Here is a 277,374-nt window from a genome sequence, read left to right on the forward strand (position 1 = left end):
GATTTTCAGCAGCCGGAGTGCTCGACGACACCGGGAGTCTTGACGTCAATGCAGCTGCCTCACAGGACCGTGTCATTTATAATGAAAGGACTCGAGCGAGCCCCCACACAGCAGGATACACACACGCGCGCGCGCACACGCACAGTCACACAGAGTGAGGTCAGATGTTCTCAGGGTGACAAGTGACAAGCAGCAGCCGGGGAGAAGTAGAGCAACAGAACATTTTCCTTCAGTCACCTTCTCACGCGTTAAGCTGCACAGGGAGTTCTAACCTTCCATCTGCTTCACCAGCACGACCTCAGGATTAAAGATGGCGTTCCGTGTGCGTTAATGAGGCATGACCTTCAGAGAAATCCTGTCTTTTCTCCGTTCCTCGCTGCAGCATTTGCTCCCAAGCTTTCTCTCCAGCTCTAATTTTGAACAGCTATGAGATCCCACTTGCTCCGAAAGACGCAGTAGGATGTTATCATCCGCCCTCCTGTTGTCACGGCAACCGCTGATGTCATTAAGGTATACTTGGGACCTGACGAGCGAACAGGCATCCGATGTTGCAGTATTTTACTGGGAATGAAAAAGACTCCCCTCACCTTCGTCCCACCACAGGTGTGTGCAGCAAACAGCAGGATGAGGATTTATTGTAAAACACTTTTTTTCCTGCATTACAGACAACAGATATGCGATGCAGAGCTTTATTGACAAAGCATGAGACAGATCATCAGGGATGTTTACATTATCAAGCAGTGTTGTGTTCAAGGTCTCCTACCTGAAAGAGAAGCAACACCAGATTAACCCCTCCCCTTCCATGTTTTTGGCACACCTTCCAATGATGGGGTATTAGCAGGATTAAGAGTTCTATGTCTAATCGGGGTGATTGGATGGACGTGTTCGCTACGCCATGAATGTCGACATCCGGTCTTGGAGTGCCACAATCCTGCCAGGTTTTCTGTCCTCCCAGGCAGAAAAGGTGTGAATTTGGAACCCAGTTGAGCTACTTTTCCACCTGGTAGATCAGAAAACCTGGTTGGGAAAATAGCCCTTGAGGACTGGATTTGGACAACTCTGGACAAAATCTTGAAATGATCATGCAATCAGTACGCACGTTCCTGCCCCCGCTGATGTAGCACAACCACCTCCAGTCTCCATTTTCCTTCTGTTCATTAGTTGATGCAAATTTGTATTCCCTTTTTTTATTGGATTGCATTTGTTTTTTAAAATTTTACAGAAAACTCCTCTTCCCTTAGTCAACATCCTCAATTGTAATTCTGCATCTGTGCTCCAGATTTTTGTGACTAATGCGGCACATATGCTGCATGTAACACCGGTTGACATGTAGGAAATGATTTTAGCAAAGCAGTTGAGACCACGCTATTTTTCCATTACAAACTTGGCTTCTTGGTCTTATGCAGACAGATGATGTCATCTGATTGAGGATTGGAAACAGAGGATGCAGAGCATGTGCTCCTGATGAACCATCCAAGTTGTCAGATATAATTTTGCTTGCTTGCTTAAATATGATGCGGTTTGGTTTTGGAGGTCAAAGGTCATCGGAATGGGAGGCCTCATTCGGGTATTTCAAGCTTGACTTAATTTTGTTGGTGAATTAATGCGCTGCAAACACTTACAAATAAAAAACGAAAGATTTGAGCTCAATCAATTGAAGGCGTCAGTGTGCGCTGGGCGGGGATTGCGTGTAGACTCCGCCCCTACACGGTGACACGCGTACAGCTAAATTCTCCCCGTCAATGCGTTTCTGTCTTGCTTTTACGCCAACTTGTGGACCAAATTGTGAGAATTTGACCTAATATTATGAACATCATATACAACAAGCTGGCCGTGACCCAGAAAACCCGAGACGAAACAAAATCTGTTTTTTTAAATGCTCACAGGTAATTTTTTTTAAGGATCGTTATTCCTTGTGCACGTTGTTCCGGGGAACAGTTTAAGTGTAACACAGACCGGGAAGAAGCTAACGCGTGCGTGTTAAGCAATATACGCCCGTGTGTCTATAAACTTATGCTCGCGGTGGGTTTTTTTTGCTTCAGTTGCAGTTTCTGTTGGGTGTGAAACGTTCCAAAATAACTTAGTTACAATTTTATAGGCGTCATCGCGGTGCATTTACAGTAACAGTTACTAAAACTTTGGTTCTGGCAACGTTTCACAAATAGCAAAAGCGCTGACATACAATCAAATTTTGATCTGTCAGTTTCACTGTCTATTTTAAGTTAATATGATGAATTGCGTTTTAAGTAAACCACCAAATTTGGTTGAATCATAACATTCCTAACTAGTTCTGTGGTCTAACAGGAATGAAAATAAATATTTAATGATATGACAGAACCTGACCCGTTAATGGTGGTATTTTCTGCCCCAGGACCTAAAGCAATGGCTCTGGGGGTAGGTTATGACTCAACAGTTTACACAAAGCACTTGGGGTGATTCACTTTTCCAGGCCGCTGACCTCCGCCTACAATGAGCAACCCTTGCTTGCCGTCAGACTGCTGCGGTCTGCAGTTACGTGACAACTGAATCATGTGAAAGGTTCACAGAGATCATGGCTGAGCATTAGTTCTGTGGGCAGGTTTCAATACCAGTGGCACCAGACACACACAAAAAGGATCCACAACGTTTCATACTCAATAAACCTTTTTTTTTTAATCTCAACAGCAAGTTAGCTTATGTGTGGTCAACATCAATGCAGACAGAAAACTGGATTTCTATTGAAAGATAGATGTTTATGATTTATCAGCTCAGCAGGAGGTGAAATTGTTACACTTGGAAACATGTCCACTAGAATCTTCATGAGTTTAGTCTTCAACTAGAGAAATATTGCTATAATACTTTAAAATGGCATTCACTGACTGACAAACAAGAAGAAGAAGAAAAAACTAATAAAGAAGCTCCAAAACTCCACACAGTGGGTAGTACAGGGAAACTTCTGAGGGACTTTGGTTTTGTACCTTTTTAAAACCTGGCTCTACTTTCTTTTAGAAGAAAAATCACATTAAAAAGAAGAAAGGTTATCATTATAAATGATAAAGGGGTTCAACCATAACAGAATGGCTCTATTCAAACTCTTCATTTCAACTGAAAAAAAAAAAGAAGTAAAAAGGCACACTGAACACTTCACATCCAACACAAATGTTTCATCCCGGTGCAAAGTGGGATTCTCTACACCTCTAATCTGTACAAAGTGTTACTCCATCCTGCAAATTCAACAGATAAAGTGTTCATCTGTCTGGGGTTTTCTCTGAAAGAAATGTGTTTTGTGTCCATTACTGGTGAGGAAGAGAGAGGAGAAAGATGTTTCCTACAGATTGGGGCACGTTTCATCTGCCAGGAAACAGAGGAGCAATACAAACCTTTTCCCACCTTGGCCTCCTCCTCTCTGGCTACATCTCTTTCCCCTTCTTTGTCAAAGTGCCACAGTTTTAGCTTCCACAGATCATCCTGTCGCCCAAGTGGACTGAACATTGACAGAATGAACCACAACAATCATTCAAATCTTCTCTTAAAAAGGCTAGAAACAAAAATACACACCTAATACTCATACACTGTTGGGCTTTTAGAATTATATGGCGAGTGTATGACCACGTCAACATGCTAACTAGCGTGTAATACAGCCATGAGACCTGATTGGCACCATCTCATGTGCAGTAGCTACTCAAATTATTATTATTTTAGTATTGAAATGGTGACTGACTCTACATTTGCTAAACTGACTACAGCTGGATGTACTGATATCAAAAGCTTTTTCTTTTTTTCCTGAAAGACATTTAAATGCCTTAAAACATCTCAAAATGATACCATAGTGCTAAGTTGCACTCAGAGAAAAGACACAGTACAGAAAAAAAGTCATGTGATTCAATAAAAGTGGTGGGATTTCTGAGCAACAGTCAGAAAAGTGAATACGGGGGCCCTGAGAAACTCTGAGGCGTAGACTTTCCAGGATTTTCATCTGGCACAGCAAATATCTACTGTGCTGATAACGTGATTAAAATCATATTATTGGTACCCATTATCGATTTTTCTTCGATTCAAAGTGCTCAAATTTGGGGTATTCGGACTGGAATCATGTTGTCGGAGGTTCATAGTTCAAGTGGTGCATGACATAACTCTCAACGCGACATCAGATCATCTAGATTAAGGTGAAACGCAAGCCCAGGTGGATGCGTGACGCCTATTCGCGGAATCTACATTCTTTTCTGTTGTGACCTCCCGTTACATCACACGTACCCGGATGTCTGGTGTCATTACCGCAGCAACCGCTGCAGATTCAGCCCAATCAGAGCTGATCACGCTCAAAAAAATGCACGAATGGTTGGCCCTGAAGATCAGATTAGAGGAGCTAATCTGATCCGCCTGCGGTCTGAACGAGGATATTTTATCTCAGTTCTTTCTCCACTTAAAAGTGTCAAAAAACCAAAAGAAAACCCAAAACATCTTGGTGTAGTTCGAGTGGAATAAATGATCTGATCTTGTCGCCGACTCACTCCGCTGCCAATCAAACGTAGTCCAGTGTCGGGCGACATTCTGCCGATGTAACAGCAACCCCAACGTCCGAGAAGAAATCGAATGCAAACCAAATAGGGGGCGGAGGGTGGTGGTGTGTGTGTGGGGGGGTCATTTTACCGATGAACACCGATGAATGAGAGAACCTCACAGGGGCCTGATCAGAGCAGACATACAGTGTTTGTCTTTTTCAGTAATAACAAATAATGTGACAAGTCTGAAATATGAACTGTGCAAACATAGTTTCACACGCGCGTACACACACACACACACACACACACACACACACACACACACACACACACAAGCTGTCTCCAGGCGTGACCCTGCTCTCTTCCAGGGCGAACGAGCGAGAGATTATCTATTGGTTACATCATCAGCAAATGACGTCACTCCTGACGACACGGAGGTCCCTATGAACCAATCAGAGTTGGCCGAACAGGTGAGGCTTCTATTGATAATCGCGCTACGTTAATATTGCTTCAGTATTGCCACAAAAATAGAACAACAGACCTTCTAGGCTACTTCTCAAACAAAAGCACATTGATTACTCCGGCCCTCATTTATCAGGCAGACCCAGGACCCACAATTCAGCTGTCGCCTGGCAATTATCCTAGTCTGGATGCATGCGAGTGTGTGTGGTTGGACAGAAAAGTGGAGCGACGGTTCAGTAGTGTCAGAGAAAAATCGGGATCAGTAGTTATAAAGTTACAGGAAGAAGCTTAAAGGTGTTTTGATTGTCACACGACCACAACAAAAGTCTTCAGCTACAGAGGTCAGAGTCACTTTGCTTTCCTTAATGACTCATCAAACGCGGCACATATACAGCGTATAACTCACACCTGCAGACCTAAAGGGCCTATCTATTTTTTGTTGTGAACATTTTGATGAATGCTGTAAAGAGAGCTAAATATTAGTGTTGAGACAGTTCATGAGTAAAATCCAGCTAGCGTGTGGGACGAGTGGACACAAAGGATTTGTGCCACATTAATTTGTGGTCCTGTCAATGTTGCCGTGATAAATGAGGGGTGTTTGCTCATGTTCATTTTTCCCTTCTACTGAAATGGGGGGGGGGTGCACAATTGTTTCATGAACCAGTCTATTGTCCTATTTTAAATCCAAAAAGCACCGCCAGCCATTGTCCATTCATTCATCTGAGAGTCTGCCCTCAATTAGTCCACATTGAAACCATTTCAAGGTGAGCTGCTGCTCTGGCAGCCTCCGGGATGTGAGGCGCTTCATCCTCGGACAGCACGGCGCGCTCCTTGGAGAGATGGCACAACAACTGTGACAGCAGCGACCTCGCCAAATTAGTGGGGTGAAGCTTGGGTCTGTGCCGGGCTGTCCTCGCCTCGCAGAGGTGACGAGGACAGAGGAAGAGAGGGAGAAAGGGAGGAAGCCTAGAAGGGAGGATTTTGGTAGAAATTTTGTCTGAGGTTCATTACAACTAAGAAGTTTGTAGCACTCATACAAAAACACTTCTCCTTCCCCGTTGCTATGCGCGTAGCCTCCGCTTACGTCTCCGTTCTCTCAGCTGTTAGCGTGAGTTCCTATCGCTTAATACTGCGGCATCCACTTCAGTTGACCATGACAAAGCCGTGCTGAGAATCCACCGTCTCCATCATCTCGCTGTCCAGGAGGGAGCCCAGGCCTTCCGACTGCCCGGGACTGGACAGGACCCCGCCCATAGCTCTGGCCTCAGACTCCACCAGAGCGGGAGGCGGCAGCAAGCTGGGGTCTAACGGGAACCCGTCCTGCTCTGAGAGAAGAGCCTCATTTGGAAGCCCTAAAACCTGCTGCTCACAGCCTGCAGGGTAGCAGAAGCCCAGCCCACCGGCTGAGGCGTCGTGAGGCTGGGGATTGTGGAGGTGCTGGAGGTGGGATCCAGGCAGCAGCTGCTGGGTGTAGTGGTGGTGGCTTGGGCTCATGTAGGAGTCATAAACCAGTCCCTCACCTGGTTCCATCAGAGGGCTCAGGCTGTGGGTGTGAGTGAAGGGCGGCGAGGCCTGGGGAGTGGTCTGCTGCTGGGCCGGAGGCTGGTGGGTGGCTGACATGACGGGACCCTGAGAACTCTGAGACACCCCTGGCTCCAGAGGAGAACTGCCCGCTGGGTAGGAGCCTTCGGCTATCTGCATCTGATTGAAATGGGCCTGCAGTCCCATACCCTGGGACTGCTGCAGGTACATCCTCTTCTGGTTTAGTCTGTGGAGAGAACCATGAAAACCACTCAACAAAAAAGGAAGTAAAATTCTGTTTTTACACACATCAAAACCAGGAGGAACTTCAAAGAAAGAAGAACAAACTAAGGGTGTCAGTTGGAGGGACTAAATAACGGGAACATGAATGAGGGAACATGCGGCTTCATTCTATGCATTATTTATTGTTACTTTAAGATGTGAACAAAGCCGAATGAACATACCTGTGTTCCTGCAGCTGCTGCTCTAAACTTCGAGGGGCCTCTTTACAGAAGAGCTGGCAACTAGCAGGACTGTTTGCCAAGACGTTGGCCTGGTGGGCAGAAGAGAAATTTGGGGCTGACCACCCTGCTTTCATTGTCACTGATTTATGGTGACGCGAGTGGTGTCAGACTGTACCTGTAGCCTGTGAGTGAGGTACTGGGTCTCCAGGCTCTGTCTGCGGGACAGCAGAGGTGGATGCGGCCCACCCTGGTATAAAGTCAGGCCTTCCTGCTGCTTGGACGCCTCACCCTTTAGTTAAACACAAAGCATTTAAAAAGTTGAACCTGCGCAGGTGGTAAAGTGAGAATAATCCATCATCTATCATCATTCATGTGTTGCACACGCATGCGAGGAGATGCGACGATCCCAGATCCCCCCAGTGTTGGCTAATCTAAATAAAATCTAAAAGTGTCAGGGCCTGGATGTTTCATCACGTTGCCTAACTGGATTATCCAAGCTATCTCCTGCCCAAATGCCTCAGCGATGACTGAGCGGCCAGCTGCTTTTGTGTAAATGGCGCGTACCACTGGGATTAGACAGTAGTTAAACCAAATGAAAGCAAATTAAAACGATGATGGGGCCACAGTATCATAATCGACAAAGAAATGTGTAATTGTATTATACGAGATTGACAAACCAATGACAAACAACCCGCCCCTCAAACCAACCGGATGTGTGTGTGGATGAGGATGTGCATTTTTTGTGTATTCTATGTGTATCTCTGTGTGCAATAGCAGTTTTGGCCCATTCAGTGCCAGTCACTACCATGAACTCAACAATGGCTGCATTCACTTTGGCCTAGGCTCCAGGCCCCAGTGGGAAGGGAGACAGTAAACAAACCACAGTTGGCTGCCTCTCTTGGGGTTACACAACAGCCTGGGTGCCTGATTTCTCTCCCCCCTTTGGCGGTCATGGGGTGAGGGCAAATGAGTTACTGAGAAAAGCTTCACTGGGTTTGAGTGGAGGGTTGTGTGGATGCTGACCTCCAGGAGGTTGTGCAAGTGGTGCTGTGGTCCCACGGGACTCATGGCCACCCCCTCTCTGGATCCCATATGCTCCACCAGCATCTGGACCTTGTTAAGCTCCAGGATGCCTTTGGTCCTTGCGAGGTTCTGGAGGTGCTGTCGAAACGCGACAAGACCTGAGAGCAGGAGAAAAAAAAAAGTCAAACCCAACATTGTGTATTAATCCAGACAAATCTCCTTCCGTTCTGACAGAAACAGCACTGAATTAGTTTGCACCTCCACTAATTTTCTAACTAAAAATACATTATAAGCAACTCTGTGTGTGCGCCTGCGTGTGTTTGTGTGTGTGCACGGGTTCTAGCGTCCATGTGTGTACGTGCACGGCAGCATGTGGCTCTGATGGGAGCCATTCAGTGGCGATGAGCTGTGGCTGCAGATGACAGGACCTGACTCACTGTGATGGTGGGAGTTATTTAAAACAAGACTTGGCGATCTGACGTAAAAGAATCCGCTGCATCCGTGCTCTCCAAAGAGGATTAAGAAGAATAAATATATAAATAACTGAAAATACCAACTGGGAACACCAACTGCAGGGCTAAGAAACTAGAGCGCGTTTTACAGCTGTAATTATAGTTTCCATACACACACAAACACACGACATAGCTGCAAGGAAAACAGAGAATTAGAAGTAATAATATTTAATATTTCCTCTAACACTTTGGCTTGCTTTTCGAGAAACATACAGCATGCCGCAACAGAAACCTTGAAGAAGAAGAAAAAAGCAACGTTGAGGGAGGAGAGGAAGCAAAATCAAATGGATGAAGAAAGGAGAAGGGGGAAGAGAGAAATATGTGGGCTGAAACCTTCAAATATCTCTCCGTGTTTCATAACATGAATCACCGCCGCAGTCGTCAGAGGGACTGAGAAAGGTGAGAGAAGGAAAGGAGACGAGGGAAAAACAGGGGTGTGAAGAAATGAGGAGGGGAGTAAATGACAGAGTGCAAATGAGGCACTGTTAACGGGGAGGTAGTGCATAGGAGTGTGTGTGTGCGTGTGTGTGGAAGGTGTGATGCGGCAGTTGAGAAGGGACGGTGTATCAGAAATGAAAAGCGCTTCTGTGCAAAGGTGAAACGGTCAAAGTTGCTTTGTATTACCAGCAACCAAGACTGAAACTACAAAATTTCTTCTATAGGAATAACTTTTCTCTGTCTGTTGATGGGCTGCACAAAATGGCCTGACAGTCTTTTACCAAAAATACAATAGGCTTTTGCTCCCCAATTGACTTTGCAGTCTTTTTATCGTGTCATGTGAGCATAGTGACACACACGCACACACACACACACACAGACCATTGAAAACAGCATCCCTACGAGGTGGTGTGTGTGAGTATATTCAGGAAAACTCGACCGATCCATTATGAAGATGGTGTTGTGAGAGTTCAGGGTGATCTGAAGGAACGAGCACATTCATTGATAAGTATTCCTGACCTTGAGTGAGGGAGGTGTCGGAAGCGCGCCGTCCTTCTCTGAAGCTGATAGGAGAACGGTTGTGCGTCTCCCTGTGCTGGGAGGTGAGGGCAGCCATGGCTGGGTTCGGAGGCCGTGCGCTTAAGAAGGGTGAAGGGGTGACGGTTTGGGTGGAGGTGCTTGATGAGACCAGTTCACTGAGAGAGGGCGGATCCTCCAGCAGGCCAATGTCGCTGTGCATGGAGCCCATGTCGTAGCCCATGTCCGAGTCCACGCTACCCATGGAGGGATTGTGACCAAGAGTGAAAAATTTACCTAGCGGTTAAAAAAGTAATCAATTTTAAGGTGGTGATTGCAGAAAAATGACATTGCTTCCAGCATTAAATCAATATTCAGGTATCTGACCTTGATTTGAAGGACCTGGCTGGTTGGTCACCTCAGAGAGGGTGTGCCTTCGCTGGCCAAACCGTGCCGTCTGATAAGCAGACAACAAATGGGGTGGGTCCTCCTCAGCATCGGGCTCCTCGGTCTCGATGCCCTCATCAATTGAAGTCTCCATCATGTTGCTTGGCGATGACGTGGAGGATTTGCGGAGGACGGTGGGGGGAGGTAGAGGGTCCATCAGACAGCCGTTCACCTTGAGGGTCGAATAAAAGGGGGAGAAAGAATGAAAATGACAGCGTCCGGCGAGGAAGGAAACAGCAGCAAGTTAATCAAATCAGACATCTTTAAAACACTCAGATGTTGATTTTATATAGAGAGTGTGTATCATTGTTAGCGCACGTAGACTGGGTGTGTGTTGGCCTCGAGTTAGAGGGTGGGGATAAAGGAATGCAGACCCAGGAAGTGTGCATGCACACACACACACACACCACACACACACACACACCACACACACACACACACACACAGACGGATCATCTGCATGAGTGGTCTCACTAACAGGGAAGCTTAGCGTTCGCCTCGAACACACAAACTTGCCCAATTTCCCATCTGCTTTTGAGAGTGAGCTGGGACAGGAATGCTGTTACTCAACTCAAAACATGCACACCCACACACACCCACACACACACACACACACACACTCACACACAGAAACCCGAGAGGAAATGACACTGACAAACAGATTATGGTGGGAGATCATAAGGAGTTGTGTTCGCTATAAAGACGAGAGAAGCAGCTGAAGAAAAACTGTTGGCTGACGGGTAGGAGGGTCAAGCTGGCCCGAACATCTTCCTGTCCATGTGTGTTCACAGATTTGCATGAGGTCACATCATCCCAGGACAGATTGCATAACCGGGCTCCATTCACAAAGCACAGACACCGTCTGCGAGTCTCTCTCTTTTTCCCTCCAAATGTGCAATGACACAGGGTCACGGCTCACTTATATAAAATCCAACTTTTTTCTCTAGAAAAAAGGAGCGAGAGAGATGGAGGGAATTCTTGAAGGAAGGTTCTGCATATGCACGGGTGTAGCCCTGTTGGTGTGTGAGGCCATACTCTTACAACACCGGCGTCTGCTCGCAATAGTCGGTCAGGAAAAGGTCACCGGCTGGCAGAGATAAAGAGGGAAAGTACAGTGCCTGTTTGCATGTCTTGCTATGTTTGTGCGAACACATTTTGGCATTAAATCAGCTTTGCGGACATGCTGGCTGAGCTTTAAAGGTCTTGAGCCCAGGCGGTCAGGCTGAGCATACGTTCTGCGTAATTTAGCCATCGCAGATCGTGTAGTGCAATATCCTGGCTTGTGGGAATTGTTGCCAGAAACTAGTCTGCATAACCTGACAGTTGCATCTGTTTCTCTGTGTCACACAAGAATTTATTTATTCTTCTATTATATTTATTTGACTCTGTATTCTGCAGTAGATAAATCTCCCAAAAGTTGAGAAGCTGAGGATGCTTGATTTAGGTATAATTGAATGGATCCTCACACAGTCAATTATGAAGGTTAAGAAACAAGACACACATCACTGACTGACTGACAGGACTGGTGCAGGTTTAACCTTGTTCCGTGTCCTCATGTTCTGGCTTTGAGGGAGTAAACAGATTGAAAATCTTGTTGCTATAGTGTCAAACCCACAGCATATGATCAGCCTTAGCTGGGATGGTTGAGATTAGGGTAGAGGGTGCGCGTATGCGCGTTTATAAGCTGTGGAGGATAGACAGCTGTCCTGCCTTTGATGCAAGTGCTGGGTGAGTTCTTACATAAGGGAACGGGTCAGCTGCACCCTGGCAGGTTGACAGCTTATTCATTCGCGCATGCACACAGGCTCATACGGACGTTTCTGATTTCAGAGTGAACGAATGAGCTCATCGATCTCTGTTCAAGTCACGGCCCAGAATCATTTTAAGGGAACACTCTTGCATTTCCCAAACTAAAAAAAAACTTGACGCTACAGTAAACACAAACAGAACAACCCAAAACACCACAGGACCTACTTTAGGTGTGTTTACATCGTCCACAGTGAAGTTCTGCTCCAGAGAACATGCAGCCGAGGGAAATGCAAACACGTCGGAAGAAGCTTGGGGCACAGCAGAGGAACGCAGCAGACGGACACCCTGAGGGTGCAACCCCACCTGGGTCAAACCACTGGTGGACTGCAGAGGAAGAGGAAACAAAGGACATCAGATTTAGAGTAATAACAACTTTCACGATAGGCCAACTATGTGATGTGCTGATGTGAGGTTTTTCTTTTTTAATTATCCAAATTAAAAATTTAAAAAGCAGAGGGAGGTGACAATTGAAACAGAAGAAAGGAGTGAATCATGTAAATGAAGGCTAAGATCAGTGAATGAAAGGTTTCTGCTTCTTCTGCTTGTCTCTTTTTGCAGCCCTGAATACTGGAGCTTTGATCAGAGAACCGTGGATGTATATGCTTCTCCAGGAGCCTTTGAAGCCTCCGCACGCACCTTGACAACTGTCTGTTCAGCAATGGTGCTTGGTCGTCGCTGGCGGGCGTCGAGCCGCTGTTCCACGGGGAAGCTGCAACGATGGGCCTTGAGCCGCTCGACCAGCAGGTAGTAGATAGCAGCAAAGTGGTTGTAGCTTTTGTTCTGCAAAGACTGTGGGATGAATGACAGTGGGATCAAATGCTATTTCAACCAACCTTAACAAGATTTTCAATACTTATTTGTTGCCATTTCCATCCTGTTTGCTGAACTATTATTAAATACACTCACAAGGAACAAAAACACACGAGGAAGGTCCCATGCCTGAGTTTGCTTAGGGCTTCTGAATATACAACAAGAAAGAGGCCCTTCTTCTTTTTTTATATATATAACTGGAATCAATTACACTGTGCAACCCTGACTGTTAAACATTAACAGTGACAGAAAGTGTTGTTTGTTTTAAGCATGATACAGGCAAACATAACCATAATGCAGAGAGATTGCTCTTTACAGTAGAAATGTCCTGTATTGCACACATCAGGTGGTTTTGACCAAAGATTTATTTTGGCTACTGGTACTGGTATTTTGGCTACTGGTAGCACGACTAACCTCTATAGTTTTGTGCTGGTCAATGCCAAGACTATGCATCAGGCGGAGAACTTGTTCGCTGTACTCCCCGATGCCTGCTTCACCCTCAGCAGATAGAGGCTGCTGGTGTAGAACCGGCCTCTGCACGGGAACGTACGGAGCCATCCACTTGTGCTGCTTGATCTGGGCCACAGAGAGGCGCTTTGATGGGTCCAGCACCAGCATCCTGCGAATCAGGTGCTCACAGTCTAAGAGAGGCAAAAAACAACATATTACTGGTCGGCAGACAGAGGTTTACAGACCACCTCTAAATTCAGCTCACTACTTAAGAAACACATATAAAATCTGCAACAAATCCAGGCATTAAAAAGGAGTCATCGACTCGGGGTTTAACGTGTGATAAATATTTAGCTTTTTGCTCTGCCTGGACTTCTGAACAGTGTGTTTCTGGCCCACTCCTAATGAGCGCCTCACCTCGAGTCAGTGGCTAGATGAGTTTGACGTCAGACACAGCTGGGCTCTTAACAGGATTAGCGCTCCCCTGAGTGTGTTGCTTTGGTTCCCTCAGTCCCTACTGTCTGCACTGCATTCCTGCCTGCCACACGGCAAATTTACTCATACATCCCGCTATAGTCGTAAAATAAAAGCCACCCATATCTGCCCTGTTTAAGTGTAATTTAAAAGGTCAGGCTAGATACAACTGAAATTGTGTGCAGAGCGACAGTGATCCTCAGCATGTGTTGGATTTAAATATTGTTTTTTCCTAAGGCTCCTAGAGTAAACAGTCTTCTGAAGGTCACTAATGTCATGCTTTCTGAGCAACAAAGACCGTAGCAGTTCATGATTCCAAGAACAGGGTTGCCTACAGCTTCTTTCTCAATGTCCACCAGGCCAACATCTGCTTTTATTGCATCTTTTGCTAACTTGATCCCCCCCCCCCCCCCCCCACACACACACACACAATTATGTGGCACAACCCTGCACTTCATCTTAGCAACGGTGTGTGGCTGCTTAGTTACAACCTGCTTCCAATACATTTAAGTTTGTTTTGCCGGGGCCAGAAGTTACTCAGGTTCTGCTCATTGCTGCGGTGGTGTTTATAGCAACCGCTGAAGCAGGCAACATTTCTAAAGCTGCTACCCAACAGAGACTTCGGGCTATGTAAAGAGGCTGCCGCTGCAGGAGCATCTAAACTCTCGGGCTGATTGATTGACACACAGTTCTCAGCAATGACTTAACCACTGAACCATCCCAGTTAACACTTGCTGAGTCCCAGTGGTGTAGCATTACAGCAACGAGGATTGAGGAGATGAAGGAGGGACCAGATGACATTTTATCAAGCGCAGAAGCGTCAGATGTCCCATTGAACAGTAAACATAACCCTACCTGATAAATGTTCATAAATTAAATTACAGAAAAACCACCAACGTGAGCGCTGAATCGATGTGGCCAAAAAAGCAAGCCATTGAATGAATCTCCTATACAGATAAACTGGTTGACTAAAACATGAGTTGGCAAAGTACTAAACAATTGTGTCACTAGTCGCTAAGCCCAACAGTTTTATGAGATCATTAGCTCAGTTATATAATAAAAAAATAAGCAGCATTTCTTGAACACAAGTAACATGTTTTAAACAATAGTTTCATATTTTACTAGTTTTCTTAGTTAATAAGGAGTTCAACTGGTTACTGATCTGATGAAGTAACGCTACCAGTGCTTTGCAACGCGGCAGCAGCAGAGGGGTCATTATTATCTGTCATAAAATTAGGACAAGGTTGCCACAGTCGTGGAGCAGAAACCCTCGATAGATTTTTTCTATGGCAGAAAAACTAAATTGATGATGGATGAAGAAATCAGCACATTCTGTTCTCTTGGTTGGGGAACAGAGGCTGGACTGGGGTTTGGGAGGAGGGTCGGAATGTCAGTTTGGCTGCTGCGCTGATATACTCCTGCACTCCCTTTATGTCTTGAACAGAAAAAACAAAAAAAATCTGGTGGACTAACAGACCACACCCTCCCGTAGAGTAACGGTTACAGGCTCGCAGATGGGATACGGGAAAAACAAGCCCAAGAAAAAGATGGGGCCAGGGAGATGTCTCGGCGATAAAGTGAGTCAGAAAGATAGACAGAAACACTCTCCTCAGAGACAGACAGGCAAGCTGCTGCAGGGCTTCACTGGCTTTTTCCTGGGTTACATAAACTGCTCCAGATCTGGACTTAATCTGCTGGCAGTTAGCTGGTCCAGCTGCAAACAGCAGGGCTTTGCTGGGCTAACCTGACTCACCCTGTGGCCAAATGACTGCACAAATACACATATTACCTGGGTCTTCTTCCAATAGATACACAACTAATAACAGGACAAGTTCCTGCAGCCACAGCATCAATGACGGGAGCCTGGTGACTAAGACTGGAACGGGTCTCATAAATACACTGGGCGCACATAGATATAGTGGAATGTCAGCACAGCGGGGGGCGGATGATGGCGCAATCCCAACATTATTCGGTGGCTCACATCGCAGGGAGTCTTTGCTTACCTTCAGTCATGAAGTAAGGGATACGGAACCTTCCTTCCAGGACTCTCTGTCGGAGTACAGGCAGAGTTGGTCCATCAAATGGTAACGCACCACACACCAGCACGTACAGCACCACCCCCATACTCTGAACAGGAGAAGATACATAAACACATGTCAGAACTATCCAGATTTCATTTCATTTTTATTTTTAACACAACCAAATAAATCCCAAAGTGGTGTTCTTCAGCATCTCACCCAGATGTCCAGCTGTGGTCCCTCATACTGCTGGCCTTCAAAGACCTCTGGAGCAGCATAAGGTGGGCTGCCACACCATGTGGCAAGAGGCTTCCCAGGTTGAAAGAAATTCCCAAATCCAAAATCTACACGGGGGGGAAATCAAAAACAAGGTGAGGTTGTGGGGATACGAACACCAAAGTTTGATAAAACCGCTCAGGTCATTTCTCATGAGACACACAGAGGAAAGGTCTGACAAAAGGTGATTTGGGTCTTGCTGCGGTTTCTGAATGCCTCCATGGGGTCTGCAGCTTTCGCATAATGTATTATGTGATCAACATTTTTGTACATTGAGGAAATGGGTGTTTGTATGACATCACCCGCTCTGGAGATGGACATGAGGTCATCGGTCTCGTCCTTTGATTGGCCGCAGTGTTGAACAAAAATTGGACTTGATTTTTCGGGGGTGGGGGGGCAGGACAGAAAGGTCCAGCTTACTCATGCAAAATACACACTGCTGAGTAATTCACATCTGGGTTTAATAAAAATGAAAGCTGGAGCAATATCTACCAAATTACACAGAGTTCAGTACCAGTACAACCCATCCGGACCCTCCCCCCCTCCCGTAGCTCAATGTACAAAGGCTAAAGCTACACAGAGTTCACGATTATCTCCGACTTTCACAATTTAAAATGGGGCCTCATCAGATTGTGACAGATGATGGCTAGAAATAATCCACGCTTAGATGGCTCATTGTCAGTGGGATGCTGTTGCTGCTGCTGCTGATGGTGTCATAAGACCCAACAGAAGCGCTTAACCCTCCACTCCCTGCCCTTTTCATCCCATAATTTGAAACACTTACGTAAACTAGTAAAAAGGCCTCACAATATAAATACATAAAACTGATTAAAAAACCAACCCTGTTACATAATGAGCCAGAGGTGATTTGGGCTCAAGCACAAACAGATCACTGCGGGCTCTTATCCAGATCCTCAGGGCCGAAACGTCACAGTCACGCCGGTAACAACCAACCTCAGAGCGACAGCCACGTTAATTTATGAGGCCACAAACCACATCCCACGAAATAATGATCAATCATTTAGGGCAATATACTTGGTGATGTGATAATAACGCATTTTTGCAGGAGTCAAAACAAACCAACGCAGGCAGCACGGAACTGAATTTATTTTGGAAATTCTTAAATTTGTATAGTGTGCAAAGATACTACAGTGTATTTTTGAGAGATTAGCAAAGTACAGATTTCAGGTGCTAAACAAAGTGCAGGAAATCACCTGTGTTCATGCGTTTAGTGGCTGAGGTGCAGGTGGCAGGTTGATGTAAAAGTGGAGCTGCGGAAGTATGTTTGCTGTCTGATGCTGCTGTGACGGTGAGAGGCGAGATGCAGGCGGAGGAGAGAGTGCAGCTGGTTTATCGGCAAGAACTGTGACCCATTTCACGCAGCTGAATACTGAACAGACTGGCTGACGTCAAACAGCCCGGCGCGGCAGGCGACTAGTGGCGCTCAACAGGGAGGGCGGGGTGAGGGAGCGCGTGTGTGCGCGTCCCGCACAACAGCTTTAGCACAATATGATCCTAAAGGCGTCACTGTGGAACACACTCCGGCGTATGGAGCTGTGTGCTTGTGTGAGTTTGTGACTGACATCATGGGGTAGGACGAGGATGGCAGCTAGCTGTCAACATTTGACAAAGTCTTTCTTTATTCATCTCTGGTGCTGTAGGGTCTCTTTGTGTCCATGTTTGCAGTGTGTAACCAAAGATTTCACCCCATATCCAGACTGGAAGCCGCATTATTCGCAAACTGATTTCCTGATTAATGGAATCTTTTGTCATTTTTATTGTGTATCATAATTCAGAACTGACCAATTCATCTAAATTGTACTGTGTATGAAGCATAGCGTAGTTTATGTCTATCTATCTTTTATATTTTCATGCATGTGTAAATACAAAAGATTGCAATAACACACCAAGACACGGTTGCATCAAATACATGTTGAATAAAAACTGGTTCTCTTTATTGTAATTATTCAATAAACTCAATTTCTGGATAAGTCTCTGAACAGGACCTTTAAAATAAATAAGAGCAGTTTGTACAAAAAAAATAAACGTACTTGACAAATTTATTTTAGCTACACATGTTTAACAAATTATTTAATCAAAAATGATTAAATGATTTTAAATTATTTATAACCGTTTACACTGTAAACATAGACATTTAATATAGTAAAAATTTGAATGAAGCCGGATTTATTTGTAGCCAGATTTATTCATCCCTGACAGGAGCTTTGTTCACGGGTATGAACCTTTTCTACAAGGTGCCCTTGAAAAACAGGATTTGTTTGTACTTAATACATTAATTAATTGGGCGTGACACACCTTTAAGGTTTGGAGGACTCTGAATGACATTTACACATCAGTGATGCTTCTATTCAAATGGATAATGAGCCGCAAATAAACAGCCAGCCAGAAGAAAAGCAGTGGGTGACGTGGGTCCTGTTCTTGTTGAAGCTGAATTTCACTTCTGCTTTTGTCATTTATCCTCCCTGCTCCATCTCCTTCAACTTTCCCCGACATAAAGAGGCCGTTTGAAGTAAAGACATGAAGAGCCCCCCCCCCCTTCCCCCCTTCCCCACTGTGGCTCTTTGCAGCCACCCTGAACGTGACCTTTCTTTGAATGGCCGCAGCAGCTTCAGCTCCACACCCTCTGACCGGTGCTGGTCTTTTGAGAGCCAGGAGATGTCAAAGGGCTGCAGGAGGAAGGCTGGACTGGGAGTTATGGAGCTGCTGAAGATCTTGTTTCTGCTCTGAGGACCTTTTATGAACTCTGATCTTTCTCAAGAGCTGTTGCAGCCCTGGGACATTTATGTTAATAAGATATCCAAAGGTAACCATGATAAATTCTCCACATTTATAGTATCTGTAAACAGGAATAACAGATAAATCTGAATGTGTTCCCTCATTGAGATAGCTTCCTGCCCGAGACTGCAGTCGTTTGTTAGAGAAATCTTTGATTCTCTGCTCTGATAAAGCAAATCTAATTACACTCACATTCAGCCTCCGCATAGAATGGTTCAGACTTTCAGAGATCAGAACCAAAGCCCCACTGACAGCTGATTCCTCAGAGATCAGCTGATCTACCTGTGATCAGCCGTCACTACGATGAGGGGAAAAAAGGCTTAATGAAGAGAAGGAATGCCTTGTTTCTCTTCCTCTACCGTTTCTGTAAATGCAAAGAACGGCCAATCGCAAGGGCAATGTGGATGTAATTTCAGGAAAACCGGAGGCACACACGGTGATTTATCACTTCCACCCACAGTGCAGGTTTGAGCGGACACATTTAGGGTTAGAAACTCACAAAGCCAGTGCTGGTTTATAATTAATAAAGGGACTAATGCTGGAGAGTAGCTGGTGAGAATAATGAGGGTGAAGTGGTGCTGAACAGAAGTTGGACGACTATTTTGACCCATTTGCATGCAAATACTTCCATATTTAAGTCATACACTTCATGTAACATACAAGTAGCCGTGTCTGTGTGTGTACGTGGGATCTGCACTGATGCATGTGTAGAACATACCTGACATGTGTGCCTCTCTAATTTCATGTACCTTGTGTCCAACCTGTCCTAGCATGTTGTGGTAAAGAACAGCACAGAATGTACCTTTGCTGCTCGTGTCCTTCCCGGAGACACTTTCTCTAATCACAAGAGCAGATAGGTAATGTTCTGTTCATTGTTTCCCTGCAAATCACATCTTCCATTGGCCGTGTCACACCAGGTTGTTAAAACCACGGCTGGCTAAATAACCTTTCCTTTCTTGGAAATGCAGTTTTTGCGAGCAGGGATGCAGGTGAGACGGATGAGTCCGAACCATAAAGAGGACTTTCTTTTTTTCTTTCTTTCCTCCTCCCACTTTTTAAGAACAATGAGTGGCTATTCCCTTCCATCGTGCCCATACACAAAGACATTATTCTCGCATTAGAACTCTCCAAGGAGCAGAGGTGGCCATTTTCCTTCTGCACGGTGATAAGTGAGTCGAGTAGTGTCTGGTATCCTTTCACACCTGTATTTTTAGCAGCCCTCATGCGCTTAGCTCACCTCAGACGTGTTTTAGTATCAGCATCTTAGAACAAAGCCTGAGATAATTCCCCGAATTATTGTCAGCCACGTGGACCTGCCAGCAGTATTTCCAATTTAGTAATTTGTGTTGTGGCCTCATCAAGCTAACAGCTACAGCGTCTCACAGACAACCCTCTAACCACCACAGTGCAAATGGCCAGGGCGGGTGTTTGTGGCGTTTGTCAGCGTTTTAAACTAAAACAGAGTCCTCCTTCTGTGTTGCTGCAGTACCTGCGATCTTGATGTTCATGTGTCCGTCCAGTAACAGGTTCTCCGCCTTCAGGTCCCTGTGGACGATGTTGCGGTTGTGACAATACTCCACCGCCGACAGGATCTGCCAGAACTTCCTCCGGGCCTCCAGCTCGCTCAGGCGGCCGTGTTTTGCCAGGTAGTCTGCAGCCAGACAGTGAACAACATGCAATGCGTCACATCGGAGGTATAAACAGACAAGATCTTACGTCAGTGGCCCTTTTATCCCTTCATTTTAGTGCGAGCTGCCGAGTTCCTGCTTCTAGTGTCTTGAGTCTATGCCTGCATGTGTGTACGTGTGTGTGTGTACATGTATAATGACTGTATACAGTGTACTGTTCCATCATGTCTGGAGGAGAAAACAAGAACTAGATTCCCCACTGACATTTTTCTCTTCTACTTCCACACCATTTAAGGCCATTCTCACCATCTTATTGTTCACCAGCTCGACAGGGTGTGTTATGGCATGTTTTTTTCTGCAGCGCGATGAACTTTGGAAAGTATGGTGTTTGTCACCGTCAGCGGGGCACCTCTTAACACCTCTCTGTCCAGATAGCTTGCAAACTCTTTAATTCACACTTTGCGGCAAACAAGATAGGGCACTCTGCTGGTTTTCCTTCCAGCTGGCGTGGATGCCGACCACCAACCGAACGTGATAACAATGCACAAGAAAAACAACCCAGCCAACAATAACTTTATGGCAGGGATTATAAGGAATGCAATTATCCAAAGAGCCACAAGTTCAACCTTATAAAAAGCTATTTTTTTAAGTTACAAGGAAGACATTCAATGCTTTTTCTTGTTAAGTTACCAGTTACATTTCTCCGATTTCCCCATCATCCCCTCCAAGATAGAGTCATTGACAGGACATTAGAGTTAGGGTTCTGTTGAGGAAAACAGGCTAAGTTGATTTCACAGCCCATTAATATCAAAAACATTCCACCATAAACTAAAGCAGTGGATTCTTACAGCGCAGTGCTGCATACCCTGGGGCTAAACTCATGTTTATGACCTAGAACTGACAAGGGTCAAATGTTTGTTGGGATAAAAATCATTATATGTTATATTGCCTACAGGATACAAATTGTAGTTTTAATCTTTCTTGAACTGCTGTTGTTTCCCTCTCTGAACCCTGATTAGACAGGGGCTGGCAGATTCCACGCGGGAGGCCGACAGGTGACGGAGGCACTTTTCATGTAACGCCGCTAATCAAAACACACACCAGGGAGGGGAATGTGTCGAGGAAGTCCGAGTATGCATCGAACACAATGAACTTTAAGTAAAGAAAGACTTTGTGATGTTTGTGACCCAATTCTGTCTAAATGGGAACATTTAAAGTCAGTGCACAAGATTTTTAATATTACATTCTTCTGCAGCGTGAAACGACTGAAACATAATTGTTCGGTCGTTTGCAGGACCTCTACCATGTTCCTGCAATATCCCCAGAACAGACATACAGACCCTAATGCAAACATTCTTTTTTTTCTATTCTTTTATTCTTATTTTTTTATTTTATTTTTTTATTAGAACTTGACATCCATCCTCATGTTTGCACTATAAAAAGTACATCTCAGATTTCCTTTTTTTAAAACTTATGACTGGTATGTTGCCTTGGTTTAGGCATCCCAAAAAGCCTGATGGAATCACTGTTTTATGTGATGAATATTTCCAGGACTGAGTCAGCGTAACAAGGTTACTTATATCAGTTGTCACTTTTATTTGGTCTCTCATACTGCTAAAAAGCAAACCAACTAAAAATAAATACATGCTCAGCACCATAACTCCTCACTTTGGAGAACAGCGACACTGTACAGCCTTCACATTTCTGCGGCACCTTTAGAAAAAATAAGATATTGCAATCTGACCAATCAAAACACAAACACGCAGGCAAAATGCAGCATTGTGCCTGGTGGATGGATGAGTAATATTGTACTGACACAACACTGGTGAGGGCAAAGACCTCAGAACAGTGAAGCATATGCCATTGCATTCTGGGAAAGCAAAGAGAACAAGTATGAATCATCGGGGTATTAAGGAATAGCTCAATAACCACTGTGTTCCACTTCTGCTGAGGGCTGGGTGAGGAGCTAAATCTCTTAACAGCTGCTCAGATTTGGAGGGGACAAACATCATGACTCGTTGGCTAGACCTCCAACTGGAACGCGGATCACACCACGGAGCGACATGGAGAGTGTGTGTGTGTGTGTGTGAAAAGGCACAGAGGACAGGGCACGAACACACACTGTTTCCATGTCGGGGACTGATCCTCGAACTGCTCCGCTACAACAGCCACTCTAAAGAGCACGTCTACGTGGGTGTTGATAGATGGCGGCGTATGAAGATTTAATACAGGCGTCCTCGGGGGTTCATCTGGGCGGCGGCCAGCTGGAGCCGAGCGATGGCCTTTCATCCAAGTTAGAACCCATCCATCCAAGATCAGCTGCGGCTGTTGGCGCTGACATTACTTCTATCCTGAACTCCTGGGCACCGCATGACGAGGAATTCAAACAAAAAATTTGCCTAATTTTACACCTTGCGGCTTTTTTGTCGAGCGTTATGTGACGAAGAGGAGGGAAAGAACGACACACCTGTAGATCTGTTTGACCTTCAAAATACTCAGGTGCATTCTGAAAACCATTCATTTTTCCCCTTTTGTTCTCTTTTGCCGTTTCCGGTCATCGGAATAAAAGCTGCCACGCCCAGCCACAGACATGTGCATAAACTGTAATAACAGCAGGTGTGAAGGATGCTTTACAGTCTGAAGTGTTTGTTTGAAAGTCCACCGTCTCCGTCTCATTCGCTATCCATCAGTCAGACGGGAGATGTGCACGAGTGATTCATCTTACTGCCAGCTATTATTCTCCCTTTCCTCTCTCTCTCTCTCTCTCTCTCTCTCACTCCAGCCGTGCTTTCTTAAATATGCATGCCCTACATTTTTTTCCCCACCACCTTACAGAATTCAAATGCATGTCCCTCGCTCGTGCCTGTTTCTCCTCTGCTTTATTTGTGGTTGACCCAATTTCCAGGTCGGATCCATCCTGCAGTTTGGAGACTGCGGAGGGGGAGAGTGTCTTCTATACAGACAGACAGACACAAAAGGCACACCAGCCAGCTAGCATGAATGCCTCTGCTTTGCCCATTGGAGTGCCCACCCACTCCGATTACGAGAATAGCCCGACTCTCCTCATTAGCAGCCAAACTCGGCATCTTTTGTTATCATTTGCTTGAGATGGATGGAGAAACAGGCGGGTATACTGTACGATACACACTTCCTGCTCTCCACTATACTATTTACAGCTCTGTGAGAGATCCAAAGACTCAGCCATTGTCTCGCTGATTCTCTGTAACCGGGCTGCGGAGAATCCGCAACGACTTCACATCTCACCGCCTGCTGGGCGGAAAAAAAAAAAAATCTGAGCGATTCATCAGGGTCAGAAAAGTGGATTCTCTCTTATTCTCCCTCGGGAGTCCAGCGCTGCAGCCTGTGTGTTTATCTGGCCACACATCGTGACATAATGACTTGATCCATCTCCGTAAAGTGCTTTTGGAAAACAGAAATGATTCGTTCCGGGGAGATTGAGCACTGTAATATTAGTCTAGTGCTGGAGCTGCCAGTCAGTATCTGTCTGCTTGTGTCGATGCTGCAGCTGATGATGACATATGAGTCTCTTACATAACTATATTACATTGTGCAATCAGGGCATTGGGGTTCAAGTAATCAGGACACAAAGGTTTTATAATCCCCTCCAACGATCTATGGAAAAAAATACATGTACTGCTGAAAACCAGGCCGGAGCATCATGATTAGTTTGTTAAATAACATGTTCGAAATTTGGCTCACTCTTCCGAGACAAGCAAACAGTCTGACTGGACTGGCTCTCGTCACTGATCAGGCCACAGTCGGTCATTCCCACTGCATTACTGTGTACGCTCCCCTTTCTGTTATTCCTGTAAATATTTCAGAAAGAATGCCTCACTTTTCCAAAAAAGCTTCACAAACAGTAGTGTGTCCCGATCACATTACTGCCACTGCATAAGTTGCCCGCAGCGACCCGCGGTGCGTAATGTACATTCACATGAGTCCGTTTCTGTTTTTTTCCTCCTTCCAGTGGTCTCTGGGTCACAGGAGCAGAAGTTGCTGCTGCTGAGTCAACATCACAAGTGGAACGGCGGCCTCTGAACCACACACACGTGCACAATGTAACTTTGGTTTACAGTTGGCCCACAGTGGCGTTCAGAGTAGATTTCTATACAATGTAGATTTCTGTACATTTCTACATTTGGATCTTTATGATACAGATTTCATCTTAAATGACTGCTGCATCAGAAGGTTGTGTTGTTTAGTTTCTTAACAAGTGAACAGCAACACTGTTCCTCTCGTCATGAGGCTGTGCAGTGAAATTGTAGATAAGACCACCATGTGCTGTGTACACTTTGGCCTGTATATGATCTCTTTGCATGCATTGTGTAGGGTAAAACCCTCATTTCTTCACCTTGCTTTTATATGTCCGAAAAAACAGAGTCAGTATGTTCAGCAGTTACCAGAAGGAGACAGGAGGGTCATATCTCAGAAGTTGCATATCAGATTATTGCTCTCACCTGTCCATCGGTCATGTGACCTTTGAGATCCAGGCCAGTTTATTGAGGCAGCAATGTAAATTCAAAAGGGCTTTGATACGTCCCTGTTTACCAAAAAGATTCCTGATGCCATACGGCAGATTTGTGCAACTGGTGCACCGAGGATGAAGCGAGCATCACGCCGCGTTTAAAAGGCAGAGAGATCACTCACCAAAGATCTCCCCGTTCTTCGCGTACTCCGTGACCAAGTAAAGCATGTTCTTCGTCTCCATCACCTGGGAGAGGGGGGGCGGGTGAAGGGGGAAGGAAGGAGGGACGACAGAGACGTGGAAGAGTGAATTATATATAGTAATCCGATAACCAGCATTATTACCAAAGGGAAAAAAAATAGTACTCAATTATTCACATGGCCTTCTGAAGAGAGTCTGGCATTCACAAAGTCAAGAGGAAAACAAAGTCCATGAATGGCACCGGCTCTAAATATGGAAGCCATGTAAGAGTACGGAGGCGGACAGCTGGTGTTGCCAAGTGGATATGAATGGTGCTCAAAAGCTCTCCATCCACATAAGGTGCAGTATTGTATAAGAGGAGAACTGATTTAGAAGCAGTAACACTTGGGAGATGAATAGAATTAAATGTGGTGGGCAGAATCTGGTGGAAAATAGGAGGATGAATCAAACACAGGGAGCCAGACATTCATACGAGAAAACCCACGCCGAGTGTTTAGGATCAATTTTCTATCTTTACGACTGACCGATTCATAGTTTTAGCTTATTTAAAGTCAGCAGTGTTCTGGGGTTTTTTTGGGTGTCGTTTTGTTTCAATGGTGTGGAGCTGGAATATAAGGACTGATGAATTATCCAACAAATTATTCTCCACAATCGATGCCAATTAGGAAAAATAACGGCAGCAGCTACGTGCTAACTAGCTTCATGCCTTGAATGTTACAGAGTCACTCGTTTCAGAACCCAATCTGGTCAAAATCAGAGAAGCTTTCAGGCCCTAATTTCTGGAAATGATGGATGAGAGTTCCATGGAAGAAACAGCATCAGCTAAGGTCGCTAAAGCAATCAAAGTCGCACGTTCACGAGAACAATTAGTAGCTGCCATTTTGACACTACTACGTGCAAGAGGAATAAAACCCTGACTAAGTCTGAATGTGTGTGTTCATGTAAACTGCTAGGGAAATCTAGGGTTTCCTTTATTTCTTGCACATTTTAATATTCCCATTCTCAGTTTTACTGGCATTTTCTTTGCTGCTGTCATCCGTTATTATTCAGCCATTTGAATAAAAATAAAAGATTATCCTGTTTGTCCTACTTTATGTCCTACTTTATTTATTTTAGCTTGGGAAAAAAATGGTGAGTGCGTTTGTTGTTCTGTTTGTGGGGGAATATGCATACTCCCCATGTTTTTGTCTGCTTGGAAATATCTTTGCTTGGAAACTATTTTGAGTCCCCAAGCTTATTTTTACAATTGAATTTTCTTTAAAGTAAAATACTAACGGAGATTAGCGTGAGGTTGATGTTCGAGCTGTACAGATTAGCGGAAAACAAACGGAAGTCAACATAAAGGCACTAAATTATAAAACCGGAAAGGAAATAGCCAATCGTCCTGACTGGAATGGAAAGACGGACCATTAGAAATAACGATACACACCAAAATAACACAGCAGTAAGTTGGAACACTGCCACGTGTTTGTGTAACGACGGCCACGCTTCACTCTACATGAATTTGCCAACAGCACCAAAAGATTTTTGCGATGCCAAAAAGGCTCATTTACACTTTAATCAATATTGCACAAACTCTATGATGCAAATAAAGTTTGGAACCGACGCTGGAAATGGCAACGTCGTCAGTGGAGCAAAAGCAGGAGCCACTAAGCGTCCAGGAACGCTCCTTTACAAACACGCCGGATGTGAATTGGACAGGCATGGACAGACAGAAGGTCTCATAAACATTTATATGAGCTTTCTTTCCACACTTACTGCTGAGTACAGCAGGTGGCAAAAAGGACATATTTACAGGATTTATTGCTCTAAAGACAACCAAGGACACATAACTCCAATAATGAACATGAAGCAAAAAAAAAAAGTGTCACTTTGCGTTTTTATATGCTGAAAAGGTTGAAGTAGGATTGAAACCTCTGACATTAACCTTAAAACTGAAGGAAATCTAAGTGGTGAAGGCCTGTGCGAATAAAGGCGCAATTAGCTGTGTAGCCTTCACGTGCATAGCTGTACATAGTGCTGACGCTCGGTGAGTCATTAACTACTTTGTCTTATCTTGAGCGACTGTCCAGTGGCCGCAGATTCTGCTAGGTAGTTATTTACCACTGCACTTTAACAATCCTGACCTGCAGAGAGAACATAGCACAGTGCTCGCAGGACTCAAATTAAGATGTGACGTACACAAGCAGTCATTGTATGAAAGGTCAAGTGAGAAATTATGCATTTATTTTGAATTTTTACTCATGTATGGCTGAAGATGGCGAGACAACAGCCTGCTGAGACATGAAGAGCAAGGGACACTTTGTTCACACGTTATGTCAAGGCAGCATTACAAGCTATTTAATTAACTGAAGTGGACTTTCAGCCTTTTAAGCATCCACTCAGCTCGTTGAACTTGGTCTAATATGGAAAATCATGCACTTTAGTATATTTCTTACAGTGGAAAACAGAGTGGGGAAACTTCAGTGGAAAAGAACAGCGTGAAGAAGACTGTTCCTTACAGACAAGAACAAGATCGGCCTGATTAATGATGCCGTCTCTCCGTTTTCACAGACTGACAACAGACAACCTGCTGGAACTCTATCGGGACACAAAGAGGCTTAAGCACACAAAGAGAAATGAATCACAAGACAGGGCCAAAACTGAATGATTAGTCATCTGGATAAACATAACATTCGGTAGCATCTCGCTGGCTTAGCGGCGATCGCATAGTGAATCCAGAGACTGACCTGATAGAGTTTGATGATGTGGGGATGGTCCAGCATCTTCATGATCTGAACTTCCCTGTAGATCTTCTCCAGGTTCACAGCATCCAGCTGGGTCTTGTCAATGATCTTAATGGCCACCTGCAGAGGGTTGGAGCATCAACAGTTTAAATGTAATCGTCACTTTCATGGTTAATAACACACACATGCACACACCTTAACACTCAAACAGACCCAAACAGTTATTTAATATGCGTCAAGAGGCAAAGGGAGACAGGGTGTTTCCAAGACGAGAGCTAAATACTTCAGGCTGCGTGCTGAAAACTCTGAAAGCAGTCCAAAAATTGGAGCCAAATAATGTGAAATATCACGTGTGGCTCCAGAAGAGGCAAACACGGACCGCTTTGTGTTTACAGGCGCACTCACAATGACACATAGATGTTTAAACCGCACGCCCACAACTTCAACACTCTGGGCTTTGATTAACGATGTCCGGCAGGTAACGAGGCAATTTTTAAAGTCGCTCCTTAAAGGCGTCTCATAAACAACATTTCATCAGCCCGATCTGCTAGCAAAGCTTTACGTGGGGGGAGCGGATTACTAATCACGCCACTGCAGATTTATGTAGGTTAAATCAAGACCGCGTTTAAGGAGATGTGGCAAATTATTAATAGATTATCCATTAGCGGGTGAGCCACTCAAAGTTGAAATTATGCCAAAAAGTCGTGGCTTTAAACTAGCAAGATTTTGTTTACAGCAGAGCCATCAGCCTGGACAACTGGGGGTTTGTTTTAATTTTTTTCTTTTCTTATGAAAATGGAAGACTCCAAAAGGTAAAATTGGCGTTAACCTGGGAGGTTTGGATGAATCTGTGATTTGTTTTTTTTTTTTTTACACATTTTAAATCAATTTTATTTAAAGCTAGCTGCATCTGCAGATGTGAAGTATTGGATGCTTTTATGCTTCTAGCACGCTATGTTATTATCACAGCACAGACAGGTGTGCAATTGGAGTTTAAATCTAGATATTTTAATGCATCTTCAGCTCTGTGGCATGAATTTTAAAATCACAGGGATTATAGGATGCTGCAATCTAAGCTAAACCAGTTTATTATTAGCTGTAATAACACAAACACATCCAACATATGGGAGATTTTTGCACAGTCAAGGAGACACAAGGCCATTTGAGGCCTGGTGAAATCCACTCAATAAAGAAGAACAATGTTGCTGAGTCAGAAAGGTGCATTTTTACTGGCTGGGCTGACAGACAGGACCACATGGGAAAAAGCCAACGCCATACGACCCCACAGGCTGCTGCAATATGTACCTAATGGCTGAGTGGGTCAGTAAGACGAGCTAGAACCGTGAGTAAAGTAGGTTATGCACACAACGGGAAAGCCTAGCGAGGATATGCAAAAACAGATGCACCAGATGCTGCAACACGTGTCTTGAAAGCGTCGGTGCCGCACCCGCAGGAGGGTGAATCCCACCGTTCACGGAGCTGTTGGCATCGCATGGAGACAAAACCAGACTCCAAACCAAGGACCAGGTTATTTACTGAAACTACCAACGGTCCTGTCTGCTGGATGAGGTCAACTTTTAAAGGCTGAAGGAGCAACTGTCACTCTTCACTAGTATCAGTATTTGTTCTCTCCGCCTCCTACTGCCCAGCTTCTGTGCTCACACACTACACGGTTCTTGCGTTAGTGTCTCTGCTGTCACAATAGAAAGTTGTGGCACTGTCTGGTACTGGTCGATAGGCCGAGTATAGAGAAAGACTTCTCTGTAGAGGGCTGACAAAACCACTCGGCGCTCAGTTCTTGTGTTGACAAAATTTAACTCGTTTCTCATATCAAGTCCTTTTTCATGCAAAGTACAGCAACCTGGAGCCGTGTCACTGGATTGCTGCATCCATCAATGCATGCAATAATCAAAATTTCCTTGCTGCAGTGCTCTTCCTGGCACATCCTGCAGAGCTGCGTGCACGGCAGCACCAGAAACTACCAAACACCATCATAACGCGAATTGCGTAATAGGACCACAGACCCTGACATTGTGCCTGGGCTGTTTTTGTACACTGGCGCTGACTGGTTCATTACCAGTAGCACAGGTGTACGATGCTGGTCTGAACACAGAGTGTGTGTTTACAGCGCGTGTTTCCCAGCAGCCCCGATGGTCAGAGCTCTTCCTGGCAGTGATGATGGCTGCAGGGGGTGAAAGGTGCAGGCAGTCATTGGTGCGCTACCTGCAGGAGCTCCACTCCGAGCCTCCGACAGAACCACGTGACCCCGGCAGGAACTCAGATCAAAGTTTCTACCAGCGCGTGATGTCGGCTCGTTTTCGATATCTTCTTCAAATACGCGAGGTGTCAACTTGTGGTCAAAAGTTATGTAACTCTGCCCAGCCGCAGCCTCAATTAGCATTTCGGCTAACTATTTCCCACAGAACACACTCACGCACACTCACCTCGCTCTTGGTTATGCGGTGTCTGGCGAGCTTCACGACGGCAAAATTGCCCTTTCCTAAAGTGCGCTCGATGTCGTAGAACCCGACTCGGACAGGACCCCGGATCTGCGGCTTCTGGACGCTGTCAGCCATGACCATGCTGTTCGGAGTGGAACTGTTTGTGGACGAGCTGAAGGTGGCGAGGCGAGCTGGGGACGCACGGGGAAGGGAGGGCGATAGGGGGGCTCCGCACACGGGCAGTTACGGAGAAAGACGAAGGGGAACCAAACCGCCCGCCGCCGTCTCTTCTGCCGCCGCTGCCGCTCGAAGCGCGTCCATCAAAAATCGACAAAGTTGGTTCCTGCGTCGCCCGGCCAGCATGAACGCCACTGTGGCTAAAGCTCTCCGTCAGTGTGGCGATACGAAGCCGGCCATTTGCTGCTGCTGGGGGTGGGTGGGTGGGGGGGTGTCACACCACGTTCTCAAATACAATAGGTCTGTAATATCACCGCTTGTGGTGCCTCTATCAGCTACACAGCACACGAGTTGACTTGCAAAGAGGCATCATGTTCTCCCGTTGACGTGTATTGACGTCAAAGCCATGGGGTATTTGTACAGGGGGCGGGGCTTCGGAGCCGCTCCACACTTCAGTGCCAATTGGTTGCCTAGACAACCAGACCCACCTCTTACGTCAACCGGTAAAATTGCTATTCTGAAATGTGTTCGCCTGCCTGCGCTTCTCGATAGCACGCATGGGTAACTTTGAAGTTGCTCCCCTCAGGTGCGTTAAAACGCACGCTTCAAAGCGCATGCACGACACTGTTTCTGACACTTCCCCCTTTGTGCGCGTTCGCAGTAGCATGCAAGAATGCGAGGAATAAATAAAAGTTTTGCACATTTTTGACAGAAAGCAAATCTCACAAAGCTTTATTTATAATTCTGACAGTGCAAATGAGAAACAAATGCAGCATTTGCTAAATAACAATGTTAAAGCATTTCTATATAGTTAGGTGAAATTATATAACGCATAAGACCTTTTGCGGAACTATTTTTTTATCCAGCTTCTATAGACGCCTCTATCATCTGCATTACAGCGCCCTCTGTTGGTCAGAATAGAAAGCTAAACCGTGGCTGTACAGTTTTGTATTTTAACTCCTCCGTCTGGGCACATTGCTAGCAGATGTTGTAACTCACAACTCTCTCCTTTGATAACTTTTTTATCTGTATTTATTAATTTCATTAATAGATTTCAACTACAGCACTGTCCCGTTCAGCCTCCAAACCTCATCCGAAACCCTGTAATTCAGTCATTAGTAAAATGCAGGTAGGCGTCACATGCTTCAGCTCAAAGGAACAAAGAAAGTTCGATGACTTAAGTGGCCAGGCAACACTTCGAAGGCCTCCGCTGTCACGCGTAGACTTTCCGAGTATAAGAGTTCCAGATGTGCTGATGGCATTTCCTGTCTAACACTTTCCTAGAACATACTCAGGCCTCCCTTTACTTGCTCTCTATGTGTTTCCAAGACACTGACCAAAAACACGCTCGGCTTTTACTAACCCAGACATCTGCGTTCAATAAAGTAGGATCCGTTATTAGTTTGCACTTGCAGGGGCTTACATGTGTTCAGATGCAGAGGAATGAGTTCACATTCCACACTCCCAAAAAGCCCAGAGAGGTTCTCACACAGGCCAGAGTCGGGAAAAGCCACAGCTTTGGGGTTTGGTGGGGTCAGCACAGCGCTGTCATCAGTGCTTCCGCCTGTACTGTCCTGTTCCCTGACATCAGAGTATAAACAGGAAAGCTTCCCTAGGGCTGACACAACTCGGAGAAAGTGGGAATATTCTTTTACAGGCCAGAGAGCCATCATGGGCTCTTTTTTTAATCTTTTATGGACATCAAATTGGAAAATCGGGGCATTTATTTGGATGGTTTATGGCATAATCACCAAATCTTGCCTAACATGGTTAAACATATAAATATCTGCATTAACAAAGCTATTGTAAACAGTCGCAAGTTTAAATGCTTTTTTTCCCTTTTTGGGGAGATTTGACAAGCCTGATTTGGTAAGCCTGGTTTATAAATGTTCAGGTATCAACAATAAACCATTTATAGATGAATATAAATATTTAATATATTTCACAAGGTTACACAGCAGAGTTGCAATGATAAAGTAAATCAACAGAGAGGTTTATTCAGACCAAATATCCGTCCGTTAGCATGCCGGTATTGTTAGCTCAAAGCACAGATTTACTATTGTACCATATCTGTACACTCACTAGTCTGGTTATTAATGAAAATCATGTTTAATAGAGAGTATTTGTCAAGTTTTACATGCATTATTACTGTGGTTTATGTTCCCAGTTCTGGTTATATGAAGTTGTATTCCCAGAATGCACCTGTGAAGAGAAATCTCTGGACACAACTTTACAGTCAGGTGTGGAAGCAGAAAGAGATGAAGAACGCTGGCTTCTGTCGCCAGTGTTACCCGTAGATTTCATTCTCCACCCAGCCGCTGCGGCCACGGCCGCGCCGACTCTGAGCTTTGGAGCTCTCGTAAATATCGTTGGTGACGAAGCAGCTTTCCCTCTCTGGGCACGGCACATTCTCATAATCATTGCACTGGGATTGCTGGGGAGGAAGGCCAGGGTACTTTGTCACCACGTCCGCAGGCGGGCCACCGTCCAGTTTGGTAATGTCGCTAAAGGCATAAGGTCCTTGTACGGCATATGGTGAGACTGCGCCCCCCATCTGAGGCTTAGATCTGCTGGTGTTGGTCTGTGTCTTCCTCCTGGAGGAGACCCAAGAGACCCAGAGAATGTTGGAGAATAAATGAGTCTTTCGTGTCCAAAGGCCTACTTGTGTAACACCTTCTCTGTCTGTACCTCTTAGCGTGATGTTTGTAGCAGAAGAAGCCTGCAGCTGCAATCAGGAGCAGCAACAGTGCCGGAACGGTTCCGTACAGGACATAGGAAATGTACGGGAGCGTTTCTGAGACCGACACTGCAAAATAAAAATATCTACCTATCAATACAGTAAAAGGTTTAGCAAAACACCGTAACCTGATTTAATAAAGATGGATAAGAGTGATATGAATTCAGCTCCTTCTAAAGTTATGAACAAAGACATGAAGAAAAGAAACACAGTAGTGAGCCAGCTGTACCTGTCTCAGTTAGTCCCATTTTTATTCTCTCATTTGTTTCTGTGGTAGTCGACGCCACGGCTGGTCTGAGCGACGGAACTGTGGAAAACCATAAAGCACAATGATCCACGTGATCCATTATGCCTACAAAAGCACAACTACAGGCACTTGGCGATGCGCACGAGGCGGAGAGTTTCTAAATGTACCTGCATTGGCTCCTCTGCTCTCTTCCTCTCTAAATACTGGTGTCTTTACTGTGGACGACAGGAAACGCGAAAGGTCATAGAGACAGTTGATGAAATGCAAAGACACGAAACACTAAATCCCATTTGGCAGAAAAGCAGAAACTAAAGTGAAGGTGAGGCTGTCCAGCCCACACGTATGTTTAATCATGTATTTATTTTGCAATTTCCGTGCCAACCGGTGGTCAGTGCACTACATCACGGGCTCCTGACCCTTCTGTAAGCGCAGTGTTGTGATATCAGTCAGAAAGTACGTTTTTGGGCTGATAAGAAATGCACACATTTCCGGCTCCACCGGTCTGAACCGCTTCCTCTCAGGTCCTCATCTGAAACATGTGATGTGTCGCAGCATGTGGACGATTGCTCTTATTTACAAGGTTGATGTATTTGACTTGTTTTTTTTGCGTGGGAGCAGCTCTTTGCATGGTGGAGCGATTAGGGCCAGTAAACAAATAGAAATGAGGTTAAAAGTTGAAACTCGTTTTTTGCTGACTAGGAAAAAAAGTCCTGGAAAGAAAAATCTTCGAAAGAAAGGTGAAATTTACATAGAAAGCTATTTGTAAGCAAATTTGTTAATGTCTGAGCATGCAAAAGCAGCCTAATGTACATTCTCTTTCACAGCCGAGCACATGGTTGAGTTCCTGATGACAGTGAATGCATCATTCTGGAAACGACGCCTGCCAGTTACCCTGCTACCTATAAAGGTAAGTCCATAGAGAAAGTGGGCTCGTGATTGGGCCTGTTAGGTGGTTTAGCATCAAATAAATCCAAGAATTCCCAAAGAGACGCATTCCTAACTCGCTCTCACAAAACCTCTAACTCACCCTCTGAATATTTGCAGACAAAGTTGTTCTTGGAGTTGCAGTTGTTGTCATTCCACTGGAACAGGAAGTGACCGTCTTCGTCAGGTGGTGCCGAAGGCTGATAGTACAGAACCACGCACATTTCTCCGCCACATGACGGCTCGTCCCAGTGCCAGTTCCTATTGGGAATACAAAAAACTCTCAGACTTCTGTCCCCATTTAGGTGAGATGGATGAACAACTGCTGAATCTGTGACAAAAACCTGTACTTAGCCTTGCTTCCATCCAGCCAGTAGTACTGGGAGGGGCACACTGGGCTCGCACCAGATGAGGAGCGCTCTGGACTGCGACGGAGGCCAATCCAGAAGTCTCCATCTCCAGCCTGCAGCTGATGGATGAACCTCTCTATCAGCCGCTGCTCGCTTTCTGTTTGGATGCTGAGTAGTTCGCCACCTTCCATTCTGCAGGCCCGGCTGGCATCCTCAAAGGTCAGCCTCCGTCGGCTGTCTTGTATGTAGGACACCTTGTAGCACGGGCGCTCTGTCCCACGCCGACAGATCTTTTGACCTGCAGACGGGAAATCAAAATGAATCAATGAACATCACAACAAATCTCACAAAGGCTCCTGATTGGTTTCATCCACAATAAAGATGCAGCTTCAGCAGGTTCAATTCCAGCTCCAGCCAGATGTTACCCACACCCAGGACGGCAGGTTTTTCCCCACAGACCAAAAGGTTAAATGGATTGATTCCAAAGTGCCCTTACATGTGTGAGAATGGTGTGTTTCCCCTTTGCTGCAATTTTTTGGAAAGAAAATATACTTCCACCACTACCAAAATAATTATATGTATCTGTTATCACTGGCCTACTCACAGTATATAATTACAGGTCATCAAATTTACTTTGTACATTTATACTTTAGATTTTTTCATGCTATATTACCTAATCCAATCCGGCCCTGAAAAATAAATACATTAGATCCATATTGTTCCATTGCCTACATTATACTTTGGCTGTGAGAGCACCAATTTCCAGACGCTTTCGTCTCTTCATTTACTGTCCATATCGGAATTTCTCCCCCTGTGGATTTTATAGAATTACATTAAAGGCCACGGCATTAAGGACACACGCTATTTGACTCGAGGTAATTGGACGCACGCAGGCTCCAGTTATGGATAACGTGGCTTTAAATGAGACCTCCTGACTTTAAATCAATGTTCTGCCTGGTAAACACGCTGGTGCTGATCTTCCACAGCATCATGCGCTGCAGCTGCAGCCTGGTTAACATAATTCCGCACATATCTGAGTCCAGCAGGCGTCCGAAAAACTGTTAAACTTACAAAAAAATAGGACCCAGTGCGCGCAAGTAAAATATAAACTCCATTAAAGCGTGATCAGCGGTATACAAAGGTTAATAAAACAGATTTATTGATACATAAAGGGGAATTAAATCAAACTACTGTTGATCTGCAGAGTTTTCTTTCTTGTCATACTTACCATTTAGTCTAGAAGCGCATCCAGGGTGGAACAAAACGGCGATGACGGTGCCAAACAGCTTCATAAAATCCATCTCCACATGTTCCCCCGAATGTTTTGGTCGGTTACTCTCGAAGGCGAGACATCGGATCAACCTTTGAATATCAACCGCTGCCGTAAACGCATGTTATTGATTAGGAAGAGAAAGAAACCAGCAGAATCCGTCCAGAACAAAGTGAGTCGAGTATGTGGAGGCGGGTAGATGGCGTCTGACTGAGGGGGGAAAGTCAGGAGTCAGCCCCAGACTTTAAGAAACACAGCAGACGCTTCGCTTCTTTCCCTTTTGTCCTTTTAGGTCCAAGATCACTAAATATGCGAAATCGTATTACGCGCACGGGAAGAGCAGATCTGTGCACAGACGCCCTTCGCAAACAGTGAATTAATAACACAGCTTGAATGATATTATCATGTATATAAATACGAGTGCCCACAATTCTTATATTTATGATAATATTTTTTATGATGATATGAAGGACGTCCCATTTTATTAAAATTGTTCAATTTCTTTAAATAGATCATAGGTGTGTGTGTGTGTGTGTGTGTGTGTGTGTGTGTGTGTGTGTGTGTGTGTGTGTGTTTGTGTGTGTGTTCTACGAGAGATTAAGGGACAGTGAAAACGACAGTGAAAACATCAAATTCTCAGATATGTTCGGCTCCAAACGCCAGGAGGCCTCTTCCATCACCTGCTCCCTGGCTGGTTGACTCAAGTCTTCCTCGCTGATTGCAGACTGTGTTGATTTGACGAAGGCCCCCGACCGCTGATGGGAGGAAGGGAGAGGTGGAAGACATGTCCAACACATTTTCAAAAAACCACTGAGCTAACTGGTCTTTCTCAAAACTGTTTCCACGCCACCGTTGTTATCTTCAGGTCTTTCACCTGAGATGTTTGGAAGGATGTTCTCTTGGGCTCTTGGCTGCTCCCAGGACTGCAAACCATCGTCCCAGTGGCTTCCTGAGTGTGTGGATGGAAGAGGGCTGTGATGGTGACTGCTCTCATCTCAAGCTACAGTCGTGGGAAGGCTCTCTGAGGTTGGTTCCAGGATGTCTGCAGACTGACCTCACACATCTCACTCCCATTGTTTTTCCATCTGATGATGAACAGTAAACTTGCTGGGATGCTGTCATCGAGGAAAGGATGCTGCAAAGCCTCCAGATTTGGTTGGATCCTATCTGGACCCAGAGACCACATTTCTACAGCTCCGGTCAGGTGAATTATACAGAGCTCTGTGCCCCCGTATCTGTGGGCCACGGTCATCATATTATCAGACCTGACATCAGCCTGAACGATTGGATCCTGCAGCTACAAGTCGCTGCAAAAAGACCGTTGTTTGACATCTTCAGAAGCTGGATGAGGATGAGGACAAATGGGCTTCCCAGTTTCTCCCTGCTGGTGTATTTCTCCTGTTGACTGATTATTCTAGAACCCTCCATCACATCATAATGTTTTGGTCTACTAATGCCACAAGAGACATTATGATTCATTAATGGTAGTTGCAATATTGTCTATATTTAAGGCAAATAATGCTAATAACACATATAGTAAAACTAACGTGGTATTTAAAAGTCAAAACTTTATTCTGTGTCTCTGTTTGGGCAGCAATAAATGTATTGTAATAACATTTTAAAATTAATTCAGACCTGCTACGACAGGTAGAAATGAATTACAACTTAGAATTGCAGGTAGGGTTACCTGCTCCCTGTGATTTTACAAAACTATGGGATGTCATATGGAAATCTGTGCATGAAACAAATCATGTTTGTGGCCCAATGGTGGCAAAAAACACTCTATTCTAAACTTCATAAAAACATATAGTATAATAATGATGAGAAGAAATGTTTTGAGTGCATCCCTCACAATTGAATGACACTATGTCCAGCAAAATCCTCTTACCAATAAAACAGGAGTAAACTGAATTATTGAACATTAGAAGACAACAGTGGGATGTTATGAGATGTGCAATATTCCCACGCCAAAGGGACACTACTGCAGTGATTATCTGTCTTAAAGTGTGTGCTTGTCAAATACAGCACGTCTCCTCAAACCTCTAATTTTGCCATCTTTTTTCAGGGTGACTCAGGTGAGATCGTGACTCATTGTGTGCAGATCCTGTGACAAATGCCAGCTCTCACCATGGGCACTATGATAAGAAAAGCACCGATCCTTTTCAGGCCCGCTTCTGGTGAACAATTGGGTCTTCTCAGTTGAGCATTGACGGCTGTGGCCTTCAGCAACTTCACCTGCAGTGTGACTCTATGCAGACAATAGAGGGGAAGTTTTCTGCAGGTTGGGTGGATGATCGCGTTACTGTATTTACAACAGATCAAATCTGCAAAAGGCAAAGATTCACAACATTAGTTTGATTTTTTGGACTGGACATTTTAAAGATGCCTCATCCAAATCCAGGACAAAAGTACACAACCAGACAGTAGATTAGTGTTAAATTCACCTCAAATCTTTGCCAATTATTTTTTGATTGAATAGAAATCGAAAATCCCATCTGCTGTGTTAAAGATTGTTTTGAATTAGTTTGCATTAGATTTTTCGATATTAAATCGAACCACTTAAGCCCATCTGACAAAAACACGCCAAACATGCACGGGTGCATGTGGGTGCATGTGTCTTGAGTCGACGCTAATCCAGGGGCGGGTTTGAGAGTCACACCTATGTGGTTTTGGGTATCTCGAGGTGGCCAAACTCTATAAAAGCCACGTTCTGGGAGAACCTCCGTGGCACCCACTCAGGCACTCCTTAAGGTAAGACCCTTCTCCGTTTGTAGCTTCACTGGTTCACTCTGGAATTCCAATTTTTTTTCTCCTTATTTATGCAGGGCTTGAACGTCTGTCTGCACCTCCAGAAAACATGGACCTTTACCTTTGTCTCCCTCTACTGGTCATATTACTACAGCCAGCCCAGTGCGTTTATAACTGTTCTTCTGAGTATGACAGAATCCCAGGTATGTGCAACCAACCAGCCCACTGCAATGAACAAGTCCATAGAATTTCAAAGTTTCCGTTTTCGTCTTTGTGTTTCTTAGACAATTCGGACCTAACTGTGGACTGTGGCACCACTGTGATCACCCTGGAGGTGAACCTGTGCAGTGCCAAGTGGGCCGGTTTCAACGCCTCCAACCTGGCTCTGAATAGCAACCATAACATCTCTGACTGCCTGGGCTCTGTTGACATCAGCGTGGACCCGCCGGTGATCCGCTACCAGCTTCCTGTCAACCACAGCCAGGACAACTCCTGCCGCCAGTCGCTGCAGGTCAGAGAAGGTCAAGGTGAAACACCAAAACACCACAACAGCAAAGACAAACAAGTGTTACAAACATCTGTATTTTTGTATTTATTCTTGCATTCAGATTGTGGATGAAGCGCCTGACCCCGCCGGGCCTTTCAGCAGCTTCTTGACTATCCAGTCGGTCATCATCACCGGGTACATCGACACGCCCAGGTCCGACCAGGGAATCATCAGCTACTCTACGGACCTCCACTACCACTTCTCCTGCCGATACCCGCTGGAGTATCTGATCAATAACACTCAGATTGTGGCGTGAGTGTCTCTCAGAATTTTGAAAAAGAGAATTTCGATGGATCTGTTGTGCAAACGTAACTGTTTCTTCCCTCTTCAGCTCATCAGTTTCCGTAGCCACCAGCGACAGTAACGGCACCTTTATCGACACGCTGAAAATGGCTGTTTTCAATGTGAGTTTTGGTCGATAATTGGGCTCTTTTGAGACAGGAAATAAAGAAAACACATTTTATGTCCCGGATTATTCAGGACACCAACTACAGTTATCAGTTAGTGGTACCGTCATCGGGCCTGGAACTGCGAAGTAGGGTCTATGTGGAGGTGAAAGCTGTCAATCTGACCGGAAAGTAAGGCAAAATTTTTCTGATTATTGTAATTTAATCTTAAAACAAATGTAGTAATTAACAACTCTGCCCTGTGTGCAGTTTCTACATCTTGTTGGATCACTGCTTTGCTACACCCACTGCATACAACATGTCGCAGACAGAGCAGCACAACTTCTTCACTGGGTACGGAAGCATGCAGCGAGTGATGTCGCCTCTTTAGACGCGTTAACCAACCAATGTCCAACAGATGTTCAGTGGAGCAACGCACATCCGTGACCAGCAACGGCCTCTCCACGGTCGCACGCTTTGACTTTGAGGCCTTCCGCTTCGTTCAGCACCGCGACCAGCCTAAGTCCAGCATCTACGTGCACTGCATACTGAGGCTGTGCGAGCCCAACAAATGCCAAGAGCTGCTCTCTGTGAGTTTAAAAAAGAGGCTCGTCTTTGGCCATGATGTCATCTGGGAGATTACGGGAAATGAAAGGCGAGACCCATCAGATGATCTGAATATCAATTCAGCAGCTTTGTCTTTTCAGGCCTGCGGAAACAGGAGGAGAAGAGCTCTGACTCCTTTTGGGAGACAAAGTACAGATTCTGCCACTCTCTCACTTGGACCGCTTTACATGGCCAACGAAGGTTAGACCCAACAAATGAACAAACCCACCGAATGACTGAAGCCTTTTTGCTGACTCTGTCTCGCTCCCTCCCTCAGAAAAGCCGCTTGCAGCCCCCTACAGTGAGTATTGATCCAAGTAATTCACTGACGTTGGTTTATTATTACATGTAACCGTGGCAATCCTCCCACTAATCAGGTGAGGATGTGGCGTCGGAAGACGAGGTGAATGTCACTGGCGTGGCGGTGGGTGTGGTCTTTGGTTCGGCTGCGGCCGTCTTATTGGTCCTGGGTGGCTGGTTTGTGCTGAAGAAGTTTTATTGGGCGGGCGGCATCCCTCGTGCTTTCAACTGACACGGGAGCCAAAGGGCCTCTGCCTCATGTTTCCTTTTAATGTTTATTGTGAGAATATAAAATCTTACAATGTGTGTTTTTATTATATCTCCAAAAATACGCAGGGGAATATTTCCTAACCTTTTCTCGCTAATGTGTTGCATTTATTGACAGAAGGAAATGAGATGAAAAAAAGCTGAACAGCATTTTAGCAAAGAAGAACAACAAGTGCAGTTAAAGATGTTTCACATTATTAACATAGTTTTTGCCATCTTGTACAGAATTTTGATATGATTGACCTGTTTTTGTATTGAGCAGAATATAAATAAAGTTTGGAGTCAGATATCTGTTATTGCAACATCTTTTTACATAACACACACACACACACCACACACACACACACACTCTCTCTCTCTCTCTCTCTCTCCGTCTCTCTCTCTCTCTCTCTCTCTCAGTTATACTGACATAGAAAATGGAACAATTAATACAGTCACACATATTTACAGGCTTCTTACTTTACTAGAAAAGTGTTTTATGTTGGCTTCGCTACACTGAGTGTAGGATGTCGTGGATCAGATCAGAGAGTTGGACTGTGAAGTCATCAGTCAAAGAGCCCCCCGATGAAGAAAGTGAGGGGTTGGATGAGTCCCAGATCCCCTGAAACAGCCTCTCCAGCCGGGCCTGAAAAGCCTGGTCCTGCAGGACTGAACTCTGACAGAACTGCTCCATGTTGGCTATCAGTTCAGCCTTTTGGGGCCGCTCAGTTTGCAGCGCAGCGGCAAGCTTTGCTTTCAGAGCTTCCACCCTGTCGCGGGCCTCCGCTTTGAGGGAGCTCACTTCCTGTTCCAACCTGGAGCTCATTTCCCGCCAGAGCTCTGACTCAGCTCCATCCTTCTCACTGCTGCTGATCTCTTTCAGATGTTGGAGCTCCTCTATGGATTTTGTGTGGAAGTCGCTGATGACCTGGGCCACCTTGGAGCTGCTGCGCTCCAGAGTTTGGCTCATCCACTCGAAAGCTTCCCAGTAGAGCGGCGCCACCGCCTCCGTCTGGGCCTGCGGCCCCTCCAGGCTCTGCAGATAGAGGTTCAGCTGACTGCACAGATCCTGAGTGTTGCTGCTGAGGGAGCGCTGGAGTTCCTGGGCAAGGGGAGCCAGACGCTCCCTCATGCTGGCCTGGCCGAGGTGGGCGGGAGACTGGGACAGTCTCTCCCGCAGCTCCGCCAGCTCTTGGCGCAGACGAACACGCAGACGCTCTGACTCCATGTTAAGTTTGCGCTGCATTTCTTCTGCAATTGGATTTTTATTAGAATCTTCCTGGTTGTACAGGTCGCTGCTATCGATGTGGCTCTTGTAGATTTTTCTAAAGAGGGAGGGGAAATCCATTTATAATGTATCTCTTTTTCAATATTTCACTGAGCAAAACCCATTTGCGATGCAGTTTAATCAACTTACTCCACATTCTTTGTTAATTCAGTCTTGTCATCAGCTCGGTTGGCCTGTGAGTTGGTCCAGTCTGCCTCTCTGCTTTTACGCTGAAGTGGATACGCTAAACAGGCATGAAGACAAACATGAGAAAAGGAAATAGATCGCATATAACTAGCATTATATATGAATATAGAGTTAATATACCTGAGATTGTCATGAATGACAGGGTGAAGATCACGACTGTTAAAGGTGTGTTCATTTTTCTGTTCAACAATAGGCAATAAAGAGAAGCTCACATTAAAGATAAATAGAGAAACCCTGATTATCAGTCAGAACCCTCGACAACACGAGGGAATCAATATCTGGTCTTTACCTGATGTTCAGAGGTCTGCATCAGGACTTCTGCTCCCAGCACACTTATAAAGGTCCCTGTTATCAGTGGCGGCACAAACTCTGCCTGTGTCAACAGTAAACACGTGGAAGGTCAATGAAGATGACGGAATACAACATTCACAGGCGCACGCGTACATGCACGCATTCATAATTTCTGCCTGTGTTGACGCTTGTTCAAGGAAGGTACATGACACAGTGTGAACATCATAATCTGAGACAAAGAGTCATTTAACAGAAATGCAGCAGAGCTGCTGCTACGTTCTCCTCTCTTAATGAGGTTCCACAAGTTTATGTTTGTTTTTCCAGGAACCTGAATGACGTTATATGAATCTTCAGTTCCACCCCATGCCCAAGTCTTGTTATGACCGAAAGTTTATTTGAGCAATGTTTGTGTGGCTTGCTACAACAAGACAGCCTCATTAAACACACTTGATAATGATAAACTGTGTGCGTATGTGTGTGTTGTTTTTTCCAGCGCACAAATCAACATGGTCACATGTGGCGCCCATCAGTTGCGATGCTGTGACGCTTGCAGCTCCATTTCACCACCGACGTTACCCAATGCCTCCAAATGGTGAACTTGCACTTTCATCAATCCAACGTGGATGAATTGTGCTCTTGTGACTATGTGGGTGAAAGGTGAACCCCGTTCATTTATTTAAACTCTGAGATGTCACTGTGGGATCATAGTCCATATCCTGCGTAATGAAATATGTAGGTTACTTGAATTTTCCAAAGTCCAACACTGACTTTAATACAATAACAGCATACTGACTAGGACTTATCTTACTATCAATCATATCTGTTGGCTAATGGTTAGCTTGGTACATGCTAATGCTCTGCAGATTAGGGCAAGAAGTGCACCATCAGAGAGGTAACATTGCCATCATGTCATAGCCACAATAAATGTATTTATACATTTCATAATCAGCAAATTCCACATGAAAATATGGTTTGTGTTTTTCTTATGCAGACACTAATAATCATAAGTAGCATTTTAAAATGTCAATGAGGGATTCGTTAAAAAAAATTAGAAAGACAGCAAGATTAGGTTTTTCACAATTTTTTTTATTGGCCTAATAAGCCTACAACATTTGTGCACCCTTGCGTGTTGCTTCTGTAAGGATTAAAAATTAAAATCGGTTTAGTACTAATCCAATTTTTTGGGATTGAGACAATAATTGAAGACTGAAGCAGAAAATGACTAAATTCTAAATTCTGTGTCTATCATCATTACACATAGTAATGAGAAAATCAAAAATGTATTTTCACTTCAATTTGAGCCTTTTGATGCTCATTTCTGGGGTTTCATGTGATTGTGGGAAGCCTGGTTTTGGGATTTTGCTCTGGTTGGGTGATGATGACAGTGATGACGATGGCGTTCGTGCTCAAGTTCCCCTAAAGCAAAGCCGTGCTTACACAACGCTGGCGGCCAAGTCATTAATCAGTTTTACTGGAGGGTTGTGAAGAACAAATGCTGCAACATGATCTGGTGGAACCAGGCAGATCAACTCTCTGGTTTCCCCACAGGTCTCTACCTCTCCGTTGTCACTGTCACTTTACCTCCCAGGCCTCATAAATCATTCAGCGGGCCAGGGAAAGTTATTCCAAGTAAACTTTTTGCAAACTGATCAGGTAGTGGCTGCTGAACCTGAGACGTAAGAGGTTTGTTCTTCTGTTCTGACCAAATTGACATTTCAAGGGGGGAAAAGGTTATTTTAGAACCATTTTCGTGGACTTCGGCAATTGGAAATGCTGCCCATGTTAAGGAGGTCCAGGTGCAGACGGTTCAGGTGTGTGTTGAGGCTTATCGCTCTGTTTGTTACTCTGGTTCACGAAGGCAGCTTCCAGGAAAGGCCCCCCTGCATCCCAGGTAGGCTGAGCTCTAAACATTGATCTTTTACAGCAAAACATTCACCATTAAAGTTAAAGCTATTATCTATTGCATTCATTTTCCTTTTCAGTTCTCACTGTATTTATCATTCTTCTTGCTTCCAGAAGAACATAAATAATTGATTATTACTCTATTAAATATATTCCTGGCGGAGTATGTCTAATATTGAGAATCAACAATTTAAAATGCATAATTTATTGGGGAAAATTAGCAATCATACATGCATCTATTTTACCAGGTTTCTACTGTCCCCTGGGTAGTGTCACTCCAGTCCCCTGTCCTAAAGGGACGTATGGCCCGACTGCTGGTGCGGAGTCCACAGACAACTGTCTCAAATGTCCTCCTCACCACTACTGTCCCAGACCAGGTCTGCTTTCTCCCCTGCTCTGTGGCCCAGTGGCTCAACAGCCATTGTCGGGTCAGGATTCTTGCGTCTGCCCCGGACAGGGGCAGCAATTCCAGGTGACAGCTTAATCTGCTCTGTCTATTTCTCAAGTTCTCTTTAAGATTTCCACTCACAATAATACAAGATTAGATTCTCGCTGTTTTCATCTTTGACTTTAACCTGAGCAATCTGTTGCTCATCAGAAAACTTTCCCTCACTGGAGGATCCGCTTTTGACTTTTTCTCATTGGCTTGAGAAGACTTTTGACCACCTAAATAAAAGAATCCAGTCAGAATCTGAAGAGAATTTCTCTCTGAAAGTGCTTCTCTTCCTCCTGCAGGCTATGGATGGTCAGTGCCGCTGCACTACGGGTTACCAACCTACCAACAATGGAGACGTGTGTGTACATAAGGTGTACGATGTCTGCCGAGACGGAAAAACACGTACACAGTATGGAGACTGTTTGGACAGATATCAGTGGTTACTCCACTGTAGGGAGCAGGTTAGACCTTGTACAATCACATGACACACACACACACATGCACACACACACACACACACGGATGCCAGCACCAAAGTAGAGCAAAGGTAACCAGGATCCATATCATTTACATATCAAAAGGAGATGCATCTGTTCAGATCATGCATGAATAAAGACACTGATAGGCCTGACTGCAGTCGTTAGTTTAGATGAACATGACAATAGATACTGTCAGAACCGTGACCTGCAGCCTATAGATTTGTCACTGACCTCCACAGCAGTCTGTGTCACCTTTCACCCAGTTCCACACCGAACCAGAGCTGACAGGGAGAGAGGGTTGATGGAGAAGTGACGCACGCAAGCACAGTTAAATTGAATTTGGTTTTATTTGTATGCAGGTGTGTCAGTCTGCAGACGACTACCAGGGCTATGACGGAGAGCTGGGCCTGTGCGTTTGTAGACAGCCTCCAGGAAGAAGTCCGTGTGACGGCTCGTGCAGGAGAAGACCGGCGGCAGAAGTCGAGCTCCAGTGTAGAACGGGCGGAGTAACTGAGCTGGTCCACAATAACCGGGTGAGACGGGAACAAAAGGGCATTGTGTTCACCTCTCGTGCTATTTATACACGCACATCTTGAATCATCTCGCTGTGATGAATAGATCGACCATGTTACACTAAACGTTCAGACGGAAGTGAGAGATAAATATGAACTGTTCAGGATGAGTAATGGCATTATGTGCGTGTGCAGGTGTCACCTATCTCAGGCAGCCTGTTGAAGACAGTCTTTCAACAATGGGACTCACGGGGAAGCCTCCTGTGCGGCACCCAAATCAGCTCCTCACATCTGGTCTATATTGTTCAGACAACAGGTGCAGACATGCGTTCACACCAGCTGAGTTGATGTGCTGCGCATGTCTGATCCCCGCTGGCGTCTTCCTTCGGTGTTTTATTGCAGGGGCAGGGTTCTTTGGCCTCCTCGACGGCACCCAGGAAGTGCTTCGGGAAATGCTCTCAGTCACCGTGCAGCCGCATGCCTGGAGCTCAGGTGTGTCGCAACAGAACACCTGCAAGTCTTTTAGACTGATGTAGAAGTGTTTTATTTGTTGTTTATTTATTAGAACCACCTCAGAAACAAACAAATGGTTTCTATATAGTGGATACTGTTCACTCATGATGACGCTGTGGTGGTTTTCAGATGTTTATTCGGGTGACTTGTTGGAGATTGCTGACATTGACAATGTCAGCCAAGGAATAGACTACAGGTGGGTTGATCAGGAGAAAAACAAGGAAAAAGAGAGGAAAATGAGCGTGACTGGAATTTTAAACCCCGCGGCCTGTTTCCATCTGAGTGATGTCATCCTCTTCACTGTTGACACGCGCCACTACCCTCTGTATGATCTGTAAGTCACCTGCCAGGTGTATCTCTACCGTCATAAATTGGCGCTTATCTCTGCTCGTCTTTGACCGTTACTCCGTTTGCCTCAGAGACAACTTGTACAACACAAACAGCGACTTTGACTGGGGAGCGTTCAGAAAGCTGGAGGAACAGCTGAGCCTGTCCTGGACTCCTCCCAGGTTTTTCTCAGTAGTTCTGACCCAGCCTGGAGTTTACGTGTTTAAACTGAGCAGTCATCCACACAGACACATGGTAAATAAATCTGACATATTTTCAAGCCCTGCGCCATCTTTCAACGCTATTCAAGTTCAATCACAATTACAATCCAAACACATGTCCCTCGGGTGGTGATGACGATGTCAAATTTATTACAGAACACACACCATCATCTGTCTCAGTGTCTCGCGTTTTCTTTTCACCTAGTACGTGAGGGTGATGCCTGCAGGAGGCCGATGCTTTGAACCAGGGCCATTCTTTCCCCCTGTCCCTCGTCACATGACCAGGTTGGGAATCAAAAAGAGAAGCAACCTGCTGTTGAGGCCGGACTGGCTGGTGACTGGAGGACTGCTGTTTGGAGCCGCCTTCATCCTCTGCACATGTGTTTCGGTCCTGGTTAGTGGATGAAAAGGCAAAACCGCACTAATCACGCATGGGTTTGACATTTAATCAACCTCTTGCGTGTGTAGATTCTGTTTACTGAGTACGGATGGCCCGAAAAGAAGCCAATCCGAGTGCGGTACCGCCTCCTGCAGTCGGCCTTCCACATGGAGGACTTCTCATCAAAAGGATCAAGGTTGACTTCACTGAAGAGGATGCACAGAAATCAGCTGGCTAGAATGACAGAGGACTCCAATCAACCAGGTATACGATGCAACGCACCGACCCTTACACACACACACACACACACACACACACACACCACACACACACACACACACACTGCTCTGCTCAGTGATTGGCTGGCATAAAGGTCAGTATATTACATAACTTGTATTTAAGCAAAATCCTCTGGGAGTCAGTGAGGGCACCTGACAAACGCTCAATTCCTTTATACTTTGTTGGTCGAAGAAGACCCCTGTGATATCTTATGTAATACTGGCTCCTGGGAGTCACACCCACCGAACCTATTACTGTTGAAAGGACTCTTTCTGTAAACCTGGTATCTCGTGCACCGAAGAACAGCAAAAGTGACGGCAGTTCAAATGTCACAGGTTGTGAAATAATGCCTCCAGGGGCAGTATCTGGTGGTGGTGAGGTCTACGCAGGCTATATTTTCTATATTATATACATACAATGATCAGACTAAAGATTCATACATACTGACCTTTCTCCAGTTTCATGTTCTGTTGGGAAACCATTGAACCTGAAATTGGTGAGTATCAACCCACTACATTCTGGAATCCATCATAGAACCAGCACAATCCGTCAATGAGCCATTCACTGGCCGAGCCCACTTTGGATCAAATCTTGAACCAGAAGTGGATCCCATTGAACGTGGAACCCTGGTCAACACCTGCTCCTGTCACGTTGCGCCGACTGTCTGATCCTGTCTGGGTTTAACATCTAATAATATTTCTATGTCTTTAAAAAAACTTTGAATATGAATGCACTTCACATGTCCCCAGAAGTAGACATCAGAGTGGATAGAGGCCTATTTATGCAGCCAACATGTTTGAAGCTCATTGATTTTCCTCTGGCAGGATATTATGGTGGCAATCAAAAGTCATCCTTGAGCTAAAATGCATCTGTTTTTAATTTGCATTTTGCTCTCTTTGTCTCCGTCTCTCTCTTCCAGTCAGTTCAGACACCCTGGATGAGTTCTGGGATTATGAACACCAGGTGGATCTGGAGGCTTTTAGCAGCAGCACATTTTACAGCCTCCTGCTCCAACAGAGCCAGTCCGTCACCGTGCAGCTGGGACGGCTCACTGCCGAGGTCTATAGTTCAATTTAATTTTTTCATTGCAAAAGAAAAACAATGGCAACAGAGAAGTTTCCATTGTTGCCACCGTTGATGTAAAGTCAACAACACCCACTAGATGGCTACAGCTGTCAGTAACACTGCCCAGAATAAAACCAGACAAAAACACCCCAAATACAGAGCAACTCCGGTTGCACCTGTGATGCCTTTTCAAAAAAATGCATGTTTTCTTTACATTATGGCTTCTTGTCTTTTCACATCTTGTTGGGAAGTGCCAAATTTATTACTACATCTGCTTTCCTGTTTACCATCACATTTCCTTTCACTCTGTACGAAAGAGGCTGTTGTTTTCTGAAGCTGTCCTTAAAGCCCTCAGGACTGTGGCGACGACGAAGACGTAAGAGGAGATGGTACAGCTCGCACCCACCTGTCACCCCATATGCGTGCATGTGTCACCGGTGTTGCATTTGGGCGGGGTTCAAACGTGTTATCCAATTACAGCTTTTTGAAGATGCTTTGTGTCACCTCCCTGTTGTGTTTGCACATGTGTATCTCCAGGTGCGGGAGCTCTACAAGGGTGCGCTTGGGAAGCTGCAGCAACTCTACCCCTTCCTAGTTATGCAGGGGACACTAGGGGAGGGTGATAGGAGGATAAGGATGGAGGTAGAGAAGGAGGCAGTGCGCCGAAAAAATTTGGGATCACAACTGAAATTACTGCTCGACAGGCAGTTGGAGGTCACTTTTTTCCCCCACTCTTATAAGAAGCAAAGTATTTTAAAGGCCATTGATTGGTTATTTATACAGGTTTATGCTGGATTTCCCAGGTTCTGAGAAGAGAACAATGTGTCCAACAGAGGGTCCACAGTGTTTTTATGGCCCACCTCACAGAATCCATAAGACTAGAGGCCAAGGAATATCACAGTGACAAAGCGTCGTGTAGACAGCACCAACACATGTAACGCTTCCATTTTTTTATTTTAAAAATGGTGCAATCTCCCCAGCAGATGGGTCTGATTCTTATATTTGCTGTCCATCATCTTGGCCCTTCAGTTGGAGCCAGAAGCTGACATCTATGGTGAATGAGATGGGAGAGCAGATCTCAGCAGAGTGTCAGCGTCAGGGGGCCTGGGAGTTTCTGGGTGAGGGTGTAGGAGCCAAGCTGCTCTGTCCAGACACTGGAACTGTCTTAACCAAAAACCACTTCTTTGGTGAGTTAGTTCATATAGTATTTTTTTTTTTTGCTTCTTTGAAAGTTGAAGAAATACCGCCCCCTGTTGCTGAAAATGGGTATATCATTATTTAATGCGCACCTTAGGAAATGTGTATTTTAGTAGATTTAGTACATTTTCCCCACAAATATGACACAGTGAATCAAACTTAGGCCCTGCGTCACTTCTCTTTTCATGTCATTCAAGATCCTGATGGGTCCCTGCGAGCCTGTCGAGCTGTTCACCGCGATCCGGTGACAGGCCTCATCAGACCGAAAGCTCACAGCCGCATGCTACTGAGCAGTGGACACACCATGACAGTGCCGCCTGATTTCTTCCTCCACCCACACACTGGCAGAGTTATGCCCATTGCTGGCAGTGTTGCTTATGACCCTACAAGCTCTGCTTGGTGCTCACAAGAGGCTCGTGTACAGGTAACACGAGCGGAAGCTGTGCAACCTTTAGATAAATTTAACAGCTTCAGTTTGACAGCACACAGCTGTGCTTCTTGTCTAATATCTATATGCCACTCTAGAGTATGTGATTTATATTTTCTATTTAGGAGACAACAGGAAGTGGGACATTCCCCTCATTCCTTTCATTCCTTATCCAACCTCCCAACACTCAGCTCAGCCACTGTCCGACACTCGACTCAGAGGCCTCAGGCCGGGTCAAAGGCTGCAGCTGGGGGTTCCCATGCTGGACCCTGACACTGGCGTCCCGGTGCCTATTCTAGCCGTAACCATCCACCCACAGACGGGCCTCGTGTACCCACTGGGGGGACTGCACATCTGTCCTATCACCAGTTTGCCACAACCAATCCAAATCGGTTTCCCGATGCTGGACTCTAGGACGGGCAAATTTGTGCTGACTGTTGGAGTCAGTCTAGATCCAGTCACAGGTTAGCACAGCAGGAGGATTTTATACCTATGCTGCGGTGCAAGTGAGATGCTCTCAGAGTGTTTGTGTCCATCGTGCAGGTGCTGTGGTGCCGGTTGGAGGCGTTATGCTGGCCGAGTCTTTCATTGAGCCTCTGAGTGGGAGGATGGTGAGAATTGGAGGTGCTAGCATGAGAGCAGGACAGATGATTCCCAATGCAGGTGGATACCAAGCTCTCCTGGAAAGCAAGGTGCAGTGCGATATATAAGGAGAAATTCTGCTGTTGCGTTTAAGGACAAAAAAACGACTCGAATTTCAGATTAGTTTTTTGTCCTTAAATGCAACCTCTTACGATATGAACCTGTTGTATTCTTTCAACAGGTTCTCGCCTCCATGTTCAAAATTCAGGCACTCCTCAAGTCACAAACCATTCGATGGGAATCACAACAAACATCACAACAGCATCCAGGCACTGAGGGAGGAAACAGTGGAGAAAACGAACTTGTTGCTGCGGCCGAAGATCTCCGGGAGGCCTGGGGAAGGAGCCTGAACTGTCAGCTGCAACTGCAGGCCCGGCTAGAGCTTCTGCTGGACTGGGCTATTTGTCTCCAGCAGGATGGAGGGATTCTGGGTAAGGAAATGCCATTGAGCGGATAAATGGATTTGTCCCGGGTCATAATGAAACTTTGTCTCCCTGCATTGGCCTCTTTCTTCTTTTATGAGCTGCCTTCAGCCTCTGTTGAAAGACTGCTTTGTCTCATCTTGCTTCCTCATTATAACATATTTGCGTGCGCTGCCTCAATTCCCCCAAGCTCTGCGCTATAACTTAGCATATTTTATTTATTGTATTATGTGCAGAAAGTGAGACATATGTCTATTGATAACACAACAGCCTAAAAAGTATGATATAATTTAGATGTCACTTACTGTATTTGTCAGATAAAACACAAACACATCCCAGTCACATCTACTAGCATATATGAACATAGCAGGGTGTATGAATGTTTTGATGAATTTGGTGTATGAAAAGAGCACATTTATATACAATGTATTTAGTTATAAATACACGTAACATTCCCTTAATCCACTTATGAGCGACCTTCAGTACCCAATTTTCACCACATGGTGGAGTCTGTGTCACACATGCAAACAACGCGTCCACTGTTGGCGCGCAAATGCGCTTTATAATCGTCTCAGACCGCGTTCTTCCTACAGACTCTCAGTTATTACCAGGACGACAGGATTATTAGGAAAGCTAAACCACTAATACAAAACAATGTAGTTATTTCAGATGTCCTCAGTACTGGATCATTGATGCACTGTGCTTTATAGCATAAAAGTACAATATGGTGTGCAAAAGTTAACGCACGAGCTGGAGTGCAGCTGCTCTCAGCTGCTACTTATCCAACCTCCTAACACTCAGCTCAGCCACTCCAACTTCTTCTGGTTCTGCTGTTACATGGCACTACGATAACACGCACAGCAGCACATGGATAGTTCTCCATTACCTTCTGTGTTTTTTGGACACGCTAATGGGAAAAAAACAGCTAAGTGCCTCTAATTTCGTTTCCTGACATCAAATCAGGAGAAATGCCTCTCCCAGATTCTGGCATGCCTGTTCCAGCTCTCCTGGGGATGGAGTATCCGGATCCTGTGGGATCTGGTCTTAGTGTGCCTGTGCTGGGGTTTCAGACTGACTTATTTGGGACGGGGATACCTTTAGCAGGGACCATGGAGGACCCCAGTGGAAAAGGTGAAATGAGACATTTACCTCGATAGGGATTTACTTCATACACAAGGTTTGCTACTGACACATTGTGATTCATGTTGTAGGATTAGTAGCCATTCGCTACGGCTCTCAAACAATCGACCCAGTGACAGGAGCGCTAGCCAGAGTGGTTGGAGCCCGACTGGATGCAGCCAGACGAACAGTCATACCCGTCACAGTGTCCTACTGGCAAGCCGTGTCGGACCAACCTGAGAGTGTTCATGTGGGAGAGTTAAGACAACACTTAAACTACTGACAGGGAACTTCTCATAAGAGTAAACACGACAAGACAATGTTTGTTTATTTGCCAGGTGGATGCACTCCAGAGGGAGGCGTGTGCACGGAACACTTACTGGCAGCAGCAAAGAAAGCGCGAGGATGATTTCCTCTCTGATCTGGACTCTGCTGTAGCCCAAAGTCTCTTCAGAGTTACAGAATCAAACCCTTATCAGGTACTTGATGAATGGATGACTGCATGAACCACAAGCGAGCCCATTTTTACTGTCCTTCAATATTTATGCATTGTGCCCTTGTCCTTTGCTCCATTTGCATGTGGCCTTTGAAAATTGCCTTTGTTCTGCATATTCCAAACTTTAGCATCTTCTCTGGCCTTGCAGTGGTCAGGAAGGCAGCTGAGGGAAGCGGCCCTGGAGCAGCAGGATCTGGCTCAGACTGAGGCCCAGAGAAGAGCAACTGGGCGCAGCCGCTTGGCTCTCGTTTTGCCTCCTCCTGTGCTGCGCGTCCTCATGCTGGGTAAATTGGCTGGCAGGCAAGATGGAGGGGCATTAGAGGGCAATACTCTCATAACCTGGGAGAGACGCCCCGTCCGCCGTGAAGTCGTTATTATAAATTCAATGTGCATTTTTTGTGCAGGCGATGAGGAGGAGTGGCATCAGCAGTGTTCCTGGAATTCTGCACTGTTGTCAAGCCTCGACAAGTTAGATGTGTCTGTGGAGCAGCTGCAGCAAGAACAAGAAAAATGGATCATGCAAGGCGACGACTGGCCAACAACACTCCAAGCTGCGGTCTGAATAATGGCTTTATTGTCTTTCATTTTTGGTGAATGACACAGCAAAGACACATGCTCACTTCTGTTTCAAGCCACTGTCAAGATGGATATAATCCACCCTGCTATAGAGCTTTCCAATAAGACCATAAAGTGACTTTTATCCAGCGCTATACAGTGATATACACTCCATAATGTTGCCATCTAAATGTAAATTGTGCCTTCTCCCTACCAATTCCTGTCTTTATTTGTACTCTAGGATAGAGAGATGAGACAGAAAGAGTTGTGGGAATGGTCCCGTTCCAGACGAGTAGACTTGGAGGCTACGCTCAATGTGCTGCGCTGTGTCAGACAATTTTCCCAGCTCTGCACCCACACCGCTCTGGTTATAGCACACTGACAAACACAAACACCGCTCATTACATATCCCACCACCAACCAGAGGAGGTCAATGGCTCCATTATGCAATTTTAACAAAGTACTGAGTTGGTGCCTTTAAACCAGAGCAGAACACATGTAATTGGTGCAATCCCCCTTTGTTCTATGGTTCTGAGGGTCCTTGTTCTTTGTCCAGGCAGTGCTGCGGGGGAACTTTTGCTACAGAGAGTACGGGTTACTCCAGCCCTGTGTGCGCAGACACAGTGTGGAGGTCATGGGCTCACTCCAGCAGATTGCTTTGCCTCTGCTGGAAAGGCTCAACCAGCTCCTGGAAGACAAAGTGCCTGCCAGCTTCTCCCCCAACCCTGGCAACCAGACGGCCTCAGGTAGCTAATCATCATAGATAGAGGAGCTACTGGTTCCTCCACAATTCTGCTCTATAGATAAGCGGTATGTGTTATTCTGGAGAACCACCAGAAACTCCTTCACTGTAATTCATTGCCTTGGGACTTCTGATATTTCTGTTGCATCGACCTGGTTTTTGAAATCTTTCTGAAGTGCAACCTTTGAAATGACGTCACACTTTTTCCTGTCTGTGGCAGGAAACAGAATGTAGAGCAGCGTGTTGACACATTTACACCTTCTGTACGGTCCAGATAATTAATTTTTTAGGTGAAATCATTGGAACTCAGATTAGCGGCTGCACACCAATCTCACGACTGATTGTCTCTCATTTCTAATTGATTGGATTAAAATGAGACTTTGCCTTGCTTTAGGTTTGTCAACAAAGCAGGCATGTGACCTGGAGACAAACTCCAGGGTCTGGACAGCTTCAGTACCCGCAGTGAAAGGTATGAGCTAATAACGTGCACATAGAAACGCTGCGATGTGTGTTCTATGCATTGCTCGAGCAGAAGTTTTCCTCCACATAATTAAACCAGAGGTGGTTTTTACTGCAGGAATCTCCCCCCAGTCACCGGGAGAGCCAGCATCTCAAATACAGGACGCGAGCTCGGCCCCAGCAGACACATGCACCACATCCTCTGGCGCTCGTTCCCAGGGTAGGAGCTGAAAAACAAATAAGTCCTAGTTCACGCGGAGCTCATACACACAATTGCTAGATTATGCAATTCTAGAAAATCCCTGTTAGGAGAATTTTGAAGTTTCAAAATACACGCTTTTTGAAAGAATCAAAGTTTCCTGTCGATCACTACATCTGTCTGAGAAACTGCCTTGCAAAGTAACGTACAGGAAACCACAACTTCTCCTTTGAGTTTTTTCTTCTTCCTATTTCTCAAACTGCAAATTAACCTGTAGTGTGGGATCTTGTTTGAATTTTTTTTATAGATACAACATAAAAATATTTATTTATTATGCAACATATTCAAGGAAATCATTTACAACTGACTTGTTTCCTGTCTGTCTGGGTGTTATTGAATGACAAAAAAATCTTTGGTTCATCCATTTGGATTTATGTTTGCTTGTTTTTTGAGTGTGTGTGTGTGTGTGTGTGTGTGTTTGGGGAACATCTATTTATCATCCTTACTTGGCACCAGTGATGATCTTTAGCAAGTGTCTCCTCTCAAACAAACCATTTTTTACATTCTGAGTGTTTTTAAAAATAAGTACTATAGTGAAATATTGGTTTGACTGCATGTTTCGACCTTAATTTTTCACTAAAAACATCTATCTCCTGCCAAACACACTTCAGTGCAGTTGAAAACCTGCTGCATAAAGGGGCGCTTTGCATTCTGGGGGCGTCTAACCTCCCCTCTGCCTACAGGGAGATCCAGCTAGCAGCGATACACGAGTCCCCTCATTATTTAATGGACGCACATGTGGCTGAACACTCGATAACGATAACTGATGGGAAACTTTACTTTAATTACTTTCAAAGGCATTTGCATGTGTGCAGCATGGTGGCAACTTCTCAGGAGTACCCCCATGAATTAGGAATCATGGTGATAATAAGTTTGTTATTAGTCCATGAACCCAAGAATCACCTGTGCTCGAGAAAATTTAGATGTTTATACTCTGAAGTGTATTTTCCTTCACCATAGTTCAAACTTTTCTTTTCAAGTCGAGGTCCCGCCCACAAAGGATTCAGCACAGCATTCCCATTTGTCCATCCCAGACATTTCAGGTAACATCTTATATATTCTCGGGTTTCATAACATAACAGGAGGCCTGTGTCATATGTTCAGCGTTTTGTCCCCCTTCCACTGTTTTTTAGAGGAGGAGTGGAGCAAGCTGCTGGACCTGTCTCCTTTGTTCCAGACGTTGAAAGAGCTGCAGCTGCAGCTGGAAGGCGGCGGGACAGCGCTCCTTGGAGGAGGGAAGCTGACATCAACAGCATGTAGAAAATCACTATTGCCCAACATTTTGTTGATCTGTGAAAATAAGGGCCTACTTATCCTACTTATCCAGGTCGAAGCAGCAGATTCATAGATGCGCTTGATGCTCAGTGGGAATGTGAGGGAGAGCTGATTCCTTTGGATCCATCGGTCCTTCACTCCCAGGAGTTACTCGTCTACGAGCATGGCCGTTCCCTGATTACCACCATGAGCGATCTCAACTTGGTCGGTGCCAACGCATACTTTGTGTATAGTTTGGCAGTTTTCCTTTGACCTATCAGGAATTCTTCAGAGAAAACCGATTCACCATGTTGGGAAAATGGAAATTTTAAAGAAAACATTCAATTGTGTGCAATCATTTAAGGTGTGTCCTAATAATAACTACAGTCATTTCCTTGTATTCAACAGACTCCAGTCGTTTCACTTCAGATTGCAGCGAGCCTCCCAAAAAACAACTACGTCAGTAATGCTTTCAGGAATTCCTTTTTTTATCAGGTAATGTCTCCTTCCTTTTCTGCTCTGCCAGCGGCAGCAAGTTTGTTCAGGGAAGCCTACACAGAGCATTTTCTCTATATCGCACAAACATTTGGATAGTGACATCCGCAGATAAGGGCAGGGCGGAGCTTAGAAAAATTGGATAGTTCAATCCACGGTTTTTCTTCCCTCAAATCTTCCTTCAAAAGTTACAGTTTGGCTCATTTGATAATTTATTTAATCTCGCTGTTCCATCATATCCGTCTGTTTAACCTCTGTGGCCCCATTTCCATTCGAATCATTCTATTTAGCTTTTCTATCCCATTAAAGCCAGTTGATTTCTGTACCATTGTGATAACATCTGTGTCCTAGTATGAGCTGTCCATTTGTCCTCTCTGTTGTGTTGTAACCAGTTTGTTCTGCTCCTCTGTCCCACCATAACCAGTCTATTTAGAACTCAACACCTTAACCAGCCTAGACATGACCTTGTCTAGTTGATGCTTGATTTAGTCAATTGGACTGTTTTTTCCTTGAAGATGTTTTGCCCGCTGAAATCTTAATTTGGATACACATAAACCAAACCTTCTGGTGTGCTGATCTGGTGATGATCATGTGACTGAAACATGATCCGATTCCTCTGAAATGGTGGTATTACCTGCACCCAAAAAGACTTCCCTATTTAAACCCATTAAAAACTCCACTTAACATGTCCTCTGTTACATTTAACTTATTCTGATCATATTTCCAGATTAAAATAATATCAAGCTAATAAAATAAGGCAAATTTGCAGGAGAAATTGTATCCTTATTTTGACATAATGAATCTATTTAGCACTAAAACCCAGTCTAGTGTATATGTAACAATGCAGACAATTGTGAGATATTTTAAACGAATAACAATAGTAAAATGTTCTATGTTTGTTCTATAATAGAAACCCCATAATTTTCTTTTAAGGATAAATGGGTTTGGTTCTGTATGGGGTAAGTAGCTCATTTAGATTTACAATCTCTGGTCTAAAGTAACTGAGATTGACACATATCCTGTCTGCATCATGATAACCAGTAGATTTATTGCCTTTCACTTTGACCTTTGTCTTGTGGGTGTGCGGTCACATCCAGCCCAGATCAGACCGTGGTCAGACTGTTGGATGACAGCTAAAGCTGCATAATTGAGCACTGCCCTGTGTTCACATATAAAGACAATCTGGCCAAAGACTTTGGACGAGTTCTTTGTAGCTTATCAATATCATCAACATTCTACCACTGCTTTACTGCTACCACTGCCTTTGAGCAATTTTAGGCTCTCGAAAGAGGAAAATCATGTTGGGGTAGAAGAATGGGACAGTGCAAGCCAGCTGCGTGCAGTTGTTGGTCTGCAAAGCAGCTTCACTTCTGTGGTTTTAATTCTGTTTTAACTCCAGGAAACAACAGCGCACAGAACAACATCTTTTTCCAACCGCATCTTTTGGGGGAGGGGGAAAGCCAGTAAACACTCGGACCACTGTGGGGCTTTTATGTTACTGCACGCCTCCCCACCCCCACTCCCGACCTGAGCAAACAAAAGAATCTGTTCAACCCTCTCTGTCAGTGAGTGCCAGACAGACCAAAAGTGCTGTGAGGACTGCAGCGCAGCGTTTCCTGTGTGTAGAGAGTAGTAAATTTGGCATCTGGGGAGGACGGTGGGTCAATTTTCACTGCTTACACGATCCAACGCCTATCTCAAAGAAAAGAGAAAGTCCAGTTTGTAGAGATGAGCTTCAAATAGATGGGTGTGCATGTTAAAAAAACTGATTTTGCTTATTCATTTTAAAGAAAAACATTCCCCAACTTATGATCATGATCATTTTTTTGCTCTGAAACCTTCTTTTGTTTCCATGTGTGCAGGCATTTACATGCCTGCACACATGGAAACAGTTGGTGGGTGTAACTTTCCCAGAGCGTGTCAGTGAACCCCGCTGGTTGTGGCTCTGTCGACAGGAGGCGGAGGAGACACTTTTTGTCCGTCGCCAGAGGCTCCGGTCGGTCGGTGGCTTCACCCTGCTGCTGCTTCACTGTCTCTCCCACGTCCAGGTCAAAGACCTGACCTCTGACTCCAGCCCTGCATTCCAGAGGCTTTTCTTCAAGGTACACACACCCAGCGTGCATTAATCAGTCACTGCTGGAGGAAGCGGGGCTGCCCTTGTAATGTAACATCTGTTCATATGCAAGGTCATGCAGGAATGTCTCGGGGTTTTGGTCCGGGCGGGCCTGGACAGTTGCACCTCTCATAGGGACGTTGGTTTATGCATGGGACCTAAAGGCCTCTGCTGGGGACTTACAGGGAGGTCCACCAGTGGCTCATGGTGACTCTCGGCCATACAAGCTTGGGCAAGGACCACTGCCACAACACGTGAGAAACAAAAGTATTTCCTCTCTGACTTTTCGGCTCCAACAGGTCATCTCAGCTTCCCATTGTTGCGTGATTTGTCGTTATTGAATTTTCCTCTTGTGCAAGCTTTTGGCTGTAAGAGGCGGCTTGCATGTCTCTGGTTTGTGATTACGAAGACAGGATGTTGAAGAACTCTGGAGGAAGGGCAGTGAAGCATCAATGTTTTTCATCCATGGAAGATTTTTGAGACAGAGGCGCTCCGGAGGGGCAGAAGAAGGCGGGGACCAGATTGGGTAAATACTTTCATGGCTCCTTATAAAAGAGGTCCATATAGGTGTTTCCTGGAATTCCTGGAATTATACTGGTACAAATACCCAAAACCCTGCTGGAAACCTTATCTACTGTATAGTGATAGAGAATGTGTAAATAAAGCTCACCCAAGCGGATCTACAAAAACTCTGAACTTTCAGCATGTTTTGACATATTTGACTTTATTAAGTTCACAACTTCATGTCAAGCAAGACAGCCGAGTGTCTTGAAACGCTGATTCCAGCAGTCACTTGAGTCAAAACTTGTCCTTTTTAACAGAAAATGATTCGGTGCAGCTTCAATTTACAGCTCTTTTCCCGACATTTTTTTTCAGTTGCTGGCTTTTAAAACAAGTAAAAATAATTTGTCCGTCTCTTTATTCTAATCACCTTCCAGAAATCCATTTTGTAGTTTTTATCATTTAAAAAAAAAAAAATTTTTTACAAATCAAAGCGATGAAAATACACATTTAACTATAGATTAAAAAAAACAAATTTGGCTAAGATGTACCAACCATAAATGCATTACAAAGGGATCCCGGGAATCTGGCTGCTTGCATAAGAGGTGCAGAACCTCTGTGTTTATTACACACATGCATGCAAAAAACACGGGTGTCTGTTTCTATTTAATGGTCCCGGCAGTTGGGGAGGGGGAGGGTGTTGTTGCAGGAGTTTGGTTGAAATTCCAGAACTTCACATTGCAGGCGCGCTTACTGCTGTGTGGCTTTGAGGGCAATGAAGATGATCAGCAAAATGATCCCACACACCAGCGCGATGATGTTTAGCATCTTGGCCGTCCTTGAAGCATCCGTGGCTACCGTGTTGTCTCCAACCGCGTTGGCATTTTGAACCTTAAAAGAGGGCAAATGTCCAAATGAGCGTGCTGGAGTGTATTGCCAAGTGTTGTAGAGGTGAAAGATGAAAAAAAAGAAAGATGAAATAGCACCTACCCTGCAGGAGTAGACGATAGCGGCGATCCCCAGCGGCAGGCAGCAGCACAGAGTGTTAAAGATGGACCATCCTAAGTAGGTGGGAGCCACAGCACGGTTCTGACCTTCCATTGTTCCTCTGGGTTAGAATCCAAGTGAATGAGAGAGTTCGTCTCCTGGCCAAAGTCTGGGTGCAGTGGATGGCGGGGTCCCAACCCACACCCTTTTAATCTGCAGGGGTGTGGTTTAAAGCTGTTGTATAAGGAAAACTACCGAGGAAGAAGCAAAAAAACTCAAGTGGAAGAAGCAAAGTTCTGGTTTCTTTTTCACCAGAATCAAACTTTATTTGCCCTCTTTTGGTCTGGCAGTGCTAAACTAACTTTAATATACATTTTAACCAAATCTACCCATTTCTTTCCCCTGAAAATGACAAAATCCTGACAGTTACACACTTCTTTGAGGGTAAGTGACTCCACTGGAATGTGCTCTGGCCCTCTCCTATATTCATCATCCTACGCTGATCCATTTATGCACCATAAGTAGGATGATTATCTCATCATCTTTTGATTAGTCGAGGCAGCTCGGTTTTAATTGCCGATAGGTCGTTCCCTCAGCCTGCTGCTCTTCCTTGTAAACATGAGGAGTATAACGATGCGCTGATTGCTTTTTCAAATTAAAAAAATAAACTGTACAAGGAAAAAAATGTATTCATTCAGTGAGTCCACCTGATAAACGAGTAACTAAAAATTGCAGTGTTGTCATTTCAGTTTTGAGCCGCCTCAGTTCTGTTAAATTACCTGTCACTATTGTAACAATCTAATGACATAACAGAGCAAAACCGTGTTAGTCGGAAACATCCTTATTTTAAAACTCTGACTTAAAAACCTTAACTTACATTTCAAATTAATATTCACGTGATGACAATAAGCAAAATAACTTGCACAACTGGTTGCACAAGTGTGTGATTTGACACGTATAATGGCAGCAATGGCTGACAGGAAGGTTGGTTTCATGATGCAGGAGGCCCTGGGCCGTCCTTCGTCCTAATCACCAGGACAAAGTGGAGCTGATGTCTTTCATTTTCATTGTGTGGTTTATCTAGAACTTCTCTTTGAAGTGAAACCCAATTAAAAACGGAAGTAGGCTGATGTTTGTGGCCAGAAATCATTCTTTTCCAGAACTGGATCTGAGGTTAGGAAAGAGGAGGAAGTCAGCGCCACATTGTTCTGCAATAAGGACGAAGTACGGCCCAGGACAATTAGAAAACATTTGTACCACCCCAGTTTTGTTTTGGGGAGGCATAACAATATGCACACATGTCAAACTCAGTCCTCGAGGGCCACGATCAAGCCGGGTTTTCTGTCCTACCAGATTGAAAAGGCATTCAGTGGGATGGAAAACCCGGCTGGATCGTGGCCCTCGAGGACTGAGTTTGACATGCCTGAATACGGCATCGCGTGACAATGAGCGGGAGCAAATGTGTGCTGCTGTCTCCACACCTGTTTTCCATAAACCACCCCCCCCCTCCCCCGCGCTAATTACTTTTATATAGACATTAGAATGCGCTTGCTTTGGTTGTGAAAAAGCACATACCAGGGTAACTCCTGCTGTCCATACACAACCACTCCAGTTATCTTTGCCTTTGAAAGCTTTTCAGCCGCTTCATCAGGTATTTCCCTCTTGTGCACACCCGTGATCTCTTGACCTCTAGTGGTTCCCCTCTTGCTATTTTAAGGTTTTTTCTTGAAGCCTGTCACTGAGGAATGTGTGAGATAAACACAGATAAAAGTTCCAAAAGTGAAGCTCGAACGCACGTTGAGGAGGAGAAAGTGAGCACGGGCTGAAGGGTGGGGGCGTATACGCTATTATCCCTGGAATGTTTTAATCCTGATTTACTTTGAACAAATGAGGATAGAGTCTCACTGTCTCCGATCGCTGCCATCTGTGAGCTGTGAAGCTCTGGAGCCACTAGTTCAGCCCTTTTTCCTGCTCTTTCCCAAGTTATGGTTTCAGCTAGTGGAGACGCCCAAATTGCCATCTGCTTTTACATCCTTTTCCTCCTCCACGACTTAAATAATTCCCTGCTAATGCAACAACTGTGTGATTTTCCGTACAGAAAGAAAAGCCAGAAGGAGAGAGAGCCAGAAAGAGAAGATCTATTGGTGTTTGTTGGAGTCCCACCTCCTCCCGAGTGTCAGAGAACTCCAGATTGTTAACATTAAGGGCAGCAATCAGCATGTGTTGCTGTGTCTCATAGAGCTGTTTACATTCCTGGATGCCCCAGACTCACATTCAAACCTCTGTTTTTGTCTTTAGTGTTGCAAAATGTGTGCAGCAAATAGTGAATATTTTAAGGACTCTCCCAGTGACTCATGGTGTCCAACCATTAGGAGCACAATAATTCAATTAGAGATACTTCAGCACTGTGTTGTTCGACTCCATGCAGTGTACCTCTGCATTATTATCTTAATGCAGTTGTGAGACTGTTTGCCCCTGCTGGGGTTTGTTTTACTCTAAATACACCAGATTCAGATTCCTGTTTGCATTGTGCATATTTAAAATGTAGTGCCCTCTAGTGGCGTTTAAAAACTTGGTTCACCACCTCCAGATTTTTGAACGTCATCAAATGATACAGACAACAGCTGCTGGGTGATGGCGGGCCACTTATTTCCGTGTCATTATTTTGCAGGTCGTTTGTCTGTATTTTTGATCATTTTGTGAAACTTAATTGGATGATTAAAACACACCTGTTCAAATTCTGACCATCTGTTCCTGGGAAATAAGACAGACTTTGTTCATATGCTTTTAGAAGCTAGTTTGTTCTTGGTGTAACATTAAAGATCATTTCATGTTGTGTTAATTAAATCTACTGATTGTCATTTTGTATGTAAGGTATGGCTGACCTACACAATCTGTTACCATAACATTTGTAGGAGGAATACAATCTTCTCTCTCCAAGGCCGGAGGAGAGGGAAGGCGGCCAATGGAAAATATGCTTGTCTATTTTGTGTACATTGAACCAAGATGGCGATAGTGGTCCTGGTGGCATGGTTCTGCTACCAAATGGTCCGTAACCAGTCAAACTGCATGCATTTCCACACAAGCCAAGAACTCTGATCATCTGATTCATGCAACTAAGTCAGGAGCGAGGGGAATAATGTAAGGGCACCGTATAGACGACTGTGGGAAGCTTTACCAGAGGTGCACTATAGAGATCTTCAGGAATCCGGAAGAACATCCACTATTGAAGAATCCCTCCTGCTTTCATTTAGGTGGTTATTAAAACATAGTTACCAAAGTGAAGTAAACATTCAATTTTAACGATAATGATTACTGTGATTTATTATTATTTATTTAGTTGCGTTTAGAAACAACTCCACCATCAGCTGATGGCTCTCAGTCAGATCAACTCATGTTTCTTGAGATGGAATCAAAATGAATGAGCCACTCTGAATGTACAAATGTGAAATTCCCAATTTTAATTCAAGTGGAATATCATTTTCAAATTTTTAGCTATAACACGAAACAAAAAGGAACCTTAAGGAGTGAAATTATTTTTCTGCTTTACTTTCCTTAACGTGCCACACCGTTGGAGGTTTATGAATTTTCTGAAACGAAAAGTTATCTGATCATTTTATAGTTAGGTCGCCAAAGAGTTTTGAAGCACTAGGTGGCAGTATTGAGCTATTGTAGACGATATTAAATTATAAAAGAAGTTTTAATTTAATTATAGCTAATCTGCATTTATCTCAACAGATTGTTTTTGTAAAGAGCAAAAATCTAATTTCATGGCGCTTTGAGGACAACAAAATGATACATGGATGCAAGATTAATTTAAAAATGTTGTCTTTAAAATGGGATAAATATAAATATAAATAAAGTCAAGCTAGGGTCATGGTTAGTGGATGCACCACTGTTAGCAAAACAGTGGGAATTTACCGATTTTTTCCCCTGCGGTCATGAAGGCATCACGGACTCGCGGCACCACCGTAACCATAGTAACTGAACGCCGAGACCCGAGGATAAAAAAAACTTACTGTATGCAAAAAGTTCAAAAATAACTTATTATCTTAATAAATAATCAACCCAGGCTTAAAAGAGTGACAGCGCGATGGCGAATCTTGAAGACTTTGATGAGTTTTTGGACAAGGTTGACAAAATAAGTGAGTAATACCTGGGAACAATGTATGGATCGGTAATAAGCTAGTTAGCTAGTTGTAGGAAAAGCTAGTAAGCTACAAGTTAAAATATCTAGCAATGGGAAGGAAACGTAAATTCACATTGTATGGATATCAAATCCATACAATCTACAATAAATATAAAATATATAAACATATCTCTTAATATACACGAACTGTAATACATACAGCATTTATGATGCAACAAGCTAACCTTACTACCATTTCCGTGTCTTGCTGTTTCTATTCAGGTGAGCTCATTAAAGATCTAAATTCCTCCGATGAAGTTACTCAGCAAAGTGCATTAAAGGCAGCTAATGGCTACATTGCTGTATCGGATGAACACTGCGAGACAAAAGTCGACACGACCAGAATCAACACAAACCCACCGGCCTCTGCTTGTCAGGTAAATACCTGCGCACAAAGTCACCCTGTGCAACACAAATCCATGTTTCTGTATGTCTTGTTTCTGTATGTCTGCCTCCCACCTGTCTCACCCCACCAACAAATTCATGTGCTGTAATGGTATTCTTGCCATGGAAGGTTCACCCTCTTTATTTACATTCACAGACTCTGCAGAGTGATAATCCCGGTGAGTAGCCCATGTAAACTTATTTACACCGAATTTAAACATTGTTAAAAGCAGAAATATTGATTGTGCTCATTGCACAGCATCTCTGAGCTGACATACAAACACAAAGCTAATCATAACGACGGGTTTTTCGTTTAAGAAAATGGTGTATTATCATAAATCTTCCCATCACATTTGTCTAATAAATGGTGTATTTGTTCATTTACAAAATCAGTTAGTGTCTTAACAGCTGGTGTGAATTTTAACTTGCTTCTTGATTTTTCACAGATGAAAGTGTCGGAGAAAAATTACTCATCAGAGAACATTAGTGCTGTTGTTATCCAATTCTTGCTCAGACTTCTGTCAAACCACAACTACTAATCATACCTCAACAAAAAAATGGATTAAAAAAAACAATCAAAGCCATGAGAGTGAAAAAAATACATAATAATTTAATTAACGGAAGGACTTTGCATGTAACTTAGGCCTTACTAATTTCACAGCTCGAAAACACTTCCCAGATAAACCCTGGAGGCTGATCAGAAGATGATCAAGCAGCATAAAATGTTAACATGAAAAATTTAATTGCTGGATTTTTGTCTGAGAACCGTTAGAATTTGAAAATAAAGGAGATCATTTCTTACTAATATGGAAAAAAGCTTGTGCCTTTAGTTGATGATATGGGGCTTGAGAACTTAAGTTAAGACTGGTACACATGGAAATAGCAGCTTCTGCTGAGACAACACAATTAATCTGGAAACAGAACTACATCTGCATAAAAGCAGAATTATTTCATGGCATGATTTAAAACTAGATTTTGGCTCCAGCACTGCCTGAAAACACACGTACTCCTTGTAATGGGTGCTATCAGAGCCCATCTGTCAATCACTCACGAAAAAGGTGTTTTTTTTCCAGCTGATTTCTTTAAGGTTATGGAAAAAGATGCTGAAATCAGGCGAGTAAGGAGGCTTGAACAGGAGAAAAAGGCAACTGGTTTGTGATTTTCTGTTTCTGTTTCTGATGCATGATTACAGCATGTTTTCCATTCTTTCAACATCGCGTTCTGTTTGTTTCACTGCAGCCCTGAAAGACAGGGGGAATGAAGCTTATGCAAAAGAAGACTATGAAACTGCGGTGAAGTATTACACAGACGGTTTAACTGAACTGAGGGACATGCAGCCCTTGTACACCAATCGGGCACAAGTGAATTTTCTTTTTTTAAACATTTCATTAAAAAACAAATCAAACTAAATTCCCTAATCAAGCGTTAAACTGCTATGAATCCTTATATATACTGTTCGTGTGTATAGGCTTTGATAAAGAAACGGTTGATTACAGCCTGAAATTAAAACTTAATTATGATAAAGAAGATGTGAAATAACAGCATCTGACTAATTGGCATCTTGTATTCTATTGCATATTTATAAAAAACCTGTCACCTTGCCACTTGTGGCGTTATTGAACTTGAGGCCACATTAGTTGTTTGCACTGTTTTGATTTCCAATAATCAGCTGTCTAATGTTCTTATCTAATTAGGCTTTCATCAAGCTGGGAAAGTACCAGGAGGCCATCAGGGACTGTGAATGGGCCCTGGAGGTAAGCCACAGCTACCTTCATTTACAGCTACTTTTACTATTTTGTCAATTGTCTGTCGGCTCAACTAGTTTAACGGAAAAACGCTAAGAAAAAAAGTTCATTATTGGCTAAATTGATCCATCACATGTACAGAGGACAGAAACGAGTGTTCATGTGCAGAGGAATTCATCCCGTTGTGATCATTAGATTACCACATATTGACAATGTACAAGGCTAAATCTGTATATAGATGACGGCGCTGCACCTACACTGCTCAGGCTTTACTGAATTACCGCTGACGCGGGAGGATTTGAATGAGTTTGATGACTGGGTCAGAACATCCCCAAGATGCTGGTCTTGTGGGTCTACAGGACTTTGTATCTATCAAAAAAGGTCCAAAGAACGTAGTGAACTGGCAGCAGGGTTATGGGTGACTGAGGGTGGTGGTGTAACGCTTGGGGCAACATTCTGCTGGGAAGCCTTGGGTCCTGCCACCAGCATGGATGATAGTTTGACATGTACCTCAGCCCTGTTGCAGACCCTGTTTAGCTCTTGATGGCTGTGACTTCTTACAGCAGGATAATGAGTCCTTCCATAAAGCACAAATGGTCCCGGAATGTTTCGAGGAGCACAAAAACAAGTTTTAGTTGTTGATATGGCCTCCAAATTCCCCCAGATCTCAGTCCAAACAAGCATCTGCGGGATTTGCTGGACAAACAGGTCTGATCCTCGGAGGCTTCTCCTTGTGACTCGCTGGTCTTAAAGGCTGTGCTGCAGACATCTCAGTGTCGGATACCACAGCACAGCTTCAGGGGCCTGGAGAGGACCGCGCCTGCATGGGTCAGGGCTGTTTTAGAAGCAGAACAGCGGTTCTGGACTGGAGTGTGTCTCTTTTTACACGGCACATTTCGCTACTGCCGTGCTGTCATTGCCGAAAGAATAAAATGTTGAATTATCGCAGCATTATTTTCTGTCCCTCAGTGTAATGAAGGCTGTATTAAGGCATACCTACACATGGGAAAAGCATATTTGGCTCTGAAGAAATATAATGAGGTGAGTATAATTACCTCCTATTACATGCAGTCACGCTGTATTCACAAATTGCTCTTTTAAATTAGTAGCTGTTCTTGGTGTTTACACTACAGTAACGTGGGGTTCAATTATGATGTGCGGGCATCTTACATATAAGTCACCCTTGACCGACAGACATTTTGTCCATGAATAGCTTGGAAAACGTTATAGGGAGCATTATAGCTCAGATAACCTGACGGGGAAAGAGTCGATGTTTTATTTTTTCAGTCCAGGATGTGCTTCGAAAAGATTCTGCAAATTAAACCTGGGAAAGAGAACTTGATAAAAGGTAGAAGACTTTTTTTGTTCTTGTGATATAGTTGATTTATTTGTGATGATTCACTGTTTTTTTAAAGACCAGCCAATATCTTTAATCCTCACTTGTCATCTTTTAATCCGTCCACATATAATCCATTTTTTCATAGACCAGAATGTGTCTGATCCCCCCTCTTTACTCTCCACTGTCCCAGAACACCTGAACCAGGTAGATTTGGAGGAAAGACAGAATCAAGAGCTGAGTGCGGTGCAGGAGTTGTCCAGAGGAGCTGCCGAAGCCACGAGGATCCCTCTGCTGCTGGACAAGCTGTCAGCGCCTGGCCAGGAGCCCTTTTATTACTGTGGAGGATTTACAATTCTGGCTGAAGCCGTTACAAACAGTGAGTCTCCTTCTGTGTCTGTTGGACTGCTCTAATCCCCCCCCACCCCGATTCAATTCACTGTTCCATCCATGACATTCATGCCATTCACAAAAATCAACTCTTAAATTGAACACCGAATCAGAGCCAGGGGAGCCTCACCCCAGAAAGCCTGACTGGCTTTAGTGAGACTCTGAAGACATCTGTGATTTCAGGAATAACAACAAAAACTCCTAGCAAAGAAAAACAAAAGACAGTTTGTCATTTGCCAGGAGAATGCCACAAAACTAGTGGGGTATTTTTACAGCTCCTACTACAGTTTTCCATTAGGCTGTTATCTTGTATGGTGTCTCTGCCTCGGTCTGACTGACTCTCTTAGGGATGCGAGCGCTAAACATTTCTCTTTTTGTTCAGTGAAAGCGGGGGAAGATGTTTTGCCATCCATCATTGATTTTTTTTTATATGCCTCATATAATGACGCAATAAACAATTTCCAAATATAGTCCATCAAGATGAAGTGAAGAGGCCCACTGGAGCTCCAGCCGAGGAGTCTTTTCAATTTAATCTATTACTGAAGAACGAGCCATCCATCAATTTCACTGCTAAATACTGTTTATTACCATCAGGATCACAGGGGGCTGCAGGAGTCTGTCCCAGTTGGAGTTCACTCTAGGCAGAACACACACCATTCCCTCACACTCACACCTAGGGCCACTTTTAAGTGTCCTCTTAAGCCAATGTGCATGGAGCCCATTCGTACACGAGGAACCTCCCCATAGACAGGTCCTGTGTCTCCTGCAGCGCGGAGTCATTTCATCAGATCAAATCGAGCAAGTTATCTGCCATCATAGCAAATCTGAGGCGGAGTAAATCCTCTGATCCCGTTAGGATTTAATCACAAACATCTGTCAGGAGATGGAAGCCGGGCGCCGAACTGCTGAGTGGACTATTGTGCACCTGCATTCTCAGCTGAGTAGTAAACACTCAATAATACAAATTAGTTTAGCGGTATGTAGAGCGGACAGTTGTCGAGGCGATGCCGGTGGTGACATCAGACGCTATTAAGCCTTCAAGGGGTGTCTCAGGTACAGTTTATTAAACCGCCAGAGATACCAAGTGTTCATTCCACAGGCTCAAACACCTCCCAGTGAGCTCGAAACATCACATTTAGAGGAGTGAATAACAGAATCTGTCCATCGGTTTTGTAGATTTATGACATCTGTTCCCAAGTTCCTGCAGGTGGAGGTTCTGGAACGTGACAGGAGTTAGTGATGCTTATATATATTTCAGGGCAAATGTGAGCCATGGGTGGGGTCTGTCAAGAATACCAATATTTCTGCAAAAATGAGCTTTGGTTAAATCATTATTCACAGATACAGAGAAGGGGGAACCAGCGGGTGGTACCCTGAATGTTTCTGACCCACAGAGTGACTTTGAAACTACTGACTGTTTTTAACAAATTCACAAAGAAAAGGTGTTTTTTTTCCCCTTTGATAGGAGCTTTAGTAACTTTAGTAATCAAGGTCAATGGCCCTAACTAGATGTCAGATGAATCACAGGCTCAGGGCATCCACTGTTAAAAAGACCCCAATCCTTGTGTTATGATCCGTTTTTCTTTTCCCCCGTATTCATTGCAACATTGGCACCAAAAAAATCTGAAGAGTTTAATCCCTTTTTTATCTTTATTCAGTTGAATAACACTTTAAGGGCAAATGACAGAAGGCCGATCTTGCTGCACCATTCAGCTGAAAAGGGCAAACATTACATAACTCACAATTGAAAGCATCTCAGCAGGACATTACGAGTCCAAAGCTACTCTTTCGATATCTCCAAGTACACTAATAATGGGCCCCTTCTCACGGCACCTCAACCACCAATCCACCATATATTATTTATCCTTTCTTCTTTTGCCCTTGACTGTAAGCGGGTGAATAATGAATGCCAAAGTGAAAGACAGAGGTGGAGCGTCTCTCTGGAACCCGGTGGTGATGTCGAATCTTCTTTCTCTTCCCTGCTAACAGGTACCAGCCAGACCCTTTTCAGGCTGAACAATGGTTTTGGTATCATCATCAGCAATGACGTGGTGAGGAGGTAAGGATACCAGAGGGAGTGGTAGCTGTCGGCACTCTGCAGGGCTTTGACAGATGAACCGAGAGAGAGGGCCATGCAGACAATAATAGGCCAAAGTGCTGAGATCATGCTCTGCTTTCCGCTCTTCCTCTCTCTGATAGCTCGAACGAACAATAGGGCTAAGGTTCTATTTTTTGCCTTAGGTAAGGTGTAAATAATAAGAATCAGAACAGTGAGACCAGCATCAATTGTATTACCACATGCAACACAGAAAAGTGCAAATAACTGAGATAAGTAACATTTTACAGCAAGGATGAATTATTCTAATCAGCAACTATAAGCTGATAGTGAAGTAAAAGATGGCGGGACATGATTGCTTTTTGTGGCAGGTTATTTAAAGTTTAAATGAATTTGATTCAGCTCGATGATCTGAGTGTTTCAATGCATTCGCTGAAGGTGCTGCATTGGGTTCTTTTTACAGATGCCTCTTGCCGAAAACAAAAGCCCCAGACAGCCAAGAACTATGTTTGTCTGTCCTGAAATTATGGAAAGTGGCTTGTCGTGGAAACGGTAAAAGTTTTATTTTTTACATCATCATTATTTTGATGAGAGATTGACAACAGTGGGCTTGGTAATCTTCTCTTTTTGTGTCATTTTAACAGGTAGAGTCATAGTCAGATATTTGGTTCCTTTTCAAAATCAAGTAATACAGGAAGAAAACTCTGACTAATGTTTTAACGGCACCATCCTTGACTCAGATAAAGTTTTACATATGCAGCTGAGCAGGAAGATCAAAACTTTGAAATGAAAAGGATCCTGTCAGGCACAATGCAATCTAATAATAAATGAGGAGGTTGAGAGTAAGATTACCTGTGATTAGATAATGTCTAGCACTTTTCCCATTTGAATACTGTACATACATTCCACCGAACCGAATCCATACTCGGTCGTTTCTCAGTCCTTGGGAACAGCAGGACGCTGTGTCCTTCTAGCTCATTCTTCGCGCATCTGTTTGTTTCCATTTGATTTCAGCTGAAAACCTGAAGATTTTGATGGAAAGCCCGGTCAGCAAGCGGTCTATTGTTGAGCTGCTAACATCAGACAATCCTGCAGTGCAGCAAGGATGCCTGGCGCTGTTGTGTTTGTACACACAGACGCCATATGGAAGACGACTGGCCACCGACAACCTAAATGTGCACATGTGAGCACTTTTACTCTATTGATGAAACAAAAAGAATGTGCTTGAGTCAAAATATTTCCAATTAAAATGGAATTAGAAGCTCTCTAATAACATCTGCTTGATGAATATTCAACATATTGCTGCAAAGTTATCGTTAAAATTGTTGCAGCAATTTTTTTTTTTGAGTTTCTGTCCTTTAATCCTCTCTCTCGCTCTCTCTCTCTCTTTCTGTCTTTTCCTTGAATTGGCTGTGAAGCTTAACAAAGAACCTCATGTGGTCCATCACAATGCAGCAGCAGCAGCGGGAGGAAGCAGCAGTCACCGTTTTGGAGAACTTTGCTGCAGAAAACAAGTAAAACAAGGAGCTTAACAGAACACCAGCCTCAAATCATTATTAATATATTACTGTTGAAGGTTTTTAACAATCTGCCATCATATCAGATGGACTCCACTGAAAAACACGAATGTGATATCTTCAATTATTCATGTGCGCCATCCAAGTGTTAGTGTCCCTTGAAGGGAAAAAGGCTCTCCACTGGTCTCCCTCCTTGATGCCTCATGAAAACAGGCATGAAAAGGCAACACAGACTCTCCAACTCGGCTGGAAAGAGGTATCAAGCAGGGAAACAGGGAGATCGATTTTCTTCGTCTAAAGGACAAATACGGGGATCTTTTTTCACAGACATAATGGATCCATGTCCAAGGCCACAAATCTCAAATCACACAGCAACTTTTGGGGATTTTCTTTCCTAAATGTTTAACATTTCTGACAGGTTTTTCATTCAGCTGAGGGACGTGTTGGCAGATGCCGTCATTGTTCCATTTACATCAATACTGGTAAATACATGCCGGACGTTTCATTTGTTTGCTGCCATTCTGCCTGTGTCGTGACAGATGTGCACATTTCCTCTTATTCCTTTCAGAGAACTGTCAGCAAGTACGATCAGCACGTTCTCGTCTCGCTCATGTCGGCCGTCGGTTGTCTAACCCGAGACGACGTCATCCGCTGCAGCTTCGCTCACAATGCAGACTGCTGGATGGCCTTGGTGGACGTTGTTGTCAGTGAGACTGGAGCGTAGCTGTTGTTGAAGGTTTAGCTGTTTTTGTGTTTCATTTACGGCTGAATCGACTGTCATTCCAGAGCAACTGCAGAGCCTGCGAATACAAAGAGGTCCTTTATGCTTTGCTCGGTTTTATCATGAATTTGTCAGCAGTCGCTTCTCCAGCGATCCAGGTAAGATAACAGTGTTTTACTTGCCCAGCGAAGAGTCAGTTATCCAAATAAACACACAGTATGCAGCATAGAAGACATATTAAAAGCTGATGGAGAACTAAATGTCGCAGATAGTAAGGTGAACACTTGTCCTTGTCTGTTTCAGGAGCATGCTGCTGCCCTGTGTATTTGCTGTGTGGACCTACTGAAGGATAATAATGGGGACATTGTGACTGTGGGTGAACCTTCATTTAGCACTTTAGCAGTGTCCATTTAAAAATATCTTATGGAGCTCTATTTTCTAATTCCCAGTCATGGTTTACTTTGTTTTTTCCCTTTGTATGGATCCAATAAATCCACTATAGTAGACATTTGTCATGAATAACAGGACTCTTCTAAGGCCTCGGCTAGTCCCAAGTCTTCAGAGGAATCTGTTAATTGTCATTAGATTTGATTAAAGCTCCAGTTCCAGGTGCTTCTGCCTCTATAATGACTCTTGCAGCCCTTCTGTGCTTCTGCGACTGCCAACAGAGGCCCAAATTTCCGACCATCTGTCCCTCACATTCAAAGCTCACCCTCACGTTTGAGACTTTTCTTGCCCTATTGCTGCTCTGATCCCTCTGACCCCTTTCCTTTTCATATTTATGGGTTATATTACATAAATGATCATAACGATCGGCACCCCCACCGTGTGATCCCTTCTCTCTGACCACATTGCGCTCAAGAGAACTAATTTAAGGTCCAACTTTGACTCCCAAGTACATATAAAATAATTTTGCATCGAATTGAGGCTTTTATTTTAAAAATACCCAAAACAATTAATAACAGCGAACCAAAACAAAAACAAGCACCGTGTAGAGAGTCTGGGGACAAAATAAAATATTTTTGGGGCAGATGAAAATGAACAAAACAGACAAAGCATATGGGGGTAATCATTGGAGGTAATCACAAGGGGGTGGAGCTCAGGATAAAATTGGCATTAATCACTTTGTTGCCACCAGGGAGCCGGAAAACTGCAAAACAAAGTTATGCACTTTCATTTGGATAGCTGTTTACAGTAAACAGTCTGCTTACTTGTTTACAGATGAGGCAGAGCTGTCCCTTCCCCAAAGTCTCCATCAGTTATATATATTTAATGAGTTTGGACAGACATTGGTGTAAACAGCAGGTGGTAACAACGGTCCTATTTTCTTATTCTAATGCCAGTTTGCTGGTTTGTCTCCTAGAGAGCCGCGGGGGTGCTGAGCACGGTGCTCCCTCAGTCCTCCGAGGCTGTTCACCGCGCTCTTCAGCAGAACGTGGTGGGTATAATGCACCGGCTGCTGAAGGTATGTACACACAGGCAAAATGTTTGCATCCTACTCAACATTGTTTTTTTTCACCCCCCCCGCAATCGTCAAATATTGACGTGATTAAACAGATTTTCAGTATTTGCCATCGCTGTTTAATCTAAACGCGTTGTTATTCCGCATCTGTCTGTCCAGAGAAACGAGCCCAGGATTACTAAGTACGCCATTCAGACTCTGGCGGTGTGCACTGCCGCCAGTCGCCAGGCACGGGAGGAGCTGCTGAGGTCTGATAAAAGTAAGGAATGATTGACACTCCCCTGATCTTTGAATGTGTGAGCATTTGACCTAAATGCAAATGATGTGTTTATAGGCTTCACACAGCAGATGGATGAACGACTGGTGTGCTTCATGGGACTTCCCTCTGATAAATTTTGACGCTTTGTTGTCGTACAGAACTGTCTGATTTACGTCACTTGCTGGGCTCCAGCTGCGACGAGACGGTGTCGGGAAATGCAGCCCTGTGCTTTGCCCACTGCCTCGAATTAGAGGGAATTGCCAGCAACCTGCTGGGCACTGATATTGTGCTGCTGCTACTCCGGCACGCAGCAGCGGACGCTACCAACACAGACGTGCAGAAAAATGCGGCCATTGCTCTTGGGAAGCTGTGCCGCTCTGAGCCCAGGTGCCTCGCTTACCTCGCTCCGCTGATTGCATCTACACTTTTAATATCCTCAAGAATGGATTCGCCCAGGATTTCAGATATATTGTGTTTACAGTAGTTTAATGCTGTTTTAATGCTTTCCAGGCACGCGGACAAGCTCAGAGAGATGAACGGCCTGCAGATCCTCCACTCCTGTATGAAGCTCATCTCGTCCACAGAAGCGCCCGAGAAGCGTGGACAATAAAGACAGTGTGTCTGAGTAGATTCTCAATCATCCAGGTTATTGTATCCAAGGTAGTGTTCTATGTCAACTGGACTGGGTTGCTAATGATCTGGGTGGTCACCTGAGAGTCGTTAGCAGGGCCACCTAGATCATTAGCATCCAGATGGTCCACAGGGGCTATATTTTCAAGCTCTCTCCCCAGCGATTTCAGAACTGAAGAAGCCTTCTGGATAGAAGGCGAAACATCTTCAAGAGAAGAAACCCAGTCCAGTTGACAAAGAAAACTACCTTGAATAAGGACAGTGAGTTTGACGCAATGTGTCCAACGTGAAATTTCATTTTGTATCACCTGTGTCTCAATCTCACAGCCCTCAGTGCAGAGAGGTGGTTAAAAGTAAGAGTGAATCGTCACGAAAAAGAGCGTGAATCATCCACACGACTAAGAGTTGGATCATTTGAGTGAATTTTCCAAGGCCAAGATTAGCGCTGTGGAACAGCACAGATCTCCTATTATGTGACAAAGTTCATGTCTGGATGATGATGGATCAATGATTGTGGCTGAGGAGCAATTTTGCAATTTTCCTAGTTTTTGCGAGGGAGGGTGTCGCACGACAGTTTCACACGCCATCACACTTTTATTTCATTATGTTATTACATTGTAATGTGAACAAGGCCTTGCTGTGGGTGAATGGCTGACAGGGCTGTTATTACAGCTAACTGCTGCTGGCTGCACCAGTGCTGCGTAATGGCTGCTCCACACTGAGCAGGGTCCTTGCCTGAAATTAACCGTGAACTTTCCTCGCGTGCCGGGTCTGCGTGTCTCTCACAGGCCTCATTTTGAGCGAAAATAGAAGCTTCACAAATTCATTTATTGAACACGACTGCTCTTGTGTTGTGTTTTTGTCTCTCATCAGATGCATTTCCCGCCCAATTAGTCGACGCCGACCTTGCGCTCTCATTGGACAGAGTCCAGGCTGCCACCCATGGCGCATCGTGGCTGAGAGGATCGTCTGTCAGGCGTTGATCCACAGTGAAAAGATGTTCAAAGTTGCTTTCAGAGAGAACTTTCTGGAATCTATGAAACTGTCATGAAAGGTCATCTGACCTCCGGTCACATGATGTTTACCAGGCTAGCTCAGACAGCGATGCCTTCACTGAGACACTGCGGCCTTCATGTCAAGGACACAGCCTTCTCCCCTTAAGACATTTATAACTCTGTTCTTTGTCCATTTTTCCCTTCCCAAGTTTTCGAGAATTCCTGGCAAGTTACTAACTTGTGTGGGTGTGTGCCTCAGACTTGCCTCAGCACTACTAATTTAAGCAGTTGATGGATGAACATCATCGCGTTGGCAACCTGCTGGGATGATTATACGCTCACTTTACATTGAATCATCTGTCGGAAATTTGTCTGACATCCACCAAAACAACTGTTCAGAACTCTTTTGATCTTGTGTTGCTGACCTGTGGAGCCAGAAATAGTCAGTGTGACATTTAATTTATGTAAAACTGAAGTGCAGTGCTCCGCTCTGAAGGATGACATCTGCTTTCAGACAGTCTCAAGATATTTTAGAATTGCCTTTTTCCTTGTTTAGATAGATAGATAGATAGATAGATAGATAGATAGATAGATAGATAGATAGATAGATAGATAGATAGATAGATAGATAGATAGATAGATAGCTTTTAATGTATTAAAGAAAATTTAAAAATACCACAGTAAATGAAGGCGTGCTGATTTGTGATACATTTTTTTTAGTCATAAAGGGATTTGAGTGGCAGTTTTGGCCTGTGTAGCAACTGCAGTCGAGGGGAGAAAAAAGAACATTCTCAAGGTTACAACACAGACAATCAAAAGGCACAACTGTCACTAAAGGTCTGCTTTGAAAAAAGGGAAACAGAATTGGCCACGGCTTTGTTGCAATACCTGCAGATAATTGACTGCGACACGCCTTTCCTTCCCTGACACCACATCAGCGGCTCCCTACAAAACAACACAGCAGATAGAGAGCGATTGGTTCCCTGAAAATGGTCGAAAGGCTCCGTAGCAAACTGTGATGATGACCCTTCTGAGCCGAGGACTCTTAGTAAATCAGAAATCCCAGTGATCCTAGCAGGAAAGCGTGCTGATCACCCCTGATTTCATCACAGGAAAGCATTAGAGACATGGATACTTGTATCCGGCTGATGGGGGGGTGTTCCAAACATCTGCTCGAGTGATTAATATCTTTCCTCGATGTGTAAGTGCAATAAAAAGTGAGGAAGAAACTCTAAAAGTCAAGCCGAGGAAGAGCTCAGTGTGATCTCTGCCAGATGTAATCCATCTTCCAAAATGATGCGTCAGAAGAGCGTGACAAACTTGTGTTTGACTGGGCTGTGAAAAAATCGAAGACCAGAGTCCACAGAGACATCTGTGCTGCCGCTGTGCTGTCAAATTACGTTTAATCAGGCCGTGCCGGTACAGAGGCCTGCCTCCTGCTTTAAATCTCAGCCCTTTTCCAACTTCCTAGCTAGTTGATGCTATGTTGATATTCCACCAACGTAAGAAAGGAGCAGGAACGGACAGTCCTGAGCAGAACACTTCCACTCTGCCCAGAATATACAAAATGCATCCTCTGCAGTCCTCTGTTTCACCCCAGGAGCTGCAGGCAATTAAAACTTTCCTTTCCCTCCCTGACAAAAGTACCTTGGAAGGATGTAGGATTTTTCATATTTCCTGGAATTCCCAAGAGGCGGAGCTGAGTATTGACCAGCGCTCACACCTGCGGCTCACACCTGCGGCTCACACCTGAGTTCCTAGGACTTTTAAGCGTATTTATTGAGAGAAATAGCTAATAAGCTAGTCACCACTGGACCACTCCCAATCCATCTGATTTGAACAAAGTTCTCAGAAAACAGATTACTAGAAATAATTTAGCCAGGTAAATAAATTCCTTTTAATAAAAGTTCGTGGAATTGTGGATAAGGGATAAATGTTTAATCAAAAATACATGATGTGAAGAAAAATAGCACGGAGAGAAAACACGGTCAGTATATATATAAATCAGACCAAGGTAAAACTGTAGAAGTTTCACATGAACAACAGTAGAAAATATACTATGAAATGATTTATCCAGTACAGAAAAATAGGCCTCCCACAGCTTCTTACCAAATAGGCTATTTATTCCAAACAGCCTTTGAGTGTGTGAGTGGGATGTTGTAACTTACAACCACGCCTGCATTTAAAACACCCCCAGTCTTGCTCAAATGTCAACAAACCCAAAACTCCAAACAGCCAAATTGACTCTTGCCCAATGTTCCTCATCCACTTCAGCATCTGTAAATGCTCCGATCCACTCTGGAGACGCTCAGCACTGTCAGCAGTCTGTTGATCCCTGAGGGCAGCAGGTAAACCAGTTAAGAACAACACGAAATCCCACAAGTGAACTTGTTCTCCGTGCTGTTGTTTTCTTCAGACTCAAATTCAATTTGATGGGGCCACTGTGTGCTGGCTTACTCTCAGGGTGACGATGAGCAGCCTGTTGGGTTGTCAATAAAAAAATCCATCCAGAGGAGGCACAAAGCAATGTTATTAAAGCAAAAACTTCATTATAAGAGTCAGTAATTGAAAATCTCCTGATGGCTCATAGACAGAAAGAGGAATTGAAGATAAAAATAGGGGGGAAAGTGTAGAGTGAAGGAAATAACATGGAAACAGCAAGAGTGGGGAGTTAAAGTTAACCCTTGCGTTCATATTGTAATGTTCATAATGTTCATATTGTTGTTACTCCGCCAGTGTTTGTGGGTCTGATGGACCCGTTGCATTTTGTGGCTTTTAATGCCGCACAATCAAACACTTTTATGTTAAAATAATGAACAGATGCTTAGCTTATCCCAATTACAAGCAGTATAAACAATATATATGGTTAATACTTGCCCTTTACCTTTGTTAGGTCACATTTATAACTTATTATTTAAAACATAATAAAGAAAATCAAGATATGAGTGGGAACAAATTTACAAGTGAAGCAAGGTTTTTCAAAACTACTGACTTTTATTTTAACTTGAAATTTAACCCATTCAGGTGCAAAACACAAGCTGGGTCCCTCAGACACCACACTAGGGTTAACGGACAGACGGACGGACGGATGGACGGACAGACGGACAGACAGACAGACAGACAGACAGACAGACAGACAGACAGACAGACAGACAGACAGACAGACAGATAGATAGACAGATAGATAGATAGATATAGATAGATAGATAGATAGAGATAGATAGATAGATAGATAGATAGATAGATAGATAGATAGATAGATAGATAGATATAGATAGATAGATAGATAGATAGATAGATAGATAGATAGATAGATAGATAGATAGATAGATATAGAGGTCAGAGGGAAGAACAAGGAAGCCCAAAAGCAGGAACAGTCTTTGAGAAAGCTGCGACTCAAAGCACAACAGAGCAAAAGACGCAGGAGCAGGAAGACGACAACTGTTCCCCTCGGACCGACTGCAAATACCATAAAATTAGGTATGGATGCCAAGGTCGTGTTAGAGTGACAGACTCGTCCTGCTGCAGTAGTCGGGGGTCAGTAGTTTACTTGCGTGAATTTTCTTAATCAGATGAAAAACAAGGGACTGGAAAACCGGAATCCAGTGTTTACATAGATCGAATAATCAAATAATCCAATCCTAATGTGGACTGGATTATTATTGGATTATTCTCTACTTTATTGAGAATAGCAATATTTTGACATGTGCAGAGTTGTTTAATTCCCCTAAAACAACCACAAATGAAGACTTATACTCTCATCTGTGCTGCCAATAATCCATCACGGAAGTGCAAAACGGACAGAATGGAGATGTTTTTCATGTTCTGTTCTGTTTATTTTTTTGCTTTGTAGTAGCTAGCCTTCAAGCTTTTCCAGCAAGTTTTAATTTGGCTGATGGTTCGATGAATTCCGCATCCTCCCACGTTTCATCTGAACTGTTGGTCTTTGTTGATCCCTCTCAGGGAACAATTTCTTTCTGATTGAGCCGAATCAGATCAGAATCTTCCAACGGACCCATCTACATGACACATTTTTATTCTAATCAGCCCTTTATTTCAAGTGTCGGTGTCCATGTAAACACGGTTATTGAGTGAGATTAAAAAACACAGCAGCCTGTTCCCACCGAGCACTACGCTGTAATCTGAGCTTGCTCGGCTATCAAAAACCACATCTTTCCCCCCAAAACACATCCGTCCACTGAAACAGACCTACCAACAACGGTCGGGTCAAGTCTGTTGAACCGTGGATGCTAGCTTAGCGAACCAAATCCCAAAACGTGTCCATGCAGCAGCTGAATCAGCACAGAACTGGCTTAGGGGCGTATTGTCACATGGTTCTGCTGTTGGCGTGCACAGCTGGACGCCTGCGAGCTTTATTCAGAGCGTTTCAATAATTCAAAGCGCTCCAGATCAGAGCCGTAAATGCTGCTCTTCCTGTCGAAGTCAGTCAGTAGAGACATTTGACTCAGATTTTTAAGGACCTTTCACTACTGCAGCAAACGTACAATGACTTTAAAGGCCATCAGCGGGCTAGTCCGCCAGGGGCTCTTGTTGCCTCACCAAGGCCGTTCTACCCCTCAGCTCATCCAGTCCTCCCCCCACTGACATGGCTTCAGGTCCAGCCACGCTCATTTAATCTGTCAGAGACGACAGATGCTCGGCGTGCGCCTTTTGATGGTAATAAGATGAGATCTGTAAAGACTCTAATGGCATCAATGAGCCCTAAAGCAGAAAAAAAAAGAAAGAAAAAGAAAAAAAACAATCAATTTTCCCTCTGCACGTCGTCGGCGCTAAATCTTGTGCCATTTGGAATGACAGGCTACATCACAACTGCAGCCTCACGAGGATAACGAGATCAGTCTTTGAGAGAACGCAGGATGTGTAGGTTCCGATGCTGAACGCGCAATTACCACAGGAGGCGTTCGCCCTAGCTGATAATCTCTCAGAAAAGGAAGGCTAGAATGACGCCTAGGCTAGGACCACCCGCCCACCAGCCAAGTAATGAGGATTATGAGGATATTGTGGTTAAAACCTGCAGATGCTGTGAACGACTGTATGCAGCGCACGATGATTCCTCATGTGTGACTGTGCAGCTTGCAACAAAACAAGAATAGCTGAAAAAAGGACCCGTCAAGAAGGCCTGGTGTCTCTGAAGCACAGCGTTGACCTGCAAAAACTCGCTTATGGAGCAGCTTCACTTGCTGCTCGTGCACCTGATAACGAGCTCCACGTCTGATTTTCTGATCGCCGATACCGCATTTAGAATACTTACAGAAATGTCTCACTCCGTCTTCCGTGATGGAGCCGCTTTTATCATTGAAAGTTATCAAAATAACACACAAAAACAGGCGCTTGGCACATCAAGAGGCAGTGACCCGCAAACACAAGACACGGTCCCAACCTAAAAAAGACTTGAGTCAAATGATCCTGAGAGCAGCGGTGTGTTCAGCGTGTGTTCCGTAGCACACAGGGAACAGGCCAATGGCGAGCAGTAATGGATTGGGCCACAGTGAATCAGGCCAGACAGCTAAAAAAAAAATAGATCAGGTGAAATTGATTCCACCCCCCCACCACAAAACAACACAAATTCATTAAAATGTTTAAGGTGACAGACAGTCCTGATAGAGAACCGACTGTCAACGCCTCAGACCACCTCCGTTCTCCACCCTCTGGAACCGAGAGCACGAGGAGATGTTGGGGAAGGGAAGGGGGGGGGGGGGGGGGGTTCCAGCTACTGTAGCAGCTGGACTCTTCTCAAAATAACAGATTATAACTGAGCAGTCATCTCCAGGTTATTGTTACGTTCTTTTAGCTTTTTAATTCCTTAACTGATACGTTGTTAAGGACATTACATTTCATTGTGAATTACTTGAACCTACTCTAAAGCCAAAGGTGGGTTAAAGGTCATGTTTTCTATCAGCCTTTCACACTGGGATGGTTCACAGATGGACATTTTTATTGATTTTTATCCACAATTGCCCAATACACCCAGGAGAAGAGAGCAGAGACATCTCACCAACCTCTACTGGTCACAGTTAGAGTTATTGCAGGTACAGATGTGCACCTTAATTGCTAACTGCTGCTTTCCAAACGTGGAGCTGTTATCAGTCTAGAAATGTCATGAGGCGCATGGCCGCTAGGTGGCGCCTAATTCTAAGTGCCGCTGGAGGTTCTTTGGAGGACAGACTCACTGTTGTGTGATGGATTTATTATTGCAAACTTTATTTTAAAGTATAGAAAAATCATTTGGCAGTCATTTCATTAGAGTGGCTTGAACCATGCGTAGTGCATGAATAGATAATGTTGGTGGAACCTAACCCTTCTTTTTGTTTCATTTCACAAAGTATAATCACTATTATAGATGAGTTGCATGGCCTTTTGGAAGTACACAGCTGGGACAAATGGAGATGGCTACGTGTACTCTGTGCGGGGTAGCAGCGAAAAAAAAAAGAAAAAAAAGCAGGACCTGGGTATCGTTAGGTACGTTTCATGATGTCACCTTCATCATGTCACCTTGCCTCGTCTCATTTCCAGGATGGCACACGTCGCTGTTGAATAATCATTTCCATCATGTATCCTTGACGCAGAAGGAGACACTTCATTCACCTCCGGTGTAAACCCTCCTGACCTCTGCTGGGATTGCAACAACTGTGTAGTGCCCCATGCGGAATTGCCAAGTGGGAACGTCTATCCATCCAGATACATGCGTATATACGCCACATTTTCTGGCTATATTGCCAACGTGATCCTTGTCCTTGGATTGTGCACATCATACATAACAACCTGCTAAATCTCCCTGTCCATAAGTGCGCACGAGTGGGCAACAGTACGTGTCGCGCCATTTGTAGGGATTACATCCAGTGTTCGTGGAGGCCTCTCACATCAAAAAGACTACTGCGCTAAATATGGCTGTTATGAAAGCAGCCATTTGTGTTAGTGATGCCAAAGGAAATCAGTGAGTGTGTGAGATAACCGAGGCGGTTTGACCTTCCCCCTCAAGGTTTTCACTTGATATCAAGCTGACATCAGTGAACCAGAGGATTCACATTGTTTTTTATCTGTGCATCTATATAATGTGTGTGTGTGTGTGTGTGTGTGTCCTTGTATTTGCCACATAGTATTGAAATACTCATTCCACTAGTAAAGTGAGGACATGTATACAGAGTGGGGCCATTTTTGCTGGACTGTTTGAGGGTTAAGATATGACATTTGAAATGACATGTTAGACGTGCACACGAGCTCCCTGAATTTGATTTTTTTTTTATTTTTATGATCATATATGATAAATACCTTGCAGGTGAGCATGGTGAGCTGAAACCTGACATTAGCTGTGTGGAGCATGGGTGTGTACCCAAAACTGGGCTGGGTTTCTTGTTCAAGTCCCGGTTCAGAAGTGTTCTCGAGCAAGGCACTAAACTCCTAAATGCTCGGAGAGTCAGTTGAGGGCAGTTTACCAACACCCCTCCCTCAATGTTCATAATTTTATGTAAAGGTATAAAAACAGCAACCCCCCCCCCATCATCCTCTACCTCTTCCTCCTTATGTCCCTGGCATATAAAACAACAGACAACATTATAAAACAGTTGCTATTGTTCTAATTTTGCAGACATTGTTGCTAAAGTTCCCGCCGTCTTTCCTCTCTTGAGCTCTGCGTTTTCAGCGACAGTCAAACAGATTCTACCCTGATCAGGTAGAAATCTTTACCCGATGGAGAATATTTTCCGCTAGATCACAAGAGCCGGGTCCCTAAAATTCCCCAGATCCAGTTTTGTTTGATCATCTGTGCATGTGCCACGGAAAAAAAAAAAAAACACCAACCGCGGAGGCCTCATCACGCCGGCGGTGGCTCCTCAGAGTCCCGGGTGCTGGGAGGTGCGGCCTTCTATGAACTGAACCCGTTTCAGCACGTCTGATTCAATTGGGATCTGGGAAATTTTGTCGAGCTTTTTAACTCCTTGAGCTCTTTATCGCCGCGGTGACACGGCAGATGGCGGCACATCAAAACCCTGTCAACGTATAAATAGGCTGGGTGTTGACTGAGTGATTACACTTCTAAGAAGGTGCTGTATTCCTTCAAGGCAAGAAGAGCGGAAACTGTGCCAGACACAGATGTCGCATAAACCAGTTAAACAGCATTTTTCCTGGGAAAATGGCAGAATTCACCCTTGAGTGACAAAGCAAAAAAAAAAAACCTGACATCAAAAATTGAACTTTATCTGGGATATTTTCTCTTTTTAGCTGGATTTAACTCACATTATTGATAGCTGCAGCTGGTTTCCCGCCTGGTTTGACCTTATTTGCAGTGATTAGTGTGAATTCGATGACTCCTGACTGCTGTTTTTGCTAACAGAGTTTTTTTTGCTTTGTAGCGATTCTGCAGAGGTTCCTCTGTGAATCTCAGGCTAGCAGCGGGCATCATGCTGCCCATCGCTCTGTCATCCAGAGCCTGCCTCCCCATCAGTCTCTTCCAAATGATTAATTACTCAGCGGTGTACTTACCAGAGTCCCAGACTGAGGAGTCAGCTCTGGCTGTGAGAGGCAGAGGTGGCGGAGGGTGCAATGAAAGCCAGAGTGAGCAAGTGAGGGATTTAAATTTAGTGACACAGGCTGTGACACGGTGGAAACACAGAGCGATGAGCAGCCAGCGGAGCCGTGTAAAGAGGCTTGGGGGATGAAGGTGAGTGATGAACTGAGGATGAGGTGATTGAGAGAATGAATGAGTGTCTGGTTGATAAAACTCCGAGGGGGTTGGTGGGTTGGGGCGTTCAGAGATAAGAGGTTTGTGATTAAAATAAACTTCCACAGTGATGACACTGCCTGAGAGCAACAGAGAGATGGAGGCAGCAGAGACCCAGCCGGAGATATCTGCCACGTCAGGCCGCTTCGCAAAGGTCAGGTGGAGGCGCTATGCGTTTGTTTCGTCTTTCCTGAATGTACTTTTTGTGAATAACATTCATGGGGTGATCAAAGGGACGGGAGCCGACCGCTGCTTCCTGCTGTGGTGGGAATGAGGCTGACAAACGCACAACAGAGGACAAGGATGAAAGAGAAACAAAAGCTGTGCTGCTGCTTCTTCAGTGTCACGGGAGTTTGTTTGATATGTACGGCTCCATTAAGGCACTGCCACATATCTCACACACGTCTGATTTTCTCTTTTTCTATCTCCTTAAATGATAATTGGTGCATTGCATCCCAAATACGCACTCGTGCACACACACACATCCTCAATTTTCTATTTTTGTGGGGACTTTCATCGACATAATACAATAACCAGCTCCAGGTGATACCCAGACCATCCCAACGAACCCTCTGACCCTAACCCAGACCTAAAACCAAGTCCTAACCCTCAACCGGTCTCTTAAAGTTATGGGGATCAGTCAAAATGGCCACACTTTGCAAGAAAATCCTCACTTTGCTATTGCTATCTGATTTGATTTTTTCAGGTTTATAAATTCCTGGGACTAAAAGTTCCTTGGAAACATGAGTGGAAAGGGGGCTTATACAGTATGTGGGGAAGTGCTTCTCAGCATGAGAATGACGGTGTGGGTGTTCATTTTTTTTATAAGATGTAAACTCTCCTGATGTCTTTGTGCATTCCAATTCATTGTCTCTGCTAAATCTTTAGCTTCTGGTCCTAAATTAAAAGCTGTAGCTACTTTGACAGACCTTTAACATGGTGGCTGCCCCAGACACTTTCTGTTTAGATGCTCAATGACTGACACATTGTGATGGCCCACTTGTGAAGTCCACAACAAAAGAGACACACACGCTGTCCGGTTTAACTAGTTATTGTCTAAACCATAAGAAAACATCCAACAAAGGAATACGGCAGTTGAGAATGAAAATCAGTCATGTGAGCAAGTGCCTGGATGAAGGAGTGAAGGGGTGAGGTATGTTGTAGGTGTAAAAGCCACATTCCACTAAGACCAGATTTGTTTTTTGAAGGTATACGCTTTATTTATCAAGAATAATTTCAACATAGGAAATAAATAATATTTTATTTAAAATTTATGGGCGTATTTAATACATGAGCACTTGGGAGCGCTACATTCTAATTTATACCACTGTGTTTTAAATTGAACAAACGAAGCAATAAAGACGCAAAAATATTGCAAAACGTCTACAAATCAAAACTCAACAATTTTTCAGAAGGTTCAGAAAACACTCCTGTTTAAGAGAAAGACAAGTTCCCCACAGTTATTTAACCCTGTTTAACCCTAATTGGAACCTTCAGTCGTTAAAGGGCTAACCTTAACCTCCAAAACAAGTCTCAATCCTCAAAACATTCCAAACAAAAATGACTCCAGTTCCCAAATACGTCCTCATCGTTTCTAGCTTCTCCAGTTAAAAACTGTGACTGTTGCCGCTGAACAACTGTCTCTGAACACATTTATCAGCAGGCTACAGTGATTCCAGATACTATTCCTGTGTGTTGTTCCTACAGCGATGATAAACACATTTCTTCTTTTAAAAAATTAAATTACCTGCTATGTCCTGTGCCCATTTGTCACACGCGCCTGCCATGTAGCGGCGCATTTTATCGGCCTGCAGAAGAGGAACCCCTTTGTATCCTCAGAGGATGCTGATGCCGTCGCTGCCCGTCTTGGGAGCCGCGCACCCTGTGGTCGCTTTTCCCGACAGAGGCAGGTAATTATTTTCTGGGCCGTAAAACAAAAATGATCAATCTGAGATAACAGTGCACGGGACAGGAAATGAGAGATGACCATATGGCGTTACGCTGCATGGAAATGGCTCTTTGAGCACAGATATGGGGCATAATTCATTTAAACTGTACCTGGCTTTTAAAATACATTTTGAAACACAAGATCACAACATGAGATCGGTGAGCCCAGAGTCTGGCCTCTGGGTCATCTCACATTTTGAGATATTAGGACCCATTAAAATCAGCCATGGTTTGTTTTCATCCCTCTGGTTATTTACTGTGGCTGGACAAGCGCTTAGCTGTAAGGAGGAGGAGGAGGAGGAGATGGACCCAGGAGGTGACTTGATTCTGGCGTGACCAGGGAGGAACCTCTGCCAATTATGTTGATCACATCCTCACCAAAATAGCTGCAGACAATTACATTAGCGGACAGACAGGGGAGCAGTCAATCGTATTATCAACGGAGCAGAGGTGGCCGCTGCCAGACAAGACAATGACGAGCAATCCAATTCGCACCTCCGTTCACAGGTGACACAGCTGTCATGGTCCGATCTCGCACTTAAGCACGAGCGGGCCGTTATCCTCGGCCGCACATCAACCAAATTTTGCTCTGATCAATTTTTTGGGCTGAAGGCAAATCGATTCTGTTTGTGTGGACATTTGGAATTGATCAAGACGGTAAACCGGCATTGAAATTGGCTGTAATGCAGAAAAAAGTTGTTGCAGGCAGGTCGTGCTGATTCCATCGCTTCATAACCAGATGGAGCTGATGGGCTGGTATTGAACCCCATCAGGTTTAAGGTGAGATGAAACCAGATGCTCAAAAAGTTTTACAGCTGCCACGAGTGCCGGTAGTCATTTAAAGATGACAGGCTGCCACTCAATGAACATGAAATATTGGAGAGTGGAGTGATCTTCAGAGAACCACCGCCTGTCCAGATCCCTCGGCTCTTCTCTTAGAACCCCTCCACATGGCGATCAGGTGCTATTTCTGACTGACCTTTCTGGTGGCCTTTCTTTGACTGATTAATGCCATTTTTTCTGAACTTTTATTACACACAGAGGAGACTGATTGATGTTAGTTAACTGCCAAGTTTGCAGCTACGAGCTGCATCCACTGACCTGGACCAGTCTCTTACGTCTGCTTTGCTAATTTCTATTTGTAATCTAACTAAGAATTTATGCTGTTGTGTTCTAAACTGAATTTCCCATTGTCCATAATTCTGATTTGCTGGATTCTGCTACAATTAAATTTTTTCTGTTTCTGAAAAACAGTCTTTATATTTTTGATTTTTTAAGCGGCTGCATACAACTCCAAGCCTGAAAGGCAACAGTCGGATGTTTTCACCAATTTGCTTGCAGAGAAATGTGTTGGGAAAAAAACCCCACAGAAGTGATTTACCTTGAGCTTCAACCACAAGATAATTTCTCGTTTCGTTTCGTTTTCTGCCGCTAATCCGGATCCGGGTCGCAAGGGCAGCAGCTTCAGGAGGGATGCCCAGACAGCCCTCTCCCCGGCCACTTCTATCAGCTCTTCCGGGGGAACCCCCAGCCGATCCCAAGCACGGCGAGAGATGTAATCTCTCCACCTAGTCCTGGGCCGGCCACAAGGCCGCCTCCCAGTGGGACATGTCCGGAGCACCTCTGAAGAGAGGCGTCCGGAAGGCATCCTAGCCAGATGCCAGAGCCACCCTAACTGATCCCTCTCGATGTGGAGGAGCAGCAGCTCTACTCCGAGCCCCTCCCGGATGTCCGAGCTTCTCACCCTATCTCTAAGGCTGAGCCCCGGCCACCCTGCGGAGGAAACTCATTTCAGCCGCTTGTATCCGCGATCTCGTTCTTTCGGTCATCACCCAGCATTGATTGCCATAAGTGAGGACTGGGACGTAGATCGACCGGTAAATCGAGAGCTTTGCCTTCCGGCTCAGCTCCTTCTTCACCACAACGGATCAGTTAAGCGCCTGCATCACTGCTGACGCCGCTCCGATCCGCCTGTCGATCTCCCGTTCCATCCTACCCTCACTCGTGAACAAGATCCCGAGATACTTGAACTCCTCCACCTGGGGCAGGACCTCCTCCCCAACCCAGAGAAGGCACTCTACCTTTTTCCGAGCGAGGACCATGGACTCTGACTTGGAGGTGCTGATCCGCATCCCTGCCGCTTCACACTCGGTCGTGAACCGTCCCAGCATTTGTTGAAGGTCCCTGTTCGATGGCGCCAGAAGAACTACGTCATCCGCAAAAAGCAGCGACGAGATCTTCTGCCCACCGAACTCGACACCCTCCACTCCCCGGCTGCGCCTAGAAATTCTGTCTATAAAAGTTATGAACAGAACCGGTGACAAAGGGCAGCCCTGGCGGAGTCCAACCCTCACTTCGAACGAGTCCGACTTACAACCGGCTATCCGGACCAAACTCCTGCTACTTTGGTACAGGGACTGGACGGCCCTTATCAAGGGACCTTCCACCCCATACTCCCGGAGCACCCCTCACAGGATGCTCCTGGGGACCTGGTCATAAGCCTTTTCCAAGTCCACAAAACACATGTGGACTGGTTGGGCAAACTCATAACTCCCCTCAAGCACCCCAGCAAGGGTAAAGAGGTGATCCGTGGTTCTATGACCGGGGCGAAACCCGCATTGTTCCTCCTCGATCAGAGGTTCGACTATCAGTCTAATCCTCTTTTCCAGCACCCTGGCATAGACTTTCCCAGGGAGGCTGAGGAGTGTGATCCCCCTATAGTTGGAACACACCCTCTGGTCCCCACTCTTAAAAATAGGGACCACCACCCCGGTCTGCCAGTCGAAGGGCACTGCCCCTGATGTTTTTCCTTGCCACTGTTGCTTGTCTGCTGTTAGGCCCTGGGATTCTGGAAAGCGCCTTGAAACAATTTTGATCGTATAAGACGCTATATAAATAAAGATTGATTTGATTTGATTTGATTTGAACGCTTTCGCTCGACTGCGAGAACGTTGAACTAGGCCCGGAGGGTTACCGGGGCCCCACCCTGGAGCCAGGCCTGGGGCTCGATGGCGAGCGCCTGGTGGCTGGGCCTACGTCCACGGGGCCCGGCCGGGCCCAACCCGAACCAGCTATGTGGACACTCCCGTCTCCAGTGGACCCACCACCCGCCACATTGGGCGGCGGACCAAGGCGGGGGCCTTTTTTATTGAAATTGGCTTTTGGAACATGGAATGTCACCTCACTGGCGGGGAAAGAGCTGGAGCTTGTGGGGGAGGTTGAGCGTTACCGACTAGATATGGTCGGCCTCACCTCCACACATAGCGTTGGCTCAGGAACCCAAGTCTTTGAGGTGGGTTGGACACTCTTCTACGCTGGAGTTGCTCAGGGTGAGAGACGGAGAGCGGGGGTGGGCTTTTTGCTTGCCCCCAGACTCTCTAGTTCAACGTTGGGGTTCTCGCAGTCGAGCGAAAGCGTTCAAATCAAATCAAATCAAATCAATCTTTATTTATATAGCGTCTTATACAATCAAAATTGTTTCAAGGCGCTTTCCAGAATCCCAGGGCCTAACCCCAGACAAGATGGGTTTTGAACCATTCTTTGTCTGACCCTTCACCTAGGACCAATCTGCCTTGGGAGACCCTACCCGGGGCAAACTGCCCCGGACAGCATAGCTCCTAGGCTCATTAGGGTACACAAACTCCTCCACCACGATAAGGTGATGGTTCACGGAGGAGAAGATAATTTCTCAATTTAATAAATGAACAGAACTTCCTAGGAACGATGCTGGATAAAAATGCATCCAGGTGAAATAAAGTGACAACAAAGAATATTACATTATAATGCCAAGAACATCTCATAGAATATAAAACAATTGAAGCTCTTGAGAAATACACGGGAGCCAATTAGAGTCCCACAGCTTCCATCCTCCTGCAGCTCCTACAGAAAATAAGATCGCCCCTCTGACTTTGTACCCGGTTTGATTTGTGGCTCTCAGTGCTCCCAGAATATGGATCCGAGACAGCAGAGTTAAGCTTGTTAGTTATTAGAGGACATGAGGGGCAATGGAAAAGCAATCGGCTCCAACCAGTCAGCTTATTCAGCGTGGTGGAGCTTGCTAATGTGCTGGGTTTAGCCACAAGACGGGGCTCCCTAAATGAAGACAGACTTCTCCCCCTCAGGTGGACTATTGGGAATCTGATCACGAGCGGTTGATTTTCGCCAGTACATCAATCCAAGAATCTGATTTAGCGATGCATGAAACTATAGCTGTAAGTAAAATAAATCCATTTATTACCAGCCCCCGCACAGGCAGGCCGAGGTTTAAATGGGGGCTGTCATATGGGAGAATGCTGTAAAAAAAAAAAAAAAAAAAAAGGGGGACTACGTTTGCATGGCAGGATAATTGATCCATGGCTTATGAAAATGCTGCAAACTTATAAAGCTCAGATTTGATTATGGGGTGTTTGGAAACATTTTCCATTTAACCAGAGCTGCAGTTTAATGGTGTTTAAGGTCTGAAGCGGGTAATTGACTGAACGATTAATTGTCTCTTTTCAGTGAAGGACTGCAGGGAGGAGAAGAAAAGAACGTCTCAGGAGAGGCGCGTTGAAAACTTGCACTGACTGGAATTTACATCTGGGTACAGTGAGAAGGGCTTAATAAGAGACCCGCAGCTGTGAGTGTGGAGATCCACCAGACTTTGTGGTGCAAATGCGTGTGCTGACTGCAGGAACCCAAACGTAGGTGCTCACTGTATATGTATGTAAGGTATGTATGTTAGGAGGGGTGCTGGGCTGGAAACAGAATACCAGAGGGAGGAAGAGGCGGTGAGGAGAATAACTTTAGAAACCTATTCTCTTGCATGAGCTTATTGGGCTAATTTCCTGTCACGGGCCATCTGTGGAAGCAAAAGATGTAATTCAAACATCACATCACCAGGAAGAGAAGTAATTGTCACATTTACCATGTGAAAAATGGAAGGCTGGATGGATGGCTGATAGAGCACCTCTCAGTATTAGAAATCAATAGTTGTTAAGAAAGATAATAGAAAATATAAACCATTGAGAATGTCAGGGCTCTGCTACGCTCCTAGTCGCAAATTTAGAAGAGACTCAACATTGAGATGAAATGTTCCACAGCCCCAACTGTGAATGTTTTGCATGTACCAGCACATGTGAAAGCAAAAGAAAAACAGGAAAAGAGAAAATAAAGGAATGGGAAAAAAGGTCAGGGGTCATTAGAGCGCAAATAACTGTTGAAATGACAGTGAACGGATGGAAAAATGGAAAAGGTTGTACTAAACAGTAGAAATGTGACCTTATTTCCCTCAGCAACTCTTAATATCAGCTAAACTAACACCAAAATCAGAACTCAGAGTTCACCTCATCTGATATTTGATGTGCTTAGAACCACCATTTTCATAAACATTATAAAACTAAATCATGTCTTTGAGACAAACAAAGTCTATTTTCTCAGGTGTTTCGCATGCAGGTGATATTCTAGAAGCATTTCATTGTTACTGGAAGATTACTGGAGCTGAACCAAGTGTTGTCTCAGAGCACGAGTGTGTGTCTTAAACCGGCTTTGCAACATTGTTAGTGCAAACAAGTTCTGCACCTCTTCTCCTCCCACAGATCAGCGCGGAGCGCGACTCCTTCCAATACGATCCCTACTCCACCACTTCCTACACTTCTTTATGAGAAACAAGATCTTGAGAGTCTACTGATCAATGCGGACCGGGAGGATAACCCCCCTTGTGTATCCGCGGGATTAGGCCCTACGTGCGGGCCAAAGCGGAGCCGTGTGTACATATGGATTTTACAGACGGCTTTCCCGGGCATTTCGGGAACTTCGCCAAGGATGAATTCGAGGCGGATTGGACGAAGATGGCTGAATGCAGGTTTAGTCAGGTGTACGAGGTCAAGCTCAAAGCCTGGCAGGAAAAATGTGTCCTCAAATGCTTTCACCCGCCTGTGTGCTCCAAAAGCTCTTACAGGTTGGGGCAATACTGCTATTTGATGTTTATGCTAAATTTCTGTATTATTTCATGTTCTTAAAGTTTAAAATACCTTTCTCCCACCCAGGAAAATAATTAATGAAGTGTCCAAAATAGCCAAAGTCAAATTTAAGTACATTGTGGCTATCTATGGAGTGTGCAGTGAGGCCACCGCCGTGGTGATGGAGCATATGAGCAATGGATCGCTGAACAACCTCCTGGCCAGCCACACGCTGATGTGGCCAAAAAAGTTCCAGATGGTTCACGAGATCTCGATGGGCGTGAACTTCCTCCACAGCATGAACCCCCCGATCCTGCACCTCAACCTCAAGACATCCAACATCCTCTTGGACGACCATCTCCACGCAAAGGTGAGGGGGAACCGAGCCGAAGCTGCTTTGACCGTCCAAAGAGGTGTTTGACGAATGGTCTCCTTGGCTTTGAACTAAGATTTCAGATTTCGCTCTGATCCACTGGGAGGAGGGCATGAGCAACACATTATTCATGGAGAGCCTGACAGCTCGGGGAAACATAAGTTATATTCCTCCGGAGACCTTTACGCAGAGCTCTGATCCTCCAGGAACTGCCTCTGATGTTTACAGGTGAAATGTCAGGGACCTTTGCTTACGAAACTGCCTCACTTTCATGCACAAACATATATTTTAATGACAGCCTGCACATAAAAGTGAAGAAAATGAATTTAACAGACATAGAAATGCCTCAGCGTTTATCTCTTACAGCTTCGGAATCATAATTTGGGAGATTCTAACGCAACAGAAGCCCTACGCAGGTGAGTCTTTCATTTTGATTTGCAGGGGGCTGTGCAAATATTTCAATAAACCATATCAAAATAATGTAAAGTGAATGAAAGCAGATAGAAAGTCGGGACATGGGACCAAGCAATTCAGGAATAAAAGCAAAAGCAGAAATTACTTTATGATTTATTTTTATTGTATTGGTTATACCTATAATACATTTAGTCCAAACAGTGATAATGGTTTTTTTTTACAAATCCCACTTGTACTGAGTTGCATTAAAAAAAATTGGACACCGTGCATTAAAAATGGCTGATTGGAATGTTTGATTGGTAAAAATTGTCAAATTTTTAATACCTGCTGGCTCTTAGCTGTACCTTAAATTATATTATGAACGGATCCAGCTGTTTGTGATTAAAATAAAAACAACTGAGAGTTAGTCACCTGTAGCCGGCTGATTAGGAGTCTAGGATGGTGAGCAGGTTACAGAAGCCGCCCAGTGACCAATCACAGAAGGAAAACACTAGCTCTTTTCCTAATCTGTGTTTTTCTTCCTCTTGCTCAGATAATCCACCTTGTTGTGAACATATAAGATCCAGCACAGTCTTACACGCAGTGGTCTGACCTTCAAGTACTATGCAACTAAGAAAAGACATATATTGTAGCCAAAGAAAAGCTTCAGCACACGTGAAAAAAAAGCAATAAAACTGGCAAACAACATAAAACAATATAAAACCAAATGTGTCTGCTTCACACAGACTGAATGCAATATGCTGTGTTTTAATATCAAACATCTCTTTTCATCTTATGATTGCCCTGAAGTTCATTCTCTCCCCCGTTTTGGCTGAGAGTCGCCGGCTCGGCTAGAGCTGGAGGAGATTAGCCATGATGCTATCTCCTAGGTCCGTCTGCTGCTGGTGAAAATGCACTGCGGTTGTTTACTGTAATTGTTTTTGACCAGCAATGAGGCATTTGGTATTCCAGGTTACCTACACAATATCTGCACCAGGATATTAGCATACTCATGCTAACAAGCTCAGGTTTTAAAGGGTTGAACATTTTTTTTACTGTTTGCACCACTAACATTCAATTAATTTTTTATAACACGGTGTCGTGACACCATTCCAGGGTGGAGCATGACCACAGTGCTGCTGCAGGTGTCACAGGGGAGGCGGCCATGTTTGGAAATCATACCTGAATGGAGACCCAATGAGTGTGATCGGATTATCTGCATGATGAAGCAATGCTGGGACCAGGAGCCCAGGAAGAGGCCCCAATTCTCAGGTGCAGATAAGGAAAAGGCTCAGAAAATGGGTTGGAAAATGGTGCTAACCATGCAAAAGGCAAATAATTCCTTAACTACTGATGGGTACTGTAAGGACTTTGAATAGTAAAGATGATCAGAAAGGAACCATACTGATATAAACACAATCTGTAATTGGATCAATGTAAAAAAAATAATCCCTATGCAAGATTTATTTGATCTCATTGCTACCTCTGATATGCACTTTATTGGCAGACATTGTGAAGACAACAGAGTCTTTGTGTGAAGTCCTGAAAATCCCAGGATCGATCCAGTGCCACATGTCTGGTGAGGAGAGACAGAGATCAAATTACCCCCGGCTAGATTCCCCGATAAACCAGGTTAGTTCTGATTAAAAGCATACATTCTTTATGCCCGCCGTATGCAGTTCAATCGAGTTCAGATTATGGGCTGTTATGAAGAACTGTGCTATAAAAGGTGCATGGGGAAAACAGAGAATTTTGCACTGCAAAATGTATCTAGAAGTTTGGACTGAGTAAATCTAAGAGGAGACTCGGGGTAATCGAGCCCATATGCTAAAAGAAAAGAAAAAAGACGCCCCCTCATCTCATTGTTTATAAAATCAGATCATTTCTGAGTTACAAATAGCAAGTGTGTTCAGAACAGAGAAAGAGAGCTCTCGGTCACATCATTAGAATATCACAGCGAAGGCAACCATTAACCTTTGCAGTCTCAAATGTCACCATTGCAATTTAGCTCAATAGTAATAAGCAGAAAAATGTGCTAACTACAAAATCTACATGCAATCTTGGGGATTTGGGACATTCTTCTTCATGCTTTGTGTGAGAATTAATCTGATGTTGTTTATGTTTTGTTATGTTGTAGATCTCTTTGTCAGAGATACTGGACCCACTCTCTGGTAATCTCATTCTATTGTTCTCATCTTAAAGAAATCTCAAACAAATTAATTATACACTTCCATATTCTCTGACACACTGAGGAAAATGGCTGATAAATGAGTGAAATTTGAATCAAAATTTAATTGAATCATGTGCAAAGTCAGTTTTAAACTTATTTCTGCATTTCCACTTCACTCCGCAGATGAAAAGCTGGAAAAGGACAATATTCTCTCTTTCCTGTCCAGGAAAGACTTTGGTAGTTTCCGACAGTCTCTGAAACAAGAGCACGTCCACACGGTGTACACCGGTAAAAACAGCCTCCTCCACTACACTGTAACCAGCAAGGATGCGGCCAGCGTGGAGCACGTCCTAAACCTGGGCGCTGACATCAACGCCACCACCGCTCAAGGTTACACACCGCTCATTGTCGCCGTTTTACACAGGTATTAGCGCCGTCTTTTCTTTAACGGGCAGGTTGAGGATATGGGAAAAATTGTATGCTTATTCACTTTTTTACAGAGATTTCTAATGGCTTGATACCACTCCACATTTGTATAATGTATGAATTAATTAATGCACAAAAGACCCTAGACGATAGTTGTCATGGGTTACCTGGCAGCCTGGAGTCTCTTCTGGTTGCCCACCAACCTCATGCTGATTTTGAGTCTCAGCACATTGAGATTAACATTTGAATGAAGCCTCTTTTCAACAGGCTTCATGACATAATCTCTTTGTTGCTGGAACATGGCGCGGTTGTCGGCCATGGCGACGAGGATCAATGGACCGCGCTCCACTTCGCAGCCCAGAATGGCGACGACAGGACCGTCAGGCTCCTGTTGGACAAAGGGGCTGTGGTGGACGCTCGGGAGAGAGCCGGATGGATGCCTCTCCACCTGGCCTGCCAGAATGGCCATGAACCAGTGGTGCGTCTGCTCCTCTCAAGGATGTCAGAGGAAGCTGTTGGAGAGCGTGAGGGACACGGGAGGACTCCGCTGCACCTGGCATCCGCCTACGGGCATTTGAGCATCGCCAAACTTCTCCTGTCTCAGGGAGCCGACCCAAACGCAACTGACGGGTCTCTGTCCACACCTCTTCACCTGTCGGCCGAGGAAGGTCACAACAGAGTTGTCAGACAGTTGCTGAAGAGCGGAGTGGCAACAGACAGTGCAAACAGCCAGGGGTACAACCCGCTTCACTTGGCAGCCTTGAAGGGGCACACAGGTATATGCAGGCAGCTGTTATCCAATGGGGCCAACCCAAACTGCACGACCCTCCAAGCCTGGACACCCATGCACCTGGCTGCCCTCAAGGGGAACGAAGCTATTGTGGTGCAGTTGGTGTGTAATGGCGGAAGCACAAACGCCAAGAGTGAGAATGGATGGACGCCTCTTCACCTTGCCTGCCACCAGAGCGAGCCGGAAGTCACGTCGGTGCTCCTGGAGGCCGCAGCCGACCCAAACGCGACAGAGGCCAGCAAGGGCTGGTCCCCTCTGCACTTTGCGTGTAACAGTGTCAGTTTCCAGTGCGTGCTACACCTGATAGCGCATCACGCGGATGTCAATGCACTGAGCTTTGGAAAGGCGGCGCCTTTGCACGTGGCCATTCAGCACGGGTGCGTGCCAATCGTGAAGACTCTGCTGCTGAACGGAGCGGACAAATCTCTGCTGGACTCGTCTGGGTCCAGCACCCTGGATGTGGCCAAGAGGTGTGAAAAACTCGAAATAGTGCAACTACTGGAGAGTTAACAAAAAAAAAAGCCCCGACTAATCTAGCTTTCCAGATGACCTATCAGAAGAAGCCCGAAACGATGTTCCTCTGACACAATAACCACTGACCGTGGAGCACCCCTCCCCCTCATTGTCAACATTTTAATAGGAATTGTGATTCAGAAGCTAGTGATCCATCACGGCAGAATGAGCTGATAATACGCCCACATCAAGGGAGGCTCCAATCTTAACCCGAATAAATATCGGGTGATTAATTTTGGTAATTGGCCGTAATTAGGAGAAAATCTAGCCCCATTCATCTTGGAGATACAACTGGAGTTGTACGTTTGGGTTTCAAAAGATTTTTTTTACCAACAGTCAGACACATTTGAATAGCAATAAGTACCATTATGTATTGTGTGGCTTCAAAATTGTATCTCCTGTTCTCTTTTATTATCAACAATACAATTTGTATTTTTAAGTTTTTTATTTTTTTTAATAACTGCCAAAGATGGTATTTATATAAAGTCTCTTATCACAATTTCTGAGAGGTATTTTAGCATAAAAGAAAGGAAACATGTGCATTTGAAATCTGTATTTTTTATTCCAGATGTTATCTTGCCTTAAGATTACCTGTAAAATGGTTACATGGAATAAATTATTCATATAATGTGAAAACATTTGTGTAAATGGATGAAAAATACAGTTTAAAAACAGGAGCTGCTATTATAAAGATACACCTGTCCTCAACTTTTACTGTCAAAAGTTATATCAAGCTTAGATTAAATTTTTCTTCAGCTGTAACTATCAACAAAGGTATTTATTTGTCAATGGCCTCATTTATATTCGTCTGAGATCTCTTGTAATTATATTTCAGACTGCTTTGAGTGGTCAAATTAACTCAGGTTGTCATTGCTTGCATACCAAAAGAAACTCTGCAGATGTCGCTCTCATTTACTGTGCCAGCCTTTATTACACTGGATTAAAACGGGTGAATTCAGGAGCTTATTTGAACCACGGGGTTGTCTCGAGTCGCCAGACACTAATTTTCTGATTGTACTGAGCTAGATTAGATTTGTTAATGAACTGCTTAAACCCTCCACAGGGCACTCAATGAAATAATTCTCCTACCCTGAACCTACCCTGCAGGAGGCTATCAAGAAACTTTGTTCCACTCTTACTTTTTTTTAAAAACAATTTTCTGAATTTTGAGAGATTCTAGCCTCTGCTGATTAGTCGGATGTTTTGGTTTGTATCTGGGCATAGCTTTGTATTTTGTGATTGGCTGGGACAAATCTTGTGGTTCTGTTGATCAGAGTTAACGGAGAGCCTTTTTTGACATGTAGACTGTATGTTACCATATATGGTCACCTGCTGCAAGTGCTGCAAAATCTAAAGAATTAGATTTTTGCATCGGTGAGGAATTTCCCATCCTCTCCAAACTTCAGGTGGTTAAGACAAAAACAGAAGGGTTTTGTTTATGTATGTGGCATGATTGTTCACAGAAATTCACTTGTCGGAAGTACATTTGTCTTGTTTTGAGGATGCTGAGACACCAGGAATAGACCAATATGCTCAGTTCTGACTCAAGGTTTCTTTCCAAAAGATTAGGTAGTCTTTTATAAACAGACAGGATGAAGGCTGGTACTCTTCACAATTCAAACTTGCACCAAGAACAAATACCACACAAACTAAATGTGCTAAGAGAGGGAAGACAAAGGGACACAGGTGCAACATGTTAGGGTGGGGCATACAACTTGACAGAAAAGTAATGTAAAAGAAAGTAATGTGAGGAAACACAGGAAATGCTGAACTGAAATGGCAAACAGGCAACACATACACCCAACATTACACAACATGAATTTATCATTGACACTGTGAGCGCACTCACACGAGTCTTCAGCCCACTTTAAATGGACCAGAGTTTGTTCCCTCCCATATTTGGCTTCACTTTGGGAGGTGTGAGAGCTCATCTGAACTTCCAAGTGAACTTTGTTGACGTTCGCTTACAGCGTGAATGCAAATGGTCTTTGTTGCTGTACTCCTGTGTTGAACAAGCCAGTGGATGGGGATGCATTTCTTCTGGTACTGGTCTTGTTTTGTTCCTCGATCAAACCAAATCTCTCTGACTATCCCGGTGTGAAAAGATCCTCAAATCTGCAAGTTTATGTGCTACCTCAATTCTGCATCTCCTAATATTTTAATCATTTTAACACAGTGTTCCCATAGTTTTCCTTTACAGGCTCTAGTTATAGGAAAGAGCACATACCCGTATGTCCCCCCTCAGTCCCTCTTTCTGCTTAACCACTTCAAGACATTTGTTTATAGATTTTGATTCAGATTTGATTCAGTTTGTGAAAGTGAGTGCATGCAGCCCTCATCCATCTCTGGCGCTCTTATAATTGTATGAGTTCTTGTGATTTGTGGCCTAGGTATGACCTCAAGGCTGTGCAATTGTTTTAAACACAGCTAAAGTTTTATGACAGAGGGGCAAAGAAGAGGTCAGAATCAGAATCAGAATCAGAAGCAGATTTATTGCCATTGTTCATGTAATACACAGTATTACACAAACTAGGAATTTGTCATGGTGTGACGCTGCGACATTCAACATAAAGAAGACCACACTAGAATAAGATAAATAAAATAAAATAAGACATATATACAGCATATACATAAATAGTAAGAAATAGTGCAGGTCAATGCAGGAGTAATGTGATGTATTGTTCGTGAGTCCGACTGGCTGCTGTTCATGGTGCTTAAGTGATAAGTCACTTGGTGTTCAGCAGCCTGATGGCAGAGGGGAAGAAGCTGTTCGTGTAGCGGGAGGTTTTGGTCCGAATGGACCGTAGTCTCCTGCCTGAGGGGAGGGGGGAAAACAGTCCGTGACCAGGGTGGGAAGGGTCGGCCGTGATCCGACCTGCACACCTCCGGGTCCTGGAGATATACAGGTCCTGGATGGATGGAAGCCTGCAGCCGATCACCTTCTCGGCAGCGCGCACGACGCGCTGCAGCCTTAGTCTGTCCCTGACAGTGGCGCCAGCATACCACACGGTGATGGAGGAGGTGAGGATGGACTCGATGATGGCCGTATAAAACTGCGCCAACATCCTGGGAGGCAGTTTGAGCTTCCTCAGCTTCCGTAAGAAGAACATCCTTTGCTGGGCCTTCTTGATGAGGGAGCTGATGGTTGGCTCCCACTTAAGGTCCCGGGTGATGGTGGTGCCCAGGAAGCGGAAGGAGTCCGCGATGGTGATGGGGGAGTCCATGAGGGCAAGGGGGGGCAAAGGGGCTGTGACTTTCCTGAAGTCCACAATCATCTCCACTGTCTTCTGAGCATTCAGCTGCAGGTTGTTGTGTTCGCACCAGGACACCAGTCGAGCCACCTCCCTCCTGTAGGCAGTCTCATCGCCATTGGAGATGAGCCCGATGAGGGTGGTGTCATCCGCAAACTTGATCAGCTTGACAGACTGGTGGCTTGAGGTGCAGCAGTTTGTATACAGGGAGAAGAGGAGGGGGGAAAGTACACAGCCCTGGGGTGATCCAGTGCTGATGGTGACGTAGTCCGAGACAGTCTTCCCCAGCGGCACATACTGCCTCCGATCTGTCAGGAAGTGAGTGATCCACCTGCAGAGGGAGTCAGGCACACTAAGCTGGGACAGCTTGTCCTGTAGCAGAGTGGGGCGGATGGTGTTGAATGCAGAGCTGAAGTCCACGAACAGGATCCTCGCGTAGGTTCCCGGGGAGTCCAGATGCTGCAGGATGGAGTGAAGGGCCAGGTTGACCGCATCGTCCACAGATCTGTTAGCTCTGTAGGCGAACTGCAGTGGATCCAGGAGGGGGGTGGTGATGGACTTGAGGTGTGGCAGGATCAGGCGCTCTAAGGACTTCATGACTACAGAGGTGAGCGCCACAGGTCTGTAGTCGTTAAGCCCAGTGATCCGTGGCTTCTTGGGGACAGGGACGATGGTTGAGGTTTTGAGGCAGGCTGGCACCTGGCACGACTCCAGGGAGGAGTTGAAGATGTCTGTGAAGACAGGAGTCAGCTCCTCTGCGCAGTGCCTCAGGGTGGAAGGAGACACGCCGTCCGGACCAGGGGCCTTGCGCAGGTTCAACCTGGCAAACTGCCTGCATACATCCTGTTCACTGATGGTGAATGAAGGGGGGGAGGAGGGGGGAACTGGTGGTAAGTGATGGGGGCGGGGGGGACTGATGGTGAGTGATGGTGAGTGGAGGGGGGGAGGAGGAGGGGACTGTCTTTGGTGGAGTGAGGTCCATGGGGGCAGTGGCTCTGGGGGGAGGGGAGGTTCATGCATTTCAGATTAGGCTGCTTGATTCTGTGCCAGAACGCCCATTTACGATTTGCCTCCAATTAAAAACAAACAACATATGCACACGTGCGAGCCTTTATTTTAAATCACCAAACATTTGTGGAGGTTGACCAGATTTAATTTCAAACACCTGCAGTGTCGTTATTGCCCCAAACATTGTCTTTGTCCTATGGAACGTGTTCAGTCAAAACAGTGTTCCATTGTTGAACCAGCTTGAAAAATGTAAATTCTTCCCAGGAACTTTTAATTGGATTTAGATGTGAAAGATTTTCCATCCTTCTATTCTCTTTATTAGCCTTATATTGCCTGCACTGTGATAATACCAAAAATGGGGCAGAAACGAGCAAATTTACACTGCAGGAACTTTGGGGTAATCCTGTAATTGGAGAAGAAAAATGGAGGTGGCAGGGTCTAACAGAGTCCCTGCTTTAGGGTAAATAATGAGATTACTTGGCAAAACCCTGAGAATGACATGTTGTAGAACCCAGCAGATAAGGAGCATTAGCCAAAACCGTGTACACGAATACACAAACCAGAAACATGGCAACTGCCTGTCTTGATTTGTATTTTATAAGTATCACAATGTGTCACTCCGTAACTGCACACATCACAAAGCCGTAGGTAATCATTTTCTCTTGGAATACTACAATGCCGCAGGTCCTTCATATTTACCTCCTTCCTCATTGCTGATTTCCTTGTTAAGGTCATTGCTTTTGACGGTTTTCCCGGGTGATGTCAGTTTCAGAACAGTCAGGTGACGATTATGCGGCAATCGCAATTTGGGACGCTGCCAAGGATGCTGCCCAACCTTTAAGAGGGCCAAGTTCCTGTAAGGTTCCTGCCCCAGGTATTTAACAGGAACTCCCGTAGTGGAAACACACCTATTGGCACTTAACATTTGATGTTAGGAACAGTCTGCCTGATTGTTATGGATGAGCTGTGTAATCCCTTTATCTGATTTATTCCGAGCCCCTCTAGTTTCAGGGCAATTACACAGATATTTGTCTCCGTATAGATGTTATTTAATTGCACTCAAAAGTCTGTCTGTGATCCCCAGCCGTCACATTAATGACAAGACGTAATCTGCCTACTTATGATATATTTAGCGTCTCAGGGGAGGGCCATTACACACTTTCTGCAGAGCCTTAACTGGCAGGGTTAAGCTCACGAGTGATCCGCGCCCCTGTGGCGTTAAGCAGCTTCCATCAGGCCGTTGCAGCTGTGCATCTCAATGCAGATGTGACGCGCCATGCGGGCGTGTTGGATGTGTGTTTTTCCTCCGTGATTGAGAGGCCCATTGCTTCCCCTCAAGACTTATCCTTTTAAAAAAAAAAAAAATAACATGATTTACCGTCATCTCCGAGATGCACTCTGCAGAGTTCAGTCCTTAAATCCCCAAGATGGCTGCTTTATTAACCAAAGTGGCTGTTTTTTCCCCTCTTAAGTGAATATATTCAAAGACACTGTGTAAGTTTAAACAACCCTGCATAACATCAATACATGATGGCTTTTATAGAGGATTTTTTGAAAAAAAAGAAAAAAAGAAAATTTATTCCTATATAGAATTTTCCTCAAAGCCATTAAACTATTCCAATCGAGTGGCCTTGTTTTCACCAAAGTGCGCCCAGTATCCCATCAGTTCCTTCTTCTCGGTGTTGTCATGTTCTTGGGGAATGATTAATGGTGGCTCTCGGCATTATCTTCCAAGAACAGCATGGAAATTCTACAGCACTTTGTTTCATTATATTATTTGAATGCAGCATATTTTAGATCGTGCAGTGGGCTCTCCTACAAGACAGTGTCTGTCTGTCTGCAGAGACACATTTTTGGAAGGGAAGGGCGCTATGCCAGTTTTGTCAGTTCATCAAGACACATTTTTCTCGCTCTGTTGTGACAAACTAGCTTTAGCTGAAACAGCAGCTAATTAGTTTTCTCTGCTTGACAGAAACGTCAACGCAAGACCGTCAACGCAAATTATAATTTATTTTTTTTTACAAAAGGAGTATTATCCTACATTTACATAGGCTCTTTCTGTGTATGGCTCGTGCAAATCTTTGTTCATTCGTGCTTCTTATACCAACAGTTTTTTCTGCTGTTCTGAATTCTGTTTTTAGAAGCTTGACTAAAACTGAAAACTTGTTTAACAAATCATATTGTCATCATTTACTTCCCACAGAAGCCATCATGCTAATAAACTGCATTTCCATCAATAACAATGGAAGTTCTTCTCCATTCAGGTCAAACAGAGGCAAGGCCCTGCACTCACCAGCCAGCACAAGAACACTCATCTTTACCTGTAGCACGGCTCCGATGAAAACATCGGCCGTTATCTTCTGTTTTTTTGTCTGTGCTCGTTCACTATGCTCATCATTGCTTTCTTTAAGTTCAAGGTTATCTTCCATGATCAACTTTCTTCCTCCATGTTTATTGAGTTATAATCACAATCTAGTTAATCAATCAATCTTTATTTATATAGCGTCTTTTACAATCAAAATTGTTTCTAGGCGCTTTGCAGAATCCCAGGGCCTGACCCCAAACAAGCAACAGTGGCAAGGAAAAACTCCCCTTTAACAGGAAGAAACCTGGAGCAGGACCAGGCTCAGGAAAAACTCAAATGCACAACAACAGTCAAGATCTAAAAGGGGTGTAATCAGGCAAAAACAGGTCGGTACACTGGAACATTGGCAGCCAATTGAAGATAGGTAAACTCACAGTCAAAGTAATAAGAATAACCACTTGAGATTAGGCAAAGAGACAAAGCGGGGACAGGGAAACGAGCACACAATGACCAAGACAAAGACGGGAGCTTAAACACAAAGAGACAGAGGTGTAAACAATCAAGGGGCGAGTAATCACAGAGGGAAACAAGGACAGGAAGTGACAACAGACAAGACCAAAGGAAAACAGAGAACACAAACAGACCAAACTAGGAGAATATGGAAAGAAATTTGGCTGGTGTTACATTGTGGTTACCATCATCAACTTCATTGATTAACCAAAGATAAAAACATTGCTGACAAGGATAAGAGTCTCTGTTCTGAATTGAATAACCTGTCTGGGCAACCAGATGACTTTGAAGCTGATTAATTATGCAAGATTCCTGTTCCTGGGGGCAGAAAAGCATGTTTGGATGAACAAAAATGTACTCAGACCATTTCAGGAGATGGATTTCCTGTCCAAAGCTTTTAGGGCTAAAGATGTATTATGCATGAGACGGATTGCCTGTAATTATTTTTGTTTAATCATGCCCTGCTCCACACTGTTGTGATTGAATTAAAATGTATTTCATAATCAAACCTCTGATCACTGCCGTCTCTGCATATCACAGCGATGAGGTCTGGATCATCAACACCTTGCTTACTTTTTGATGATTCCCAAATGCAAACGGTCCTCGCCAGGCAGGTTCTGACCATTTAAACCGTTGATTTAAACATCAGTGTGACAACTCAGGAAACAGGCCATGAAATTATTCCATCTGTGCTCCACAAAGGACCGTTTTCGCAAAAATCACGATCAGTGAAGCAAATACAAAGCAGCACCTTGACTCGGACTTGAATGGAACAGAATCCTAAGTCCCATTGCTGGAACCTCAACAGCGTCTGGTCATAATGGCTCATATAGAAGTACTAATGAAAGATCTGTAATTTAAGTACGCTTCAGTTAAAAAAAAAAGTCCAGTAGTTTTATTACTTTTCTTTGTTCGATTCAAAACATTTGCTGAGGTGCTTCAATTATTTATTTATTTATTTACTGATGGATACTTTGGAATTCCAGCACCATACTTTTTACCTTGGACAAAATACTTGAAGGACAGCCAAGAACTCTCAGATATGCATCTGTTTCATTTTCCCTTGTCTTCACTTCCTGCCTTTGTGCTTCCAGTATTGCAGAAAAACAATAAATACAACAAATGGAGAACATTTGTCTTGACTTACACGTCCAACACTCTTGTGTCTTCTACCTACATTTCTGCTTTGATTCAAACCCTTTATTGACCAAACTACTATTATGTTTTTGGAAATGTAGCAACATATGAATGTGTGACTGGAGGCTTAGCAATCAATGCTTATATATGCCAGATGTGCCTGGCACAAGCACAATCACACACATCATCATCATCTAGAACCCTGCTGGGGCAGAGAATTGCCACAAGGTGAGCTGTTGGGGGTTAAGTGAGTTCAATTTTACAAGAGTTTGGGAGATCTAATAATGTAATCATGGGATTTTGATTTCATATGTGGCCAATTGAGCTGAGGACGCATGGAAGGTGAACAGAAATGATCTGCCGCCACCATCCTGCCATATTAACAATGGAAAAAATTCCCTCACTTTCCTGTTTTTCCAGGTATAAATGTAGCAAGAACCTCCCACTGAGGGGTAGGCAGAGGAATAATTAGTTGATGGTTGAATGAACAATTTCAGATTCAAAGTAAGCAGGATTTTTTTTAATCAAACTTGAGACCACGAAAGGCCATTTCTCCTCACAAAGCAGGTGCAGCTCTGCAGAGCATCTCCCATATGTGTCTATACGAATGGCAGAAGTCGCAGGACATAAATGGAATGGAATGGAATAAAATTGAAAACCCAGAGAAGACAATGGAAAGGCCTCATCACGCGGAGAAAGTGATTATGAAATCTGCAGCGGGAGGGTTCTCCAGCCTCTCACTCTCGCTCCCTGCACAATTAACAGCACCCCCGCCGCTTGCATACCAATCACTGGCTTCTCCTTTGATAGATTGCGCTAAGATTTAGATTGATATTCAGCCTATAGACGCATAAATAATTGCAAATTACTCAAATTACTCGTCTTCACAGAAGCCCACTAAAAGAAGTGCCAGATGATTACAAACAGGAACCAAATCAGAGCTGCATCAACACAAGAAGATGGGGAGGATGATGATTGTATCCAGCTTTAGGGATAAATATCCATTATGACCCGCAGTTCTCACACCAACCTTGCTGATTTCCACCATCACTCAGTTGAATGAAGGCATTTAATGCCTGACGATGTCCTGAAAGGATGAATTTAAGACGCAGATGCACAAGTCAAGCTAAGTGCTTTTCACAGAAATGCTAGCAGCGGTCCAACTTGTATGTGAATGTATATTCATGCACGTAGTCAGGGTAGGTTAAAAGCAGTCATTTCCATCAGAAACTATTCAGAGTTGACATTTGCTCCTGCTGGAGGTGTATGGCAGCTCACTTTTCATGACTTATTGAGTATTTGCACATCCAAATATGAAAGCTAGAATTAAGAGTTGTGTTTGTTTAACTTTCTCACTTTGAGGTGTAAAGGATCCTTTTAATGCGATCATTTTGAGCTTAAAGAGGAATCAAATGTAAATCTATTTGAGTTTTCTTTTTCAATGAAGACGCACAAGAAGTGTTTGTGAAACGGACTATTCGTTACGACCTATCTATTAAACATTTGTGAACATATTCCCAGAAGCAACATCTGCCCAAACCCTGAGCCAGACTTCCTGTTGAGACCTGAGGACACGCACCAGTAACTTCCCTCATTGTGTCTCTATGCTACGCTCTGAAATTGCACCCAATGTTATAGCTTTGATTCATCAAGCAGAATTCCCAGACTGTCACAATAATGACCCACTTCATCAGGACACCGCAAATATGAACGTAAAGCCGTGAGGGCGTGCAAAAATGACGACTTTATAAACTTAACAGGGACCATATGTTTCAGTCACATATGGACGTGCGACCCGGTTGCCTAACTGTTGAGGCTGCTAATTAAAATGATTCAGTAGCTCTTATGACAGAGACTTTCCAGCAGGGGAGTGGGATTTTTTCCCAAGGGATTTATTACGGAAATACAATTATACATGTGTGTGACCCGTAGGACAATGGCAAATCCATATATAGTGGGGCGGCTATAGGCTACGCGCAAATGAATCCAGTAAATGATGCAGAGATGATTGCCTGCAAATGAAAGTATAAAATGAAACGCTGTCCCATACAAATATTTAAGTAGGTTTCATAGCTGCTGGTGATCAAGGAGAAACGCCTGTAGTGAAACGAGACGCCATCAGATTTCATTGGGGGTGGTGTTGGACTTTTCCCCTGTTTTATTTCAGAACCGCAGTTTTGCCTTGACTGTTGTTGGTTTACTCTGATTGTGTTTGCTAGGGGGGAAATGGAATCCGAATGTCCTGTGTAATAGTGGAAGTCCATTAAGTCGTGTAACCGCGTGCATTGCATCAGTCAGCTGACGCCAGGAGCGACTCCTTCGCACTGAAAAAGTACTTTCTACAAGCAATCAGCGTTTTAGTGCATACAAAGGGAATTTAAAGGAATTTCAAAGTTTGCCGCTGTAAAGAGCAGGTAAGTTCCTGATTGGAGACAAACTATTTCTTTATATGTCTTAAAAACTCAGTTTCTAGGACTTCTAGCATGGGCTGTAGCGCTTAGCATCTGTTGTCATCTGAGTGATTAATGCCTCTAAAGTCTTATTAAGTGATAAAAAGGTCATGTTTGCTGACCAAGCCATAGTTCAACATCTGGGGAACCATGTTGCAATTATCACAATCTGGTCCGATCACTTCTGAAATGTGCAGTGATGGACGCGGTGACCTGCCCAGGGTTCATTCCGCTCCTGGGATCATCTCCAATAATCCATGTGGACCTGATAAGGAACAAGCAGTTATCAGACAGTGGACGGGCAGATGGACGGACACTCCAAAATAAAAAGTAAATGGCTGCTATTTGGATGTGAATGCCACAATTTAATCAGAGGCCTTCAACAAATTAGCAACTTATGAATCAAGACAGCAAAAATGTGTTAAGATGAAGGTTAATAAACAGCATTTTGTGGTGCCACAGTGGCTTTGTAACTTTCGACCACTTTCGACCTCAGATAGATTTTTGTTGCGTGGCCTGAAAGGATGTCACTTGTTGGTAGTGAAAACAGCCTTCAGTGAAATTCGCAATGGAATTCCATTTCATTCTGTCAAACGTCTTGTTCCGCACGAAGTGATGGATGAAAATGTGTTTAATAGTTTGGCAACTCTAGTTTTGGTCTTATCATTACTTGCAGGCAACATCGACTCTATCTCAGCAAAAACCAGATTTGAAAACCTGCCGCACTGCTCAAATCTTTACAAGGTCACTTGAATCAATAGACCAAACTTCCAGACAAATTGCAACGAATTCGACAAATTTATTTCTGTCAACACTGACTCACCCCTCCCTCTCAGCAGCTCTCCCTGCTTTAAAACTTTTATGTTGTCAACTTCAAAGTTTACATGGAAAAACTCCTGCATGCACCAAATTCCTAAAGGTCCAAAAAAGCCAAATGTCCCATAAAACCAGTCATCCCTCAAAAGCCCTATTCCTTCTTCCTGGAATCTGTACACGCTTAATAAAATACATCTATCAGACCTTCCTTTGATTAGTCAAACCACCAAGCATCATATCTGTCCTGGAAAACTGTGCTGTCATTCACCAAGGTTTTATTTTGGAGCCCATTCGTTTTCATTACACTGCCCTTGAGACCGGTAAGATAATGTTTCCTTCCACTAACATGTTGAGGATATTCAGCTGTAGCTTCGAGACTCGATTCAATTTTATAACATCTTTGACGGACTCATGCTACTTATACCTTCATCAAAATAAGAGATTATTACTACCGACACACTCTGGGCACATGTCAGTTGTTTTTTTTTTCCCAGTTGTGACTCTTGGCACAGCTAAAGATTTTGAGGGACTTATTCATGTTTTGATCTCGTCACATTGGCTGGATGTAATTCCCTGGATGTGGGAGTAGATCAGATCGGTTTAATTAGTGCAAAAGGCAGCATGTTGCCTTCTAACTGGGACAAGAAACAGTGGTCATGTAACACCAGCCTTGTCCTGGCCTTCCGCTGCTCTTTCTTTGATTATTTATTGATGCTTATTCTGTATCTAAAGTGTTAACATCAGTGTTTTGCTGTCTAAGGTGTGTTGGAGCTCACGTGTAGGACCACATTTTGTGACTTTTGTTCATTCCCTGACGCAAAAAAATGACATCAACTTTACAGAAAAGGTAGCTGTGTCCAAAAGACTAAATTATCATCCCCAATCTCTCATAAGATCCTAATCAGAAGAGCGCTGCATCTGCTGTAATTAGCTACAACATAATTCCCCCTTTTAAATGTATAAGAATAACCAGACAAACACCCCAAAATACATTTACTAATATCAAAAGATTCCGATAATGTGGAAAAAGGATCAGTCGAGGTGTCGCTGAACCATTTTAGCATGTGTTTGTCACGGTCCTGGTTTCCTGTGGATCCGGTGCCGTGTTTTTCTTCCCTCCTTTCCTCCATCTCCCTCATCAGACACAACTGGGCAGGAGACTGATGGGCGCTCCTGAACCAGCTGCAGCCAGTCACCAATCAGATCTCTTTCCATTTCCTTCCTGAGAGCGCCAGTTACTATCCCCTGCAGATGCTTTGTGGGTTTTCCTTCATCACTGGAGGTGCCAGAGCTTTGGCTTTGGACTCAACATGCTGCCAAGTTTTTAGTCAACTAATTTTTACACCCTTAAACACATGGCTCTTTGGTCTCCTGCCTTTTGGTTCCATTACATTATTTCCAGAGTAAAAGATAATTGAATTAAAGTGGACTTCCTCAGATGGTGATTTACTGTCAGGTCATCTTTGCTGTGGCTTTTTAGCTACCCCGTAAACTAATACCGATGCCTGAATAGGAAAAAAGAACCTGCCAAAATAAAGAAAATCAGTTCATCCAAGATAGGAGCTGGCACTTATATTAGCAGCAATTGCTATCAGTTTCAATGTACTGAGTGAATTAATTAAGCTTATCGGGGTTTAAAATGTCTATTATTTCCTTTTTATGCTTCCAGGTAGTGGTGTACTATTGCTGATGATAATGTCATCATGGCAGAAGCTGAAGATATCCTCGCTGTAATGTTGGCTATAAATAACCCCATACTTCACTGTATGACTGGACTGTAATTATTTCTTTTGTGGCTAGTTTGCCTCATTGTTACTCAGTAAAGACCCCCGGGAGCTGTTTCCAGAGCTGGTCTGCGAGACTGAATGCAACTTTTTCTTTTTCCTGAGGTGTCTGTGTGCACACAAGACTAATACTGATATACAGTACATCTGGCACCTGGCAGCGTCTCATAACACAGTTTATTATTGATTCTTAAACATACATTTTATGAGACATCGAAGGGAGGGAGAGTGAGGCATGCACCACATTTCCATAGCAGGCATATGATCACAATTAATGCATTAAGAAAACCTATGTACAGCAAATAGCAATAAGATCAATATTATATTATTCTTTTTTATAAAATTGAAAATATGTGTATTGATATAGCGACACTATACAGCAATTAAAGCCTTTCGTTTTCAACACATACACACGCGCACACACACGCACACCGATCGTTTTAGCTTTGATAAGTTTTAAGAATAAGAGCTCATATAGTTGTTTTAACACTGCAATAAACACTGACTCGATATCTACCATCTGAAAGATATTATCATCATCGAAACGTAAAGGTACACACACAATAAATAGCCGTTTGCATGTGTCATTTACACAGATGGCTCCGTATGTGGCTAGCACAATTTTTTCAGAGAACAATGTTGGACTTTTCTCTGTGAAATGGGGCATCAGTACAGACTTCTCTTGTTTTACATTCACTGATATGAACCCCACCAAAGAAAAATGAAATTCACATCGACAGCCAGCATAGCTTCCAAAGAAAAAGGACATCTCGCCGCCACTCGCCGCCGCCTCTTCAGGAAAGCATCTTTTTGCCGTGTGGTGCATTTTCCTTAACAGGATGAGGTATTTGCCAGAAGCGAGGTCTCACTCGGACGAGCCCTGCCGCATTTCAGCAGTGCAAAATCTTAATGAACGCCTTCCTGAACTCCACGTTGAAGGTGGTGTAAATGATGGGATTCACGGCACTATTCACGTAGCCCAGCCAAGTGAAGGCGTTATACATCTCAGCAGGAACCTTACATCTTGTGCAGTGGGTGTTCAAGATATGGGTAATGAAAAATGGCAGCCAGCATATGATGAAGACACCTGAGGGGGAGAGAGGAAGAGAAGCAAAGGATTTCAGAAGAAAGACGGGCCGTGAAAACACATTATTTCTGCTAAGATTGTTGATTAGTCAAATTAAAATCAAAGGTCATCCGTTTCGTTCAAATATTAGAGCGAGCTGATGTGAAGATTCACTGTTCCATCGATTCAGTCAAGCTCCCTGAGCCTTCCGGAGGATGTTATATTTGCTTGTCTTGGCTTCGTCTCTTCTTCTTTCCTGATTGTTCTGGTTGTTGCCACCTGTTCTCTCACCTGCTGTCTCCACCTCGCTCATGTAAAGAACCTGCACTCTGAGCACCAGATGCAGTTAGCTTAAATTGAGCTTGTAAATCTGTCTGTGCTGCTCTTCCTAGGATAGTTTTCTCCATCTTCTGCCTCTCTAAACCACTTTCTTTGTTGCTTTAATGATTTTTTTAAACCATATTTTGAATTATTTTTATGCCTTGCGTCTTTTGATGAGCTCTTCTCTTGACTCTTTGCCCTATGGAACATCTTGACACAGGTTTTGTGTTTCTTTTGTGGAGTTGTGAGCACTGACATTAAATCAAATCCCTGTAGTTCTTTATGCTTGTCTTTGCTCTTCAATAATGTAGCAAAATTCATTTCACAGGCTAGAAAGTAGTTCTTGTCCAACGGGGTCCCATTAAGAATGCTTTTTAAAAAAATAATTAAATGTTTTTTGGTGCATTAAATGTTGTTTATCGTCAATGTTTCCATGAATTAAAACCGATCTAAATGCACCACTAAAATGCAACAGGCACAAAACGATTATTTCCCGTTGTCGCATCAGTGCCTGCCTGGTTTCCAAACCCTGTTTTGAGACTTGTCATCATGATTAAAACATAAACACAGGCAGACTAAAGAGGACCCAAGATGGCTGCCCAAAAAGGCGACTCGTGAGTCATAAAACAACATTTAAATTTCCCCCACTGATTTGTCTTGCCTAATTTGCATATTCAGATTGGGGTTTTTTTGGTAATAAAATTACTGTTCACCCTCAGAGGTGGTGACAAATCTGTTTTTATAAACGAGGGAGAGGAAGGGAACAGCCTTACCGAGGACGATAGCTAACATCTGAGTGGCCTTCTTCTCCTTCTGCTGGGAGATCTTCCTCTTACTCAAGGTCTTCAGGGAGGTCTGAGTCTTGCCGTTCCGCAGGGCCACAACAGGAGCTGGATTTCCCTGGGCCTCCTTGGTCGGATCTCCATTTTTCTCTGTTCTCTGGCCCTCCTCAGGGGGCGTGGGGGGCGTGGATGTGGGGCTGGCATTGGCTTTTGTGGACATCAGGAGCTGGTGGCTGGTGGCCGGTGTGTCTCCGAGGGCGCGCGGCTGTTGCTGTGGTGGTGGCTGCTTGTGGCTGCCGCCACTGTAGTTCAGTTCGTCCAGCTCCAGACCTTCTACTTCGTTCACGCTGTCTTTAATGAATATCTGCAACCATTGTAAATTTGATTTCAGTTAATTTATTTTAATGAATTTCCCATTTGAAGTTATTTCCCATGGGTTTACTGGACAATAAAGAATGTTCTTTAGAGAGAGAAGAGAATTTAGATTAATCTCATTTTTGTTGGACACTATCCTCAGAGTAATAAATATATTTTCTTGATACTCTAGTTGTTTCCTTAGGGTCGAATTGGAGTAGAATTGAATGAGCATGCCTCGAAATAGCTATCTTAACAACGCATTTCTTCAGCAGGGTGGGAATTTGTGGCTAATGTGGAGCAACCGTACATTTTTTAATATGTAATCAGGTGTAAATATGTGTGATCAGCTACAGTACGTGACTATAATGTATCAACATTACATTATGGCCTGCGATTACAAACATGCAAGAGTCTGTGACTCTTTACTACTGCTTCAATTCTGTGCATAGATTAACCGAACAAATATAACATCAATTTACATGTTTCTGAGCACACATGTGTGCACACGCAACACACTTATTAAGGAATAAGAATTGGATGCAAATTGGAAAATTCATCTGAGATAGTTTGTGTTCCATCAAGACTGGTAGAAACACTACTAGTGTCCGCTAAAGCTGACGCGACAAACACCCAGTCCTTCACCACAGCTGCTCCCAAATTTGCCCGGCCTAATTGTCTGATATACTCTCTGGATCAGCTGGAACAGCACGAGCAGGTGAAACGTTAGTTGTTCACCCTCAGATTTCCTGTCCTGACTTGACTTTGGTTGGTGGTGATGCTAATGAGGCAACGGTGCTCCTGGGAGCCGTGGCTCCACAACCATGGCGACGGCACCTGGATGCAGTGCAGCTGTCTCTATCTGGCACTCATTCTGGATCTGCAGGGACTTGTTGGAAAATGTGGCTCTAGAGCTTACCCGAGATTCGTACGTGGCTCCACGCACACCAGCAGTGATATCACTGGCCACCAGTTAACATCTGTGGATCCCCATTGTGACACACAAGGGCTTGTCCAGTGGTGAATGTGCTGTCATGAAGCCTACCTCTGCCTTTCCTGGCATACAAATAAACTTCACTCTCTCTGACGCAGCACAGCAAATACTGAGGCTGCTGACAGCTCGGTGCTCATCCTGCGAGGGACATGAATAGCATTCTTGCAAAAGAATGCAACTTAACCATTATCTGACCACAACGCCTTTGTGAGATGGGCTGAATACTTCAGGCACATTCGTAGTCCCCTGTGAGCTAAACCCCACCTAAACATTAGGAAGCAATCAGTTTGTTGTCCAACTGCCTTTTATATAGGTGCTGCCGGCACAACAACAATGATCCAAAACCACGCAGGAGTCCTCCTCTGGCTGGCTGAGATTTAATCTGTGCTTCTGCAGCATGAATGTAGCATAGCGAGGGCTGCACTTGCTTCTAAGCCAGAGCCCTTGCCATTAATAAATGCTGCGTGTTGCTCCTCTAGTCAGGTCTCCCCAGAAAAAGTAGCGCTTCATCTTCAGGCAGAAACTGTACCTGATGAAACATCCATGTAATGTCACTGCTCACACCTGCGGCGTGCTCTGTGAATCTAAGCAGGAAACGTATCAGCCTGGATGTCAGCATGGGCCTCGGCACCCATAACTCATTCCAGTTCTCACCCTTGTAGGCGAGGAAGCAGTTAAAAACCACTCTGTGTGTTTGCCATTGTGGCTTGCTGATGGTTAACAACTCTACTTCTGGAGTCCTCACCACAGCCACCTTCAGCCTCATCCTCCTGGGTTCCATCATTGCCTACTGGTGCTGCCTGGGAAATGGTGCCAGAGCTTCCAATCGGTTGTTCCACAAACAGAACATGGAAGCATCCACAACAACAATGATTGCCATTCCTCAGTGAACTAACAAAGTCCTTCAAAAGTAAGTTATTAAACATAGTTGGAAATCTACTGTCAGTATTTTATTTTTGATTCTCCAAACCAAATAAATAAACATGCCCGAAAAATGTTCACATTTGACACAATCGACAGACGACCAGCACGAGTGAAGACGATTTTTAAAAGGCGGCAGAAAAAAAATAAGAGCACTCACCACTTTCTTTTTGTTGACAGGAAAACTCCCATTAGACTTCACAATCATGGTGCACAACCTCACATCCTCTGGATGAGTGCACTTATCCTGACATTTAAAAAACAAAAAGTGTCGTCAGCAAGGGCAGGTTCCAAAGTCAAAGCACAGATGATGAACAGGCTCTCTACACTAAGGTCCCCGCTGTCCTACGGGGTCAATTGAGGCTTTGTCAGGCGCCAGCACAGGAGGCTGTTTAGCATCTACCGCCGCAGTGAGCTAACATGGCGAGACTGTCTATCATTCATTGTAGAAAACTTGTGTCACCTTGGGGAAATTACAGTTAGACCCCCCCCATTTTAAACTGTGGAAAACTGCCTAAAAGAATCTACACAGACATCTTGCCTAAAACACAAAAATACGACACTAACCGTCCTTTGTCTGTTCTCCTTTTTTTAATTTTCTGGAATCCAGACTCATGAGTCACGATGCCGCTCCACATCAAATTTTGATGCTCTCTTTTATTCAACCTTATCACTCCTTTCTCTTTCAACCCTCATCTGTTTGCTTCAGTCCGTAAATTCGTGCAAATAATCTGTCAGGATTATTCTGGTGAAGACATGTTCAGGTAAATCTGATAAACCAACACCTTTTGACTTAATTACCTTTTTTTTATTGAACAACGCCTCTGTTTACATTCTGCCCCATTAGGTTTTTATGGGCTCTTGTCGATGCTGTCCTTCCTTGGACCTAAATTTATAGCCATGTACAAAGCCCGTACATGCATGAACATGAGTAATTCATGACGCTGTCTCGGGAGCGTTCTACTCGGGTTCCTGTGTGCGCCCATAGCGTTACATATTGTTGCAGTAAAGTCAATAAGCACAAAAGCAGGAAGGTCGTTCACAGGCCAACGTAACTAAAGACTGGAAGCATCTTACTGCAACGTGCCGGCAGACCCGAGATGAAGATTAAAATTGGTCTTCTAAGTGAAGGCATTTATGACGGCAGTTTAGATAATAGGAGCAGGAATGCAAAGATTGCTTCATGTTCAGCAGAGTGTTGACCTTTAATCTATTGTGCGCTCATTGTGTTTTTCAGTGAAAATCAATTACCTTCCTGTCTGCGTTTGGCTCTTTACAGTAGGGTGCTACGTAACATAATACCCGTTCAAAAGCCCTCCAATTGGTTCGAGAACGTCATTGATTAAAGGTTCGTAAAGAAATAAAACTGAGTCTGCAGGTTTCTCTGTGGCGAACAAGGCTAACGCCACGCGCTGATGGGATTTAGGTATTTAAATCCAGTTGGAGGCGAAGTTTTCTGTGTGAGGGTGTGCTGAGCTTCACTAATCCGACCCCGACGAGTGGAAAAAAGCAGAATCTTGAGGAACATTTTCTTTGTGCAATGTGGGCTCAACAAACACGGCAGAGACTGACCTTCAGCGAAGTGGGGATATCAGGATCAGCGGCCTGACAGAGCCGCTGTTTGGGTTTGGTGTTGACGCGTTTCCTGCGCTTCCTCAGGACCACGTAAATCTGTACGTACACCAGCAGGGTGACGATGAAAGGAACATAGAAGGACACGATGGAGGAGTACACCACAAAGGCTGGATTGGCGATGAAACAGAGGGACTGGTCACGAGTTGCTGTGAAGACGAGCAGATAGCGCGTGAATATTTCCAACTGCACTTTTTCTTCCATCACTATGTAAAATTTCAATAAAAAGTTTGACTTTCTTTACAAACGTATAAGCAGTTATTCATATTTAATCATTTTTTGACCGTCTTTATCATGTTCGCAAAATACTTCTATTCCAACTTTTTGATGGTTCCTGAACCTATCGTTGCATTTAACAACACACTGTTGGTGCAGAAGTGTTCGTTCTAAAGTCTTTGAGAAGATCTTGAAACCAAAGACTTGGGTCCCTTTTGAATCAGCGCTAAAGGTTGAGCCCAAACGTGACAGGAGGTGAGCCACACCAGCCGGTCATCAATGAGTCTGACAAAAACCTCGATCCATTAATCTGAGAATCTCGCCAGCATTCAGCTCTAATCCTCTGTTCAGTGAGCAGTGGCTTTGTGAAATAAACACAAAAGGATCAGGGCTCTCTTAAACATCAAACATAACAGTTGGTCCTAAAGTTTATTGGTGATTTGGCAACTGCTAATCAATTTCTGCAAGTGCAAAGCAGATTGGTAAACCCCATGAACATAAAAATGGGCACATTCGAGTAATTTTAAGTATAGACATGTGTTTACAGGGCTGTTTATACACCCGAGCGTACCGTGAGTGCATCACTAAACAAAAACAGCAGACGTGTCTCTCATTGCCGTCTCACCTGTGTTATTGAGGCCAAACAACAGAGGACATGATATGGCGAAGGACAGCACCCACACCACCGAGATCATGACGGTGACCCGTCTCCTGGAGCTGTAGCGTGTGTTGTACAGCATCGGCATGGCAACCGCTGTGTAACTGTAAAGAGGGAAGAGGGGTCGTCACAAACAAACAAAAATAAATAACGACATAGGAAAAATACAGCCGGCCTCAATGATCCAGAATCAAACGAGTTAATGAGTGATCCAAACCAGGAATTGTCGTCCCCGATCAGACCCTGTCCTGCGGTGGACCGGCCCTAAAAGATGGCTAAAGGATTAAAGGAGGGGAATGTTGCTCTTCTCTTACGGGTATGATCTAATCATTTAACCTTGCTGCGTTCGTTAACCTGATTAGCTGATCATGAACATCAGCAAATGCAACGCTGCTCACAATGGCCCGCACATCCATCCTGCTTCCTTTGTAAGTGTGAGAATAGAACAAAGCTGCCTTTGGCTGGCTGAGAATAGAACCCACTGCACTAAGTTAAGGACAAGAAAAAATGATCTTTCGCCGAATGTTTGCATTTGGGTCCACATGCTGTGGATGTACAACCAAGTGCACATCCAGTCCAATTGGGGGGCTGGATGTGCACTTGGCTGCACAGAGGCTGCACGCTTGAATTTAAGGCTAGATGAGACACAACGGGGAGATGAAAACACAGTGTTATGGGGAAGTAGAAAATTGGCTGTCTTATGTTTTTTTCATGACTTCAGCTAGTGATGATACCATTGAAGAGAAGACTAAGGTCAAATGACCAACATCCTTTGTTTGGTCATTCAAAGCAAACAAAGGTTATATTATTATTAAAACCAGCATAATTTGAATGTACTGTTTGATATTTAGTGATTTGGCTTTGAAACAAACATGCAGTTCCTCAGATTACAGCTGTCCATGCAGCCTATTGTACAGTTTTAATATTTTGTTGTTATAGCCTTGATAGCGAGAGTTCTACAACATTTTACTCAAAATGTTTGCAGAGAGTCATTGACAAAGCCATTAAAATGATCAGTAAGTGCCCACTACACATTGAGCTTTGACATTTAATAAAGGTGGAAGAGCTCTGGTTGGCATTTCATTGGCCAAAATATCTTTGCAGCGGAGCAGAGCAGTTATTATTGGTCATGGTGTCAAGATTTACGACCTCCTGGCTTTACGTGGGAGAGCAGGTGGAGGGTTCGCGCCTGAACGCAACAAGCGTCTCTGCCTTTTGTCACATCTGGTTACCACAAAGTCAGAGCTGACTGTATTGTCATTGGGAGGGCAGATTAAGATAATAGTATTAAAGAAGTGATAATGGGACACGACCCCGAGGAGCCTGACAGACGATGAAATGTTCAGACACCCATTTGTCATTTTCTGCTCCAAAGACCTTAATCACCTGTGTGAAAATCAAGGCTGACGAGGTTCCATCCAGCAAATTTGCCCTTTTGAATAAATGTGGGTCGCGTTTATAGCCTTTATAAAGGTATAAATATTAACTTTTTCACACGTTTCAGAGATTTCATGGATGATCCTCACAAACCTAAATCTGGCTGCGGCCCAATTCATGCGTATGATAGCGCCACGTGTTTGTGCATGTTTTTGCTTGAGGATTCATTAACGACAGCATTTTATTAAAAGTGCGTCTGTGTTTTTCCACACATAACCTGGCACCGACGCCCTCGCAGTGAGCAAGGAAAAAATAAAAAATCCAACATTTCCGGCATGTTTTTCACATTGAACAACAGCGATGAGAGCTTCAGCTGATAGCCAACCAACAAACCTTTGCCTTGCATGAAACAGGTCAAGAGGACTTGTTGACGCTGAAAAAAACACTTTGCCATTACATTTAAAAAGGTCAAAGTAGAGGTCAGCGCCACTAATGGCCTCATTGTGATAACGGCGCACTTAGAAACGGGTGAATGGATAAAAATTCATTAAAACTTCCCCATTTTTGTGGGGTTGGAGGAGCTTTTCTCTGTAATTGACACTGCTGAAATGAGAGTTGTTTAGAGCTGAATGGATCTCTGTGAGCTGCAGCAATAGTTTGCTGAAGAGCAAATTTCCTCTCGTTATCAAACTGGTCTTCATGTAATAAAGCTAAAGCTAAAAGTAGCATTTGTCCAAATGTGTCAACCTGCTTGCACTGTCATCACTGTCCTCTGAAATATTCTACGACCTGTTGTGAGTGAAAGCTTAATGGGGAAGTGTCCTCTGGGTCCACTCAAAACAATCTGCTTTTGGCAACATAATTGGAGTTCTGTTAAACTGCATTTGGCAAGTGTACACTCACATCACCTCCCACACAAAAGTCACGCTGTCTTTGCTTTATGTGCTTCTTCTATAAAAAGAACGTGAGCAGCTGTTAAGGCTGGTCTTTTTAATCATCACTTGGTGTTGAATAGGAACAAAAACAGAACGGAGCTTTTCAGCTTAGAACTTTTCTAAATCAGCATCGGCGGCACAGACAACGTGGTCCTGACCCACTTTTCACAGGCTATGCGCACAAGCAGGTCCATAAATAACATGTAAATATTACATTTGTCGCTTATTGCTTTATGGAAGACACACCAACACTCACCAATAAGGTTGTTTTCGCCACATGTGAGAGACATTTGCATCCTGATTCAATCGCTTGGGCACCAGGTAAACTGTGACCGCGGTGAATATTTATGTCGTGTGTGGATGTAAAATGGAAAATGCAGTCAAGCGGAAAATCAAGTGCAATGAAATCAAGGTGGAAATATGAGAAATTTCTTCCACACAGCTTCTCCACAGTCATAGCTTGTAGCATTAATTCCATCTACTTTCTGCTGAAAGGTTGAGCTTTCGGGCCCTTCAGACCGGTACCGTTCCACCATTACCCGGGCATAAGTTTACCGAGATGCTGCCATTAATCATTCCTGTAATTATTTTTGGATATGGTGATGAAACCGGGACAAGAAAGTCCTGTGTAAAAATCCAGGGGTTTGCTTCCTTAAATAGCTGTGTAATTTATGTATTTCTGCCACATATGCAGCGTTTATGGCACTTTCCTTGAAGTTTAAAGCTGCTTTTTCCTCTTTATAGTACATCTGCTGAATAACTAACACTGACCAGAGATAACATTAAAATTCATTGCACAAGGACCAAGAAGTGATATTTTAAATGAGTTATTTACATGAAATGCCCACAGATTCCCTTTTCAATCTGTGTGGCAGAAGTCATTCTGAAATTGAGATTCAGAGTGAGATTTTTTTTTTCACCCTAGACCTGATAAATTGGTTCAAAAGGCTACACGACATATTAGCATTTCAGCAAATTGATTTGTCCGGCTGCATTCTTGCTTTGATTGATTTACGGCTTTAGCTGGAAAAGATTCATCACTCAGGATTGAAAACACAACAAGATATTTTTAAAAAAAAGGGTTATTGTATAATATTAATGTTAGAAAACGAATGGAGGGAAACAAAGAAAACACTGAAAATGTAGCTAGTCATGCAGAAAAAGGGTGTGTTCAGGGTTTGTGCGTGCATGCCTCGTGCAATGCCTCGACCGTGCTGCAATTTAAGGGTAGCAGGTTACTTCTGTTATTCAGAAGATAAAGACTTCCATTAAAAAATCCATGCAGGAAGCATGACAGGGAGGACAAACAACCTGTGAACTCACCGATCAATGCTGATGGCACAGAGATTGAGGATGCTGGCAGTACACATCATCACATCCAGAGTGACAAAGATGTCACAGTGGATCTTGCTAAAGCGCCACTCTCCCACCACCTACGAGAGAAAAACTCCATCAAATGGCAGCTTATAGTGACAGTCAACACAGCACTTGATGTCCTTTCGCAAGATAAAGCAGAATTATTATATATATTCCTGCTATAGGAACTGGCTGCTTATAATACATCTACATAGGAAATCACAGAGATTAGAAGAAAAAAGAAATGGAAGAATAGTTGGGAAAAAAACACACACAGTAAAACCACTACAATTTGAATACTAATGTAACATCAAAAGGGACAAGATGGGGCTCATTAACCCAGTCCTACCAGCGGTAAGCCCTGCCAGGTTTTCCTTCCTACCAGGTCAGCAACAGCTCTCACCTGGGATCTAGTTCCTGGTTTTCTACTTGGTAGGGCATTTAACCCAGCTGGATGATGGATCAACTAGGACTGGATTGGAACTATCGGAAGCTGGAAACTAATACCAAAACAGGATGTACCCCACCCCTCGCCCAAAGGCAGCTGAGATAGGCTCAAAGCCTCCCTGTGATCCCGCTAAGAGCTAAAGTGGTAGATGTTGCATAGATGGATGAAAGAAGGTAACAGTGGAAGAAGAACTAGGAGCCATGATGACGGATGAGGCCTTGCGATAATTAAAGGTTTCTTTTTATTATTTAAATAAGATTTAATAGATTATTTAACATTTTAATCAGCTTTTAGCAGATGAAGAAACCTCTACTTCATGTTTAATATCCAACAAAATTCAAATTTGTTTGCTGTTTATATTTTTTAACAATAAAATCTTTTTAAATATAAATATGGCTTTAAACCCCGCCATTATACACAGTATGCATGTATGTATTACATGTATTTCAGTGGAAATGCAAACTCACATTACATGTAGATGGAGTGGCTCAGCACCTTTTGTGACGTCACTGACACGAGTGCGCGTGTGAACACAGCTGATTAACACCAAACGCTGTCAGCGTGCTCTCGAGTCTGCAGCCTTCAGCTGAAGTCGTGATTCAGATGTATTCGTCTTCCTCTGTTTCCGTCTCATCTTGTCAGACCCCACCAAGAAAGATCATCAGTGATGCTCTGACACGTCCACTCCCGCCCACCCTGTCTGACACTGCATCTGTCCCCCCCTTCACTCCCCGTCACACAGGAAAGGGTAAGAGATTCCTTTATGTCGCCAGGGTCTGTTGGGGGATGGTGCAACGCTGCACTGGTCCGTTCACGTCGGGGCCGAAACGCTTTTTATTCAGAGTAAATTGCCTTTAACAGCAGAACTATGCTCCCAGTGAGAGTTTCACACTTCCCTCTCCTATATTCTCTCTATTTCCCCAATTTCAGGTGTCAATTTTGTATCACAGCTCTTGTGCAACTCAAGATTAAATTCTGATTCCATTTGCAGAGGTGATTTAAAGTACATAATTCCCTTAAAATGGGTAAAAATTGAATCCGATATGCTTCCACCACCATTATTACTGTTACTGCTAATTCTCCATATAGTGACACCATTTGAAGGCCATTTTCTGCTTTTGTTGCCACGGTTGCAAATGGACCAATACAGTGGACATTTGCACAGACAACAATCTCAAATTAAAGATATCGTCAAGAGCTAATGATTGATGGTCTACTGAGTAACATTGAGAAGACATTTTTAGCCATTAACCTCTGAAGCAGGAGCAGCAGAACCCCAACTGATGCAGGAAAAGGTTAAAATTATAATAATCTATGTCGTGTTTGGTTTTCAGCTATATTTCATCTGCACTTAATCCACGATGAAACCTGAGTGAAAAAACACGTTATCATCGATTATCATTATCTGTTCAACACCTACAGAGACAGACGTGACTATGATACAGATAATATTCCCACGCTGCCCTCGGTACGCTCTTTATCTCGGATTGTTGGTACCAGGAGTTCCTCGTTTTTATCATATTGTTGCTGTAAAGATCAGTCATGTCTGACAGGAAGGTGCGGTATTTCATCTTAATTCAGGATTTAATGCTAAAGGGCAACATTGTCCTGTCGTTGCGTCACAGCAAAAAACAAAACAAAACAATTCTTTTGAGATGAATCAATTCTTAATCGATTTTAATGAATCTAAATGTGGAGATTAATGGTGTAAAGTTTATTTTAAACATGTTCCTCTTCAGGTAGCAGTCATTTCCTGACAGATGTTGCAGTCTGTTTCTTTCACATGGAAACCTCGTCTCGTCTCATAATCAATTCCAAGGATCTTAGCGAAACAATAGCCGAGTCATTTTGTTAATGAGAAAATTCAAGCTTTTCTAAAATAAGCAGGCAAACGTCTATAATTACGCGAAATCCATATTATACTTCTCACATTGCTGGAAACCCCAGTCATTCCCATTCTTAGGGGAATTTATTTACTTTTCAGAAGCCCAATATTATGTACTGATTGGACAAAATGACCACATAGATGTGAGCGCCGGTCTGCGCTGTCTGAGCCACAGAAACTTCCGCACAGCGTAAGCTGTACTTTTGCTTTGCGGATAATAAAATTGACCCGTTGTCATGGCACTGCATCCGCAGCATTAGCAGCTGCAGCTACTGATCAGCGGGGCTTAACTATATTCCTGTTCCATATAGAAATTCCTGCAACCGTCGGCCAGTAAAGGTCCTGTATCACTGACTACAACTGTCATGTGTCAATTCATCAGCTGCTCTGCACTTTGCTGGTGCGTGTAATAGTAATAAATACAGGAATCTACCACAGATGTGGCAGGAAAGAAAGCAAGTCCTCTTAAACTAATAAAGTTGCAGTTCAGGGGTGACAAATCACCTCCCAGTGCAGCGTAGCAACGATGGATGTACACACTGTAATCCGATCGGAGGGATAATCATCATAATTCACCGGGACATGGGGGCATTAGTGCGCCCATAGACGGAGATTGCTGCCTGACCTTAAGAGTTGTTGGGAATAAATGAGCAGACTGACTGAAGGAACGAACAGGAGCCAGGGGATGAAGACTTCCTGCCTGTTATTGAGCCGGTGGATTAGAAACTCTTCCTTGTCAAGTTGTACAAGTTTTGAACTCTACAACAAATTCATCAGAACAACGTGGGCTCAACAGAAATATGTAAAAAGAGTTTTCTTCCTGACAGACCTGATTTTCCACCAAGAGCCCAACGCACGCGTGAAGCTATCGGATTTGCGTCTTACATGTTTGTGCTATTGACTCGTATCACCTGACACCATAGAAATGAACACGTCAAGGCTGATGAAGAGTGCACTGGAAATACTGATGTCTGTCTTTCGACACTGTGCTGTGTGGTGTTTTACAATTTTCCCCTCTAAATGCAACAAAAACTTATGCTCTTTTTGAAGTGGAGAGAGTAATACACATAACTCCACATACTCCTTCGTCGTCTTATAGCGCCATTATTTTTCTTTCCTTTTATTCTCTTCTAAGGAATGAAGAGAGAGAAAATAGGCACATGCTCAGGAATAGCATCAGCTCCACAGCTCATCAGCTGCTTTGTGTTCGTTCTTTTCTAGTATGAACAAAGAGCAAATGCGTTAATGTGTGTGTGTGTGTATGTGCGCACATTACCTCCAAATAGACGACCCAGGGCATGACCAGCGTGGCCACCAGGAGGTCGGCGACAGCCAGGCTGACTATCAGGTAGTTGGTGGTGGTCTGCAGGGCCTTCTCCCTGGATACGGCCATGCACACCAGCACGTTGCCGAAGACAATGACGAAGATGAGCAGGGTGAGCAGCATGGCATAGTAGTTGTAAGGGTGGGTCTCGTCTTTAGTCGTCTCATTGGCGCTCCACGTCCCGTTATCGAAGATGCTGTCATTGTAGGCATACTGGGTAAAGACATCCATTAGCTGTGAGTGATGACGGCCAAGAACGGGCCCTGCAGAACACAACACGGGGCCAAAGCCGGGTTCAATGTACCGTGGATGTTTGGATGCTTTTCATATATAACAATCATACTTGGGTACTTGGGTATTTCATTTGCTCTGCTGCTCGATAACAGGAAGAGTGTATCGTTGTTTTATCGTCTTGCTGAGGCGATCGTTACGGATGGAACGCTGGAGCACCGTCAAGGCATGAAAGGATTCCGCCTCTGTGCACGTGTGCCGCAGGATGTCACCGCATCAGCCAGATCAACAGGAACGGGCAGTATGCTACATGTGTTGACAATCACCCCACACTATCTTGCAGTGAGGCTAAATCACACATGACTGGGATGACATGAACTATATCTACTCATCATCTCATCACACCCACTCGTGCACTACTGCCAGCATGATGACATTATGTTGCCAGTCTATCGAATAATCATTATTCCCAGTTATGCTCAGATTTATTACATTTTGAAAACTTAACTGAGTTCTGTTTCAAGGGGTTTATTTCGATAGTCTTTGTATATACGCTACGATACATGCAACTTCCCTACACATCAGAGTCTTCCATTTTTCACCCACAGAGATCTTTGATGTTAAAGCTGCAAGCGGATCAGCAGGTGCTACCCAACCGCACTTCCTTAGCAGATGCACATCCAGGTGCTGGAGGAGTGGGTGGGTATAGAGAAAGCATACCAAAACAGTTTTTGACTACTCAACCCGGCAGTTTCATTACCGTCAAGGAAAACGGAGGAGCCGTCCTTTCCTGACAGACAGGCCCTTAATTAGCAGCATTGTGCAGGATAAAATGAAGCAGCCTATCAGAACAGACTTGATGTGTCTTTTGTGCATCAGTGATAGCAGAAAAAAAGAGCCAGGGAGCAATCTGGTGACTGTGATGGAGGATTTATGACCAAAAAATACAAGTAAATATACTTGAAAAACGAATACTTGTTGCTAATTAATATTAGGGTAGAAATGTTGTGTTGAGAAAAACTATAATCTGCCATCAATGAAAGTCCTGCCCCTACATTTTCCCTAAAAATCAAACAAACATGCTGTCAGTTGCTCAGTATCAAAAGTATCAAAGAACGTTCACCAGAGCTAAAATCTGCACAACAGATTTCAGCTCTGGTGATATTTCAACCTGATCACCATCAAGAAATGTATAGATTCTACAATGTTACCATCAAACATTTTTGGAAGTGATGACAAAAGCATTTAACAACAAAAAAGAAAAAAAATAGATATTTTTTCTAAAAAGTAAATAATAACTAATGATAAGAGCAATAGGAGCTATTCTCAACAATGAACAGACTTTGAAACCCTTTATTTGCTGCAAAGGTCACTGTCTACACTGACCAGTAATATTCTGCTACATTAGACGACCCCAGACGGGCGAAACAGCGAATCTTTGTCCTGAGGTTAAAGTGATGATGCTTGAGCAACGCGAGGCCATCTGTGCTCCTTCTGCTCAGCACACTGTACATAAAGGGCACTTAACTGGTTTTCTTTTAAAAGGCGAGTCCTGGCAAGCACCCTCGCTTCTTTTGTCTCCCTTTCTTCCGTAGTAGCCGCTGGTCTTAAAGCTGGTCTTGAAGTATTCTCAAATACTCAGGTGATGCACAGAGCTAAATTCTTGACATTGTCTTTTGCTACCCAAGAAATTATCTCCTGCGGCACCGATTCAATTATGGCTTTTATAATATCCTGCCTGTTTTGGCTCAGATTTTGCTGTCAGGTCAGTTGTGTGTGATTCAGGGTTAAATAAAGCTAAATAGAGATACTATTACGGGACACAAAGCACAGCCGCAGTCAAAGACCATGTACTTTACGTGCACCATTGAGCGACTTTAGCTCACAGAGTTTGTCAGGGACAGTCGACAGGCTTAACGGTTTAATTGATGACAAAAGTTACCAGAGGAGGGCAGAAGAAAGCCTCCGCTCACACAGAAGGGATATAGAGGAACCAGCAGGAGGGGAGAGAAGACAAGGAGGATGATTGTTCCTGTAAAGATACAAGCAGTGCTCTGAGGCAGAACGCTCCCTGTTCGCCCCGTAGATGCCCTATGCTGTCTAATCCCATTTATTTGCCCACTCTGTTTCCCCTTTACTGTATCTCATACTGCTGGAAGAAGTTGACCCGCTGGTGCATCTAATTCTTTTGCTGTTCTTTAAAGACAAAACCTGACTTTAATAAAGCCTTTTCCTCCACTGTGGGGGTGCAGCGCAGGATCGTACTGAGTAGATATCTGAAAATGCTTTTTGATGTTTGAAAATGGCCATGAAAACCATCACTTAGAGACAGAATGCAAAATAGATTTGCTTTTGGTGTTTTGTCTAATCTTTGTGGATTCTCTTTGTTGCTCAAATGAACAAAAGCGGTTCTATGAAACGCATGCATGGCCGTTAAAGACATGTTGTCAGGCTGATAATGATGTTTTGGTAATTAGAATTTCCACTGTCTTTGTGTATTTGTTGGGCCTCTCAACGCTGTTTCTGAGTCCGGAGGATAAACAAATTAGAAAAAACATGAACCGTTTAAAAGCTGCCCCCATGTGAACCCTCTGCCAGAATTGCTCATTCTTTAAAGTTCAGTTCTTCCCCCAAAGGAATCCCTCCAATGCAATAAATCAATAGAATATCTTGAGGAAAAAAGGACAGACAAATCAAACCAACTCTCTGTTAGCTCAGATCTAACCCACTTTCTCATCTCCGTGCACAACTGTATAACTTTGTGGACATGCTGCCATTAGTCAAAAACTTATCTAGCTGGTTGTTCTTTGAGGTGCTCCTTCTCCTGCTGTGCAAGAGAGAAAACCCACTGCTTCACTAATAAAGCCAAGAAGCTACAGTTTATTTGAAGAAATGAAAAGTTTCCTGGATTAGTAATGCATGACTGATGGGAATGGGAGAGTTCCAGTAAATGTGAAGTAAAGAAAAATTGGTTTTTCAATGAACTATTTGCAAACATGATGCAAAGCAGTCAGGAGTTCAGACTGGCCTGAATATTAAACTTCCCAACAACAGCCTGAACAAATAGCCTGGACCACAAAGGACCGGTTTAGCAACAGCTCTGTGGATGTCTGAGTGTTCCAGCCAGATCTTTGACCTGAGCCCAAACAAATCTTAGAATGTCTGTCCACCAACATCCAAACATCAGAGGGTCGACAGAGGAGAAGGGCAGAACTTCCCTACCTCTAGGTATGCAAAGCTTCACAGCCAAGAAGACTGGAAGCTGCATTGTGGGTAATTTTGGATTGTACTCCAATGAAATACTCTACAGGGTGAGGCAGCTTTGTTGAACCTTCCTGTAGGGTGTGCTCCTCAATCCAAAATATTGCAAATGACTTAATAATGCACAATAGAACAAGAAGCAACTGAACCGTTTCTTACTCATTAGAGATGTATGTTTCTTTAAATTGTGGGTAGTTAGGGTGGAATGCATGCAGCTTGCAGGCACAGAGGTAGTTGGATCTAAAATGTCGTACTGTGCAGGAGCCTCAGCAGCATTTGATTTCATTTGTGGATCGATACACTCTTGCATCATCAAGGGTTGAAAAGCTACAGAGATCGAGCCACTTCGCCTTGGTTCAAAGTGGCGAGACTGAGTCCACAAAGCGATTAAGTCACAGGTAAAACAGTCAGCGGCAAGACATAAGGTCAATAAAGTTAAAGAAACATACCTGAGCAAGCGCTGGGTTGATTTGACAGAGAAAAAACAAACACAAGCTGAAACAGAGGGATTTCAGGTAGCCGTGACACCAAATGATTGACTTTGAGCTGCTTACTGTGCCTAAAAAACAGTCAGAAGTGTTTGGTTTAAGGATGCGAGGTGAGATGAGCTACATTTGACATGGAGATAACTAAACCCTGACGCTGCAAATCACCGAGCCTCTCAGCTGCTCCAAAGCTGGGCCTCTATCTTTGAGCCACAGCGACAGATTTGACACGTTTTTATCATCCTGCAGCTGTACCTGTGACCCCACCTGGGGTGAGAGGACACGCTGTACGCAGGTGGACAATATTACGTGTCAATTTGAGCCATAAAACTATTAATGAGGCAAGAAAAGTGAAGTATAAAACTTTAATTCAGAGAAACCTGTACTGTACAAATGCAGAAGATAAAGATTGTCTCTTCACAGAGCTGTTAGTGGGCCATTAGGAGCCATTGTTTCAGCTTACGTTGGAGTATGAAGAGAAAGATAACTAACGTTGGAGTATGAAGAGAAAGATAACTAACGTAGACATTAAACAAAATGAGCTTCACAGCAGTTAGCTGCCAAATTTCTATTCTTGTGCAAAACAGTTTTTTTTGAAAGTGCGATTGCAGACAAACGATCACATTTATCGTTCTCTTATCTCAGAAGTTGTGCGTTCCTACGCACCGACACAGTCGCCCAGCACACAACTGGAACTTTAGCTTCAAAGCAGAGTTTACAATCACAACCAGAATGCGAATCAACCCGGAGGGCACTCGCGATTTGTTTAGACAGATGTACCGGAGACAAAGCAATGCTAAAATTATACAAAAAATCTGCTGCCCCCGCGGCACCGTTTACTCGACTAATAAAGAGGGAATGTGTGTCATTTATTTTGGCTCTGGCAATTCAGATATTTTGTATTGCTAGGAAACAATAGTGCATGCTTTTGGCAAATATAACAACTTTAAGACAATAGTTTAAGAGTGAACCGCGGCTAGATTTCAATTAGGTTCCTGTCATGCAAAAGCTAGTGGCTGGAAGTCCCAGCATTTGTTACCTTGGAGACAATCCTCACCCCCATCACACAAAGAGCTGCCGGAGTAAGGGTCAGAATGTGTTACATATTTATATATTTTCAAGGTGGCTGTTAGTTGAGGCCTTAATCCATCATGTTTGTTCCACTTGGACAGAGGTGGTTTCCTAATCTTTCCTCAAACCCTTCATTTTGGCTCCTTTCTGCTTTGGATTATGCATTTTTTGGTGAAGCATGATGTTGGCCCTGGGAGGTGCTGATTAGGACTCTTTAAACCCCCTTTCCACATTATCATTTTCTGATGACTAATACTCTTCTTTCTATATATAATTGTGCAAATTCTTCCGGTGGATATGATAAAATCCTGAAAGTGTGACATAGTTCGTTGATATAGTATAAGCTGCACAAAGCTAGCGATGAAAATGGAGCTGGAAAGACACATCAATCCAAAAATATCAAGAAATATAATCTTTGAGAATGGAAGCATTTAACCATTAAGAAGAACTGCTGCATTTTTAAAGTTACTTTTTATACAGCGTTCCCCCCTCTGTTAGAAAGAGGATTAGGGTCACTCAGGTTTAGCATCATTTTGCTACAGTTGTTAATCAAATAGTAGTCCATAAACACTGCAATTTGGAAAAAGCTGTCGATGTAGCATGTAAGTGATGCGCCGTGGTTCATGTCAGCGGATCACAAACACCAGCAGCTGGAGATTTAGCTCTCATCGGTTCTCCAGTTAGGCAATGTAAGAGCCAACAACGTATACTGGTGAATTGTGAGCATTTGACCTATCCTGGATATAAACCTTAAATAGCACAACCTCTCTCTCTACCCACAATCTCTCAGTCTTATGTCTAACCACAAACTCTTATTCCCAGGTGACCCCGGCAGTGATCTCTAAAAGCGACAGGCATTATCTAGCTCCCCTGGATTTCCACACTAGTGACAAGGCTTTTTGCTGCAGACTGCCTGGCTCCCTCGAGTCCACCCCCAAAAAACAGATAAGCTACACAAGTGAGGATGTTTGAATTGGAGTCAGGCGCAAGACGGGTTTCTCTTTCAAGAAAATGTTGACACTCGTGAGCCTCATGCAACTGTATTTTACCATTTATTGCAGATGTGCTTTAGAAACACTGTTAGAATATAACTGAAAAAGGAATTCCTTGCAAGTGTCACTTCCATTCCTAACCCTCCCCTGTGCGCATTTCGAGATTTTGACGGATGTTTCAGCCTTTTGCTAGTTTCGGCATGCTAATCGCACCCAGGCGCAAACGCAAAATGAGTTATTAGTGTGTGCTAATAAAGGCTGGAGAGACACATTTGGTGTGTCATTCTTTTCTTGCGGCGTAAAATCTTCCTCTAAGCTGGAGAGGAAGTGAACCTTAAGCTGATGGCTCTCTGTCAATACTATTAGAGTGTTTGATTTGGCCATCTGATCTTTGTCTTCATCCTAATGAGTTTTCTATCTGCCGGCCCTCTTAGTTGCCATGCTAAAAATCACCCGTGCTGTTAAAGTCGATGGCTGCCCACCCCCCCACGGCAGTAGTATGCCGTCACATCCTGCAGAGGGTGTGTGCAGCTATGACTTCAACACAGCACACTGACGTCACATCTGTGTGATTAGAGGTAGACTCAGTTTACTGCAGTGAGATGTGGAAATATTGGCTCAATGTGGCAGATGAAAGGGAGCCAGGATCTGTTCATGCTGCTGGAACTGGGAAGCAGAAGCAAAAGTTTGCACAATGGAGGAGGAAGGCGTGTGTGTGTGTGTGTGTGTGTGTGTGTGTGTGGGGGGGGTCATTCATTTGATTGGCACGTGCAATAAATTGCAACACTTTAGAGGTCGGAGCTTCCACTGACGGGGAGCTGCTCATCGAGGGATTACTGTCAAAAGACGAGGAGAAAGCCAAACATCAAGGCAACCTCAAGACAAGACTGGGGGGGTGGGGGTGGGGTCACAAAGCAATGACTGAGGAGAAGTGACACCCATAATGCAAAAGGCCTTTTCCCAATGCACCTGCGTTATTAATAGTGGGAAGCAAAGTTTATTAGACAGGGAATCGCAGGCATTATCTGTACTCAAATCAAGCTGTCAGGGGAAAGCAATGGTAGAGCTGCAACCGGCTGAAAGAGTTGGGGGAGGATGAGGAGGATGAGGAGGATGAGGAGGAGGAGGAGGAGTTTGGTGGATCCAGCCCTTTAACGCTCTCATTAGGTTGCAGGTAAGCTCAAGCCTAACAACCAGTCGTGTCTCTAGTGAGGCAGCATGCTGCACACTGGCTGATTCACCATTAGGCATCGCGCAAACACACACACACACACACACACACACACACGTACGCACGCAAACACACGCATGAACACTCACAAAGGAATAGATGCAGCGGTGCACATGCACAAACACACACACATATGCGTACGTAGGTAAACACACACACGTGAACACACACAAAGGAATAGATGCAGAGGTGCACGTGCACACACACACACACACACACACACACACACACACACGTACGCACGCAAACACACGCATGAACACTCACAAAGGAATAGATGCAGCGGTGCACATGCACAAACACACACACATATGCGTACGTATGTAAACACACACACGTGAACACACGCAAAGGAATAGATGCAGAGGTGCACGTGCACACACACACACACACACTCACACACACACACGCGCGCTTGAACACACACAAAGGAATAGATGCAGCGGTGCACATGCACAAACACACACATATGCGTACGTATGTAAACACACACAAAGGAATAGATGCAGAGGTGCACGTGCACACACACACGCACACACACACACAACTTGTGACACCATCTGAGCCCATATTGATACACCTGCTGCTGCTGCATGTCCCTCCATCCTGATTCATTCATAAACCACCGTCTGCTGCTTCCATCACATAAATTAAGAGCGGAGACAAATAAGAAAACCTAAAAGATGCACAGCTGCCTTCATTTCCAGCAGTTATAACATCTACATTGTAACAACTCCACAATAATTATCATCGCCTGTGAATATTTCTTGCCTAACTTGGTTGTTCTATGTACATGATGTTGGGTTTTTCTCCTGTAGTCATGGCAATGGACAGGAACAGTCACAACAAGCAGCAGCACAGGCTGGACCACAAAGTTTTCTGACACGTCACCAGTTATTAGAGGGTAACAACTGTAACTACTTTAATGATTCTTCATTCTTGACTGTCAGAGTTTGGGTTGCCATGGTTGCCTGGCATGGAGATACAGTCCTGGCTATTATGGTTCAGATCAGGAAGTGCTGTAAGCAATCAAACAGTCGGGGTTTGCTTTTAAATTGAATAGAAAAAGTGAACAAAATAAAACTCCAACAGACAGTTTTTAGCCGGTTGACTTTGGGGAACTTTAAAGGCGACTTATCTTGGAGGCAGCCAGCAGAATTCTCAAAAGACTTTTATCTTCAGAATTTTTCAAAAGGACAGCAGGACTAGTCTAAGAGATATTCTTCTCCCAGTAAAGAGGCTGAACAGAATATGTCAAAGTGATTCACATGGCTGGACTTTGTGCTGCTATATACATGAGTGAGCCTAAAATGCAGCCTTTAAGTGATCATTACGTTAACTGAAGGCAATGGTTGCCGTGGAGCGTCTGGGATAGCTGGCAGCGAGCCTTGCATATGAGCAGCCACAGACTCGGGGTTTTGGCCCATTGTCCTCCTGCAGACCCTGAGTGCACCCGCTAGAGGCCTTATTCTGATCTTCTGCTAGAGAGCCTCATTTATTTATCTATCAAAGCAGGTGATCCAGGTCCTGAAGCCCCACACCACCACCACCACCACCACCACCATGATGGACCTATTACTGTCATGGAGGTTCACTTCAGTATTTCTCAGGCGAAACCTGCTGTTCTTTACATGTGGTTCTGGGTTCCTTTTTGTCATCTGGGACCAGTTGCTGAAGAGCTCTTGATGCCATTATGATGGGAAGCCGCTCTTGAGGCCGTCCGTCACCGTTCCAAGTTTCCTCCATTTGCGGATAATCATTCTCTCTGTGGTTCACTGGACTCCCGGAGCCTCAGAAATGATTGTGTACCCCTTTCTAGACTGATAGAGCTGATACTTTCTGGGATATTGCAGACTCCTTCTCTTTGGCTGAATGCTTCTATCTAAATGATTTCTTCATTCAGATGATCCAGCCACTGAAATTGGACTCAGTTTTCCAAAACGATGCGATCGATCCCGTTTATAATATGATTTAGCAAAGCTTACATTTGAACAAAGGGGCAGAAACGTTTGGAGAAATTTAATCAAATTTAAAAGCTACACTTTAAAAACTAAATAAATGTCTTTCTTCAGAATAATGGGAGCAACCTTGCTATTTTATGATACCTTAACCTGTGGCTGATGGTGCAGGTTTAATCTGCACTGTGGGAGTATTGGGTAATGGAATCTCCTCAGAATTTTGTCTAAAAGCATAGAAAACTCACATTCTTTTGATTTGTAAAGACTCCACCACTAATTATTTTAAAGCTGTGTTCATTTAGAGATAACCATTGGCGAAGAAAGCCTGACCATGGGCAACAATTCATCAACGCTGGTACCAAAGGTTATACTGATGAGAGGCTCCATGTTCACTTTGTTCAGCAAACAAAAGAGTCTCAGACTTGAGGAAAATGTCAGGGAAAACACTGAATGTCTCTTTAGGAAAACCTTGACTTTAATTTGGCGGTCAACAGAAGTTGGAAAAAAAAGGTGTCCAACATGACTCACGAGTCAACTCACTTCATCTCCCAACGACCTTTCAGATTTTGGCCTTTGAAAAATTGAGAATTGTAAACAGAGAGAAGCTCTTCCTGTAGCGCTGTGGATTTGTTTTCCTTCAGGTGCTTGGAATTCCTCCTACCTGCCCCAATCATTTATAGAGTCATTCCGGAACGGAGTGCCCATGTTGATTTTTCATTCTTCAGGCCAAAGGCGCTGCATGGCAAGACAACTGGGAAGAGATCCAATTCATCCAGTCTGTTTTTCCTTTAGCCAATGATCTTTGTTCTTTCTTGTTCCCTAGGTTCATCATATGCCTGCTGTGGCGGGTTCATCCACGCGGCTCGGTTCACCCTGTGTGGATTCGGAAGACGGTTTCTGAGACACAACGGTTGATTTATAAAAAGCTGTGAACAGCAATGGCTAATTAAAATCTCCTATGAGAAACACACACACACACACACACACACACACACACACACACACACACACACACTCATATTTCTGTCTTCCATAGACATAATACAGTAACCAGCTTCTTACGCTCTAACCAATCCCAACTAACCCTCTAACCCTGATCCAAACCCACATCTAACCTCAACCTTAAAACCAAATCTGAACCCTAAAACAGTCCTTTGATGTTGTGGGGACCAGCCAAGATGGCCCCACTTGTCCTCACTTTGCTAGTAGAAAGAGTAATGTTGTACTCAATATGTAACAAATACAAACACACACACACACACACACACACACACACACACAGATACATAGACACAGACAGGGCTGATGTCCTCTGACACTGAAGTCTAACTGCAGGTAAAACGATTTCACACCTCAAGTGTGTGCATGTATGTGTGTGTGTGTGCATGTGTTTTCAAATCAATCATTTTGCATGTATTTATTGCCAGGCAGAGCTGCAGAGCTGCCTGTCTCTTCTGGCTTTTAACGCCCAGAACCACTTTGTATATTTGCATGCGGCTGTATTTGAAAGCCACACGGTCTCCATCTCAAATGCTCACAATGCAAAATCTCACAATGCATCACATTAAAAAGAGTTTGTCTTTTTTTAATTGCTGATTTGGGAAAATGCTGATTTATCTGTTTTGGCTACACAAACTGTAGTGCTTCTCATCTTGGATGTTGGCTGCTTTGAGAGGAAAAAACTCAATATGTCACCTGGTTTGTACATATTGTAACATGCCCGAGCAAGCAGCTGGTAAATGTATAGTAACAGCACTTAGCTGAACACATATGGTAACACTTCATTTCTGGCACTCACAATAAAAGTGTGTGAGCATAATTGCCACTTAAACAATCTGTACAATACAGCAAGAGAAAGCTACTGATGACGTTCAGGGTATTGCTTACTAGCCATACATAATGCACCATCATGTTTAAATATGAACAATGGAGATCAATAGGTAGCACAGAAGCACTGGGAATGACAGAGGGAGCGACTGGCTAACATGTCTTTCTTAGCACGTGTAGCTGCAACATGGAGGATAACCGGATCCTGAAGGCTTTGGTATTGGCTGCTGGATCTAATTGGCTTCTCCACTCACTTTCAGTGATCACAGTGGATGCCCTCCGGTCCCCGGTGTGTTGATGTGTTTCAATCAGGGACGGGTTTAGGGATGGAGAGAATGTAGGTCAGTCCAATACATTTGTAGGAAGCCGATACAGTTAAATGATTTGGTCGTCGAAACAGGAGAGCTGCCTTTGATGTACATTTACAGGAGGAGCAGAGGAGTGTTGGGGACACTCGTGTCCTTTATACCTCATGTGCAATTTTGACTGCATGTCCAATTTTGAATCTTGCATGGAAAACATAGAAGCATTCCTCCTTTCCTCCACATAATATTCATCCATGTAAAGCTCAGCTGAGCTCTGCAATGATCAGTTTTTCATTTAGTATGGGCTGTTTCTTCGACTTTCACACCGCTGCGTGTGCACAAGACTGCGCAAATCCTCGTGAATTTTTCAGGAGCATCTTAAATTACACGTGTTGGCAAATGCAGGGCAGATGACAATCAACTGTAAAAGCCTTTTATTTACAGTGTTTTATCATTTTTTCCCCTCAAAGATGAAACACCTTACACCTAAATATAAACGTGTTTACTAAAATGACTGTTTGGTTTTGGTATATTGTGTAGATTGGGTCCTAAACTGATCTGCTTTTCACTGGTCTCAGCCCAACACAAATTGAAGTCCTGACCTTGAATTATCAACAAAGTGAAAGTAAGACACATATCTGCATTAACAAACACTTGTTTGGGTTTGTAATTGAATTCAGGCCGTGATTTTGTACTTTGGTAAATCCATGCTCTCTCTCTTTTTCTCTCTCTCGGGAGCGGTGCGTTGAATATAAATGTCACTACAGGCGATAATAATCTTCCTTTCCTGCTTAAAACCCCGCATAATCCCCCACAAATCAATCAATGGCCACATGTGTGCGTTTTTCTAATGGATCCGCGTGTTTGCGCACACAAGGCGTCTACGGAATGCGTGGCTGTTGATTCAGTAAAGCTGTCAAAGAGTCACACTTGATGGGGCAGCCGTGGAAAGGCTGTTTTCCTCAGGGTGGAGCAGAGATGTATGCAGATGCAGCCAAAGGACGCGCAAAATGTCACTGAAGCATCCAGTGTTCCACACTTCGTCTCCGAACGAGCCGATCATTCTTCTTCCTGCATATTTTGCTTGACATGAACAACCTGGTATTGCTTTTCCTCTTTATTTCATGACTGCACATATAGCCATCCCTGCTTACCGAACAGCTGCTCACTTGGATTTTTTTTGTTTCTTCGTAACAGCTGTTATTTCCAAATGAACAGTTAAGTAGAAAGTAAACGTTAACATCCGGAGAGGAAATAAACATTAAAGTTCCAGGGCCTGGAGCCATTCCAGCTAAGAGAAAAGCGACGCCGGGCTGAAGTTCAAATCCCGACAAGGTCACTGTCACATTTTCTGACGGGAAACTGCCACATCCACATCACGACACTTCTCACGGATGTTCCATCAGCTGTCGCGAACTTGCTAAAGTCGCTCGGTACTGATAGGAAACGGGATGGGTCGCGCACGGAGCGCTGCCCGTGGACAGACAACTCAGCAGAATTCACACCTGAATGACACAAACACCATATTCCGCCCAAACTGAAATCTTAGAGCCATGTTTGCTGCGCCGATTACTGCGAACCAAACCGGATATTTGCACGCTGACACTTTTACACCAATAAGCATCAGCTGATCAATAATGTAAACAGTCGCCTTTGCTACTTCCGACACGCGTTCTGAAAGCGTGCGTTTACAAACGCGCGTTTCGAAGAAGCGAATAGTCTGGCATGAATCAATTCAGCATCAAAGTTACACCGACGTCTGCCATCTAATAAACTGCATCACCTTGATTTTAAGTAGGTGATCATAACGAACACTACCTGCGTAGTGAAATCTGTTTGTGGAATCTGTTTCGAGCTATATTTAGAACCCACGAACCATAAAAATGCTTTTGTTTTACTGGGTTCTTCATTATGAGGGGGGAAATTATTCTCTTACCTTCACGCCATAAGTTTGACTGAATCTTTGTTTTTATGGGCACCGACTGTTAATTCCAAGAACATCCACCGTTAGCTCCCCGTGGTCTTGTTTTTCCGTGTACATTGTTTACTCTCCGTGGATAAACCGAGTCGGCGCAGCGACTCCGGTGCGCGGCATTTCGTAGATGGTGTCAGGATAAACTGCGCCAAAGGGAGCCAAAGAGAGAGGACCTTCAGCTAAAAAGGATATATCAGAACTCTTCTAAACAACAAACTGTCATCCTTTCATTCTTCATAAACCTTTTTCTTCAGTTTGGAGGTAAAGCTTGTCAGAGCGTCCGCTTCTGTAAGCTTTACGCACGGACTTCCCTTCGGTAGTGAGAGAGGCAGGAGATGCGCGGACTGTGAAGAACTATGGAAAAATCAAGGCGGGGTTAATCGACAGGGATGTGTGTTCATTCACCGTCCCCCGCCACGCGTGAAACCCTAGATTACCTTATTTATCCCCACATTTTCCACCCTGCGCTCCAGTCTGCGTCACAGCCTGTGTCTTGTGGACTAATTAGAAATGTGAAAAATTCACAAGATCTGTCTCAAACCAACAGGATCTATGATGTGGAAAAAAATGATGGTCACGCGTAATCGAAACGGGGACATTACGATGGAGTAGATGTCCACATTTATTTCCTCCTCGCAATCTCTGAAATCTGTATTGCGGCCAGGACTAAATCTCCCCCCCCTTAGAAATATGTCCACCGAGATCTGTTGGAATTCATCCCTGCCATGAGATTAGAAACCAGTTTACACTTGGGATGTGCTGTGAATGCAATAAACATTGCTGGATCAGTGGAGAAAACCTGTTTATTTAACAGGGACACGCGTTGACACGCTCTCTGAAACGAATTTCATATCATTTCTCAACAGAAAACCATATAACAATCTGGAAGTTTCACAGATGAACAGACTTCAGAGAGTTCAGAGGAGAAACATTACATGGGCGCATAATAGGCTGACAAGTTAAAAAGCCAGACTCATTATATTGAAATGGTGTGTCTCATATGCATTCATATACTTTATGCTAGAGTCTCACTTTTGGTCCTCTGAGATAAAATCATATCTCATGTTTTAGCTTGGAAGTGTGAAGCCTGCAGGAGGATCACACATCTCCAGAACAACCACAGGCTGTAAATAGCTTGCTTTTCTGAGCTTATTGTTATCAGTTAATGCAGTTTTAAGCAAGGAAATAAAGCTACAGGTTTAAGAGAAGCCTCATTACATTATCACAAATAAAGCCCCATTAAAAGTGAGGCCTGTCGCGCTTACGCTGGTGCCAACTCCCTCCAGACAAGAGTTTGCAAAATATTAAAACAAGTAGCCTGTTAAACAAGTAAATCAATGGCTCTAAATCGCACTGAAAGAAATTTCTGCCAAGGCTGAACAGGCTCCTCGTCGTAATGGCAATCAGACAGCTCAGATGTGCTTTGATGAACCGCCTCGCTGCCTGTGGGTCCACTCCATCAAAAAACAAACCATCACGTTGGAGCCGCCACCAGAATCTCATATCAAAGTCTCACGTCTGGCAGAAATCATCGTTTTAGGCAGTGCTTTTCTTCTGTCTGTTGTAACTCCGTTGGTTGTGTTTTTAAGGTCATGCTGCCTGCTTGGTTTTATGCCCCAACATGTTGACATGGCTGTCTGGATATTGATTGATTTATTCCTGTGGAAGGAATATATTAGGTGCACAAGGGGTTTGCACCCATTATGTCTTGTGTGATTTGGAATGGACTCTTCTATCAATTAGTCTCATTATATTAGCACAGCTGCTAATGCTACCTGCAGGGTGTCCTTGCCTGATGTTGCCTTCCTGACACATGGAGGGTCATCTGGTGAAAATCCGGTCTTGTCTGATTCCCTTAATCCGGGTCATTTCAGACTGGTCTTAGGAATGTCTCCATGTGACATCCCTCTGCAGCTGTCCATGAAATCTTTTGCCTCCTTTCATGCGGAGCCAGAGGCAGAAGTTCCCTCTGCTAAGCCTCTAACTGCCCTTTTCATCCTGGTGCCTCTTCAGGAGGTACTGGATGAGTGTACAGGTCCAGTCTCTCTGTCCACCCCTCTCCCTGGCAATCTAGTCTCCCAGGACTTTACCAGATGGCTGTCACTCCCCGTGTATCTCTCCTTCCCAAAAGCAGCCTCCATTCCATCCTGGTGATGAATGCCTTGATGGGAGATGACCAGAGCATGGTGGGAAGTTTTGGGGGATTTGCATCAATCTCTCAGGGAGAGCGGAGCACCCAGTGTGGGTCAGGGATGAGGCTCCATTCCTCCAGTTCCAGAATTGGCTCCTCATCACTGCAGTCCTGCAGCGCCTGGCATGTGCCATACCTCAGGGGAACATTGCAGGGACTCGGGACAGTGTTGAACTGGCCGGGAAGCTCTTTCTTGCAACTCAACATTCGGGCTGTCAGCGTAGCTTCTAAAGTCTCATAAAACATTGAGCAAAGCAAGTGGGAGAATCAACACTCCCTCCCATCTCCTCACTCCATGTAGGAGTTTGTGAGAAAATCTAAGAATGGAATAAATGGCAATTGACACCAAACTGGGATAAATGCGCTTTGATAATAGAGTAATGGCCCGAATAATGGCCCGCGGGTGACACAGAACTTAAGTAAAGCAGTCAGGAAAGAGCAGGCGGGAAACGATGTGATCAGTGGCAAGTAAAGAAATCTGATTTATTTTTTCATGAAGTAGTCTACTGTGTGTCCGTTCCAGAACAGTTCTCGTGCCAGGCTCGCCACATATTGCGGTGAGAAAAACAGCGAGTGAGGGCTGTTTTTTTTTATGCTGAAAATAAAATTTGGCATTCTAAGTCAAAAAGACTTTTCAACACTGTACACATAATAAAGTTTAATACTGGGTAATGCTGCTAAGGTTTTTCTAACATCATCTGAATTTTGATTTTTCTTATTTAACATTATTTTCTAATTTTAAAAGAACAATATACTTTCTGAACACATACAGAACTTCCCTTTCCCACCTCTTTATAGAACTTTTATCAGTTACCCTGGATTTTGATTTGGTGCGTCGCCATTGAAAATATCCCTTAAACAAATTCCCAATTAGAATATTTGGAAAATGGGACAAGATAGGGGAAGCTATCAGACGTGGAGGAACGACAACAGCTTTGGAATAGATTTGATTTGAAATGAACCAAGTTTGAGGAAAATCAGAGGAAACATCAATGAGATTTTAAGCGGTTGATGGACCACAACAGTCCGACCACTCTTCACCTTCCCGATGCATCATCAGCCTGCTTTGAGTACATTTTACAGAAATTTAAGGGTGTGCATCGGGTTCTTGAAGGTAAACCCCCGACTCAGGACATAACACATTTTATGACACTAAAAATCTTCACTGGAGTTGCAATATCACAGCTTAATGCCAAGTCAGGCTGATATTTTCTTCAGCGCAAAGCAGCCATCTACGCGGAATGGCTTTTCTCACTTTGGTGCTCTTGTGGGGACATTTCTCATGCGGGAATCTAAAGCTGTGTTTAGATCCTTTCTTTCTCACCTTCTCAGAAGCATACACCCGTGCAGCACACACATGCACGCACAGGCTTGTAGGAGCCACAAAGCTGTCTAAATGCTCACTGCCATGAGGCAACACTGAAGCCTGGCACTATCTGATATGGATTCCATTAAGTGTACTTGATGACCGGACCTTTGAGGGATACAAAATAAATCAGAGCTGCTGCCTGGCTTTGAGGCAAGACATATGGGGAATTTTGAGAGACAGAACTAAGATAACAAACCAATAAAGGAGGGATTAGAACAACAGTCCTCTCAGGATGAAAGGGATTGCAAAAATTTAAGGTCAGCAGTTGAATACAGAAAGCATATTTCCTGATTTTTTGTTCTTCAACTCCATCAGCTGCAATAAGAACAATGACGAGTGTGTGTAAGACTGACCAGATGGTGGAAAAATCAACAAAAATCCACGCAAGTTTTAGCCTTCCCAAATATTCCTTCGCTGGAGGAGTATTGACATCATCTAATTGTTGCAGATGAAGGTCTTTAGATGCGTTGACCTTAGTTCTCCCTTACTCCACCTGCATTAATGCTTGATGTAAATATTGCTAACGCAGTCTGCTATATGCATATTTTGTTGTAACCTCTTAAAATTGTAGGTCAAAGTAGTCCGTGCAGTGTGCATTCAAAATTTGTAATGAAAAGGTGTCGTAAGAGCGGGTGGAACATTTCTTGTTTATTAATTCAAAGGAAGCTAATATTTCCTAAAATGCACTGTGGAAAGTTGACTTTCAGCTGTGGATTAACTAATTCTTTTGGTGGGTGGCCTTTAGGCATGACCTCTGGGGTTTTGTGTGTGTGAGCAAGACAGGAAAGAGAGAAAAATTGTTTCCTGGAGACAACACCTCAGCAGTCTGAACATATGGGGGAGGGGAGCCAGCCTGCAAGTACAAGTAAACAAATCACGGCCTAATTACAGCAACTTATTACTTCCACTCCAGCAGTCGTAGACACCAAGGGCAAGCCATGATCTCAGCTACCTGTAAAGGAGCTGAATTTCCCTTTGCTTTTTCCTTTCTGCCCAAGACAAATTTTCTCCATTGTTTGGGTATTGACTCTCAACAACACGTATAGTAGCCTGTTTGTCCTTCATACACAAGAGTAGCTCATTTAAATTTTTATACAGAGAACAACAGAGGCCAGTACCTACCATACCTAAAACTAACCCACAAGGAAGCTGTGTGCTGAAGATACATCAGAAAACGCTGTTCTTTTGAGAATAGACACAAAACATCCACAGCAACTATAATAGTGTTAATGTGTTTTGCGCAGAGCTGCATATACAGTTAGCAGATGTGGGGAATTGATGGAAAAGAGAAGAAAAAAACAGCATGGTGAGGAAAGGAAGTGTGGAATTTAATATAGTAACTGTAAAATTTAGGGATAAACTGTGAACTTCTCTCTCATCCCCATGCGATGACATGCATCCACAGGGGGATAACCCCAAAAATCGCTTGTTTGCACACAGAATCAGAGGCAACAGCAAAAGCAACGGTGCAGCGGGGAGCTCGCAAGGTATCCGCTGAGAACCTGTGTGATCTAGAGCCAGCTGAGTTCTGTTTTGACACCACCTGGGTTCTTGGGTTTCGTCACTTTTACCTGCAAAGTGGGTCTGGGCAGAACTGCAACATTAGCTCCTGCTACGCCCCGTGACATAAGAGAGCATAGGCGCTCAGTGGATGATGTCAAGTTAGCAGCATGCACCATATTAAACATGAATGAACAGGCTGAGGAGTGCGCAGAGGAGCCGAGTGATTCAGGGGAAGTTTTCGGAGCAGTCAGAGTCTCATTACGCTGGATTTTATTTGGTGCAGCGTTCACACACACAAATATACAACACCTATTATTTATGGATCCAAAACAACATCACTTGGTGGCAGATCCAAGTACGCAGAATGTGATTACATCCCAATCCCTCCAGGTTTACTGAAAATGAAGATATGGCTGGAGTAATTTTATGCTAGCACCCCCCTTGTTATGGAGCACCACAGGGGGGCCGGAGACATGAAACAGCCTCAGCGAGGAGGCTAACATGCAAATGTATGTTCTTTGTGGAACACATTAAAATCACGGTGTTTTCTACGCATTTTTTCTGTTTTTCTTCTCACTTTGTCTGTTGGTTTATTGGACGACCCACCCAGAAAACCACAAGTAATCGAAATTTCAAAGCATAACAAACTGGCTATCGTGCACTGATACTGGTTGGGTTTAAATGTTTAAAAAGTATGCATACATCACTTGGATAACCTGGTGCATGCTTAACCTTTTTTTTTTACCAGATACAAATTTGATTTATACTCTCAGGCAGATTAATCATACTGGAAACTATGGTGAAAAGATGCAGGCAGTCTGAGCAAAGGAAGAGGGTTCTCCTTGCAGCCAGGTTTAAAGTTTATTCAATAGCCTTGTTTAATTACCATGTCCTGTGAAAGATACAGTTGCACCCACTGCAGCGGGGAGCTTTACATGAGTTATGCCAATGTTAGATTGCTTCATTGTTTACTCTTCAGTTATATCAAACAGAAAAGTCCTGAAAGCTTCGGGAGAGTGAGAGTGTAACAGAAGAGCGATATATAGGGAGACACATAGGAGGAGGAAGCAATGCGAAAGAGGAGAAGGAGGCAGAAGAGGACAAAATACAGAGTGATTTAAAATAAATATTAGCAGTTCTTCTATAAGTTCATAGTGAGGCCACTTGTTCTTTCGCTGTGAAGATGGTCAAAGAAAGAGTGTCTTCATCAGTGCCGAGAGGACATTTGAGGAAAACAAAGCCTTGATTTGCAGATTAAAAGACAGTCGAGTCCAACAAGTGGACAAGATGAACAAAATTAGTTACACTTGAATAACTCCCAATAATTACACTGTTTTGATGTTTTCGAGTATCTTGTGTTTTCTAATTAAAACAAATGTCATCCTTTTGATTTCCGCCAGTGTTTCTAAATGCGGCATAGATGATTTTTACACTTTGTTATCTTGTCACAATTCAGGGGATTGAAAGACAGCCACTACAGTCCTTTAAATACTGATGTTCAAAGCCAATGACAACATTTGAGGTCTATTCAGCCGTTCAGTCTGTGGGAGACTGTGCATCACGAGGGATCAACAGTTTAGAAAAAAGCTCAATTTCGACAGGAATTTCATGCAGTTATTACTTTATAGTAATAAAATTCAATTCATATCAAATGATAGACTGCCCCTGAACATGCTCATCAAAATGCAAGAAAACCCCCAAAGCCACAGTAAAAAGAGAAAGTAGAGGATCCGAATGCTTAATTGTATTTTTTTTCCTTCAGAAACCATTCCGTTCCATCTCTGTGGCCTTCGCCAAATGTCAAATGGAAGCTAGCTGAGCTGAAACCTTAATCACAAGGCCCCAGATATACGTTTGCAGACGCTGCTGAGGTCTTTGAGACGATGACGCACGAAAGGTGGGTGGGCGGCGATCAATGAATTTGTGTGATTATCAACTCAAATAGAGTTTTCAATAAGTTGTGACATTTTGCAGGTGGAAGCTGCGTTGACGTGCGGCGACGTATCTCCTGAATGTTTTATCTGAGAGCAGCTAACCCTGGCATGATGCTGCTTTGCTGCCTCAGCCGCTTCCCTGCGCTGATGCCCAGATTGATTCATTATTTTTAACGTTAGCTCACTTCGCTGCGCGGCTCAAGAGCTGTGGGGAACTATTTGCACTTTTTGAAGTGAAAATTTGAAGTGGGGGAAAAAAGGGGGCAAACTTCTGCAGTTCTGCACTTCCAGCTGTGGCCACGTTTCACACGAGCAAGTCACATCATGATGTCCAAATATATGCAATTCGCTAACACACAATTATAATAAAAAACAAATCAGGCTGAGTTCCGTTCGCTCGATGTCCAAGGAAAGGAGTTAGCTTTGAACAAACCGCAACAGAACAAAACAAGTGTCAGAAGAAGGGAGGGTATTCGGAGAGTTTATGGGGAAGGAACTGATGGGCTGGAAGTGCTGAAATACACAGGGGAAAGGAGCGAACTCCAGGTAATAAAGGAGGCCAGAGTCAAAGGAGGATAGGATCTTTATTTTAAAGAGGTCAACTCTCAACTGTAATTGGGTGCCCATGAGAGGAGAAGTGAGTCTATGATGTGATCATTAGTCCAAGTGTGGATGATTCCCCTTGACTGAGAGAGCAGAGCGGGAAGAAGAAGGACAACAGGCTGGAATGAGAGCACAAGTACGGCAAAGATGAAAAGATTCTCTTTTTTCCCCCCAGATATTTATATTTTTGCCAAAAATTCACATGGGCGCGGATACAGAGATGGGAGAAAAGGCAGATAATTGTCCAACCCGACAGAGGAGCGAGATATCCAAGAATAATCTGATGCAGGATGTGTTCTGACACCTCATCCACTCAGCTTTGAAGAGGAACGACAGACCATAACCATTCGTCTATGTCAGGAAGACCTGCAGGGAGCATGTGGCGCCGCTCATGCTGGATTGCATTGCAACGTGAGAAATGGGGCCATTGGTGTATCTCCGCTACACCTGAACTCAGGATGGTGGTGGCTGCAGATGGATAGTGGATAAAATTGATGAGCGCAGATAAAAGGGATGCGCTTCTGCCCACGTGCCAACAACGCTGGATGAGCAGCAACGGCTGCAATACTGAGACGAGATTGAACAACCTTTGGCCACTCACGTCATGTTTGTTAGTCTAGAAGAGTGAAAGAACTGTAACCAGGTAAAAATACAGATGCTGCAAAGCCCCACAGCAATCACAGTTGCCTTCGTTGGAACTGCAATGATGGACAGACCAGATAAACACACTGAATATGGTGAAAAAAACAATGGCAGTGGGAGGTTTGTGCCTTCTTACTTGGGCCAGCTCATCTCTATATCCCATTTTTCATCAATCATTCATCAAGCAATGAGCATAGGAAGTAAAGTAAATGAATGGATTCATTCATTTTCTAAACTGCTTTGCCCCAATTAAGAATGATGCCACACAGTCCACTAGTTCTAATCCACCTTTGATACCTAGTGCTCAGTTACATTGGTGTTGGGCACCCCTGCTGACCCCTAGTGGTAGGCTCAAGAACATTAATATGCCTCTGCTCTAATTGGGTTGGAGTTGAGCCTCCACTTTCTGGTCACTGCTCTGCAGCATGCAGGAATTAAGTTGCCTAATTTTTGTACGTCATCTTTCATCGTCATGCCAAATCAGTCAAAATTCAATCAACATATATTCCCTCACACACTGATGCCTCAGGTCTCCGGTCGGCCTAACGTGCATGTTGTTGGTCTGTGAGCCAGACATCCAGCAGGGGCAGAGAAATCATCCAAGCTCCTTATAAAAGCCACAATCAACCCTTCTTGCTGTGAGGCGACCGTTCTAACCACCACATTGCTGCATAGACCTGAGAAAATGGCGCATGTATTTCACCTGTGACGTGCTGTATCTCACAGAGATAATCAAAGCTACCAGCCATTACAGAAAACATTTCTTTCTTTACATTTTCAGCGCAAACACTCCAGAAGCAATTTTACACAAAAAAAATGTTAGTGATGTAAATATAACCCAACTGAACATTTACTCCAAACAGTAAGCTGCTGGTATTCTTTCAGCAAACACTACTTTCTACTCAATGCATCACCAGTATGTGTAATTTGGGACTAAAAAGCATTTCTACTGGCAAATCTAACAGTTCTTGTGTTGGTCGAAAGTGTTGGTCGATGCATACGAGCAGGAAAGGACCGTTTGAGGGAATAATAATATGGTTCAGGGAAAAAAACAGAAAAAGAAGAAGACAAAGCACCTAACTATAGCTCTATAACTGTGGCATCAGTCTCCCACACAAAGGTGTTGTGCCCTTTACCAGGGCAGACTCATAGACTCAGACCCCCACTTGACTACCTCTAATTAATCAGAAGTGAATCTGCCACTTAAGCTAAAAGATAGCCAGGGTTACCATGGTTCACCTGGCACATTATTAAAGAAAATATTTTAATTTATGCCCGCAATTATGAAAGCCAAGCAACGTGGTGAGCAACATAATTTCCATTTTGTGTTTCTTGGCAATAAAAACAACAACAAAAAAAGCTGGTGACAAAACTCCAGAGACTCCTGGGAGCGTGTCAGCAAACTACAGATGTGTGGATGACAGGAAAATGAGCAAAACGGGTCCCTTATAAACAGGTCGCTCCACACATTTCTAGCAGAAATTACACGGAGTGTAACTGAAGCGTGCACAGGACGAGTCAAAGGCCACGCATTGATTTTCATGTCAGGGTAATGGCTACATGCTCCGGTTTAGACTTACGTGCTTACATTACAGCATTGCTTGGCCCTAGTCCGGCCTGTCAGCCACCTTATTCTCAGCAGCAAGAAGTCACCACGCTAACACAGTTTCATAGCTCCAGCTTTACTCCCCCTCCGGTCCTGAAACAACTGAGAAGCTGTGATCTGCATTTACATAAGGCAAGAGCTCCCCTTGCCCAGGGTGTGTGTACGCGCGTGCGTGTGTGTGTGTGCTCGAGTGTCGTCTCCTTTGACTCCTGAAACGCATCCGCGGGCCACCTGTGTGTCCATCGAGTCTGTCATCCGTATAAAAAAACATTGCGCCTTGCTGTTTCTCCCCTGCTTTCAGATGTGTGACTGATTTCTCACTTTTGGTGGCACAATTAAGGTGCTAACCCAGATTAATTTGTTCGCGTGGTTAATTTGATTAAAAATTTGGGCAGCACATGGGCGCTGTCGATGGGAAGTACCAAAGACTGGAAGAATCGACCAAGGTGAAGTAGCTGTTTGTTTTGCCCTCAGCCTAAAATACCACCTCAGCGAGAAGCAAAAACCAGACTGTCTCATGAGGGTGGTTCTGTTCGTGTCAGGGACCAGATAAGAACCCAAATGCGACACACGAGTTTGGCTGAACACCGCTTTATTGTCGGACACAGACAACAGACAGGATTCTCCGGGGAGCGGGCAGAACAGAATAGTCGGGGACAGGCAAGGTCGAGATCGGGCAGAAGGCAGACAGAGTTTACAGGGGAGCAGGCTAAACAGAATGGTCAGGAACAGGCAAGGTCGGAACCGGGCAGACAGGCAAACAGGAATACGCTGGAAAGTCATCGGGAAAGAATAACGATCTGGCAGAGAGCAGGTGTGCATGATTGCCCGCAGCTGTGACAGAGCCCCAACCAGCCTGACGACTCCAACCCACGGTCCTCGTCCTCCGCCTCCACGTCTGGTCCACAACCCACTCTCCTGGGTCGTGAAGGCTGATCCGGGTGTCTGGCGTGGAAGTCACGAATTAGCTCCTTGTCCAGGATGTGATGTGCCGGTACGCAGGACCTCTCCTCAGGTCCATAACCCTCCCAGTCGACCAGGTACTGGAGACCCCTGCCGCGGGGTCTGGAGTGCAGGAGCCGACTGACGGTGTATGCCGGACCCCCATCCACTAGCAGCGGGGGAGGTGGGGCCAGGCGATCAGGGACCTAGGGGCTCTCCTGGGCAGGCTTAATCCGAGAAACGTGGAAGGTGGGGTGCACGCGCATTGACCGGGGAAGCTGGAGTCTGACTGCTGCCGGGCTGATGACTCTGACGATGGGAAATGGTCCCACAAACCGCGGGGCCATTTTCCTGGATTCACCCCGAAGAGGCAGGTCCCGCGTAGATAGCCACACGCGTTGTCCTACCGGTTGGCCGCCGCCTTGAGGGACAAGACGCTTCGCCTGCTTGTGCCGGGAACAGAGGGGGTTGATATCCAAAAACACACTGGAACGGCGACATTCCCGTCGCCGAACTGATCAGGGAGTTGTGGGCACACTCGACCCAGCCCAGAAAGGTCGACCATGTGGCCGGGTCCCTGTTCCCTGTGCCCTGGAGGGCCGCTCCAGCTTTGTGTCTCCTGGAGGGCCGCCTCAGCTTCGTGTCTCCTGGAGGGCCACTCCAACTTCGTGTCTCCTGGAGGGCCGCTCCAGCTTCGTGTCTCCTGGAGGGCCGCCCCTGTTCCCTGCACCCTCCGCAGTCCTGGAGGGCTGCCCTCATGTCCCTCGTGTGCTCCGTGTTCCTCGTGTTCTTTGTGTGCCCCCTCCCCCCTGTAAATAAAGCTTGTTTGACCATTTTACCACTGTGTCCTGGCTTGCGTTCGGGTCCTAATCAACCCGACCGTGACAGTTCGAGCCAACAGAGGAATCCCAAAGTTTAAGTCTGGCAAATTCCCAAGTAGAATGCCAAATAACAATGGCAAAGCCACTAATTCTGTAAAGGACTCGGTCAGAAGGTTTAGGAAGTCGAATCCCAAGGTGCAAGATTATGTTTTGATACCTGGACAGTTCAAGGTCTTTTGGAAAAAACACAATTGCTCCCTTGCAGGAGAGATTTCCTCACAAACTGTTAGCAGCTTGTCTCTGGCCTACTGTCCATAAAAGCTCCCAGAAAAATAACAAAACTATTGTGAAGCTACCTGCTCCCCAAACCAAGGGGTCCAACCAATCAGAGGGCAGGCCTGGGGTTCTGCAGCTGCTAGATTTCAAACAGGTGAGGGGGGCAGAGGGCTCTTTTACACCCTAGAAGGGCTTCTGAGTCTTTTTTAAGTGAAACATTTAATAATTCATGAGTAATAATCATGATTAATCCAATTAAATCCACAGAGGCCCTTTGATTAATCTGATTAGAAAGTAAAGGTTTAAGTAAAGGCCTAACTTTCCCTTGATGTTGTGCTGAACAAGAGTCGGCCAGTTGTGTTGGAGAATCTGTAATTGCGTTTGACATTTTCTTCACTGGAAATGATTACTGGGCCATAATAGCGCGTGAGAGCACAAGTGCTGAGTCCTTTCAAAGTGCAGGGAAATAGCTGGAGATGAGGCGGCACAGAAGTCACCCATATGGAGGCTGTGCGGCAGTCATGAATTATACGATCAGATGCTACAAAAGAAACATCAAAAGTCGCCCACGGTCTCCGGGGCGCCACGGGGATCGCAGCAGCTTTGGACTTTTTGTTTAGAAATTAATTCAGTTACAAGTGCCACACACTCCGTGCTGATGTTTCACCACAAGTGGCCATGCCTTGAACTCTAATTTGAGTAAACAACTTTTTTTTTTTTCCTCCACTGGCTTCACTTAGTGTGCCCTTGAAATATTTAGTGTTGGAGGCTTTAAAGGGGGATGTTCGGCAGCGCTGAGTCGTGCACATTTAGGTTAGTTTGTGGCACGGCGCGTGCTTTCTGTTCCTCGTGCGTGTGCGTGGCTGCGTTTGCATGTGTCCAACCACGGTGACAGACAGAGGACTTTGGTGTTACAGCGTTATAGACAGCCGCTCAGCGGGACCTTCATAAGTGTCACAACCGATTAATGCATCTGTGTATAGGTGGATATCAAGGGCGCAGGCAGGAACCTGAGTACGGAGACGTGTGAGAACGCTGCAGAAACTTAAAAAATAGTCCCAGGATTTTCCAGGTTCAAAGGTTGCGTGTGAAGGTTACACCAGAAATTAATTAGACTTAAATCTTTTCACGTCATTGATGTCCTTTACAGTCCTATAAGTGAGTTTAAAGTGACGTCAGGACTTTGCCGCATGGACTCAGTGACAAGGTTAACTGCATCGCAATAACTCTTAAGTGATAACAGTTCAATTCTTGCGTCTTTGAGAGCCATCTTTGACCTTGGTGCAAACAGCAAAAGTAAATCTCATATGGTTTTACTGGAGAAACAGCAGTGGTCAGTGTTCTGCTTCATAATATTGAATAATACTGTGAATAATGCAAACCGGGCAAAATCATGTTTGTTGCCACGAACCCGATGTGAGCATTGTTCTCCTGAAATGCCGGAATGCACTCTTCTAAAGTCCACCATCATTTATAGCTAAAATGTCCCAATTTCACTTAATGTTGGAATAAAGTTGATTTTTTTTTTGTCACCAGGGAGCAAGAATTAGCATACAATGCAATGACTGCTAACTGCCTAGCATGTCAGTCGTTCACTAAGTATAAAAAAAACAACATTTGGACATCACTCCCTTCACAAAGACCACAATGCCTCTCTAAAAAGGACTGTCCATGCGTTGGTAATTTCTGAAAGCCTCCTGACGGTGGCTAGCATCACGTCAGGATATTGAATGGTTCCACTTAAGCAGCTGGAGATGTTCTTGCTGGTGAACACCTGGACATTTGTTGCTTGGTGACAGACAAACGACAAGCATCACCCCTCACACACACACTGTCTCTCAAGCCTCAGCGGCTTCGAACCCAGGCGCAGCTCATCTCGTGGCTTGTTCTCCAGCATCAGGGCCACCAGCCCCCACTGAACTGTCAGCCTAATAAGAACTTGTCCAGCCAACCATGCTATCTGTGGGCTTCTCCTGTTTGCATAGTGGAAGCCTGAGCTCTGTAGATCTTAATCCCACACATATTTCCAGATTTTTAATGAGATTTTTTGCTCATTATCATTTCTCAAACTAAGTAAATAAAACCATTCATTTTAATCCCGAGGAGATTTCTAAGAATCTTTCAACAACCGAACAAAAAGGCCTAAAATCATAAAATGACTTTAATCTGCTGAAACTGCCTTGAGTATCTTCACCGTCCACCCTTGCAGAGACTTCTATATGAAAAAGAATAATTTATAGTTGTGCAAGGATTATATGAGTGTGACTTGCATGAATGCATCGATTTTCAACAGAAGACAACAGATCTTCGGCATTTGTGAAAGTTATATAACTGTACTGATTTTTTTTCCTCCAACACAATGACGTCAAAGATTAGACTTTCATTACTCTACAATTCAAAAAAAAAAAATTAGTCGGCGAAACATTTTCAAGTTTAAGTGGCTGTCACATTGGTGCACAACAGCCTATTATTTGCAACAGGGACTCAGCAACTGTTTTATTTTTATTCTTACTGTATAACCTTGACAGAGCAGTCCACCACTTTTATGTTGGCATACGGGAAAATAGCACAATGGCACTCGTAAATATTGCACAGAACATGACACAAATAGGTCTTTAATATGTCGAGGGTGGATTTAAAACCGTACGAGTGTGGGACGCTCTGATTGATAAAGCAGATTTAGCTGAACCCCATCCTGTTGATCGGGCGGTTGGTCCTTGACGGCGAGCTTTTAAGGGTTGACGTGAACAGAAAGTACGAGAGCTTAAATGAATCATTAGTATTAGAATAAAGCTAGATAGAAGGATGCCAGGTGAATGGCAGTGTTTCAAGACCTTTGGTTCTCTTAGTGATATCAGCACCATTTGGAGGCTTTGAGGAAATTAATTGCCCTCAAGAGGGTACGACTCTCAGTCAAAGTTGCCTCGATAATGGCTCTGGTTCCCCCTTCACCACGCAGCCCCTTATGACAATGGCGGGCATTTGTCGCTATGATAAGGTCGTATTTTTCACAACAGTTGCGAGGAAGGAACAACGGCTGTTCTCATGTGTCAGATTCAACCTTTTGCACCCCGATCTTACACTTAGCGGGTGCTGCGTTAACAAGACAGATGTTTCCGAAGTCTGCGACTCTGCTGTTTTTGTTCTCTTTGGGAAATCGTGACAACAGCGTGATTTGCCTTCTTTTTCATCCCCCGGTCTCCTGTCAAGGTGTAAAATTTATATTTGCGTGTGCACAAAGGTTAATTGGTTCAGGAAGGCTTCGGAGAAGCAATTTGTCTCCAACTATCGGAAAAGCCTCGTCTCAGTCAAGGTCCACTCAATCACACCTTTTCGGTGGTTTCCTCAGTTTCACGTCACAGGACATGATCCAATTTGTCAGGGATCAAATGCGCTCAGTGTATTTATTTATTAGCTCCTTTATTTTCACCGTAGGCTACAAATGAGGAACTACATTTGAACTCTGATGCGTTCAAGCGCTGCAACTTAGGGAGGAAAAAGGCCTTGAATTAAGAGTCTGTATCTATTCTTTCTTTGTCCTTTACTGAATTGGAATATTGAGTGTCACATGCGTGTTTTATTCTGCTTTTTCACTCCTCAGCTGAGCTTTAATCTTTCAGCCTGATATTTTCAATGAATTTTTAATGAAATCCTTTTTTTTTCTCTCCTGGATTTCAATTTTGACACAGGTGTTGCGTAGCTCCAGAATTTTGGAGATCATTAACAATTTTCTCCCCATTGTCTCTTCCAAAAAGAAATTACCGGTACTTGCTAAGATTTTAGATTTTTCACATATTTTCACACTATGTGCTCGTATGCACCCATCAGCATCAGAGCAGCGTGACCATGACAACACTGGCTTAATAATCTCATTCAGGTGCAACGTTCTCCTGGAAATCTTTAGGTCCTGACAGTTGCGTGGATGCTGATTTTTAGTGCAGCGCCCACATAACGACGGCTTCTGGGCCGTGCACACCCACCTGTGGTGACGCCACCGTACACGAGCAGGATAATGTGACCTGCCATGCCAGTAATGTCTTTCAGGGATCGCCCAAGGAGCAGCTTCCGATCAATCAAACGAGCGATCGCAGAGATATGTGAAGGGCGGACCGGATCGAGACAAAGGCAAGAACGTTTCATTGCAAATGCTGCGCTTTGAAGAGACTTGTTCTGCGACTATTTCAATGAATACCTTCATTTCTGCTAATAAACGATGCCTCACACATAGAAGCTCACACCCAGCATCATCTCTGGGTGATTCCGCCCCTTTGTTCACACTTCCCTGATGGAAAGTGAGCATTCCATCACCCTCTCTTTCATCCGTCCAAGGGTGCTCCCTGCATCTCGCTATACGGCTTCGCTTCTTCTTCTTGAGCATTTGACAGAGTCAAGATAAATGACAATAGCTGCTCCCACAGGTCCTTGGCCGCAGCAGCGATGTGTTTCTTCAGTAAATCCGCCTATGCTGCGTGGTTCAGCTATTGATCCAAAGTGTTCATTAGTTGCTGATTTAAATTATTAGTGAAGTCGCAGAGGAATTGTCACATTCATCTTCTGCCAGGCTGTAGCGCTTAATCATGTTTTATGGTGCTACGACTGCGTAATAAGGCTAACTAATACTTGAAATCCTGTAGTGTTTTGGAGAGACCCCTACATCATTTATTGTGTTCTGCGTTAATTGACCCCAGAGGATTTGTAGAAAAGAGTTTTGATTCAAAGTCTTCCCTGGCATCTGCAGGGTTTCATTGTCGGAATGAAAAAGAACATTGAGTGATCCTGCAGTGGCAAAGAGGAGCTTTTTTTATAGAGCCCATCTATAACTCAGATTGACTCTTCTCGTATTTGAGAGGATTGAGGACTTTGGTTAATTTGGCACCATTGAAAAGTTGGTCGTCCTCAGGCGAGCATGCTTGGGTGAGGAGCGTAGTTATGTGTCTGACCTTGGGCTAAACAAATTCATCAGATATGGAGGCCCCCTCAGCATGTTCTCCAGGGTAAATGATCAAAGGTCTGGGACTGTGTTCCTTACTCTGCTGGATTATTTAGCATAATAATAGTAGCACCCCACCTTCCTACATCCATATTCACTTCTTTAGTTTTGGGAGTTTTGGGCCTTTTTCTGGCAACGATACTGCTGGATGGACCTACCTGGTGCTGGTGGGTGAATTAAAAACCCAATCTCTGAGACTCAAGGCTGAATTCGGCCTGCGTCAGGTGTGACGTTCCATTTTGTGTTTTTTGTGGGCAGCCTCAGGTGCAACACACAGTGAGCTGTGATTTAGCACTTTTATGGCAGCCAGGTGTTCATTTAACTAACAATAGTGCAGGGACGTCACGGCACAATCTAGACAGCGGGGTTCAGTCACTGTCTCGCTCCTGGGCCTGACTTGTAAATGGTCTTTTTATTTAAGGACCCCTCCTTTGTCTTGCAAATCAGAGATGCCTCTTGTTTGAAATTCAGGTGAATGAAGCAGAGGACGCGCTGATGGATGGCTGAAATGGATGCTAAGGGGCAGAAACGGGTTCTTGTTTAATTCATGGCTTTCTACTGTTTTTGAAAGTTTCGAACCGATGGAACTCTTCTCATTCAGCATCCCTCAGCATCAGCGCTCAGTGACAGGTGTGCGAGTTGATGAGGGTCCGGTTCAATTGGCTTTGTGGGTGAACAGAGATGGTAAATAAAGGAAGTATTCCACTGGGGCTGTGGGATTGGAGAAAAACTGTTGACAAAGGCACGTACAATAACTGTGTGGAGTAAAACAGACAGTAGGGAAGCAGAGGTATGAAGGGGTTTGATCCACGCGCATGAAATAATGATACCTGTGCTCCTGTTGTGAAGGACAACTAGAGCTCCTAGTAGGTAGAAAGGGTTTATAGCCCTCCAGTTCCCGTCCGGTGATATCATATTAAGTTTATGTCCTATTAAAATACATAATGATCCACGATAAAAAATGATAGTTACGGTTTAGACACTACTGCTCACAAGGAGGAATTAATTCCTTTTCTTTGCGTCATGATGAGGGTTTTTATTGTTAAAAATATTCACAGTTTAAACGGTGAATCTGTTCTGATGATATATCTCGATGAAATTGATATAAATGTGCAATGGAAAAGAAATGTGGCGTAAGTGGGTCCTCTAGTCTGTGGTGTAGCCGCCATCATATGGGTCTGGGTTCATCAGTGTTTTCTATAGTTAGATAGGCCCCACCCACTTCCAGTATCGCATCCTCCTGCTCAGATGTGCTGGTGGATTAGGAGTATCAAACATACCAATGTAGCATTAGAGATGTCATTCATTCATTCATTCATTCATTCATTCATTCATTCATTCATTCATTCATTCATTCATTCATTCATTCATTCATTCATTCATTCTCTGAGGACTGTGTCCCAGCGGTCACGATGCTAGAGGCAGGTCTCCAATCCAAATGGAATAATCATAATCATTGTGTGAGGCTCTGGATTGTTATGATATATCTGCTTGGGATGCTTCCAGGAGCCTCCCTGGAATGTCTCCAAATAGACGAGCGGACCTTTCCGATCGTCCCTGAACTGATGTTTACGGCAGGAATGACACTGATTAGGCGCGAGGCTGCAACTGACAGAGAAAAAAAGGAGGCGTCCTAAATGGAGGGTTTGTTTTGAGCTCTGCAGCCCGGCTCCAGTTTTCACAATCGTCTGAGCAAACAGTTGATGCAGGCGGGTGCGAAGGAGCTCTCTGCTGAACCAGGCGCTGCGTTCAAAGGCTGAATTTATGGAGGGAGGTGTTTGTTTTCCTGTGTTGTTAGTGACGTTAGAAAGGACTTGTCTAGGACTCGTGACGTCCTTGAGTCAAATCCACTTCCATGACAATACAGAATTGATGGTTCCATTTTGAAAACAGCAACACTAGCGTGTCCTCTGCAGCTCTAAAGATCACAGGTTTTTACAGTTGGAAAAATAGACAACGGCCAAGTAAATTTAAAGAGATTTGTGCTTTATAAAGAAAAAGGAAAAATCTCCTGGGTCTCATGTGTCAGTTTCGAACGGTCACGACAGATTCGAGGACTTTTCACCTGCATTCGCCTGTAATGTCGCGTCTCGTAGATGACGACGGTGAGTCAGGCCAAATCCGGCAGGTACGCCGGACCTGCTGACAAAGACTCTCCAAACACTCCAGCAAAGGGTTCAATTTCCTTTAACCACTGACTTTGAACTGCGAGAGGTAAGAGGTCAAATTAATTGTAATGTATATTGATTCATACCGCAGCCCCTGGGGAGCGCGGCCCGTGGCATTATTGACCATGTTCCCTGCACAAAAATGAGAAAAATGTGCTTGAATCCACAATCAGATAAGTTTTAATTTCTGTGAAAAGAAAAGACCGCCAGTTTGTTTGGCCCTGAATAAAATCAGTCTGGTGACACGTTCATAGCGTTCTGACCTCAGTGCAACTTTTGTTTATGAGTCCAAGTAGCTAAAATCCTTGAATATTGATAATAATAATAATATTATTATATTCAATTTCCCCACAGGGATGAATAAAGTACATCTTAATATGGATCATCTCTCAAGGTCTTAACATATTAAACTTCATACACTGGATATGTGCAGGTAGTCGCCGGATATCCGACTGGATAAGCAAATGCAACACGAACACAAGACGTTTAAAAGCTGTGATAACTACTGTTAATTCCAAATAAACTACTCAGACTTCAGGATTTATTCTCATCACCTAAACTCCTTACTGATGTTTCAATGGGGTGCGTCTGTAAGAATACAAGTGATAATGTTTTCCATTAATTGACTTTTCATTATCTGCCCGATCCGCTCTCTGGGCTCAGGATTTTCTGTTTATCAGCCTCAGCGGAGGTCACAAAAGGTCCCTTTTCCTCCTCCCATAGCTGGAAACCCACAACCATCCATGGGGACGTGCTGGTTTATGCATTGAAAGAGTCAGCACCCTCCTGCTGCAACACCTGGAGTGTGTAGAGATTTATAATTTCCAACGAGCGCGGTTATCTCCGAGGGGTCTCCCTGAAGACAAGGACTCAATGTGAAATGCGCGTGCTCATTTTCAGGCGCTTATAGAAATGGAAATCAGAAAGGCTAAGGAATTAAAGTGGTTTAATTCCTTAGCCTTTCTGATTTCCATCAGATTTCCCCACTTAGAGCAACACTGTGCCCTTTAGAGGTTTGAAGAGAAAAGAAAAATTCCCTGAACAGACTTCATGAGGGGTGGGTGAGGAATACAGTTAACATGGAACCAAGGATTAACTGAGCCGCAGCACACACACACAAACACACACACACACAGACACACACACACCCTGCCGCTGAAGCTCTTGGAATGTAATCGATGACCTGTTTCCCAGGATTACATCTGTCAATCTAAAGGCTCAGATTGGTTCTGATTCCTGCTGCACACACAGGAGCGACAAGATCAAATCCCCTATTATCCAAAGACGCATTTACGGGACCATTCGGTCCACCTGTCTGGCTATTATGCAAACCCAAGTTCGTTTGTCTCTTTTGGTGAAGAGGGACCTTGACATCCATGTGTGTTGGCTGCATGTCAGCACGTGATGGCCGAGTGTGTGCTACACTAGGGGGAGACAAAGACCCTCCATAGATGGACAGGCATCATGGACCACTTGGAAAATAATTGAAGCCCATGTTTTATGATGCTGGGATGAAAAATGGCTGCAATTATTCCAGGCGTTCCAGGGGACGACGTGGACGCCATCAGTCAGGGCGGCTGGCTCATGCGGTTTAAAAATAAACAATATGCAGGCTGCAAAACGCTCGATCAATTTTTGTCACTAGGGATCTTTTTTTTTTTGTTAAAAATAATCTGATAGGCCATTTCCCTTCTTTGAAGCGGAGCGTTTGTAGTCATAGCTGCTTCGCTGAGGCTTCACGGTTTAATTGAAACATCTATACTGTATGTAGAATGTGGGCCATATTACTGGGTTGTATCCTGAGGGAGCGACATTGTAACAATAGGAAAGGGAAGGAAGAAGCAGGAGATGGAGGGAGGAAAGAGCAGGAGAGGGGGAGGGTCAGAGAATTACACTTTCACAGGAGGGTTCGGAGCCATAATGCAATATTGTAGCAAAGTTTATTGGATGTGTCTCACAATCAATAACCAATTTATAGGAACCTGATGGAGGGATAAAAGGTGCACTTGTTACTTCACCTGCTTTCCATTTATACCTTCGGGCTGACCTTGTGTGACTTGTGGGAGCCTGTTCTATTTAGGAAGAGAGTTCTTCCTGTTCTGGGTCTTCGGGCAACAGCTCCTTATGTTTTTTTGTGGGGTTTTTTTGTGGTTTTTTCTTCAGCCAATAAACCACTATATTACTTTTAGGGCCAACAATAGACAAGTGTGTCAGCCATTGCAGGAGTAAGACTTCTGCCCTGCTGCGGGCAGGCCCGGGGTTGCTATAACAACAGCTGCTGCTGTATCTCTCAATGCTACAGGTCACGACCAGCTAAAAGAGCGATCTACATCACATCTCCCGCTAACAGCCAGTGCCGCCATTTGACCCGTCTTTAAGCACGTGCACACTTTGAGTGTTGCCTTTCTTATTGAATTCGATATCTGAACTCAGAGCTTCTTTATATTGCAGTGTTAACAAGAAGGATGAGGATTCCACGTTTGGTACTTGGTCTGAAACATACACCCACCATTGTTCTTTTCTTTACAAAATAGATGATGAGCTGTTCTTTCTTCTTGTTTGTTTTTTCTTAGCACCCCTACGGGGTCTGTAAGTGGACCTGTCTTCCCTTCAAAAGCTGGCAGAAGACAAGGACTTTGCACAAAAGAGAGAGAGAGAAAGGCTTCAACACAGGCTGTCAAATATGTCGCTTTTAATGCACAAAAAGCAGCTCGTTTGCACAGCTGATATGTGAGAAGGAGAACAAAGTCTGACTGAGAGACAATACAGACAAGATTCCAGTGAATCAGACAGAAACTGTTAAATGTGTTCAGTTAGCAAAGCCACTGCAGGATTCCAGCAAAGATATAGATTAAGGATGGCTATAAAGGTCACAGCAGCTAACAAATACAGCTGTTACATTATATTTGTGTTACATTGCGGTTTCAGATGAAGAAATGCACATTCACACAGTAGAAAAGCCCAGTTTTTCCCTACATGACTACAAAATAGTTGCAAAACTGAATTGGGGTGCACACAATCGCAACAAAGCAAACTGACACTAGTGCAGAGTCACTGAAAAGGTTGCGGCAGTGGGACGGCATCTTTCCTGCTGATTTTTGACAGGTTATAAATCACAGTGGCACCGAAATATGTCTCCATGCTGGCGGCTGCAAACGAAGCATGGCCGAGTTCTGACGTTGCTTTCTGCCATTCCACCCGCCTCATTTAAAAAGGTGGACTTTATTTTATTTGTTATTTTCTTTTTTTGGGGGGGTGGGGTGTGTGTGTATGGTATATGGTTAAATAAATGAGAAGGGCAGCAGCAGATAAAGTCAGCACTTCCCCATGAGACACACACCGAAGAAGATGGCCGGCAGGATTTATGGCTGTCTGGTCAAAATGATGACTTTTATAGTGAGGGAGATAAGGAGTCCCATCAAACAACCCTTGGCCCCGACTGCGAGTGTTTAATACCTGGAAAGGAGGGAGAACATGTTCCGTCTTAGACACCAGCGTTAAATAGGTAGAGATATATCAGGAATACTAATCATACAAATGTCACTTAGAATTCAGAGGCTTCACAACCGCGTGGAGATAATCATAACACAGGAGATAGACTTCATATACATGCAAATGGAAGAGTATTGGAGCCGGCTTTAATGCGCCGTCTTCAAATAAAGAGGCGAGCCTCGGAAAAATCCACGCCCGCCTCTGAGTGCGAGCGCTTGTTCTGAACTTGTTCTGAACTAATAATGTCACGCTCCACAAGAGAATGGAGACAGATGAAGAACGTGTGATTATGCGAGAATTTCTAAGAATGAAAATGCGTTTGATGTGATCAAAATAGAGGCGGGGGGGGGGGGGGCGTGCTCAAGCAACAGGACATCACTACTGAGAGCCACAGCGACTGTACGCAACAAACAACCAGTGAGAAAGAGGAGGGCATGGATGAGTCAGACCGCGTGGAGGGGGGCCGTGTACAAAGTACCGTGTCAGTGAGATAGCACTTTATTGGGTAACAGGAGCATCTGGTGTCACTTTCTGCTCAGAGGGGATGGCGAGGTAGCTTGTCCTGCAGGCAGACGTGCAGAAAAGAGTGTCTGAGAGCTAGGGGAGCAGGAAGCTCCAGACCCACTGACGGATCAAAATCACACGTTAATGCTATTTAGGGAATGGGGAGTCAATAAAAAATGCAAGAAGTGCTGACTTAAAGGTTAAAACCTCCACTTCTTCCACTTGTGAACACCTCTGCCGTCCCGAGACACTGCAGAAACTGTGTCGAAGCAGAAGTACCAAAAATCCACTGCAATATCACGGCGGTGTGTGCAAATCTTCCTTTTGCTGCTTTTGCTTTTTAAAGTCAGTAATGCACATGAAAGATGGTCATTAGGCCACTTCTGCTTAAGAAGATTAACTTGAATGTTCACTCATGGACCAATGAACTGTGCTGCAGCAGCGGGGGCAGGCAGACGGATGAAGTAAATTATATTTAACCCATTTCTACTTTTAATTGTTGCCTGCAAACTTTTAAAACTTCATTCATCAAACATTCATTAAAAACTTCCCAATCCAAGCTTATTATTTGGTCATGAGAGAGGTGCATTGTCTTTTTTTGGATTAATTAAATGAAATATTTTAAGGTGTTTCTGCTATGTGTTGTGCACCACTGTGAATAATTTTACTCGTTTTTAAGTGAATGTTCTGTGCTCATCACTCCCTGATTAAGAAACAATTCGGGTTAAATCTCATTCACGAATCGGCTCAAACACAAACACACTGTGTTTTGTGTCGTGTTGGTTATTTATTTATTTTTGTCTACAGGGTGTAAATCCCCACCCCCTTGCTGGTTTTAATCTACTGCTGACTGCACAGGTGCACTTGGGTTGTTGTCGGTGCTGACAAGGTGTCAGGAAAAGTCGATGTTAAAAATGGTTGTTTTGGGTTGGAGAGGAAAAAAGAACAGTCAGCAGAATTTAGAATGATCAACACCTGACAGGCAGTCAAAGTAAGAGACGGTGGTCTGTTGCAGGAGGGTTACACACCAATTAACTTCCTGTCTGTCAGTCTGTCTTTTCCAGCCTTTCGCCTCCTGATCTCTTGATCCCCTCCGCTGGATCCCTGCCTAAAAAGCTTTAAAAGCATCTAATATTGGGAACCTGAAACACCGAAGCTGTGTTTGAAGCTGAAACTCTTCCACCGCTCCTGGCCCCCCCGATGTGAGAGATAAAACACTTTCTCAAACACTTACGCAGCGTCTTGCGTCTGCTCATCTGACCTGGAGATCTTCCTGTAGCAGTAGACCATCTCCACCAGCAGCCAGGAGGTCAGGAACACCAGCAGGACGTACATGGTGATCTCAGAGTAGAGCGCCGCGGTGTCTTGGCTGGCTGCAGATCAAAAAACAGCAGGAAAAGTGTTTCATTCAGAGGGATCTCTTCCTGCGCCTGCAGAGAAGAGCAGCAGAGACTTCAGCAGCACGTTTGATTTTAGGCACAGTCATGCTTTGGTTATGGATACTTTTGATTTTTAAAGAAATTAATCCTGCATGTTATGATCATGTTTGATGACACTAGAGACAATAACTGTAAAGGTCCCGTGTAGTTTTTTCTGCTTACTGCCCAACTTGGTCCATTGTTCCATTATCACTAATAACTGGTCCAAAAAAAAAAAAAAGGAAAACTCCACAAGGTTTCTTTATATGTGATGGATGAGGTCAGTAGCTCTCAGGGCACAGATTTAAATTCATTTCCACTTTGTTTTTGCATTTACACAAAACAACAGTGTTTTATGTCCTCAAAATTCAGAAGAAACTAGTTTTCTTTTACTAGCCAGATGATCACACTGGGGCGGGATTTGTGATCAAAATGGTGCCGCTGTGAACCACTGTGCTGCTGTGTTCGTGCGCCAAATTCCACGGAGCCTGTTGACCAGACCATGAGCAGCTTACACGCCGGATCTGCAAACTCCGCAAATAGAGCCTGTTAGTGTAACGTGACACCAGATGGGGAGCGCGCACATACGTTTGCAGCCAGCTAATCCATTCTTGACATATGGACATCATTCAAGTAACATGATGCTTAAGCTGTAATTTACAGCATGCTGGCTGTTGGCTTTGTGAAATTTGATCCCGCACGAACGGAATGTGAAGAAGAGAAGATGTCTATCAAATGCCTCTGATGGTGAACCATGTGCAAGCAGGTATGCTGTTTTGTTTTATACTATTGTATATTATTGGCAACAGTTACATACATTAGCTCGTGTATGTTTAGTCTGGGTGGAAAATGAGACGTTGAGCAAGCCAAGCATATGGAGAATACTTTACCCCTCATGTTAGGTAGCAAAGTAGCTGCTTTGAACAAACCTCTTCATTGCACAGAAGAAAGCTTTGACGAACAATAAAAGCAGACAAAACACAGTACAGCATCATTTCTCTATAGTGCAGTCACAACCAAGGTAGAGGAGAAAATGCAGCCATTCGTCCTCACATCTCTCCCGTTAAAACCAAAGGCTTCATACATAAAAGGGTGAAACCACATGATTGAATACCCACACAACAAAACACATCAAAAACACAATGGGAAGACTGTTGAACAGGGTGCAGTCAAAGTGGAAGGTCAACTGCAGCAGCTGTAAGTGGGACTGGCAGGTGATCAACCTGGTAGAAAAGCTACAGCGGGAAAGAAGGCTAACTGAACTTGCCGCACGGGAAAAAAAGAGGCTGAACGGCATGTGCTGTGCAGCCTGTTGGTACTTCTCGATTTCTTTGCAGCTACTTTATTTTGGCGATATTGTTGGTGTCTTTTAAGGTATTTGTAGTGAGGCCTAATAGTAGGAAGGCTGCTGCAACAGTAGATCAGCAGTGTGGACAGGCTGGGTAAATATAAACAGCCAGATGTGCAGAATGCATGAAGACAAAGAGGCTTTACGCTCTGTCGCTGCTCGATGGCGCTGAATGGAACAGGGAAACTGTTGACGTCTAATGTTGCCGAGGTTTATAGCTCGTGACGCCTTTCACGTCCTTTATGTCTCAACAACAACGTTTTGGGTTTATATAAATGGAACCGTTCGGCGCGTTGGAAGCTACACAGCGAACAAACTGTCAGATTTGCACATCTCTGCAGATGCTTTTTTTTGTTTTTTTTTACTAACCTTACTGATGTGTGCAAGTGCTTGAAAAAGCCCATGAAAAAGAAAGATCATAAACAGCCTCAGCGCAGCATAAAATCACAGCCACGCCGATGTGGTAAACACTGGGGAACAGAAAAGGCTGAGCAGCATTTAAGTCGCACCTTTCTCCTTCACTCTCAACTTGATGTCCTTGGTGATCAAAACTGTGGGCGCAAACAAGTTGAACTCAAATCTGCGAAAAACGTGGCACTCGTAGACCCCGCTGTCATCGTACTTGACTTTGTCGATCCGAATGGACAGGTCCTGCAGGTCCTGGGTCCCATTCCAGAATAGACGGCCTTTAAACGGTCCATCCATCTCAATAAGGTTGTAATCCTCAAACCTGTATATCTGAAAGTCAGAGACGGCGTGCGTGAAACCCTAAGAGTAGAAAGCCCAGGTGCGTCACATCACATACTATTACATAGCTGGACCTACGTGAGTCTTGTTGGGTGGGACATTTTTTTCCTTTGTGGGCATGTAGTACCAATCAACCCGCGTCCTCGCTTTGATTTCCTCCCTCTTCAAACAGGCGATGCAGGTCAGCTTCATGGGTTCGCCGAGGACCGCTTCTGTTGCCGACGGCACGTCCACACACACGGGCTGGCTCATATCGACTGAAAAGGACATTTGAGGCAGTAGTTTCATTTCTCTAAATTCCAAACAACAACTCTGAAAACACCAACAAAGCAGAGACAGGTTATCATCAATATTTAAAGCACAACATTAGAAGGACCATACAATTTGGCTGTCATTTTCTCCACTGTTATTTATCTGCCACAGTTGTGTTTTTGACAGAGTACATCATTTTCCACTGAAAGGAACAGTAGTCTGTGATATAATGGAGGTAGATCACACTTGTGTCTCAGTTGTCACACAACCAATAAAAGATAATTTGGTGCTGTGCTTAAGATCCACTGACACTGACCGCCTTGGGAGTAATACAGGGAGAACTGGGGTTACAAGAGGGTTTGAAGCCATGGCAGCTAAAGAGTTCATCCCAAGCTACTGATTGAATTTCCCTGAAACCTCTGTGCAGCTTCCTGGGGAACTTTAGCTGAGCAGTAACGCAAAGCAATTTCCTCTGCACTCTGGGACAGAAACACTGGGTTGATCAACTGCTGACGACGCAGCTTTTTGATCATCTCAAGCTAACGAAGCCAGATTTCTGGAAAGTGTTTTATAAAGCCTGACGGTGCTTTTAACGACACAATGCAAGCTGGACTTACTTATAATTATAATTACGGTTGAGTCTTTCTACTTGAGTTCTTAAATCATTACTAAGCCCTGGAGATAGTCGCAGGACTGAGAGATAAGCCAAGATCTTCTAGGCCAGGAAGCACTAATGAAGGCCTCGGCGTAAATAGGGGAGGGATATAAGTAATGCAGGGAAATGACACAAGAAAGAGGGAGGAAGTATAGACAGAGGGAGATAAGATAAAGGGAGACGGATAAAGGTATTCCTTGTGGAGATTAACAGCACAGAAAGTGAGTGGAGACTCAACTGTCAGTGACCTCACCAAATGGACGTTTTGTATGTGTGTCGCTCTTATATAACCCCCCACCCCCCAGGCAGAAAGTGACAACATTGATTCTATGTCACTATTCATACTGGGGTCTTGTACAATAACAAGGCGGCTGAGGAGCAGGCGGAGACAGAAGGGAGAAACTAAGAAAGAGGGAAGTAAAGGGAGGGGCTTTTCACCGAGGTCCTGTGGTGGGGGTGCATTTTTCTCTGACACCTTAGACATGGATGTACGAGCTTTTCCCGGTCCAAACAGCATTGTTTGCCAGTCATGGCTCCAGCTGCAGAGAGACGTGCAACGTTCACAGACAACCAGACACTTCAAACGTCTATGCGCGCTCGTACTTACCGACAGAAAACAATAGAACCAACATGTGCAGCTGAACGCCGGGTTGAGTTACCATATTAAACTGGTTGCGGAGCCGCTGCTCGACAGTGTTTCTTCTGAAGTGCTGCTTCCTGAAGCGCCCTTTGAGTCTTCTGAACAGGAGGCCCGGAGTTGTTGAGATGCGTTCAGGACCGAGGACAGCGCCTCTGCCCACCGGACGCGCGCGCGCGAGCGGCTAACTTTCCTCTCGCGAGTGAAAGAAATACCTGAAACTCGGCTAAAAATAAACAAACCCGCAAGACTTTTACACGAACAAAACACGCGCTTTAAATGAGGCTATGGAGTCTTTAGACGTCCCTCTGTGAACTCCACTTTTCCAATTCGCTTCGTGGATACGTCAGTCATCGTGGAGGGATTTTTTATAAAAGAACTAACCTCATTATTCCGTCCCGTCCCTGACGTAAACAAGCGAGCCTGCTACGTTCAATCTGCGCAAATGTGTCCGGAGCTTCGCGGGGAGAGAAGCGACCTGTGGAGTCACAATCGCTGCTGCGCACCGTAGAACGTCCCCGAGACGCGACGGCAAACAACGGCGGCACAATCTTGGCGTTTCACACCTCGCTTAATATGAATATTGATGGTTTTACAGTCTATTTCCTCCAATAGATTGTTGACGTTTTCTAGTCGCGTCTCACTGCCTTTATTTTCCAGTCACTTAAGCAAACGCCCGAATGCGCATGCGCGAGTCACTCCCTGCGCAGCCAAAGCCTTCCACATTATTGTTTGTGATCTGCTCATCATGCAGCTTAACGAAGCATCGCATAACATCATGTATGTATAGAAAAATGTTTTTGTTTTTCCACAGCGATTAAAAAAACGAGGCAGAAGATGCCTGTCGTTTCTTATTGTCTTGATCTGTTATTTAAGATTTTGGACTTTCAAAGCTTTAGGGCCCAAAGTTTCTCAGCAGTAAACAACGTGTCATTCAAAACGTAGACATCGATTTGTGGGCGAGTGGATCAGTATTTGTCACGCACGTACGCACACAGCAGCGCCAGTAACAGTGCAGGACACATAAACATAGCCCCAATGAACCGATGATCTATCATCAGTTTAAAGTTTTGGGGTACAAAGCCCTCTGGGGTTCCTGGTGTTCTTCTCTCTTTAAATTCTCCAACTTTTGGATGATAAGAATAAGGTGAAGGAAGCTATGGATATTGTGACTGAGAGAATCAGATTGAACCCTCCATAAGACTGACATGACTGCTGGACAATGTAATGATATTTCTTTTGTTTTGTTATTCTGTTTTAGAGCATAATGGCTCGATGAATTAAACTATTCTCTTGGCTGGCTTCTAGCTATTCCCGACTGCAATCCATCACTATCATTATAGTTTTACCTATGTTTATGAAACAGAGTGACAGAAGGAAAGAAAACAATTTAAAATGAGCTTGGAAAAAAAAGTTAAGCTCCTTCTGACATCAAACCATTTAATCTTGAGCTATTGTATTTGGGGTAGCAGGAAGATTACTCTCGAGGAGAACACATTTTTATTTTGTTTAACTTATACAAATGCAGATTTCTATGTAAGATTTTATCGTGCTATCTCATGTTGTTGTCACCATCAGAAGCAGGCCAGCGCTCAGGGACCAGAATAAAATATGGCAGGCCTGGTTGAACCACATCCTGCAGATAAGGAAACCATAGCAACGGCAATGCAGTGCCATGGTGACCACAGAGGAGGCCTGCTTAGCGACATCCCACACACTCATTAGGACATCGGGAAGCCTGCTCTCTACAACAAAACAAAGAGGAATAAAATGTTTTTAAACCTGTAATTTTTTTCCCCCTGCCAGCTTTGCCAGATCTCCTGATCACAAAAGCAACCATCCACACTGAAGCTGGAGAGCAAGTGTGATGGATTTGATATAAAGGATTCTGCCAGAGAAATGCGAACGCGTGCGCGTTTGTTGTCTGTATGTGTGCACAGGATTCCTCGAGAAAACAGTGTCACAGGCAGATTTCTGGGGCTTTGGCAGGATTTCAAGATTATAACATGATTACAGCCAGCAGCCTGGGATGAAACATGTTGGGAGCTGAAATGTGAAGCTCATGGGCAGCTTTAAAAAAACTCCAAAACTCTTAATGCTACAATTTGGCAAATGTGAAAAAATCCCTTTAAGCTATCATTCATATTCCTTCTTGTAGCCATTTTAGTTATAAATCGAGGCACCGGAGCAAGAATAATGTTGCAATAACTCACAGAAGATCAAGTAGGGAGCTCCAGAGTGGCTCAGCATGGAAGCGTAATCTATGTTGCCACGTCCCACTGAGGTAGACACACATCGGTGGCACTTTGCTGCTAATCTAATTGATAAAGCATAAAATCCTGGAGCTGGGTCACCAGACCACAAATGTACACGTCGCATTCAGATTCAGGGGACTTGGCACATGCTTCCATGTTAACACTGATAGTAAGTGAAGACTTGCTCCATCTGACCTTCTGATTTGGCTCTCAACCCGCTGCAGAAATACTCACTTTCTCCTACAGGCGCCAGAAGCCTGCATGGAGGATAAATCACTGACCCAGAAGAGGCGCGGCTGCTGTTACATCACATTTTGGGCGAGACAATGTCAAATTTCTTTCACTTTGGCGAGCTGGGAAAGGAGAGAGCCGAGGGGGGTGCTTCTGAAATTGTGAAATTGGGCTTGAATATCAAATATTCATGAAGACTTAGGGGGTCATCACCGCTAACAGAAACACAGGAACAAACACAGAGGAGCCTTTTATGCCTGTAACTGAAGTTTATTGTCTCAATTAAAAGGTGGTAATGAACATAAGCTGTCTTTCAACAAGTATTGAGTGGAAAAACCATTTAGGTTGTTTCCAGAAATGATCCGCTCTGGCTGATTGCTGGTCATGATAGTGGAATTCTCCATTATCATTACTCATCATTTCATTCCTGAACCATTCCTGGATCATTCCTGGACCAAAGCCAAGCACAGAAATAATAAAAGTCACTTCAAAATCACGTATTTATGTTCAGATAATTGTCTTATCGGCTCTGGACAGTTCATCCATGTCTGAATGTCCAGTGTTTTCTATAGTGACCTGACTGTGTGACTCCCACTGGCCCGATCCGTCAACACCCCGCTGATTCTGGCCAGCCAGGCAGTCTGACCTTGTGCCACTGCTGCAGCTCCGTGGGCCTGAAATGTGACTCTCTCTGAGGCTCGTTAGAGTTTTTTGGCCGGGGCTTCGGCGGCCTGGACTCCCATCCTGCCAAAGGCCGCCAGTGGGACTGCAGCCATCTCTTTCAGGAGGCTGCTGCCCCGCCCCCTGGAGAGTAAAACTGCTGTCTCTCTGACTACGGCCTCTTGTCCCGTCTTTTGACTGCTGGCACTGTTTTATCTGGCCTAATCTGATTTGGAGCTCGTTGAGGCGCTGCGCTACATGGCGTCTCTTCAGTTCCAGCAGGGTTGTTCCATTATGACTCGGGACTGGCACGCTCGTCAGGGTTGTCTGTTTTAAAGTGATAGGATCACAGTCAATAAACTGCTGATGAGTTGTGGCCAGAGAACTCATTCGGGCGCCGTTAGTAACAACACAGAGATGCAATTCATAGTCATCTTTATGTGATCAGGTGATGTGTCATTTTTTAAGGTGCTAGACAATTCTATCTTATATATAATCAATTACTGGATAAATTCACTTCCGGCTAATTACCACAAAACTGCTGCCAGCACTGGTTTCTGTCAGCATGTGAAGCTTCCGCTGAAGCTGCATGCTCAACTGCAAGAAAGACTCATTTAAGCGGTCGATTTCTTCCTCTACAATGGTCACCTATAAAGAGGGAGGCAATGGAATGGTGAGTAGAGGTCAGCTTTTACACCAAAGTGCCTTATAAATAAGGAAAGATACCTGCATCGGTGTCCCTCGAGGTGGGAGCCCTTTAAATCATATAAAGAAGTGACACTGAGTTACAGCGTGTTAATATTTGGCAGCATTGAAGAACAAAGGAGGGGCAGTGAGAAACCATCTTAAAAAGGGTCCTGAGTAGACCATATGTCATCCATCCATCCATCCATCCATCCATCCATCCATCCATCCATCAATGGAGGTTGTCAGTCATCCATCCATCCATCCATCATCCATCCATCCATCCATCCATCCATCCATCCATCAATGGAGGTTGTCAGTCATCCATCCATCCATCCATCCATCCATCCATCCATCCATGGAGGTTGTCAGTTATTCATCCATCCATCCTGGGATGTTGCCAGTCATCCATCCATCCATCCATCCATCCTGGGAGGTTGTCAGTCATTCATCCATCCATCCATCCATGGAGGTTGTCAGTTATCCATCCATCCATCCATCCTGGGATGTTGCCAGTCATCCATCCATCCATCCATCCTGGGAGGTTGTCAGTCAGTCAGTCATCCATCCATCCTGGGAGGTTGCCAGTCATCCATCCATCCATCCATCCTGGGAGGTTGTCAGTTATCCATCCATCCATCCATCCATCCTGGGAGGTTGCCAGTCATCCATCCATCCATCCATCCTGGGAGGTTGCCAGTCATCCATCCATCCATGCATCCATCCTGGGAGGTTGCCAGTCATCCATCCATCCATCCTGGGAGGTTGTCAGTCATCCATCCATACATCCCCTTTCTCTAAGCTGCAGCTTATTCAAAGGATCCCTGCCCAGTCCACCCCAGCAGTCACTGGGTGAGAGGCAGAAATAATCGTCATCAGAGGACACACACTCACACACACACACACACACACCACACACACACACACACACACACACCCACACACACAATTTAGAGTCTCCAGTCAATTTAACATGCATTTTTCTTGGTCTATATGATAATTCATATCAGCGCTTCACGTTAAAATGGTCCATACTTCAGTTCAACATTGAGTGATTTATTCCCACAGTTGCAGAGGCAGAGAGTGTAAAAGTGATTGTGATGTGTCATTATTCAAACAGACCTGTCTGTAAATCAAATTCTCTCGGAACAGCTTCGGCGCTTATTGAAATGTAATTTCCATTTAAACTGTGTGTTTGCGGAAGGAAAATAAGCCGTTTAGCTGATGAAAGGGTAAAAATCCAATTTTTTTCTTCTCACTGATGGCAAAACATTTAATCTTTGTATCAATTATATGTGTTAGCCACTTTATACAGGAGCCTTCCTAGAATATTAGAACATCTTGTGATTCATTGTGCTGTCATAAATCATTGGCTGCAGGACTGAAAATTGTAATTATAACCATCATTGGTTACAACAAATGTTGATATTGTTTTCACACACCATTCCTCATGTAACATCTAACCAGGAAAAGCCTCCTACCTCTGTCTGAGTCCTCAGGCAACTGTTGTTTGAGGTCTGTGATGAGTTGTTCCAATTGGAAGCAGTTATACTTCTGAAGCCTAAATAGCAGAGGACAAGGACAAAGAAGTGCAAGAAAGCAACGTCGGCCATGCCATAGGCTTCAAATTTCTTACTGACCTGCTCGCTAATAGGCAGTCAGTGAACTGCTCTTCTGTGGGAGCTTTAATGTTGAGAAATTCCTTCACTAATGAGCCGTGCTGCCCCTGCGATATATCACACTTTGACCGGAAAGAGAAAGTTAAGGTCAGGTGTGTTTGCACTTATGGGGGAAGTATGACGAGCGACTCGCTAAAAAGTCTGAGCACACCTCTGCCCCGCTCCGTTTAAACGAAAGGTTGAACAGCTGAAGCGCTACCACAGAGATAGCCTCACGGAGAGCGTGCACAAACCGCTGTGGCTCAGATCCTGCATTATGAAAGAAACAGATATAATGCTTTGAAAGTAGATTACGTACTCTGTCCGTTTAAAGATGACTGCCTGATTCATTATTCAATGCTGCACCACGGTTGCGTAACTGTGTCACCAGACCCTTGTTGCTGCCTGTCTGATTACCTGACGTTATGTAGGCCATGGATTGCAGGATAGTCGCAAGAAAATGTCCCACGTGGCCAAGCTGTGCCTCTGACAGATAAAGGATTTGATTGATGGCATCAAAATGAAAATCTCCCGAACAAGAGGCCAGCAGAGCCCCGTCGCAGAGGTTTGATGAAACGGGGAGCGACTTGGCCGGCAGCAGAAGCACGGAGGGGAACAGGGGACAGGTTGCAAGCAGCTGCATCATCTGGCAGCCAAACAGGAAGACGGCAGAGTGCTGAGGTGAGAGCCTGTCCAGTGGAGTCGGGATAAGTGAGCCATTGTTGCTGTCCTGCACGGAATGTTCAGCTTCTGCATGGACAGATGATATATTTTAGGCCTGAACTGTATTTCACTTGTGTTGATTGTGTTTCCGCACCATTGTGGAGATGCTGGGAAGACCCAGAATTGGTGGAGTAGTGTAAACACTGGCAAATCTCCTGCAGGGTCTTAAACAGTGGAGAGATGCTGACCAGCTTGAACAGGTCAGGGTCACTTATACAAGGAGCTGCACCCTGCAAATGGTCTGCGGAAAACATCCCCGACCACCACGATCACCAGCCGCATGAGAGAGCAAAACATTTTTACCTGCTTCCGACAAGCAGCGAACTTTGGATGGACTTTGGAAAAGTGTCTTCCTTACCGGGTTCGAGGGAAAGACCTTCTGGTTTAGTCACAGTCACTGATGAGAACTGTTGATAGTTCAAAAAGACGTTTTATATCTAACTTTTGATTCCAACACATTTGGGAACGTTGCACGGCTGTACCTGAGTGCTGGACATGTTGACGTCGCCGTGGATGAACCCAGAGTGCTGCTCACGTTCCCTGCCATCACACGGGCCGAGTAAACTCTGGTTCTGCCAGGTGTCTCCCGTCAGCCGACATAGAATGGCCTCTGCCAACCTGAGAACGTCACTCAGCGAGGCAGCAAAAGCCTCAGCTGAGGGAGGAGACAAGAGGGAAAAGAATTCAATACAAAATACCACAAATCTGCAGCGCTAATGGGCCACTGTGAAGCAGGGAAAACATCTGAGCTTGTGTTTCATTTGTTCTCGTATTTATTTATTAATGCTGCGCGCACAACGAAAACTGATGAATGAATGCACATATTTAGCTCTTTTTTCAGTAGTAGATTATGTGTAAACTATAATATGGAGTTTATCAGTGTGATAGATAGTCCAAAGTTTTGTGTGGGCCCAGACAAATAGGATCCTTTAAGGATTTAATTATAAAAGGTCTGCTGGATGTTTACTTTACACTGTTTACATCTAGCATCTTTTGTAAACTAAGCCATTTGTAGCAGCTTCAGGGATAAAATCAAACGTAGACTCTGAAAAGGTTTTTCTTCAATCACTTTTACCTTGAGAATCTGTTTTGTTGTCTGCAACCGACTTGGTGAGCAGCAAGTCCCTGAAAAGACTCAGCTTTTTCACATCCATGGTCTCAAACACGTTCTAAGAAGAAAGGATGGATTGTTTATATGTGGCACATGTGTGTTGAACTATCTGGTTCAACCTATCACAGTACAACTGACCTTCAGCGATTCAGCGTGTTGACAAATGCTTCTATGAAATTCCTGCACGTCTCTACGATGTCGAGCCAGCTGTGACGCTATGTGGAGGTTCTGATCTTCCAACTTGTCATAGAGAGTCTTCACATTGAACTCCTCTAAATCACACAAGGCCGACAAACCTGCTAAATGGAAGGCAGGTATGTCAGGATCACACACGGTACTTAAAGAAACACGCCACGGTGTCAACCTGAGGAATTAGATAGGAATTCTTTTGAACTGCTGCTCCTTGAAATTCAAAGCTGTTATTTATTTATTTTTAACCTACTAAAAATTCAGTTACAGTTTCTCTGGCTTTTTAGATTGTTGTCGATACTGCACGGGGTGGATGATAAGGGTGTGAATTAAAATGCGCAGCGTAGCTTGAGACCTTGAGACACTGTACCGTAGCTGCAGCAGTCATTAAAATGTGATACTATCCATTATTGTTTTTTTTATCTTCAGTCAGAAGAATGAATCACCTGTTCAGTGTTATGCAGTCGCTTATCCTGCTTTGATAATGAATCTGCTTCTGGACGTCTAAAATGAGAATCCAATCTAGTTTCACGGTCATCTCAAACTTTATTGAAAGTTGTAATGGTGTAACTTGAATGAATATAGCAAAACATTTGAAAAACAGTGCTTTTATTTGCTGGGTATGCCTGTATTAAGCTGCAGTAAACAGACTCGAGGCTGTTTTTGTGCGCTTTTGTCATGAAATCCCACGTGCTGTGTAATTTTAGATACGCCACATTAGAAAAACACAGCTGTGCAGCATCACACAGCTGCAAGTGCCACTGCTGGGTCTTTATCTATTTAAAAAATTCCTATACATTTGTGAGAAACATGTCTATGAAAAGACATAGGCGCTCATGTTAGGCTGTACCACAGCATATTTGGCTGACAGAATGACATTACCTCCTTTTGAAACAGTCAGCTCTTCAGATTCTGCTCCCTCGCCGACGCCACGCCTGCCCAAGAAGCCTCCCATGCTTGACATGGCCACAATGAAACACCAAAATAAAGCAATGAGTTTATAGTGTTCTATGACAAACAGAGCAACAACAAAGGTTCCATTTCTCTGATGAGTAATTTGGATTTCAATGTAAATTCAGCACAAATGCTAAGCCAAAGCTATACTGGTTAGCTTTTTCCAAATGAGAAATGAGTGGAAGTAAATATAAAGGAGATAATAGAGTAGAACTGTTTAGTTATATTCACCAACTTAAATGTATGTTTATTGTTCAGAATAACCCTCATTACTTCCAGCTATATTTGTATTATTCACATAAAAACCATCAAGATAAATGGCATAAAGGACAGCCTCGGTTCTGATATACCCATCTCTGCTGCACGAACAATCCACTGGACAGAAAGGCTCCCCAAGACTGCGCCACTTTGGCTTTGTCCTCAACTGGGAGACAAGTTTGGCATTGCAGGGTTGCAAAACCAACACCGTGATGGTCACCACTGTGACTGCAAGCAGCAGCAGACTCAGGACACCTGCAAAACATTTTTCACAGTCTTAGATTCCAAGTGGCTGTAAGACAAAAATGTCCCTTTGACAGTGGTGATACACACCTACTATCACTCCCCAATCTGGTAGGAAGTTGAGTCGGTGCTGCTTGACAATCCCATGTCTGACGAGCTGCGCCGGGGTCATTGGCTGGAAGGACAAGGACCGGGGATCGCAATCGGTGCCTTCTTCGCTGACGACCACGACCATACTCCACTCTGACACAGCACTGTCTACAAATACATACTTCCCTCTTTCTGAGAACACATGGGCAAACCTGGGGAAAGGAGAAGGACACTGAGATTAGAAAACAAAAATCCAGATTTGGGAATTTTGTGCTTTACTGGCCCACGAGCACCTTGTGGAATTGAAATTAGTCTGCTTCACAAGTATTTGCAGACGTCTGAATGCTCCAAAGTCCCAGCCGGGGTTACTGTTAAATAAGTGGTCTTTCTGATATACTGGGAAGTGGCTGAACTGGCGGGCTTGAGGATACAAACTCATGTCAGGAAACTGGGATAATACGTCCGCATGGCACTAGAGCAAATTCGTAGTACCGGTGTGGTTGATGGCCAGAGCAAAAATGAGCATGTCACCAGTGGACAGGCAGACGATTGGGTTGGACACGCGTGGAAGGACAGGATGATCCCCTGTGTCTCTTCTCACTCTGGTGTGGGCACCAGTGGCATGATCTGGTTCTAGTAAATAGTGATAATTAAAACATGGGCCATTAAAATTATACTGGATGCAGAAATTAAATCTTTCTACTATAAAAATCAAAAGAATGAACACAATTCATTTTAGTCACCTGACAGAAACTGACTGATGATCTGTCCGTGTGTGGGAATCCAACCAAACACTCCTTCTGAGGCAAACTGAACTAAATGGATTTTACCAATTCTCTTTGCATGGAGCTCTGGTCCTAAAACATTTGTCACAGTCTGTAACAGAAACACATAGTGCAAATTATCCAGCTGCAGCATCATAGAAGAGGACAGAAAAAAAAGATCAATAACTAATTCTGATACTGTCAGATTTCAGTCCATTCTTTTTCATCAGACCTGTATACTAAATACAAATAAACAGAGAACCGTAAAGTACCGTTGAATCCAAACTACTGATATTGCGAAACAATTACTCAAAAGGACTCACAAATAAAACTGGGAGAACTGCAGCAAATTTTCTGGTATTTTGTTCAAACTGTGATCAGACAACCCAATAAATGGCGAGCTTTCAAAAAATAACCAAGCTTGCGAAGAGCCTACAGAGGGAAAAGGCATTTTGGCAGCATCTCTATCGTACTAATGATAGATTTGTGCTTATTTTTTATCTGTTAGTTCCAGCTTTCCCAAATCCCTCCTTGAGCAGATATTGAGTGGAGTTGTAATAAGATAAATCCATAAAAGTGTCACTTATCTCTTACCCAGATCGCACTGTTTCTCTCACTGAGGCTGAGCAGTAACCGTCCATCTTGGGAGAAACGGCCGAGGATTCGGGGCAGCCTGGAAAGGCAGGTTGTGTTGCAAAGCTCTTCAGCTGAGATGTAGCGCTCACACTGGCATCTTGGGCGTCAAGATCAGACAGAAAGATGCACAAAATCAGTGATTTTTTTTTAACAAAACACAGAAACAACGATATGATGTCGCTCAGTAAGGTAATTTTAAATTGACTGTTACATGCCCATCTCCACATCCAGCGTCCCTCCATGTGGACCACAGGTGACGTTACATGAATAGAGTGATGGTGAGACACATTCTCTGGAAGCTGCCAGACGGATCTGTCCCGTATCACACCGTCTATAGACCTGAAGGAGAGTCATAGACGCAGGTCAGACCCAAGTCACACTGTTTCTCCCCCTGTACTGTCCTTTTTTATCCTTGTCAACATGTGACATTGAGGGGAACTTCTACTGACCTCAGGCTGGCAGTCAAACACACTGTCTGAGGTGGAGCTTTTGAAATCCAGTTCATTGTAGAAAATGAACCCAGTTCTGCACAAACAAGACCCGTCCGAGTGCTGAAACGCTCGATTTTTACCAATACAGGTACAAGACGGTGAGCCTGAGAAGACAGGGGTGACCTGAGGGCTTTTTCTATTTGTAGAATTACTACACTTTTGCTACTGGATGTTATTTATTTAGTACAGTCTGACCTGCTGGTGAGGTGGAGGAGCTGCCACAGGGCAAACATGCCTCCTGAGCTTGCAGGTGGTTGAACGTCCCGGCTGGACATGGGTGACAGTCACCATTTGTCCCAGCATGAGTGAGGTTGCCAAAGAAGCCAGGAGGGCAAGGTACAGGCTGGGATGATCCCAAGGGACATACATGTCCCAGAGGGCATGGATAAGCATTGTAACGTTCTGTACCTGAGTAATATATAGAGATTATTAAAGAATAATACTCAGCACATCTTGTGGGAGGATTTGTGGTACCTGGGGGGCAAAAGTAACCCATTGGACATGGGAGGCATTTTAAGAAGTGGGACAGATATGGACGATAGGTGCCCCCCTCACACACTCTACAGCAGCTCTTTTTGGATCCCCTGACCCCACTGGTGTTGACAGGCATGGAACCCCCTCCACATGATACCATAAAAGAGCTGTTGGCTGGACAATAGTAGGGAAATGGACAGCTGTGGGCAGAGTTAGAGGGGTATTTATAGAGTCCATCCAAATGCATGAAGGGCCTGTTTGATATGCCACTCTTATCATCTTTGATCTGTCATCATCTTACAGCTGTTTGGAGGAGTTGAAGGAATGGGATCCTTCAGGACAAATATAACCCTCCGGACAAACCCGAGGTTCAGAAGTTTGAGGTCCACAGTATGAGCCAGCTCTGCACAGCCTCTCTGACACTGCACCTGTAGCGATTGGCAACACATCTCTGCTGCAGCCCATCACTGTGGTAGTTAGTGCCATACAAGACTTAACCAAATCAGGGACCTACCGACTGGACATTGGTAAGAGGCTCTACAGGGGACCCCCTCTACGTTAGGCCTTCCTGTAATACGTGGATCTGGGCAGAAGGTTCCCCCTGCACATGGTTCACACTGGCTGGGTTTAGCTGCTCCAGGAAGAAGCCTCTTAGTTCCTGCAGGACAATGAATGGGAGGTCCGGACCCTGTGCACCAGAAACCAGGCGGACAGAGGCTTTCTGTATAGCCCTTGAGACCTAAAAATGAATTATATGATAATTAAATGATAAAATACATTATTAGTTATATTAGACACTTAAATTAGCCCCAAAACAACTGGTAGCCATTTATTTGTGACCAGACAAAGAAAAAAGGCAGATAAAAACAGATATTAAAATGGAATATGTTTGGATAAAGACAGACTTTGTATAGCAAACAGTAAAGGTTTTAATGGTATGGAAGCACAATGGAGCCATCCCACAAGCATCCATCTGGAAGTGTGTGTAGGCAGGTGAAATGACGTAAGATGTGTAAAACACAGATGCCAGAGAATGATCATTTTTGTAGAAGAGTTTGATGTACGTTCACTTGGAATGGAATGCAAAGGGCTTTTACAGCTGCTGTGTGAGATGCCGTGTTTCAGACCTGTGCTGTTGCAGTGAGAACCAGGAGGACAAGGCACGCAGTCACCCTTGCTACCTGCTCCCGGGGAGGCTCGATATGTGTACAGAGGACACGGTCTCGGCCCTGCCCCCCTAGTGAAGTCACTGCCAGGAATACCATCACAGTAATAACCAGCAGGACACAAGTGGAGGACTGGATCTCCTGCACACATAGAATTCAAAAATTTAAGAGAAAAGTGTTTAAATTGAGGAATTCATTTTAAACACGGGCACATTTGACTCAGGAATATGTGGTTAAACTTTCATGAGCCCACAGGAAGTAATTATTGTACTGTGCTTCTCTACAGAATACAAAATAGTGTCTGAAATACCAAAGCCTGTGTTCAGGTGGTACAGAACACTGACACATTGTGCCTGCTTACTTTACACTACCCAAGAACTGATCCAAGTGCAAATATAAAAGTCTGTACAAGCTAAATCAAAGCTTGGGTGCTCTGTATGATCACACACTATATTACTCTGTATGTATTTGTGGGAAGGCCACCCCCTCTTCAAAAACCATTGGCCTCCCTAAATAAACATCACACAATTTTTCCATTTTTAGCCACATCAGGGTTTTGATTAAAAAGTTTCCTTTCCACACACTTAATTCTTCTAACGCTTCTAAAGCATGACATTTTCCACCCATTGTTAGATCCTACCTGGTTTACACCAATGCTGAGGTGGGCAGTGCAAGCAGTCACGTAAGCTGGCACCTCCCGGGGAGCTGCGGAAAGTGTTTTCTGGACATAATTCAGGCGACCCCGTCCCAGCAGGACAATAAAAACCTGCAACAATCACTTATGAATATCAACCAATAAAAGTAAGTAAATGCAGCTACAGATGCAAACGTTAACCAGACACATAATGGAGCTAAAGAACACATCATGGTTTCTTTTTAAATTGATGTACAGTACCTGTTGGACATGGTCCAGCACACTGCACGCCCCAATGGCATTGGGTCAAGCCAGACAGTGGTCCACGGGGGGTGAAATCTGCACTCCCAGAGACACAAAGGTAGCCTGCAGCGCACACACCCTGGATCCTACCACCCCTGAGCAAAATAAACTGATTTTATTTTTACATGCAGAAGATGCTGACAGTCCCTAAACCATTTCCTAATATTTTCCATCTCTCTCTGCATGACTTCTGATCACTCCCACATGATCCTGCCTTTCTGCTAGATATGAACACTTGTCTAAACATCTGTGTATATTTTTTTAAATGTACACATAGATCCAGTGGTGGGCTGTTGGGCTGGACTAAACACTATCAGAAGCAGTGATGTACATTTACAACTAAAGTTTTAATACTTTATTTCCATATTTTTTTTCCCAAAAGTCTTTTTTCTTCTTTTATCAGCATTTTTTCTTGGCTGCACTGTGTTCAGTACGCCAATGTGGATGTTAAGTATTTTTGTCCACTCAAATTTCCATAATAGGTGATGGAACATGGTTTATAGCGGATGTTGATGACTTTATTTTGGGGAATGTATTGTTTGATTTCTGCCATGTACTTAGGTAGATTCTGGGTTATGTTTGAGGTTATTTTCTGTGTTTATTATATTGCTATCATTTGTAGTATGTACAAGTTCATGGCCGATTGTTTTAACTGGGTTTCTTGCTTTAGTAAAAGTGGTATTCATCCTCAGTGAGTGAAATGCCTCTCTGTAATGCCACACCTTGTTATATTGTCTTTTTATATAATATTCTTGCTTTATAACTGCAACATGATAGTAGTGTTATTACAAGGAGAATTCATTCAGCGACACTGAAGATAGTCCCCAGGTACCAAATGCATGGGCCACCACTGAAGAGATATACATATCTAAGACTTCAAGGGGCAGTGGTGTATTCACCTGCAGAACTTCCCTGGGGGGCATGGCAAACACTCCCTCTCTTCTTGTAGGCCTCCTTGGTTGGCCTGTGTGTACGTCCCATTAGGGCAGGGCTGAGGAACCATCGTACCTGGAAAACCAAGCAGAAAGTTCGATATTATTAGTACAACTTGAATCTTTTTGCAGCCCACAAATAACAGCATAGTAGCCCACATGGGCATTTCCATAGTTATATGGCGCAGTTGCGAAGAGCAAGGGTAAAGGATGAATTGCACTTTTTGGGATCTCATACAGTAGCACCTGCAGGGCAGAATGAGTGTGCTGGACACAGCGTGGGTTCTCCAACTATGGCTTCTTCACAGTAAAATCCAGGCCGACATGGGATGCAGCTATCTGAGCCTGGGTTTGGCTGGTATTCGCCTGTGGGACATGGTAGGGCCAGGGCAGAGCCTTCAGGACAGTAGTGGCCCTATGAGACAATGCAATACCAAAGCCAAAATTGAGTCATGGCACTTAGAACAAGCAAAAAGAATAATGGCATTGAAGTGACAAGGACTAGAAAGAGAAACCAAATTTGACTTACTTTGGGGCAGAGGAATGTATATGGAGTGGTTGAAGAAAAGTCAAAGGGGCAGTAGAAACCAGCAGCACAGGGGCCACTGGGTCTGGCCAGACCCTCAGCGGAACAGTACTGGCCTGCAGGACAGGAAGAGCAGCTCTCCATGGACTCCCCCCCTGAGACAGCAGGATAACAATGCAATAACTAACTTAGGCCAACAGTATATGGCAAGTCTACATCAACGACTACCTGTTGTGTTCCGTATACTGCCAAGTGGACACGGAACTGGGGAGAGGCACCCTGCTGGACAGTAATGGCCCAAAGGGCAGGGGCCATTCTCTGGAGAGCTGTTTGAGCTCGACGGTGTTGGAGCTGTAGCGCCACCTTGGCAGTAAAAACCCTGGAGACACGAACCTTGACAAAGGCACATTGACACCAAATGAGATGATCTGTTCAAGTGTTGTAGTTACTAAAATATTAGTTTAGCACCTGCTCACCTTGCGGTATTGAGGATCCCAGTGAGCTACAAAACCTTCCAGAAGGACAGGGCATGCAGACAGAGACAGAGTGGGCTCCTGTCTGATTGCTAAAAGTTCCCAAAGGACATGGTTGCGGCAGCATCGTCCCAGCTGGACACAAATGACCTTGGAAAACAGTGCTTATTATTTATAAGTTCTCTTTGGGTCCTTTAGACCGCAGGCCAATGTATATTTCCACTATCCTCACCAGCTGGGCAGATAGAAGGTTCTTGAGTGGCTGTGGAGGCACACATGGTGCCTTTGGGGCATGTTATGCAGAACGCTGCTCCTGGGGCAGGACTGTAAGTGCCAGGCTCACAGGGCACTTCTACTATAGACCCAACTGGACAGCTATGTCCCTTCGGACACAGATAGCCATGGGGCCCATCAGAAGGAGTGGGACTGGAACTGCCACCCAAACACACATATCTGCAGGCACGAATTAGGACATCAAAATTCAACTCACGATGACTGCCACGTTAAAGATGATAAACAATAACTCAGAAAGGAAAAAAGGCGCTGTTTGTCAGACAGCACATTGCCTTGATGATGGTTAAAGTCACTTCACCTTCCAAATGAGGGTTATCTCAAAGAAATTGAGTTTAAAAAAAGTAAATAAACCTTAAACTACTTGCAGAAAGAGCAGATTTACTTCTATTCAGTGAGTGGAAACAAACACCAGCTTCAAATGACTTTTCCATTTCCAATCTCCTATAAACATCCAGAAATACTCCATTAATTTACATTTAAACACAAAATCACTCAAACTTTGCCCTGGACTTCAGGGGGAAGATAAAAGAAATAGAAGAATTTTTAATATTTAAATTAAATGTCTTGAGGCAAAATAACTAATTTTCACATTTCTCCTTCAGCTCAACCAATAAATTAAAACAACCAAATTTTCTTACAAGCACATAAGCAAAAGTGTTTACCCAGCATGACAGGGAAGAGCATCCGAGAGAGCCGCTATTGCGGGCCTGTCACAGAACACTCCAGGAGGGCAAGGCCGACATTCGTCTTCTCTCTTCAGGCCCTGGGACACAGAAAGAGACCCTGGGGGGCAGGGGAGAGGAGACGCAGCACCAGGAGGGCAGTAGTGGCCAGAAGGACAAATATGGCTTCCAGTAGAATTCCCCTAAAAAAGTTGGCAAAAAGACTAAACCTAATGTACTTTAAAATGTACATTAATGTACCTAATGCACATTTCAAAATCACTATCCCCTTGGAGGAGACTGATGGGAGCACCTGAACCAGCTGCAGCCAGTCACCAATCGGCTCTCTTTAAAGGCTGCCCTAGCTCCCACCCAGTGCCAAATAATTCCTATGTCTGCCAGCATGACTCTGACACCTCCTGGTTTTTGTCTTGCGTTTTTTTGTTAGGATGATTGTAGAGCTTGTCTCCAGTGTCTTCTCTTTTTTCAGGTACTTTGAGGTTTCCCTTCACCCCTTAAGTTTCCAACACTGTTTGTTTCTTTTTTTATTGTAGGGTTTTTGCCTGTGGACTTAACTTGTTGAGATTTTAATGAGCTCACTTTTAAGGGCTTAAACACGTGGTTCTTCTTCTGTCTCCCCCATTTTGGGTCAAGCCTTTGGCTTGAAAGCTCATTCCCAAGTCAGCTTTATATGAATATTTTATCAGAACATTTAACACAGCAACATCCTCAGGAATATTGCAAATATTGCTCTTTAATGCATATGTGGTGTATGCAGCAGACATCTTCAAAGTGAAACCAGAGTAAGGGGGAACTACATGACATTCCTCTCACATTTAGTGCTTAATGTTAAATTTAATTCAAGTAGAACTTTTAAATATTTTGGTATTCTCAACATCTTCCCTGAACAAAGATCTCCTGCTGCGATTTATCGACATTATATGCAAAAAAAGAACAACACCTGATCTGTGCTGTTGGGACTGGCTGTTCCGGCAAGACAGTAATATCCTGCTTCACAGAGTCCTGTCGGCTCAGACAAACCAGGTCTTGAGCAAAACGAGCCTGCGTGACACACCAAAAAATTACAACAAAAGAAACACATTTCACTAAAATGTGTCTATTCTACAGCCTTCCTTACCAGCAGGACAGGGAAGGCAGCTCTCAGGAGTTGAGACTCCGGCCTGGCTCTGGATGGTGCCAGTGGGACATGGAAACTCCCATCCTCGAGTCAGGCCAGGGGGACAGTAGTATCCGCTGGGACACAGAGCGGGTTTCACTGTTGCTTCAACTGAGCCAGAAAGGGATACATTAATATACAACTCTCAGCATGAAACCACTTTAAATCATCTCCCTTAGTTTCTATCTTAGAAATGCCTTTGACCTAAATAATTCATTACAAATTTTTGTTTCAATTGTCTCAACAGTGACATCAGTTTCACAGTGTTCTTCAAAAATGGCCCTGTTGTTCTGCATATAAATACAAAATCTTTGAAACTGTGGAGGAAAAAGCAATTCCATCAACACCTCTGAAAGGTGAAAAATGATTAATGTGTAGAGAACAATTTCAACCCTTTCAAATACTGAGACAGCTTTTTATTATTTGGAAAGTTAAAAACTATTTGTTAGGGAAGGATTTCACTTTAAATTTTCACTTTGAATTCAATTCCCAAATTAACTTTAAAAGACTTCCAGAGAACTGCTTTGACTTTCTTTTTTCATTAAAAGCTGAACATATGGGTCTATAAAAACCTTGATTAGAATCTGCCCTTTAATTTGAGCTGCTTTTACATGGCAGCTGTTAGCATGATGCATTAGGGTTGCAGTATGTGCTGTGCCAGTTTTTGCCTACCTTCACAATAATGCCCCGGAGGGCAAATAGTGCAGTTGTCTTTATGTGTGTTCCCAGCATCAGAACTAAACATTCCTGCAGGACAAGGGACGGGGTCTGGTGTTCCACTGGGGCAAAAGAACCCAGTAGGGCACAAAGTTCCATCTGGTCTGCTGGCTCCCCAGTCACAATAAAACCCTGCCCAGCAAATGCCTAATGGGGAAAAAACAAGTTGAGGGTAATTGAAATCCATCTAAGTATTAAGTTGACTTCCTACCTGCTCGCTGTCCCTGTTGACAGAAACTACCGGGAGGACACAGGGCTCCTGTCCGGTTGTCAGTGGGGTTTGGAGCCGTAGCTCCCATCAGACAAAGAAACCCTGCTGCACACGGGCCTGAAGGCTTAACTAGACCCTCGGATGCACAGAACTGACCAGCAGGACACGTTAGACACTCACCTGCAAACAAAGGTGGTCAGCACTGACCTCAGTCCAGACAGAAAAACAAGCAACCTGTCGGGTGAGATCACTCATCCATGGATGCTTGTTCACTACTGCAAGTTTCAGTCTTTCTCATTTTTACCCATGGAGGTCAGACCCTGTGTTGGACTATAGGTGCCTCTGGGGCAGGGCAGCGGATGATCATTTCCAGGACAAATGTAGCCAGCAGGGCAGGCCCGAGGGCTGGAAGTCAGCGCCTGGCAGTGGAAGCCCGGAGGACAGGGTTTGCATTCTGCCTGTGCTAAAAACTCCTGGAACCAGCCTGGGGCAGACATTCAAGCATTGATGATATTCCCGAGAGGATAATATGTGCAATGTTATTCCTTTTATAACATTTGCATACCACGAAGACATGGTTTACAGTCATGTATGCCTTTGCCTCCAGTCTCGTTTTGGTAAGAGCCGGCTGGACAGGGTGAGGGTACGCTACTTCCTTCAGCACAGTAATGACCCACAGGACAGATGCCTCCAAACATACTTGATCCTGGAGTGGAAGATTGTGATCCTTCCAGGCAGTAGAAACCTGGGAAAAGCACTTTATATCAAGCATTTGCAAAGATAAACACAATTAGAGTGCATTGGAAATTAACTCAGGCCTCAGTTCTGACCTGGCAGGCAGGGTCCAGACACAGTCGAGAGGCCGGGCTCTGAGCAGTAGAAGCCAGGATGACAACTACTACACTGAGACTCATCTACCAGTCCTTTCTGCTCACTGATTAGACATATTATTGACATATTTGTAATAAATAGAATCCAATTCATAGGAAAATACTTAAAATGTATTTAGCATTTCAAACATTTGGCTGAATGTTCATTTTCAATTGTTTGTTTAGTACCTAGAAGAATGTTGTATTCTTATAAGGAGGGTGCAAGATTTTTTAGAAGAAGAATTTACGTACTAAAAACATTTTTGCATAATAAAGAAGCAGCATGATATGTACCTGAATGTTCCTTTTGGACATGGTTTTGGTACAAAGGTTCCTGCAGAACAGAAGAAGCCAGAAGGACAGGGAAATCCACCCGGACTGTCTAGTGGTGCAGGTTCAGATGCTCCCCCCACACAGACAAACCCTGGAGCACATGTCCCACTGGGAAATGTCTGCCCTTCACATAAAAAAATATTAAAACCGATTTAAATAACCCATACAAAGGTGTTTTTAGCCTCAAAGAGAACAGAATAAAAGAAAATTGATTGATTGACTGGCTACATTCTACCTGTTCCTTTACAGTACATCCCGGGGTCACACAGTGAGCACTGCCATTTTTCAGTCAGGCGTGATGCGTTCCCATAAGTCCCCGCTGGACAGGGATGTTGAGTTGCTGATGCACTGGGGCAATAAAACCCTCTCTTACATTCCACTGGAAGTGTCATTCCTAAAATACAGACAGTGTGGAATATGTGCTCCCAGCTGTTCTGAGCTCTCTTGACCAGTGATTTATCCTCAGATTTTACCTTGCTCAGGACAATAAAAACCAGCAGGGCAGGTCTCACAGCTGCTTTGACCTCTTGTAGGCTGGTAGCTTCCTGGATGGCAGGCTGTCAGGCTGACACTACCCTGGAACATTAACCAGCAACAATTACATTGATTTTAGTATATTTTCTGTCTGGACAGTTGCATGATTCATAAACATATTGGAATAATAACAACTTAGACAGCGATAACGGCAGTATGGACTAGAGCTGAAACTCATGAGAACTCATGCAGCTACATAATATAATTTTGAGGACTTAAGCGTGACATAATTGTGGACACTAATAGAGTTTACCCTCTGGCAAAAGTGTCCCTCTGAACACACATGCTGCTGCGGTCTATCAGAGATCTGTCCTTCCGGACAGTAGAAGCCTTCCGCACACAGGCCGCTTGGCTCCACCGCCCCCCTCTGCTGGCAGTAGTGTCCTGGAGAACAGAGCTGGCACTCCTCAACCGAAGACCCGCCCAAATAATCTGCAGAACACACCGGGCACAATATTATTCAGAGTTAAACCTTAAATCCACCGTGTGCTCTTTAACACCTGGTTTGATCAAAAGCAATAATAAAAACATTAAAAATTTGTTACCTCAACAGCAGATACATAAATATAATTCGTAAACAAACTCAGAAGACGGAGAATTCTAATATGATTCTTGTTTTCCACCACAAGACAAGAATACAATTATGCAAATAAGCCACAATATGCTTGAAAGGGAAGATAAAGGCTTCAATTACACTATTTCAAATTTTCATCCATCACTGAATTTCAAAGAATGACGCAAGAAAATTAGAGCTGTGTGCAAAAATAGAGAGATTGTGAGTGTTGTTTGAGTTCAGCAGCACATGCCGATAACTCCTTTCTCATTAATTCATCCCAAAGCAAAAGGAGGATAGTGAGTTTGCATACCTGCGATAACCAGCTCCACCTCTACCTGGGAGATATCTCAGCTATGAATGTGTAAATGAAAGAGTAATATCTCACTTTTCATTGTTCCAGGAGGGCAGGGCCAAGGGAAAATAGTCCCATCGGGGCAGTAGTGTCCTGCAGGGCAAGGGGTTGCATTGGGGACCGAAGAGCCTTGGGAACAGTAATATCCTGCAGCACAAAGCCCGGCTGGGGCATTGAGACCTGTCCGATTACAGTAGAAACCAGCCTCGCAGGGCTGAGGTAAGGCAGAGCCCATCGGACAATAAAAGCCTGAAAAAAAGCCACAAAATAACTTCAGAGACAAAATCAATCAGGATTATTACTGTTCCTTTGTGTACGGCTCCCCCGGTTAGATAAGGCACTTTCTCAAAGTTTCTATCCCAGCAGTCCGTTTCTCACTTTTTTCATTCGGAGTTCAGATTCTAATTTCTCAGGAAGCAATTACTGCTTCAGGGGATGAAATGTACGGTTTGCTGGTTTGCTATTAGCCGGTACGGTGTGATGCCCATCGGTCGACAGCTTTCCCTCCGAAAAATTAAATCCCAGCATTTCTGAATTTTGGGCCGGCATTAATAAGGCAGGTTCACAAAGAGAAGCAGCCACAGCAATTACAGTAAGTGGGACTCATGTCATGAAGCAAGAAGAATTAAATGTTTGCCTGAAGAAATGATCAAAGCTTCTCAGAGGGAGCACGGGTTCAGTGTCAGAGTCACCCACCCTCCGGGCAAATATCTCCCTTGTAGGAAGAGCAGGTATAATGTCGGCTCCTGAGACGTGCTTGCTGGTGAGTCACATTGGGGTCTGAGTTTGCCCGTGGCTCTACCACATCGATCCAGGCCTCTCTCACTGAAACAGATCACGACAGAAAAGGCATGAAGGTGTCTGAGATTTGGAGACAGCAAACCACTTTTCGGGTGCCAGGAGGATGAAAAAAGATTCCTTAAAAATGTAACACAGTGATCATTTGCATCACAGGTAAAGGGGGGGAGTTAAGGATCTGGCCTTTATTTTTATCACACACTCATGCCTTTGTGTGTATTCAGTTGTCAAGAAAGCATTATTACCAGAGGAATTACTGAAGCAGTCCAGATTGTGCATCCGGAAAGCGGCGATGATCTCCACTGTGTAAACTTCCAGTGTCTCACAAATACAGCCGAATAAAGAGGAGTTGACTCGGGGTGTGGGGGTGTCAGCACCCCCTGAGCAGAAAAAGCCAGCAAAACACAGACCTAACAAGAAAAGTCCTTTAGTTTCACTTCTCTAGTCCCCCTGGGGCAAAAAGACAAAAACGTGTATGCATGATAGAGGGCTTTAATTAATGAAATATCATGTGAACCCCCCACCTGTAGGTTGTGGACTTCCATGGCTGAGACAGTATTTCCCTGGGGGGCAGGGATGGCACTGTGATAGAGCAGATGCTCCAGGTTCTGGTAGGAAGCTGCCAACAGGACATGGTCTAGGTGACCCACTACCCTCAGGACAAAAGTGACCCATTGGGCAAACGTTTCCATAAGGTCTGGAGACAGGAGACGGTTCAGAGGACCCCCGGGAGCAGAAATATCCTATGGTCGGCAAACCAATCAGACATCTCACTAAAACAACACAGTGGCTGCGAAGGATTAAACAACATGAGCCGGATTTAACAGATAAATATAATTTCATGGTTCAGGTGTCTGGAGTTGTTTTTCTCTGTATTAGTACTCTCAGACTATCAGACCTGGACTGCATGGTCCATTTGGCTCTGTCAGTGCACTGCCATTGCAGAAGAAACCAGAGGGGCACGGAGAGCAGTCAGCTGAGGACATCCTGCCAGCTGACAGACCGATGGTGCCCAGCGGACATGGAGATGGTGCAGATGAGCCCTCCACACAGTAGAAACCTGGACACAGCAGTGTGACACAGTTCACAGATACAACACAGAGAGCATATGGTTATTTGTGCACATTACTATACAGTTGTTTTATCTTTATTACCCCGTGGGCAGCTGTCACATGTGGACTGTCTGGACAAAGACTGAAAAGTGCCAGAGAGGCAGACGGTTGGCTTGGCGCTACCTGCTGGGCAGGCATGGCCAGGCGGGCATTCCGAACCTGTGACACAGTTGTATAAATTTCACACCCTCACCTGAGCAGTGGAAACTCGAGCCACGGCAAAATTGGATTAAGTATGATAGCACCTAAGTGCATCATTATCGTGGCATATTTACACAAAAGAAAGGATGACTGCTGGAGTGGACATGCCTGTTGAGTTAAAATGGAAGACTTGCTGGAAAAGAAGCAGCAACCAGCCTGATTATTGGGCTGTTTCACGCTTGAATGAATGAAAGGTTTTCCAATCAATGGTGGAAAAAGTCTGAGGTATAATATTCATCCGAGACCTCCCATTATCTCCATCAGTGCAACGCATGCTCCTGGTGTAATGGCATTCAAAAAACACTGTAGTTACGCGTCAACATGACGGAAAATGTGCCCACTTAGATGAAGATGACTGTTGAATTTGCTGGTCGCAAAGTCTTCGATGGGACAAAAACTTGCCATGGACGTGTAACGGCATTTTTCAGTCTTGATGAACTAATTAGTTAAGCAAAGTTAATCAAGAAGCTAAGCTACTGCCTCTTAATCCCATGCATCTTGCTACAATGCCTGTAATTTGCATCACCTGGGAGTGCAATTAATTTCCCTTCACAGAGTTTTGCTTCTCTCTAATGAGAAGGTGCAGCATTAAATGTGAGTGATGTGTAGCATTAATTAGTATTACTCAGTTTTACATCTGAGAACAGCATCGTCTTCTCCAGTCAGTACATTCAGTTCATCTTTTCTTTTTGGAGTGAATGTGACGCGATGACGTGCAGAAGACTGTATGTGCTTCAATCCCTGATAATCTCTGAAAATGTGTGCCGTACCTGTCTGATGCGCTAGGGATGATCCTGGTGGACAGAACCACCCAGGGGGACAGGGAAGGTTGACAGATGTCTGCGCCCACAAGGGACAGTAAGACCCCTCGTTACAGGGTTCACAGTCAGCTTCAGACTCGGCTGCAGACTTTGTCAAAAATGTGCCTGTATGGAAGTCAAATGATCACGAAAGTAAATAGCAATTTATATTTTTCCTTTTTGTCTAGTTGTTCTCTTTGTATTTTTATGAAATGCAGAGAATTACCAAGGTTTTTTTAATGTCTTGTATGGGCATAATATACAAGCCACCAATTATTTAATAGGTTAAGTGGCTATCTGAAAAGGATGACAGGTTAATGGGCTCCCAATGGATTTTACAACTTACTCTCGGTTGTGAATACATAAACCAATTACACTGTACCGCTGAGAGTTTTATAATACTGTAATAAAATGGTGGTCAGACAGGTAGCTCATTTAGGGAGGTGAACGTCATTTCATTGTAGCCTGTTTCCTGTTCACGATCATTACTGGAACTCTTCTACAGTTTTGGCAGAAGTCCGTCTGAACATGATGGAGGTATACCTGGCGGGCACGGCCTCGGCTTCGAGCTGCCTTCTGGACAATAGTGACCTGCAGGACACACATCACCATGGAAAGTGGGGGTGTCAGATGCTGTAACTCCTGCAACCAAAAGAACAGACTTTTATTGTCGGCTGTTATTTGTCACACTAATATCTCAACTACAGCCATTTTTCTGTAAAACTCGAGAAAGAAAGAAAAAATAACAAGACAATGGAGAGCGAAAACTGTTCTGCACTGTGCAGACCTCTTATACTTAGGTAGAACCCTCATCTTCTCTGCTGTGCATGTCCCAACACCACATAAAGGCAAGAATACCCCAGTTACCTATAGTATTACCCCGAGGAGCCGCTGTTGTAGACCCCTGTGTGCAGTAAAATCCTGGGTTGCAGGGCCCAGATGATGAAGAAAGGCCAACTCCAGCACAATAATGTCCAGGCAAACAAGCTTGACAGACCTCCTTGGAAACCCCCCCTACAGCAAGAAAAACACCATCAACTCATCTCATTTGTTGAAAAGAAATAAAAAGATTTACTGAATTGGTATTTAGTAAAATGCTGTATTTCCATCCTATTGTTTTAAGGATGTGAAACTTTAAATTGATGACATCAGTCATTGGTTTCTGCGTCACCGTCAACTGAGTTGAAAGTCCCAACAGGGCAGGGAATCATATAGATGGTTCCTGGGGGGCAATAAAATCCAGCAGAGCAACGATGTCCCATTGGTTCCTCTTCTGGCTGAGCAGTAACAGAGCCTTGGATACAAAGGTAACTAAGAGCAGAGCAATGATGGAAAAGGGGAAGCAGTGTTGACGGAGTATGACAGCAGGAGAAGAGCATAAGGGAGGTTCAACCACAGGCCAGGGAGACATAATAAACAGAAAACAGGCTGTTACGTGTCGCAACTATACGATTAGTGGGCTGTTCGGATGGCCTGTATTTACCCAGGAGAGCAGATCCCAGTGGGGGCTGCCAATCCAGAGGAACTGCAGTATCTCCCTGGAGGACAGGGCTGGCAGCCTGAATGATTGGACAAGCCCATCTGCCTGTTGAAGGCACCAGCTGGACATGGGAATGCTACACCAGACTGCGTTCCTATGGATAAGTAGTCCAAAACATCTACAGATGGTCCAGAAGTGAACGCTGCGCAGTGATCTTTATCTTGATTACGTTCTTGAATGCCCATTTGTTCGATTAAAAAAAGCATTTTCTGTTACAGCCACATTTGCAGGATAAACATTAATTCCTCAGTCCAGGCAATTCAGTAACATTTCAAGTGTTAGCAAATTTTGAATTGTTAACTATATTTACATTTTGACAAAGGCTGCAGTATCACAGGCATCTCATACACACAACATAACATGATCTGGTGAAATTGTAACATGGAAATTATGTCAGTATTGATGTATATTGTCTCATACCTGGAGGGCAATAGTGTCCTTTAGGACACAGCAAGGGAGCGCGAGTCCCACCAACAAGCCCAGTATCAGCATCCATCGATCCAGCGCAGTAAAATCCTGGTGGACATGTAATGCAGTCAGCCTACAGAAGGATACACAGGATGCACAGATTTAAAGGTTGTTTTTGAATTCAGAGTATCCTGCAAATGCCCCCCCCCCCCCCCCCCCCACCCCCGCAACTATAACATATACAATAGCCACATATGTTGAAATGTAGCTATAGCTGCTTCTCTAGAGATACATAACTATGTGAAAATAGTCATGTATGACAGCTAATATAAAGAAAAGCTAAATGTGTCATTGTGCATATGTTGTTTTTTATGTTTGTGTGTTGTGGTAACTGAGAGGTGCTATATCTTCTTTATCGCCTCAGATGGGTGGGAAATTGTTTCCACTATCCTTTTCAACATTAGAAGGGTCTATTTATCCTTTTTCTGCACCTGTCCAGATAAATCCTGGTAGGTCCCCGGGGAGCACGGCACTTGTCTGTCAGACCCAGGTGGACACATGTTCCCAGGTGAGCAGAGTACAGAGACCTGCTGGCTGCTGTTCGTGCCGCCAGGACAGTAAGAACCCGCTGGACAAACATGAGAAGGGAGAGAGAGCCCCCTGGTGATGCACAGGAAACCTGCAAAACAAAATCCAGCACATCAACCCAAATAGGACTTTGGACAACACATTTGATCCATAAATACCAAAACAACAACACAATATTTACATAGTCAAGCTTAAACTGCTGGTTATAAAAGCCTGTCTTCCGATATAAATCCTTTTTTGTGTATGCAAGCTCTTACATACCCAAAATGTAATGGTATCTTTTGTGGAATGTTTTGGAACCCAGGACAGATGCGATATAGTTGTGCACCTCATGAGATTACTATGTGCATAAACTCTCAAGAATGCATGTAAATACATAAATAAACAAAGAGGAAATGAGTCGATACCTGCAGGACAAGTCAGACAATCAGAGAGACGACTGCTTCTGTTTTTGTTGTTGTAGTATCCCGTGGGACAGGGCAGTGGCGCTGACGATCCCTGGGGACAGTAATGACCTTCGGGGCATGAACCTCCTGATGCCCCTCCGTCCTCTGGCGTGGGTGAGTGAGCCCCAGAGGTGCAGTAGTACCCCCCACTACACTGGCCTGAAGGAACAGCTTTTCCAGTAGATGCACAGAAGAAACCTGGAGCATTGGCAAACATCATGTAGGTTTTCCAAGCAAAGCCTCAAATGCAGAATGATGGTTTAATATGCTGTAATGATCCAAACAGCTGCACTATAAAGTCATCCATTCTGCTGCATCCACTTCAAGGTCATCCTAAACATCCGTTCAACTAGTTGAGCTGAAGGCAACTCATAATAGTTAGCAGTAAATAGCAGGTGACCTGGAGGGCAGGGCAGACAGTCCTGAGGCTTTGTCATCCGAGAGTTTGGATTTATGGTTCCAGCTGGACACGGATACTGATGTTTGGACCAGGTCCCTGGCAGGCAGTAATGACCTACCGGACACTCATAACTTCTGGCATGAGAACCATTAAATCTGCTTGGACAGTAGAAACTATGCAGATAAAATGGGAATAATTAGGGCCAAAGCTGATGGTGGTGCCAATGAGGCATGAATAACACATGTGGTCATCAGGAAACACATGTAGTGCACAGATAGGTTCTACTGCTGTTATTACAGTTGGTGTTTTTTTTATATTAAACTGAGTGTGGCTGATAGTTTACCCCTGGGGACAGCTGCTGCAGTTGGCTTGGCCTTCTTCTATGTTGATGGTTCCCAAGGGGCATAGCTGAGGAGCTCCAGAGCCCTCAGGACAGTAATAGTCTAGTTATGTAAAGACAAAGAATTGTGAAAGTGAAGCACACACACTGGTCCTCCACAAGGACGGGTTGAATTGTTTAACTCAACAGAGCAGCTGCTTGTGTTTAGCCCCATTAACTCCAAGGACCCGTTTATCCAGCCAGGCTAATGGGCAACTTAAGCTTCATTGGGAAGTTTAAATGGTCGATTTTTTATTGTGTTTCTTGCAAGATTATCAGGCTGTGGTTATCTAAACCTATGTTCCAAGCTGCTTTCAGGCACAGTTGTCCGTCGCAGCATCTGATCACCTTCTGGACATGGTCCACCTCGGCTGTCTCTCAAAGGAGGGTCAGGGCGATCCGCGCCCTGCAGACAGAAGAAACCTTCCCAGCATTGTGCTGTAGGTGCCAACAGTGCCTCAGCATCACAGTAGTAACCAGGGAGACATGGCTGACACTCCTCCTGAGAAAGGAAACAAGAAAGATGTAAGAGGAAAGGAGAGAGGAAGAGAATTAATAAAATAAAAAAGGAAAATTTATCCAGTGTTTATACACTAAAAAAAACAACTGAGTGACATCTGTGGGTACCCCCCACCCAAAAAAAAATCTTATTTACTGACATTATCGGTGTTCTTTCATCTCCATCGTTTACTTTTAATTTCATGGTATGAAAGTTTGGCCTCAAAATGTGACAACTTGAGAACCTGAGATGCATTTTAAAACACATCAGTCTCAACTAATGTGTAATGAGGGCAAAGGAAAACCTTTTTTCTTCATACATAAATTTTAGAACAGAAAGCAACAGCGGCACCATGGTGACTACTCAGACTATACTTGCAGCTACTTTGACATATAAGAACAATACCAAAAAAAATATTTTACTATAAGCTCAACACTGCTCTTTTTACCCTTGTACCCTTGTCTTGTAAAAAGGAAATCCTCTATTCATAGTTTAATTAGATCTCTGACTTGGATGTAATGTGAGTACAAACAAGAAGGATTAGTTAACTTCAGCTGTCATCAATGACTGATGAATGTCTTTGTGTTAGTTTGAAAGACTTTTGAGTGCAATAGGGCGTCATATTGACCTGGGAGACTAATTTGGTGAGATTAGAGAAGGTACCACGTGGACAAGGCCAAGGAAAGATGCTGCCTCCTGGGCAGTAGTGACCAGCAGGACACGGTCCTCCCTCCTCTGGTGAGACACAAAAACAACAGCTACAAATACCAATGAAGAGCAATATCAAATGCATAATGATGAGGGTGTGAAAAAAGTCAGGCTAGAGTGTAAAACAGCTCACCTTTAACCACTAGGAGTGGTTGTGGAGATGTATTTCCATATGTACAGTAATATCCTTCCTGACAGGGGCCGCTGACGGTTGTGCTATTTCTAGAAGAGCAGTAATGGCCGCCGTCACACTGTCTGCACTGAGACACAGACCAGTGCCCTGGGTCAGGACTATAGGTTCCCTCTGGGCAGGACCTCTGGTCAAAGCCTGTCCCCTCTGGGCAGTAAAAGCCTGCATGAAAGATTCACGAAATTTAGCAAACTTTTTCGATAATGGCTTCATTCTAAAGTTTTTGGTTCTTTTAAGCTTTGAGTGGTGGTGATTAGCATACAAATGGGAGGGGGGGAATCAAAGTGCTTTTAAGCGCATTCGAAAAAAAACCCAAACCTGCAGGACACAAGTACAGAGCGCCAGACAGACAGTACCAGCCAGGCAGACACGGCTCGCACTGAGTAGCACGTGTAACAGCAGTAAATGTCCCTGGTTTACAAGGCACAGGTTGGACGGTCCCCTCTGGGCAGTAGGAACCTTCGGGACAAGGTCCTCCTGTAATTCCATCACTAGGAGTAGGTGTGACGGCTCCCCCCACACAGTAATATCTGCAGCAGAAAAACAACAATTCTCAAAACACTGCCCGTGAGCTCATAATAAACACGAAAGATGACAAGAGATTGAAGTTTATAGAAATCTCTACCCCCCACGACAGGGTCCATTAGGCTCAGTGATGCCAACAGAGTCGCAGTAGAATCCTCCGGGGCAGGGTCTGCAGTCCTCCACAACACGCAGACCTGAGCTGTTTGAAAATCTTCCCCGGGGGCAGGCCGAAGGAGCCACGGTGCCTATGAAAGGAAGACGACAACAGCACTTCTTGGTCCACATTCAAACAATTCAAAAGCAATTCGCAGAGTCATATGTATTCTGCAGAATGGCTGCAGAAACTAAATTTTGGTGACAGAACTAGTCAGAGACACCTAGAATTGCATGCAAGGTCCCATGTTTGCCCCTCGGCAGTGTTTTCAATGGACAGGCCAGTGCTCAGCGCCGGGGGGGAGATATACACGTTAATTTGAAGAAAATGTCATCAATAATATATGCAGTCTGAGCTTCTTGTAAGCAACCAAATGATGATTTGAATGAAAATAACACAACCTATATGTATGATTACATGTGAATTTAGAATTTAAATTGTCTTGTGCTCCATGAATTTGGAGGGTTTTGGCCTTTAAGAAAACAGAACCGGAGAGGAAGCATTATAACACCATTTTATTAATTTAAGCTCTATTTCACACACTAAGTATGTATTTTTTTACTTAGATTGTTTTTGTGATTGGCTACATTTAAGCACGACTGGGTCAACAGCAACGTCTTCTTCCAGAAATTAGTCACTGAGATAAATCAAGAATAAATGTTGAGGCTATTTATGGGTCCTTCCATGAAACTTGCATAACCGCTTTGTGTTAGCAGCAATGGTGATATAATGCGTGTGACTGAGTCCGTTGGAACCTTGGGGGCAGTAATGACCAGGAGGACATGGTGAGCCTGAGAATCCATCCAGAGGAGTGGGAGAGGAAGCCCCACCTTTGCACCAATAGCCTGCGTGGCATGGTCCTACAGGGAAGACAAACCATTCTTATTAAATACTGTAATTTGATGCATTGGTACATCAGTACTGCAGCTGAAAATAAACATAAAATAATTCCTATTTCTCAACCTGCTGGCTGTGTTAGTCCTGCAGAAGGACAATGCTGTCCAGCACCGCATAGCATGCAGTCAGAAGGGCTGCTAGTGGCCTGTCTAGGGTTGAAGGTGCCTGTGGGGCAAGGGTATTGGTTGGGCAGGGAAGTGCCTGCAGGGCAGTAGTGTCCTTCAGGGCAAGGTCTGAGTAGGGAGGCGTTAGCTAGTCGTGAGTCACAGTAGAATCCTTGAAAACAAACACATCTGTAGCTAGAGATAATAAAAAACAAAACAATAAAATGCACTTTTTTAATATCTGAAAATGTTGCTACCTGATAGACAGACAGTACAGTCTGCCTGTTTCTCTCTGTCCTGGTATGTTCCTGGTGGGCATGGTTCTGGAGCTGCACTACCCTGTGGGCAGAAGTGGCCTGGAGGACACGGCAAAGCTGCATCCACAGTCTGACCAGGGGGACACCAGTAGCCTGTCCAAAGGACAATGTAGTATAATATGAAAATGATACAGAGTTCAGCATAAATCCTGTTATGATACATGAACAGACCATGACTACAAGGTCCAGTCGGAGCTCTGAGTCCTGGTTCTCCACAATAAAAACCAGCAGGACAGGGTTGACAGTCAGCCTCACTAGGTAAACCAGGCACAGTGGAGAAAGTACCAACCGGACACAACTCTGGTTCTCCTGAGCCCTCAACTGCAGAGGAGAAACTTGGACCAGTGATTCATTCATCCACTCTTTCATTGCTTTCACATGCCTATTGTGGGCTGGGGGGAGGGTAAGACAGACAGTGTAGTCAGGATGCATCGGAAGAAAAGTGTAGAGACATCCCACACGGGTGAAGACATATAAATATAAGATTACTCATAATCACATTACTCAGAGGCGAACATTGGTATTTTGGGGTGTTGAGTCAAATTATGTAACAGCTAAAGCTACTTAAGAATATATAATGGATCTTATTTTGACATCCCTGCGCCTTGAATTGACACACAGCGAAGTTGAGCACAGTAGCAGAAAACAATTTGTTATGCTCTTTGACTATAAAGATAGCGCAAGACATTACACAGTCTTGCACTAGGCTGTGGTAGAAATCAGAATACACTGGAAGGAATATTAAGCAGGGGTCCAGGCTTTATTACGCAATTATTACCAGGTCTAAAAACTTTGTCGGCAACTTCCTGCTAGAAGTGTAAATGCCTGAAGCCTTAAGCTTACCACAGTATGTCCCTGGTGGGCAGAGGCTGCCTGTTTCTCCATCTGTTGGTCTGGCGTGTGTGGCTCCTCCTGTACAATAGTACCCAGGGGAGCAGGGACCCACTGGCAGGGCCAACCCTTATGAGCAACATAAGTTTGATTATTCGTATTTGACATCCCTAAAAAAGCCTCTATTAGCAAAAACTATGATGTAGTCTTTACATATTGTGGAGATTCTTGTGTCGTGCTTTGCAAATGTTTACTGGTTCTAAAGTCGAAGTGCATTTGTGGAATTAGAGGTCAGTACCCTCAACCACAGAATCATATTTATCAGTTTCCAAATACCTGACATGTTACAGAAGGTTCCAGGTGGACATAGCAGGGGCTCTGGGCTGCCTAAAGGGCAGTAAAAGCCCACCTGACACCGGCCCCCCGTGGAGGTAGCTGGACAAAGGCAGTTGGCGTTTGTGTAATTGTCTAGGTCAAAAGGCTGAGAGTTCCACGCCGCTGACACACAAAACCAACCTGAGGGAGAGCGGGAAACAGATGTTGTGACCTGTAATGCATAAACACTCTGCTGCCACGCAAGAAGGTGGAAAGAAGACAATTACAGGACATGAGAGCAGCATTACGGGACTCAATAAGCAGGCTGCTGCTGCTGCTCAGAAAGTAAAGCGATGTCTTAGCTAGACGGGAAAGTTGCCATGCCTCACGCTTTATCTACATGTCCTCCCCCTTTCCAGACGGCTTTCAACTGAGTTGCTGGCCGCTCGAGACAAACAGGACGGCATACAGAATGAAATTCTGACACTGATAAATTACACCATATTGCTGTGATTGTATCTTTGGCAGGAAAGAAAAATCAAACCAGCACAGAGACACTCTTGACACTGACCAGCTTTGCACTTCCCAGACACTTTAGTCAGTCTCTCCTTCTCACAATAATGTCCTGGAGGACAGGGAAGGCAGCTGTCCAGACTCTGAGTCATGGGCTCTGGGTTGTAGTATCCACGAGGGCAGGGAAACTGTGTCGCATGCCGCGTACCTGTGCATAGGATTTCCATGTCTCTGAATCACGTATTTATGTCTACAGTTTTATGGCAAAAGGATAAATATTGGTCATATTTTGCGGATACCATCAGGACAGTAGAACCCAGGGGGGCAAGGAAACTGGGTGAACTGGTCAGTCTTTCCTGCACAGTAGTAGCCTGCAGGACAGCGGGAGCAGGCAGACTGGCCGGTAAGGTTGGAATAGGTCCCAGCTGGGCAGGGCACCGCATTTGCACTACCCTCCGGGCAGTAATGAGCTCTGGGGCAAATTCCTCCTTCTGAGCCTGGAGAGGGAAAATATGACAATTAGAAATTTAATTAAGGAGCTTATGACTGAGAAATCCTTATCGTGATGGAGTCTGTAAAATTGATTAATTCAGTAATGACCAATTCTTAAACATACCCCTACTCCCAAACAGTGTCATTCCCGATGCAAACTAACACCTATTTCTGATTAATTCCCTTCACACACTGCACACTTGCTCTTCTCTGTTCAGTTAGAATGCAACCTTAGTTTTGATGTTAGAAATTAATAAAGAATTGAGCTGATCTGTGATGGGCTGTTTTAGAAAAGGTTAAAATAATATCAGACGCGATCATATGACATCAATAATATTTTCACTTTTTAATTACCTGTAGCTTTAGTGTCTCCACCCGCACAGTAAAACCCTGCCTGGCAAAGCCCAGATGGATAGTTAAGACCAGGAGAGCCACAGAAATGACCTGGTGGACATGCTCGACAGCCAAAGATGTCCATCAGATAGAGACTGAAAACACACACATACAGAATCACATTAACATTGCACATAAACCAGAGCTTGAATGTTCAGAATTGTGCTGTGATGGGTGTATTCTAGTGGTAAATCCACCTGTTTGAGTAGGTTCCTGGTGGGCAGGACAGTGGAATACCCGTGCCCTCAGGACAGTATTTTCCCTGAGGACAAGCTCCTCCCACTCCAGTGCTGAAGTTCCCATCCGGGTTTGGAAAATTTACACCTTGAGACATTGGAATAGCTAAATTTCTCTGAACTCATTTATAATAATAAATTGATATAATCCCTTCTGGAGCAACCTGCTATGCAGTAGTAGCCAGCTTGACAGGGTCCAGTAGGTTCAAATAGACCCCACTCCTCACAAAAGAACCCTGTCAAAAGAGTATGGGAAAACTGGAACACCACCAAAAAAGACTGTCACATTATGCCTAAATGAGTTAATAACAAGAACATTTTGTTAGAGTTTTAAAGTCGCCCACCTGGTTACAGAATATGACAAAATGTTCACATAATGTGAATGTGTAACGCCGGCCAGGCACTAAAGATAACTGGATGACAACACTCTCACCTGCTGGACAAATGAGGCACTGCTCCACTTGGCTGAGGCCTAATTGAGGACTGTACGTGCCAGGAGGACAGGGAAGAATGCCCTCAACACCTCCACCTAGACAGTAGTGTCCTGCTGGGCAGAGCTGGGCACCCTCTCCTGACAGACAGTAGGTTCCAGTGGGACAGTCTTCACACATTCCAACCCCTCCATGAATTAAAGGTGACATTTCAGGTTGAAAATCACAATAATGTAAACATTAAAGGATTGCTCTGTACCTGTAGTGTTTGAATATGTGCCATCTGGACAGACTACAGGGTAAGATGAGCCCAGGGGACAGTAATGACCCACTGGACAAATGTTCCCTGTCTCACCATCTGAGGGCATGGCTGAAACTGCTCCTCCTGAACAGTAATATCCTAAAAACCAGGAGAGACACAAATACAGGCCACAAAATACATCCTGAAATGTCTATAAAAATAAAAGCATTTCATACATTAATTTACTCCATTTTAAAGAATGTAATTAGGCTTCATACCACTACTACAAACACCGGAGGGCTGGTTGAGTCCGGTGCTGTTGCAGTACAGTCCTGGAGGGCAGAGCCAACAGGAAGAAAGGTTTTGGGCCCCCACAATACTGCTCCAAGTTCCTACAGGGCAAGGGTGCTGCTGGGGAAACATGGTTCCTGGTGGACAGACAAAGCCTGCAGAACACACATCCCCTGTGGCCATGGCAACCTGTGAAAAAACGCCAAAATGCGTCAAATTCTATTCAGTGAGTCTTAAAGGTTCAAGATAAAGTTGTGGGTAGTTTGGATCTGTCATTAATCTCCCACACACTCCCTGCAAGTTCTTAAGGCATAATATAATATAATTTATGATGAATTGTGGGACAATTAGCTTTGACACAACCCTTAAAGTGTGTGGGAAGCCAGGAGCTGTCAAACAGTCATAAATTCAATTTTAACTTTGAACAAAGACGGCAGAACGGTTCCTCAAGGATTTACTGATAAAACATATTGACAGCTAACTCCAGCAAAACTTAAAAGGATGTCTAAATTTGATTAACACCATAAATTCCAAAAGGCCTGACATCATCACTGATCATTTCTAACAAACCACCATGGTTTCTAAGCGCATTACCGTGCGCTTTTATGGAACATTGATCAGGATAAGCCAATTCTTACTGGAGAGGCAGTGGAGGCCCCTGGCAAACAGTAGTGTCCCGAGTTACAGGGCCCCTCTGGCTCAGAGAGGCCTGCTTTGCTGCAGTACCAACCAGCCTCACATGGACGACAGTGTAGAATGACATTGCCACCGGGTTGGTCAGAGTACGTCCCCTGAATGATCAGATAATATCATTACAAAACAGCAATTATGGAAAGATGATTGATCCTCATGAAAACTATTAAGACTTTCTGAAAAACCAGAGAACATCAAATCTGCACACACTTCATTTCACACATAAGCAGGATACAGACCTGAGGGCAGGGTCGAGCAAGAGAGGACCCAGGAGGACAATAGTGTCCTGTGGGACACAATAATGACTGAGACAGGCCGCTTTGGTTGCACAGCCTCCCGTCCTGACACTCCACACATGACTGTGCACCTCGACTCTGTAAAGCACGAACAGTAACCTCACTTTGTGCTTATCCCTGTTCTAATTATTATAGAAGGGTATTTTGCTTTATTCCTACAGACTGAAAAGTGCCCGGGGGACATGGCTTGGCCCTTGATGCCCCCTCTAATGTATAGTGGCCCTCCTGTGCTTCATTTTGAGTGGGTGAAGCTGAGCCACCGGTGCAATAAAAACCAGGAAAACAAGGGCCGGTCGGTGAGGTGCTGTTGGACCCTAGACAATAGAAACTGAGCAAGAGAGAAACTAAACTTACAACAAAAAAACAGAGTTTTAAATTTGATCTATAAATCATAAATGAATTAAAAAAAATGGTTATCTAAAGAACAACAATATGCTCATCTGATTTAAACTGTAATACTGAAGAGCTCATTTCCTCTTCAAAACAGCACTTAAAGTGTAAGGTGTAAAGCGTCTATTTGATATGACTGCGTCACTGTTTGGCCTCACCCTGGTGGACAGCTGACACACTCTTCAGCTGTGCTGAGGCCAGTGCTGTTGCTGAAGGTGCCCTGAGGACAAGGCAGAGGAGACGAGGAAGCTAGAGGACAGTAACTTCCTGTAGGACACAATCCACCAGACGGCCCATCTGTAGGAGTCTAAACATAGACACAGCACAGCCATGTAAAGGAATAAGTCTTATATTTTACAGTTCATCCATTTTTTCCACACAGGACTTTCATCACTATATCAGTGAGTGTTTGTACCAACATTAAGAATTCTTTTGTTAGAGAACTTATTTATAGGCAGCCAGAACAAAAATACTTTATGGAATATTTTCCAAGACCATGGATAAAATTCAATTATAAGTAATTCTTTGCAACGCGAAAAATGAATTGCATACTGCAGACTTGACCCCTTGTCTGCAGTAGAATCCCTCACGGCAGCTTCCAGAGGGCTCCGAGAGTCCCACGCCACTGCAATACTGGCCTCCACCACACGGGGAGCACTCAGACCCATCACTAAGAGCTACACGTGAACCGAACGTCCCCTCAGGACACGGCTCTGGAGCAGATGTACCTTCTGGACAGAAAAAGCCCTATTACAAAGAAAGAGACATTTTTTATATGAATGCCCACCATCATATATGCAATGAATGAGTTTTTTTTAAAAAAATCTATAAATGTGATCTATTCCAACCTGTGGACACTCTGAAGGTGTGGAAGTTCCCAGTCTGCTGCAGTAATGTCTGGCCGGACATAAAACACACACCTCTCCACTGTGATTAAGTGTATTGTTTCTATATTGGCCAGCCTGGCAGGGGTAACTGTGAGGAAAACCAGTCCCTACGGGGCAAAAGTGTCCATGAGGACACACTCCTGACTGAAATTACATGAATGTTTCATGTCATGTCTGCTCTTTGTAGAAAGGATTATAATAAAATACTTGTCTATTTTCTACAGCAGTGATCTTACGGGCTTTGTAATTGGTTGTTCCTGAGGATTCTGGGAGTAACAGTAATTTCCCTCGGGACACAGGAAACAGTCAGTGACATCACGTAATCCAGGAAATTCGCTGTATGTACCATTAGGGCAAGGAATGGGATTTGGATCCTGCTAGGAAATCACATTTAATTAGTTATTTATGATTTTTGTTTTACTTTAGAAATCTGGTTCAACGTCTCACGATGCCTCCTCCGGGGCAGTAGAAGCCTCGAGGACAGAGGGTAGCTGACCGCTGGGGGTCCCGGGCCAAACCCTGTGAGCAGAGAAACCCTGGAGGGCACACCATGACACTCAACATAGCTTCCTCGCTCGTGGTCTCATTACTGCAGAAGTGACCCTTCAGGCATGGAGAGCACTCCAACGAGCCTTCATCCTACACACAAAATAATGTGAAGGAAGATTTAGAGGAATGAAGTCAAATTTATTGGCAAGTACGGGGGAGGGACAGAGCAGAATAAGGACTGGAAACTCATCTCTAATGTGCTTTTACCTACATCACTTGCTGGAATTTAAAGATACACATACATGGTGAGTAATATAAAACACACACATCAGCGTGGGCTCTAAAAATAGCAAAATCGGAACAGATAAGAGAGCAAAGACTAAAACACCGGCTCCAGCAAGCGGACCAGTCACACCATCCTGTGTTAAAGATGAAGCCTTACAGAAAAGCTGCCAGCTCCACACACTTTGGGGTTGACAGTGGCAGAGTGGGGACAAAAATAGCCAGCAGGGCAGGCAATGCAGTCCTCCAGCCTCTGACCTCCTTTTAGATTGCGATATGTGGAGCTGGGGAAATAAAGAACATGTTACACACCATAAATCATACTGAACATCTTTCATTTTGACTAAATTAATGCCATCCATTTTAGCATCTGCCATATTAAAATCTTTCTGCTGATATTTGACATGCCAGTGGTGCTCACGGTGGACACGGTGAAGGTTTCGAGGTGCCCTGATGACAGAAGGAGCCTTCAGGACAAATCAGGCAGTCTTCACTGCGTCTGTTACCAATTTGGATGCTGTACGTTCCCACAGGGCAAGGAAACTGAGTGCCATATGCAGTCCCTAGTGACGCAACATCAAAATAATTATATTTACACTTATTTCTACAGATATGGAAGAGATAACATACAGTGTGTGTGTGTGTGTGTGTGTGTGTGTGTGTGTGTGTGTGTGTGTGTGTGTGTGTGTGTGTGTGTGTGTGTGTGTGTGTGTGAAATCAATTTCACAGAGAAAACCTTCCTTAAAGATTGACATTGACATTTGTGGGTCTACCTTCCAGACAGAAGTGTCCAGAGCTGCATCGGCCAGAAGGAGACCCAGACCCAGCCAAGCAGTACCAGCCCTGTGGACATGGCTTGCACTCCCTCTCAGTTTCCAATCCACTCTGCCCACTCCATGTCCCCACAGGACACTTGTACTGGGTGGGGAACATAGTTCCAGGTGGACAATAATGCCCTGCAAAGCAAAGGAGTGGTGGCCGCTGGATGCCACCAGTTCCTTGTAAAGGATAAATAATGTCAGTGTGGTGGGAGAGACAAAATCTTGGTTTTAATTACAATAAATTTGGTTGAGATTTCTCCTAATCTCTTGTCACGTTCAGTTGAAATCATTCTTTCTGACAATTCAAGATGAAAATAAATGGCACCTCGAAGACAAGCATATCGCGCTGGGCACTGCTGGCACTGTGAGCGGTCGGTGAGGTCAGTGCGATTGCTCAGTGTCCCTGGAGGGCAGGCGTTGGCTGGTGCGTTGGGTTTAGAGGAACCAGGGGGGCACACAAATCTGTCCAGATTGAAGTAAACTGGTATTTATTAAAACTGTGCATGCTGGAGTTAAAAATTCAAAGGGATCACTCACCCTTGCATGCAGTCCACATCCGGAGCTCTCAGAGCCACCTGCGTGCAGGCCTTTCCGGCGTAACATTCCCGGCAATCCGTGGACTCGTCCTGACCCTCTAAGGGGTTAAAGGAGCCCGGAGGACAGGGGACGGGGTTGCTTGTCCCCTCCGGACAGTAGAAACCAGCCAAGCATTTGAGACAGTCTTTCACACCTGGGGGGAATATCATGATGCTTTCAGGCAGAACAACGTCATTTTAGATAAGACCTGATCTATTTTAACAGGAATAAGAGGCTATTTTTCATCCATATATTGCAAAACTAACCGACGTTTTTATATAACCACTGAGCCTCGCCAAGGTAGACTGCTATAATTCCGTCATAGTTTATGTGAAGCTGCAGAGGGCTTGGAAGGATATTTCAAAATAACAGTTTTGCATGGCAACTCTGAGCCTCATAAGCATTATACGCTGCGAAGAAATCAATAAATCTCAACGTGATATAAAGCATGTAAAAATAGTCACTTTACAGCAGTAGTGATAAAGAATATAACCTCACTTATTGCTCCTTGATGAGGTGTGAAGGTACCAGGAGGACATAGAACTTCCTGTTCTACACCGGCAGGACAATATCTTCCCCGAGCACAGGGCAATCCAGGCCCCGCTGAACCTGCCAGGGCCACAGATTTTATGAGGAGACTGGAGCAGTGAGCACAGTCTAAAATAATCCTGTTGAATCGATCCTCATATTCAAGTCAAGTCTTTTTTTAATACTCCTGTGTTAGGAGTTTTAAGACTTGCCTGCAGGACAGAACCATCCTTCTTTACATCTCTTACAGGCTGCCCTACTTGTCTGACCCAGTTGTTCCCCTGCAGTACCAGCCGGGCAAGGTGACCCGTGAGGGCTAGCGGTGCCCTCTTCACAGAAAAACCCCTGTGGGCACAGGAAGTGGGAGGTGGGTCTCTGTGAGCTGCCTTCCAGACAGTAAAAACCTTGAGAAAAGTATTTATAGATTATTAGGTTATCAGAATGTTTCCTGGACAGTGATACAGACTGACATTGTTTTCTATCATGTATGAGTTCAGTCACTGTTGAGGACATACCTGCAGGACAGATTGTGCACTCTCGTAGATTCTGCAGACCCTCTTGGGCCCCATAAGTCCCTGCAGGACAAGGAATAGCAACACCTCCCACACAGTAATGACCTGAGGCAAGAAGAAAAATTGGATTCAAGTTAGGAAAGCAGATTTTAATAAAAAATGCCAATGTGCAGTGAAACACACTAACCTGCTGGACAGATCACACATGTCATGCCTTCTTTTATGTCTTTGTAGGTCCCTGGACGACAGATGATTGTTTGGCTGGACCTGATGGCTGGCTGGCTCCAGCGAGGGGCTGCAAATGTAACCCCGCCACACAGCAATGATGAATCATTACAGCCGTGACAGGACTTCTGTCCCGGTGCAGAAGACCATCCAAGAGGACAAGGAAGAGGCTGTGACATCCCACTATGTGGACAGTGACTCCCTATGGCAGACACGCAGTACAGCTTTAATCCTTTTGTTACCTTTAAATCAGATTTGTTTAAATTTTGCTGTCATTTCAGGTTTAACCTGCAGGACACTCCAGACACTGGATGGTGCAGACAGTGGAATAGAAGCCCGGGAGGCAGTCATTACATGAAGTCTTCTCTATGTTGGGTTCCTTGCCAGGGCCACACTAGAAATATTGAGGAAAAGTAAAGGGAGTCTGATTTAATGGTCTCCAAATACAGAACACAGCTTTGGAGAAGTGGTTTCTTATGTCATATTTACTTTGATTGGAAACCCAGAGGGGCAGACTGAATCTACAGGGCAGGAGAGACACTTCAGGACTCCCTCTGGAGAATATTGTCCCGATGGGCACAAAGACAGCGTCCCAGTGGCTGGATCACACTGGAATCCTGCTGGGCACAGCCTGCAGTCCACTTTGTCTTCTGAACTGATCAGACCTGGAAAACAAGGCTAGAACATACAGACCACTCACTGCAACAACAATTGACTGTTCAGCATCACACACAATTAAGAGTGCCTCCTAATTAGAGACATGGTTTTGCAAACTCTAGTGGTAAACAGTGTCGTTACCTTACAGTCACCAAGGGTGCTTTTCCCTGTATGTAAGTTGAATGTTCCTGGTGGACATCTGCGAGGTGCAGATGCTTTGCCAGGACAACTATGAACAAAAATGCAATATTTAAGGCGCATTGGAGATAATAACACACAAAATTAGTAAAATGAATTCATTTTTTTTGGTACAAACGCTCATGTTTGCGCTTAATAGACAACAAAAGACAACTTACTAATGACCGGAAGGACACTCTAAACAAAACTGATGGGAGAAGTATTTTCCTTCTGGACACACGTCCACATCTTTACCATGGCCGAGCTCTGTGGTCACGCCAGATAATTCTGGCAAACATAACTAAATGTAAGAGCTGTAAGCATAACTCAAAGTCTTTGATTGTGTAGTCGGCACCCCCTTACCTGAGCTGAGTCCACATTGAGTCAGCAGCAAGACAAAAATCCCTGAAACTGAAAAACACAACGGGTGGGTTAGTTTTCGGCAGCACATTATTACTGCATCTCCACTGTTTCTTGTTTCTGTCATTTCCGTTTAGGGCCGTTTGATATGTGCAGGCAGTAGAGCAGACTGTCTAAAACTTTGAAAAGCGAGAGGGCTTTAATGACTGAAAGTGTAACAAGAGCAGGGAATGTGATTCCAGTGTGATTGCTCTGCTGATAATGGCGTGCCGCGACGCTCCGTAACTGTATCCTCTGCTTCCATTATACATGAGCATGTGCAAATGCTAGCCTAGATACAGTCTCTCTGGCACTTCAGTTATTTATGTGGTGCATAATTAATGCAGGTGTGTAAAAAGTATTAAAAGGTATTTGTTTTTTTTAAAAAAAGAACAAATGAGTGGCATTAGAAGCAATTATCCAGAAATGAATCAAACCATCAGAGATCAAGGGCCATCAAAACGATCCGATCTGAGTGCAAAACATTCCATCAGACACTTTCTGAGTGAGTGCAGAGACTGAGCAGGAGTAAATCATGTATGCTTTGCATTATTGATGTGTAAGTAAAATGGATCTGAACGTCCTCATGTGTTAGACTCCTCTTCACTACTCTCAACACAGCCTTGTTGTGCAGGAAGTCAGCTGCTACACGTGGAAGGTTATGAATTATATTTAAGCAGTTTATACCCCTCATACCACTTCCTGGGCCTGTGCACAGGATTTTGAAAAAAAAAAAAAAGTTTGCATTTTGCAGGTGCAAGTATCTCTACACTACGCGATAAAACCAGCATTGGGTTGCATGCTGTCAGGCATCGGAAGCCATAAAAACAACTAATCTCAGTGATGATGATTTTCTCTTTCGCTATGCTCCTTTTAGCAATAACACAAGGTAAAGTATATTAATGTTGGGGCGATGCTTAAATTGTGTTAAATACATGCAGCGAGTTTCATTAAGATACGCATTTCCTTGTTTTGCAGGTTCTACACACAGAGAACAGCGGAACATTCAGGTTGATGTGTTGACTGTAGCATTGGGGGACTCTCTAATATTAAACTGTACCTACGACTGCTCTGTTGGATTCGTGCGAGGCTGCTGGATTAAGGCATCAGACAGGTCAGGCTGTTACGGGAAAGTCACTCAAATGGACTTTTGCACAATTTCCCTTCATCTGCCGAATGTCACCGCGGAAGATCTGAAGAACTACACTTGTTACACGCAGAACACAGATCATGTTGAACTTGCACAAAACATTCAGCAGACTGTTTTACTGCAGCTGCGAGGTGAACAAACTTATAGGATTATCAATATTGTATCACAAAATGGCTCAACATTTAATATAAAACTGTGTTCTTTTTTTGTCTTTTTAGCTCCAACAACAACCCATTACCCATCTACAGTTACACATGAAACTAAAACGAACACTGGTGAGGTTTACTGTTATTCATGGTATAGAACATTCAGTACACAAATACACAACATTCAATCGTAGCATGGATTGCAACTTTCAATGTTAATGGATACTAAATTTTATATTTCTCAGCATCTGTTTCCAGAAAACCAAAGGATATCAGCAAAGGTGGACTGTTTTTCTATAACACTACCAAAAATCTCATGAATATATATTCTTTCTAAAATAAACTCCAAACTACTACTGATGTTTGATTTTTTATAACAGGAGAATAACAGTTATATTTTTTCAACAGGAGAAATTATTGGAATTAAGGCTCTAGCATCAGTTACTGTTGCTGTGGCCACGGCACTGGCAGTATTAGCAGCCTATCTCTGCCTGAGTCGCAATAAACAACGCTGCAGTTGTAAAGGTGATTACCAAACCTGGGATAATGACTCTAAAATTTTAAATAGGCATAATCTTATAATACAACTATCATCTTGCAGGGGAGCCTCTTGTGTCCTCCACAAAGTGAGTATGAATCAATACATTTAAAGGTAATAATGGTAAAAGCTAACATTTTGCTTACAAATTATTTGTTGTATCTATTATTTAGTGCATCACTGAGTTTAGATGCTGCCAGTTCACCGGTGAAGGGTAAAAAGATTCAAATGAGTTTTGAAAAAATGCCCAATCTGTTTACTGTTTGGTTTGTTCACCCCTGCTGTATCCTCTGTCTGCTGACATGCAAGGTGAAAGAGTGACTTTGAGGATTCCTACCCCAGGTAAGATGAGTTGACACCACTTCACCGTCTAAGCCACAAAGACACAAAGTTATTAATAGACTGAATCATTTCTTCGACCTAGACAATGACAGTGACACTGAGGTTCCATATGCGGACATCATGATCACTGTTCGAGGCGTCAGTACACCAGAGCTTACCCAGGTTGGGTACCTGTCTACCGGAGATGGAAAAGAGGTAAGGGACAAAAGAGTTAATATGTTTTACATTAGAAATATTTAGGGTATAATACCAATATGGTCATCATCTCCTATGTTGCCATGCAAAAAGGGGAACGCATTCAACGCCTGAGTTATCACTGTGAAATTCACACGCTCAGAAAAATCTAATTATAAAAATATAACAATCATCATAAATTTTGCACGACCTGTTCTATGTGAGCACAATTATTACGCTTCATGCATAATACAGTCAATGTCTTCATATGCTAGGAAAATGTTGGTGATATATTATTTCTTAAATAAAAGTCAGAGTGGGGTGCCTGTCAATTCCCAACATTTTCCTTCCCCCCGTCCCTCCAGTGGTGGAGGGATGAATCCCAGGGTCACCTGCAGGCTTCCCGCTCAGCTGACAGACTCCATCTCCCGCAGCCCAGAGAGATCAGCCGCAAAATGAGCACCAACTCCGAGTACGCGGTCATCACGTACGCCTGACTGGGAAAGGAAATTCCTTCTCTGAATACGCTCGTTGTGTTTATAATGTGTGATTATAGTGAGTTTGTGTCAACCAATAAAGCTGTTATGTTTAGCCAGTGTCACATTTGAGTCTGCGGTGCCGGTAAGGGGACCTGTTGCCTAGCAACGACTGTCAAACACGACAGCTAGCTTAAACGCTGACCAACAAGGTGCATACGTACTGGGGGCGAGTAAAGGTAACAAACGCATGTATAATTCCACTCATAACCCTTTTTAAGGTAACTTTAAGTTTATAATTCACAATCCACTTCAGGTGATGTGTGCAGTGTTGCAAAATGGCGACTTTCTCGCTAAATCTAGCGACTTTTCAAATCATCTTGGTGACTTTTTTCTTGTCAAAAGCGAATAGCGACAAATCCGGGGAATTTTGAGAGTTGTTGGATATTTTTCTTCTTTTGGGAAGACTGACGTATTGTTCTAGTGTAGTCTAGCATCGGGTGCTGCCGTCAGTTCCTCCCCCGTTTTAAAGCACCCACGGGCGACCACTCTCCCAGCAGCCGCCCGCAGCCGTACCAGACGTGTCGGAGCACCGCGCATGGGCAAACCCTGTCTTTCAAAGAGCGTTGTAAATGTAAACGTTTCTTCACTGTCACAATGAAATAAGTTATTACATTTGACTCAAAAACCACTTCCTTTGAAAACAACAACTGTGTGTGGAGAGGATAAGAAAATAAGCATTGAACCCGAATTTGGGTCAGACTAGTTCTGTGCATCTGCATGAAATGGAAAGAAGCGTTCCTTTACAATCTTTATTACAGTCAGCAGCAACCCGTTGTCCTGTTCTGTACCCCCCACCCATCCACCAACACCAACACCACCATGCCATACCCTGATGCAGAAAAATAAGATCAAAACAAAAGTCTCAATATTTCACATTTGATCTTTCAAAGATCAAAGGAGTCTTGATTCAGAGCAACATGCTAAATTACAGCTATTTTCCATTGTATTACAACTGCACTCCACTAATGCTATAAAATAAAGAACTACTTTCTGTGTAGATATAAAGAAATACAAAATACAAGGTAAGAATATTACAACCAAAAGACAGTTGATTCTTTGTACCTTTGCACAAATGCAAGGAGCACAGTCCTGCTTTAAGTTTTCCAGTTTGTGTTCTTATTTAGGAATATGCTTGTTTATATTTTCTTCTGAACATATTCAAGGTGTTTTTGGGTTGTTTTTTTTGGGGGGGGGGGGTGCTCAAAATGAAAATAATGCAAATTGGATAGTGATTTACTTTTTGGACAGCCAATGGTGACTAGGCTTTTTGAGGAGTTGTAACAGTGTGTATACCATAGATATTTTTAACCAAAACACCAAAAGCCATGTTAGCTTTACTGTCTACCAACAGATGTTAAGGGTTGTGTGAAAGTGAAAAGTTTTGTCTTGTCCTATAATTTATTAGAATGTCAGTACCATTCTCCAGCACTCACCTGCGGCTCCCCCGAGGTTTTGGTACCATCTTGAATGGTCTGGTCAGAGAAGTCCTGCGAGACCAGCCTGAAGACATTCCCAAATATGCTGCACAGTACTTTAGTTCTCTTCTCAAACAAAGACAAGGTAACTCAAATGTTAAAAAAAGTGAAAAATGTACCTTATTGACATATTTAACTTTATTTTAATAACAGAGAGTGGCCTGGACACTGCTGAGTGGGCTGCTAGACTGGAAGAGAGATTCTATTATAATCATGAATTTAAAGACACAGAGGTAAAATTAGTTTACAGTTTACAGCACTATTGTCAGAATGAACAGCTTCATTCTACCGGTACTCTTTGTTTTCTTGTCTTATTACATATTTAGACAGACCAAGTCCCTGCTACTGAAGAAACGAGTGCAACCAGGGCGACTCCATGCAAGTGAGTCATTGCATGTCCTATTTAAAGCAAAAGATAAAAACCAGGAGAGGGACCAGAGTGAAAGAAAAATAACAAGGGATATATGAGGAGAAATTGACAATAAATTTTTTTTGTTCTGTGTTCAAAGTCAATAGACAATGTGTCATTGCTATCCAGGTGAAACGTGTTGTTTTTTTGTCTGCGTCGATCACATCTTCAGCACTCGGCAACTGTTGCTGTGCCTTAACCATTAAGAAGGTGCCATTTTCAAATGCGAGGACATTATCGTTAAAGAATTCTCAAATACTCGTAGGTTATGAATTATTTTGAACTAGCAAAAGGCAGATTTGCAGTTTAAGATGTGCAGGAGAGCAGGAAAAGGAAAGGCACAGGAAAACAGATAAGTAGGTGTTCCTTAACTTATGATTTACAGATGTACTGCTTGTCAGACTGAGCACCATTTTTTGCACAATTTTTAGGGAAAATTCTATTGATTCCAAAACTGGAGAAGAATTCAGTCATTCAAAAGCAGTCTCCAGTTTTTCCACCATCCAACAGGATGCATCTGATGGTGCTACAGGCACAGAAGAAGAAAAACATGGTATTACAGAGAGGCTCACATCAAAAGGCAAACTTTCTGAAGGGGAATCGCTAAACAAGGAACTAGAAGCAGAAGAACCAAGTGGTGAGACGGAGGAGATCCCATCGGGAACTGTGGGTTCAGCCAATGAAAAAGAAATCAGTCACGTTTCACATGAAGATGTCGATCATTCTGACTTCGAGTTCATTGGAATATCACCGAGTTTTACAGATGGTGCGGCCCGTGCCTCAACTCCACTGGCTGCAGAGGGTGAGGGAAGGGATAAAGAAGTAGGTCTTGATCAGGATATGGTGGATCCAAATGAAAAAATGATAGTTGAAGAACAATCAGAGGTCGTTTCAGAGTCTGGATGCCCTAATGTGGATGTGTTTGCAGCAATTTGTGAGGAAAAAGAAAATACTGTGGAAGGAAACACTGCTACAGATGACAGACAGGAAGGGGACCAGGACACAGGGCTGAAATTGGAAGTGGAAAGACCTGAGGACAATCAGCAAGAAGCAGAGGATCAAGCAGAGGCAACAGAGGAGGTGGAAAGATTACAGACTTCTTCTGAGGAAAAGCATGAAAGATTCAGTAATATAGAAGACAGCAATACACATAAAGGCAACTCATTGGTTGAGGTCAGCTTTGAAGACCTTCCAGAGGCTCAGGAGATGAAACACTTTGAGCCAGAGGAACCGCATACAGTGGAGGTCTTGAAGCCTAATATAGAAAAGCAGCCTGGGGAAGAATCTAAAGAAATCACTACTGTGGAACTAGATCAAAACATGTCCGCTACACAAGATGGTAGAGAACATGAAATGGTGGGCGTTGAAATGGAAGTTAACTCAGAAGAGAAGGGAATGGAAAATCAGCAGGGGACATCTGTAATGAAGGAGAGGGTAGATACAAATGATTCTGGTCTATCTGATGGGGAGGATGAGATGGGCCAAGGTGATAAAGTTTTCAGTTCATCAGATCAGTCCGCCGTTACGATAGAGGAAAATAACCCCGAGCGTGGAAAAAGTTCCACACCTGAGAGCTCTTTGAAAATAGGTGAAGGTAAATCCCAGCTAAAGGATCCAATCTCTGAAGGAGCTGAGAGAGCAGACCTGCATAAAGTAGATGAAGAAGATGTTTTCAAACAAGGATGCTGTGAAGCTGGTGCGGAAGATCAGTCGCTGCAAGCAACCCAGTCAAATTCATCAACTGAGGCCCCGGAGACAGAGACTGAAACTTTAGAGACAAGTGCCCAACCTCTGTCAGGTGAGGACGAAGACCAAAGGACAGCCGAAGAGTCAGAGCCTGACTTCAAAGTGTTAGAGGAAGAAACACCAGAATCCTCAGAAGCTGTAGAGGAAACAAAGTTTGACTCAGGAGAACAAGAGGACAGGGAGACGCTGTTTGTCAAGGACAGTGTTAGTCCAGACCCACGAGCCGACGCAGTAGAGGAGGAGCATTTAGAAAAGGACACCACGGGACCTGAAGACATCAGTGGTGAAAAGGTAACACTTGTGCACTGTCTCAATAAAGACTATTCATCACATTCATGGCAATTCTGATTAATGAAAAGAATCTAGATGTTGCTGCCATTGTAGTCAAAGCAGTTCACCTATATCAGGTCCTATAAATGAACCCATCAAAGGGTGAGCCTGATCAACAATGACCCTCATTTGATTGTCCCTCTCCTGCACACAAGATGCAGATGCAGAGATACAGTACATCTCCAAGTAAGTGTGCTATCTTGATTGGCCTACGCTACGATAAAGTTTTAATCTCTTTAATATCTGCGACAACTGAATGGATTCCCAGTTAGATCTTTAACCTTTGTGCTGCCATCACAGTTAGCCTCGTCTGATATGTCTGGACAACCGCGGCTGCAAATGCACGAGGAGGGAGAGCCAGGAATGGGTGCCAAGCACGTTACCATGGCAACCCCTCTCCACCATGCACTTTCTCTTAGTGTCGTCATGGAATTAATAGGAGATGGTTATGGCGATAGTTGCTATGCACCATCTGTATCAGTAATCTACCCTCAACTGCAGCGTGTGAGGGATCAAATTGCTGAACAATATGTCTTGTTTTTCTGCCTTTTTGAGTAGTGACAATTCATTACAGTTACAACAAAGTAAACATGCAATGGACACGCTGCATCGGCCACATGTTCGGGGGAATGCTGTAGCGTCACAGAGGTGCACTTTGGTTTCCTCTTTGATTGTTTGCTCAGTATTTGCAAGTTGCCATGTCCTCTGTCCTTAGAGGAATCGTACAGCCTGCTGATTAGGCTGATATGAGCAGAACTACTACGTTGTGATTGATTTCAGTAAGCATAATTAAGGCAAATTAGGTAACAGCTTGATACACAAGGCTGCTTAGAGAAATCAGGCAGGAGACAGATTTAATATACTGTTTAGGAGCGCGTTGATGTCATGCATTTAACTCAAATAAATGGACGCTCTCTATTTTTCTCCAACTTGTCTGCTAGCCTGGCAGAGGAGTGTGGGCGGCTGTACCAGCTGGGATCAGAGGGAGGGAGAGGGCTGCGAGTTCTCTCTGCCTCCTCTCTAATAAATTTATAACACTTCCTCGTGTAAAAGAGCCCGAGATATTTTCGCTACGCTTTTAGCAGAAGTGGAAAGTCAGCAATAATTGTTTTCGTTGACCATCTGGCTCGTGCATAGTAGGCTGCATAAGCTGGTCATCCGTTTTTTTGTGGAGGTTGATTGTTTATTAGTAGCACGTGGATGTGTGAATTTGAATGTTTGTCTCTGCTTCTGTTTCACTGCGGTTGGTGCAAAGCAGCCACTTTTTGCATTTCTGATTTATTTATTCCAGATCTGGTTGCCGTGTTTCAAACTTCTAATCGAGGCCGTCAGCTGCGTCACCAGCTGACGGCCAACGCCGTCACTTTGTTCCGGCTTATCTTAAATGGCGAGGCCCTTTAATTGTGTGAGGTAAACACAGGTCAGCAGCCTTAATGAGACTGGAAAGACGGAGCACATGCTGTCATGTTTGTAGGAGGTCTCTGTCTCCCTCCCTCCCTTCCTCCCTCCCTCGTCCTCACTCTGACTGTATAACTCTCTCTCATTCTGTGCATGAGAGGGTGTTACTGAATATACAGTCATCATTGGTAACAGTCAGTGAGGCATCTGCATTAAACCGGCTGCACGTTTGCTGAAGGCTTTCGCTGCGTCCGTGTAGAACTCGAGACGAATAAGTCACAGCAGGTCAGCACAGCTGAAGATCGAAGCCAAAATAAGACATGGACTGCCACAATGTGAGTAGAAGCTTTGGGAAACTTTTTGTTTCTTTTCAAAAATCTTAATTTGTTGTCTTGTTTCACCACAATTACTCTCAGAGAACATGAGAGGAGCTGGATTTGATACAACTGTCCTCTAACTGTGTCCTGCTGTTTGTTGTTTCTGTCCTTGCATAGAAAAATGTGCCAGTGAATAATAATGCTAAACATGAATCAAATGGTTTCTCATAAAGTCTGTTAAGCCCGCGCGTTACTTTAATTGATTCCACACACATTTTAATTGACTGGAAACTTGTGTCAAGTTTGGGTCAAATGAGGTCCAAAGAGCTCTGAGCTAAAAACAATTACAAAATGCGCTACATCAGGCAGACATAGCTGCTGCTGCGAGAGAGCTGGGATGTGGCTGCTCAGTGAGCAGTCAGACATGGAGGCTAATGAATGCTGGCTACACAGGTGGGTGGTCACACTCCTACACTAGAGGGGTTTCGCTGGAGACATGATGCACTGCCTCATCGAGCTGGTGGGATGACAACGGGGCCGTTCTGTGGGCTGTTGTATTCAAAGTAGATCTGCTATGCACAGGCAAAACATGGGAGGAGGTGATACGCGCTCGCCTCGGAATCTGGATTGATGTTTACATCGCTCGTCAACAGCCCTGGCGTCTCTCCACTGACACTTTATGACCAACCACAATGTCTCTGTCCGCCCACCACACAGCGTCCACTGGGACAGAGGATGCCGTAGATGTGTCACCGAATGAGCTCTTTGCTGTCGACTGCAGCAGCTTTTTTTTTGCTGGTTCATGGTCCATATTGACCCGGTCCGTAGATCAAGAAGTTTTTCAAAAAAGTGAAAAAAAACCTTTACTGCGAGCAATACGTAGACCCTTCTCAGTCCTCCAACCAAGTACTAGGCAAAACAAATCTGTTTCAATTTGCTCTCCTTCTGTGAAAAGCCTCTGTGGTTTGGTCTTCTCAGCAGGAGGACTGCAGCAGGCCCCAGGAGGAGGAGGACATCATGGACATCCCCCTGGATGATCCCGAGGCCAACAGGGCTGCCGCCAAGATCCAAGCTGGCTTCCGCGGCCACATGACCCGTAAGAAGTTGAAGCCGGAGGACAAAGCAGAAGGGGAGGAGGTGAGCAGTCGTGGCTGCTATAAAAACAGACAGGGAGTTGTAGGAACTTTAGGTAACCTTAAATGTCAGGATTCTCTAAAGATCATTAGTTAGGGTATGATAGTCTGCATGTTAATAAGGGAACAGTGGTGTCGAGTCACAGATAAAGATGTTTTTTTGTGCTACAGCTACTTCAGAGGCATTAATTGGCACACATCTTTAGCCACTTTATTCTCTAAGAAAAGAAACGTGTAAAAGTCATACATAATTAAAAGCACAGATTAGAGCTGCTCCTGACTTCTCCTGCCTGTGAATAATGCAGTACATAAACCAGTGACTAATTGAATTACCCCAGAGGGTTCCCAGCAGTTCTATGCTAAATGGGTAATAATTGCATTTGCCTCCAAAAATGTTATTTTTGCCAGTTTAAAATGAAAACACATACATTTAATCATTTGAATGTGCAACATGTTTGTGCCTGGAGAGTAGAGGGCTAATAAACTTCTTGGAGCATAAAGCTATTTTAACAGAAATTTTTCATCTGAATAGTCAAAACTTTATTGACATTATCCCTCCAGTCGGTTGAACACAGGTTTCAGGGAAACCTTCTTGTGAATGGTTCTCTGTGACCCAGTTGGAGTATTTATAGCTCCAGGTGCATGAGGGGTAGTAGTCTACATGCTGCAGAATTAATGGAGCTGTCCAGTTGGAACGGAGCAAGGCAAGCACCTCCCACTGGGGGAGACCCCCTTTTCCAACGGAACTAGGTTTTTCAGTTTTTAGGTTGGATTTTTATACGAATTTTATATATTTTTTTATCCATTTTATACGATTCTTGAAACAAGGGACCGTGTTTGATTTTTTTTTCTGATTTTTTTTAAATCAATGTTCTCTCCACAGAGACAGGACGATCGGGGACAGTAGAGGAGGGGGGGGCACCACACCTGTGCCAGAGCAGCGACACCCCCTCCCAGACCTGGATGAAGTGAGGCAAGGTAGCGAGAGATGGTTGGCACCAGCCAACTTTAGACACACCTTTTCACCCCAGGGAGTCTTTTTTTTCATTCTTATTTATTTAATTTCTGACTCAAATTAGCAGTAGATGAATGAAGCAACTATTCCGAGGGCGTGTTGTGTGCATCTTTGTGAACTGTAACACTCCTCTGCTTCTCCAGCAGTGCAGATGTCTTTGACCCGGAATTTGCAACTCACTGCATGTACTTGTGAAACTTCTGCTCGTGTGCTAGTTCTTAGACGATGATCTGTGAATGTGAAAATGAATGTCCTCTAAATGCTAAACAGGGCTTAATTGGGATCGATCACTTCATGCCATCTGTGTACCGACCATGAACACATCAGCTTTGTGTAAGAAGTGGCTTAAACGGCTTTAATCTGTTACTCAGTATTGTTTCCTGGTGTGATTGTATCATGGTTACTATTTTACCCGCTTATAGACATGATTAAAATATCAAAGGACAAGTAGCTATGTATGTTCTATTTATTCAGTCACATTGTACAAGCCTGGATTAATTTAACCTTTATGAGCATTTTCTACAAATCTGATCTTCCAAGTCAGTAAGCATGCAGTAGTTACACCTTTTTTTCACCTTTGATCTTGTGAAACATGACGCTCAGCCGCCGTTTTGATGGGTTTTGACTTGTTAAATCGCCTGATTTCAGTTTGCAGAGCCTTTAAAGTTCCCTGTAGATAGATGAGAAGAATAAATCCACCTATTATGCGCTGCTCTGTCTGCATTAAACTTCATTTATCTGCGGAACAGCAGAAGTTGGTTGTTTTCCCTCATATTTACAGCTGCCACCTACAATGGCAAAATCTCGGTTTCACCGTTTAATCGTAAATAATTGTAAAGCGTCAGCAATTTTATAACAAGTAATTGCTTTGAAGGCATCGTCAGTCTGCTTTAAATTAAAGTGTTTTCCTTTTACAACAGGTGGTCATCAACATTTGTGGCTCATATTTTGCAGGGAAGTCTGCGTGAATCACAAGATAATGTCGCGATTTCTCTCCTTGCCGGTCTTGTTCGGCTTTTGAGAAAAAAGCTGGAGCATCTTCTGTCTCCCAGCGCTCCCACTCAGCCACCTACACACATCTGAGCTGTACTGCTCCCTGCACAATCTGCAACCGCACATGCACGCTCGCAGTGGAAAGAACGCGGCCCATCGTTCCTGCGCAACCCACTCAAGTCGCTCACACACACACACGTGCATATGGCTGTGACGCGCGTCATGGAGACGCGACGAACAGCAGAAGTCTCGCTCGCTGCTGCGGTCGTGCGAGGCGCTTCCTCCTTAGCCTGATGTTCCTCCTCCGCTGCTCTGTCATAAATAGCCACAATGGGTTTTAGATGAACCTTTTCTCCTACTCAGTCCCAAAGGTGCCGCGGCCACGTTCAACCCTCTCTTTAATGACTGTGGGTGAACAATCAATAGCATGCACGCCTCCAAACATAGCACGACCCCCACTCGCTGTTGGAGACCCAGTTAGGGAGAAGGTGGTTGGGGGGGTCCTTATTCTCGCAGGGACCTTGTGTGATCCGAAAACTTGACAAAAGCCAGTCTCTTTTACATCTCGTTAAGATTGACTGTTCTTGAAGCATATGTGAGCTCTGCTTGATTGGTTTGTTCTCCTCAGACAGCCTGTCAGTAAGGACGGGGAAAAAAGATGTGGTCTCCTGGGTGATAATTAAAGATGGAAAAAGTGAGGACAAGCAGCAGGGGGCACAATTATCTGTTTCCAGCGGTGACGCCACTGGAGCTGAAGCGTCGTCATTATGCAGACTAAACATCTAAGTTTGGCTTTAGAAGAGGCCTGCTTCATTGTAAGAAGTGTGGAAATTAGCCCTGATTGACGCCTCAGTACCCAATGCAGAATTTCTGAAGTGTTTTTCCCCCCTCTCAAGTCGCACAAAATTACATCACTTCAGGTCACAAAGGCTTCTCTGTCGCTGCAATTGTCTCAGCTCAGACCTAGACGCGATAGAGTCCCCATCGATTTACAGCGTGTTAGAAAAGCTGGAAGAGTGGAGAGAGGAAAAGGGCGGCGCCACTCTTACTGAGAGGGCAGAGGTGGAGGGGAGAGGTGCAGCTTTGATGGCCCACTCCACAGATGACTAAGCTCAAGAGGAGACAGGACGGCGATGGCTGTCTCTTTCTGAATTTCCACCCTGTCAGACAGATGTCCTTTTCCATGTGTGGCCTCCCTTGTTGAAATCTCAAATAATTGAATCATCTATCAGAGCCCTTTGACACCCTGTGTGACGGCAGTTGGAAAATCAAGAACCAAGACATTTTTCAGTTCCCAATCCCAGTTTTTTAATCCAGCCTTTCTCAAAAGGAAAAAGGTTAACAATAAAAGATCGTGTTTTCATTAGAAAGGCTAAAAAAAATGTCAAAAGGCTAAAAAACACAACCTTCCTTTTTTTGCCTTCGTATAGATTTTACGCCCCCTAACGGACATAGTAGGTACAACAGCTTTTTCTTCATAGTTCATGTTGCTGTCACATACAGAAACCTGGACCATGCACATAATAGTGCAGCAATACAGTTCTTCATCACTTTCTATCAATCGCAGGGTTGTTTGCACAGTGATGCATTCAGAGTTTATTTTGAGGCTCCAGTCCAGAGAGGAGTTTGCACAATGTGAGTAAAGTGGGCCAAGGAAAGGAGGGGGGGGGGGGGGGGGGTAAAGTAGTTTTTCCTACCACAAATTGTTGCCAGTAACTTCTCTACACTAAAAATTTAGGGTCATTGCTTAGATCGGAGTCTTTATTTGTGTGAATTCAACATGGAGGTGCAGAGAAAAAGCTGACCCACACTGTGTCACTGTCTGTGTCACGCACACACACACTCACACACAGAGTTGGCTGTTGTTGGCTGCGGCTGGGGTGCTGTGAGCAGTGTGGGGCTCAGAGTGGCCCCCGGCAGAAGCCAGAGTCTCAATCAGGCAGCAGAGACTGTGTCGGGCTTCAGACGTGCTTAGGTTGGATAAACCATGTTCGCTGGGCTGACTCTGCCCAGGACACAAGATGAAGGTGGAGAGGAAGACCTCCTGTACAGGCGACAGTTTTATTGACATTTCTTCGCAACTGGCGATCTCTGGCCTCCTCTTCCTCCTTTTCTTCACAGGTAGGTCCATTTTATTTGCTATGCAAAGGTTAGAGAATGAACAAACCCCCTTAATCTGCTCCGTTTTCCAAAAAGACGAGGGGTTTTCAGCTCAGTTCAAGAGTTTATTCCAAAGAAAATAGATCAACAGTTGTCAGTTCCAGTTATTTTCATGCGTATACGAGTCAACAGGACTCGTGTTTGTGGTCCTCCCAGTTAATCCAGTTTTAATCAGAAATGTTTTTCTTCCTCATGTTGCACAAATTGGTCATTTCCACAATGGGTTCATTCATGAGTGGCGCTCTGGACTGGGCCCCCGTCAGTGGCTCAAAGGAATCTGGAGTGTCCATTGTACATATGTGAGGAGCAGGTGATGCATTTAAGTGTCATATCACAAAGTTTTATCTTTTTTTACTCTTGGTTTGGGGAAATTGTAGCTCAGTTAAGGAGATCTCATTCATGTGATTTTCATTAAAAACATGTTTGATTTATTTTCCTTTATTCCCAATTGGTACCATGATCCCAGTTTACCAAACAGTTTTATTGGAATCACTGGATCCAGTGTCCATCTCCGACCTCACCAGCGACAAAAGCGCTCTCTCTCTCTCCCTCTGTAACCCCTCGCTCGCTCTTTTCGACCGAGGAAACCCGTTCCAACAATTATGTCCTTTGTCTTATCTCCTTGGCAACCCCTGTCAGACGGACCAAATAGTTACCACAGCAATGAGGCGATGCCTTGCTAGCCGCCTGGCTACAGAGAACAGCGAGCGGCACACACTCTCCTCCCTCTCCTGGGTTAATTTCTCCATCGCTGAGGCCGAGCAGTAGGACACCCCCGCTGAGAACAGTAATAACTCTGCCCCGCTTGGTTTCCCCGACAGAATCGGCCATAAAGGATAAAATGCAGCTCGCTTTGTCACACCTTAAACTCATGTGACTGTGGGAGCTGGAAGATAAAGGAAGAACACAAATCAAAATTAGTCCTTCACTTGTTCACTACGAGGGGTCAATAAAATAGTCCCAGTGAGAGCTTCGGTCTCAACAGAACTGTCCACCAATGGAATCGTCTGAAAAATGATGTGACTTCATCTTAAATGGAGACAAATCTACTCACATGAATGCATGAATACGTCCGGTTTTGAACAACCCTGAACAAGTAGCTTGTCCTTCTTGGATGATTGATTCACATTTCAGCCTGCCACTTCAGACATTTTATACTTTTTTCATGTTACAAAGATGCAAAACATATGCAGTCTTGTGTGGAAATGATAAAAGCATTCCAGACCTGCATTCCTGCATCGATGTGTGAGTGAGTTGCTCTCTCAACTGACTTTATCTGCTTATTGAGGTGCTCAAAAACAACCATTGGAATTTCTTTCCCATGAGAGGCAGCAAAAGGGCAAATGGGGTGTAAAATATTGGCAACTTTAGCTTTAAGGCTATAGGCGTCAGTGGGGCAGTTTCTGTTCAGATAAGTGTTGACAGATGATGTGACAGGATCATTGTTAAGGCTCCTCTGACATTACAAGCTTCATATTTGTCTTCTTGTTTGAAGTTCAGTAAAACAAATTAGTACTATGTGAATTAGAGAGAGAGAAAACTACCTTGGATATGTGAATTAGAGTTTTGGATGTTGATTCATCTTTTTTTTTCCCAGGTGAGGTTTCAGGGGTGAATGTGACCAGCCAAGCCCAAGTGGTGAGGGGCACGGTGGGCAGAGAGGCCCTTCTTTCAGTCAGCTACTCCAGCAGCAGTGCCGACAAGCCGGTGATCAAGTGGCAGATGAAGAGGCCCCGAGAGAAACCCATCACAGTGGTGCAGTCCATAGGAACGGATATAATCGGGAACCTGAGGCCAGAGTACCGTGATCGCATCTTCGTCTTCGGGAACGGCTCCCTCCTGCTGCACAACCTGCAGCTGTCGGATGAAGGGGCGTATGAGGTGGAGATCTCCATCACAGACGACACCTTCACGGGGGAGAGCCATGTTGAGCTCACCGTGGATGGTGGGCAGAACCCTTAAAACTTTTGGATCAGAACACTCAAGATGGGCACCAGCAGCTAACTTCTCCGTTCTCGCGTTTGCTTTGTCTCCTCCAGTCCCCGTGTCCAAGCCTTACATCCAGATGATGGCTTCATCCGTCCTGGAGTACAACGAGCACTTTCACCTGCACTGTTCCCACGACAACGGCACCAAGCCCGTCTACGGTTGGCTGAAGGGGGGCAAGGTGCTAACCAACGACTCGCGGCTGCAGCTGTCGCACGACCAGAAGGTCTTGACCATCTTGCGCGTGCTGATGTCGGACGACGACGTGTACGCCTGCACTGTGAACAACCCCATCAGCAGCACCAGAAGCGTGCCCGTCAAACTCACCGTCTACAGTAGGTGGCCCGTCCCACCGGGAGGACATTAGGGGAGACGCTGCGATGCATTTAGGTTCTCGGGAAATGTTAAACAGTACATTTTAATCTTAACGGTTATGACATGAGTCTGACTAACAACACTAGCTGCTGTAACACAGGCAGCCTGGCTGCTACCATGTGAGCCAGTGGGTGGGGGTGGGGGGGGTTTGGAGGGGTGAATAGACAGTTACTTATCACGAGGCAGCAGCGCCTCGGTGGATCTGAGCAATGCCGACTTCATTTCTGCTGCGCTGAAACATGCACAACGGTGCAGAACAACAAAACCTTCAGAGGGGCCCTTTATATGCAACTTGGTGGGGGGGGGGGGGGGGGCATGAAAGAGCTATGCAGAGTAACTAAATGTGTCTTTTTAAGATATTTTTGATGCAAACTTCTTTCTTTCTTTCTTTCTTTCTTTCTTTCTTTCTTTCTTTCTTTCTTTCTTTCTTTCTTTCTTTCTTTCTTTCTTTCTTTCTTTCTTTCTTTGTGTTCCCATCTTTTAATGGCTCTGGTTTAGGAAGGAGCTCGCTGTATATCATCCTGTCCACCGGTGGAATATTCCTCCTGATCACCCTGGTGACAGTTTGTGCCTGTTGGAAACCATCCAAGTGAGAACTTGTTTCCTTCTTCCCTCTATTCTCTCTCTCTCTCCTTTTATCCCTCTTTCATCCTGGACAAGCATGAGCAGAATGTCAAATAGCTGAATGGTGTCACTGTGTCCACCCCCCAGCCCCCTTTATTTTTAAATGAAAAAATAAGTAACCACCTGTGACCTTTGGCCTGAACGGACCTGTTTCTGCTTTAGAAAGAAACATCGACCGGTCCCCCAAAGAGCTCCCGTCTACATGGAGCAAGGTGAAAATGAATGTGAAGGTGGAAGATTTTTCTGAACAAAATTCTTAAATTATAAAAAAAAAAAAGTCATGCAACACAGATCAAGTTAACATTATATGAATATCATCAATATACGGGTATGTTTTGCAGTTGATGTGGTTCCCAAACCGTCCACCCTCGGTCGGAGAAGTCCGATGCCTCTTTACGTTCTCAATGAAGAGGTGATCAGTCTTACTTTCTCTTTCTCTTTTGCACCTCTTTGTGTTACAGGTATAATTCCCAATAGTTTGTAGCACCCAGTTAGCTAAATGTCTGAGGTTGATGACAGCCTAAAGGTGAGGTGAAACATGAAAAGCTTCCCTTTTGTTCCAGGACACTCTGGAACATCTGGAAGAGTGTTCCAGCACCGCTGTCAGCCAATCAGAGCACAACATCCCTGCTGCTTGTGCGCCATCTCTCCTCCCCAGAGGAGCCGAGCGTCCTGTCTGGTCAGCCCCGCGCAGGTACCCCCGCAGCCCCTCTCCGCTGTCCCACCCTCTCACGCAAACCTTCCCGGGTCCTCTCCAGCGGCCCATTCGCTCCCCCGCTCGCTCCCCTGGGTCCTCTCCACGCAGCTTCAGCCCGATAAGCAAAATGCGTCCTCCTGCTGGAAGCCCCACCGGCCAACTCAGTGTGGAGGCGGACAGTCCGGATCCCAGTGATCAGACGCAGAGTCCATCACAACAGTGACACCTGCAGACATGTATGTTTTCATTCTGTGATATGTGAAGTACATGTATAGTTTATCTTGCACCATGAGAGTATTTGATGCACTAAGATGAGTTCACCTTTAGCTAACTCTTTATTTATGTATTCTTTAAAGTCTATGCACAGTTTTTGTCAACTTTTTTCATGATACCTTGTCATATGAACAAAAAGAAATCTGTATACAATATGCTGCTGAGACAGCAAACTATTTTTGGCTCTGGTAAAGGATATATTTTGATTAAGATGTTGTGTTTCTTTGGAACAATTAAACCACAAAATGTATTCTTACAACAGATAATAAAAACTCTTTACAAAATTTGCAGTTTGGCATCAATTCTGTGAAGCTACAAAGGATTAGTTTAGTCTCACACGCGCATTTATGAAACAGGTGAAGACTGTAATTCCCAATACTTCCAGTAGATGTCGCTCACCCACTTCTGTTATACTTTACGTCTGTTCCCAGGGGAGTTTTTGTTTAAACTACTTTTCTACTGTATCAAAACATAAACAATATATAAATTATGAACTTTTAAACTTTTGCACGAGTGAAAATTCTGATATATAATTCAGTGAAATGTGGAATAGAATTATAATTATTGTTCCTATGAAAGCTATCCGAGTAAGATCTAAGTAAGATAACTATGACCTGGATGATTGAGAATCTACATATCTACATATGAGAATCTACATATAAGAATCTATGTAGAAACTGTAGATTAAACCCATTTGAGAGTGAGCTTTCAGTCCCCACGTGCACACTACTACACACTTTCCAAGAAAATAATGACATTTTATTCATTCTGAAAATGTCAGATGTGATTAACTGTGAGGTACAAGCATGCAATTTTGGTTGATAGATGCACCACAATACACATAAAACAGGATAGCTCAGTGCAATTATCAATCCAATTGGTTCCCTTCTAAGGTCTGGCTGGACACCTTTTGTCATGGAAAATCCACATCATTTTATATTGCTTTTATCCTGAAATGTATCCTCCAACACTGAAGGTGTGGCGTTTGTTGCCTGTATTCATCTGGTTTTAAAGATCCCCTATTAAAACCCAAATTTATGCCTCATAAATATACATGCTGGCATCATGGAGACACAGATGTGGGCAACAACGCACGTCAGCGTGCACAATCACACGTGACCTACAGTTAATTCATCTTTACAGATAGTCAAGTTTTTGTGCCTGTATGGAAATTTATATTTATCATCCTTTTTTCATCCGCCGCGAGAGCTGATGCCGGATTTCCACCCTCCCTCAACGAAAGACCAAAGACAGTAATCAGACTCTGGGGAGAAGGTTCTGCACACGTGGAAGTGTCTGCGTGTGGATAGATCCACCTTGTGATTAACATAGATGTGTGCTGTGCTCTCCACCCAATATTAATGACCTCCTCCTTGCCGGGTCAAGCTTCCTCGCTAACACCTGTTCTCAGCTGAGGGGAAACTCCCAGCGGGGCAGGCTGGGGGTAACGTAACCCTGTCTGGGGCTGCAGCAGGTTGTGCTTAAAAAGACCTTTTGCCTCACTGTATTAAAACGATTCTTTCAAATGTAGTGAAATAAAATGGAAATCATTCTATTTTTTTTCTAGATTTAATCAGATCTTTTATTTACAGAAAGATCATGTAGGTTCAAAGAGACCATTGACTAATCAGATGATGTGCGACTGCTCCCGTACAGTCATCAGACATAGAAGAGGTCCTGATGAACGCGGCCTCAGAGTTATTTAATAGTTTTACTCTTCGAACCATAAGGTCAATCGAATGTCGTCCAGACTAAAAATAAAATGGTCTTAGAGGTGGCCTCAAGTGCTGACCACACCATCTGCTGCACCTAAAGTCAACAATGGAAATCAACAAGTGGATGCACACTCACATACACTCACACACACTTGAACAGGCTAGACTAGAATCAAACAGAGAGAGAGAGAGAGAGGAGAAAGCCCATTTAAATCAAAGGTCGAATAGTCAGGCGATAAAATAGCAAATGAGCGAGTTCTTCTCTTCCACCAAACCCAGATATTTCCCACCCTCCCCCCAGCTACCAACCAGTACAGCCCTTATCTGTGCAGCATACTGGTAATACAGCTTCGATATGGTCTCAGGTGATGTCATGATGCTCCAGATTTTTCCTCCATAATACAGTCAGACCATCTCAGATGAGCCCAGGAGCCTTCAATACACAGCTCAGATCTGATTCATTTCCCATGGCAACCATCCCCTTGCAACCAGTAAGTGCACCGGTTGTTTCACCACGCATCAGGCCCCTCCATCTCCCTCCCTCTGCTTATCCATCACTACATTTTCCTCTCTCTCTTTTTCTCTCTCTCTCTCTTTCTCTCTCCTCCCCTCTTGGCTCTCCCTCTGTCTGTGCCTCCATGTGTGTGTGTGTGTGTGTGTGTGTGTGTGTGTGTGTGTGTGTGTGTGTGTGTTTGATTCTGTGCACGTCTGCGTGTGAGTCAGCTGCATCCAGAGCACCTGGGACATCACCTCCAGTTCTCCGCAGGGGACGGGAAGCTGCATCGCTGACACTGTGAGTTAAACGCGTCCACTATACGTTTATTTTTGTCTGCCTAAAGAAGATTTGATTGCTAATCCAAAACCTCTTCACCAAATAATACCAGCTGTAGTCACGCAGGCAGACGACCAGTTGAGCTGCAATTCATCCAAAAATCTTGGTATTTGCATTTCTCTTTGCTTTGACTTTCATTTCTGGCATTCCCCTCCCCCTTCGTTTAAAAACCTAATAGTCTAATAATCTGCCATAATAATCTTCTCCTACTTATACTGTTTTATCGTTGCGCAACGTCACTTTGTGGTTCTCGTTGGGTTTTGAGTCGTCAGGTTCGTCCGTCAGAATTTCCCGGGTGTGTAAGAGAGGAGAGGGAGGTCAACATGGGCTCCAGCTCCTCCTCCTATGCTCCCCAAACCATTTACCTGGATGTGGATGGGAAAGTTCAAAAGGTGGGCCCGATTTTAACAGAAAAGTGATATTTTTACTCCCATCTGACTGTTTACACTCTCAATCAAGACAATTCGATCTTTAGTTTTACGATTTAAATAGCTGACTTTTCTATTTGATGACTAATTGCTGTAAATTGAACAAAAAAAACACACTTCCTGTTATAAATTCTAAACTTACTCACTTAGTATTGCATGACAATAATACATTTCCACTGACAGCAACAGGATGATTTCATTTCACTGATTTCTCTTACCCTGCAGATGTGATGAAAGGATAAAACTGGGACATGTGTCTGTCTTTATTTGTGCTTTAACAGATAATAATTCATAATTGTAATGGTAACAAACTCAGGCGTTACATGAGCACAGTACTGGAGAGCAAACAGTAATAATCGGAGGGTGGAATGAGACATTTCATTGTTCCAAACATGTTGAGATTGCGATTTCTTCTGAATCACATGACGATGATGTAGAGTGCTTAAGGAGAGAGCTGGCCTTGACACATGTCTGTTGAAGAGCCACCGGACCTCCGGCCTGGACCTGAACATGTGTCTGCTGCACCTGCTCCTGTTAGAGACGCGGGACTTCTGCAGCATATCGGCAGCCATGTTATAAACCTAAACCACTTTAAACATCCAGAGGAGGGTGTTTATAAACTCCCATCTCCATAAATGATCCAAATGCACGACAGACACAATGACACAATCAAGTTGACTTTTTCCTCGTTTGTTTCTGATCCAACCTGACCCAGTTAGAGCATAAACCAAACTTTTTTTTATGATCCCGCGTGGCTCCGTCGTCATTACAGAGATGAAACATGAGCAGCGTCTAAGACTGAGGTTTAATAGGGAAACCACCCCATTTCTGTGGAAATAATGATACAAGACTATCCTATTCTGTTGGATTATGTGTAATATAGTTAGTTTTGGAACTGGGGAAGTTATTAAAAAAACAGTGTTTTCCTCTCAGGTGGTGTTCAGCCGGCACTGCAGCCCATGTGACATCAAAGAGCTTTTGTGTTCCTCGTCTAACATTCCCAGGTTTCCTTGTTCATTATTTCTCACATGGAAACCACTCCTCACCCACAGAATCACAGATGTATTCGTTATAAATATATATGATTCCAGAATCCTAAAAAAACGTGAATTTCTTCCTGACTGCAGGAACACTGCCATCATGGTGGTGGACCCTGAAGGTGCCTTGGTCTCCATTGATCCCACCATGCCCACCAACTCTCCAAAGTAACAGACTGTAAATGTAGATGATGTTGGATGAGATGACCGGACTGTAATTCTCTGATTCCCCCACAGTTCGCTCTACAAAGTCATCCCTGTGTCTACTGGTCAACTGGGAGGTGATCCGACCGATTCCCTTTTACTCTGTTTCCCTGACTAAAACGCCAGCATTAATGATGGAGTTTACCGCCATTCCAAATTACTGGTCGACCGTTTCCTTCTGTCTGCAGACAAGGAGGACATATTTCAGAACGTGTTGTCCCAGGTGGCTGAGCAGTTCAGCAGGTAACAGCACATTTATGCTGTTATGCTAAGTAATGCTATCCTATGCTATGTTGTGTTGTGTTATGTTGTGTTACGTTACGTTACGCTACGTTACGTTACGTTACGTTACGTTACGTAATGTTATGTTATGTTATACCCTCACAAATACCTCACACACCCTCCACTCGCTTTGAGCTCTGATTCCTAAGGCTGATTGTTTAAGAAGACATTTGAACTATTTTTGGTGCTTATTTAAGGGCAATGTAGCGGATTGCATTTCTAAAATGTATCCAAACCAAACTGATAACATATGGGGGAGTGTGTATGGCTGCCAGACCCACTGACGCTTTTGTGTTTAGTCGTCTTCTTACAATCTTGAGTAAGTTTCTTTAAGTTTTCAGAATAAAAGATGCAACCACAAACAAGCTTGTAGAAATTAAGTAAGGGTAACCGTAAGTATGTTTTCCTAGGGAGTGGGAAAAGTGCTGCCCCATTATTTGGGACTATTTCAAGGGTTAACTGTTTTTTCCCCAAGTAATTTTGATACCAACCAGCTGAGGTTTTTCAAATTCCCAGAAGAATGATAATGGTCCTCTGGGACAAAAGAATCTCTTATCAAATTTTAAACAATAAGACAGTTTATGGAGTTTTTCAAACCAAGATGAAGCTGTGGCAAAGTCATAAGGCGTCGTCGGGTAATTTGCACCCTGGTGAGACTTTCCAGGTTTCTGAAGGAGCGCTTGGTTTCTTTCGTTGTATTTCAAAGTCTCATAGTTTTATCCACATCTTCAGTCTTAGTTTCTATCATTTGGCTCCATTTCACAGAGCATTCCGCATCAACGAGCTGAAGACGGAGGTCACCAACAGGCTGGCAATGCTGGAGAAGAGAGTAGAATGTAAGTGGTGTGGTCACAGCTTGGAAGCACCATAAGCATCTTCACCTCTGGGCTTCGGGCTCCACCAGTAGATGACTGTAGGTTGACCCATCTGCTTGTTTCAGTGGAGGGACTGAAGGTGGTTGAGATTGAGAAGTGCAAGAACGACCTCAAGAAGCTCCGAGACGAGATGACCTCAAGAGGAGGGGGCAGGTGACAAGAAACCATCTCTTCATTACAGACGAGAGATATGAAATTATCCTGAAATAACTTCCCCTTTAAATTCAGAGTCAACTGTCCATGTAAATACAACTTCTCTGACGACGGGAAGAAGGTCACCCCGAGACGGGATGTCCCCAATTACCCAAAGGTACATTCGCAGGGACACCTTTGGAAGGAATTCGGTGGATTTTGCGGGTGTCTGCTGACTGTTGGTTTCCCTCATCCAGTACACGCTGTCTCAGGAGACGGTCGAGGCCCTCAAGAAGCCGACATTTGACGTCTGGCACTGGGAACACAACGAGGTCTGAAGACAAAGCGTGGCGCTGGTTCTTCCCACCCAATATTCCGTTGTTCATCCCTTCCTTCCTCTGTGGCTGCAGATGCTGAGCTGCCTGGAGTACATGTACCACGACTTGGGCCTGGTGAAGGAGTTCAACATGAACCCCATCACGCTAAAACGCTGGCTGGTAACACCCGAGTGACAGCGGTGCACGGGGCCGCGCTCTTCCGTCGCCTAATGCTGCATCTGTGTCCCACAGCTGGCGATTCAGGAGAACTATCGCAACAACCCCTTTCATAACTTCCGCCACTGCTTCTGCGTGAGCCAGATGATGTACGGCATGATTCACCTCTGCAACCTGCAGGTAAGGTCCATGCTCACATTACAGTCGTGTACAACTGACATCTTTACATGTTCTTCATCCCGGAACCACAGGTCAATCCTGATGAGCGGGACCAGGGTGAACCAAGTCTAGATTAGATTTCTTTTAAAGTGATGATGTTCTGGACTGCTCTTTTTATAGACCTGCAGTATTTTCCACTTCAGTTAATGGAATCAGTTAATAAATGACCATTAAACCTTTTTAGAACTCAGGTCCTAGTCGGTAATTTAAAGCAGTGCTTCTTCACTCAAGTGCTCCTCATTTGGCCTTAGCGCCATCCCTTCATCATCCTCCTCCTCCTCTTCTCCAGCACTCACCCTTCACCACAAAGGCTCTATAATTCATCCTTAAGAGAACATTTAGCTTTAACATGTAATTTCCACTACTTTCCAGGAGAAGCTGACGCTCACGGACATGGGAATTCTAATGACAGCTGCTGTGTGTCACGACCTGGACCACCCTGGCTACAACAACACGTAAGATTCCCTTTTCTGTCCGGATGCGCAGCCAAAAACAGACGGTCACCGACCCCAGTACGTTTCCACATCCTTCTCCCTACACTTGTCAGTGGACTATAAGCGTTAGTTCATTGCGGCGATCCCAGGTATGAAAACACGCTGAATTGGAAGATTGTGTTCGGAAAGGTTGTGCGGGGAGGAGGAGGGGGAGGGGGGGTTGCGACGAGCAGCTATCACAGCGGGAATATGAACTCAATGAACGCCTCCACCCGCATTATCCGTCTGCCAGGTATCAAATCAATGCTCGCACCGAGCTGGCAGTGCGTTACAATGACATATCTCCCCTGGAGAACCACCACTGTGCCGTGGCCTTCCAGATCCTCTCCCTTCCCGAGTGCAACATCTTTGCAAACGTGGACCTGGAGGCGTTCAAACAGATCCGACAGGTGAGCGGTGCATAAAAATCACTATCAAGTAGCAGACTGAGCACTACTTAAATGGCCCAAGCGGTTTGACTTAATGCATCCAGGGAATTATCACCCTCATTCTGGCTACGGACATGGCCAGGCATGGAGAGATACTAGACTCCTTTAAGCAAAAAGTGGACAACTTTGACTTCACCAACGAAGAGCACGTGACATGTGTAAGCAAGAACTGTTGCATCTCTACCTTTGTGGCTCCACAATCAAACACACTTTGAGATTTAACATGCAAAACAATTGATTGACGGGGCTGAAAGCATTTCTATTCCAGCTGAAGATGGTTTTGATCAAGTGCTGCGACATCTCCAACGAAGTGAGGCCCACCGAGGTGGCCGAGCCCTGGGTGGACTGCCTGCTGGAGGAGTACTTCATGCAGGTGACTCTCACATCACTCGACAGCGAGATGAGCCGGAGGGCCCTTTTACCGAGATTCCGCTGTCTCCCAGAGCGACAGGGAAAAGTCTGAGGGTCTCCCAGTGGCCCCATTCATGGACAGGGACAAAGTCACAAAGCCCACCGCTCAGATCGGCTTCATCAAGTTCGTCCTCATCCCCATGTTTGAGACCGTCATGAAGGTAGGACGGCGTCCATAAGTAAACTCTAACCAGCACATTGTGACGCCCGTCGCTGTTGCTGCGTCCAACAGCTTTTCCCTCAAATTGAGGAGATCATGGTCCAACCGTTGAGAGACTCCCGAGACCACTACGAAGAACTGAAACAGATCGACGATGCCATGACCGAGGTAGAACCCATCTATCTATCTGTCTATCTGTCTGTCTGTCTGTCTGTCTGTCTGTCTGTCTGTCTGTCTGTCTGTCTGTCTAAAAGTGAAACACTCGCACACGTCGAGGGAGGAACGTTTGGCTGCCCCATTTCCACAGATGCAGTTAAACTCAGACAATGATCACATCCTCATAAACAAATGCTTCAGTTTTCCAGAAACCGTGGCAACATATCAGTCACATGAGGTCTGCAGTTTGGAATCTGGGTCAAATAAGATCAATGTTGCTTCAGTGTTTGTGCGATGATGCAGCCGGTTAGCTTAGCATAGCACAACTAATTAAGGCAAATAAGACGGACGCTGCAGCTCGATTTCTATCAATCCTAGAAAACCTTGTTTTTCTTACTTATCGTTCCCTGTAGCAAGTTTGGACCAGACAAAGGTTGCACCAAATAGATCTCTGAGTTGGTAGAAAGCTCCAAGTCTATTGTCTTGAAGCTAAATAAAGTCCAGCTACAGGTCAGACAAAGATATTGTGAAACTTTTAAACTAAAATGCTCCAACGAGACTGAAGTTTATCTTTAATTCTTAAAAATGAGACCCAGATAAATTACTTTACAATGTCTTATGCTAATCCCAGATGTTGCTCAGGCGTAATTACAAAAAAAATATTACATCTGAAATTCAACTTACTTGGGGTTTTTTTGGTTGTTTTCACATGGCAACATTCTTGAAAAGTAATTTTAAATTTATGACTTGAGAGAAGCTGAAATTAAGTCTGCACACCCATGCGGTGATCACAGTTGAAATAGCCACAAACTGCTTTGTGCACTATATTTAGCAGCAAGTGCTGCCAGTTTAGCTTGGGGGGCGGGGGTGGGGGGGGGGGGGGGTGGTATAGGTAGTAAACGCGACGACAGCTTTACAAGATGTTGATGCAAATGAATCTGCACCATATAACCGAAGCGTTTTATTTGAACTGCAAATTCTGTTATGCATTTGGCTCACGCGTGCACACACACACACGCACACACACACACACACCCATTGCATGGACCTGCCAAACCGCTTGCTAACATAAAGGTGTATTTTTTGTTCAATGAGGCACAGAAGAAAAAAACTGAAAATATGTCATTAGGCGGGAAGAAGAAGTAAGCTGTGAAGTGAGTGAGTGCAGTGTTATCTGTGTAAGTAAAAGCTTCTGACACGTCTTTGGAGTGTGTTAGTATCACGAGTGTGCGTCTCCTCCGTCTACTAAAGTCAAACCTTGGCTTTTTGCTTTTTTTTTAGAATGTGCAGCAACACTCATCACTTTGGATTCCCCATTAGCATTAGCTAAATTAGCCCAAGATGTTCAAATTTAACTTGAGATGACAAAAACGTAAAATTTTAAACTGATTTCTATACTATACAAACAAGTATCGCTATTGTATTTTCCCCATTACACAGTTTTAGCATCACTCACCTCGACTCTACTTGGATTCTTTTGTTTTCCGTGATGAGTAGGCCGGTGGGGGTTGTTGTAGCACCATGGTGTTGGTTTGCGTGAAGCCATTTACCTCATTTACAGTAATAATAAAAACACACTCATGATTCATCCAGCAAAGACCAATCAGCAACCTGCAGCCCGTCACATTTTTTGGATTGACTCCCTTCTCTCGGATCCGAGGCCCAGCAGGCACCTGGTACCAGGTTCCGTTAATTAATGGGAAACCCCTAAAAACCAAGTAGAGTAGGTGTGGCTGGAAAAGCTCAGTAACGTACATATAAAGCTTTTGGTCATGGTGGAAAACAAAGTGATGATGATGTTGCTCTGCTTCCTCTCCAGCCTGAACAATGACTAAAGTCTTTTCTATCCCTTTAAATTCTCCAGAGTTAGAACAAAGGTCCCTCTAGTGGCTTTGATTCCTCCCCCTAGCTAGCAGATGATAACCATCCAACTTGACGTGACATTTGCCTGAGCTTGTCGTCCCAGGCTGATCCGAGCTTTATCATTGCAGTCTTCATTTGTGCTGAAATAAGGAAAGGACTGAGGCCTCGGTGAAGACGTTTCCACATTCCGAGGATGACAGATGGATCGGGAGGAAAAGAAAACAGACAGCTTGGCTACACACTGAACTAAATTTAGGCACCACAGTGGCATGTCTTGACCTTTGACTTAGACTTTTTGCACTGAATGTAACAGAGACGGACCTTGTGGCCTCTCCGTGTATTTATGGTGTTTTATTCGAACCTTTCTTTTTAAGTTAAAGTCACATTTGTGAAGGTAGTGAATCATAAGTGCAGAACAAACTGTATGAACTGGAAGTTCGGGAAAGTGCGTCCTGTTATTTTGTTTGTAGAAAAATAAAATGCACCAAACTGGAATGTTTTTACCTCACTGTAGCAATAAGAGCTTTATTTTTTTTAATGAAAAGGAATAATGGCACTTTTGCTTTTTTTTTGGTTTTTTTTTTACGTTTTTCATAAAAAAAAAGATTAGCGAATTAAGCCTTCACCATCACCTGTCTATGTGTCTTCTCTTAAATGAACAAAAACACACACAAACAGTTGCCCACGTGTTCCGGAAAGTGAGCTGACGTTCCTGAGCGCCGCGGTTGCCCGTCCCCCTCGCCACATTGCGTGACAGCCCTGGTTTTGGGGGGATTACCCTGCAGGCATTGCTCTGAAGGACAGAGCGGTGGAGTTAATTATGAAAAGAGCTTCTCAGGTCCCAATTGCTCTTTTATTACAATATGTTAGTGCACGTTTTTGTCCCAGCACATGGTGAAAGGCTCCACCTCGGCGACCGTGACACCTCACGCACCCACAACATCAAAAGACTCACGTCTCCGAGCGTGCTGCTGAGCAACGGCAGCACTCTTTTGTGCAATTAAGATCTCTGACATCTAAAACGCTCTGAGGTGATGTGAGATTAGATACTGCAGCGTACTCTTTTTGATTGCCAAAAACTGATCGTCCAGTCCCTTTGTGGAGTTTTATTGCATCGATTCACCCCAGAAGACTGAGTCAGGATCTGGACGAACAGGGGAGAAAGTTTGAGATCCAACAACAGCTCATGTGAGGGAGATGTAAATGGGAATGTTGATCTCAGCCGATAATATGCTGAAAACAAGCCTCCGTCTGTTATGGCTGCAACACTGCGGCCCCGTGGATGAGCTTGTTTTGACTTGAAAGTAACAGAAGCAGCCTAAAGCCTCCCTGCGAACCTTTTCATTTCTGATTTTGCATTTCTTTGCTCAAGAGGCGACTTTTAACATTTGTGAAGAACTCTTTTAAAAGGGATGAAAGTCCTGCACATGATTCACATGAAATCTTCACCCATTTCCTCCGTTTATCCCATTCTTTTCCCTTCCTTTTTTCTCTGGTGATTCGGGCGGCACCACGGAGAATTACTCCCAGCGTGAGCGAAGGTAAAAGGGCATTGTGAGTGTGTGTGTGTGTGTGTGTGTGTGTGTGTGTGTGTGTGTGTGTTGTGTGTGTGTGTGTGTGTGACAGACAGAGAGAAAAGGAGAGAAAGAATTAAGTTCTGGCACCGGGAAGCCATGAATGATCCATGGCCTACTTTCATGGGAAACCGGCTAAAACAAAAACACATGGAGTGGAATGAATCCTGATCACAGCGCTACCTGTTTTATTACCTTTTGCTGCCCATCAATACGTGTTTTCGTCTTATTGCATCTCGCCCCCGGACCCCCTTTTCACGTACGCAAACACATGTGGACAAAGCCGCGCTTGTGGGCGTAGCAGTTTAATGGTGAAAGATGCCCCCGTCCCTCCCAGCTCCCACATTCAAGAATGCGCGGTCCCTTATTTGCACGCCAGAGTTAGGTGACCGGCCAGATTTACTGAAGGCACTCGACATCCCTCGCAAGAATGGCGAGAGGTTAAAGGTCAGCAGTAAGTGTTCGCCTCAGATTCACGCCCTGCATTTTTGTTGGCACAAACAGCGGTGTCCACTTAGCCTCCTTTCTCCAAACCTTTCTCTCTTTTTAGCGCCCATCCAGCTGTATTAACTGTACAATTGTCTCTTTTATGGGGCCTCTCCCTTAAAATTTTGCCAGCCATTAAATCTTCCTTTTCCAAAAACTCACAAGTTGTTTTAACAGCTACACATTTATTTTTTTTTACAAGCGAAAAGACCTCACACATTTTTGCCACAGGGCTGTGAGACACCTGCGCAGCATGTGACTTCAACAAGCCTTACATTTAATGCTTCCATAACATGCTTTCAGCAGAAACTGACTTATTTCAGCGGAGAATTGAGGGTTTGTGGGTTCGCGTGGATTTTAAAATCGTTCTGAGCTCCTGGTGCTCCTCCAAATAGGTCAAAATGTGAAATTTCCGGATATTTTCCACATTGATGGCTGGAACGCGTTCAGTGGCGGCAACACTGTGCTCATCCATTATGATATCAAGTATCCGCCCTGATCCATACAGTTTGTTCTCTTTCACACGGAGAAAGGCAACGTTAGCTTAAGTAAACACAAAAAGATCCCATTTCAAAAGAGCTGCTGGCATCGAGGCCGCCTGACTTCAAATATCAGTTTCTACCAGCATTGAAAGGGTTTCCTAAGCTGCTCATGGAGGCTGTATCAGTTTTTCTGTGTTGTTTATTATGGGCTGTATTTAGGCTCCATTCTTATTTAAACAAATGTGCTGGTCCTGTTTGCTCTGATTAATCAAGAGCTGAACTTTACACAGATTGATGCATCATGGGTTTTCTTCATTTATTTAAAAATTTCTTTACTTCTCTCAAAGGTAATACTGTAGTGAATAAATAAAACACTGTTTTTTAATCCTACAAGGGGGAAAAGAACATTTATGGCTAAACTGGAGCCACGTACGCAACAAAAAGTTGGCAGCAATAGACCTGCCTCCACCCCCCCCCCCCCCCCCCCCCCCCCCCCCCCTTCTTTTCCAACTAAAATTACAATAATCACCATCATAAAAGTTAATATTTGGCCAACCTTGCAATGTGCAAGCTTTCAAAAATGCTTTTTACCATTTCTTTTTCTGGAGATAAGCAAGCGAGCAGCTCTTCCAGTAAAGACCATTTCCAAAAAAACAGAATTAAAATAAAAACACACAGTGTGTATTATGAGAGCTACATTTAATTGCAAGTAAGAGTAACGTCTCTCACGATAGGTCCAGGATTTAATTTATCTGATCCCAGTTCCAGACCCATTCACTCAGAAATGTCAGGGCAGAAGCAGCGGGCCCAGCCTGGCAGCTGCCTGTTGGAAATGCTAATCCCGGGGAATGAAAGAAGCCCGACTATTGACTGAGCCTCAACATGGGTTTGTTTACAGCCTGATAATCTCCAGCAGGCATCTTGCTTGTGCGCTGGCAGAACATAAGCAACCGTGACGTGATTGAAGGCGCATACAGCAATTATGCTGGGCCCTCGTCTGCCTGAAAAGCAGCTCTGGTGACAGACGGACACGCCGACCAGGGTCTGGTTACCAAACCACAGCAGCAGCAACTCCAAAGTAATCCCGGTAATCTCTGCCTGTGCTGTAAAGAGGGTGAAGTGTTCTTTTAAAGAAGCTATTCGCTGTAAATAATTGGAACTTTCCATTTTCAAATTGTTACCATTTCCCCCACTTTGTTAAAGTGTTTTATTGGCCACTGGGAGGCAGCAAAAACAAGCTGCTCACGCCACTGTTTTTATTTATTATGTTGCTTTGGTGTTCTTCTTGGATTACTGTGTTTTAGCGACCAGCTCCAATCTCAAATAAAGCAGCTAAGGCAACCCCGTAACAGAGCAGCGAGCAGATGGAAACTACTTTAGATGGCATTCCCATAAATCATTCACCAGAGCTTCCCCCTGCACCAGTTTAATCTGGAGTGAATCAAGGCCACATTGTGCCATGTTGACTGACAAAATGTCTTTTGCAATGTTCTTCCAGACAAACTCAGACAGCATTGCAGCCGCTGCTTTCCATGCAACCACAAGCTGCACAGTTTAAAAAATAATTAAATAACTGCATTTTTAAGAGGGTATAACTGACTTTTCATGTAGTGACAGCATAAAATAGAATATCATTGGGGTCTTTTTTGTTTTTTCTATAATTCTTGCGAATAAATATGCTAGCTAAAGCGACTCTTCAGAGCAGGCCAAATGTTTTGAAAAAGATGGTGAGAACTATTCAAAATTCATCAACCATTATAATTTTTTTTTTTAATCTTCTTTCATGGAAAGTTGTAGATGTGTAGTTCTATTTATTTGGTCATTTGCAGGTCAAATATCCCATCTGACATCTCCAGTTTTAGAATATGTGTTCTTCAAAATCGCTGGATTTTCAAATTTACGGTACTGTCCAGATGCGCCTCACCGTGGATTGCGCAATGACCCGGCTAACTGCTGCCATGCTATGCAGCGAGGTTGCGTTGCTGTCTCTCTCTGTATTATATATTAACGGTTATAATGCTCAAACCCTTGTGTTGTATGAACTAAATTTCCATTTTTTCCAACAAATTTCCCAATAATTTTTTGTCAACAATTGTAGACGTGCATAACGTGTTTCTTGTGCTGAGCGATCACAAAACGTCTGCGAATAGAGACGCAGTTCCTCCGCTACACGTTAGGGGGCGGCCAAGAGCGATCCCTGTGATCCTTTTTGCGACAATTTGGCCGCAAAATAAGAGACAGCAAGTTCCAATCTGCAGTACTTAGCAAGCCAAGTGCAGTCATCCCTTCATATTTTTCCCATGTTTGGACTTACTTAAAAATGGAGGATGACATATCCAACCTTAAACAGTTTTCTAAATGGGAAATCAAAGTAGTAGATAATAATTAAAGGAAGACCAACGCTGGAGCTACAGGGTTTGCTTCAGAATACAGGACAGAAGATTTGACCGTTTCAAACAACGTGGTACACAAGAAAAGATGTGATTACGTCAGTGATTCACCAGCCATGAACCTCACCGCACATCACCGCAAAACTAGTTAAAAATGTTTTTTGTGTATTCTGCAGCTCTTGTCCCGTGGGTGACGCTCAGCCTCCAATGTGCTCTATTTTTTAACCCTTATTGGAGACATTTCTGCACTAAAGGAGAAGTGAAATTAATTTTAAAAAAGCAAGTCCCTGTCCTGTAAACAGAAAATGCCACGTTTCCATGGGCTTTTGCCACAATTGCCTCGCACTGACCCAGTCAAACCCTCCAAGTTGTCCACGGCCCAACCCATTGTGACCAGAAGCAGCCGGTCAACCAACGGTCTCAACTGCCTGTAGAGATCCAACCAAATCGGCCGTCAGACCTTCATTGCGGTTTAAATAGTCCAGCTGACATGTTGGCCTGCCCGGTCTCCATGGAGACGAAAGAACAAACAAACCAGAAAAGTTACAGCGAAACTGCTCTTTTGACAACATCAGATATTTTCTCATTGAATGGGGCTGGAAAGGCAGTAATGAAAGTACCTACACATTTTATGAGGCTAGAATCACATATTGTACTTAAAGGATTCCATAAATCTAAGCACACAATGATGAAATTATTATGATCACATTTATGGGATTTGACATGTTGAACATACTAGGCTACACCCTGCACAGCATGTGAATAACATCAACAATTTCTGCCTGTGTTCTTTTAAAATATGACATTTTTGTGTCATCGTATGTCATTTTTCCTGCCTCGGGATGACTCTCTGCAGCCCCCCACCCTTTGACGAGGGCCAAGAATCGGAATGATTAATTAAATGCAAGAGAAATCCTCCCTTTATCTGTCCTTTGGCTGGAGGCCTGCATTTTCCACTGCTAACATGCTGCTAGCATGCTGTAGGTCCGTATAAACAGCAACAGTTAAAAGTGAGCATCAACCTTTGGACAGATGTGTACCCGCAGGTTTCGGAGAAACTGCTCTTCTCAATTACCCGTAAGTCTACGTGCAACACATGCTGACTGTTTGTGTGTGACTTTTCTGGAAAAGAAAGCTCTGCCTAAGCTATTAGATAGCCCCCCATCCCCCCCGACCTCCCATAACTGGGAAAGATAAATGATACGTTTCCTTCGCATGTGTTTAACGTTGGATTGTCTTTCATCTCCTGCTGGGACTCTGCCAGGAAAGATCCTCATTGTGTGGTTTTACACTGCCAGCTATAAGCCCAAACATGTTTATTTATTTCTACAATCCAAAAGAACCATTTCCCCCCTCTGTGTCTCCTGCCCACCGCCTCTCTCTGTGTGTCATTAAGTAAATGGGACTTTCCACCAAATACTTTTGGAATAAAAGTGATCGTGTGGGCATGCTGGTTTTCCTAGAGAGACCGGGGTGAGGATTCCCTCTTTTATTTCATCATTGTTTTTTTCCCATTTGAACAGCCTTCTGCTGGAACTTTTGTGATATTGGAATATCGTGTGCTGAGACACACTGATCATTTTGACCTCTGACTGATGAAGGGAATAACGCTCTTTAGCGCTTCATCGTGCGGGCTGTTGTGTATTAGGCAAGGAAGAACGTTTTGACCGCAAAGATGATGCATTAGAAGTGAGTATTAATTGAGTTTGTGGACGGGGTCGGCTGCTCTTTCAGCAGAATAAAGCGTCTTTCTTCAACTTTGCCTCCAAATTCCCCCAGAGCTCCATCCAAACAGGCATCTGTGGGACGTGCTGGACAAACAGGCCTGATCCTCAGAAACCCCCCCGTAACTCACAGGTCTTAGACGCTCTGCTGCTAACATCTTGGTGTCAGAAACCACAGGTCTAGTGGAGTCACCTCTTCCAACCAAGGAGGAGCAGCAGAATATTAAACAGGAGGTCAGGTGTCAAAGTTCATCTTTCCCCGTTATCAGTGGAACCGTGATGAGCCTGGGTTGCGTTTACAGTCTGCCAGTTAAGGTGTAGCCCTGCTATCACTGTAATGACCATTGGCACCAGGGCAACCGGTGTCATCACTAACACGTTTTGTAGACGGACTAGAGCTTATTTACACAAACCTGTTGGGGTCCTGGCTCCAGATCTTCATTTTTTAGCTTGTGCAACAGGTTGCAGTTTATTATTTTTAGTCATTTCTTTTCTTATATTGTATAAACTCGGTTTTGGTGTGTTAACAACAGTATTTTAAGGGTCACATGTTTCATCTAAGTTGTGTTTTACAGCTTTACTCACTCAGTCACTCACAAAAATCTGCCCTGCCGGAGCAATAACGTACCTCATTTTATCTGTGATCTCAGAAAACTAAAAGAATAATGTCCTGCATTGGTTTAATATCGATAAGCTTGGTGGGCCAATTACAGTATATCTCTCCATTGCCTCACCTCCAGCCCACTCCTTGCTGACTCTCTTTTTCTCCGCGTGAGCCTGTGCTCCAAAAGTGTTACTGTGGCCCCCGAGCCCCACATGTGTAAGGAGATATCTCCACCGCCAGCAGACGGCGGGGAGTTCGCACAGAGACGGTGTTGCTCCAGCACACTGCAGGGAAAACAGTTTAGAAGGAAAAAAGAACTGGGGCATAGACGTGAAAATATCATCAGAGGATTGAACAGCAGCTGGATTTGAGCTCATGCGAACCTTCTGCAAATACTGCACACACACACACAAACACACACACACACACACCCATGGAATCTGACTGAACTGGGATCACTGCTGTGTTTGGCTCTCTCCTATTGGTTTTAATCACTCGACAGTCCTGCAGAGGTAAAAGATCAGATTCTTGTTGCTTTAGGAGGCGCTCCGATCACCTCCGAATAGCTTCAGTCACGTAGGATCATGATGCTCATACTCGGGGAGTATTACAAAAGCAGCGGTACGGGAGCATCGCGCATGACTGCATGTGATGGCAGCCAGCCCACTCACGAAAAATATTGTCCTTCTGTGTCAGGCATTTTCAATTATAGCTGTTAAATTAGCAGCGTTTGCAACAACAAAAAAAGGTCTATTAGGGTTGCAGCAATCCCCTGACAATTTCAATTGTTTGAGGGGAATCGTGCAAGTCCACGCAAACACACGCCTGGAATGCAGCATTAGTCCCCCCGCTGCAGTCAGAGGCAAATAGTTTGCAAAAAAGCATGGCTGTTCCTCATCAAAGGGTGGAAACAACACATAGACAATTAGAAAAGTGGATTTCTGAGCTTTGTTTAATGGCAGGAACCATCTGCACCCATGATTGTCTGGGTGTTTGTTACAAAGATTATGAGGTTTTCTACTTTCATATCAGGGCGCTTTAATGTGACAGATGGAATTCAGCATAAACAACGCAAATGAAGGAGGACATCATGTCTGATAAGGAGCCTCCAGCAGCTGCAAGGACAGACTGAATAAGCAAACACGCGGAGGGTCTGACCAGGCAGGAACGAGGTGGCTCGTTCACAGGTTTTGCTTTTAGGAATGCAAACAGCTTCTCTGTATTTCACCTGGAACCTGTTGAATGCTACGGTCCATTCCAGACAATGAAAAATTGAGATAAAGACATAACTGTCTTATTGGAAGGGTGTGTTCATGATTTCCACCTTAGCCGTTTCTTCTCTAGCCTGGTGTTTGAGAAGGGACCTCGCTCGCCACCTCTGTGATGACGGCGTGAAAAACAGCGTTCCTGGTTAATCATATACTCCCTCCGCACACTGTTGCTTGCGTCAACTTTTGCTATCTGTGGGCAAACAGCCGTGCAGGGCTACTGCACTTTGAACCGTTGCGCGTGCGGATGCGGCCCGCGCTGGCGGAGTGAAACGGCGGGCAGCTCCGCAGCTACCGAGCAGATGAGCCTTCCGGCTTTTCAACTAAGACGTATCCTGAAAATAGCTGTGGACAAGATTCACATCGCTGTGGAGTGTTTGCATGACCTCCAGTCTATTGGGTTCCACGGCCTGGTTTGGTTTACCGGCTAACAATGTTTGCCCTTCTTTACAGCCTCCCTGTTTGTTTTCCCCTCCATTGGAGCGACCGCCTCTTGGTCTGAGCTGCATTGGAGTGCTTTCGACATCTCTGGGGTCACCAGCCCGGGCCTCAGCGGCCCACCCAGTCATCAGAGATAAAGCTGCTTCTTCGGTGGTTTGACTTCGGGGTGTTCCGCCGCTCCCCTTTCCAGCGTGCACAAACAGCGCACACACTCACAAAAGACACACCTTTTAATATGAGATCTTTCTTCAGATGAAAGCCCCCCCCCCCATCCCGTGACAGTTCTTTCCCCTCAGATCTGTCAAGGTCTCTCTTGAGGGCATTGTAAAAGCATATTAAAATTGTTGGGAGAGTATATGAGCGTTTCCTCACCCGGAGCACGTCGATCCACCATATGTTGCCTTTAGAGCTAACAATTATCTGATAGATTTATTATAGGAGGGATTTCACCTGATCCCATCAATAAAGAGGGTTTCAGCAGAAAACTGGCAAACTGGACACAAAAATGTCTTTTTTGTTTGCAAAAATTCACTTGTAAAGTTTTCCCCTCATTTTTGCATCCAAGAAATGCAAACACTGCTCATTTCTGATGCAGCCACAATCTAATTTCACTCAATCTGAACAACAATCTACAATTTAATCTAAAGACACAAAGGCTACATGTCTTCCACCAGGTGCCAGTTTTGGGGCCCCTCTCTCCTACACAATGCCACATTTTCAAATCCTGACATCTCTCTCAGTTGGGAGTATTATTAGTTCAGGGACTTGCTTTGGAGTGCAGGAGGATCACATGAGGCCGTTAAGGGGGATGGGCAGAGTGTTTAGGGGGTTGTGTGGCTTTAAGAGTTTACTACCACCTCACACACACACACACGCACACACACACACATAACAGAAAGTTTGGAGGCCAGGCCAAGCTGTGGGATACCGACGAAAAGGAAGTGACGGGACTGCGTGGATCGCCGATGACGAGAAAAGAAGATATTAACGCAAAGCTGACTGAGAAGCAGCGTGTGATCATCGGAGCGCTGGTTCCGCGGGGAAAGTGCGCACAATCCGTGCAACAACAGCGCCAGAGCTGCGGACTTTGAATGGAAGCGAGGGAGGCTCCCAGAAGTGAGAAGTAGAGATTTTAGTGTCGCGGCTGTCGTCTGATTCCAACCACCGTGCTGCTCATTCACATGGAAATCGGTGGTACACAGGGGATCACCGGCTCCGTGACCTGTAAATTGTAATCCCGCTTTGAATAATGAAGGAAAAGACTTTACGCAGGAGCCAGAGAGGTAGTCGGGGGATATGAGAGCAGACTTTTCCCGTCTTCCCCCGTTTTTCTTCCAGTCTGCTTCAGTGTTGCGTGTTCGGGGATGTTTGCGAGTTGCGCCTCGGCAGCTTCAGCTCGGATCGTGGCCCGTCTCTGCGCCTTGGTGCTGGTGGTCGCCGCGGGACTCGGCTCGGAGCTGCGGGTCCGGGTCCGGCTCTCTGACGGACTGGTGACTGAGGAAGTGTTGGAGGCGGACAGTGAGAGGGACGCGATATCTCTCGAGTTCAAGCAGGGAGATGGGACCCTCATCACGTATGTGGCGGACTTCAAACAGGTGAGTGGTCGTGACTCTCCAAAAGAACCGCTGGTGCGCATTTACGCCACTTTTTTGACTAAATTATTAAAATCGGAATAAACTGAAGAAATTAACGGGGATCTTCCACCTGACTATACCCATGCTCAGTTCACCAATCAAGGACTTTATTTCATTTTGCGTTTTAGAGTCCAAATTCCACCCCAGCACCTATTTTTGTCCCCCGGGTCCCTCCTTTGTTATCCACATACTTAATTTTGGAAGGCAGACAATCAATTCAGATCATGGGACGATATGAGACAATTGTGGCCCCTGTGTCTTAACCAGACTCACATTTTCTGCTGTCACAAATCCAAATAATGTTGCCTGGTGTCTGTGTGGGAGTGAAACCCCTCTTGTTTACTCTTACTTATTTTACAGCTTCTGTCATGTAAAAGCTCAATTTTGCACATTCCTCCGGGACACCCGAGAGTTGCCCCCCACCCCCGCACCCCCCGGAATGATGTGCAACTCGCCAATCTGAGACATCCGGATGCTGTAACTTAAACTAGGAGGTTTCACAGAGGTCAAGACAACTGCTTCTCATTAGTTCCAACCCCCCATATTTAGCATTCTTCAAAAAGGGGACATCGGATTGAGTGTCCCTCCCTAAAAGGTACAGCACGTATGATTTTTGTAGATAGACGATGCTGCGCCCACCACCATGTCGGTCCCTGAAAGACAACTGCTGTGCAGAGGAGGTGGGGTGGGCTCACAGAGGCATGCACCCGTGATGGTTGCTGTCACACAGAAGCTGACAGCCCCGTCAGATGTGCAGGGGGAGATTTACCAGGATTAAATGGGCACGTCTGACCTTTCTGATCTGCCCGTCTGCTTCACTAACCAAAACGGCTAATTTATAGTTGAAAGATGGAGGCCGTCGCCCCCAATCACCGAGGACGGATGGCGGTAAAGAGGCGCTCGCCAGTCTCCATTCGGGAAGAGTGGATGCCGCGCGTGCACATGATCGCGCACACATGGTTTTGGTTTATTCAAAGGAATCAGCCAACAGAACATCTGACATCAGCTCACTTTTCGGTCCCTCGGCTTTATCTGCCCTCCCCTCCCCCGTTCCCCTCATTCTGTCTTTCCTGTCCACATTTTCTCCTGCATGTGTTTTTCAGGCGGCCTTTGTGAGCTATCTCCCCGAGATTTATGGAAAGTTGGATGTGCTGTCGCTTCCAGCTGCCGCCAATATACAGTCCAGATGACTGCATGTGGGGAAGAAAAATAAAAGAGTGTTTTAACAGGGATGTTAAAAGCTGGAGGCGTGTCATTAACCAGGCAGCCGAAGGTGGAGGTGCCGCTCAGGCTTTGGGAAGAGTTGTTCCTCTTAATAATGAGTAGAGCTGCATGTTTAATTAATGCAGCATTTATGATAAAAACGGCGCTTCGTTTCACAACTAGAAGCATCCTCAGACGGCAGCGGTCTCTGCAAATCCCTGGCCAGTCTGGAACGTTGAATGTTGGATCCATTAGACACCGTCAGCGGAGTCATCTGCAGGATGTTAGACAAAAGTTCAGTCAACCTTATCCCAGCCGCTGAATCACTATGACTATCTGGGTGCGTGTGTGTGTGGGTGTGTGTGTGCGTGCTTTCAGGATGATTACCTTCCCTCCGAAGGCACATATGGAAAAGATGATGCCGCTCTGCTTGCTCCAATCACCTCTCTGTCATGTCGAGTAACTCAGTAACATCGTCTTTAAGGGTTAACCTCCTTTGTATGATTATTTTTTTTATGAAAGGCAGACGTTGTCAGTCGGCCCCGCTGTTATCTGCTATCGGAGCACATACAGCTGAATCTACTCAAAGTCATGTCCTGGCTGCAAGCTCTTGGCGGTAATACCCTGCAAACATGCTCCGTGTCAGCCTTCCGGAATTGCAACACTAGAAGAAAAATCTGGCGAGCTGCATGAACCTCCAGTCAATTTGAGTCGTGTTGAGTCAGATTCTGCAACAATTATGAGGTGTTTTTGACGTTTGTTTGTTTGCTTCACAGCTGTTAAGACTAATAGGCCTTGAATTTAATATTTGACCCCACCTCAAGGTGGGGGGAGGGATGTCTCATCTATTTGGGATGCTTTCCAGATGTAGAAATTGTGTCAAGGACGGTTTGCATCCAGTCCAACCAGTGGCTTTGATCAATGCAGGAATGTGGGTGACTTCATAGGTCTCTCAGCTGTGTTTGGACTGGGAGCTGCGCTGATGCGGATTCTCGTGCGCATGGCCTGTGCACAACTCACAAGAGGTTTTTTTATTTTAATTTTTTTAAATTCAGGTTAAAGTTTTTTTCCAATGTTTGCCTTCAATAACAGATCAAAGCATTGTGGGGGTGTGTGTCATGAATGGCCCCCGCTGTACTGGTGGGGCCAGGGGGGAGCAACAGATGTTTGAGGCCTGCCATCTCGCACCGTCACGTTAAATGCGTCTGGGTTTTGTAAATAATGGCGCCGCAGCGACAACGACTCCTGGCTTTATTATATTCCCGCGTCGGCCCGATAAACCGGATTGGGTTTCATCCCCGGGCTCTCCAACTGAAAGGTCTCTTCCCGCTAATGTACATTCTGCATCTTGTTCAAAGCGAAGAGCCTTCAGTGGATACGCCCAACAATACGAGCTTACTGTAAAACAAACCGCCGCACACCCTCCCTCGTGCACTGTCCTGGGATCAGAATATGGAGGTTAGTGGGGCAGATTTCTTCTGGCCTCTCTGTCTGGGCTTTTCCATTCTCATGATTCATGTCCAAGGTGAAAATGTATTTGGACTTTGTTTTTTTATTCTATTAGCGAGCAGAATTCTCCTGTGTGTGGGAGGCTCGTCGAAAGTGCTTGTGTTTGCCAAATGGAGCAAATGATTGCTGCGCTGGTTGTGAGCAGTTACCTCGCTTGTCTTTTCTCTTCTTTCTTTTTTTCTTGGCACGCCTCGCCTCTTACTCACTCCCTGAAACCTCGGCCCCACTTTGTCACTTGCACAAACTTGTAAAGTCTTTCCTAACAGGCAAGTGTCACCTATTCCTGGAAGCTGTTGTTGTTTTGACATTGTTGGATGGGGGAGGGGGTGTTCTCCCCACTTTTGAGATCCCTCTTTGCCCCCCTTTGGCCTCTCGCAGCCCCTGTTGATGCCTTTATCCTTTATCCTCCACCCACCAGCGGAACAGATGTTCATCAGTGATGCTGCTGATGAAGGGGGGAGAGCTGCTCATTCCCAAACTCACGCAGAGACATCTGCCACATGCATATTTTTTGTGGTCCTTTCACATTTTCCCTCCCGCGATGGCAGACTGGGGGCTGCATGGTGCTACGCAGTTGCGCTTCGCTGCATCAGTGACGGTGATGATACCAATGTGCCGTCCGACCTCAGAGTTTTCCTCGGTTTCCATTTCTCTACGCAGCTGACGGGGCAACTCTGTCAGCTATAGTCAAGATATGAGGGTCCACACCTGTGGAAGGGTTACATCATCCATTGGCTTGCCAAATAACCTTAAAGTTTGGAATGTCGTCACCTGAGCCGCTGCTAGTGAAGCGGATTTTCTCTGTGTGATCCTGGTTTCTAAGTGAACACAACGCCGTTGACCGTCCAGGCCTCCGGCGTGTCCATTCACCTCCACTGTTTACTAATTGCTTCACTCTTTGGACGACCAGGTGTGATGGGCCCCAAAATGCAACTCCGCATTCCTGCCTTTGGAGCCTGTGTAATTAGCTTCAAGTCAAGCATCTCTCCGCCGCCTCTTTTGTCTGCGTGCGCTCTTTCTCTCCGTCTCCCTATGTGATCTCTAATCCCTGCTACACCTGTGCTCTTTGACTGGGCTGGAAGAGGAAGACGGGTCGTTGGTGGAGTAGAAATGCAGTGATTCGGGCAGGCTTTCTGACCCATGCACCCCCACCCCCGGTGATTCCAAATGAGTCACTAGAGCGTGGCTGCCTGGCGGTCATCTCCGGCCAGCCATCGGACTTATCAGCAACCGGGGTCTTAGAGGGGATTGTAGGACAGGAAGGAGCTCCAGCGCAGGGGATCTCTGCGTGTGTAAATCCGCGTCTGACTGTCTAACCATGCGTGTTGGTGTGAGCTGGCGCAGGAAGAATGGCACCCAGAGTGAGAGATGCGGCGGTTTCATCAGGACTTTTCCACCAGGCCCCGGGAAAATAAGCCTGTTATTCTTGTAGCCGTGGGCTCGCCTTTATTGTGCACGCTTTCACAGCCAGTTAGGGTGCGCGCGCACGCTGGATGAAATGCGTCTGGCGCGTTGGGGTTACCTCAACAGTGGTGCAGAGTGTTCACGGTAAATGGCGCCCTTTGAGTGGCTGAATGGGCTTTTGTTGCTTCTTAAATAACCTGGGCCACCAAAAGGTGACCGTGATGGAACCGGCCCGCTGCCTTGCCCGCGTTAAACTGTGTTTTTAGTGCCACCTCGCAGTCGGTTTGCATGAATACCAGCTTGTGTTTGGCCCTCGGCCAGCGCCGTTCCTCAGCTACTGGACTAAGTCGTGGCTGTCGAGGAGCGATGCAGAGGAATCTGTACTTGTGCGGATTATTTATAGCCGTGCTGACATTTACCCGGGGGAAGAAAAAACCTCCAGAGTGCGCTGGTACTTTTGATTATGACATTACCAGTCTTTTTTCGAGAAGAGGGGGGGAATGTCGCTCTTTTTAATCTCTATGTCAGTACCTGGTGATTTTCAGTAAATGTTGGTCTGCGAACCTTTAATTGTGCGTCGGCCCGAGTCTTGCCTTCCCTGAATGTAGGCAAAGTGCTTTTCTATGCAGATGAATAGCTAGAATTACCCCTGGCTGCTAAATATTGGTGGTATTTAGCAGCAGTGGCAGCTACAGTAATTCTTTTACAAGAGGATGTGGAACTTTCCGGCTTTTGCTGTCCCAAAATAAGATTTTATATGTAATATCCTGTCATACTGTATCTTTCTCCCCATCAGCAGTTTTTCTCTGTCCAGCTTAAAAACATCAGCCGTGCTGCCTGCATATTTAAAGTGTTGTGTTAAGAAAGCTGGTCATTTCTGAGCGCACTCTCTCATGGCGTTTGTCATCCTGACAACTGTTTTTACAGCTTTAATCACAGCAGAACTCTTCTTTTCCCTCTTCTGATGTGTTTCTTTAATCACATGTTGAGCCCGAGTCTGTGTGTGCAGATGTCAAGTCTTTGGCGTCCTGCTTTGAGATGAGCAGATGAAGTCATTGTTGGGGCCTTTTGTGCTCCTGGACGGTCATTTCTGAAACAATGTCACCCGAGAAACATAATTTTTTTGTCTATGCTTTTTAATGACCACTATTAAAGAAAATTTAAGAGCCACTTGAGAGAGAAGGAGACGAGACAACCCCGCTCACATCTGGGCACTAAATATGAAGCAACCACAAACCAGCAGCTTGTTAACTTAAGCTTAGTTTAGCACAACATGCCAAGTAACAGCCCATCCAATGTAAACAATGCACCCAGTTTTCATATACGGGTCATAATTTATTCGAATTTTTAGATTGTTATATTAAAATGAAAGACTCAAGAAAATACTCCTGGAACTATGAACGATTGGTTTATACCAGCTCAGTCCATGGCAGCTGACAGCAGATAGTTTAAAATATATATGTAGGCATTTTAAAAGATTAAGGTTTGAAGTGCCAACAATATTAGACATTCAACTACAGTTTTTTTTTTTTGCTTGGCAGTGATCACAGATTCTGGTTTTACAGCACTATTGGAGTCCCAGCTGTTCCAGAATGCAGTAATAAGTACTGAAAACACTCTTGCTGATCCCTTCTTGTGTCAAATACAGGCTGGTAGATGTAGACAATCATTAATCTGGACACATAATGACACGAGGGGGAGGAGGAGACTGCAGCTTCTGCACTTTAGCAGTGAGTAAGATCCTAAGATCTAGTGGGGCTTCGCAACTTCTCTGTAATTACCCAGAGGGCCCTGGGGCAATTCAGTGTGGCTGACAGGAGTGCCTCCCCCCATTTTTTTTCCCCCCTTCCATCCCTGCCCACACATACACGTTCATACACAGCGGCCCCACTCACATCCATGTGTCTGCAGTATGGGAGGTCTCAGGCGGCCCGTGTGTCTCCCAACATCTGGGGCCAACCGGCCACCTCCGCTGGGAATGTTCCCCCTCTCCCCGGGGTCTTATGAAGTTCATTCGTGTCCCTTCAAGTCTCATTTCAACAGGAGCGCTGGCTCCTTATCAAAGCCGGAGAAACGTTTGACACCTTGAATTTTGAATTTTTTTTGCTGCTGTTTTAGGCCATTTTTCCATTCCCAACAGCTTGTGGAAAAACCTGGAGTCGGTATCAAACCAGGTCGGCGCATCAATAATTACTCAGGAAACGGTTGCCCAAATGTTAACTGGTATCAATGATTTCCTTGTGTGCTGCACAAGATCGTAAAAGGGGCCTGGCCTGGGTGAGGAACCAGAAATGCGCAGCATCAAGACCCTGAATGTAGACGACTTTCACGCGCACTTAAGCAAACAGGAAGTGGCCCCTGAATACTCGGGCAGGTTATCTCTGGGTTGTTTATCGGTCATCCTGCTCGGGGAGTGAAAAGCTCCAAGCTGCGACTCTACAGGCCGTTGACTTCGGACGGGTGTGTGAACGGTGGAGGAGGGGTGTTTGAAGGCCCTCGAAGCAGGAGCCAAATGTATGTGTGTGTTTGTCTGTGTGTGCATTTTTGACTGCGTCCTCACAACTTCAAAGGACGGTTTGAAGGTTTAGAGTTTAGGTTAGGGTGAGAGTAGTTAGCTGGGTAGTGCATCATGTCTACCAAAGTGCTCACAAATGTAGAAGGACAAGAATGTGTGTGAATATGAGGATGCTTATCCAACTATTGGAGCTTCCAATCATGCTTTGCACATCCTGTTTATGGCCTTGGCGATGGTGCCAGAACTCTTGCACGCTTGCCAACAGCTACAAGTGTATGCTTGTGTGTCACAGTTTTCTGACCCGTTCGTCGTAAAGCAACATGCTCCAACATTTGTATCTTTTATGGCATGTGAGGAACTCTGATAAGAGCGTTGAGAACCAGACCCCGAAGCTTTCATTTGACAGCTCAAATAAACCAGCTTGTAGGAGTCCACAGAAACTAAAACGGATCACCAGAGTGAGAGACGAGGTTCTAAAAACCGTCCGTTTGTCCATCCAGCCACTCATCTCCTACTTAATGTCTCCTACAGAATGTCAAGATATTCCGGGCTCTCATCCTGGGTGAGCTAGAAAGAGGACAGAACCAGTACCAGGGCCTGTGCTTCGTCTCCCGCCTGAACCGCAACGAGATCATCCCTAGCGAGTCGATGGCCCGGCTCAGACAGGTACGACGGGGCGGACCCAGGTGGCAAACTGTGAAGACTTCCTGTCGCTTAGCCTGTTTTCTGGTTTCCCTCAGAAAAACCCTCAAGCCATCCGGCTGGCGGAGGAACGAAGAGGTCTAGAGCAGCTGACCATGAGCGTGGCGGTCAACCTGAGTCGGGCCTGGCAGCTCAGCTCCCACATCCACAACATGTGCAGCGAGGCCGGGGAAGCCATCTACACCAGGGAGGCCGATGTCAAACACTGGCTGGACAAAGGTCAGTGGATTTCCAGCTAATGTCGCTCCGGAGTTTAAGTCGCACTAGCCAAAAAATGCATAATAAAGAAGAAAAATAGATATATAAGTCGCACTGGACTATAAGTCGCATTTTGGGGGAAAATTTATTTGATAAAATCCGAGACCAAGAACATACATTTCATCTTGAAAGGCAATTAGCATGGATTAGCAATAGGGTTACGGTATGCTAACGTAACAAATTCGGCTACATGACCCACAATGAACTGAGGACGTGTCTGCTTTGTTAACGTAACATAATATATTAACAGTTATTCAGATAACTATAGCATAAAGAACATCCGAGCAAACAATCAAGTCTAACTCCATAGACAAAGCACTGCTTCTTCTTCTGTGTCGCTAAAGGAACTCGTTCCTCAGGTACACACGCCTAGAGCGCCCTCCTGTGGTTGTCAGTGTGAAAATAATGAACATGTGAAATTCTGTAATAATGTATTTATTTAAGTCGCTCTGGAGTACAAGTCGCACCCCCTGACAAACTATAAACAAAAGTGCGACTTATAGTCCGGAAAATATGGTAATCGATTGTGGCCGTAATATGTTGGACAATATAGGAGACCCGCCAGAACAAAGCAAGCACGAAGTGCCGCTGGTTCTGCAAGATGCTAAATTCTGAAACACTAAAATTTGTCTCTCCACGGTGGCAGCGGCATCTAAAATTGCATCGTGTTGATGTAGTTTTGCCTTTCCTAAAAAGCCAATTAGAAGCCACTGGTTTCGGTGACTGGGAATGTGGAAAAAGAGACTGGTTGTACTGGTAGGAGGCTAAATGGAAAGTTTCTAGTAGGACAAATTAGACGATCATCCTAAAACAAACCTCAGGCTTTAACCATTTGCTGGTACACATTTACATGACAGAAATGACTTCCCAGTCCAATCCCAGAGTATATCTGAGCTTTCGTGATAAGACTATATTGCTGTTTGTGCTTTTCCTCTCATGCAGCATTACATTCCTGATAAGATAAAAACGCTCGAGCGTCTATAAATGAGTCATTCCAATCCACCGGAGTCCTGCATGACATTGGCAAAGCCGTATGCTCCAGTATCCTCGGAGCGATGAAGTCCCAATGAGTCGAGCTGAGGAGAATCCACATGACAGCGCTGTTGTGGAGGAAACAATGTCCGCCGTCACGGTTCACCAGGCGCTCCGCGCCATCATCGGCACAGTAGCCGTACGTTAGCATAACAAAGCTGCCCTTTTACCGCTGTCTCCCCTCATTTTAGCCCCTCTCCTCGCCCACTCCGGTTCGATGAAGTGTTTTAATTGAGCGGGCAATTCACATGACTCGGGCGGTGGTGGGCTATTGTTTCACCCTCCACAGGCTTGTGTGGTAATGCCTCCTCCTCCCCCTTCCTGTGTTGCAGGGGTGGATGGTTCCACATTCGAGATGCTGCCACAGACGGCGGAGGCTCCGGGCTTCCAGGCCTGCCACTCCACCACAGACATGTGGCAGCCATGCCTCTGCACATACAGCCTTCGCCTGGAGTGGTACCCCTGCCTGCTGAAGTACTGCCGCAGCCGGGACGGCACGGGCAAGAGCTCCAGTTACAAATGCGGCATAAAAAGCTGCAGCAAAGGCTACCACTTCACCTTCTACGTCCCACAGAAACAGCTGTGTCTGTGGGACGAGGAGACTTAGAGCTCCAGGATGCTGAAGACACGTGAAATATCCACCATCTGTCCTCCACCCACTCTGGTCAAAGTAAACACGGAAACACTGGACCACAGTTTACGTGACAGTCAGTGAAGCTATCTCAGGTCTGTGGGGGCAATTACAGATGTTCCAGCTGAAAATGAAATGGATCTAAGAAAAAGGAAGACGGACTCATCACGTAGGCCAAAAACTGTTACTTCTGTGCCTTTTTTTTTTTCACTGGGGAAGATCAGAGCAGTTGACTGATGCCAACAACAACCACCTCTCAAATAAGCTGCTTGGAGCTCAGACAGTAGGTTTCTGCTCCGTTAAACACCAGCAGAGGAACGACAACGGAGTCCGGCTCTGATGGGAGGAGTCACACCGACAAAAGGAAAATGTAGATGGCGGATTTGTCTCCCTTTCAAAGTTCTGTGAAATAAAAACTGTTCATCACCAGCTAAATGGTCATTCTGATTCAGCCCCCTGAATGACAGAAGGCTTCTGCGATACTAGCTTAATTTATTTCAGTCGCAAAGTGAACTCATGGAGGACTATTTTTATATCTTAAACCTCGCCTCTTAAACTAACCTCAGTGGATTTTTTTTAATTTAATTTTTTTTTTGTGATTTTTCACACATCTAAACTTCAGGTCCTCGATAACAAAAGTGTTTAAACACTGCTGCCACTTATGATAGATGTGTCTGAGCTCTTTGCTGCCCACATATGCCAGTATAAATATACCAAAGTCGGTAAAAATTCTATCTTAAAAACACTTTTGTTTTCACTGTGTGGATTATGTAGAAGCGGCCACCTCACTGATAGTTGCAGGATTTTCGTGGCGCCATCTTGTGGTGAAACGCGGTACTCCACACTTAGATCTCTGTGCCAGAACTGTGGTTACTTGTTTCTGGTTGACTTTGTGCCTGTCAACACTTAAATATCTTTAATTTATGCATTAGATTTTTTTTTTAAATTTGAGTTTAATTCAAGAAGCACTTCTTGAATCCTTCGGACCAAACTTCCTTTCTTTCTGCCTGTATTTTAGTGTGAAAGACGGAGAGGAATAATTGTGATCGTCTAGCCTCTATCATCATTTCAACCATAATCAAGTGTTCATCCACTTGCTAACTAAAGAACCAAATGATCCAACCAGGATTTGTGACTTTTTGGGTGGGTGATCAAGTGCCTTAATGTTTCCCGCTGATGAATTTACAATTGTAGTTGATAAACTTATTTTTTCTATGAAAGAGCTCTGACTATGATGTAAATAAGTTGCCTTAAGAAGAATCTGAAAGCATAACCGATCATGTATCATTTAAAGTGGTTGTGTTTTACGAAAATCGTTTTAATAAAGTCTTTCTTTGCACTGCATGGACAGTTTTTTCCATTCCATTAGGTCACAATAAAATTAGAAACAGTTTTTATCACTGTTGGCCTGGACCCAGCTTTAAATGATTGTGTAACACTAACAGGACATCAAGAAAGGATTGAGTATTATCGGTGTAATATTTTCTTTAATTGTGCATGGTTTTATTTTAGATGGCTATCAAGCCATCTGGCTATCAAGCATAACTGGCTACAATACTGTTTACTAAAAACACAAGACAGGGTACTTTTGAGGTACTAGTTCATCCGTGAAAGGTATAAGAACTGGAAGATAATCTAGTTTCCCCAATATTTTACTGATAAGGCGTTTGGAAGAAAGTCGTGTAATTCGTCTGATTGGCCACTGGGTGTCGCTACTGCTCAACCTTGTGCTTCATCCCGATGCTTCTGAGCATCTGAGGCGCAAACATGCGGTTTCCCTCCCTCTTTCATCAGCCTGCCATATTCTGCGAACTGGTTTTGTTTTTATGACATATTCATTGCGAAGCTCCACGCCTCGTCACATTTGCATGCGCGGTGGCAGATTATGCAGTAGGGAAATGACAGGTCCGGGAAAGAGAGGCTCTTGTTGGTACCGGCAGGTCGCACGGAACGTTAGTAAAATAAGCAGCTCTTTAAAACATCAGTAAACAGTCTCTTCTAAAGAAATACTCCGCCTGGACGTACAACAAGGAGCATGTAAAGGAGGACACGGATACATGCGCACCCACAAGGTAACAAAACACATGTGCATATGTTAGAATGCATGATCAAAAGGTTTGTTAGCATTTAATGCTAGCTTGCTACCTGGTGGCTTTAGCATGATGCTGCCGTCTAAATGTGGGGAAAAACATTACGTAGGATGCTTAAAGCCGCATTATTGTCAATTTAGAAACGGGAAACACGTTTATTTTGTTATTGGGGAATTCATCTCAAGGTAAAAGTCATAAATACCAATATTTTCTTCTCATTGTGCTCAATAACCTAATTAAAGTATTGTAACGTTTTAAATCCTGCAAAACTGAACTGTTTGCACTCATTGGTCCAGCTCTTCCTGATTATATGCTGAGCATATGTTACCCTTGAGTCAGTTTATTCAGGCAACAGGACAGGGTGTGTTGAACAAGTGTCCCAACTCAAACTCCAGGTTTGAACACTGGAGACATGCAAAGAGAGACTTTTACAGTCCACTGCAAACCTTAAGTCATTTTCCTTCTCTGCACTTTAATTATGTGTTTAGCTTTGCAGCAAGATCCAAATTAAGGTCTTCATTTCCGTGGTTTCACAAACACCTCACAGGGCAAACACTGAAAAGTGTTTCTCAGCCGACTGTAAAACTTGAAAATTGAGTCTCCCCCCCATGGTCTGACTCTTGTGCACACGTCACAGCAGAGACGTCCCCCTCACCCCACCAGATCTCTGGCCTGCCAACTAAAGAGCCATTATATTTCAAGCAAAGGCGAATTGTTGGCGGCTGACAAAGGACGGCGTCTGTCTCTACTGTAAGCAGTATAACAGAGCAAGAATTGCCTCCGTGCGTCGGGTAATGTGATCCCAAGTTGGCAGGTTTTTCCAGGGAACGTGTCAAGCTGATTTTTATCTGTTTGGCTGTTTTTGTCTGCAGAAGCGAGGATGACAGCGGTAGTGATCGGAGCTGTTCTGTCCCTGTCCTTCTGGGCCTCGCTGTACTGCTTCCTGTGCGGCGTTAACGGCTCCAGGAGCTACGAGTGGAACTGTCGCCTCGTCACCCTGCTGCACGGCATCCTGGCAGTGTGCATCACGGCGTACATCGGCTACGTGGATGGACCCTGGCCTTTCAGCTATCCAGGTGAGGACAGACGCTTAAATTCTGAGGAACGGACGGTAAATTGGGGGCGGCTTCAGGTCTGGCTACGAACAGCTTCTTCAGATACAAGAAAAAGTAGTTGTTGTCCCTCTACTCATTTATTGTTGTTCCTGCAGGTACCAAGAACACGCCCCTCCAAATCAGCGCCCTGGTGCTGAGTCTGGGATACTTCGTCTTCGACATGGCCTGGTGCGTCTACTTCCGCACCGAAGGAGCTGTCATGCTGGCCCACCACACCATGAGCATCCTGGGAATCCTGCTGACGCTGTGGCTGGGCGAGTCCGGCATCGAGGGCTGCGCGGTCCTGTTCGGCAGCGAGATCACCAACCCCCTCCTGCAGACGCGCTGGTTCCTCAAACAGACGGGAAAGTACGGGACGCGGCTTGGGGACGCCGTGGACGCGCTCTTCGTGCTGCTGTTCGTGGCCATGCGGATCTTCGTGGGCGGCACCATGCTGTACTGCGAGCTGGTGTCTCCCAGACCAAGGTTTTTTATCAAGTGTGGGGGTGTGGCCATGTACGCCCTGTCCTGGGTGTTCCTGGTGGACATCGTTAGGTTCGCCATGAGGAAAAGCGAAAAGTGGCGGAGAGACCAGCGGGAGATGGCGGATGCTAATGGTCACGGCAGGAAGAAGGACTGAGGGGCTGTTAAGTTTGCAAAATGCCAGTTTTGAATTCTGAGGCCCAAAGACGTGCGGTGGAAGCACAGCCCGATCGCTCGGGTCGGCTCCGTTTAAAGAGAAACGACCTGCAAAGCTAAATGTGTGAAGCATTTTTGATTATACAAATGATCAACTGACTGGGTTTAATGGTGCGTGTTGTGATTTTAGCCAGTGTGGGAGTTATTCCTCAGGGAGATGAAGCCATTCCAGGATGTTGGAGCGCCGCTGCTTTTATTTTTGTGGAGACACATAGCTGAAGGAGACTGGCTTTGAAAATGGTCAATTTCAACATCTTGCCTTGACACAAGTGACACTGTTTTAGTTTTAAAGAAAACATTTAAGTATATGCTTGTGGTTGGGGTTGTCTTGCCTTTTAAAGTTTAGTCCTTTTGTGGCTATTTACTATAATGGGTTGTTCAAAGGTTGTTCTTGAATATTGTGATTTTGAGACAAAATTAAATGTACAGTAGATTTATTAGCCTCTCACCCAGAGCTGCGATATTTCCAGTTTGCTCCCAGTTCAGCCACATTTGTGTTAAGTCATTGTTGATTACGCATCATGTTTCCAAAATGATCACTGCCCTTGTTAAGAAATGACGGTAACTATTATTCCTAATGCATTAGAAATGTAAACCATCATGTGCCTTAGTTACCAGAATCTTTTTCTTTTTTTTTTGTCTTTTTCAAAATTTCTCTTTTGTGTTTTACTGACAAGCCTCCAACTCAAATTTAAGAATAATGAACCAATTCCAATGTAATTTCACGATTTTTACATGGTGAATGGAAAATAAAGGTATCTTTTTAATATTCAAAAGGTTTTAGTACATTTGTGATCTTAAGTATTGAAGGGAAATTTAAAAAAAATATATATGCTGAATATGCGTCAAAAATCAGCCTCCAGCTACAACTACAGTTCATGTTATCGTCCACATGATGGCGACAAATCATAAATAACGAGACCGGAAGATTAAAAGATATTTGTGGAAAGTTAATTTAAAATGCAATTAATGACAAATTCCGTCCAGGTAATTGATAATATCTGATTGTATATAATGTAATTTCAGAAACGAATACTAAATGATTTATTAATGTAAAATTATTATTTTAAGTTTGATATTAATCTAAATAAGAAACAACTGTTTCGTATCCATTCAATAATAATAAGCTCACCCTGGCTACCTTTAAACTTCAATATACAACAGTCAAGTGTTCTGATAAAAACAATGCAATGCGGTTATTGTTTCCAGGTAGATTTGTTGCTAATAAACTAGCTGATACCGATTAATAAGGTGGTAATAACGTTGGGCCATCAATTATTGCAGTGTTATAGAAATAAATATTAAAAATGTTTTGTTTTTTAAGGTGTAGAAAGCCATCGCTGATGACGTTTATATTAATCAATATATAGATGTTTATAATTGCACAGCTGGTGGCTAAAGCCATTAACGAAGAGCTAATGGCCACCAAATAATAGATAATATAAAAACACAGGGTAGTAAATTCAACATTTTAACACTTAACGATTAACAGATTTTTGTTCTGTTGTTGTTGTTTCCGGGATATTTGTGATTGTAGTTTTCCAACATTACACTGAAACAGGAGTTTTCCCGGCGGAAGTGGTGAGTGCACGCGCTAGCAGAGCGGTCGGCTAGCTGGCTAGGGCGTTGCTAGCGGCGGACAGTAGGACTCCGGGCATCTCTCCGCAAGTTCTATTCCTCGTTAAAACCCGACTCGCGTTTGGAAAAAAAGCTTTGGATGTGTACGAAAAGTTGCGGGTGCGTTGGTGGGTTTCGGTCGTCGTTTCCAGGCGAGTGGCGATAACTTTCTTTAACCGCTCGCACAGCTAGCCTGCTTCCATCCACGGGAATTCTGCCGAGAAACGACCGAATTCTCGAAACATGGAGTCAAGGAACGCCGCGCTGTGCTAACAGACTTTCCTGGATTTTTCTTCCCCCCCCTCCCTCCCCATCGAGGAGACCGTCGGGGGACACGGAGACGCATCGCGACACACTTGGAATCGATGCGGGCTTGTGGATATTCCCCAGCTCATTGTTGCCAAGCAGAGTTTGCAAACGAAGCAAAGTTTCGTCTGTTTTGTTAGCAGGGAGGCTGCCGAGCTCCAACAGCCGACCCACCGTGAGAAAGAAGACTCACAATTCTTCAATTTCCCCGTGGCTTTTCAACCGGCTGCCTGGCCGTTTGACTTCCCGAACCGAGCTCCAGACGCCGGCGGAGCCTGAGCTGCAGTGATTTTGTTAGCGGCTTAAACGGCTCTTTTAAACTCGGCGTCGGGCGATTCTCATGGTCACGAGAGAGTCGTCCCCACACCGCAGACGGACATTTCTGGGAGCTGGGAATACCAAATGGGACTGGAGGAACTTCCAGCATCTTTAAAGCTCATCTAGGAGCCGAGCGGGGTGGTGGCGGACGGACGACGTCGCCGGGCCGGAGCCTCGGAACGCGGATTGTTTACGCGGAAAACTGGGATGTGATTGAGGAAAAAGGAGTTGGTACATGCGCGACAACTTGTGCCAGCTGGCGAAGAGTATTTATTGTTGCCAAAATACTGCTGCAGGAGCAGGATATCATCTGACTGCAGCGCGAATACGACAGAGGCCCCGATTACTTTCCCATTTTTCCTTCCTGCCACGACGATCTGACAACTGCAGGACAGCCATAGGTAGCAGAAAGTAGCATATTTATCCCCCCCATCACCCTGTCTGGCATTGCTGCAGCCTGACTCTCTAAAACCCAGAGAAGGACGCATCATAAGACCCCCCTCTTCCTCTCTGGAAAATGTTAATCGGATATAATTTTCTGCAAAGCTAGAACCGGAAGCCCAATGAGTGACACACAGTCCAACTTCACTGACAGGTACAGTAGATGCACTCTCGATGCCCTGCATGCTTTCAGCCTTGTGTTCTGCATTAATAAGTGTGTCCTGCGATCTGATTAGCAAGAGAGGCAGCAGGTCTTGATGGACCCTCTGCTGATCTCAGCACGGGTAATGGGCTTCATGGGAGACGGCAGAGACGGGGGCCTGTGCCGCTGCTGGACTGCCTGAAGCCTCTCAACGTCACGTCTGCCACTAAACCTTTAAAGCGAACCCACACCTATTAAAACCATCCCTGGATTTAGGTAAAGCCTGTGCCCGCTGAAGCGATCGCCGTCCCTAAGACCCGGGGCTGTTGTCGGGCCTCCGGGAGGCAGATTTTACTGTTGCTTCTGTGTCCATGGGGGCCGAAAAAAGGGATTTTTAATGTGGAATTGAGACGAGGCTGTTGCATCACATACCTGCGACGGGAGCAGGTCAGTGAGCATCAGACAAGGGGCTTTACAGCACAGGTGGAGGGTCTGAAACACCCCCCCCGGCTGGGGCAAACCCTGGAGGCTAAATCCCAGCCCCATTTCATACCGCCCCCCTCCCCCACTGTAATGATGGCAACAGTCGATGGCACCAACTGCTGTGGTGGTGCTATTTGTTTCTCTTTCTCCTTTCTAATCTCTCCACGCTCGGACCGACAAAAGTGGTGCCGATGCAGTCGTCGATGTGCCATCGTAGTAAACGGAACAGGACGAGTCCAAAACAACGACTCTCAAGGCCGGCGGCGTTGAGCCGGGATAGATTTGTAGCAAAAAGAAACTGTTATTTAACCATCAGTGCGAAGACACTACACACACTGATCCATAAACCTGTAAATAGCAGGCGGACTGGAAAAACTGACCCGGCCTGCTATTTGTCAACGTTGCTGGAAGAATAAACAAAAATAGAAGCCCCCACTTTTCTTAATTTGACGTTGGAAGCATGAATCCGCAGCTGGGCTCGGGACTGATGCAGGCAGCGACCTTGTCCGTCACTTTTTTCCTCTTTATTTTCTACCCATTTTCCATCCGCCGTGTTAATCGTGGGCTTAATTTGAGGTTTTGCCCGTTTACAGACTCGACTGAGGGGTTTTTTGATGGCTGTTACGTATCCATTAATGCCAGCAGACTTGGTCCTTCCTTGAAGCTGCGCAGATGTCCCCCCCCCCCCAACCCACCCAGTCCACAGTTTCTGTGTCTCAGAGTTCGCGTCACAGCCTTTTTGTTTCTGCTCTGCTGGCTGCGAAGGGAGGGGGTGTTCGCATCCAGCATCAACTGGGGTTGAACCACGAGCAAATGGGTCAGTTTGGTGTGCTGTTACAAGCTCTTTGTCCCAGAGTTCTGCTGATCTCCACTTTTTTTTCCCACCCCCCCGGAGGCCCTCCCGGGAAGTGGTGCTAGTGACATCACTGGTGGTAAACAATAGCTTCCAGTGGGACAAACTGGCATTCCACTCGGGGCTCTTACACCCATCAGGTACATCCACAGTTCAGAGGGAGGTGCTGGCATGTGTCTGCATCATCTTCCTTTCCTTTATTTTTAAAAAGCCACCCAACAGGTTGTTTGGGATCCGTCCCCCATGACGCGGTATTCCCGACAGCGCTGATGTGGGCCGAGCTTCGTCGGAACGGCGCATTTGAACGAGTATCCAGATGTGGTTCGAACCTCCGCTCTGAGGAGTTGGGGAGTCTCCGGTGCAGAGCAGGGTGGTGCCCAAGCGCAACACACCGGATGCTTTCCGTATTCAGCCGTTTCAGCTGCTCTATTTTCACGTTTAAATCGAGAGCCGGACCGATTCGTAGCGCCCGTGCTGCCGCATTGCTGCAGCATTAAGTCACCATTTGGTCATTAGCTGCTGATTGAGTAGCCAGATTCTTGGTTTGTTTGCTTGTTGAGTGTAAATGAGGACCGTAAGGAGGCTCCACTCACACTTGGTTGTTACTTTGGCGGACACATGCCAACTTTAGACATCCCCCGACCTGATTTATGCACCGGCGGAGCTGCGCCGATAGCTGGACTTGGAAGATTTGGAGGTTTTGGTCAGAGATAAAAAGAGTTATTGCTTGGAATCACAGCAAATGTGAGCCATGATAAAGAATGTTTGGCTTTGGGCTCTTTGATGAGGGTCAAAGCCCGATCCTCTGGGAGGAAACACAAGTCGGGACGCGACAAACGCTGAAGTCTGGATTGGTCGGTGGGCTTTGGCTGCATGGGTCGGGGTCTGTCTGAGACTGATGCTTGCGGACAGCCACGGCGGCCGTCGCCTGTTATCCAACAGAGCTTCAGGGCTCAGGCATTACTTTCACCTCACCAAAGACACCAGAATAGAGAAAAGGGGGACGTGGCTAAAGCTGTCCCCACCAAATGTCACGTCTTCACTCGGACACAAAAGTGTTTTGTGGCCATAAACCAGGCTAATGACTTCAAGCTAACCATATGATAGCTTAACAATAGCTGAAGCTAGATGTCATGTTGTATCAACTCATCTCCTCTGGAGACACTGTGAAATACGTGAGCCCAGACAGATGTGTGGACCCGTCTGATCTGAGTCTAGAGGTCCTCTCCAGTGCATTCACTGCTGGGATGTGAAAGGGGCTTTTGTGTCCTGGGACTGTCTGCGCTGTGGAGATAGACTACTAACACTTAACGCAACACTGGCCTTTTTCACACCGCAGCATTTTAGTTTCTCTACCAGAACACGTTCACGGAGCACCTTTACAAAAAAAAAACAGAAAATCTAACAGATAATGAGATAATTAGGCAACAAATGAGTGTAAATCCAGGTTGATCGCCTCCACAACAACCCCAAAACCACCGTGGACGCCACCGCGCGTCAAACAACCGCTTTTTCCTTCCCATGGCTGCAGGACAGCAGACAGCTTAGCGTGAAGAAATGTCTCTCCCTTGGACCTCATGTCAGGAATCCTGATGAGGTTTATTGGGGCAGAAAGGGCACAGTTTTCCCCCCGAGGCTGTAGTTTGAACTCCAGAACTATTGCTCTTGCCTCGCAACACACCATACCTCTCTGGGTTGCTATTTTTGTCTCACACACCCGCTGCTGGCTTTCTTTAAAATCACACACAAGAGGACGTGGCTATACCACTAGGGTCACATGTCATAGGAATCTCTCTCTCTCTTTCTCTCTCTCTATTTTGTCTTCCTTTTGAGAGAGTGTAAGACGGTGACATACTAAGTGTGTGTTTCTGTGAACCCACATTGTGTGACTCAGGTTATTTCAGATTAGATAAGTGTGTATGCAGGCTGCAGACATGAATCAGGCTGTTGTTGAAAATGTATCATTACGGCGCAGAGATGGAATCATGACTGGTTTTTAAGACTGGCTGAATGGCGTTGAGAGCAGTTATTACTGGTTTTTGGTTTCAGGTTGCAATCCCAGATAAGGGTTGTTATTTCTGTCATAGTTTGACCAGCAAACATTGTAAAAACGCCGATTACAAAGGGTCAATTCTCGTCCATATATTTGGTTTATTGGAAAAAGCAAATGAAAGTGTTCCCTAAAATGTATTTGTGGGTGTCTGGCTGTGATTAAGTGATGAAGAGCCAGTTAAGTGGCTCTAGATTGTGTTTGCTGAGTGCGTCTAAGCCTTAAAGTGAACACACCCGAGTCGCCTCTCTCTCGTTCTCCGCAGCCCACAGGTGACTCCCTAAACTGTCCATTCCTCTCCCAGTTTAACGACACCTGCGCCGTGACCCGCGTCGCTCTTTTTCAGGGAACAGACAGCCCATAATCTCCGCAAGTCACGGTACAATTTACAACAGCAACAACTTTGTCGTCACTGTTGAATGTGTTTAGGTTTCCATCCCCCCAGTTCTAAAGGGAACAGAGAATAACCTAAAGTGCGTCCCTGTACTTTGTTTGACACGGTCTAGTTTCTTATTGTTCCCTGTTTCCTTTTGCTTTAGTTGAGGGAGATTCCTCAGCAGAGTTAGCTGGCAGCAGCGCTCTCTCGGGAGCGTTCGTCACTGTCCTTTTTGCTGCGTTTTTCTCTCTCCCGGGCTGGTTGCGGTCCCAGGCCCCGCTCGCTGCCACTGTTGCTGCAGTTTGGCCCAGCACTCGCACAGTTTTCCATCAAAACACCAAACCTCAATGGAGCATTCAAGCCCAGGCCCGCTCCGCTGCCGCCCCTCCCTCTCAGCCCACCCCGCTCCCCGTGAAAGTAATGGTTCTCTCCAGGAAGAGATCCTCGCTCAGGCTATTCCAGCCAGAGCTGAACAATTAAACAAGTGGATGTAAAATGGATTTACCGCTACATTAGCTTTGCTAATTGTATCATTCACGTTATCAGAAAAAGTGATGCAGCAGCGACGGCGCTTATAGGCGGCTTATTGATCCGGCTAATTGACTGAAAAATTGTGTCACAAAGAGTTGCTTTAACATTTGATGGCTTCAGCAGGACCAGCTCTACAGTTTATGCTACATATCACCTCTAAAATGGCTGAAACCATTTGTCAGTCGTTGCTCAAAATGACAAATTGCTGCTTCTCGCCCGGTAATTTGGTTATAAAATTGGATTAGCATTAGCCTTAAATGCACGGTGGCTTCTCAAGGCTTGAATGTTGCCCATAGGTGTTGAACATACAACTCGGCGCGTTATTCTGGAACTTTTGATTGACAAATGCTCACCTGCCCCATCCGACGCCACACACGAGGGCCTGAGCTGGATTCAAACCCTTCTTCCTGCGAGGCGACGCTGCTAACTAGCCTGCACGCGTGATAAATAATAACGTTATATACATCGCATAAACAAATAAATAATAAATACGGTCTGTGTAAATTTGATCCCAGCAGCTCAATGTGCTTGTAACATATGGGGTAGCTCCTGAGGAGCTGGCAGATGGTGTCCAGGGGGACCTCCTCCCGGATCCTGAATGTTGTATCACTGAGCCCCTCGACAGTCGACTTATTACGTCGCAGCAGATTCAACAACACATATTTTCTCGTAGCTGCACGGTTGAATTGAGGTCAGGGGCGTATGTTGAGCCTCTTCACCAGCGTCATATCTGGCTGTGGCACCGTGGACAATCACCGTAATGGTCACGAGGGGACCGTTGACAACACGGGGATCACTGCAGAGCTCCACTCACGGCTCTGCTGCAGGCAGCATAATGGCCACCAGATTGTAGTTGGGCTCTTCCGGGCCTGTCACGTGAGGGTGCAGAATCTGCTAATTCTGGTCTCCTTTGGCAAATGCCTCAGAGCTTGGCTGTCAAAACAACCCTCCCAGAGGAGCTTCTGTCCTTATGCTACCATCATGGAGTGGATTTCTGAGGACTCTCAGGCGTCCTGAGATGTGCACTAATGGCGTGTCGGACGTCAGTTGTAGAAGAGCTCGCCAGTATCACAGCTAAACTTGCATGATTTACATCGAACAGCTCGTTTTGGGCCAAATATTCACCATTCTTTATAAAATTGTTGTAATACTGGTGTACGTGGCTGAGCTCTGTCACCTGGAGATGCTTGAATCAGCCGTTTGTGTCTGTAGTGAACCGCTACGTCCTCCAGCACCACAGGTTTGGTGGTGGGTCACTATTGTGTTGAGGGAAATATCCTTGAGGGGCTTCTCCCTCCAGAGCTAGAGGTACTGGGTTTGTTCGGGGGCGGGACAGTGTCCAGCCTCGAGTGACAGGAGCGTGTCAGCACTTCCTGGTTAATGACTCCATCGATGCCGTGAACTGTCCCTCCCTGCTACCCCGAGCCCAATCCAACCAGGACCTGGAATCTTTCGTTCATCGACCTCTAGGATGAAGGGTCGAAGCGTTCGTTTTTAGCCGCGTATCTTCAGAGTTGCAGACAGGCCGATGTGTCATTCAGTCTCCCGCAGGTCACGTTTTCACTTGTTCCTCTATGATAAACCAACACAGGCCCACTCAGTTCTGCCTTCTCTGAGCCTGTGCACAACATGTGTACACATGTCCCGGTTCAGCGTCTGTGTGTGTTTATGTGCTGACTTTTCCATCCCTCCGACACAGAGGTTTTTAGGGAGTGTGCTACTTAAACCTTAGCTTTTTTTTTTTTTCCTGCTGTAAGCTCTGGAACTTATTACAGTTTAAAGCGCTTGTATAAACGGGCCTTTCAGCTTTTCCTCCGTGACTGTGAATGGGACACACTGTCGCCAGCACAGTCAGAGTTAATGTGGGCTAGTTAGCCGTGAGAGGTCCCCATTATGGATGACTGGTGTTCGCAGGTACCATCAGCCACCGCTCCTAAGCGCGTACGTTTTCTAACAAAGCAAATAGATCGGTTCGTTTACATTAGTGATTTGATTAACAGATGGAAATGATGTCAAGTAGCATGAATTTAGGGTACTGACGCTACCGAGATGCTGCCATTTTACCTCAACGCGTCTGTCAACTCGTCTGTTTGGTTTTTGTTTATCGCGCGGAGTCCCGGGTTACAAAGAAGGGGAGCTCTGCGTGCTTGTGGTCAGAATGCGGCTTATTCAACCTCTGGCCCAGCTGCACGGGAAAAATGAAAGGTTACAATTTCCCCTACCTCATGGTTATCATGACATCACTGAGGTGCCCTCGAGCAAGATTCTTTAACCGCGCGTTACCTCCACACTTGCTGACTGTTGCTAAGAGCGGATACGGTCGCAGCAGCATTCCTCTGGAGGGAAAGCTGCTCCGTCACACAGTAATAACAAAAGGCCACTTAATAAAAATAGATTTAAGGTTATTGATAGGTTATAAATGACAATAAAGTCGTTTTCGATGGAAATGTTGTGGATCCGACTCTGATGTTGCAGTCAGGCCGTGATGTCTGTCCAGATCTGAGAGGCAGAGGACATTTGACCTGGAAACGGCTTTAATCTGCGGCTGTAGAGCCGCGACGGTTGATCGGGATTATCATGTTTACCACTATATGGCTCCCAGCTGTGTTCACATAAGCTCCACTTCCTCCTTTTTATTCACAGCAAAAGGTCATTTCAAATTTCCAAAGCGAAACTGATCCTTTTTTCCTTTTCTTTTGCAGGTTTCCCAAGAAAGCTAACAGGTAAGACTCTCTTTTTTTTCTTTTTCTTTTTAGTATATTTCATTAAAGAGAGTTAAGCGTGCTAAAGTAATCCACACAGCAGTTGTTGGCACACACTGACTTTCAATGGAGGGAAACGGGCCAGGTTTACTGCTGTGCTCCACAGTCAGGACTTCAGAGTCTGAACCAAATATACAGCCACCCCCCCCTCGTGTGCACATATGCACAGAATGAGGGACAAAGGGGTCCCTTTTCTGAGGACGGCCCATCACAGACTTTCACTGTGAGCAGAACAGTGGCCTTTCACTGTTGGGGCCGGTATAGGCAGAGGCAGCCATACATACTCTCCTGAGGTTCATACAGGAGCCGAGACTTGGAGCACCTCCTCTAGGACCATCCGAGCAATCTCGCTGCTGACTAGACCCCCCCTCCATTATCCAATTTCCCAATCGGCTGCATTCCGCTGATTTAATTTCTTCCATCTTCACAGTCTCCTCATATAGTGATGCAACAGAAAAAAGTAAGCCACCAAAAGGCTCAGATTATAGTTTTAAGCATTGTATATTCTCGGCGGTGCCTCATGTTCAGAACCTTGTTCCAGCAGTATGTGTGACATATCTGTTTGTCTTCCTCCAGAACCAGCAGCATTCTCAGTAAAGACCACCCCCCAGACAAGAAACCTAAAAGTGACAAATCCTCACTTAGCTCCAATGAGTTTGACCCTACAGGTAATTGTCAAAAGGGCCATATTTGTTAACTTCTTGTTTATTCCTCTTTCACCCCTGGTTTAATGTTGGTGTGAGTTGGTTTGCCAAAGCATTTCACAAATGACATTGCTCACCTCAGTTGACCCATGGACAGGATGCTAATATCCTGCTGCTTGCTAAAACACTGTTTCTGGCTGTGCTGTTGTATAACGTACCATTGCTCCGTGTCCATACCTGTTGCTTCATGCAGCTTTCTCGATGCCAGTTTTACTTTTGTCAACCACGGCGTTGGTGTAAAAGTGTGTTGGAACAGGTAATTCATGTCTTCATCTCAACTCTACCTTTTAGCCATTATTAGCACAATAACTGAGCAGAGCTGGTTGTCTCTAAACTACGCAGCTCTGCAGTGTCAGGGGTTGGGAGGAGCCCCATTCTTCCTGTTAGGAGTCACCCGCAGATTGTTTTCATGCTATTTTAAGCCAAAAAAGTTATGCAATGTGACTTTAATACCAGTTGTAAAGGGGCCTTTCTGTTCTACGTTCTGACCTATCTCTGACTGCATTGCTTTATTTGAGTGCCTCCTATATTTCCTAGTTGCCTCCTCATACACACACACACACTCATGAGACCACCCTCTCATATACAAAGTTGTGCTGCTGATGGTTTACTGGCTGCACATGCCATGATGGGATGTTGATCCATGCAGTCTGTAGCATGTGTGCATTCAGTGTTTTGAGTTAGGCTGCTACTGTTTAACAGGAGCTTCTGTTCCATTGTTTGTTGTTTTTAATGTAAAACATAATTGAATATATCTGCATAACAAAGCTGTGTTCAGTGAGCAGACATGAATAATGTGATGATGCCCTGTAATGTTTATTCCAGACCGGGACAGTATGATTTAAAGTATAAGTGAAGCCTTTGTGTTCAAAACAAAAGTGCAAATTCTCCACACGCTGGCTTATCTCGCAATGACGCAGCATCAAATACATAACTGTGCACGGTTACACAAGAAATGCACGTGATTGTGTGTCTCTGACGTCGTCTTTATTCCTCATTCTGTTTTATGTTTGAATTTGTGTCTTTAATTTCTGCATGCTGCCTGTTTCTTCATAGCAAGCTCCAGTTTGCATGCCTAGTTTTTCTTCTCAGTCTTGTGCTACCGCGTCTTCAGTTAATTGGGATGGTCAGGAGTTAGTCAGATGCTCTTACAGAATATTCTCCAGGCTATTATTGGTTTTAGAATATCCTCTCTGCATGTAAAGATCGCTCCCAGGCCATCAGACACAGACGCTTCACCTAACCGTCCAAACTAAAGCCCTGGAAGTCGACACCGCGGCTGTTACTTCACATTTCCACCAGGTGCACTCTCAGCCGTGGCAGCTGGAGCTAACGCCGAGCCTTTCCACAGAGAGCATGTGGAAAGTGTTTGACAGAAACCTCAAACTGGTGAATCATGTCTGAGCATGAAAAGTCAGTCAAATGGGAGCAAAAGGCACCATCATCCAGAATTTAATACTCCACTTCTCATATTCTCTGGATAGCAGCTCAGAACTGTGGCCTGCCCCCAAATCTGGTAGAAATGATGCCACCAGGTTTACATTTATTAAATAATTACTCGGCTTCTTTGCTCTCTTTGAAAATCGCTTCTTTAACCTATCTGGCGTCGATGTGATATGCAGAGGAAAACTTAAATTTAGTTGTTATTGCATCCATAACTGCTTATTTCCCATGACATCATCTGAGACAATGTAAGTGTGTTAATGCCTCCACTCATAGTTTCTGCCTAGAGGCCCTTGTTTTCTGTCCTGGAACATTATAAAATCTTGAAAAGAATGTGCGATATTATGTCGCGTCATGTAAACTCCTGGCCATTGTTTTTATTAAACCTACTGAGTTGTTCATTTAATTTTTCTTCCTCCATGAATGCTTCTCTCATAATATTTTCCTTCCTGATTTGTGTTTCCTTTCCTTGGTTCTCCTTTCGTGCGTATGTGTGCTGTCTGCGTGGTGGGGGCTGTGGGGCAGAAGCTCTGGTGGTGCAGAAGAGTGGCAGCAGCAGTGTGCTAGCAGAAGGAAAGCCTGAGTCCTGTGGTAAGACACTTCTGCTCGTATGGCTGGTGTGACAGCTGCGTTAATACATCCTGCCGGTCAGGGCGTGAACAAGTCACTAGATGTTTGTTGGTATCACTCATATGCTGCTCTACTGTGAGCCTCAGACATGTTTAATTCATTTTAAATCTGAACGCATAAGAATAAGTGAATATTGTGACACGTGTTCGTATTTGATAAGGACCCTTTTCTTGATTTTACCTAATTCTTTTGACACTTTCTCGCAGCATCACCTGCTTCTCTAATGTCACATTTAACTGAGGAATGATCAAAATTCTATTCAAAGTGGATGATCCATAAACTGGCATAAAGCAGCTGCCAATAATGGCAGTTTCTGTATCGTCTAGTCTCTGTCTAGGACAGAGTTTATCAAGATAATCTCCTGCTGACATATTTAACAAAGCACAGATGTGCTCTTTGTTTTTGAGTCGTCACCTCAGTCAGATCTGGTCTTGCACCAGATTAGAACTTGTGCAATAAAACAGAGCAGCATTTAGAAGTCTAAAGCTTTAACAAACAAACAAACAATAATAAATGTGTGTGCAGTGCTGTAATGACTGAGTGTAGGTTTGTTGTTAGAGAACATTCTCCCAAAGGGTGTTGATTAGTAATGGGCTAAACCTTTGAATTATACATTAGCTTAAAAGGATTAACCTGATCATTGATCATGTCAGCACTCCTGCTCCTTGAGATCTCTTAAACACTGTTGAGCGCAGAAGACAAACATCTAGTGGTTGTGTGTTAACCCCAACGACCTCTTCTCCTGTGGTAGTCCCTTTACACATTCACTGTAACCCTTCACAATTGATCAGAATATCAGCTGGAGGAGAGCAAATGTCCGCTCCTGTCTTCTCTCCAGCAGAGCCTCGTGTCTGCACGCAGCAGGAGAGCCTTTATGGCACGTGTACAGACGTGTAGGTTGTTTAAGACGAGGTAAAATCCCTCACCGTTATTGAGAAAAGCACCGCGTTGTCAACATGAATGGAGCCTGGAAAAGAGTCCAAGGGACTACCAGGTCGAGCAAGTCAAGACCCTCCTGGTGCATGCTGCATGTGTGAACAGACCGGAGGTCCTCAGGAGTGCATACTTCACTCCCATGCCATTTCTCCGCTTCCCTTCCCCCTGTTCCTTCAGCTTTTAACACCCCCTCCCTCAGGGTTTTGCCTCCTATTACCTTTTTCAATATATGAGCTACGTCTCATTTTCCCTCCACTCTTGCAGCCACAACCCTCCGCTGACCTTATTGATTAACGCGTCTCTGACTCATGTGGAATATTTTAGTCACTTAATACTTGCATATCTATAAAATACGGTAGCTTTTAGTAGTGTCAAGTTGAATGCTGTCTTTCATGAGAAATACACAGATTTTCTTCTTTATGGTAAAGTAGGAAGTGTCTTCGCCCCATTTTTTGCTAATAAATGGATGAGTCAGTATTAATGATTCACCAGATAAAATCTAATCTCCTTTGCAACAGTAATGAACCTCAGCATAAAAACTCAAAAGGTTACATTCTTCAATTCAGACCACCCACCATCACTAAAGGTCTTAGACAGTTTATTTTAAACGCCAACTGGGGCAGAAGAATCCCGGAAACGCTTCTTGATAACATAAAACGTTTTCTTTTAATGCTATTTTCAAAATATGTCATTTCTTTATTTACAGTATGCTGGGATTATTGGAGATTACCACATTATACTGGCACCAGTGTCCCAGACTAGTGACCTGTGTTATCTGTTGTTAAGGCATTTGGAACCCCCCCACCAACCAAATATATTAGGCTGCAATCACTTTCCTAAATAATGCAGTAAATAAGCAAATGATGGAGAAACAGTATCAGTTTACAGACCTCTTTTTTGACCAGTTTAGTCCAACGAGCCATTTTGAAGGCATTCTCTCTTGTTAACTCTTCTCTTTCTCATTTGCAGGTCTGGTCCCGCGATGTGTAATAATCCAGAAAGATGAAAATGGCTTTGGGCTCACTGTCAGCGGTGACAACCCAGTGTTTGTGCAGCTTGTCAAAGAAGGTAAAGGCAGGTCAACACAGGGATGACGTCCGTGGAATCAGACACTTTCGTGTATATCATTAATGAAAACAGACACGAAAAAAACTACCATCTAACATCTTAAAACATTCAGCTCCTCTTACTTTATGACACACTAGTGTTGCTGCCTCAAGCTACAAAGGAATGATAATAAATCTTTTATTACCACTTGCACATTGTGAACAGCAGCATTTTGATCAGCTGTATTCCTTCATTAGCTTGCGTGTGGGAGGGTGTGTGCTCACTGTGCACTACTTCAACTCCCTGCAGGCAGCAGCGATTTGTATGTGTGTACTGTTCTGAGCTCTTCTCTCACTCCCACCAGGCATTGTGGGTATGCCAAAAGTTGGCTCGCCTTTCTGGTGAGGAGCAAGTCTTTCAGATGCTCGTTGATGCTGACTTTAAATAACTCACAGACACGACAACGAACATATGTCAACGGATCACATTTGTAAAAGCGTCTCAGGGACAGACTTGTTTACAAAGTCTGACTGACTGAAAGGTTGGTTTGGAAATGTGATTAATAACACCTTTACGCTACCTGTGACAAAACTAAGCCATAAAAGACTCAACAATTGGACCGAGTGTATGAGTTATAGTCATGAAGCTGAAAACATTCTATGGTTTACACGGTAGGAGAGAAAGAAGAACGATTCAGAGATTTTTCTTGCACCGTCATCGGAGCACGACGCCTCTCCATTTGGGCTTTTGTGACCAACTCAACAAAGAGCAACCTACTTAGTATCATCTGCATAATTTATACAGCCGATTTTGTTACATTTTATGACCCAAGAGGAAAACAAAACATTTGCATCATCGTCAGCTTTTGTGTTGGGGATTAGGTGAGGATTGAATGCTCTCTAAGCTTATGTTTCACAGTAAAATATATACCTCTACACCACTTAATCGCATACAAATGTGTACTTAAAATGGTTTTACCAATGCAAACCCAAAAATCCAAAATGCACATCGTAAATAACACATTAGTCAAACTGTGTTTAGCTGACAAGCTTCTGACTATAGACTCAGCTGTGCTTCTCATAATAACCTGTCCTGTGCCACAATCCCTTTGTTTGGGGAGTAGCCGTGAAACAGGTCCTACTACAGATATAACAAGTTATTGGCTCTGAAACATCATCTAAATACTTGTTCTTGCACCGGGTGCAGCCTATATTTTAACTGTGGTTTTTTTCTTCCGTCTATTTCTTTATCAGTGTCACAGCTCAGTTTTCAGGTCCCGTCTGCATCTGTTTTGTTGCTTTAATGCTCTTTTCACCTGTGTGTTTGCCAGATGGGGCTGCTATGCGGGCAGGTGTTCAGACAGGAGATAGGATTATCAAGGTATTGCGTTTATTTGCTTCTATGGTCTATTTAAACCTCCTGTCCCAGGGTCAGCTGGCTAGAGGCTGCCATCTGGTGGTCAGTCAACGTTTCTACTCTGTGTGAGGAGCTGTGGCTTTAAAGCTCAGCCTAGAAAACTGGGTTTGATTACCTTCTTCACACTTGCCCGTGTGGTCTTACAGGTTAACGGGACCCTTGTTACACACTCTAATCACATCGAGGTGGTGAAGCTCATCAAATGTAAGTTCTTTTGCCTGTCCTCCTTTAAAATACATCGTTGGATATTTAACCCAAAATCAAATCTCACACTTTATTTCTTTTTTCCATGCTAGCTGGCTCCTATGTGGCCCTCACAGTTTTGGGCCGTCCTCCAGGGCTTACCCAGATACCTCTATCTGAAGCAGAGTCAGAAATGTTGGGTGTTAGCATTTCTTCTCCAAGCTCTCCAGCAACAGAACGCCCATACAGTCCTCAGGATCGCTTCTCTGCCCAGCCATCATGGGTACTACACACATCTCCGCGTCTTGTTCCCTACATCTATAGCATTGTTCAATGTATTTTTTTTCTCATTGGTAATAATGTTTCACTCATGTTTTATTCTTCATGTGTGTATATGCGTCTTGAGAATTGGATCTTTTCCTCCTTTATCTTTTTCCTCTTTGTGTTTAATCATAGGATGAGAACAACAGTGTCTGCAACCAGAAGGTTGACTACTCGGCAAAAATGCTCTCCAGAGAGCAGGACCTGCAGGTTCGTAGAGCTTTAGTCAGTCACTTTATTGTGTGCTTTGACTGGCTTTGAGTCACCTCCAGAAATCTCTTTTTACCTGTGTCCTTTTGGAATTTGCTTTCTTGCGCAACTGCTGTTTCTCTTCATGAGACCATTTGCTAAGAACAGGCTGGATGATCTTTCACTGATCAACTGAGTCTGGACCCATTCATTGGCAAGAGCAGATGGCCAACAAGTTTAAAACACACAGCTTGTGTTATCTCCACTTGTTGACATTCAGATGTGCTCAGAATGCAGTCCCTTTTGAGGTGTTCCTACCCTGAGGTTATCTAATCACTATTTATTGACCAACACACAAACAAATCTAAAAACTAGAGGTAATGGTGCTTTGTTCATCCTGTGATCCAGACATTGGATTAGTGACCTTTTGCTCTCTATCATAACAGCGAAATCTGTGGAAAACAGCTCTCTAAAATTGGCCAATATAGCGTTTTTGCCTCCCCATTACTCATCTGATTGCTCTTTCAGTAATGTCTGGGTTGTTATTTTCTGTGTGCCGTGTTTGTTTTATGTGTTTGCGCTTGTTGGCGCACCAGTGTTTAGGAAGCAATTTGGAATTACAGAAGTGTATGTTGTTGTCAGAAATGGCCCAAATGTACAAGCTTTGATCTTTTTGTGCCCGTCTTCCTATTGTCTAGGCCATGAAGGAGGAGTACAGCAGGAAACTCTCCCCAAAACTACTGAAAGACACCCAAGAAGCTAAGAAACACATTCCTCAACAGGGTCACCCTTGCAGGACCACTGGTGCAACGCAGGTAGCTGCCTCAGACTCTCTGCCTCCTCAGACCTGCAGACAGAACTAAAAACTTTCCAGCTACATCGACTACAGTGATCTGTAATTGTTTACAGAACTTTGTGCGGTGTGCAACACAACTTTAGGCTTTCCCAGTGGAAAACCACTCTTTTTTTGTCTGTGTGACAGCCTCTTTATGTAAATCATCTACCATACTTTGTGATGCACCATGATACAATTGTGTATTCTTTTTTTTGGAAACTTGGCCACCTTAAGGATGTTTTTGTTCATGTGAATCTACAGGAACCTTTTCATGGTATTGATGCAGACGACGGTAGCATGTTTGAGACGGACTTCTCTCCCACCTTTAAAGGAGACAACAACACGGATTCGTCCTGGACCAGCACTCCAGTGAGTCTATTAACTCCAATAAAATAAACAATTTTGACACTTAATCTCCAAACAGCTTTCCTTCTATGTTTCTGTTTAATTTTGCCTGGTGAAGATGGCAAAATAGTATGAATTCACTGCAAATGGACTGTTTGCTCACAGTAACCCAATAAAGTTTAAAGTATTAACAGACTGTTAATAAGTTGACTGACAGGAGATACTATTGGTTGTGAGTAGTCAAACTACGCGTTTT

The 277,374-nt window shown here is 44.4% G+C and overlaps 20 protein-coding genes and 1 long non-coding RNA gene across 43 annotated transcripts in view; 12 read left to right on the forward strand and 9 right to left on the reverse strand.

The window, feature by feature from the left end:
- Positions 1-2,625: 2,625 nt before the first annotated feature.
- sik2b (salt-inducible kinase 2b) lies at positions 2,626-30,484 on the reverse strand. Of its 2 annotated transcripts, XM_057050711.1 has the most exons (15): positions 29,983-30,484; positions 27,542-27,658; positions 24,794-24,857; positions 19,987-20,148; positions 15,645-15,769; positions 15,411-15,534; positions 12,898-13,124; positions 12,310-12,462; positions 11,839-11,997; positions 9,805-10,036; positions 9,421-9,714; positions 7,952-8,109; positions 7,104-7,217; positions 6,929-7,017; positions 2,626-6,711 (listed from the first exon to the last, which is right to left on the reverse strand). In XM_057050711.1, the coding sequence occupies exons 1-15, from the start codon at positions 30,118-30,120 to the stop codon at positions 6,087-6,089; spliced, it is 2,781 nt and encodes a 926-aa protein (XP_056906691.1). In that variant the 5' UTR covers positions 30,121-30,484; the 3' UTR covers positions 2,626-6,086. The 2 variants fall into 2 exon arrangements, with proteins under 2 accessions (XP_056906691.1, XP_056906692.1); XM_057050712.1 differs by lacking the exon at positions 24,794-24,857 and having other exon boundaries at positions 29,983-30,007.
- Positions 11,896-13,221, forward strand: LOC130535586 (uncharacterized). Its single transcript, XR_008953170.1, has 2 exons — positions 11,896-12,035; positions 12,232-13,221. It is a non-coding gene; the product is annotated as an uncharacterized LOC130535586 (long non-coding RNA).
- A 1,583-nt stretch (positions 30,485-32,067) lies between the features above and the next one.
- laynb (layilin b) lies at positions 32,068-36,033 on the reverse strand. The gene is made up of 7 exons (XM_057050716.1): positions 35,643-36,033; positions 34,409-34,712; positions 34,168-34,325; positions 33,308-33,355; positions 33,123-33,200; positions 32,845-32,962; positions 32,068-32,750 (listed from the first exon to the last, which is right to left on the reverse strand). Exons 1-7 carry the CDS (start codon positions 35,713-35,715, stop codon positions 32,444-32,446), a joined length of 1,086 nt encoding a protein of 361 aa, XP_056906696.1. The 5' UTR covers positions 35,716-36,033; the 3' UTR covers positions 32,068-32,443.
- Positions 36,034-36,533: 500 nt separating this feature from the next.
- On the forward strand, positions 36,534-40,827 carry LOC130535583 (zona pellucida-like domain-containing protein 1). Of its 2 annotated transcripts, XM_057050715.1 has the most exons (13): positions 36,534-36,710; positions 36,784-36,888; positions 37,750-38,435; positions 38,510-38,635; positions 38,717-38,943; positions 39,041-39,231; positions 39,311-39,383; positions 39,460-39,557; positions 39,636-39,719; positions 39,784-39,955; positions 40,073-40,172; positions 40,249-40,272; positions 40,349-40,827. In XM_057050715.1, the coding sequence occupies exons 4-13, from the start codon at positions 38,542-38,544 to the stop codon at positions 40,501-40,503; spliced, it is 1,218 nt and encodes a 405-aa protein (XP_056906695.1). In that variant the 5' UTR covers positions 36,534-36,710; positions 36,784-36,888; positions 37,750-38,435; positions 38,510-38,541; the 3' UTR covers positions 40,504-40,827. The 2 variants fall into 2 exon arrangements, with proteins under 2 accessions (XP_056906695.1, XP_056906694.1); XM_057050714.1 differs by having other exon boundaries at positions 36,784-38,435.
- On the reverse strand, positions 40,521-42,345 carry zgc:162608 (uncharacterized protein LOC100037332 homolog). Its single transcript, XM_057050717.1, has 4 exons — positions 42,281-42,345; positions 42,112-42,170; positions 41,935-42,028; positions 40,521-41,842 (listed from the first exon to the last, which is right to left on the reverse strand). The coding sequence occupies exons 2-4, from the start codon at positions 42,164-42,166 to the stop codon at positions 41,029-41,031; spliced, it is 963 nt and encodes a 320-aa protein (XP_056906697.1). The 5' UTR covers positions 42,167-42,170; positions 42,281-42,345; the 3' UTR covers positions 40,521-41,028.
- Positions 42,346-50,148: 7,803 nt separating this feature from the next.
- si:dkey-103g5.4 (uncharacterized) lies at positions 50,149-62,910 on the forward strand. Of its 6 annotated transcripts, none has more exons than XR_008953009.1 (19): positions 50,149-50,483; positions 50,563-50,711; positions 50,843-51,092; positions 52,047-52,214; positions 52,295-52,452; positions 52,541-52,681; positions 52,847-52,982; positions 53,103-53,254; positions 53,495-53,620; positions 53,810-53,999; positions 54,390-54,464; positions 54,573-54,674; positions 55,694-55,756; positions 55,847-55,969; positions 56,041-56,192; positions 56,376-56,462; positions 58,418-58,564; positions 58,649-58,842; positions 58,935-59,101. XR_008953009.1 is itself a non-coding variant. In XM_057049724.1 (19 exons), exons 1-18 carry the CDS (start codon positions 50,279-50,281, stop codon positions 58,784-58,786), a joined length of 2,562 nt encoding a protein of 853 aa, XP_056905704.1. In that variant the 5' UTR covers positions 50,149-50,278; the 3' UTR covers positions 58,787-58,829; positions 62,162-62,910. The 6 variants fall into 6 exon arrangements, 5 of the variants coding, with proteins under 5 accessions (XP_056905704.1, XP_056905702.1, XP_056905703.1 ...); XM_057049724.1 differs by lacking the exon at positions 58,935-59,101 and adding an exon at positions 62,162-62,910 and having other exon boundaries at positions 58,649-58,829; XM_057049722.1 differs by having other exon boundaries at positions 58,649-58,829.
- LOC130534980 (synapse differentiation-inducing gene protein 1-like) lies at positions 59,281-60,254 on the reverse strand. Its single transcript, XM_057049730.1, has 2 exons — positions 60,067-60,254; positions 59,281-59,967 (listed from the first exon to the last, which is right to left on the reverse strand). The coding sequence occupies exons 1-2, from the start codon at positions 60,175-60,177 to the stop codon at positions 59,827-59,829; spliced, it is 252 nt and encodes an 83-aa protein (XP_056905710.1). The 5' UTR covers positions 60,178-60,254; the 3' UTR covers positions 59,281-59,826.
- A 918-nt stretch (positions 62,911-63,828) lies between the features above and the next one.
- Positions 63,829-76,432, forward strand: ttc12 (tetratricopeptide repeat domain 12). Of its 4 annotated transcripts, none has more exons than XR_008953010.1 (22): positions 63,829-64,208; positions 64,475-64,629; positions 64,794-64,815; positions 65,710-65,787; positions 65,876-65,997; positions 66,331-66,390; positions 67,351-67,422; positions 67,669-67,729; positions 67,911-68,096; positions 70,097-70,166; positions 70,627-70,715; positions 71,178-71,346; positions 71,582-71,677; positions 72,099-72,162; positions 72,249-72,383; positions 72,467-72,559; positions 72,705-72,773; positions 73,765-73,866; positions 74,023-74,122; positions 74,281-74,509; positions 74,633-74,782; positions 75,626-76,432. XR_008953010.1 is itself a non-coding variant. In XM_057049728.1 (22 exons), exons 1-21 carry the CDS (start codon positions 64,157-64,159, stop codon positions 74,730-74,732), a joined length of 2,124 nt encoding a protein of 707 aa, XP_056905708.1. In that variant the 5' UTR covers positions 63,829-64,156; the 3' UTR covers positions 74,733-74,767; positions 75,626-76,432. The 4 variants fall into 4 exon arrangements, 3 of the variants coding, with proteins under 3 accessions (XP_056905708.1, XP_056905706.1, XP_056905709.1); XM_057049728.1 differs by having other exon boundaries at positions 74,633-74,767; XM_057049726.1 differs by having other exon boundaries at positions 63,830-64,208; positions 74,633-74,737.
- Positions 76,433-90,927: 14,495 nt separating this feature from the next.
- ankk1 (ankyrin repeat and kinase domain containing 1) lies at positions 90,928-97,893 on the forward strand. Its single transcript, XM_057050160.1, has 10 exons — positions 90,928-91,049; positions 92,008-92,369; positions 92,458-92,740; positions 92,820-92,971; positions 93,110-93,159; positions 94,253-94,408; positions 94,644-94,768; positions 95,274-95,307; positions 95,490-95,730; positions 96,000-97,893. Exons 2-10 carry the CDS (start codon positions 92,185-92,187, stop codon positions 97,030-97,032), a joined length of 2,259 nt encoding a protein of 752 aa, XP_056906140.1. The 5' UTR covers positions 90,928-91,049; positions 92,008-92,184; the 3' UTR covers positions 97,033-97,893.
- A 12,561-nt stretch (positions 97,894-110,454) lies between these two features.
- On the reverse strand, positions 110,455-138,263 carry drd2a (dopamine receptor D2a). Of its 4 annotated transcripts, XM_057049916.1 has the most exons (9): positions 138,144-138,263; positions 137,863-138,044; positions 124,518-124,828; positions 120,876-120,985; positions 117,208-117,344; positions 116,307-116,515; positions 114,895-114,981; positions 112,457-112,829; positions 110,455-111,383 (listed from the first exon to the last, which is right to left on the reverse strand). In XM_057049916.1, exons 3-9 carry the CDS (start codon positions 124,794-124,796, stop codon positions 111,187-111,189), a joined length of 1,392 nt encoding a protein of 463 aa, XP_056905896.1. In that variant the 5' UTR covers positions 124,797-124,828; positions 137,863-138,044; positions 138,144-138,263; the 3' UTR covers positions 110,455-111,186. The 4 variants fall into 4 exon arrangements, with proteins under 4 accessions (XP_056905896.1, XP_056905895.1, XP_056905898.1 ...); XM_057049915.1 differs by having other exon boundaries at positions 137,863-138,251; XM_057049918.1 differs by having other exon boundaries at positions 124,518-124,778; positions 137,863-138,250.
- A 21,358-nt stretch (positions 138,264-159,621) lies between these two features.
- scn3b (sodium channel, voltage-gated, type III, beta) lies at positions 159,622-166,683 on the reverse strand. 3 transcript variants are annotated; one of them, XM_057050127.1, is made up of 6 exons: positions 165,970-166,683; positions 164,534-164,712; positions 164,218-164,446; positions 162,177-162,315; positions 160,917-161,000; positions 159,622-160,402 (listed from the first exon to the last, which is right to left on the reverse strand). In XM_057050127.1, exons 1-5 carry the CDS (start codon positions 166,022-166,024, stop codon positions 160,937-160,939), a joined length of 666 nt encoding a protein of 221 aa, XP_056906107.1. In that variant the 5' UTR covers positions 166,025-166,683; the 3' UTR covers positions 159,622-160,402; positions 160,917-160,936. The 3 variants fall into 3 exon arrangements, with proteins under 3 accessions (XP_056906107.1, XP_056906106.1, XP_056906108.1); XM_057050126.1 differs by lacking the exon at positions 165,970-166,683 and adding an exon at positions 165,801-165,929; XM_057050128.1 differs by lacking the exons at positions 160,917-161,000; positions 165,970-166,683 and adding an exon at positions 165,801-165,937.
- A 2,051-nt stretch (positions 166,684-168,734) lies between these two features.
- On the reverse strand, positions 168,735-203,015 carry si:ch211-286b4.4 (SCO-spondin). Its single transcript, XM_057050325.1, has 83 exons — positions 202,938-203,015; positions 201,607-201,759; positions 200,956-201,157; positions 200,696-200,836; positions 200,439-200,624; positions 200,170-200,241; positions 199,967-200,093; positions 199,731-199,864; positions 199,184-199,381; positions 198,943-199,092; positions 198,393-198,572; positions 198,069-198,185; positions 197,397-197,546; positions 197,166-197,318; positions 196,871-197,080; positions 196,663-196,767; positions 195,854-195,998; positions 195,547-195,758; positions 195,172-195,390; positions 194,959-195,065; positions 194,180-194,333; positions 193,796-193,895; positions 193,453-193,625; positions 193,014-193,250; positions 192,510-192,697; positions 192,031-192,151; positions 191,554-191,704; positions 191,242-191,381; positions 190,938-191,084; positions 190,614-190,712; positions 190,041-190,196; positions 189,112-189,228; positions 188,856-189,017; positions 188,482-188,700; positions 188,203-188,367; positions 187,856-187,984; positions 187,193-187,408; positions 186,505-186,683; positions 186,191-186,293; positions 185,953-186,111; positions 185,679-185,841; positions 185,346-185,449; positions 185,081-185,260; positions 184,820-184,999; positions 184,516-184,695; positions 184,260-184,451; positions 183,549-183,698; positions 183,372-183,472; positions 182,411-182,613; positions 181,687-181,907; positions 181,458-181,604; positions 181,210-181,374; positions 180,985-181,136; positions 180,702-180,870; positions 180,423-180,531; positions 179,482-179,618; positions 179,227-179,352; positions 178,548-178,727; positions 177,935-178,159; positions 177,722-177,848; positions 177,421-177,620; positions 177,142-177,354; positions 176,905-177,050; positions 176,667-176,794; positions 176,414-176,552; positions 175,799-175,931; positions 175,548-175,688; positions 175,349-175,475; positions 175,056-175,267; positions 174,815-174,977; positions 174,393-174,466; positions 173,460-173,620; positions 173,286-173,379; positions 172,693-172,865; positions 172,569-172,617; positions 172,305-172,451; positions 171,905-172,237; positions 171,660-171,757; positions 171,470-171,570; positions 171,311-171,390; positions 169,872-169,900; positions 169,677-169,793; positions 168,735-169,472 (listed from the first exon to the last, which is right to left on the reverse strand). The coding sequence occupies exons 1-83, from the start codon at positions 203,013-203,015 to the stop codon at positions 168,993-168,995; spliced, it is 12,903 nt and encodes a 4,300-aa protein (XP_056906305.1). The 3' UTR covers positions 168,735-168,992.
- Positions 203,016-203,168: 153 nt separating this feature from the next.
- Positions 203,169-206,339, reverse strand: LOC130534773 (multiple epidermal growth factor-like domains protein 11). Of its 2 annotated transcripts, XM_057049313.1 has the most exons (8): positions 205,901-206,339; positions 205,364-205,556; positions 205,152-205,288; positions 204,779-205,003; positions 204,427-204,568; positions 204,166-204,289; positions 203,471-203,873; positions 203,169-203,378 (listed from the first exon to the last, which is right to left on the reverse strand). In XM_057049313.1, exons 2-7 carry the CDS (start codon positions 205,369-205,371, stop codon positions 203,670-203,672), a joined length of 840 nt encoding a protein of 279 aa, XP_056905293.1. In that variant the 5' UTR covers positions 205,372-205,556; positions 205,901-206,339; the 3' UTR covers positions 203,169-203,378; positions 203,471-203,669. The 2 variants fall into 2 exon arrangements, with proteins under 2 accessions (XP_056905293.1, XP_056905292.1); XM_057049312.1 differs by lacking the exon at positions 205,901-206,339 and having other exon boundaries at positions 205,364-205,743.
- On the reverse strand, positions 205,955-208,323 carry LOC130535335 (multiple epidermal growth factor-like domains protein 11). Its single transcript, XM_057050326.1, has 9 exons — positions 207,865-208,323; positions 207,681-207,789; positions 207,466-207,553; positions 207,157-207,345; positions 206,956-207,061; positions 206,630-206,869; positions 206,432-206,547; positions 206,143-206,334; positions 205,955-206,011 (listed from the first exon to the last, which is right to left on the reverse strand). The coding sequence occupies exons 1-9, from the start codon at positions 207,986-207,988 to the stop codon at positions 205,955-205,957; spliced, it is 1,221 nt and encodes a 406-aa protein (XP_056906306.1). The 5' UTR covers positions 207,989-208,323.
- A 304-nt stretch (positions 208,324-208,627) lies between these two features.
- Positions 208,628-210,841, forward strand: LOC130534775 (uncharacterized). The gene is made up of 10 exons (XM_057049314.1): positions 208,628-208,789; positions 208,879-209,181; positions 209,269-209,325; positions 209,442-209,477; positions 209,605-209,721; positions 209,798-209,822; positions 209,908-209,948; positions 210,044-210,076; positions 210,159-210,271; positions 210,616-210,841. Exons 1-10 carry the CDS (start codon positions 208,744-208,746, stop codon positions 210,745-210,747), a joined length of 903 nt encoding a protein of 300 aa, XP_056905294.1. The 5' UTR covers positions 208,628-208,743; the 3' UTR covers positions 210,748-210,841.
- A 19-nt stretch (positions 210,842-210,860) lies between these two features.
- spa17 (sperm autoantigenic protein 17) lies at positions 210,861-218,504 on the forward strand. Its single transcript, XM_057050327.1, has 9 exons — positions 210,861-210,965; positions 212,195-212,349; positions 212,418-212,497; positions 212,591-212,646; positions 213,105-214,757; positions 215,691-215,704; positions 216,466-216,482; positions 217,443-217,601; positions 218,481-218,504. Exons 2-9 carry the CDS (start codon positions 212,196-212,198, stop codon positions 218,502-218,504), a joined length of 2,157 nt encoding a protein of 718 aa, XP_056906307.1. The 5' UTR covers positions 210,861-210,965; position 212,195.
- Positions 218,505-221,310: 2,806 nt separating this feature from the next.
- On the forward strand, positions 221,311-226,004 carry hepacama (hepatic and glial cell adhesion molecule a). 2 transcript variants are annotated; one of them, XM_057049310.1, is made up of 7 exons: positions 221,311-221,726; positions 223,363-223,710; positions 223,805-224,086; positions 224,625-224,715; positions 224,913-224,980; positions 225,092-225,162; positions 225,314-226,004. In XM_057049310.1, exons 1-7 carry the CDS (start codon positions 221,627-221,629, stop codon positions 225,668-225,670), a joined length of 1,317 nt encoding a protein of 438 aa, XP_056905290.1. In that variant the 5' UTR covers positions 221,311-221,626; the 3' UTR covers positions 225,671-226,004. The 2 variants fall into 2 exon arrangements, with proteins under 2 accessions (XP_056905290.1, XP_056905291.1); XM_057049311.1 differs by having other exon boundaries at positions 224,913-224,962.
- Positions 226,005-228,094: 2,090 nt separating this feature from the next.
- pde9ac (phosphodiesterase 9ac) lies at positions 228,095-235,945 on the forward strand. Its single transcript, XM_057049309.1, has 21 exons — positions 228,095-228,228; positions 228,320-228,373; positions 228,533-228,659; positions 229,629-229,699; positions 229,823-229,900; positions 229,970-230,013; positions 230,125-230,179; positions 230,984-231,054; positions 231,159-231,246; positions 231,322-231,403; positions 231,483-231,557; positions 231,636-231,722; positions 231,795-231,899; positions 232,311-232,393; positions 232,665-232,821; positions 232,905-233,018; positions 233,129-233,233; positions 233,304-233,432; positions 233,504-233,599; positions 234,683-234,765; positions 235,579-235,945. The coding sequence occupies exons 3-20, from the start codon at positions 228,591-228,593 to the stop codon at positions 234,731-234,733; spliced, it is 1,560 nt and encodes a 519-aa protein (XP_056905289.1). The 5' UTR covers positions 228,095-228,228; positions 228,320-228,373; positions 228,533-228,590; the 3' UTR covers positions 234,734-234,765; positions 235,579-235,945.
- Positions 235,946-245,280: 9,335 nt separating this feature from the next.
- Positions 245,281-256,651, forward strand: oafa (OAF homolog a (Drosophila)). The gene is made up of 4 exons (XM_057049750.1): positions 245,281-246,014; positions 253,216-253,350; positions 253,425-253,605; positions 255,009-256,651. Exons 1-4 carry the CDS (start codon positions 245,784-245,786, stop codon positions 255,281-255,283), a joined length of 822 nt encoding a protein of 273 aa, XP_056905730.1. The 5' UTR covers positions 245,281-245,783; the 3' UTR covers positions 255,284-256,651.
- Positions 256,652-257,044: 393 nt separating this feature from the next.
- tlcd5a (TLC domain containing 5a) lies at positions 257,045-259,966 on the forward strand. Of its 3 annotated transcripts, none has more exons than XM_057049752.1 (4): positions 257,045-257,379; positions 258,035-258,188; positions 258,270-258,473; positions 258,608-259,966. In XM_057049752.1, the coding sequence occupies exons 3-4, from the start codon at positions 258,278-258,280 to the stop codon at positions 259,129-259,131; spliced, it is 720 nt and encodes a 239-aa protein (XP_056905732.1). In that variant the 5' UTR covers positions 257,045-257,379; positions 258,035-258,188; positions 258,270-258,277; the 3' UTR covers positions 259,132-259,966. The 3 variants fall into 3 exon arrangements, with proteins under 3 accessions (XP_056905732.1, XP_056905734.1, XP_056905731.1); XM_057049754.1 differs by having other exon boundaries at positions 258,038-258,188; XM_057049751.1 differs by lacking the exon at positions 258,035-258,188 and having other exon boundaries at positions 257,047-257,379.
- An 803-nt stretch (positions 259,967-260,769) lies between these two features.
- Positions 260,770-277,374, forward strand: part of arhgef12a (Rho guanine nucleotide exchange factor (GEF) 12a) — a 25,391-nt gene continuing 8,786 nt past the window's right edge. Inside the window, exons 1-11 of one of the 4 annotated variants that reach the window (XM_057049620.1) lie at positions 260,770-262,026; positions 269,010-269,030; positions 269,646-269,737; positions 271,742-271,807; positions 273,752-273,850; positions 275,160-275,209; positions 275,392-275,449; positions 275,542-275,711; positions 275,885-275,959; positions 276,637-276,753; positions 277,035-277,142. In XM_057049620.1, the coding sequence (XP_056905600.1) occupies positions 261,995-262,026; positions 269,010-269,030; positions 269,646-269,737; positions 271,742-271,807; positions 273,752-273,850; positions 275,160-275,209; positions 275,392-275,449; positions 275,542-275,711; positions 275,885-275,959; positions 276,637-276,753; positions 277,035-277,142 (888 nt within the window). In that variant the 5' untranslated portion in view covers positions 260,770-261,994. The remainder of the gene's footprint in view (positions 262,027-269,009; positions 269,031-269,645; positions 269,738-271,741; positions 271,808-273,751; positions 273,851-275,159; positions 275,210-275,391; positions 275,450-275,541; positions 275,712-275,884; positions 275,960-276,636; positions 276,754-277,034; positions 277,143-277,374) is intronic. The other 3 variants (XM_057049618.1, XM_057049619.1, XM_057049621.1) reach the window with 3 other exon arrangements.

Source organism: Takifugu flavidus, chromosome 12 (genome assembly GCF_003711565.1).
Source record: "Takifugu flavidus isolate HTHZ2018 chromosome 12, ASM371156v2, whole genome shotgun sequence".
NCBI lineage: Eukaryota > Metazoa > Chordata > Actinopteri > Tetraodontiformes > Tetraodontidae > Takifugu > Takifugu flavidus.

What these genes read in the sequence shown, in the direction of transcription:
- sik2b (XM_057050711.1), bottom strand. Translation starts at nt 30,120, where the DNA reads ATGGTCATGGCTGACAGCGTCCAGAAGCCGCAGATCCGGGGTCCTGTC. An exon ending in GAAGAACGGGGAGATCTTTG is followed by an intron (nt 20,149 to 24,793) that starts GTGAGTGATCTC and finishes GTCTGGCTGCAG; the next exon opens with ACTACCTGGCAAAACACGGC. An exon ending in CCCTTACTTCATGACTGAAG is followed by an intron (nt 13,125 to 15,410) that starts GTAAGCAAAGAC and finishes TGCCTCTCTTAG; the next exon opens with ACTGTGAGCACCTGATTCGC.
- spa17 (XM_057050327.1), top strand. Translation starts at nt 212,196, where the DNA reads ATGTCAGTACCATTCTCCAGCACTCACCTGCGGCTCCCCCGAGGTTTT. An exon ending in TCTTCTCAAACAAAGACAAG is followed by an intron (nt 212,350 to 212,417) that starts GTAACTCAAATG and finishes TTTTAATAACAG; the next exon opens with AGAGTGGCCTGGACACTGCT. An exon ending in ATGAATTTAAAGACACAGAG is followed by an intron (nt 212,498 to 212,590) that starts GTAAAATTAGTT and finishes TTACATATTTAG; the next exon opens with ACAGACCAAGTCCCTGCTAC.
- tlcd5a (XM_057049752.1), top strand. Translation starts at nt 258,278, where the DNA reads ATGACAGCGGTAGTGATCGGAGCTGTTCTGTCCCTGTCCTTCTGGGCC. An exon ending in CTGGCCTTTCAGCTATCCAG is followed by an intron (nt 258,474 to 258,607) that starts GTGAGGACAGAC and finishes TTGTTCCTGCAG; the next exon opens with GTACCAAGAACACGCCCCTC.
- hepacama (XM_057049310.1), top strand. Translation starts at nt 221,627, where the DNA reads ATGAAGGTGGAGAGGAAGACCTCCTGTACAGGCGACAGTTTTATTGAC. An exon ending in AGGTGAAAATGAATGTGAAG is followed by an intron (nt 224,981 to 225,091) that starts GTGGAAGATTTT and finishes TATGTTTTGCAG; the next exon opens with TTGATGTGGTTCCCAAACCG. An exon ending in TTTACGTTCTCAATGAAGAG is followed by an intron (nt 225,163 to 225,313) that starts GTGATCAGTCTT and finishes CTTTTGTTCCAG; the next exon opens with GACACTCTGGAACATCTGGA.
- pde9ac (XM_057049309.1), top strand. Translation starts at nt 228,591, where the DNA reads ATGGGCTCCAGCTCCTCCTCCTATGCTCCCCAAACCATTTACCTGGAT. An exon ending in GTCTACTGGTCAACTGGGAG is followed by an intron (nt 230,014 to 230,124) that starts GTGATCCGACCG and finishes TTCTGTCTGCAG; the next exon opens with ACAAGGAGGACATATTTCAG. An exon ending in ACGAAGAGCACGTGACATGT is followed by an intron (nt 233,019 to 233,128) that starts GTAAGCAAGAAC and finishes TTTCTATTCCAG; the next exon opens with CTGAAGATGGTTTTGATCAA.
- ankk1 (XM_057050160.1), top strand. Translation starts at nt 92,185, where the DNA reads ATGGATTTTACAGACGGCTTTCCCGGGCATTTCGGGAACTTCGCCAAG. An exon ending in ACTGCCTCTGATGTTTACAG is followed by an intron (nt 92,972 to 93,109) that starts GTGAAATGTCAG and finishes TATCTCTTACAG; the next exon opens with CTTCGGAATCATAATTTGGG. An exon ending in GATACTGGACCCACTCTCTG is followed by an intron (nt 95,308 to 95,489) that starts GTAATCTCATTC and finishes TTCACTCCGCAG; the next exon opens with ATGAAAAGCTGGAAAAGGAC.
- LOC130534775 (XM_057049314.1), top strand. Translation starts at nt 208,744, where the DNA reads ATGATGATTTTCTCTTTCGCTATGCTCCTTTTAGCAATAACACAAG. An exon ending in TGTTTTACTGCAGCTGCGAG is followed by an intron (nt 209,182 to 209,268) that starts GTGAACAAACTT and finishes TTGTCTTTTTAG; the next exon opens with CTCCAACAACAACCCATTAC. An exon ending in TTTGAGGATTCCTACCCCAG is followed by an intron (nt 210,077 to 210,158) that starts GTAAGATGAGTT and finishes TCTTCGACCTAG; the next exon opens with ACAATGACAGTGACACTGAG.
- laynb (XM_057050716.1), bottom strand. Translation starts at nt 35,715, where the DNA reads ATGGATTTTATGAAGCTGTTTGGCACCGTCATCGCCGTTTTGTTCCAC. An exon ending in TGTCTGCAAATATTCAGAGG is followed by an intron (nt 33,356 to 34,167) that starts GTGAGTTAGAGG and finishes TGTCGTCCACAG; the next exon opens with TAAAGACACCAGTATTTAGA. An exon ending in GAGCAGAGGAGCCAATGCAG is followed by an intron (nt 33,201 to 33,307) that starts GTACATTTAGAA and finishes GGTTTTCCACAG; the next exon opens with TTCCGTCGCTCAGACCAGCC.
- LOC130535583 (XM_057050714.1), top strand. Translation starts at nt 38,542, where the DNA reads ATGGACCTTTACCTTTGTCTCCCTCTACTGGTCATATTACTACAGCCA. An exon ending in AATGCCAAGAGCTGCTCTCT is followed by an intron (nt 39,956 to 40,072) that starts GTGAGTTTAAAA and finishes TTGTCTTTTCAG; the next exon opens with GCCTGCGGAAACAGGAGGAG. An exon ending in GCCGCTTGCAGCCCCCTACA is followed by an intron (nt 40,273 to 40,348) that starts GTGAGTATTGAT and finishes CCCACTAATCAG; the next exon opens with GTGAGGATGTGGCGTCGGAA.
- ttc12 (XM_057049728.1), top strand. Translation starts at nt 64,157, where the DNA reads ATGGCGAATCTTGAAGACTTTGATGAGTTTTTGGACAAGGTTGACAAA. An exon ending in ATAATGGGGACATTGTGACT is followed by an intron (nt 72,774 to 73,764) that starts GTGGGTGAACCT and finishes TTTGTCTCCTAG; the next exon opens with AGAGCCGCGGGGGTGCTGAG. An exon ending in CTGTGCCGCTCTGAGCCCAG is followed by an intron (nt 74,510 to 74,632) that starts GTGCCTCGCTTA and finishes AATGCTTTCCAG; the next exon opens with GCACGCGGACAAGCTCAGAG.
- si:ch211-286b4.4 (XM_057050325.1), bottom strand. Translation starts at nt 203,015, where the DNA reads ATGGGTCTGAGTGCTCCCCGTGTGGTGGAGGCCAGTATTGCAGTGGCG. An exon ending in CTGTCTGCCCTGCCCTCCAG is followed by an intron (nt 193,251 to 193,452) that starts GTCACCTGCTAT and finishes CCAATGCTCCAG; the next exon opens with GTTTCTTCTGTGCATCTACT. An exon ending in TTCTCACTGCAACAGCACAG is followed by an intron (nt 178,160 to 178,547) that starts GTCTGAAACACG and finishes ATTCATTTTTAG; the next exon opens with GTCTCAAGGGCTATACAGAA.
- LOC130534980 (XM_057049730.1), bottom strand. Translation starts at nt 60,177, where the DNA reads ATGGAAGGTCAGAACCGTGCTGTGGCTCCCACCTACTTAGGATGGTCC. An exon ending in CTATCGTCTACTCCTGCAGG is followed by an intron (nt 59,968 to 60,066) that starts GTAGGTGCTATT and finishes CCCTCTTTTAAG; the next exon opens with GTTCAAAATGCCAACGCGGT.
- si:dkey-103g5.4 (XM_057049724.1), top strand. Translation starts at nt 50,279, where the DNA reads ATGCTGGACCCTGACACTGGCGTCCCGGTGCCTATTCTAGCCGTAACC. An exon ending in CAGTCTAGATCCAGTCACAG is followed by an intron (nt 50,484 to 50,562) that starts GTTAGCACAGCA and finishes TCCATCGTGCAG; the next exon opens with GTGCTGTGGTGCCGGTTGGA. An exon ending in CAGAATCAAACCCTTATCAG is followed by an intron (nt 52,682 to 52,846) that starts GTACTTGATGAA and finishes CTGGCCTTGCAG; the next exon opens with TGGTCAGGAAGGCAGCTGAG.
- drd2a (XM_057049916.1), bottom strand. Translation starts at nt 124,796, where the DNA reads ATGGATGTCTTTACCCAGTATGCCTACAATGACAGCATCTTCGATAAC. An exon ending in TGTGCCATCAGCATTGATCG is followed by an intron (nt 117,345 to 120,875) that starts GTGAGTTCACAG and finishes CCCTCTTTACAG; the next exon opens with TTACACAGCGGTTGCCATGC. An exon ending in ATATCCCCACTTCGCTGAAG is followed by an intron (nt 114,982 to 116,306) that starts GTCAGTCTCTGC and finishes TTTAAATGTCAG; the next exon opens with GATAAGTGCACTCATCCAGA.
- zgc:162608 (XM_057050717.1), bottom strand. Translation starts at nt 42,166, where the DNA reads ATGAACACACCTTTAACAGTCGTGATCTTCACCCTGTCATTCATGACA. An exon ending in GTCATTCATGACAATCTCAG is followed by an intron (nt 42,029 to 42,111) that starts GTATATTAACTC and finishes ATGCCTGTTTAG; the next exon opens with CGTATCCACTTCAGCGTAAA. An exon ending in GAATTAACAAAGAATGTGGA is followed by an intron (nt 41,843 to 41,934) that starts GTAAGTTGATTA and finishes CTCCCTCTTTAG; the next exon opens with AAAAATCTACAAGAGCCACA.
- scn3b (XM_057050126.1), bottom strand. Translation starts at nt 165,879, where the DNA reads ATGCTGTTTGGACCGGGAAAAGCTCGTACATCCATGTCTAAGGTGTCA. An exon ending in TCCCACCCAACAAGACTCAC is followed by an intron (nt 164,447 to 164,533) that starts GTAGGTCCAGCT and finishes TCTGACTTTCAG; the next exon opens with ATATACAGGTTTGAGGATTA. An exon ending in GTTGAGAGTGAAGGAGAAAG is followed by an intron (nt 162,316 to 164,217) that starts GTGCGACTTAAA and finishes TTTGATCTGCAG; the next exon opens with CCAGCCAAGACACCGCGGCG.
- LOC130534773 (XM_057049312.1), bottom strand. Translation starts at nt 205,572, where the DNA reads ATGATATTCCCCCCAGGTGTGAAAGACTGTCTCAAATGCTTGGCTGGT. An exon ending in GATGTGGACTGCATGCAAGG is followed by an intron (nt 205,289 to 205,363) that starts GTGAGTGATCCC and finishes CAATCTGGACAG; the next exon opens with ATTTGTGTGCCCCCCTGGTT. An exon ending in GCGATATGCTTGTCTTCGAG is followed by an intron (nt 205,004 to 205,151) that starts GTGCCATTTATT and finishes ATCCTTTACAAG; the next exon opens with GAACTGGTGGCATCCAGCGG.
- LOC130535335 (XM_057050326.1), bottom strand. Translation starts at nt 207,988, where the DNA reads ATGACAGAAACAAGAAACAGTGGAGATGCAGTAATAATGTGCTGCCGA. An exon ending in ATGTGTGATCTGTCCAGCAG is followed by an intron (nt 206,548 to 206,629) that starts GTTAGTGTGTTT and finishes TTCTTGCCTCAG; the next exon opens with GTCATTACTGTGTGGGAGGT. An exon ending in CTGCAGGTATGTCCTCAACA is followed by an intron (nt 206,335 to 206,431) that starts GTGACTGAACTC and finishes ACTTTTCTCAAG; the next exon opens with GTTTTTACTGTCTGGAAGGC.
- oafa (XM_057049750.1), top strand. Translation starts at nt 245,784, where the DNA reads ATGTTTGCGAGTTGCGCCTCGGCAGCTTCAGCTCGGATCGTGGCCCGT. An exon ending in ATGTGGCGGACTTCAAACAG is followed by an intron (nt 246,015 to 253,215) that starts GTGAGTGGTCGT and finishes TGTCTCCTACAG; the next exon opens with AATGTCAAGATATTCCGGGC. An exon ending in CGATGGCCCGGCTCAGACAG is followed by an intron (nt 253,351 to 253,424) that starts GTACGACGGGGC and finishes GGTTTCCCTCAG; the next exon opens with AAAAACCCTCAAGCCATCCG.